General features: G+C 33.8%; 29 protein-coding genes, 1 long non-coding RNA gene and 4 pseudogenes across 39 annotated transcripts in view; 17 read left to right on the forward strand and 17 right to left on the reverse strand.

Moving 5' to 3' along the window:
• Window positions 1-1,654, forward strand: part of LOC145602507 (ABC transporter G family member 5 pseudogene) — a 3,055-nt pseudogene extending 1,401 nt beyond the window's left edge. The window contains exons 1-2 of the transcript XR_014104563.1: window positions 1-621; window positions 1,504-1,654. The exon at window positions 1-621 is cut by the window's left edge and continues 1,401 nt beyond it. The product of XR_014104563.1 is annotated as an ABC transporter G family member 5 pseudogene (transcript). The remainder of the gene's footprint in view (window positions 622-1,503) is intronic.
• Window positions 1,655-5,000: 3,346 nt separating this feature from the next.
• LOC145602321 (pentatricopeptide repeat-containing protein At2g13600-like) lies at window positions 5,001-12,378 on the reverse strand. The gene is made up of 2 exons (XM_081658510.1): window positions 10,832-12,378; window positions 5,001-5,568 (listed from the first exon to the last, which is right to left on the reverse strand). The coding sequence occupies exons 1-2, from the start codon at window positions 12,376-12,378 to the stop codon at window positions 5,007-5,009; spliced, it is 2,109 nt and encodes a 702-aa protein (XP_081514636.1). The 3' UTR covers window positions 5,001-5,006.
• Window positions 12,379-12,840: 462 nt separating this feature from the next.
• LOC145601729 (histone deacetylase 14, chloroplastic-like) lies at window positions 12,841-24,316 on the reverse strand. Its single transcript, XM_081657795.1, has 9 exons — window positions 24,200-24,316; window positions 23,344-23,576; window positions 22,250-22,324; window positions 21,100-21,201; window positions 15,946-16,017; window positions 15,727-15,783; window positions 15,151-15,402; window positions 13,489-13,670; window positions 12,841-13,356 (listed from the first exon to the last, which is right to left on the reverse strand). Exons 1-9 carry the CDS (start codon window positions 24,231-24,233, stop codon window positions 13,056-13,058), a joined length of 1,308 nt encoding a protein of 435 aa, XP_081513921.1. The 5' UTR covers window positions 24,234-24,316; the 3' UTR covers window positions 12,841-13,055.
• An 8,635-nt stretch (window positions 24,317-32,951) lies between these two features.
• Window positions 32,952-34,855, forward strand: LOC145600108 (NAC domain-containing protein 104-like). Its single transcript, XM_081655992.1, has 3 exons — window positions 32,952-33,168; window positions 33,838-34,115; window positions 34,679-34,855. Exons 1-3 carry the CDS (start codon window positions 32,952-32,954, stop codon window positions 34,853-34,855), a joined length of 672 nt encoding a protein of 223 aa, XP_081512118.1.
• A 1,891-nt stretch (window positions 34,856-36,746) lies between these two features.
• LOC145600905 (2-oxoisovalerate dehydrogenase subunit alpha 1, mitochondrial-like) lies at window positions 36,747-39,907 on the forward strand. The gene is made up of 9 exons (XM_081656770.1): window positions 36,747-37,084; window positions 37,815-37,949; window positions 38,039-38,221; window positions 38,324-38,481; window positions 38,599-38,698; window positions 38,824-38,935; window positions 39,020-39,159; window positions 39,244-39,429; window positions 39,591-39,907. The coding sequence occupies exons 1-9, from the start codon at window positions 36,893-36,895 to the stop codon at window positions 39,756-39,758; spliced, it is 1,374 nt and encodes a 457-aa protein (XP_081512896.1). The 5' UTR covers window positions 36,747-36,892; the 3' UTR covers window positions 39,759-39,907.
• A 123-nt stretch (window positions 39,908-40,030) lies between these two features.
• On the reverse strand, window positions 40,031-43,688 carry LOC145600906 (3'(2'),5'-bisphosphate nucleotidase 1-like). Its single transcript, XM_081656771.1, has 8 exons — window positions 43,476-43,688; window positions 42,802-42,877; window positions 41,650-41,723; window positions 41,364-41,569; window positions 40,919-41,120; window positions 40,717-40,815; window positions 40,474-40,627; window positions 40,031-40,353 (listed from the first exon to the last, which is right to left on the reverse strand). Exons 1-8 carry the CDS (start codon window positions 43,650-43,652, stop codon window positions 40,190-40,192), a joined length of 1,152 nt encoding a protein of 383 aa, XP_081512897.1. The 5' UTR covers window positions 43,653-43,688; the 3' UTR covers window positions 40,031-40,189.
• Window positions 43,689-52,156: 8,468 nt separating this feature from the next.
• Window positions 52,157-52,973, forward strand: LOC145600186 (BURP domain-containing protein BNM2A pseudogene; annotated as a pseudogene).
• A 7,104-nt stretch (window positions 52,974-60,077) lies between these two features.
• Window positions 60,078-60,845, forward strand: LOC145602739 (BURP domain-containing protein BNM2A-like). Its single transcript, XM_081658904.1, has one exon. The coding sequence runs from the start codon at window positions 60,078-60,080 to the stop codon at window positions 60,843-60,845; it is 768 nt and encodes a 255-aa protein (XP_081515030.1).
• Window positions 60,846-64,819: 3,974 nt separating this feature from the next.
• Window positions 64,820-65,599, forward strand: LOC145602743 (BURP domain-containing protein BNM2A-like). Its single transcript, XM_081658908.1, has one exon. It carries the CDS (start codon window positions 64,820-64,822, stop codon window positions 65,597-65,599), a length of 780 nt encoding a protein of 259 aa, XP_081515034.1.
• Window positions 65,600-66,410: 811 nt separating this feature from the next.
• Window positions 66,411-67,703, reverse strand: LOC145602744 (pentatricopeptide repeat-containing protein At1g31790-like). Its single transcript, XM_081658910.1, has one exon. It carries the CDS (start codon window positions 67,701-67,703, stop codon window positions 66,411-66,413), a length of 1,293 nt encoding a protein of 430 aa, XP_081515036.1.
• A 1,908-nt stretch (window positions 67,704-69,611) lies between these two features.
• LOC145602749 (BURP domain-containing protein BNM2A pseudogene) lies at window positions 69,612-70,609 on the reverse strand (annotated as a pseudogene).
• A 9,446-nt stretch (window positions 70,610-80,055) lies between these two features.
• On the forward strand, window positions 80,056-83,383 carry LOC145602750 (cation/H(+) antiporter 15 pseudogene; annotated as a pseudogene).
• Window positions 82,881-87,765, reverse strand: LOC145601868 (nuclear intron maturase 4, mitochondrial-like). 3 transcript variants are annotated; one of them, XR_014104459.1, is made up of 3 exons: window positions 87,481-87,765; window positions 84,759-87,180; window positions 82,881-83,397 (listed from the first exon to the last, which is right to left on the reverse strand). XR_014104459.1 is itself a non-coding variant. In XM_081657953.1 (2 exons), the coding sequence occupies exons 1-2, from the start codon at window positions 87,590-87,592 to the stop codon at window positions 84,863-84,865; spliced, it is 2,430 nt and encodes an 809-aa protein (XP_081514079.1). In that variant the 5' UTR covers window positions 87,593-87,765; the 3' UTR covers window positions 83,918-84,862. The 3 variants fall into 3 exon arrangements, 1 of the variants encoding a protein (XP_081514079.1); XR_014104458.1 differs by having other exon boundaries at window positions 82,881-83,434; XM_081657953.1 differs by lacking the exon at window positions 82,881-83,397 and having other exon boundaries at window positions 83,918-87,180.
• Window positions 87,766-88,792: 1,027 nt separating this feature from the next.
• LOC145602475 (uncharacterized) lies at window positions 88,793-101,115 on the forward strand. 4 transcript variants are annotated; one of them, XM_081658666.1, is made up of 14 exons: window positions 88,793-88,931; window positions 89,050-89,177; window positions 89,491-89,631; window positions 90,926-91,056; window positions 92,075-92,293; window positions 93,584-93,759; window positions 95,629-95,729; window positions 97,787-97,933; window positions 99,060-99,115; window positions 99,196-99,253; window positions 100,049-100,169; window positions 100,492-100,602; window positions 100,694-100,785; window positions 100,898-101,114. In XM_081658666.1, exons 1-13 carry the CDS (start codon window positions 88,922-88,924, stop codon window positions 100,759-100,761), a joined length of 1,467 nt encoding a protein of 488 aa, XP_081514792.1. In that variant the 5' UTR covers window positions 88,793-88,921; the 3' UTR covers window positions 100,762-100,785; window positions 100,898-101,114. The 4 variants fall into 4 exon arrangements, with proteins under 4 accessions (XP_081514792.1, XP_081514794.1, XP_081514791.1 ...); XM_081658668.1 differs by having other exon boundaries at window positions 100,690-100,785; window positions 100,898-101,110; XM_081658665.1 differs by having other exon boundaries at window positions 100,694-101,115.
• Window positions 101,116-101,788: 673 nt separating this feature from the next.
• Window positions 101,789-107,435, forward strand: LOC145601445 (ras-related protein RABC1). Its single transcript, XM_081657467.1, has 7 exons — window positions 101,789-101,946; window positions 102,108-102,241; window positions 104,299-104,367; window positions 105,135-105,200; window positions 105,528-105,649; window positions 106,502-106,630; window positions 107,188-107,435. The coding sequence occupies exons 2-7, from the start codon at window positions 102,112-102,114 to the stop codon at window positions 107,293-107,295; spliced, it is 624 nt and encodes a 207-aa protein (XP_081513593.1). The 5' UTR covers window positions 101,789-101,946; window positions 102,108-102,111; the 3' UTR covers window positions 107,296-107,435.
• Window positions 107,436-110,151: 2,716 nt separating this feature from the next.
• LOC145602124 (U-box domain-containing protein 25-like) lies at window positions 110,152-112,154 on the reverse strand. The gene has a single exon (XM_081658286.1). It carries the CDS (start codon window positions 111,653-111,655, stop codon window positions 110,393-110,395), a length of 1,263 nt encoding a protein of 420 aa, XP_081514412.1. The 5' UTR covers window positions 111,656-112,154; the 3' UTR covers window positions 110,152-110,392.
• Window positions 112,155-122,533: 10,379 nt separating this feature from the next.
• Window positions 122,534-123,550, reverse strand: LOC145602752 (uncharacterized). Its single transcript, XM_081658915.1, has one exon. The coding sequence runs from the start codon at window positions 123,548-123,550 to the stop codon at window positions 122,534-122,536; it is 1,017 nt and encodes a 338-aa protein (XP_081515041.1).
• Window positions 123,551-124,324: 774 nt separating this feature from the next.
• On the forward strand, window positions 124,325-125,984 carry LOC145602892 (uncharacterized). Its single transcript, XR_014104639.1, has 2 exons — window positions 124,325-125,192; window positions 125,250-125,984. It is a non-coding gene; the product is annotated as an uncharacterized LOC145602892 (long non-coding RNA).
• A 7,550-nt stretch (window positions 125,985-133,534) lies between these two features.
• On the reverse strand, window positions 133,535-134,518 carry LOC145602753 (uncharacterized). The gene has a single exon (XM_081658916.1). The coding sequence runs from the start codon at window positions 134,516-134,518 to the stop codon at window positions 133,535-133,537; it is 984 nt and encodes a 327-aa protein (XP_081515042.1).
• Window positions 134,519-136,639: 2,121 nt separating this feature from the next.
• Window positions 136,640-141,852, forward strand: LOC145601163 (putative polygalacturonase). Its single transcript, XM_081657114.1, has 5 exons — window positions 136,640-137,272; window positions 139,003-139,123; window positions 139,353-139,527; window positions 139,883-139,953; window positions 140,081-141,852. The coding sequence occupies exons 1-5, from the start codon at window positions 136,817-136,819 to the stop codon at window positions 140,719-140,721; spliced, it is 1,464 nt and encodes a 487-aa protein (XP_081513240.1). The 5' UTR covers window positions 136,640-136,816; the 3' UTR covers window positions 140,722-141,852.
• LOC145601164 (photosystem I reaction center subunit N, chloroplastic-like) lies at window positions 141,626-142,641 on the reverse strand. The gene is made up of 3 exons (XM_081657115.1): window positions 142,286-142,641; window positions 141,985-142,110; window positions 141,626-141,886 (listed from the first exon to the last, which is right to left on the reverse strand). The coding sequence occupies exons 1-3, from the start codon at window positions 142,565-142,567 to the stop codon at window positions 141,797-141,799; spliced, it is 498 nt and encodes a 165-aa protein (XP_081513241.1). The 5' UTR covers window positions 142,568-142,641; the 3' UTR covers window positions 141,626-141,796.
• An 892-nt stretch (window positions 142,642-143,533) lies between these two features.
• Window positions 143,534-146,349, reverse strand: LOC145601167 (putative gamma-secretase subunit PEN-2). Its single transcript, XM_081657117.1, has 2 exons — window positions 146,041-146,349; window positions 143,534-143,898 (listed from the first exon to the last, which is right to left on the reverse strand). Exons 1-2 carry the CDS (start codon window positions 146,321-146,323, stop codon window positions 143,738-143,740), a joined length of 444 nt encoding a protein of 147 aa, XP_081513243.1. The 5' UTR covers window positions 146,324-146,349; the 3' UTR covers window positions 143,534-143,737.
• A 1,076-nt stretch (window positions 146,350-147,425) lies between these two features.
• LOC145601166 (GDP-mannose transporter GONST1-like) lies at window positions 147,426-153,650 on the reverse strand. The gene is made up of 9 exons (XM_081657116.1): window positions 153,164-153,650; window positions 151,244-151,472; window positions 150,950-151,089; window positions 150,737-150,866; window positions 149,985-150,083; window positions 148,811-148,965; window positions 148,474-148,590; window positions 148,021-148,118; window positions 147,426-147,935 (listed from the first exon to the last, which is right to left on the reverse strand). Exons 1-9 carry the CDS (start codon window positions 153,172-153,174, stop codon window positions 147,883-147,885), a joined length of 1,032 nt encoding a protein of 343 aa, XP_081513242.1. The 5' UTR covers window positions 153,175-153,650; the 3' UTR covers window positions 147,426-147,882.
• A 1,569-nt stretch (window positions 153,651-155,219) lies between these two features.
• Window positions 155,220-158,513, forward strand: LOC145602488 (large ribosomal subunit protein uL10c-like). Of its 2 annotated transcripts, none has more exons than XM_081658680.1 (2): window positions 155,220-155,998; window positions 158,137-158,513. In XM_081658680.1, the coding sequence occupies exon 1, from the start codon at window positions 155,282-155,284 to the stop codon at window positions 155,978-155,980; it is 699 nt and encodes a 232-aa protein (XP_081514806.1). In that variant the 5' UTR covers window positions 155,220-155,281; the 3' UTR covers window positions 155,981-155,998; window positions 158,137-158,513. The 2 variants fall into 2 exon arrangements, with proteins under 2 accessions (XP_081514806.1, XP_081514807.1); XM_081658681.1 differs by lacking the exon at window positions 158,137-158,513 and adding an exon at window positions 156,104-156,599.
• A 100-nt stretch (window positions 158,514-158,613) lies between these two features.
• Window positions 158,614-160,988, reverse strand: LOC145602485 (ABC transporter I family member 10-like). 2 transcript variants are annotated; one of them, XM_081658679.1, is made up of 6 exons: window positions 160,831-160,988; window positions 160,504-160,675; window positions 159,918-160,004; window positions 159,190-159,315; window positions 158,974-159,066; window positions 158,614-158,886 (listed from the first exon to the last, which is right to left on the reverse strand). In XM_081658679.1, the coding sequence occupies exons 1-6, from the start codon at window positions 160,902-160,904 to the stop codon at window positions 158,677-158,679; spliced, it is 762 nt and encodes a 253-aa protein (XP_081514805.1). In that variant the 5' UTR covers window positions 160,905-160,988; the 3' UTR covers window positions 158,614-158,676. The 2 variants fall into 2 exon arrangements, with proteins under 2 accessions (XP_081514805.1, XP_081514804.1); XM_081658678.1 differs by having other exon boundaries at window positions 158,974-159,096.
• A 391-nt stretch (window positions 160,989-161,379) lies between these two features.
• Window positions 161,380-163,199, forward strand: LOC145602345 (NAD(P)H-quinone oxidoreductase subunit O, chloroplastic-like). Its single transcript, XM_081658536.1, has 6 exons — window positions 161,380-161,706; window positions 162,037-162,092; window positions 162,188-162,253; window positions 162,355-162,396; window positions 162,897-162,956; window positions 163,030-163,199. The coding sequence occupies exons 1-6, from the start codon at window positions 161,502-161,504 to the stop codon at window positions 163,057-163,059; spliced, it is 459 nt and encodes a 152-aa protein (XP_081514662.1). The 5' UTR covers window positions 161,380-161,501; the 3' UTR covers window positions 163,060-163,199.
• Window positions 163,200-163,435: 236 nt separating this feature from the next.
• Window positions 163,436-166,808, reverse strand: LOC145602344 (uncharacterized). Its single transcript, XM_081658535.1, has 4 exons — window positions 166,475-166,808; window positions 166,283-166,388; window positions 165,627-165,838; window positions 163,436-165,193 (listed from the first exon to the last, which is right to left on the reverse strand). Exons 1-4 carry the CDS (start codon window positions 166,661-166,663, stop codon window positions 163,784-163,786), a joined length of 1,917 nt encoding a protein of 638 aa, XP_081514661.1. The 5' UTR covers window positions 166,664-166,808; the 3' UTR covers window positions 163,436-163,783.
• Window positions 166,809-167,340: 532 nt separating this feature from the next.
• LOC145601443 (small ribosomal subunit protein uS11m-like) lies at window positions 167,341-171,240 on the forward strand. Its single transcript, XM_081657466.1, has 2 exons — window positions 167,341-167,480; window positions 170,454-171,240. Exons 1-2 carry the CDS (start codon window positions 167,408-167,410, stop codon window positions 170,987-170,989), a joined length of 609 nt encoding a protein of 202 aa, XP_081513592.1. The 5' UTR covers window positions 167,341-167,407; the 3' UTR covers window positions 170,990-171,240.
• A 643-nt stretch (window positions 171,241-171,883) lies between these two features.
• LOC145601231 (mitogen-activated protein kinase kinase kinase 3-like) lies at window positions 171,884-180,699 on the reverse strand. Its single transcript, XM_081657201.1, has 11 exons — window positions 179,958-180,699; window positions 178,401-178,700; window positions 175,832-175,919; window positions 175,628-175,690; window positions 175,198-175,358; window positions 175,015-175,090; window positions 174,680-174,739; window positions 174,482-174,589; window positions 174,149-174,385; window positions 172,797-172,888; window positions 171,884-172,658 (listed from the first exon to the last, which is right to left on the reverse strand). The coding sequence occupies exons 1-11, from the start codon at window positions 180,422-180,424 to the stop codon at window positions 172,400-172,402; spliced, it is 1,911 nt and encodes a 636-aa protein (XP_081513327.1). The 5' UTR covers window positions 180,425-180,699; the 3' UTR covers window positions 171,884-172,399.
• A 5,640-nt stretch (window positions 180,700-186,339) lies between these two features.
• Window positions 186,340-203,113, forward strand: LOC145602494 (callose synthase 5-like). Its single transcript, XM_081658689.1, has 39 exons — window positions 186,340-186,568; window positions 186,653-186,763; window positions 188,262-188,390; window positions 188,529-188,621; window positions 188,794-188,885; window positions 188,980-189,106; window positions 189,186-189,323; window positions 189,403-189,479; window positions 189,579-189,657; window positions 189,729-189,854; window positions 189,950-190,064; window positions 190,839-191,173; window positions 192,171-192,223; window positions 192,324-192,384; window positions 192,470-192,551; window positions 192,633-192,682; window positions 192,771-192,857; window positions 193,199-193,321; window positions 193,414-193,505; window positions 193,597-193,684; window positions 193,766-193,926; window positions 194,719-194,842; window positions 194,930-195,024; window positions 195,146-195,245; window positions 195,329-195,480; window positions 195,744-195,853; window positions 195,959-196,084; window positions 196,274-196,342; window positions 197,467-197,656; window positions 197,737-197,851; window positions 197,940-198,059; window positions 198,140-198,255; window positions 198,345-198,428; window positions 198,835-198,947; window positions 199,130-199,359; window positions 200,405-201,202; window positions 201,549-201,599; window positions 201,702-201,887; window positions 202,357-203,113. Exons 3-39 carry the CDS (start codon window positions 188,376-188,378, stop codon window positions 202,585-202,587), a joined length of 5,004 nt encoding a protein of 1,667 aa, XP_081514815.1. The 5' UTR covers window positions 186,340-186,568; window positions 186,653-186,763; window positions 188,262-188,375; the 3' UTR covers window positions 202,588-203,113.
• Window positions 203,114-204,695: 1,582 nt separating this feature from the next.
• LOC145602315 (uncharacterized) lies at window positions 204,696-206,245 on the forward strand. The gene is made up of 2 exons (XM_081658505.1): window positions 204,696-205,160; window positions 205,549-206,245. Exons 1-2 carry the CDS (start codon window positions 204,931-204,933, stop codon window positions 205,688-205,690), a joined length of 372 nt encoding a protein of 123 aa, XP_081514631.1. The 5' UTR covers window positions 204,696-204,930; the 3' UTR covers window positions 205,691-206,245.
• A 14,478-nt stretch (window positions 206,246-220,723) lies between these two features.
• On the forward strand, window positions 220,724-227,841 carry LOC145601747 (phytochrome A-like). The gene is made up of 5 exons (XM_081657816.1): window positions 220,724-221,325; window positions 222,613-224,682; window positions 224,957-225,773; window positions 225,927-226,217; window positions 227,394-227,841. The coding sequence occupies exons 2-5, from the start codon at window positions 222,627-222,629 to the stop codon at window positions 227,602-227,604; spliced, it is 3,375 nt and encodes a 1,124-aa protein (XP_081513942.1). The 5' UTR covers window positions 220,724-221,325; window positions 222,613-222,626; the 3' UTR covers window positions 227,605-227,841.
• A 6,987-nt stretch (window positions 227,842-234,828) lies between these two features.
• Window positions 234,829-239,166, reverse strand: LOC145602084 (protein mak16-like). Its single transcript, XM_081658224.1, has 9 exons — window positions 238,850-239,166; window positions 238,634-238,749; window positions 238,418-238,536; window positions 238,226-238,323; window positions 236,724-236,811; window positions 236,521-236,643; window positions 236,302-236,404; window positions 236,004-236,143; window positions 234,829-235,112 (listed from the first exon to the last, which is right to left on the reverse strand). The coding sequence occupies exons 1-9, from the start codon at window positions 238,909-238,911 to the stop codon at window positions 235,068-235,070; spliced, it is 894 nt and encodes a 297-aa protein (XP_081514350.1). The 5' UTR covers window positions 238,912-239,166; the 3' UTR covers window positions 234,829-235,067.
• Window positions 239,167-240,739: 1,573 nt separating this feature from the next.
• Window positions 240,740-250,131, reverse strand: LOC145601081 (flap endonuclease 1-like). Of its 2 annotated transcripts, none has more exons than XM_081657009.1 (18): window positions 250,019-250,131; window positions 249,800-249,916; window positions 249,618-249,676; window positions 248,951-249,010; window positions 248,719-248,772; window positions 248,587-248,635; window positions 248,403-248,450; window positions 247,679-247,744; window positions 247,544-247,594; window positions 247,241-247,360; window positions 247,079-247,163; window positions 245,922-246,003; window positions 245,239-245,353; window positions 245,035-245,091; window positions 244,879-244,925; window positions 244,737-244,791; window positions 241,138-241,258; window positions 240,740-240,983 (listed from the first exon to the last, which is right to left on the reverse strand). In XM_081657009.1, exons 1-17 carry the CDS (start codon window positions 250,028-250,030, stop codon window positions 241,190-241,192), a joined length of 1,146 nt encoding a protein of 381 aa, XP_081513135.1. In that variant the 5' UTR covers window positions 250,031-250,131; the 3' UTR covers window positions 240,740-240,983; window positions 241,138-241,189. The 2 variants fall into 2 exon arrangements, with proteins under 2 accessions (XP_081513135.1, XP_081513134.1); XM_081657008.1 differs by lacking the exon at window positions 240,740-240,983 and adding an exon at window positions 243,541-243,729 and having other exon boundaries at window positions 241,145-241,258.
• Window positions 250,132-273,723: the final 23,592 nt, after the last annotated feature.

Below are 273,723 nucleotides of genomic sequence, written 5' to 3' on the forward strand. Positions count from 1 at the left end.
GCAGGAGAGAGACATACTAATGAAGGAAACCTCCTCAGGGAGCTATCGAGTCTCTTCTTATGCCATTGCGAATGCCATAGTGTACCTCCCATTTTTGCTCATCCTAGCCATTTTGTTCACAGTTCCAGTGTATTGGTTAGTGGGTCTAAAGCCGGAGTTCATGGCATTCGCACACTTCTTACTGCTCATATGGTTAATCCTCTACACTGCTAATTCAGTTGTGGTGTGTTTCAGTGCACTGGTGCCAAATTTTATAGTTGGAAACTCTTTAATTTCTGGTGTGATGGGATCATTTTTTCTGTTCTCAGGCTACTTTATCTCAAAGAAGCAAATCCCAAAATATTGGATTGGGATGCATTATCTGTCCTTGTTTAAGTACCCTTATGAAGGGTTCCTAATCAATGAATTTTCAGGGTCAACAGAGTGTTTGGAGAGCATGTTTGGGATGTGTGTGATGAGTGGAAAGGATGTCCTAAAGGAGGAAGGCTTAGGTGAGCAGAATAGATGGATGAATGTGTTGATTACGGTGTGCTTCATTTTGCTGTACAGGTTCATATCTTATGTCATTCTCAGATGTAAATGCTCCAAAAGGACTTTCAAGGGTGCCCTTTTTTGAAAATGGTAATCTCTTTACCTTTGTCTTTCACTATACATCAATACAATCAGTCCTTACATTCAGCAAAGCCATAATTGCATAGGGTCTTGATACTTCAATTAATTTTCTTTCAAAGATGTTAACAGAGCAATGATATCAAGAATCCCCCTCCCCCATTTGTAATTTGTAATGTCCTTGTGATTCATTCGAACCCAAAAACAAAAATTTAAATAATCAGGGAGCTAACTTTTCCTTGATAAACATCATTTTCCTACATTTTAGTGATTTATTTTTTGGCATATTATTAGGTGAACTTTTTTTAAAAAAAAGTAGTTAATTATTTGGGAAATTATAAATTGTACTCAGTATGTGTTCGTAAGTGATATAATAAAAATCTAGGGATGAACACAAATGTGGACCATTCTTTCCTCAAATTGTTGCCACATATTTCGGTGCATATGTTCCCTGGTGCACTTAAAGACTAACAACTCTTAGTGATGAAAGCTGATCTTTTTTTTTTTTTTTTTTTTTTTTTTTGGAGAATGATGAAAGCTGATCTAACAACTCTAATTGACAGGTTATGAAAGACTACAAATAGCTATCAGATTGCATACACATTATAATAAGCATTCACAACTTCATGAAGAGAAAAATAAGGGGCTAAATGTTTATTTGAAAGGTATTTTTTTATGATCAAAATAGAAAGAGGGAAATAACAATGCAGTGTCTTTTCTAAAGTATAGATGGAGTACATAACAACAGTTCTTTCCCTTAGAAAATATCTTGCAAACAACAAAACAAACCAGACTGTTTCGATTTGAGCAATAGTTAAGTTTCTGCTATGTCCAAGGCATTACTCTAACCTTTTCTTTTTGCTCCTCTTTCTCTCTGTCTTATGCACCTAATAGGTTTGCTGTATAAGGTGAAACTTTATAAGAAACCAGAGGCCAAAGGAAGGGAAAAATGAGGCTGAGAGAGCCTACAACTCAAGGAGTCGTGGCCCACCGAATCACACAAGTAAACAAATTTACAGCAAAAAAACCGTCGCAGTCTCATGTGAAGACTACTTATAAAGGGAATCAACTTCAATATCACATGGTAACTAATTAACCAATGATGAAGAGGATTTGTTTGGGTTTTGCAAGTGGGTGTTAAAAAAAGAAGCTTAAAGTTCAGTAGTTTGATTCCAGTAGTTTTCTTGGGTGCTAATTTTGTTGCTTATGTTGTTTTGCTCTTACTTTATATTAGAAATTGTGAATTTACAGTGCAAGCTTTCTATTCTGAATCTTTTTCAATGTAGCCAGTTAAGCTACTGGTATCAGGAATCATTTTTACCTGAACTATAATCATACTGTAATAATAAGTATAATGTATCACACTGCTAATTAACTTCTAACATTTTACAAAGTATTTATGTAGTCCCCTAATTTCTGTGTGCTTATCCGGTTCCACATCAGATAGTCCAAGACTCCAAGTTGGCTATTGTACTAGTCAGTATTGAAAGGTACCTAATGACAGAAAAAATAAAAAATAGAAATTTATGTCCTCAAGAAAGGATCACTCTATAGTAAATTAAAATTTTTATAACTGTATCTGCCACAGCAGGAGTTTAGATCTTCCATTAATTTAAGCAATTAAGCATCTGATTCACAAGTACTCGAAAATTTCCACCGGACATCAATCTAACTCCAAAAGCAGCATACTCCCTAGTCCCTCCCCTTTTTCAAACCAACTTATTGCAAACTGTTGATTCTAAGAGAAATGAGAGTGTAAGAAAAAGGTTAATGAATAAGAGAATCGTAAAATGACAGATGGAGTGGGTCAATAACAACAACAAAGCCTTAGTCCCAAAATGATTTGGGGTGGGTCAAAAACAAAAAAAAAAATGAGTATATTGATTCAACTTTTACTAGAAAGCCATTCAATTATCAATGCTTTAAGGCACTCGAGTTCAAATCCTATGATGCACCATTAAACCAGCATGCCAAATCTAGTGATGTTTCGACCTTTTTAAAAAGGAGTAGAGGACCTTATTTAGTACCTTTAATTGTCTTAAATCATGTTAATATGTTCCACAGAAAGACTGAAAACAAAAAAAGGACAGAGTAAAAATGAAGAAATATAGTTTGTGAACCACTTTTGCTACTTGGTTTAGATACACTTCTCTCTTTTCCTCTATTCTTCTTCTTAATCACTAGAAGCACACAATACCTAAATAGAGGTTCACGAGCAAGGAAATGTGTGGCTCATAAGCCATAACTTCATTTTAGTTTTGTCTTCTTTGAAATGTCTTGACAGCTTTGGCACATATTAGAACCATCCCTTGTCCTCATATATTGTTTTTCCTTAAGCAGGTGAAAAATTTAGGGTCCACAAGTTTGGAAGCTCTAAAATGATGTTCAGTGAAAGGTACTAATCTTAATAATTTCATGTATTTCATCTCATAAGGACAAATAATTCTTCATTTCAATTAGAATAGATGAAAACAAAACTGTCCAAATCATAAGTAGTGTTTACTACACTTGCTCATTAAGATTAGTGATAGAATACGACTATTCATAGAAACAATCCAACAATGAGAAAAAACCAATATAATTGTGAGCCTTATATATGCTACACAACAAAGCATTAGTTTCAATTGGATATGGAGTATAACTAGATATACCACTAATAAATCAAGAAACTACAATAAAGAAACCCTTATTCTTATTAGAAGCAACAAAGTTTAACCAGAAGAATCAGCTTACCAGATGATCAAGATACGAAGAAGTAAGAAGCATATTTTGGACAATGAATGAATGATCAAGAAAGGATGCAATGACATGCTCTTAACTTGGATATCATTCTAGAAAAGATAGACATTTACCATGGTTCAGATGATCTCCATTGCTGAAAAATCAACATCCCAAACGAAGATATCTGCAATCAGATAATTCCATGTAATTGAATTGCTTTCTTTTTTGTTCTTCAGTATAAGATCATGGTCATTATCATACGACATCTACAATATTGTCTCTAGCACATTAACTTCACTTCTAAAAAAAATTCATTCTTCAACAGAAACACTTATATTGCATGGAAACACTGTTAGATGAAAATAAACTTAGATAAAGCAGCAGATGCCAAGACTATAAACAATCTACAAGTTTGTACACAAGTCCTGGCAGAAATTTTTTTTAGGTCACTAATCACACCTTTAACTCACTTATATAGGTAATTTAACCTAACATAGCTCATGCATATGTCATATGAACTGTATAGTAAAATTGGATTCTGTACACCACCAATCACCTTATAGCTCATATATAAACAAGTCTAATTGACTAACCAATTCTAATACTCATATTGCCTCTGCAATTTTGAACAAGCAGAACCAATAGCTACCAGATTTTTATTAAAAGTTCAATGTACTATGCATAGATGTTGTGCAACTGGGTGCATAACTTTTGAAATATATATTTTCCTAAGAAAACAGAGCCAGCAGATGGAGGAATTCTGTCCTGATGATATGAAATCTCAAACTCCATTTATAATTTAAGAATTGATATCAAGAAGATGCTGAATTCTCACAGGCAAGCTAAGCCTAGCTCTTGATTTTCTTAAATTTGGTTACAGTGACACTGTAATAGAATAACCTAAGGGGGTATTATGGGTATTTTAGTAATATTAGTTTGCTAGGTTAATAGTCTCATAGTATAAATAGAGAGGGAAGAGTAAGAATAAGGCAAGTTGTTATTGGAGAAAGTAAGTAGTGTAGTAGTAGTGTAGTGAAGTAGCCTTCAAGTAGTAGTAGTGTAGTGAAGTAGCTCTCTTCCATTGTAGCCGTTATCTTCGTATTAATCAGAAAATCCTTCAAGCTTTCCTCTATATTTCTGTTATTATAATTGCAAGTTCATATTCAGATTTCCTAGTCTATAGCAGACACATCTTAACATTAAATTTACCAAATGCAAATGCAGCTCTTTAGGGAACTGGCAGGATGGATACAGACATACAGTAAGTTACCAACCCAAAGATAAATAATTTACACCGTTCTATTCTTATTTTCCAGTTCTCAAGTATCCCAATGAATTTTGCTAAAATCTATAGAGTATTAATAAATCACTGATAGAAAGAGAAAATGCAGGAACCAAAGGGCTAAAATACATCTAATTTCAACCATTTGGTCAGTAGTGCATAGAACAAGGATGTGAAGTAGGCATAGAAGGTTCAACTAACAATAGGAAGAATCATGTAACAGGTCTCCAATACTTGGGATGACAGAGCAATTAGATCATGAAAACGGCAAGCAAATTATCTAAAAATATTACTAGATTATTTAGTTTCCAGCATTAAAATATTTAACCACAAAATACACTATGATTAGAAAAGAAAGCATATCACAAGAGGCTCACCCAAAGCCAGCAACTAGTTATATATCCATTGAATGATATGAAGCAGCTTCATAACTGATTTCTTCCTCATCTATCTCTGATTCAATAGGGTCAGGAACATATCCAGCTAATTTGATTTGTTTGGTTAGATTTTTCAGCACTGAGTAAATCTCTTTATTCTGTGGGTGACTTTTGTCTTTAACCATAAACACATGTACATGGCTTTGTATTTCAATCCAGCTACAACCAGGCTGCTTAACAACTCCCTTCTTTATCATAAGCTTCCGAACACTAGTGACATCCGTCCACCTTCCAAGTTCTGCATACATGTTTGAGAGAAGAACATAAGGACCAGAATTAGTAGGATCGATTCCCAATAGCCTCTCTGCCACGTACTTCCCCATGTCAACATTTCTGTGAACCTTGCAAGCAGAAAGCAGAGAAGCCCATACAACATAATCAGGCTGAATTGGCATAGTCTCAATTAAATCTATTGCTTCATCAAAACAACCAGCTCGACCAAGCAGATCAACCATACATGTGTAATGGTCCTTCCATGGTTCCAAACCATGCGACTTAAACATTGACCGGAAGTAGTGGCTGTTAGAAAATAAGCAAATTAAACGAAAAAATACTCATCTCAATGTTGTGTAGACCAATTGAAAATTGCCGCGTCGTGGTAAACCACTGACCTAAAAGACGATTTCGCGCTACCCCGGTGCAGTAGACATCAAGCGGTCGCCCTCCAGGATAAGCACGGCGCCGGAATTTGTGTGCACTCACAAACCCGACTGGAATTCAGAATACTTGCCCAAAAACCAAAAGAATATTTTTTAAAAAAGAATAAGAGAGTGTTTTATTTTTGTGTGTGTCATCTAGTAGTCAAGGAAGCTTGAATATATGTAAGTATAGAAGAAGGCAACGGCCAACCTTAATAAGTGGAGTATTAAGTGCCATTGACCAACTATTAAAATGAGTAATCAAGGAGGCAACGGCTAGGCAATAAGTAACAACATTAATCAGCAATAATGCCCATTAAATTAGCAATAAGAGGAAGCTAAAATCAAGGGATTCCAATAGCCATTAAATCCCAACAGTCAAAAGAATAAACATCGTAACTTTCTTGGTTTTACTTCAAGAACTTCCAACAATCCCCCACAGGTTCGAAGAAGTGAAAGAAAGAAAGAGAGAAAATTGGTTTTGGGCAAAACAAAACAATTGCATAAGTGTCAATGTCTCGCGACTTGAATTAACACATAGTGGACATCAAGCTATGATCCCTCACCTACCAAGTGACCTTCGTCTTGAACTTAATAGGGAGTTAGGGACCCGTCACTTTGAGCCACACAATTGAACATGTATAATATTCTGAAATTCCGCGAATAAAGGTGACGCATTATACTGGCCATACGTCCAGCCTGGATGCTCATAGGTGCTCTAGAGTATTAGCCCACCCAATACTCATAGGAAGCGGCCACACTTCCACACCTAAGTAGGTGAATCCCATCAAGTGTGAGCTACATCACACCACCAAAAATATGGATATGGGTTCATTAAGAGCCATTTGCTCATCCTCTTTCCATTTGTAGCAAGCACAAATCAAACATCTAGGGATGGACAAAAATAAAATTTTGTGCTTCCGAATTATTTCATAACGTTCCCCTTTGAACTCATAATGAGTAGGAGTTGATTACTTATAATTCATACTTTGGGCTTTTAGTCCCATCCCCTCCGATGTTACCAAAACTAGTTTTGTACAAGGCCTTAAGTTAACGGATCCGTAACATTTCTTTTAGACTTTATGTAGTCTAGTGATATCACCCCATTCGACAAGTCATCTTTGACATCAACCATTATAGGAATGGTTCAATCAAAAGTAACCACGACTTGCAAATCACAAGGAATTCTCCTTCAATGGAACATTTGCAAGCACATGTGCTCATAAGAGCCATATATACCCTTGACCATCTTGCCTCATAATCTGTCAATTCAAAAGCAATAAATTTAGATTATTCCAAAACAAACATAGCAAAACAAGGTTGCTTTGCACAATTTCCAAAACATAACTCCACTACTTAGTGGAGTAGACATAACCGCTTGAGTTTGAACTCATCGTCGAACTCCAAGATTCATGGAAACTTGCATTTGTGCAAACTCTAATCTTGTGTACTTTTCAAGTACCTATGCAACCTCCTCAAAACGATCTAACGATTATTGCTTGAGTTAAGAGTATACTTTCTTAATCTACTTACATAATAAGCAATAACAGACTAAGAATAGTTCCCAAGAAACATAGCAATACTAAATGGACACAATTGCTCCCATATAATCAATAAATTCAAAAAATTATCTGATAGCAATGACTTATCCAAATCAAATGTTTAGCCTTAAAGACTTCCAACGAGAACTCAGTGAATTAGCAACACAATCCATAGAAGAGATATTAAGCATCACAATCCCAGGAAAAAGATTGTAATATTCTACACATAGTTAGACATAATAATCTAACTAATATTCAATGACTTCTTCCACGGAAACAATAATCACTCATAATATTCCATTTATTTAAAGTAGATACTCTAAAGACATAGAGTTACCAAAACAAACTTGTAAGGCAAACACCATCAAAAACCGTCTTTAGCACAATTAATCACTTTCAGGCTTTGCATTAAACAATAGAAAACTCTAACATTAATGTGCATATCTAATCACTGGAAACATAGTGCTAACATACATACAAATATGCTCAAAGACAAATTATCCATATAAAGGATCAATCATGCTCAGGATAAAATTACTCCAAGACTCGCATAAAAAGTCATGAACTAAAATGCAATTACCAAGCAAAAACTGAGCCTAGACTTTGAGTCCAACACTAATTCTTTATTACTTTACACAATCCATAGAAGAGATATTAAGCATCACAATCCCAGGAAAAAGATTGTAATATTCTACACATAGTTAGACATAATAATCTAACTAATATTCAATGACTTCTTCCACGGAAACAATAATCACTCATAATATTCCATTTATTTAAAGTAGATACTCTAAAGACATAGAGTTACCAAAACAAACTTGTAAGGCAAACACCATCAAAAACCGTCTTTAGCACAATTAATCACTTTCAGGCTTTGCATTAAACAATAGAAAACTCTAACAGAAAAATTATCACATAATTTCCCTTCACGAAACTCAATAAGTTTGAGAATTTATAAATTTCACACATGCATGTTAAATCGAGAATAATAAAGTAATGAAATCAATGAGTTATGAATAAAGCTTCTCAATACCAGTATTGCATACCATGGGTTCAATCAATTGACATAGTATATCTCAACTCCTTACTCAACACCATACATAAATCATGCTAAAAAGTAGTACTCGGAGTACATACATGCACCTCAAAAACATGTTAAAAAACATTGCTCAAAGCATCCTACTGAATAACAAGTTAATCCACAAAATGTAGAACCAACCAATTAAAGGTAACTGATTTTATGCAATATAATGTCATGCTCATAAAATATCGACATTATAACTTTTACTTTCTATTAATCATTCAACAAATAATAAATTGACAAATTCAACATTCTTTGTCAACAACCACAAAAGCATATATTTGTTTAGATGATTACTAGGAATTAACCCAAATGATATAATAACATAAGACTTGGTTTAGAATGAACCTCCCTTGAATTAAATCAAGTAACATGTGTGAGACCTCTATGAGATGTCCAACCGTCCTCGTTGTAAATAAGAGCCTCAAGATGTCATCATAACTCACTAATCTGAACAGCTAGTGAGAATCCAACCGGTGAAAAATAAGCCTCATGTGTCCCAAACATACTCCCAAAATTTCAGCTCAAACCGACCAAGGATGACCTTTGATCGGGGGTCATCTTTGGGACTGCTCCTGTAAATCCGCGAATAACGAACAAGCCCTAAAGTCTCAAATATATAGCATATTAAGGCATTAGAGAATATCAACAAAAAAACTCCACAAAACAATGATATTTAGGAAACACTAAATCCCAAACAACTACAATGAAAAAATTAAAAACATTGTACAACTCTTTATTTTAAGGAATAACCAAATAAGATTGCAAACCGTAACAAATACGAGTGCAACCAGTAACATTATAATTTCCATTATTAGTCATTGAAATTAAATTATTAATAGCCATAATCAAGCAAATGAAAAGGAAATCCAAATCCACCAACCATACAAAAAGTAACGTACAACACTAATAAGCCTTAAAGAGGCTAATTAAATGGGTAATTAACTAATTATGGCTTAAATTAGTCTCTCCTTTCGACCGTTACTAACAAGTATGTGTGTTGATGTGTAGAAGGATAATAACCAAATAAAGCTTTAACCAAGCCAATCATATTTTTAAATAAAGTCAAAGACTCAAAGCTATTCTTCTACATAGTATCAAATAACCACCGAAACATGTCAAGAAAATCAATTGATTAAAAATAAAATAAAGAAAAGGCCAAAATTCCATAAACATACATATAAACATGTATTACGGTTGACCCTAAGTCCATAACGTACTAGTTACGTAGTACAAATAAATAAACAAAAGGCCTACGGAGCAACAGTAAATAAAAAATGCATGCAACTCATAGTTAGAAGCAATATACTCTACAAATTTTGGCATTACCCACTAATTAGAGGTCGGAGGAAGATCAACCAATAGAAGTATAGAATAAATACTCTATAAACTCATGACAACTAATAACAAGAAGATGGTTCTTATTTCAATACAATTCATCTCGTCACATACCCAACAAATTAACAAAATATGGTCCAAATAAAACCAAAACCTTATGTAAATTTATATGATGAACCCACTAAATAATTAGTGAGGAAAATTAACTTGATGCATCATATAAACACAAACCCATAGGCAAATAAATCAAAGTTTGTTAAACGCAACCATGTCCACCATATAAAAAGCAAAATCAAATAGAACCAAAATATATGTGCATGTATTACTTCATGTAAAGAAGCCCAGCAATAAATTAAATCAAGGGAAATTCCTACTACTAATAAGAATAGTGGAGAACTAAGTATATACTCCATATTCATTACGAACAATCGAGGATGGCAATTTTTTTTCAAATAATACATACCCCTTCCCACAATATGGGACAACCATCAATCTTATAAAACAACTACCATCAATACCCTCAAATTATTCATCATAAAATTAGTAATATGACCAATAACTACACATACACAACACAAAATAATTCGTATGTATTTAATTTGCAATTTCAACATATACGGAATCAATAAATCGTCTTTTAGATTGTTAGAAAATAAGCAAATTAAACGAAAAAATACTCATCTCAATGTTGTGTAGACCAATTGAAAATTGCCGCGTCGTGGTAAACCACTGACCTAAAAGACGATTTCGCGCTACCCCGGTGCAGTAGACATCAAGCGGTCGCCCTCCAGGATAAGCACGGCGCCGGAATTTGTGTGCACTCACAAACCCGACTGGAATTCAGAATACTTGCCCAAAAACCAAAAGAATATTTTTTAAAAAAGAATAAGAGAGTGTTTTATTTTTGTGTGTGTCATCTAGTAGTCAAGGAAGCTTGAATATATGTAAGTATAGAAGAAGGCAACGGCCAACCTTAATAAGTGGAGTATTAAGTGCCATTGACCAACTATTAAAATGAGTAATCAAGGAGGCAACGGCTAGGCAATAAGTAACAACATTAATCAGCAATAATGCCCATTAAATTAGCAATAAGAGGAAGCTAAAATCAAGGGATTCCAATAGCCATTAAATCCCAACAGTCAAAAGAATAAACATCGTAACTTTCTTGGTTTTACTTCAAGAACTTCCAACAGTGGCGACCCTCTTCCACCAAACCGGCATGACTACAAGCACATAAAACTCCAATCATTGTTATGTGATCAGGTTTCTCACCAGATATTATCATCTTCTTGAACATCTCAAGCGCTTCAATCTCATGTCCATTTTGAGCATAACCTACAATCATTGAATTCCATGAAACATGATCTCTTTCCACCATATACTTGAAAACCAGAAATGCATCTTCAACCGACCCACATTTCATGTACAAGTCTATAAGAGCATTCCCCACAAAGATGTCACACTCTGGTCTAGAACGAAAGCAAAATCCATGTTTCAACAAATGTACATGAGCCTGCATGCCAAGATTCAAATCTGCAAGATTTGCACAAGCATTGAGTAGATTTCCAAAAGTATAATGAGTAGGCAAAACAGACTCCCTCTTCAACAACCGAAACAAGCTCAATGCCTTCTCATTTTCTCCATTTTGTGCATAACCTGCCATAAGTGCATTCCAGGATACTATGTTCTTATCCGTCATATTCATAAACAAAAAGTTGGCGGTCTCCACATTTGCTGCTTTTGCATAACCACTCACCATAGTTGTCTCAGATATCACATTTCTTGATGGCATACTTTGAAAGATGAATCTGGCTTCATTAATTCTACCACATTTTGCATACATATCAACCAATGTATTACTTAAGATTAAATCATTCCTATACTTATCCTTTTTCACAACCAAAGCATGAATTTCCCTACCTTCTCTAACTAACATTAGAGTTGCACAAGCACTAACCACACTGGCCAGTGTAACTTCATCTGGGTCCACCCCATGATTCATCATATTTGCAAACACTTCTACAGCTTCACTCACAGGACCATTTTGTTCATAACATGTAATCAGACTATTCCATGTCACCCGGTTCCTATCAACCATCCCATCAAAAACTTTTCGAGCACATTTCACTTCACCACACTTAGCATACATATCAACAAGAGCAGACCCCATATACACATCCTTCAAAAACGGAGACTTCATCATCAAGGCATGAACTTGAATCCCCATATCCAAATCCACTAACCCAGCACAAGCACTAAGCACACTACCAAATGAGTACTGATTCAGCACAAATCCCTCTCTATGCATCCCCACAAAATACTCGACCGCCTCTTCAAACCGATCATGCTGAGCAAACCCGGAAACCATCGAATTCCATGAGCACTGATCACGCTCAGGGATATCCAAAAACACATCAACAGCTTCATCAAGAAAACCCCACCTCGTTAAAGCACTTAAAACTGAATTATAAGAAAAAATGTTTCTGTGAGGCATTTTATCGAACAGTTTACGTGCACTGTCAACAAACCCACATTTACCATACATATCAACCAGCCTATTCTGAATAAAAATCTCAGATACAAACTGGGATTTAAGAATTCGAGCATGAACACAACGGCCATGGCGCACAGAGTTTGATCGAATGCACCAATCCAATAATTTGGCAAAAGGTGATGAATTTGAGAAAGATAGGGTTTCAAAATCTTGCTTAACAAGCACATTTCTTGCCATCCCATAATTCAAATGTTGAAACAATTTAAATTCAAAGTTGGCTCCTTTTTAATCTTAAGAAGCTGCAATTGTAAGTGAAGCTTTCTGGGTTTGACAATTAGTCCCATGTTCGAGACTTAGCAGCAGCTTCAAAAGGTATTAGGGTAATAAATTGAAATTGAGAATACAATTTGAGTATTTAACCTCAGTGAAAGTTAAGCCTTAGGATGATATAAAAGAAGCTAGAAGCGGATATATTAGATGAAAATAATACATTAATTATGCTGATTAACGTGTGATTTTATCATGTATTCTTTAATTAATATGAAGTACCATTTTACAAAAATGTATTGAATTCTTGTTTTGTAGCCTTATGGGCTAGTATGTGTTGCGTGTGTCGATTAATCTACTAAAGTTTCGATTGGAAAGTCTGAACGAGGATTAATGCCACACCACATTTGGCCAAGTAGCTATGAGGACAACTTTTGGAATAGACATTGCATCCCTTAAATCCTTTATAGGAAGATCGAGAAATTATACATATATACATATGGCATATGTCATACAAGTATATTTTTTCTGTTCATTTGACTTAGGTAAGTACAACTAAGTAACACCATGTACTTTGTAATTTACAAATATACAAAGGCTCTGTTACAATAAGTATTTGCTTAATAACTATTTGATCGTTACCAAGTCTACAAGGAATGTATAGCCTTCACCTTTTGAATGGCTTGTTTGATTCTGGTGGATGGTTCTTCATACAGAAAAGCCGGATTATCAAATTCTGATGCACGGCTAGGCTCACCAAGGAAAGCACGGAATGTGTCTGCTACTGAATAAGAGAGAGATTGGAGATTGTATCCCCCTTCCAAGAAGAACACGCAGCGCCCTCCACATAGTTCTTTGGCTAGTTGTTTTATACTAGCAGAGAGCATGTAGTAAGTTCCTGTTGTGAGCTGAAGACTAGCTAAATGATCCAAGACATGTCCATCGTAACTGCATACAAATCAATAAAATCAGTAGAAGCGAAATTAAGATACACACTACAACAGTCGTGCTTGGCAGAATTAGCACCTATTATTGTTTGACCCTGAATAATAATGCAGTATAGGTGATTAGTCAGCTTACCCAGCAGACACAAGGATTATGTCTGGCTTGAATCTTTGAGCACATGGCACAATTACTTCGTCAAAGACAGTTCTCATAGCGACATCTCCAGATCCTCCTGGCAATGGCAAATTCAATGAAGTTCCTTCCCCTTGGCCACTGCCTACCTCATGAATTTTTCCCGTACCAGGGTAGCTCCCATCCTGTGTTAATAGTTAAAATTTTGAGTAAACATCTATGGAGTATCGGCAGCCATAGCCAGCCAGCCTTATCTAAACATTCAACTGAGAAACCTCAGACATGATTAAATTCAAATACTTCTGTAAGTTCTATTAAGATATTGTCATCATTTAAAATTCTTAACCACGGCTTTATATAACTACGGAATATGAGCATTCCAATCAGTTAAATATGATAGCTTAGAAGCAACACAAAATCAGTTGTCACCCTGCATAACCAGTCTGGTATTTAGTGTCATAGATACAGTGATGATTAAAAGATTAGGGAAAATAAAAGGAAAAGAGAACTGAGGTGGAAATATGATAATATATGGAACAAGCACCATTCGGGAAACAAACCAGCTACTGTACTAAAGACCAATCCTTAAGATGTACGTACATCAAGGAAAACTGCCCAAAAGAACAGTATTACATAAAAGAAACCAACAAGTTACATTTGTGAATCTCAAACCGAAGGTCACATGTACCTTAAATACAGATTTGTGTACTTGGGGATAAAAGAGCCTATAACCAATCAATATACATTTTCTGTCACATATTGGTCTTCATACTTTTTTCCATCACTACATCTTTACACCTTAAAGTGCACAGAGTTACTACTGGATACACATCTGCCCCAGAGAATAAATAAAAGGATATTTTGCCAACAACTACCATTTAAATGACCACTTTTGAGAACAACTACCATTTAAAATTTTCTTTTAAAACCTACCACAAAGTCGCAAAAACTTTGAGTAGCACTACCACATTTTATTTTCCGGCTGAAAAAGCCTAGTTTATAAAATTTCGATCAATTGTGGTATGAAAAACAAGAGATTTCGATAGTAAAACACAATTATAGGTCAAATATCTTTAATTTTGTATTATAGTTTATTTAATTTCTCAACTAAATCATAAAATTAGGGTTTATGGTCAAAAAATTGAATTTAGGGCTTTACGAAATTGGGGGATTTGGGGCAATTGAAGTGTATAATACAATTAAGGGTTAATGTAGTGCAATATAATCATTTAATTTGGGTTTTATGAGGGAAATTTTATAAAATATGCCCAAAAAACGAAGATTCTTGTCGGAAACAACAAATGTGGTAGTGCTACTCAAACTTTTTGTGTTTTTGTGGTAGTTTTTTCAAAAGAAAATTTTAAATGGTAGTTGTTCTCAAAAGTGATCATTTAAATGGTAATTGTTCGCAAAATTTCCTAAATAAAAATGCATACTATATACCAAGTTAATGTTGGTTCACAACTAGCAAACTAGGGTTATTAATCCATTCCGTTTCCCATTATGTATAATAATGGATAAGAAGCACATTAGTTTGCATTAGTTCGTCCACATCAAGCAAGTGTGAAAAGTATACAAGAGAAAAGCTGAAAATAATCAAGAATTCATAATTTTTTTTACTAATAAGGCAAGGCAAAGCAAAGCAAAGCAGGAACAAAGGTTCACCTGATGAGTTGAAAGGAAGTATATATCCGGGTCCTCGTAAAATGCATCATGCGTGCCATTGCCATGGTGAACATCAAAATCAATGATGAAAACACGTTTTAATCCATGAACTCGCTGAGCATAGCGAGCAGCAACAGCAATGTTTCCAAAAACACAAAAGCCCATAGGCCCCGTTGGAACAGCATGGTGACCAGGAGGCCTTATCAAAGCAAATCCAGATGGAGGCTCTGGAGACTTTTTAGATGCAGCCACCTAAAATATCCTGATAATATTCGGTCAGTTAACTATTTTACAGAGTTTCTATTTACTAGCATGGAATGTTGGAAAAAAGACCACAAAAGTATATCAAATTCTCATAGTATGTTGAGTTGTTAGGCATGCCACAAAAAAAAAAAAAAAGTGTTCACATGCTCTTCCTTGGAGTCAAACATATATTTTTGGCCACAGTAAAATAATCTCACTGGGAAGACAGAACAGTTAGTTAAAAGTTGGTGCGTGTGGTCATAATTCTCAGGATTTTTCATAACGCCTCATAGATCCTCCCACACACTAGTAACAAAATGATTGGGATCTCACCACGGCATCAACAACAGCTAGTCCTGCTCCAGCTGCAAGCAATGAGTCCTGAAATGTCTGCAGAACAGTAAAATGTTGTTAGAAAAATTACTGCAGACCAAGGATAAAAAATGCAGCAAAATTACTTAATTTATTGCATAGGAAAATTGTGAACCAAGACAACAGTAAAACACACACACATACAACGGGACAAAAAAGAGATAAGCTCAGTAGTCTTACAGAGGCTGTGGCATATGTTGGTCCAGACCCCTCAATGAAAAGAATGCCTTGTTCTGAAGCCTTTTCCATCACCTACAAAACAAAGTTTATTGAATTAGCATATCAAACTCACCTATATGAGCAATAGAACAAGGTGATATTTACAACAACAACAACAACAACAACAAAAAAAAAAAAAAAAAAAAAAAAGGAAACAGAGGTGATTTTGTAATTGTAAGTGGAACTCAATGGTTAGGCTCGATTAAATCAAGGATTTAACAAATACGGAAGCCATTCCTAGAAACTTTCCCTGCAAAAATATTTTTCACGACTGGTAGTCACTAAACATCAGGCTGCCAGCAGCTTCCATATGAAATTCCTGACATAAGGTGAGGCAGCTAAGTGTTCAGAAATTGTAAGGTAAGTATTAAGAGGATGGCCATCTTCTTTGATATGCGAACACTTGTGAATTGTTATAGATAAAGATGGAAAATTCAAAATGAGGGAGTAGCCAGAAAGGCCTTCTCAGAGAGTTATTCTGACTTGCTAAAACATTTACTCGAGCATACAGAAACATAATTCAACATTGAGTTGCCCACCTTCCCCTATAGAGCTTTATATTGTACCTCTTGTAAAATCTTAGTGAACACTTGACAGTAACACAATAATGGGTCTTCACTTGTGAAAATGTGATAATAACACCCCGTTTTTTTTGGTGGAATCCAAAGACTGGGTATTAATCTACATTTTGACACTTTAATTTTTCCAAAAAATATTTTTTGTGGGCCCCAAAAGGGGAAAATACGGGAAAAAAGGCGGCAATTGGAAAAATATGAAATTTTGCTGAAACAATCCAGAAGATGGGGAAAAGGTTGGGAATAAGAGGGGGATGGGTTTTTAACACTTCTTACATCCCATATTTCCCTTTTTGTGCTTTTTTCGAGGTACGGGATCGGGACGGAGAATATGGTGATTGACCCCAAAACAGGGTGATTGGGGACAATTTGGGTTGTTGGTGATTGTTTACATGAGATAAGATATGATACTTACATTACAAACATGAATAGTTTGTTCAAATACATCAATCAACTCAACATAACGCATCACACATCATATCAATCAACAAACATGTGAATAGTAACAGTGAATAGTCACTATTATCAAATCAACACACATGTAAATAGTAACAATGAGTAGTCACTATTGTCAAATAACACACATGTGAATAGTATTATAGTAACAATAAGTAGTCACTATAGTCACTATTGTCAAATCAACAAACATGTGAATAGTAACAATGAGTAGTCACTATTGTCAAATCAATCATCATATCATACAATGTTTAATTCCATTACTATTGTCAAATCATATCACTATTATGGTTACATCACATCACTATTTTATCCATATTACATAATTTATATAGCATAATTATACATTTATGACATCATTAATGTCAAGTTATGTCATATTAGGACATCACATCGTAAAAATTAATGACATAATATGACATCATTATAATCAAGTCACATCACTCCATATATACTTTCATGACATCATTATAGTTAAGTCAATCACTTCAATATACATATATGACATCATTATAGTAAAGTCACATCATATTATCACACTTATATGACATCACTGTATTTCATGAATTTCAAAATAGAGTCAAAACTCATTCTTGGTACTTTATGGACATCTTTATCGGTGTTTATGATTTCAAACCTCCTTATATGACCCTAGGAGTCATCCAACACATTCAGTTCATTTTTTGAAAAAAATGTCAAAAACTAACCCGAAATCGTGTATTATAGCCTTTAATTTTGGCCAATTTTCCACTTATTTTGACCCGGAAATAAAAATTGTCGAGATGCTTACCATGGACCCTAATACACCCCGGGAGTTTTTTGGGTGGGTGCAACCATCCAATATACCTTTAAACGGTCAATTTACCCATTCGCAACTTGCACCGATTTTGTGAACTCAAGCCTTCCACGGATTTTATGACAACATATAATGGTAATATATGGTTTCAAACGACATTATATGACACTGAGATGTATCCCCTAGGATCTCAACACTTTTCACCACCGGGCCTTGTAACCTCCAAAATTCCTCAAAAAGCATGGATAACAGCCTTCAATTTTGGAATTCTTTTGACCTTTTTTCGCCCGGAAATAAAAATTGTCGAGATGTTTACCATGGTCCCTACTACTCTTAGGGAGCCCATTTGGGTGGATAAAACCATTCAATATGCCTTTAAACAGTCAATTTACCTGATTATAACCTTCACTGATTGTATAAAATCAAGCTACACCACGGACATTTATGATAATATATATTTGTCATATATGGTTCCAAAGGTCATTATATGATCCTGAGCATCTCAAGACTTTCCGATACCGGATTTTGGAACCTCCAAAATTCCTCAAAAATGTGGATAATAGCCTTCAATTTTGACAATTTTTAACTTTTTTAGGCCGAAAATAAAAATTGTCGAGATGATTATCATGAACCACAATACCCTCCGGGAGTCCATTTGGGTGGGTGGAACCATCCAATTTGCCTTTAACCATCCAATTTAACCATTCTCGTACAAGCCTCTTGTGTTGGTTATAAACTTCCACGGGGCCTTTATGCAACATTATAGTCAAGTCACATCACTCCATATATACTTTCATGACATCATTATAATTAAGTCCCATCACTTCAATATACTTATATGATGTCATTATAAATATATGACATTATTATAGTCAAGTCACATCACATTATTACACTTGAATTTCAAAATAGAGTCAAAACTCATTCTTGGTATTTTATGAACATCTTTATTGGAGTCTTATGGTTTTAAACTTCATCCAACACATTTAGTTCATGTTTTGAAAAAATGTCAAAAACTAACCCGAAATCGTGTATTATAGCCTTCAATTTTGGCCAACTTTCCATTTATTTTGACCCGGAAATAAAAATTGTCGAGATGCTTACCATGGACCCTAATACACCCCGGGAATGTATTTGGGTGCGTGCAACCATCCAATATTCCTTTAAACGATCAATTTACCCGTTCGCAACTTGCACCGATTTCGTGAACTCAAGCCTACCATGGATATTTATGACAACATATAATGGTCATATATGGTTTCAAACGGCATTATATGACCATGAGATGTATCCCCTAGGATTTCAACACTTTTCACCACTAGGCCTCGTAACCTCCAAAATTCCTTAAAAAGCGTGGATAATAGCCTTCAATTTTGGAATTTTTTTTATCTTTTTTTGCCCGAAAATAAAAATTGTCAAGATGTTCACCGTGGTCCCTAATACCCTCCAGGAACCCATTTGGATGGATAAAACCATCCAATATGCTTTTAAACAGTCAATTTACCTGATTACAACTTGCACTTATTGTATAAAATCAAGCTACACCACGGACATTTATGACAACATAAATTGGTTATATGTGGTTTTAAACGTCATTATATGACCCCGTGATGTATCCCTAACATCTCAAGGTTTTCCGATACCATATCTCAAACCTCCAAAATTCCTCTAAAAACGTAGATAAAAGCCTTCAATTTTGACAATTTTTGACTTTTTTTGGGCCGGAAATAAAAATCGCCGAGATGATTACCATGGACCCTAAAACCCTCCGGGAGTCCATTAAGGTGGGTGGAACCATCCATTAAGCCTTTAACCATTCTCCTACACGCCTCTTGTGTTGGCTATAAGCTTCCACGGGACCTTTACGCATCATTATAGTCCAGTCAAATCATTCCATATATACTTTCATGACATCATTATAATTAAGTCAATCACTTCAATATACATATATGACATCATTATAAATATATGACATCATTATATTAAAGTCACATCACATTATTACACTTTTATGACATCACTATATTTCATGAATTCCAAAATAGAGTCAAAGCTCATTCTTGGTACTTTATGGACATCTTTATCGGTGTCTTATGGTTAATTTACTCGTTTTGCAAATTGCACCGATTTCGGGAACTCAAGCCTTCCACGGATTTTATGACAATATATAATGGTCACATAAGGTTTCAAACGGCATTATATGACACTGAGATGTATCCACTAGGTTTTCAACACTTTTCACCACCGGGCCTCGTAACCTCCAAAATTCTTCAAAAAGCGTGGATATATTCAATTTTGGAAATTTTTTTGACCTTTGTTTGCCCGGAAATAAAAATTGTCGAGATGTTCACCATGGTCCCTAATACCCTCCGGAAGCCCATTTGGGTGGATAAAACCATCCAATATGCCTTTAAACAGTCAATTTACCCAATTACAACTTGCACCACAGACATTTATGACAACATATATTGGTCATATATGGTTTCAAACGTAATTATATGTCCCCGAGATGTATCCCCTAGCATCTCAAGACTTTGTGATACCGGGTCTCGAAACCTCCAAAATTCCTCAAAAAACGTAGATAATAGCCTTCAATTTCGACAATATTTGACTTTTTTTGGGCCGAAAATAAAAATTGCCGAGATGATTACCATGGACCCTAATACCCTCGGTGGGTGGAACCATCCAATTTAACCATTCTCGTACACGCCTCTTGTGTTGGCTATAAGCTTCCACGGGGCCTTTACGCATCATTATAGTCAAGTAACATCACTCCATATATACTTTCATGACATCATTATAATTAAGTCCCATCACTTCTGCTGACTTATAGTGAACTCATCATTATAGTGAACTCAAGCCTACCATGGATATTTATGACAACATATAATGGTCATATATGGTTCCAAACGCAATTATATGACCCTGAGATGTATCCCCTGGGATCTTAACACTTTCCGCCACCGGGCCCCGTAACTTCCAAAATTCCTCAAAAAGCGTGAATAATAGCCTTCAATTTTGGAATTTTTTGACCTTTTATCACTCGGAAATAAATTTTTCAGAGATTTTTACCATGGTCCCTAATACCCTCCGGGAACAACTTCTTTTTATATGTTGAGGGGGCTTGGGGAAAAACATAAAAGCTATCCAACAGCTTTCTTTTTATATGTTGGGGGGGCTTGTGGCCTGAGGTTCGCCTCAAAAATACGATGCATATGTTACAAACACAATGCAGATAAAGCTTCTAAACTTAAATATACAGAACTGGAAGAGTTAAATTACACTGACCTTCTCAAGACCTAATACATAGGCTCTTTCATGAACACTGCTTATATCTTCCACTGATGCCGGATTAAAATGCTGGAGCTCAATTATTTCTGAGTTGCGATACTGCCATACATAAGTCAAAAGTACCAGTCAGCATAATATGGAGACTTGGGGAGTAACAGTATTCAAAAGATTAACAAGAAATCTAGCATTATTAAGAATTGACATATCTGACTTGTATAGACTTTCCTACTTTCAGCAACTTAGGGATAAATTCATTCACAATTGTTCCATTTCACATATATTCCCCTAAATGCCCCAGCTAGCAATCCTAGGTACTATTCAAGTATTCATAAATCTATAATGTGTCTACAATGTCGGTTATAACGCCCATCATTTAGTTTCAATACATTATCAAACAGCCATATCATTTAGTTTCATTCACAATTGTTCATCTAATATGGAACTTTTAACTAAGACCAAGGAATTAAAAATTGTTATTCCAAGGGGTGTAGTACTATTAACATACACTCTACAAGGCACTCAAAACTAAATAAATAAACACGAATATGTCAGATCCTTCACAATCTTCCTCTGTGAAATCATGTAAAGAACTGAGTAAAGGACAAAACAACTCCATTTTGCCAACACATTCTTCATAAATACAGGAAAAAAAATAAAAATTAAAGGAGATGATAAAAGCAAATATGAGGGATTAACAATCACCATATAACTATGAAGATTGTACCAAGCTACTCTAGTTTCACAATCACCAAATAGCATATACAACCATGTAAATAGAAAAATCTTTTTTCTTATTTTGCTACTTTAGTTTCATATAGGAGCATTGCAAGGAACCTCAAGCCCTCCCCTAAGTCACGCCTTCAAATTTTTAAAGCTAATTTCATAGTCTAAATCCCCCTCATGCAACCAGTTTATCAATATCCCTTTCCTGTGAGCATTCTAATTGCATGTTAGTATGTTACTACACTACTCAAATTCCAATAATTGAGATGCAATTGAATATTCCAAACAAGTAACATAAACTCTGAGAAATCTAATATAGAACCATTGTGGAAAAATAATATGGTGAACAGGCTGTAGTCTTAAGGTTTATGTCATGAATGCACATACTAACATCAAAGAAAAACAAAGGCTTATTAGTAATTACCTTTGAAGTAAGCTCAAACTTTTCAAGAGTATCAACGATTGCGGGAACTCTGAGGTTAGACTCTGGATGTGACTCCTGTTGAGAATTATACCAAAAACCTCAATCGCAGTGCAAGAATATCAACCCAAAAAAATTCAGGATTCAAGATGCAATGTGTGGAGCTTCATTGCATGAACTAATAGGGAACAATATTTGATATGGAAAAGGCAGATAAGTATACTTCCTTCTCTTTTAATAGCAATGTTGGGCATTTCATGCTTGCCAATTCACACATCATTGATATGTTTTTTCTAATGTATAGTCACAAAGATGGTCAAAGGACTGAAGGAGTGTGTATGAATAGCGAAAAAAGTCCCGCGTCAAAATTAAAACAGAGCAGAAGAAGAACAATAGAAGATCTCCTGCAGGAACTTTACTCCAAGGATTCCCTCAAGAACTACAGCTTGATAAGATTCACTTTAGAATTATAGTTTGAAGGGAATGACTTAATAATTACAGTTCTCATCTCATCATATCAGCAATTCAGCACCTATATAAAGACTAGACTTTGCAAGGATGGTGCTAAGAATCAGGATAGATTTCTAAGCCAATGAAGTTTAGGAAAAAAGCTTTAAAAAAATGAATAATTTGATCAGTGTAAACACACTAATTACAAGCTGACCACATTCTCGAAGAGGTGAATTTCCTTTCAATAGCTTTCTCTCAATAGTCATTACAATCAACGTAAATCCCAAAATACGAGCTTTCTCCCAATTTGCTACAACAGCTAACACTTAACTTGCTGCACAATTTTTCCTCTAAAAAACTTCTGACAGAAAATAAAAAAACTTATCTTCTGCATTGCCCTTCGGCCCTTCCTACCCCTGGGCTGTCTTCTACAACAGATGAGGATCACAGGCTGGACAAGTAGATTTAAAAATAGTACTCCTGGGATTTCCTTAAGAACTACAGAAAAACATAATTATAAAACAAAACTGGCAATACAGCTGGTTATGAACAGCAATAGCAGTAAGACGACTGATTACTTTTGTGTTAGCAGGCCTCATCTTAAGGATAGAGTAGCAATAAAATTTTAAATAATAAAATAAAATTACCTGATTATGCCCGGTGGCAGAAGCAACACTGTAAATCACTTTGGCATTAGCTAGTTGTATATCTGAAGAATTAGACGGCTCTTTCTCAGAATTAGTCGAGCAAGAAATGGAGCTTGCCCTCCTTGATTTCAGGTTACTGTGATATGAACGCGTTGCATGACCAATGAAGAGCCTTAACTTGAGTGGTTTCCTCCATGTACACAAAGAATGTTCAAATAAAGGCAGCATATTACCTACAGCATATGTAAACTTCCATCAACAAACAGAAAGCTCCTATCAGGATATCGGCGCAACATTAACTATTAGAATTAGAAGGTAATTAAACCCATTAAACTAATCCCATTTTCCAAGCCTAGGTATAATTGTGTTCAGGCTTTCTGACTTGCTGTAACCCATCAGTTACTGCTTCAAATATGATAAAAACCATCATCACCCTATATTCTACGGCTTACGAGACTCCGACTAATCTAGATTCGAGCCAGGTTAATCCCCAATCAGGATGCAAGTTCTGTCAACAAATGTTAATCACTTAACCCACAACATATGAAATGTGAAACCCAGAAATAAAGAAGTCCAAAACTAATTTCAAGGCGGGAATTTTCTCCCTCGTTATCATTTTCCTACCAAGAAATTCAAAAACAAATATCCAAAACAATCCAATCAACCTAAAACAAAATACACCCAGAAAATTAAAATTCATTTGGACGAATTGCAAACAAACAACATATAATCAAATAGCAAACTCAACACCAAATTTCGATTTTCACAAACTAATTACCATCAACAAAATGAACTTCAGAATTATAAATATTAAGGAAGTTTGCGAAGACGGGAGGAGAAAAGAGAGAGAAAATACCATGCTGAGGAGCCAAGAGTTGCAGAACTCCCATGGGTATTGGAGTATTGGCTAGTGAGTAGCGGCTACGGGAAACGCATATGAACGATAATCCGTTGATAATTCATCTAATTGTACTGCATCCGTCAAATTGCAACTTTAGAATATTTTATTTTATAAATAATATTCAAATTATAACTTATATTTAACGGAGGTAGTACGGAATACTTCGTATTACAGATGTTATTGACCACTATCAAGTCAATAAAGACCAAGAGGGTGTTTGGTTAGGAGTTTTTAGGAGAATGAATTTTCTTTTTTTTTTTTTTTTTTTACCATTTTAAAAATCACTCAGGGATATTTGGTTACGAGCTTTGTGAAAGAACTTTCACATTTATTCATTGTTGCTCATATTTCTTCATGGATCTCTGAATCTTAATTACACTATTATTTTTATAATTGAAAGGTCGGCTAGTGTTTCTCATATTTTCTTATGAAACTCTGATCCTTAATTACACTGTTCTTTTTATAATTGGAATTGAGAGGTTGACTAATATTTGTCTTGTACAATGCATATTTTTTTTTTTAATTAAATACGTTGAATTAAAAGAGACAATAGAAGGAGCTATTGTCAATTATCATAATTTACAACATATGGAGTAAATCGTGAGTTTAAATAGCCTTAAGTCTACTTTCTATTTTAAATGTATTATGAAGTTTCTATATTAAATGTATAATGGAATAATTTTTTCGAAATTTTATAACATTCACGTGTTATACTTATTTGTGGGATTTAAATAGCCTTAAGTATAGTTAAGCCCAAAATTCTTTATAGTTGCCAAAATTTGGGCAGTATCTACAACAAATCTAGGTACATTAATAAATCCACCATTGACTAAAGGCAATTTGACATAATAATTGTTAACATTGTTTTGACAATATCAACTTCTTTTTTTATCTTGACCTTAGTTGCCCTTTTTTTTTTACTAGTGCAGCCAACGCGCGCGTTGCACGCGAAGTGGCTAGCCTTTGTGGCTTAACTTTTTTTGGCTTGTGTTTGAACTTCACATGGAGTTAATTACACATGATTTAACAATGATCAAAAGCTAACAAATAAGTAGAAAATGAACTCGGACATAATGCTTTTAAGAATTTAGCTTTGCTAGCTCCAGTGCTCCACTTGTAGCCTCTTTGTCCACCCTTGATAATGCTCTTGAATCCCTTGTTGCTTTCTTCCCCTTTTCACCATAGTTCGTTAGTTTGGTTTCCTTTCTTCCTAGTACATCTACATCGGCACAATCATAGATCAATTTCGTTAGTCTCAATTCCTTTAAACACAATTATGGGTAAGTTGTTAATTTGGACCTTCAAAAAATAAATAAAAAAATTGCCCACATAAAGCAACAACCTTTCGCTTTTTGGTGACTAATGTTGTCATGTAATCAAACCATAACTCCATTAAATATATTTTAAAAAATTAACCTTTATTATTCAATTCTCCAATTAATTTATGGGTCTTTCAAATTCATCTACTATCTAATGGAGTCACCAAGCTGAGATAGAATTTCTAGGAAGATTGTGAGATAGAACAAGAAAAGGAAAATAACCAAATTCATCAATTTTCTTATTATCATTCACTATTCAACTTTCAGGCAATTAATCTTATTTTCATGTACCCACATTCGATTAACACTCCATATCATAATTTGAAATTAATAGCAAATGGAAACTTGTAGATGATAATCAACTCAATCTTCACATAAAAAAAATATGACCAATTAGAAACTAATCATCAAATAGACAAATAATATGAGCAAAGACAACAAAATTATTGGGTGAAACCATAAATTCAAAGACACTGAAACCTCTATTACAGAGAATGCAAAACGATATGAAGTAATACGAAGTATATACGAAGTACATGTAATTTACAATATATTATTTAATACTACATTCATTTCCATATTAGTATAACAAAAAAGAAGAACAAAATCAAAGGATAACAAAAAACAACAGAATCAAACTAATCAATCTCCGATCCGATAAAATGGGCAAACATCGACTGCGAAAAGGTCATTCCCTGCTCATTTCTTCTTTTTTCTGCTATTTCTTGGATTATTTCTTAGTATTGTCAGCTTTTTTTGGCTCCAATATGTTTTAATTGTTCTTAATTCCCCATTTGATTTTAATTGTTCTTTTGTAATTTTAAAATTGTGGAATTAAGTACTTCAAAGGAGATGGTGAAAAGAGATGGAAAAGAAATAGATAGTAAAATGTTCAAGAGTAATCAATACTTCAAGGAAGGTGAACAGAGAAAAGAGAAAAAAAGCTCAAAACTTATAAATGGTTAAGGAAATGTACGGACAATTTCCCAATGAGAAAGTGTAAGGAAAATTACAAAATTATATATGGGGGTAAGAAGGTAAAATAATTTGAGGGGTATAATGGTCCGTGCACTATTCATAAGAGCAATCTCCTACTTTTTATAAGGTAGGGAAATGTACAAATTAATCTTGTTTGACAGTTGTATATCTTTCGTTGTTTTCAATTGAATATTTGAATATTGGATATGAAAGTGTTATTTGATTCAATACTCAAAAAATAAAGTTGGTAGATAATTTTTCAATCCGTTTCGTTCAAAACACGATTTTTTTATTTTAGCCTAAATGAAAAGGTTTACATGAGCAGCATGCATGTTATCATGCTAGAATTTGGTTGTTATCTCCAAAAGATAACTTTTACCAAAACAATTAAACAAATATTTATACAATAACCATTACTTATTCATGCTAAGTGAATGAGCTAACAACCAACAACCGGCGTGATTATCAAACAAGGTCAAGTCAAATTTAAAACTTTTGAAAACTACATATAAAGAAAAAGAAGGCTTGAAGACTTCTAGTGCCCAAAGATTTTTAAACATTATTGACATAACACTAGTAGTTTGTGGTTTAATTGATTCATAATGAGACTTCCTAATTATATATCTAACATACCTAGAATCTTACAAATTGTATTGAAAAAGTGTCCAGAGTATGCATAGTAAAATGGAATTTTGAAGCCGGGTGTCACGTGCTGACTAATCCCCATAGTTTTGTGCACGTGCGCCCACTAATTTCCTTCCCTAAAGTTTCTAGTCAAGGCTTAATCCCGAGTATTGCTTCTAGCAAATAAGGCAACGAAAGCTTAAGCAAGTGAGAAAGCAATTCGAGTAAGAGCACAAGAGAGTAAGTTAAGTGAACTTTGATTGCTTGGGAATGAGAGTGTTTACAAATGTTTGGATGATGTACAAATGAGGGGGAAGGTCTCTATTTATAGGACTCCCAAGTGCCTAGAGTGTTCTACTCTAGAATATTCTAACATCCTTAAATGGGAGTCCTAGAAGCCTAACTTTCTAGAGTCTTCTATACAATTTCTGGTTACATCTCTTATGTACAATATTGCGGAGTATTCTACAATACTCTAGGACTAAGCTACAAGAATGTACAAGATCATCCTAGAAAGTTCTAGAAGCTTCTGGACGCATTTCGAGACTCCTAGCACATTCTGGAATGTTCCGGACTTCTCCTCGGAAATCTGACTATGCCATTGTCTTCCATGGGTCCAAAAACAGTGAACCCTGAAGTTTGGACTCATTTGGGTTTCATTTGGTCCCCCAAATAACCCAAAATTGACTGTCAATGCGGTGTTCACTACTATTTTAGTACAGGTGCTAAATAAAGCTCTATAGGGGGAAGGTGCGAACTGGCACCAATGGGCATCTCCCTTGGCCCAAGTCGTTACCTACTGCCCATGCGACCGCATTGACGCTACCAAAGGTCTGAGACATGAGTCGTGACAAGGGGCTTATTAAGGAGAGAATTGTTGTTTATATTTACGTGAAATACCATGTTAGCTTATCTATCCTTACTCGCTTGTTCTGAACACTTTGTAACCCTTTGCTTTCTTTGGTCGTGGTAAACGACTTTTCGAATTTGGAGGAGGTATGATTGTAGAAGATTGCTTTCATGATCCCTTTAATGCAAACACTTCAAGTGCAAGACTGTTACACTAAATGTTCTACAATGTTGTGTTCCTCTTCCTCGGAGTCAATGCTAGATTAGTAGTCTCAAAGGGAGGCAAAAGCTTGTGCGTGGGCCGTTAAACATCAAAGTCTCCATGCGGTAACTTTTTTATTGTAGGCTAATGAGTGCCCAAAACTCACGATTTTTTCTACCTCCCTTTCATAATGCACAACGCCTTAATTTTACTTGACATGGTTAAAACATAATTATTTTAAAACGGGTTTACGTGGATTGTAACGAGCCAATTGAAATTATCAACAAAGAAAGTATACTATATATTTATAAATTATTCAATGAGAATAGTATGTGACTGATGATAATTTTGAATATTAGCATAAAAATTACATAATATATGTGACTATCAATCTCGAACAGTGATTTTAGAGGTTCATGATGAGATAGTACACTAGGATATAATCTTACATGAAAGTAAGCTCATCCTTTTCAAGGGGATATGGTGTAGCTCATGATTATTCATCTATCTTTAGTTTCTTTTAGCTTAGTGATTCATGGGAGCTCCATGAGTACAAAAATATTCCTCAATGCACACGTAGAATGGTGGACTATCAATTCACTACTATTTTTGTCTTTTGTAACTTTATTATTTTGCTACTTATATATGACATGTGTAATGTGTTTTTTCCCTTATTTTCTTCCAACTGTCCACATTTTTTTTGGGTGCTAACTTTTAATTTGCTAATTACACTTGGTTATCTTTTCCTTTTTAATGCATTTTAAATAATTAAATAAATATGACAAAAGAGTTGAAAAACAACACTATTTCAGAATAACAACAATATTTGATTATATATTTAGGTCTTTGATGCATAATTTTGAGTTTTTGACCATTAATAAGTTTTGATTAGTAAAAAATGTACTACAAAAATTAATATTTATTTATTTTTTACGTATTTTTTTTGAAAAACAAAAATTAATATTTAGAAAATATTTAAATAAATTTTTTTGAGTAATATTTTCTTAAATTAATAATATCACGCTATATAATGTTTTCCAAGTATCAATAAATAATAGCATGTTTTCTAAGTATATATAATTAAGGGTTAAAATGTTATCGAAGTTTATGAGTTTATTTTGACTACTACCCGTTAATTTAGGACAAGAAATATTTACTATTTTTGACGTTACATGTCGTTAACGTAAGACTCAAATTTTGTTATTTCATACTATTGTAATGAAAAAAGTGCCTAAAAAAGGATGTGGAGTTGGCTTGATGGTAGCACTCCCATCTCGTAACCTCGAGGTTACGGGATCGATCCTTGCCCCCAGCATATGCTGGAATTTCCCCCGCCCCTCGTTGTACCCGCCCTTGTGGCTCATATGAATCAAAAAAAAAAAAAATGCCTAAAACGGAGGAAATCTTGTTTTAAATTTAATTTTTTCAAACGTTTGTTATGATTAACTTGCCTGAAGTAGAAGTGGAAAATTGAGATAGGCTAGTAAAATTTAGTGATAATGCAACTTTACACTTGTTGAGATTAGAAGTCATGAGTTTACAAACAATTCGATCTACCAACTTCAATTTTATCATATGATGTCATGTTTATGTGATCATTTGGCATGGAGAAATTAATAATTTTAACCTTGTACAATTGTTGTTTGGTTACACTTTTCACTAAGAAGATAATGTGAAGTAATTTAGCTAGTTTGGTAAGAAAAGAAATTGGGAAAAGAATAGTTTAATTTGTCACCATGAAATCCCATCAAAATTACTATTCTATCGGATTAGATTAAATTTTGTCGGTAATTAATACGTAAAAAAAAATGTAATATGAGATTAGACTTGATGTACTTCATTTCATTTATGAATCCATTATGCAGACCATTAAAATAAATTGTTAAATCCTTCAAATCAATTTTGTACTCCGTATATATTAGCAATAAAATTGTACTATATATATTAGTCATCTAACCAGGCCTCTACATACAATACAATTATGCGCTATGTTAATCATCTGATCTCCACCCTTGGATCTTCTTTAGCTACGAACAATTCAACTTATAACAAATATGACTTTAATTTGTTTTTCCTTCTAGGATTGAATTGCTTGTCTCGGTGAATATCATCATAAACCAGCTAGCTAGATCAAAGCCTCAAAGTAATACCTTGCTACGACCTTAAAACTTTTTATTGATCTAAAGTTTATTAATCATCTAGCAAGCTAGAATACTAATAATGGTTAACTTTAGTATGAAGGTGGCAGTGGCACAGTAAATTGGATAATGGAAGTTGCTTAATTGTGTTGGCACACTTGTATGAAAGCACACTATTTTGACTTATCCACTTATTCCTTATGTCAAATAGCAAGCCGAAACATCAAAAAGGGTTTTAAAGGTCACTATATCTTCAAACTTAATCCAAAGTGACTCTTGAGCACATAATCTTGTAACTCTAGCAGTTAATTCATAATCCTGATTATCTTGAGTACGTAAATATATGCCTTTAATCATATAGGGCACTAATTAATTACTTTCAAAATAAACAACTTTTGTGATTTTAATTAGGGTTTAGTATTACTACTTTACTATAGTATTATATATGAATCTACATATAGCAAAGTATGTAGGTTTTTTTATTTTATTTTTATTTTTTTATTTTTATTTTTATTTTTTTTGAGTTTTCCCCACCCAGTTCACCGGAGCTTAGCTAGCTCCAACTACATCCGGATCCAACTTGGGTTGCACACCTGGCTTATGGTGGGTGAGTCTCTTAACAAGAGATTTCTGCATTCGGTGAGGCTCGAACTTGAGAACTCCTTTAAGCGACATCATCAAGTTGCTTACCACTTGAGCCAACTGTTGTTAACAATAATATGCTACATGGTCGTATATAGAAGTCGATCTCATTTCAATGTCCACAGAAATGCTAATTCAATACGACAATGACGGCAACAACAACAACAACAAGAATAATAATGTACAAACAATAACATATGGCAATAACAAAGTCTTTGTTCGTTATCCACGTTTATTTCCTTAAAGATGATGATCATAAACTATTAATTGTCAGTACGCCAAGCTTTTAATATCTGAATATCTCCAATTGAACAGTTTGATTGTTGTATATTCTAACTCAAAGAGTACAATAATAATTTATTAAATAAATTTAATTTGCAAATCATTTTCCATTTAATGTTAGGTATAATTTAGTTTAGTTGTGTTTTTTTTTTTTTTTTTTTTTTAATGTAGGTCAAGCAACAAGAATATTATGGAGATGCTAAAAATTTCACTTCTTTTTAGGCTAACGAAAAGGTTTATAAGCCAATAGTGATTCAGATGCCAAGCTTGAATTGCATGGTGTAGAGCTGGGATTGGTACATCTTGTTATCTTTAAGCTAAGGTCAGAATCTGAGTCCCCAATAATTAGAATATACGAGGGGGCTAGCTTATGATATTTCTGTCAGATTCAGATGATAAATAGACCCGTTATCTTTAAGATTCAGATGATAAAAGACCCATTAATTTAATTTAGAAACTTAAACTAACCTGATAAGATTAATTAAACTAGCAAGCTATAAGACTAATGGTGAATTTTTAGTATAGCTTAAGACACCTATATGGCTAATGATATTGATGTTTGGTTAAATATAGATGTTCTTTACTCCCGAGTCCCAACTTAAATACTACCTCCGTCAAATGTTATGTACAACTTTGGAATATTTTATATCTCACAAATAATACCCTAAAGTTGCACATAAACGGAGGTATATATAGTACAACATTTATGCTCAAATAAATATGTTGAATTAATAAGTTTAGACAAAATAAGTTTCAACTTTAGACAAAATAATTAAGTTAAGTCTATATGGAATATTTCAAAATAAGATGAAGAGTCTATAGAGCTTAAATTTCTTAGTTAAGGGATATCATTAAGACAGTTCATTGTTCAAATTTTAATGAACTAATTAGAAAAAGTTAAGGTATATATTGTATTATTATTATTAGAACGACTAAAAATATACAAGTGACCAATATCTTATAATATAATTTTGAATGGGAGCATCACTAGTGGGAGATCATAGGAGTTGATATCTTGTGGTAATACACTGTAACACTGATATATACTCCGTATTGTAAATTTTTGAGCAACAAACAAAATTGATGTAATGAGATTCGATCATAAATTGAAAACTGCAACCTAGCTAGCTGGCTCAAATCCCAATACCATTTATACTTCATGACAAACATATAGGTAGTTGTCTTTCAATTCATACAACTTTCTATCAATCACTCCTTGTATAATTTGGCTTGTACCTCCACAACATCAGCCATGTTTCCAATGTGAATTTTCTTTCAATTTAACTTTCTCACCGAATAGAATATGACCTAAAAAGCATATATAAGAAAGTACCTATTACACCAATTCAATCATCCTTAATTAACTGTCTAGTTATATGTAGAAACATCTCTCTCTTTAAATAAACTTACAATCAATAACATTTGTCCTTTCTTATCTAACCAAAACAAAAAAAAGTCCTAAAATTAAAAGGAAACATCTCCACTTCCATCTAATCTCTTAGCTTCAACCACAATCATCATTTAATTTATATATTATATATTATCCAACTCTTATCTTATATATATGTGTATGTCAAACAACTTAACCTAACCTAATTAAATTATAATCTCCTCTTAGTTAAGATATTATCATACTAAGCTATATTATCAATATGGTTCAAAACATACAAAATATGGTGGAAAATAATGAGAACATGTTAGATATGAAGCAGCTTCCTCCAGGGTTTAGGTTTGATCCTACTGATGAAGAGCTTGTACTTCATTTCTTGTACTCCAAGCTTAAGCTTTCGTCGTCTTCGCATAATTATCCTTCTAACAATTGTAATAATCCTCATCTTATTCCTGAGTTAGAGGATTTCTTTCATCACTATCATCCTTGTCAACTTCATGGTACGTAATTACATACTCCGTATTACTTATCTTTGATTAGTCACTTGTTTATTTTTTATAGGTATTCTAAATTAAGCTGCCCTTTATCTTAGTTTAATTTATCTAAAATGTTCTTCATTACTTCAATAATTTGATCTGAATTTTCTTATAGTATAATTACATGTATCTATTACAAGTATGTATAAGGGTAATTATATGATTGATTGATGCATCTACTCTATAATTTAATTAATGTCATTTCTTTTATTGATTAGTTTACTATGATTTGGTAAAGTTAATTTTTCTTTAGTGGTAAACTTTTTTATTTTAATTTATTAAGAGAGGAACAGTGCCAAAGTTCCAAATATCATCCTTTGCTTTTATTTTTCTTTGTTTAACCTCCTCAATGTGATTTTGATCACATACTTACATAATCTAATAACCAAATTAAATTACTAGTAGTACTACTTGATATTAATTAACCTTAAAATTTTACAATTCACTAATTTAATTATTATAAAAAAATTTATGAGAAGTTTTTTTTTTTTCTTTTTTTCCCCACTAAATAATGATATACTTAAGTAAATACATATGAGTATATATTTTCTAAATTGAACAAAGAAATAAAATGGTTTAAGCCTTATGATTTAGACTTTTTCTAAATTTGCATGTATGTATGATGATATGAAGGTGAGGCATTTGAGAGCTGTGGACAATGGTACTTCTACACCAGAAAGACAGAGCATCGGGTATCCGAAAACGGGTACTGGGAGGAATTAGTGGGTATGGATCAACCCATTTATGCTGGAAATAATTGTAACAAGTTAGTAGGGTTGAAGAAATGGTTGGTGTTCTACGACAAGGGCATGTATGCATCATCAGGAGTCAAAAATGGATGGTTCATGCAAGAATATCATGCATGTAGCAATAATAATAATCTCTCTAAAAAAAGAAAATCAAAACAGCCAGCAGCTGTAAGTACCCTAACATACTATACTAATAGTAGCTAGAGACCAACATTACAATATTTAACAACTACGTGGTATATTCTATGTGACACAGTTAACATGAAATAAACTTTTAAACATGTATACTCTATGTCTGATTCTCCAAAATTCCCGTTCTTTTTAGGTTGGTGAGAAAGTGTATTATTATTGTTTTGTAAATTGCAGATATGGTGCAACCATTATAAGGAAATTAAACATTTTTAGCATGTTGCAATTGATTAACATACCAAGTACATTGATTTCTATATATCATTTGTGGTCGGTGGTGGTTGCATGGTTTATAAAAACCATGTTACATATACTTACATTGTTAAATATTGAATTAATATCGGTCTTATATATTATACAAAGCATAATTAAGCTAGATTGTTTAAGGGGTAGACAGCAATTTGATAATTAAGCATGCATGGAATAAGTAAAATAAATCCAATTTTTTTGGGATTCAATTAATTATATGTTATAATGTTGCCATTAATATTTGATTTAATATCTTGCTATTATTTAATTTTGATTCATTTGCTTAGGATGTGATGAACAAATGGGTTCTATGTCGGGTGCAACAAGTATGGGATGAATCTCAATGGATGAAAACCTTCAATGAAGACAAATATAACAATGAGGTGGAGCTTTCTTCTTCCGACGAAGCTGTGTATTTAGCTATGGAGGAGAATGATCAGGATGAAGTAACTTACCCATACTAAAAAACTATACGAAGTACATAGCACAAAAAAGAAAAAACATAGCAATATAGTTAGGAAAGAAAAAAAAAAGAGACAAAAGTATAAATAATATATCATAAACAGTTTTTTTTTTTTTTTTTTTTTTTTCTTGTAAATATTATTAGCTCAGCAGAAGTTTAATTAGCTATAATGTTGTATTTTGTATGTATTATTTTCATTAATAGAAGTTTCTTGTGCATCGAACCTGAGTCTCTATTCTTCCATATATTGGTTCTTGATTGAACTAATTAATAATATCAAGAATTCAATTACTTATGTACAGGAATTAATGACAACCTAAGATGATGCTTTGAACCATCAAATTTGCTTAGATCTAGACTTTAATTAGTAGAGGAAGAAGTAGTTGGATTAGCTGAAGTGTTAGTTTAAATTGATTTCAGAAAATCAACTATAATTTCATTAATTAAAAGAAGAATGATGTTAAATTTATATGAGCTTCAATTTAAACCAATTTACTACGGAGTAGTTTTATTTTAAGTTGTATGTTTGGGTATCCAAATGGCTCACCACCGTTGGACCTATAGAATATTGAGTAAGCCTATACAAAGGTTCATATTCACTTATAAGAATTGGACCAGTGAAAGAGAAAGAGCTACAACAATACAGACGTAAAAGTGACTCTATCTTGTTTGTCGATTAATAATAATGGCCATCAAATTATAGGCCTATGCATATCCTCCCACCTATTTTATGTGTGTTTAGGAGCCTGCGATGCAGCCTTAATTTTGTACAATCCAACTAATTAAGTCTTCCTCATAATATATTAATTAAATTTGTAGAAGGTATGGTGATTATTGTTTCTACACTATTACGTAAGCCGCAAATTCAAATTTGGTCAATAGAAGATTATTAATTATTAAATACATCATGGATACAAATATACTAAAAGATATCCCGTGTTTGTATGTACATTTATATTCTTATTGTGTCTATAATATCAAAAAATACAAAAGATATATAGCCATATAGGCACCCATGCATCATGTTATAAATGCAGATCTTCAAAATGATACTCTCTTGAATTTCTTTCAAAACAAAATTTTCAATACTATTTCATATATTACAATGTTAAACAGTCTAAATGTCAAATTATTTAATTTATTTATTTATTTTTATCTTGTCATTTTTTATTCTTAAATTAGTATTGAAGATTTTGGTGACTTGTGAATGGATTATGCTAATCGAGCCCTTTGGATTTGATTTTGAAGACGATGATTATTTTTCTTCAAATTGCAAAGATATATTTTATTTTATAGAATATAAAATCGAATATATCATGGACGGAGAAATATAAGTCAAAACAATCTTCACGATATGGTGGTTTGACGTTTGAAAACATTTAATCTTGGTCAACCCATTTAAATTATATACAAATATAATCCAATCTCCATAATTGTGCTCAATTTAATGAATCTTTTTATAAGATCAACCAGATCCAACCCATAATTTTATTAGATTAAATTTATTCATAACAAATAAAACCAAAAAAATAAACGTTTTTATCAAGTTTGATGTGTTCATGTGTACACTCTATATCATACAATTTGAGTGTCAAAAAAAAAAAAAAAAAAAATATCATACAATTTGCGTGTTTTATATTCGGGCTTATCCCAGCCCGAATTTTAAAAATTATACAACCCAACAATTCTTAGAATAAAAGTTTAACTCAAAGCCCGACCTTAACTCAACTCAACCCTAAAAGACCGTTTTAACTCGATCCAATTTACGTGTCCAGTCTTATGTTTCACATCCAAAACCTTAGCCCGAAACATTTAATTTTTTCGACCCGACCCTGATCAACTCTATATATATAGACTGCCAAAGTGGCAAAAGTTAGTTGGTTTAAAAGGATATGAACAAACACGCAAACATAAGTGTCAATCTTTCCTACTCATCATCTCCAAATTGTCTTCATACTACTTAATAATCCTCAATTTTCAAAATTGTCCTCTTTTACAATCTTCTTCCACAAATTTTTTTTCCTTCTAGATATTATCAATGGCATCATCATTAACAAGATCAAGAGCTCTAATTAACAAATTAAGATCAAATTTGGGTTCAATTAGTATGCTTAATTACCCCAACTCATCAAAAACTCATCTTATTAATCCAAATTCTGTTTCTCATCATTTTGAATCTACGATAGCCCAGAAACAAATTAATTTTACTTCAGATGATGATGATGATCAGGTTAGCTCTTTTATTTGCTTTATTTTATGCATGCGTTACTCTGTTTTAAGGTTAAATTGTTGTAACTTTGTAGATTTAATTTTTTAATTATATGGTTGATTATGTGACATAGTATTTTTCTTTATATATACTTTATAATTCAATGAGGGGTATAGATAAAAAAATATAAAATTAATTACCTGTTTTTTGGGGCTTTTGCTAAGAAATAAAAATCAGAACACAGTGATTTTATTTATTTATTATTATTTTTTTCCCCGGTGATCTTCAAGGGTTGGTGTTCTAAAGCTTACTATTATAATGATTTTATGCCGTGTCCCTGTACCCGTGTCTAAATTAGGCCAGAGCGCCACGAGTTTTGAAATTATATGTCCAACACTTGGATATGTACCCATACGGCCATACCCAAGTCCGAGGAACATAGATACGTGACTAAATTAATCTTACACATCGTGGTGGTAAACATAGGTTCCGAATTTTAACCCCCTTAGAAAAACAAAAATCATGTAATGTAATGCTTGATTGTGAAATTGACTAGGCATGAAGGTATTGTCTAAAGCAATGTCTTAAGTAATGCTGCTAATTTATGTTGTGTTTTTGAGTCGTATACTCGTATTTGATCAATTATAACAATAATGAACGCGATTTTTCAAGTAGAACGAACCGTTTTTTTTCATCCTTGAAGTTGATCATTTGAGGAATAGCTCTAACTTGAGTAATTTTATAATGACAGGACTTAGATTTTCCTGGTGGTAAGGTTGGAATCACCTCTCAAATGAGGTTCATCTCGGAAACTAATGGTCGTAGGGTCGAATGCTATAGGGTCCTTGGTGATGATGGCGAGCTTCTGAAAAACCCGCCTATGCAGGTAAGATCGAGTGTTTGAAAACTTGTCGCGGTCTTGGAGTTTGCAGGAAGTTTGATACTCAGTCTTACTGATTAATTTGATTATATCAGGTCGGCGAAGAACTTGCTGTCAAGATGTATGAAAATATGGTTACCTTACAAGTGATGGATACTATATTCTATGAAGCACAAAGGCAGGGAAGAATTTCATTCTATCTCACTACTATGGGAGAAGAAGCCATCAATATCGCCTCAGCAGCTGCTCTCAGTGCAGACGATGTTATATTCCCTCAGGTAGCTAACTGAATAACTGATGATTCTGATAAATTACTCGAGTTCAACGTGTATTAGTTCAAGGAAGTTTAGTCTCAACTTACCTGAATTCATAATTTGCAGTATAGGGAGCCAGGTCTTCTGTTATGGCGAGGTTTTACTCTGCAAGAATTTGCAAATCAATGTTTTGGTAATAAAGCTGATAATGGAAAGGGCAGGCAGATGCCTATACATTATGGTTCAAACAAGCTCAATTACATTACAGTATCCTCAACTGTCGCGTAAGATTTGTAGTTTTTGACAGGCTTTCGTTCTTTCATACTGTCTGATGTACATTAGACTTGATATAAACGTATCTCAGCTTTGCAAATTCCTTCTGTTTTTTGTTTCATCTTCAGTACGCAACTACTCCATGCAGTCGGTGCTGCTTATTCTTTGAAAATGGACAACAAAAATGCATGTACAATTACTTATTTTGGAGATGGTGGCACCAGCACAGTAAGTATACTTACAAGTTTATACTTGCCTCTGCACTTTGCTGGCCTGAAAAAAACTTTTGTTCATCCGTCAATGATTTTGATCTTAAAAGCCTTGACCTTTTGTACTGGCTTAATTCGTTTCAGGGAGATTTCCATGCTGCTTTGAACTTTGCAGCAGTCCTAGAGGCTCCGGTCATATTTTTCTGCCGCAACAATGGTTGGGCAATCAGCACCCCAATTTCTGACCAGCTAAGAGGTGAGTATTGACTATGATACTGCTTTCCACTACTTACATTTCCAGCACCTATATTTTTAATTTTTTTTTTAATACCTTTTACAGGTGACGGAGTGGTTGTCCGAGGGCAGGCTTATGGAATTGAAAGCATCCGAGTTGATGGCAATGATGCTCTTGCTATTTACAATGCAGTGCACGAAGCCCGAAGAATTGCCATCACCGAAAAAAGACCTATCTTGATTGAGGTGAGTAAAGGTTATTGCTGATCTTTGTACTGTGTTTGCCTTTAGGAAAAGTTGAGCTAATAATTAAAAAATCTGTTACTGTAGGCATTAACATATAGAGCAGGGCATCACTCTACTTCAGATGATTCTACAAAGTACCGTCCGCCTGAGGAAATTGAACGGTGGAGAAAAACTCGAGACCCAGTACCTAGATTTAGAAAATGGATTGATGGCAATGGCTGGTGGAATGATCACAGAGATTTAGAGTTGAGAAGCAGTGTCCGAAAACAGGTAATAACTGCTACATTATGAAAGAGTTCCTAGTTATTTTGAAATACTCCGTAACTAAGCTTGTAGATCAGTGCAGTCAAGTTTTAAACTTGTTAATTAAGATTACAAGTTACAAACTTACAACTTCAATACAGCTGTCTGACTGCTGTATTATGTTACAGCTCTTGCAAGCAATTCAAGTTGCAGAGAACCTTGATAAACCACCAGTAGCCGATCTTTTTACTGATGTCTATGATGTTCTCCCACCAAATCTCCAGGAGCAAGAAAGATTGTTAAGGAAGACCATTACAGAACACAGGAAAGATTATCCAACAAATATTCCTGTATAGTTAATTAACTTGATTCTTTAGCACACCAAGATATGTGCTAATAATGTGCAAATGTACATAAAAATTTATCAGGAATAATGGTTATGTATCCAGTGCTTATTTTAGCATAGAGATTAATGTATACCTAAAGCCGACTTAGTTTTTGCTTTTGGTGGCTGTCTGAGTAAGAGCAGAAGAAAAAAAAAAAAAAAAAAACAAAGTGAACTACTTAGCCTAGATCAGTCAGTCAATACATACAGAATTGTGCAAACAAAATAAGTGACCAACATTTTATTAATTTTCATGAATGCTACAGTTTCTCATCTACAATCATCCCCAAAAACTCTAGTACCTTGTTTTATTGTATGTCAAAATGACATTAATCGTGAAGTAAAATTGAAAGGGGCATCAAATTGAAGATAAACACTATTATTACATTAAAGAAAGCAGCACTACAAGGATGCAGCCTTCTCGTCTATGGACTGTTGAATTGCCTTCAGAAGGGATGGCATTAGCTTCTGGTTGGTAGCAATTATGCCTTTGTACAGGTCAAGATACTTCCCTTTCGAAAAATCTAATGGGTTTCCTGCAGCATCTGAAACGATACCTCCAGCTTCTGCAATACCCACCATATCCATACCAAAAAAAAAAAAAAAAAAAAAAAAAAATCAGGAAACATTTGAGGAAAAAAAAAAAAAAAAAAAAAACCAACTAGATGCAAATTATGTCGCTGTACCTGTAACGACGATAGACCCAGCGGCATGGTCCCATATCTTTTCACGATAACCTGCTTTCGGGAAACGCAAATATATAGCCCCATCACCTCTGCTCAAAGCACCATACTTTGCTTGGCTATCAATCCTAACTGGAGGCGCTTTGACACCAAGTTTCTGTAGAAATATTTTTGATGATTAAGTAGCTTTTCCATATGTACAAGAAACTTTTCTAAAGAATGTAAGCAGTGAATACCAAATCTTACTTTTGCTATGGAGCTACTCAGATCAAAGGAGGAATGAGCTGCTTCATATGATTCAAAGAATGACGCCTCTTCAGAATTTTCTATTGGGCTGACATTTACCTGTGATAGTTGAAACCACAGAATATAGAAAAAAAGCATGAGATTCTGTACTGATTTCAGTGGAATAGATGTAAGTACATTTTCAATCAGATTAAGAGCGCACTTTGACTGGGGAAGAACCGTCAAGTGATTCCATATAGGTTCCTTCACCGAGGACAGCTGAGAAAAGACAGCCAGTTTGACCGGCAGAGCTTTGCACACCAAGAGGTGCTGAAGGAAGATTTGGGCAAGCCAAGACCCCAAGGACTACCCTTCCTTGATCTAGCAATGCTAATGCTATTGCATATTGGTCCCCCCTCACAAACCTGGTATAATGCAATCTTAGCTTAGATGTATCAAAATCAGGAAAAACAGAACAAAATAGGCAGTTAAAACTAAGAGATGTATGCATTCATCAGATATGACTTATTTGCAAAATTAATAATTCTTTAAAGGAAAAATCAGGGATCAACCTATCATAGACAGATGAAGTTAGACTTGTTTACTGTATATCAGGAGGATAAAAACTAGACCTTAGTATTCTTCTACTAATTTTCTCAATAACATACCCTTTAGTACCATCTATAGGGTCCAAAACCCAGTGCCGACCTACAGCACCACCTTCAGATCTGCCACTATCGATAGCAGCAAGCACACCATCAGCTGACAAAGGTGAAACACTGTATGTACTCTCACTGGCAATAGTATCATTTACAAGCACTCTGATACGCTCTAAAGTATCTTGTGCACCATCCTCTCTCAGGTCTCCAGAGTCCTGAAATATTCAAAAGTTGTAATGTAAATTCGCCGAAGTAAACAGAGAAGTGTAACCATTAAGGACCACCAACATTTTACCTCCTCCGCCACCAAAGAAAATGGTTCTGCAGAAAGTTCATGTTCAAGAACAAAACTAACAACAGCTTGTGAACCTGGTAAATACACACAAGGAGTACAATATTAGTCATAAATTTGCACCTGTGTAATGAGTCTAGTGAGCCCTAATTTGCTGACAAAAGTCCCATTCATCTTTCTTTTACATGTTGGTCCACTTTGGAGCCATTGCTTGCCATGCAGAGAACAATTAATTGACACAAAGCACTCATTACTAAGACAAACCGCCCAGAATAACCAAATCTACAATACTAACCCAGCCTTAGTGACAGATAAAAATGACTTCAAGCACCATTACAAGGACAGCATTTCAAGTTTGCACAATCCATAGACCCCAGTAAATTCCAGGAAGATTTCCCTCAAGCTATGTTACACGAAGATTTATAAGGAAGAAGGTTGACAGGCTGTGGGAAAAAAATAAAATAAAATAAAATACCTACAGTTTCTAAAGGTATTGTAAGATTTGGTCTGGCTAATAATCTATGGGGGTGTTTGGTATAAACACCGTAAATGGAAAGGATTTAAATAATTAGGGAAAAGTGTAATGATAAACATTACCTTTACTATATGTTTGGTATCCAAATGGAATAGAAACAATTTATGTTGATTGTGATTGAGCAAGGAAACGTATTTTGTTTCCACTAGTTTGTCATGGATAACAAATTGAGGGATTTTGCTACCCTCCAGAAACGGTATTTGTTACTTAATCCTATACCAAACAACTAGAAATAGAAACACTGAATTGAATCTGTTTCCTACATCTAAAATTACTATACCAAACGCCCCCTAAGTGTAATGGTGCTTTTATGAATAAATGAGGTATGGTATCATATTGAGTCAGAGTGAGGGAAGTTTTCACGCAAAAAAGTTACCGCATCTTCCCATCTCAACATTCACTCTGAAAGTGTGCAGCCCTTTGAAAGTGGTACCAAATGCTAATGTAATACGTGCTCGACATTTTTCAACCATATAGGCATATAGCTTATACTAATGGCAAGTATAAATCACAGGCTATAAGAAACCCATTATTGATTAGCGATACCATAAAGCAAAATATGAGCAGATATCGGCATTATCTAAGACATTACATATACATAAAAAGGTTATACTACAAACCATAATCTGCAACTGTTACAGGGCTCTTGTCCAGTTTTGATTGAACATCAGATTGCAACAATGATTTTTGTACTTTCTGCAGATAGTCCCAAAATATAGGAGCATAAGATTCAACAAAAGTTTGATGCCATTGTTACAGAAAGCCAGGTATAACAATAGGAAACATTGTACCCAAAACTGCATATATATCAATAAACCAAGACTGTATAACAAACCAAACTAATCCAATGGTTGATCATACCGGCCGTGCCGCGAACCGTCGAATTTTTATCAATTGACTAGCTAAATATGATCCAGACTACATTTTGCAATCAAATAATAGGGCAAGTATACATTTCCATTGACTTTCATATACACCCATTTTGCAATCAGCCCAGAATTTCATCCAACAATCTAAATCCTTTCACCTTGAAATTCCACTACTTCATACAATTTTCAGTGCACAAAAAACAATTTATGAATATATACAACAAAAATTCCATCTCCATTCAAATTCAATCAAATGAAAAACCCCCAAAATCAATCTCAGGCAAAATTATCACAATAAATATTGTACCCACTAAAATTTACCCCAATCCCATAAAAAATCTGACAGATTCTAATCTGGGTATTCAAATAAATATTGAAATGCATCATTTTGAATCGTATACAGCAATGAAGGAGGAGAAAGAAACCTGGCAAAGTTTGGCAGCAAGACTAGCAGCTTTCTTGGCAGCAACAAGCTCCTTTTGGTAAGACATTGAAGAAAAAGAAGAATTGAGAAGAGAGAAAATAGAAGATTTGGGTTTATGATTGAAAGTACGAATAATGAAGTGGGTTTTAATTCTTAAGCTGCTTAAGCCTATATACATGGTGACTGAGTTGTTCCTTGTTCTTGCCACCTTCTCTAGTCTTTACTTCTCTACCTACTCATTATTTCATTTCTAGATTATCAAATTAATAATTTGTGGGGTATAAAAAAATAATAATAAAATTAAATACTCGGGTGTACAAAAATTATGTTGGATTAATTTTTACATTATTCATATGTCGTGTTTGATGGAAAGCTGGACATATACAGAATACTTTATACTTCGTATCAAATTATATTTATACATAAAACTTAAAACTTATTTAAGATAAATATTTGATCATAATACAAAGGCAAGGCATGGCCAATCGAATGACTAGCCACTTAATACAACAACCAACTATGGTCGTTACTTATTCATTAATTATAATCGAAAGATTTAAAAGACTAAATCACACAAGCTTTAACATCAAAGTAAAGTTACAAGTTCTATAAATACATATATAGATAACATAACGAAAGAACCAAATCAAACATTTCCGCATGAACATTTCAAGAGTAAGTTGTATCATATCATAATTGATTTGATTCATTCGAGTTGAACTCAAATAACTTTGGGATTTCCTTCCATTGCCGGGTTAGGCTTTGGTTCAAAATTTTTTCCAAATGAAGTATACTTTGTTTCTATGGCATCTTTTCCTGCAACAAAAATTACATCTATTAAAAAAAGGTTAATTAGACATTGACTCGAATTGCTTGATAGAAGAGGTATCTTTTGATGCCTTTTTTTTTTTTAACGGAAATTATCTTACCATGCCACCAAAATATTGGGTTGGGCCTTGGTTTGAAATCCTTTGCCAAATAAGTATATTTTGTTTCCATGTCATCTTTTCCTACGATAATTATTACTTATCAACGTTATCTTTTCCCGCAATATAATTACATACCATTCAAAAAAAAAAAAAAAAAAAGTGTGTAATTAGTTAGTTCATTTTACTCATAGCAAATGAAGTATATATTTGTTGTCTAAACTTTTAGCTCTAAAATAGTCTTACCATGCCAATAAAATATTGGGTTGGGCCTTGGTTTGAAATCCTTTGCCAGAAAAGTGCTTTTTGTTTCCATGTCATCTTTTCCTACAATAAAATAAATAAATAAATAAATAAAGTGTGTAATTTGTTAGTTCATTTTACTTATAGCAAATGAAGTATATATTTGTTGTCTCTTCTTTTTGCTCTAAAATAGTCTTACCATGCCAATAAAATATTGGGTTGGGCCTTGGTTTGAAATCCTTTGCCAGAAAAGTGTTTTTTGTTTCTATGTCATCTTTTCCTACAATAAAAAAAATAAATAAATAAATAAAAGTGTGTAATTTGTTAGTTCATTTTATTTATAGCAAATGAAGTACATATTTGTTGCCTCTTCTTTTTGCTCTAAAATAGTCTTACCATGCCAATAAAATATTGGGTTGGGCCTTGGATTGAAATCCTTTGCCAGAAAAGTGTTTTTTGTTTCTATGTCATCTTTTCCTACAATAAAAAATAAATAAATAAATAAAAGTGTGTAATTTGTTAGTTCATTTTATTTATAGCAAATGAAGTATATATTTGTTGCCTCTTATTTTTGCTCTAAAATAGTCTTACCATGCCAATAAAATATTGGGTTGGGCCTTGGTTTGAAATCCTTTGTCAGAAAAGTGTTTTTTTGTTTCTATGTCATCTTTTCTTACAATAAAAAATAAATAAATAAATAAATAAAAGTGTGTAATTTGTTAGTTCATTTTACTTATAGCAAATGAAGTACATATTTGTTGCATCTTCTTTTTGCCCTAAAATAGTCTTACCATGCCAATAAAATATTGGGTTGGGCCTTGGTTTGAAATCCTTTGCCAGAAAAGTGTTTTTTGTTTCTATGTCATCTTTTCCTACAATAAATAAAATAAATAAATAAATAAAAGTGTATAATTTGTTAGTTTATTTTACTTATAGCAAATGAAGTATATATTTGTTGCCTCTTTTTTTTGCTCTAAAATAGTCTTACCATGCCAAAAAAATACTGGGTTGGGCCTTGGTTTGAAATCCTTTGCCAAAAAAGTGTTTTTTGTTTCTATGTCATCTTTTCCTGCATATTAATTACATACCATGCAAAAAAAAAAAAAAAAGGTAATTTGTCAGTTCAAATTACTTGTAGCAAAAAATTTATTTGTTGCCTTAGGCCCCGTTCTCTTCACCTTAATTTTCCTGAACTGAAATTATTTTTGCTAAATCTAAATTATTTTTACGGAACTTAAATTAATTTTACTGAACTTAGATTATTTTTGTTGAACTGAAATTATTTTTATCTTATAATTCTTCTTTAAGAAAACTGAATTTTATTGAACTGAACTTATTTATACTGAATTGAACTTATTTTTACTGAATTGAAATTATTTTTACTTAATATTATTTTTTTAAGGTGAGGAGAACAAGACCTTATTCTTTACTCTAAAATAGTCTTACCATGCCACCCAGATGCCGGATTGGGCCTTGGTTCGAAGTCTTTTGTGAAAGAAGTATATCTTGTTTCGGTGTCTTTTGGAACTGATTTTCCTTCTTCCTTTAAGAAATCGTAGAGATTGTACTTGAGTTGTTCAATGTCTCTCTTTCCCCAATAATCTCCAATACTATCTTTCCGTCCATCAGTTGTTTTGGCTAGCTATAATATACTTAATTAAAGTATTAGTAAGAATTCAATTTAATAATTATTACAATGTCACAAGGCTTAAAAGAAAAGCATAAATTTGCAGTGATGCTTACCATGAATAGTGCAAGAAGAAGAAAACTGAGAAAGAATTTCATTTTTGAATATTCCATGCTTAGATTTCTGTATATGATTTCCAGCTATTAATGTACTTGCTATTTATAGAAAACCTTCAATTACTTAGTAAGAAGATAAGTGATTTGTGTCATTTTGTAGCCAAAAAAAAAAAAAAAAAAAGTATATAATATAATTCATGATTCACGTGAACTAGGTAGGGATCAAGATTTTTGTAACAAATTATGACAAGCTTGCAATCTTACGCCTAATTAAAATACTCCATAATTTGTCTCAAACAACTTCCCCATAATTATAAGTTTATCTCATAACATAGACATATGTTGCATCTACACTTCAAGCCCAAAGGATTTTTATGTGATCGAGTTTAAGATTATGTTGACACCGAAATTTTGTTAACTATTAGGTGTCAGATATATGTAAATAAGGTGATAATATCAAAAAATATAAGATATTTATCGTCAGAATCTCATAGATTATTATCATTTACTTTACGACACTCTATATAAAGAGGGTCGTTTATAGGGTTTAAGGAGGCTCAGATGGAATAAGTCACGAGGACCCCATCTCCTCCCTACTACCAAACATTGTAGGTACATAGTATGGATTAAGTCGACAAGGCCCTGTACCCACAAATTATCAATGAAATCATTGTTCCCGTATATTTTCTTCCTCTTTATTTGTATATTGCAGGTAGTGCTGGGCACGTGCCGTGCCGGGCCTGCCGTGGGCCGTGCCTAGGCGGGCCTGGTACAGTGTCGTGCCGGGCCTGGCACGGCCCACGGTGGAGGCGGGCCGTGCCGTGCCGGGCCTGCCTTCAAGCATCCCTGTCCACGGCACGGCACGGCCCACCGTGCCGGTCGTGCCGTGCCGGGCCGCCCGTCGTGCCGGCCACCGTGCCGGCCCACGGTGGAGGCGGGCCGTGCCGGCCCACGGGCCACGGCTTACCCTTTTTTCTTTTTTTTTTTTAAAAAAAAAAATTAAAAAAAACTTTAAAAAAACTTGAATTTTTTTTATGAAAGAAAAAATTGAATTGAATAATTATACAATTTAATATTTGAATATAATAATTATTAAATTTTTTATGGAGTTAAGTTATATTAAATATTGTTTAAATTATATTAATATTTATTGTTCATTCATAATTTACTATATATCATATTATTCATATAACTATATAAGTATTAGACAAAAATTAAATAACAATATAACATATTCCATAAAATTAAAAGTTGAAAAAATTCATTCATAAAAATTTATTAAGTAAAAGATAATATGAAGTACAAGTGTACAACTAACAATAATTGATGAATAACTTATTTTGTTATTTTATTATACGGCTAATGTTAATAGAGTACATAGCCAACATAGGATATACTAACATTTTCACTAATTAATAGAGTACATAGGAAATACTAGAATTTTCGCTAATTAATATTAATTCTCGAGTTGTTGGTAATCTTCAATCAAGGTCTTCATTATCTTCTTCGTCTTCATCTTCGGCTTCATGTTCACTAGCTAATGCGGAGGAGCTAGTTGAACCAGAACGATCGGAACCATCGATGTTGTCGTTGGCCGTAAAAGTACGATCTTGGATGCGTTCTTGGGCATCCATCCAATCCTTCAAGCAAACACACATTTCTAGTGTTTCGGGCTTCAAACTTGTTCTTCTATCGTCTAGAACCCTTCCCGAAGCACTAAAAGCTCGTTCCGAGGCAACGGAGGAGGCTTGGATGCTGAAAATATCACGTGCCATTGCCGCCAAAATTGGATGCTTTGTGCTTTGGGATTTCCACCAATCTAGGATGTCCATCCCCAACCTCGAATCTTCGTCCAAGCCTTTCATGAAGTCGTAGTTTAAGTACATTTGCAACTCCGAAACATCGCTTTGTGTTCGCCTTGATGATGATCCACTACCTGAAAACTTAGATAACATGTTAGCAGCTTGGGCCGCCAAACTTTTGCCCGTTTTACTTACGCTTTTGGATGTTTGAGAAGGGGCAAAATGAGTGACGGTTCCATATTTAGATTCATAAACTCTATATAACTCAAAAAATTTATCTTTCATATTTAGATTAGCACTAGCTGTCATGGATGTTGCATTATCAAACGTCATGGACATGATTTTGTCCCTAAGACAATATTCATCAAGAGCACTCATAATACAATTAGAAATATTAAAGGCCGTATGGGGGTATTCAAGCAATTTGAAATAAATAATACGTTTTTGCAATAACCATTCACTATCAACCCAATGACAAGTAACACACAAATAATGTAAACCATAACCACCATCCCATGCATCAGAAGTTATAGAAACTCTTGAAGTAAGAGTTTTAAGTTCTTCAATTAATTTCATTTTGTATTCTAAGTAAGTTTTCATGGCAGCTGTTTTAACGGTTTTTCGGGAGATTTTTTTGTGTTGGGGTTGTAGTGCTCGTTTAATGTAATTGTTAAACGGATCACTTTCAGCAAAAAGAAAAGGTTGTTCGGCTTGGACTATCATTCTCCCAAGTTCATCCCTATCTCTCTCATAATTGTAAGTGAAGCCATAAGGATGGAATTGAGAAATTTTTGGTTGAGTTGGGTCAGTACTTGGGGCACCACATTTTTCACTGTGTCGGTTTAGGTGCCCCGTACCGCCTTTGGCTGGAGCCGAATAAATATTACCACAAGTTTTACACTTGGCTTTTTCACCATCTCTACTTAACAAGAAATATTGCCAACATTTACTCTTTCGGTTTTTCAAAAGGGTAATTTCTTCTTCGGTGTACCATTCAATGAATGGGTTATCAGATGGGGGAATAGTATTTTGGACGGATGGGTCACTAGAGCCGGCAGGTTGTGTGTTGCTTGCTTGAGTTGTTTGATAGTTAAATTCAAAAGGCATATCATGTGCGGAGGCATAATAAGGTGGAGATTGGGTGCTTTGCCATGGTTGGAATGTCCCTTGTTGATCTAATCCGGTGGGAAAACCGGTAGAAAACCCGGGGTGGGTGGTGGCCATTGTAGGGATTTGCATAGTAGGGATTTGCATTGTAGGGGGGGGCATAGAAGAGCCTTCCAATGGTCGTTTAGATTTGGCTTTTTTAGAGGAGGATTGGTTCGGGTTTGATGCCATGATTAATTAAGATTATTAACTAATAAATAATAATTAACAACAATATTAACAATTATAACAAATTAACAATTATAAGTTTATAACACTAACAAAGTAACAAATTATAACAATTAACAAGTATAAGTAAGTTTTTTTTCTTAATTATTACTTAATTAGTAAGTTAATAAATTTTCAAAAATAATTATAATAATAGTAGATTATCTAAATCAATGAGATCCCAGGTAGGTTATGGTTAGGATCGACGTTGTCCAGAGCCCAAATCCCGCCTTAGACAGATTTCAACAATCCAAATAACCCACAATTAAAATAGAAATTAGTTTTTATGTAATTAAGTAGTTCCAAGTATACAATAATAATAATAATAATAATAATAATAATAATAATAATAATAATAATAATAATAATAACAACAATAATAATAACAATAACAATAACAAATTAAAATAAAGTTGAGTTAGATCTTACAACGACGCTTCAACGCTTTCCCAAATTTATAATTTCTCGAATTTATAATTTCCCGAAATTATAATTTCCCGAATGTAAATATAACAAAGTATTTTTTTTTTTTTTTGGTAGTAGACTAATAATATTAAAAATGTAAAATTTATAAGAGAATAAGAGATTAAGAAATATTAAGAGATTATAATTTATAAATTATAATATATGAGAATAATGAGATTATGAGAATAAGAGAGTAAGAGAATGAGATGAGAAGTTGAGTTGTGGAAAGAATTGGAAGTTTAGGGTGGTATTTATAGGTGAAAATATAGCCGTTTATAGCCGTTTATGGCCGTTTATGGCCGTTGGAGGGAAAACACAACCAGCCTTATAGCCGTTAGCCCGCGGGCCGTGCCTGCGGGCCGTGCCTGCGGGCCGTGCCTGCGGGCCGTGCCTGCGGGCTATTGGCCGGGCTCGTGCCGTGCCGGGCTGTTTTTTGGTTTTTTTTAACCGCAGCCCGCACGAGGCACGAGGGGCGTGCCATCGTGCCGGGCCGGGCCTGCCGGCGGGCCGTGCCGTGCCGGGCCATCCTCGTGCCGTGCCCGGGCCGCCCGCGTGCTGACCCGGCCCACGCCCAGCTTTAATTGCAGGTTTGAATTTACAAGGTAATCCATACTAATAAATAAAGAGGAAGAAAATATACGGGAACAATGATTTCATTGATAATTTGTGGGTACGGGGCCTTGTCGGCTTAATCCATACTATGTACCTACAATATTTTGTAGTAGGGAAAAGATGGGGTCCTTGTGACTTATTCCATTTGAGCCTCCTTAAACCCTATAAACGACCCTCTTTATATAGAGTGTCGTAGAGTAAATGATATGATAATAATCTATGAGATTCTGATGATAAATATCTTATATTTTTTTGATATTATCACCTTATTTACATATATCTGACACCTAATAGTTAACAAAATTTCGGTGTCAACAGATTAATCTCGAAACTCTATCGATCCATTGGCTTATGGCATGTTCTCTTCAGCTTATTTTCAGTTCAGCTCAGCTCCAATAAGTTCAGTTCAGTTCAGTTTTTATCTTAGTTTCCTTCTCTCATAAAATATTCATTTCAGCTCCAATAAATTTAGTTCAGTTCAGTTTAGTTAAGCTCAATCAGAACAGGCCCTTAGTCTTAGTTTTCAAGTGACGGAATGTGATTCCTAATCATGCAATTGTTTTATAATATGCATATTGCATTGTACTCCTGAAGTCCTAATTCCTAATAATATATACCAATTATAAGAGAGTGCTAAACAATCAAGAAGTATTATTTTAAGCAATCATATACTCCAAATCAAAATAATTTTAATTCAATGTTCTTAGAACATGCTTTTCATGCTAAACAAGTCTTGTTCCTAAACATTGTTCCTAAATTATTCATGACGAATGTTAATCGGCTAATTGGATAATGCCAAGAAATTTAAACCAATGCAATTATCGACCATGGTAGTTGAACCTGCTATATAGATTTTATTTCTCATAATGTAATACTTGTAATGCTTATCTCGATACAGTTTGAGTGTGACATAAGGGCATTATAAATTATAAATAGAGGATAGAAAATTGAAAAAGTCTACACCAAATCAGTTTTAAAAATTTTTCTTTGTTGACACAACTAATTAATTAACTTTTTTTTTTTTTTTTTTTTTTTTAGTAGTGATTGATTGAGCATTGATTGATTTCATGATACAGAGAGTATGTATACGTAGTATATATATAACACTCCTTATCCAAGCTTATGTAGCATAATAGCATTGTTTAGAGCTTGAGTGGTACCAACAAACTTCAAGATGCTTCTCAAATCGAGTTTGGCCCTATATATGTTCCTTCAAATGGCAATGGTAAGCTTTATATGTTACTTTTACGGTATACAGTGTACATAACATTATAGTTGATTTATTTATTTGCATGATCGTATCATATTCAAAAAATATAAACTCTATATAGAGAACGCCGATCAATGTTTTTATGTTCGGTGTTTCTCACATATATATATAACATTATACGTACTTTTTAATTTCAACCAATAATAATAAATAGTTGATCAATGGTGAAATACTCCATATTTGTTTTGATGAATTTCTTCTTATATTAATAATAAGGTCATGATCTGATCTGATGCATGCAGTTGGTGAATGCTAATACGGAGAAGTCCCTTGATCAAGTGATGGAGGACGTCAACCAAATCTTCATACACTACAATAACCTTAATAAGGTTGGATTAAACATCCCAATTTACTTTGGAGGTGCATTTCCTTCTCAAATCCCCCGTTTTCTTCCCAAGGAAAAGGCCGATTTAATGCCTTTCTCATCCCTAGATCTACCCTTTCTTCAACGTGTTTTCGGCTTTGCTCCCGGATCTCCTCAAGCTAGAGCCATGGACGCTACGTTAAAAATGTGTGAAATGAAAACGCACCAAGAAACCAAAAAATGTGTTTCCTCCTTAGAGTCTATGCTTGATTTTGTCCACGAAACATTTAACAGTAATGATAACAGTAATAGTGATGATAAAAACGATCAATCTCTTAAGGTGTTGAGTACTAGTCCTCTCCCAAAATCTACAAAACTTATGCAAAATTATACCATAGTGAAACAACCACAACAAGTACCGAGCCCTAAAATGGTTACATGTCACATGATGACTTATCCATACGCGGTCTTTCATTGTCATTACCCGGAACCTGAGAACCGGGTTTTTGAGGTTTCATTAAGGGGCGACGATGGAATTTTCATGGATGCTATCGTGACTTGTCACATGAACACCTCTACTTTTGACCCTAATCACGTCGCATTTCATATCTTAGGGTTTAAGCCGGGTGATTTTCCGGTTTGTCATTTCCTTCCTTCAAATGATCTAGTTTGGGTACCTGATGTTGAGAATCAAGGGACAATTATAGGATGAATATTTCTACATACTTGACGAATCATTCCTCTGTTTGCAAGGTTTATTTGCTCTTCTAAGTGATTTGTACGTGTAATAAATAAACTTTATGTTGTTTTAATTTTAATTGAATTTTGTGTCCTTTTGTTTGACGAGTACTGATGATGTAAAACTAAAATAAAAATGTACTCCATATCATACTATCATGTGGGACATATATTAAGACTAAGTAGTATTTTAATTGAGTGTTTTTTTTTTTTTTTTTTTTTTTTTTTTTTTTTTTTGACAAAAATTAGCTAAATTATGCCTTTTTTGAGTAAATATAATGCCTTTATTATTTTTTAATTTAATTGATTTTAATATTATACTTATAGTTGGATTTATTTTATGAAGTTAATTAAATACTTGAAACAAATGATAATAAAAAATTAAAAAAAAAAGAAAAAAAAAAAAAAAAGAAATCCATAAGCTGGAAACAACACCGAACATTGCATGACTTAAATAAAAACGTTACATACAACAACTTAGTACTAAACATAGCGGAACTGATGAAGTTCACTCTACAATAGTACATCAAATTTAGATTCTAAACAAACCCCCTTTATTTATTAATAGACACTTACTTAGCTTACTCATAGTCAGATTAGTCTTATGCCACTAGATAAACTATGGGGCTTGATCTAGCTTAGCATGCTACACTACCATAACCCGGTCTAGCTAGTTGAACTCGAACCCGGTCACAATAGATTTGATTGTTGGCCAAACATCCTTAGTAGGGTTAGCCGCCCCATGGTGCCATTGAAGAACATGGTTAATCTTAGGCTCGAAATCTCTAACAAAATATTTGGCTGTGGATACTTCATCATCATGACTAGCCGCACCATGGTGCCATTGTAGAACATGGTTAGGCTTAGGCACAAAGTCTTTCACAAAATATATAGGGGCTACCTCATCATCATCATGACTAGCCGCGCCATGGTGCCATTGTAGAACATGGTTAGGCTTAGGCACAAAGTCTTTAACAAAATACGCGCTTGTTGTTATTGCCCCATTTTCCGATTTAGGGTTAGTATCCAAATATTGCCATTGATTAGGCTTGAACTTAAAGTCTTTGACAATAGAATTAATTTTTTGTACATCATTAGACTTTAAGCCTACTAGGGCTTCAATTGCTTTCTTTCCCCAATACTCGCCGGAGTTTTGGCGTCCCTCGTTCGACTTTATGCCTGAAAGTGTTTCGATTGCTTTCTTTCCCCAGTACTCTCCAACACCGCCGTCGTCGTTACATCCATGAGCTACATTGACAACCTATACGTATAAATATGTAAAACTATAAGACATAATGAGATATATACATACTACGTTTTCCTTTGTTTCATTTTAGTTGTAAATACTTTTCTAATTTGCGTATTTCAAAATAAAAATGAGAGGGAGGGAGTATAATGTAATAATCAAGTCTTTATATACTCCGTACTAAAATAAATATATATATAATTCAATAAACTATTAAATACACAATAATTCAACATGCATTATTATATTGTTCTATTCGAGCAATCATTTTTTTATTGGGTTTTTTTAAACTTTGACCAACTACTAGTGCAATCAATATGATTTTAATTCCTACTTTTTTTAAATAAAACACTAAAAATTTTCATGCATGTCATTTGGTGGAGAATATGAATATATCTATCATCAATAACATTTAGTATTTCATTTTATCAATAAGTAAAAATATTAAAAATTGAATATTAGGAAAGTATACACCAACATGTTTTTTTTTTTAAAGACTTAACTTATAGATGATCAAAATAAATGATAATCGTATTGTTGTAAAAAGGATAATGTTTTATTTAGAAGAATGAGTGAATTGAAGTACTTCATAGTTAACTGCAAGAAGCTAATAATCTTATATACTCATAGTTGAAAGAAAGGTTTTTAAGCCGAATATATTCTCAAATTATATATACGGACTATTTTTTTTTTCCTTTTTTTTATAAACAATATACGGACTATTTCTAAAGAAGAATAACCACACCTAAAGATTAAAAAAATAAAAGGTAAAATTTCACAAATAAAAAAGGTTGTAGTGCTAAAAAGAAGAGGAGATAAATGATTTACCAATAGAAGTGCCAGAAGAAGAGTAGAAGTAATAGATAGCTTCATTTTCGTCAAATGTCTCCAACAATTGTTGTGTATGTTCCCCAGCCAAGCCCCTTGCATAAGAGCTTTATATAGACTAAGTTTTCATCAATTTTAATTTTAAATATTTCAGGTGTTAGAGCTTTCCTTCCGATTTCAGAAATTCTGAAATCAATTTTCATCACCAACTCTTTTGACTCCACCTAACCACCCAATTAAAAAAATTACTCCCTCAAAATAACTGACACGGCCAAACTTTACACACATGTCGATGTATTAGTTTGACTTTATTTATATATACTTAAATATTAATGAAAATAAAAAAAAAAGTTATATTATGAAACTTTATATTAATACATATCTAACAACATATTTACGATAAGATATGTTTTGTTATGTTAGTAAATATTTATAGTCAAAGTTAATACTACGCAGTATATGAATAGTGAAAAAAGTTCAATGTCTTACTTATTCTGGGATGGATGTATTAAAAAGACATATGGCTTATTATCCTATTATGATAAGTTCATAAGTATTTATAGAGCACTTAATTATTTATCTAATACATACGTATTTACTAAAAATTAAATATTCTCTTTGCCACCTAAAAAGTCAATAATATGACTTGCTAAACTAGATTGTGAAACATCTACACAAACACATGAAATTTTGGAACTGAGAAAATATGTATTTTTAAGAGCCAATAATTGATGCAAAGTACTAGTTATTTATTTTAAAATTTTGTATAACCGTTTAGGGTTTGTTCACTTCAGCTTAATTTCAGTTTAGTTCAACTTCTAATTTCCTTCTCTCATAAAATATTCATTTCAGCTTTGTTCAATTCAGTTTAGTTCGGTTCAGCTCTAATCAATTTATTTCAGTTCAGTTCAGCAGTTCAGTAAATATAAACAGGCCGCCCTTCGTACATACATAGTAATATATAGGCAGAGGTCGGATAATTGTTTACACCTTATCGAGTCCTAATTTCTTTAAAATATCCAAGTACTTCACGTGTCTACTCATAAACTAAAATAAATTGTAACTTAAATTTTCGCTCTTAACCTTTTTTTCGTCTTGGATTTATTCATAAATGACATTTGTTTTAGTCACCTTACTTCCACTTAAATCATTAGAATACATTTAGATAAAGTTAATGAGTTCAAAAAAATTTTGATTAGATAAATTCATTGAAATATATAAGTTTTAATAAGCGTTATATATTGAAGTTCATTATACAGCTAAACTTTAGTTTTAATAAGATTATTTAAGTTTTAATAATTATATACTGTTAGAGGACCAAGTCAACCAAAAGGTTAAGCTAGCCCACCCATACCTGGTGCGAATTAATTCCACTTTGAAGGAGGGGTGGATGAGATTCGAATCCGTGACCTTTGTGTCACGTTGGCTCTTGATACCATGTTAGAGACCAACTCAACCAAAAGCTTAAGCTAATGGTTGAGGCCCAGGAATATGTTTTATACTCTATCATATACTATATGGTTAGAGAAGTATAAATTACGTGAGTAAAGTACACCCTAAACTTGGAGAAATTATATATGACCATCAAAGAGAATTGGTAAGAGGAGTTTACAAATCATTTAATTGTTTTATTTCTCAAATAGATGTTCAAAATACTACGTAATATGGGACCAATGAAAAATGTCGAACATCACATGCGTTATTTCTCAATTATATCTCTCTCTTGCATTGCATGGTTTTATTTTTGGATAGAATTCTTTCAAAACTTGTTGGAAACAGACTTATAACAATGCCAAGTGTTAAACCTAATTAAACCAACCAAATTTAAAACCACAAATTGCAATGCATGAATGCTCAAAGACATGCATGCAACATGCAAGACGTACAATTGGTCATTTTTCATCAATTTCCTTAAAATATGTTCCCAAGCCTTTGACAATATCAAGAAAATCAAGACCGTTACTAATTTATCCAAACAATCTTATCTTTTAATCACCAATAGCTATACATGCGCATGCACAATATATAATTAGCCCGTCTTGTGTGTGGCCAGCCACACCGTGTGGCCACTTATAAAAGAACAAAGTAACCCATATAAAACTGATCAAGTGACCCTTGTAATACTAGATGAGTAACCCCTGTAATACTAACTGAGTAATTCTATAGCATTGACAAAGTAACCTCTTATACACTGATTAAGTAATCCCTATTATGCTAACGAAGTAACCCCTGCCACATGGTGTGGCCAGCCACATATAAGACTTTGTCATATATAATAGGCTTATAGTTATGCATAGTATATCTACATGCTGACATGCAAGACGTACAATTGTCATTGCTTATCTGTTTTATTAAATATTTCCTTTCAATACTTTACGTGCTATGTTTCTTTAATTACGTTTGTTAATTCAATCAAATTATCATAACATATAATTACAAATTTTTATAATTACAAATTTTTATATGTGACTGACCACACTGTGTGCCGGGATTACTCGAGTTTACTCAATCAAAAGTTATTCGAGTTACTTAATTAGGGGTTATTTAAGAGGTTCGGTCAGGGGTTACTTAAAGGGTTTGGTCAGGGGTTAATCGAGGGATTACTCAGTCAGGGGTTCCTCGAGGGGTTTGGTCAAGATTGCTTTAATTGAAGGGTTGCTCGATCAGGGGTTACTTGAGGGGTTACTCGGTCAAGATTAACTCGAGTAACCCAACTACACGGTGTGGCCAGACACATAGAAAATTCCCCCATATATATAAGAAAATTTTTGTTAATTAGAGTTTGATATTGCAAAATACTACCCATGGAAACAATGTGTTAATGTGGTGATTATGAGTGACAAAGTGAGTGTATAAAAATAAAGTTTGAATATTATAAGAAAGGGTAAATTGGAAAAGTGTAATTAAATATCATGAAAAAAGAGGGATAATAAGGTAAAGTATTAAATTAGGTTTGTTAAAAATATAATAAAGTAAAAGTGTAAGGAAATACAAAAGATAGTCAAATTCGTAACTAATCAATCAATCAAAGCCTTAATCCCATAAGTGGAGTCGGCTAACATGAATCAAATTTGATTATTCCGTGTAGTTATCGATATAAACAAATACGTAAATTATGTGAATAATAATATAGGTGATGATAATAGCAATGTTACCATAAACAACTTTATCTTTTATACCTACAAGTGAAAATTCCAGCTATAATTATTTCATCTTATTTGTCTCGTTACAACATGTTAATAAAATCTAAAAACAAAAATGGAGTAATAAATGTTGTAGTTTTCATACTTTAAAATTTTATTTCACAATTCTTTCCAAACAAATAAAAAAATAAAAAAATAAAAAAAATCTTCACATGATAGTAAGATCATCTTTGAATTGGATGTATTGGTCATGTATTACTTCCTTTGTCAATTTTGCATGTCTTTTTTTCTTTCAATAACTTGGGATAGCGTTATTTCATTATTTCATTACTCGTTGAAAACAGACTAATTGCAATGCCAAGTGTTAAACAAACTATAAATTTAGCACTATATAACCTGTGATAGGCTAATAGTTATGCATGCATACAGATAAGTACACATGCAATTCATACAATTGTCATTAGTTTTATGGTTTTCATTTTTTAAAATTTTATTCTTTTTTGTTTATTTTTTTTTTAAAAAAAATAGATTAAATTTTTTTTTTTTAAAGCGAACAACATTCCATATAATTTGATATAGACTCTGTAACACAGAAGTCTATAACATATGAGTATATCTTAAATGTTAAAAAAATAAATAAGAAAATTTGAGGGGCCGGATGGTACACATGAAATTGTAGATCAATTCCACTAGCCTTTTATGACCAGGGGAAGAGTTATGTTCAAAATATTACAATGAGATTGGATCAAATCCTAAATTAAATAGTTATAAACAATTAAAAGATTAAAAAACAGACTTACAATTGAAATATATTACTTAATGTGTGAAGAGATTTGGAGTAATACACATATTTATGTACTTCAATATACATACATACATGATACATGTGCAATATATGTGTAATAATAAGTGTATGTAATGTAACATATAAAGGGAGTAAAGGGAGCAAACTTTGTCGTCTAACAATCCTTAATGATTCTCCGCTATTAACCTTAAAACTAGGATGACATTAATATATAAGTTTTGCCATCATCTACCCCTTCTCACTAAATTCTTATCTAACCATCCTTAAATAATAATTCGTTTTGTGTTTCTCACAAGTATATCAATACTAAATATCTAAACCAGATTTGAATTTTGATATATGTGAGAATCCTGATTTGAATTTGTCTTAAACTCCTCATTCATCTTAATACCATCAGATCGGAATGTATTTTAATTAATACACATCCAAGGAACACCTTCTTATTTTGCTAACTTACATAGTATTGATGGGTGGACACACATATATATATACTACATGATTAAAATCTAACTATTTCTCAATCACTCTTACATAATGTATGAGTACATGATAAACTTAAAATAATAATAAAAAAAAAATCAGTGTGATATTATTAATTAACACTTTGATAAGATGATTTATGAATGAACCAAAGAAATTGAAGAGATTAGAGACTAAAGATGTCTTAAAATCCTCTCTTTTTAAATTTACTTACCCCCATATTCTTTTCTTTTTTATACATGTAGAGTAGGCCCCATAATTGATTAAATATTTACTTCTTATCCTCTTATAAATAGCAGCCCAAGTTTTTGACGAATGTACTCAAATCATAAGTAACATCCACAAACATCTCATTCAATCAACCAACAAAATGAAGATGTTTTTGGGTTTCCTAAGTTCCGCCGTACTCTTTTTGGTGGTAATTTCTCTACTCTTAATCTAAATTGTTTATAAAGGATAATTTCTCCTTTTTTTTTTAGGAAAATGTCCATATGTTGAATTTACAACTTAATTTAATGCATATACTGAGTATTTACATACATTTGAAATGTTATTAAATTATTGGATTAGTCACGATGCATATTTTCATAATATCAACTTTTTATAATTTCGTCTCACGCATGCATGCAGGTTGTGAGTGCTAGAGATGTTGATTTCACCAAGAAATCCGAGTTCAAGGAATCCGACTATGTATTCTTCAACTACAATGACCTTAAGGTCGGAGCGAAAATGCCAATTTACTTTGGAGGTGCATTCGACACTGAAATCCCACATTTTCTTCCTAAGGAAAAAGCCGAAATGATCCCTTTCTCATCCCAAAAACTCCCATTCCTTCTTAACTATTTCGGCTTCCAACCCGAATCACCTCAAGCTAAAGCCATGGAGTACAGTCTCAAAAAATGCGAGGGAGAAATCCCCAACGCTAAAGGAGCCAAAAAATGTGTTACCTCCTTAGACTCTATGATCGATTTCGTACGTGAAACCTTCAAAACTAGTACTACCGATAACGGTGGTCAATTATTTGACGATCTTAAGGTGTTGAGTACTAGTCCACTCCCAAAATCGGCCAAAGTATTCCAACCTTACACTATTATTGAACAACCAAAAAGAGTACCAAGCCGTAAAATGACCGCTTGTCACATGCTGACTTATCCTTACGCGGTGTACTATTGCCATAACCCTGACCCTGAAAACCAAGTGTACGAGATTTCTTTGATGGGTGAAGATGGTACTCGTGTTAACGCGATTGCTAGTTGCCACATGAATTCTAACGCATTTGACGCTAATCTATCCGTGTTTCGCATGTTCAACACTCAACCTGGTTCTCCAGTGTGCCATTTCCTTTCCTCTGATGGTCTACTTTGGGTGCCTGCTAACCCGTCCTCCGTCTAATAGCTAGTACCGCTGTTGCGAGTACTAGTACGAGTTGATTAATGAAGCAAGAAAGATGGTACTCCACTCTCATCGGAATAATATGTCGATCTGTTGGTGTTGTTTGTTCTTGTTTTTAACTTTCTAATGTCTTAACTTGGCTATCAAGAGGATTTCCATAAACTAGCTTAGCAAGTATAGCTAGTGTTAAATTGGGTCCTTAATGTATGTTTTTATTATCGATCAACCGTGTACTTAATCATCGATTAATAAAATCTTGTTTTATGTACATACTATTGTGTCTTATATTCTTACACTGGCTTGCTTGCAAATTTAAAGTTACAAGATAAGTGCATAGGTTATGGTTAGTTGTTACAAAAATCAATGCATAAAAGTTATACATTGTAAATGTCCAATTTCCAATCATACACAAACATGGCTTCCATTCTTAAGAAATTGCAATGATAGAGCTACAAATTAAGGTAGGTGAATGATTAGCCTGACAGCAATGACGGAGCCAGGATTTTGAAGACGGAATGTTGACATTATGTCCATGGAGCGTCAAGATTATAAATTACTCCATATAAGTGCATTTATAAAAGAAATAAAAAACATTATTTATCAAAGTTTTTATTGCTGACAAGGTATTGGCCGACATTCCATGAACCTTAATGGCTTCTCTAGATACGATAAATCATATATTGTACCTTCTAATCTCACAACCAAAGCATATAGGAAGCCATACACGATACCGATGAGTGAAATCTGGGCAACAACATGGATTACTATACCGGTCACTAATTATATTGACCGACCATCCGACCATAAAAAAAACACTGCCGGGGTTGTTGAATCTATTCATATTGAATTTCCTCTGTTTACTCTTAGTTGCAACGTTTTACGATTTAAAATTTGCACGACAAAACTTTAATTTTTAAATATCATTAATTCAATTAGCAAATAACTAAAAACTATAAAAAAAAAAAAAAAAAAAATTGCACTATGAAAGCATAAAGTGCAAGATCTCACGTGATTATGTTTTTTCTTAGCTATAAATTATCATTAAAGTCAGTCAAAGTGGAATATGTAAATAATGTAAAAGTCAAAATATCACAAATGAAAAGAAACGAAGTTTAAATAGGTGAATAATGTAGACATACGGTATGTTGAAATCTAGCTAGCTTGCAAGTAAAAACACTATTACTCCCTCCGTTTTTAAATACTTGCTCCATTTCTATTTTTTGCACTATTCATTTGTCCTACTTTGACTAATGTTTGTAATTTATACATAAGAAAAAATATAGTCTTGTGAGTACTTGTTGGAATCATCTCAATGAATAGATTATTAATTTCCGATTGTTAGAATTTATACTTATTAATAATTAAAAATATTAGTGATCAAAGATTAGCATCGACATGCGTGTTCAAGAGAAATGGAGCAAGTATTTAAAAACGGAGGGAGTAATATCTAATAAGTCGTGGCATCAAGCAATAGGCTGGTTTTGAAACATTGTTGGATTAATGGCGATTATTAAAATAATGAAAACAATCTTTAAGACTCGTCAGATTCGTTCGTTGATACAAAGTTTTTTCTCCTAGCAAGTGAAGACTTGCTACATAGTTATATCTTTTTTTACCCATTTTGAATCTTGCACATTTTCAAGCTAAGTAAAAAAAAAAAAAAAAAAAAAAAAAAAAAAGGGAATGTGTTGTTGCATTAAGTTAAAAGATAAAAGAACGGATGAAGTAAAAATATACTTTGTAAATTGTATACCTCCATTTCTATATACTCACAACACTTATCTTTTTCGTCCGTTTAGAATATTTGCAACACTTTTTATTTGCAACCATTATCTTTTTCGTCCGTTTAGAATTGTCTACATGACTACATATATTGTTTCTTCCTCCTAATAAGCCATTCACAAATATTTCATTATTTTATCCCTTTCACTAACCTCACTCACACTTTTTTTTTTATTATTCTCCCACCTATAAACTATTAAAAATACTCTCAGTAAAAGAACATACACTAATACACATAAATTTATTCATTTTCATACATTATCCACAACACCTAAAAAAATTCACCTTCAAACTCAAGTATTGCAAATGTTTAGAAATGGAGGTAGTAGTTACTCATGTCAGGAAAAATTCCCCGGGATATTCATCAATATTGTCACGCGTTACTTCAATCCCCCCAATCTCTTGCAATGCATTTTTTTTCCTTTTTATAGACAAGGATTCTTTCACTACTTGTTGAAAACAGACTAATGAAAATGCCAAGTGTTAATCTAAACCATAAACTAAGAATTATATATCCATCTAGCCTTTTAACAATGGCAAGATGATCCTGGCCCTTGTAGCTATGCATCAATGCATGCACATGCATAAATAGGCTAATAGCTATGCATGCATATATGTAGACATGCAATACCACTACACAATTGTCATTTCTCATCTTATTTTTTGAATACTACGAAGTATTATTCTATTTTTATTTTTTGGAAATTAAGTAGAAACTAATCTTAAACAAGTGTGTCAAATAAAGTGATATGGATTGTATATTTGTATGTGGTTTTAGGGCCTGTTTTTTTACTGAACTGAGCTCGACTGAACTGAATATTTTATTGAGAAAGAAATTAATAATTGAACTAAACTGAAATGAAAATAATCTGAAGAGAACAGACCCTTAATTGTACTTACTAAATTATGAATAATGATGATTAGATTTAACCAATAAGCTATGGACTTAATTTTCGGGTGTATTTCCATCTATTAATATGCAATTGTATAGGGATACCATTAAATATTGCATGATTTAGGGCCTGTTCACATTGACTGAACTCAGCTGAACTGAACTGACTGAACTCAGCTGAGCTGAGCTGAGATGAACTGAACTCAGCTGAACTGAACTGAATTGAACTGAAATGAATATTTTATAAGAGAAGGAAATTAGGAGCTGAACTGAACTGAGCTGAGCTGATCTGATCTGAACTGAACTCAGCTGAGCTGAGCTGAACCTGAGCTAAACTGAACTGAACTCAGCTGAGCTGAGCTGAACTGAACTGAATTTCAACGTAAGAGAACAGACCCTTAGTAATTGAAACCTAGTACAATGCATATTTTCAACTCTTAATATTGTTAATTGTCAAAAAAAAAAAAATTAAAATGTGAAAAATATAAATTAAAATGAATCACACAAGGCCCAAATAATTAAATTTTTCCTTACAGAAAAAATAGGGATAATAGTGTTTAAGAGCATGTAAGGGTATTTAAGAGCACTTTTTTTTACACATTTTTTTTTTTTAAAATTTTTTTTAGTGCTTTATTAATGCAAAGTCAAAGTATTTAAGAGCATGTAAGGGGTAATCTTATAAGGACAATGATTAACCCAAACTTGCTCTACTTTAAAAGGCACCAATTTAGCGAGGTGATAAAACTTTAGTTGGACACACTAATTACACTCAATGCACCAACTTCTTTAGACTACACACCAATTACACTCAACAATACACTAACTGCACTCAAAATTTAGAAGGATCAAATCAAATTAGAGATAAGACTAAATTTATATAGACCAATTAAACCTTATTGCCATACCAACTACAAAGTATACCTTTATTAAGAACATGCACTTGTTAAAAATCTACAAAGTACTACTTGTAATTTTTTTTTACCCAATTGAAGCCAATTCCTATAGTGTAGGCCCCATGCTTGATTAAATTACTAATTCTTATCCGCTTATAAATAGCAACCCAAGTTTTTGACGAATGTACTCCAAACTAAAACTAATATCTACAAACATTTCACCCAATCAATCAACAACTAAGATGAAGATGTTTTTGGGTTTCCTCAGTTCAGCCGTTCTGTTTTTGGTGGTAATTCTCTACTACATACAAATTCTTAATCTTAGTTATATTGTTGAGCAACACATATTATACATATTATAAGGAAATACTATATACTTTAATTAATTACGTACCATATATTAATATATGAATGCATGCATGCAGGTTGTGAGTGCAAGAGATGTTGAGTTCAGCAAGAAGTCTGAGTTCAACGAGGCAGACTATGTGTTCTTCAACTACAACGACCTCAGAGTCGGCGCGAAAATGCCGATTTACTTTGGTGGTGCATTTGATTCTGAAGTCCCAAATTTTTTACCTAAGGAAAAGGCTGATATGATCCCTTTCTCATCCCAAAAACTCCCCTTTCTTCTTAACTATTTCGGTTTCCAACCCGAATCTCCTCAAGCTAAAGCCATGGAATACAGTCTCAAAAAGTGTGAGGGTGAAATCCCTGATGCTCAAGGAGCCAAAAAATGTGTTACCTCTTTGGACTCTATGATCGATTTCGTCCGTGAAACCTTCAAAATTAGTAACACCGGTAATGGTGGTCAATTGTTTGATGATCTTAAGGTATTGAGTACTAGTCCACTCCCAAAATCCGCCAAAGTGTTCCAACCTTACACCATCATTGAACAACCAAAAAGAGTACCTAGTCCTAAAATGACCGCTTGTCACATGCTGACTTATCCTTACGCAGTCTACTACTGCCATAACCCTGACCCTGAAAACCGAGTGTACGAAATCACTTTGATGGGTGAGGATGGTACTCGTGTTAACGCTGTTGCTAGCTGCCACATGAATTCTAAGGCTTTCGACCCTAACCTCATGGTTTTCCGTATGTTTAACACTCAGCCAGGCTCCCCTGTTTGCCACTTCCTTTCTTCTGATGGTCTACTTTGGGTTCCTGCTAACCCATCCTCGCTCTAAGCTAGAACTACTGCTACTTCTACTGCACGTTGATTTATGATGCAAAAAAATTGGTACTCCACTCTCATCGTACTCGGATCCCTTCTTTCGAGTAAGGAAAAGTCGAGTTGTTAGTGTTGTTTGTTCTTGTTTTAACTTTCTAATGCTTTAACTTAGTCATGTAAAGGACTCCCATAAACTAGCAAGTGTAGCTAGTATTAATTGGGTCCTCTAAGCGTCTGTTTTTATCGATCAGATGTGTACTTATTATCGATTAATAAAATAAAATTCGTGTACTACTACTGTGTCTTCCACCTTCAAACTCAGATTAAAAGTCACAAGATATCGAGTTCATAATCAAAGATAAACAAACTGATTTTCATAAACTAGAAAATCAGTGCTACTGATAACATATACAAATAACAGATACCATCTGAAATCTACTCGTTGATACAACTATACAAGCTGTTCAAAACGATATATGTAAAAATTTGTACACGAATTCAGGCAAACAGCATGTAATATAAACACTAAATGATCTGTTGAAACGACGATGTAATTACCTGATTCTAATGCAAAATGACAGATTACCAGTTTCCCATGACAGGGCAATTGATGCAGGAACCCAAACACTGGCTAGCAACTTTCGTAGATAAAATGCTTCTGTAGATAGCTCAGGCCGAACATACAACAAAAGATCGTATCATTCGTTAAATTTAAGTCCTCCGTTAGCAAATGAATATGTTTACAGTAATTCACATAGAATCTGTTCTGTAACCCCGGGTTAATTTGATATTATAGTCCTTACAAAAACTGTTCCTGTTAGTATTCATCATGTTATTTCTAGCTTCAGACTACCACAGGCGAGCCTTACTTCATCCATTACTGATTTCTGTGGTTTCAGACCTGCAGCCTTCATTTCGTACAAGGTCTTTAAGGCGTCAATGTACGATCCATGGTGCATAAAACCAGTAACCATCGCGTTCCAACACGCATTGTTTCGTTTCCTGTGATCCATCCTGTCAAAAACTCTCTTAGCATCATTCAACAATTCACATCTCCCATACATGTCAATGAGAGCACACATCACAAAAACATGACTGTCCAACCCGAGTTTTATAGCATTGGCATGAACTTGCTGTCCAAACAATCCACCATCACCTACTCTTCCACAAGCTTTAAGGACATTAGAGAACGTATACTCGTTCATCCTCACTCCGGCCTCGCCCATCACCCGGAAAAGTCTTATCACCTCTCCAAAACATTGTTCGCGGCCATTGTTAACAATAACACCAGTCCAAAGCACAGTATCGCGATGATCAACAACTCGAATAAGGTCAAAGAAGACATGATTAGCCTCCATTAAACACCCAGATTTTCCATAGAATTCAACCAAAGCAGTGTCAACAACTAATCCTCTATCATAACCCATTTTAAGCATCCACCCATGAACCATCTTCCCCAAATCAACCTCCTTTAAATGCACACAAGCCTTGAGAAAACTAACCAGAACAACCTCCAAACCCGAATCAAACTCCTGATAAACAAACCTTCTATACATCTTCACAAACAACCCTAAAGCTTCTTCAAAAAGATGATTATCAATAAGGGCAGCCATCAAAATACCCAAAGAGATAAAATTTCTGTGCGGCATTTCGTCGAACAGTTGGTGTGCAACATCAAAACAACCACAACTCACAAGCATCAACAAAATTCGATTAAGCAAACACAACCCAGTAGACCCTTTCAAAAACCTAACAATCCCAGCATTTTTCTTCATGTGGGTATAAATTTCTGCTTCAATGGCGTCTCGTTTATGGGTGCATTCAACAACAAGAGAAGCATAAATATCTGGGGTAACAACAACTCCAAGTCCATCCATTAAGCGCAGAACATCTATGATTCTGTTATTTTGATTGCAAATTTGATGATTTTGTTGTTGCGGCGGCGACGGCGGCGGTGAGATGGTGGTGGTTTTATGCAGCGGTTGTCGGAGAAGGGTGGTTTTAAGAGGGAATAAGGGTTTGAGAATTGAAGGGTGGTGTTTTTGTTTTGGGGTTGGTTGAATGAAACGAGTAATTGAAGTTGTAGATGTAATTGGGGAGTTGAGATTAATGAGTTCCATAATTCTCCACCATTTGCGTTTGGGTTCAACCGTTCAAGGGATTGTCATACGAAAATAAGATGTACTCGACTACTCGTACTCTTTATGCTTCGTAAGTGATAAAGAACAATATATCAATTCGAGGATTTGGGTCGGGTTATTTGTTCATGTCACTCACGTGGAACAATGTTTAATAAATCAAATTAAGCTATGTTATCTTCAAGTTAAAAAAAAAAAACCATATGAAAACAAAGGAAGATTTTTTGATGACTATAAAGGAATAGTTAAATTCTCAATGGTACTCTCAAACTTTTTATTTTTCTCAATGATAAACACTAAAATATCAAATTATCATTGGTAATCTATAATTGGTAAATTGAATTCAATGGTAACATTAGTTAAGTATTTTAAGAAAATATTAATCTTGGTTAATGTTTTAAAAGGGAGGGAAAAGAAAAATGTCTAAAATACCCTTCTCTAACAAAACCCACTACCACTTCTTCCCCTCACCACCTCTGATTGACCACCCCAATTACCCTGCTCTCGGCCGGCGCCGGCCGCACCCACCAAGATCCCTTTCCCGGCGCCGGCGCCAAGTTAAACCCCCTCCCCCCTGGTCGCGGCAACCACTAAACCACCCAATCCCCATTAGCCCAGTCAGGCCACCCCCGACTTTTCAACGCCCCCCGTCGTCGGCGCCCAGATTGTTCCTCCTCGGCGCCGGTGCCGTTCTAAACTCCTCTCCCCCTTTCGCAACCTTGCGCGAGTTGAACCGCCCAATCCCTTCCCATAAACCCCTCTCCCTCGGCCACGAAACCCCCTAAAACAATCAACCCACCTTCGAAAAACCCTAGCTGACCCTCCTCCGCCATCGCTAGGGTTCCGGTTGGGGATTTTCGAGGGTTGGGATCATTTTTAAAGGGTTTAGGTTTTCGTGGGGGTAGGGAGGGGCTGGTGGTTCACGGGCGCCTACGCCGAGCAGGGGGTTTTGGGCGTGACCGATCGACATTGGGGGAAAGGGGATTGAGGCTGGGCTTGGGTGGTGGCTGGCGGTTGAGTGGATGTGGTGGTTGGGTGTGGTGGCTGTTGAGGGTTTTTTTTAAAAAAAAAAATTAATTTAATTGTTAAAAAAATAAAGGAAAATATGATTTTCAAGGATATATTAGCCATTTCCCCTATAGTTAACCATGGTTAGGCTTATAATTTTAGATTAATCACATAAATGTCACCATTGAATTAATAACACAAATTGTTGATTACCAAAGATAATTTGATTTTTTGATGTTTACTATTGAGAAAAATAAAAAGCTTAAGAGTACCATTGAGAATTTTCCTAATTTTTAACAGTTAAATTTCATTTACTTACTAACTTTTACATTGGTTACAATTTTCTTATAGCAATTGAATAATCTTCCCTTTATAATGCTTTCCCTTTCCCTTTTCTTTTCTTTTCCACAAATTATATATGTGGTGATAAATTGACAAAACAAAATACAAATGGTGATGAAACCATTTACTATCTTTAATTTATATCCGTTTATAAGTAGAACAATGGTAGATTATGTACTACACTTAATATCTCGTAGCTTTAATTTTGCAAACCAACCAAAGATAAGTAGATAACACCCAATAGTTCCACATAAACAAGCTAAGATTTTATTAATCGATGATTTATTACACGATTGATCGACAATAAAAACATAAACTTAGGACCCAATTAAACACTAGCTACACTTGCTAGTTTATGGAAATCCTCTTGATAGCAAACAAGAGAAAGTTAAGACATTAGAAAGTTAAACAAGAACAAACTACACTAACAGATCGACTTATTATTCCGATGAGAGTGGAGTACCATCTTTCTTGCTTCAATTCATTAATCAACTCGTACTAGTAGTCGCAGCAGCAGCAGCAGCCGTAGCAGTGGTACAATTAGATCGAGGATGGGTTAGCAGGCACCCAAAGTAGACCATCAGAAGAAAGGAAATGGCACACTGGAGACCCGGGTGCAATGTTAAACATACGGAACACGGCGAGATCAGCATCAAAAGCATTAGAATTCATGTGGCAACTAGCAATAGCGTTAACACGAGTACCATCTTCACCCAACAAACTAATCTCGTACACTCGGTTTTCAGGGTCAGGGTTATGGCAATAGTACACCGCGTAAGGATAAGTCAGCATGTGACAAGCGGTCATTTTAGGGCTTGGTACTCTTTTTGGTTGTTCAACAATTGTGTATGGTTGAAATACTTTGGCTGATTTTGGGAGTGGACTAGTACTCAACACCTTAAGGTCATCGAATAACTGATCACCATTACCAATGGAACTAGTTTTAAAGGATTGGCGAACAAAATCGAGCATAGAATCTAAGGAGGTAACACATTTTTTGGCTCCTTGAGCGTGGGGAATTTCAGCCTCACATTTTTTAAGACTGAATTTCATTGCTTTAGCTTGAGGTGATTCGGGTTGGAACCCGAAATAGTTAAGGATAAATGAGAGGTGGTTGGATGAAAAGGGGATCATATCGGCTTTTTCCTTAGGAAGAAAACGTGGGATTTCAGCATCGAATGCACCACCAAAGTAAATCGGCATTTTCGCCCCGACCTTGAGGTCGTTGTAGTTGAAGAATACATAGTCTGATTCCTTGAACTCCGACTTCTTGAGGAAGTCAACTTCTCCGGCATTCACAACCTGCAAGTATGCATAGAACGGAGTTATAAAAGTTGATCGATATTATGAAAATATACACTCTAACTATTTTTAATAACATTTTATATTATACGGAGTAATTAGTAATATATGTTGCACTGTATAGTGCAAAATTAAAGTGAAGTTTACAATATATGTTGTAAAACAATTTTTAAGAGTAGAGAAATTACCACCAAAAACACTACGGCTAAAGTGAGAACACCCAAAAACATCTTCATTTTGTTGGTTGATTGGATGAGATGTTTGTGGATATTAGTTTTGATTTGAGTACATTCGTCAAAACTTGAGTTGCTATTTATAAGCAAATAACAAGTAATTATTTACTCAAGCATGGGACCTACACTATAGGAATTTGAAAATTATATAAGTATGTAGCTGGTACAAGTAATAATAAGAACTTGTTGTCTTCGGCTAGCTATTTGCCTAAATAATTTGTATGTTATAGTTTGATTATTGTATTATTAATTAAGAAAAAGTTGTTTAAAACATGTGGATCATCAAATAGCTTAAATGGACGTATGTAATGGGGTGGTAAGTGAAGTTAATCAAAATAGAAGATTGTAATAAGGGAATACAAAACTAAGCTAGAGTGAGTAAAATTAAAACATAGGATTAGACTATGTTCTATTCAATTTCTTTTGTTCAAAGTCAATCATCTAAAGTTATATGGTCTAAACATATTTTGTTTGAAGCTTTCTTGTATGTGTGTCAAATTATCCAAAAAGAGTCGTTTCAATCATTTGTCTAAACCTATCTCGAATGTAAGATTAATAAACTAATTAATTACTTCGTGTTTAATTTTTTTTTAAATATAAGTCAAATAAGCTGAAGAGAATGGAACTTTAGTCATGTCATATTTGTCAGCCCATCATCGATCAATATAATTAAGCAGAGAAGGTGTTCCTAGGGTTTGTATTAAATTTGCCAGTTACACTTCTTGAAGGTGTTCCTAGGGTTTGTATTAATTTGGCCACTTCAAAAATCATTCATCTTGAAGGAGGCTCCCCAACCAACCGGATTAGTTGACTACCTCTACAAAGGTTCACGTATTGTGAGGTAGATGTCGAAGCCAAGTTTGCTCCCTTATAAGACCAACAACGAACGCTAGCTCTTCGGCCAAGCAAGAAACATATCCTTAGTCCTTGCCTTCTTGCTTTATCTTATGTTTCTTAGATTATGTTGTGTTAATGTTATTAGACATAGTTTTTGTAACTCCCATGATCTTAAAGTAGTAATCAGATTTGGTGGATTTATAGCAAGCCAATATCCAATTAATGAAATTGTTTAACAGTTTATTAGAAAAACTTGAGAAACGAACTATTTAGATCAAATCTTGTAAAATGGGAGAGTTTGTATATACTTCCAAAGCTAAGAAAATAAAATGTTTTAGTTGCAATTGTTCGAAATGCATCAATGTTAGTGTCATCTCCTATCATTGTTATCAAAGTCGCTGTGTGTCCAAATGAAAGTGTGTGAAGCAAAATATACAGAGGATACATTGCATCTTTGAAAAATTAAATTTTTACACACTCATCATATGCATAAACATAATTAGATTATCGTAAAAACTGCCACATTTAGAGTGTGTTCTTTTCACCTTATTAAACCTAAATTTAACTGAACTTATTCAACCTCATTAAACTTATTAAATCTTATTTTAAAAGTTGTACATTAGCATATGTACCAATCAAAGTTATAAATATCTTTGAAACTGAGAGAATAATTATTTTTTTTCCAATAGTTTTTTTTAAAAAAAAATAAAATATGGATATGCAATGCCAATTGCACAAATGCATGTCTACATATATGCATGCATAACTATTGGCCTAATACTTGCATGTGCATGCGTAACTGAAGGCTAGGATTGGGATAAATAATTTTTCAGATAAGTAATGAAAATTGTACTCCTTGCATGTTGCATGTGTTTATGTCATAATATATATATATATATATATATATATATATATATATATATATATATATATATATATATATATATATATATATATATATATATATATATATATATATATATATATATATATATATATATTGTGCTTTAAGTTTAAAGTTGTTTAACACTTGGCAATGCCATTAGTCTGTCTCCAACAAGTTTTGAAAGAATTCTATCCAAAACATAAAAACCACGCAATGCATGAGATAAATAATGGAGGAAAGTAACGCATGACTTACACTCTGCCTTCTCCATCATGTGAAGTTACAATTTCTATGAGATCACGGGTGGTATATACTTTTGGTGGTGAAATTTAACAGCGTTTTATGGATTGTTAAATAAAATAAACAAAAAACACAACTAAATATTTTGTGAAAGACTTTGTGCCTAAGCCTAATCATGTTCTACAATGGCACCATGGCGCGGCTAGTCATGATGATGAGGTAACCACAACAAAATATTTTGTGAAAGACTTTGAGCCTAAGCCTAACCATGTTCTACAATGGCACCATGGAGCCGGCCGGGCGGCTAGTTATGATGATGAGGTAACCACAACCAAATATTTTGTGAGAGACTTTGAGCCTATATAAACCATGTTTTTCAATGGCACCATGGGGCGGCTAATCCTATCAAGGATGTTTATATTTGGCCAACAATCAAATCAATTGTGACAGGGTTTGAGTTCAATTAGCCAAACAAGCTTCTAGTGTGGCATGCTACACCAAACCCCAAAGTTTATTTACTGGCATAATTAGGCTAATATGACTATAAGGCCCTGTTTGATTCACCTTAATTTTGCTGAACTAAAATTATTTTTACTGAACTGGACTTATTTTTACTGAACTCAATTTTATTGAATTGAAATTATTTTTACTGAAATTAAATTATTTTTACTGAACTGAAATTATTTTTATTGATTTTCTATTATAATTCTTCTTTAAGAAAACTGAATTTTACTGAACTAAACTTATTTTTACTGAACTGAAATTATTTTTACTGAAATTATTTTTACTGAACTAAAATTAATTTTACTGAATTGAACTTATTTTTACTGAACTGAAATTATTTGTACTGAACTGAAATTATTTTTACTTAATATTATTTTTTTAAGGTGAAAAGAACAGGACCTAAGTCTACAAGTGTCTATTATCAAATAATTTAAAGAGGGTTTGAGTAGAATCTGTCTGATGTACTATTGTAGAGTGAAGTTTTATCAGTTTTAACATGGCTTCAATGATGCTGATTGTTGTAAGTACCTTATTAAAGGACTTTGTTTACATAACACCACCAGCTACCTTAATTTACAGAGAAGATTTAGTCACCAGATGAAGTATCACTGTTCTTCCAAATAAAACCTAAATTCTCAACCTCTTCTCAATTAAACCCAACATTGTATACAAACACATTGATAGACAAAATAAAAATTCCAAATTAGAAAACCCCATGAAATAGAATGAAATGAAAAAACTTCCTCAAAAATTACATTATAGAACAAACCTAACCTTAATTAAATTAAAGCGCAATGCAACAAATCATTCTAAACATCAAATCAGATCATCTTATTTCAAAATTAACATTTGAAACCAATAAAAGTCCTGCAAAATCTGACCTAACAAAATTATTTAAAAAAGTAATTAAAGTTGTATAACTTTGGTATGAGAGTTGTTTTCATAAAGCCTTTGACAATGCTTAGCTTAATAATGGACTTAAACATGAAAGTTATTTGAAGATTGTTATACTTTATAAGGCCAATAAGATCTGACAAAATATATTGTTTTCACATCGATATTTTACTATGAAAAACTGATCACGATATTTGTCTAGAAGTTGATGATATATTTTACTATGTTGTATCAACTTCTTTTTTTTTTTTTTTTGACGGGATATATCATCAACTTCTTGATTATACTTTAACAACTTAAAGCACTAGAAAATCCTTTAGAGTTTGAAATAAATTAACTCGCTCCAAAGCCATTAATTAGGGTCTGTTCACATTTACTGAACTGAACTGATTGGAGCTGAACTGAACTGAACTGAACTGAGCTGAAATGAATATTTAATGAGAGAGGGAAATTAGGAGCTATCAAAAGAAAATTTGTCTAGAAGGGATATATATGTTCACTTATTTGTCTAGAAGGATCTTATATATTTAAAGTGGTCTAAAAGGATCTTATAAGTTTGTTTTGTTGTTTGAGGGGACCTTAACGTCGAAATCCAACCATTGACTTTTTTTTTCTCCGGTGTTGACCTTGCATGTGACTATCACATGACTTAAAAAAAATGACCCTCCCCCCTTTTTTCCCACGTTTACCCTCCAATTCCTCCTTTTCTCCTCTAACCCCCAGTACACCCATCTGAAACAGTAATTGACACAATTTAGTTGCTATAACAAGTGAAAATGCTATAAATGGAAATTTTTTCCCTAAATATGAAGATTTTTTATTGTAATTGGGGGAAATTTTAAAAGTTTAGACGAACGAAAATAACATAGGGTTAAGGTTAGAGTTTTGACCAGAAAGAATTGCAGGAAAGATTGAGAAGAGAGAGAAGGTAAAAGAGATTGAAGTAATGAATTTTGTGATCGGAATTTTCAGCGTGAAGGAGTACTAATATAGTCGTAGTTGATATGGCGGGGAATGGTTTCGCAGTAAACGCGTGAAATGGAATGGAGGTTTGCAGATTGCAACGATCCTTTTTTTTTAGGGTTCCTTTTTTTTTATTTTTTGGACAAGGAAGATGTTTTTTTTCAAAGGAAAGATGAGAAAAGTGAAGTTTATCATTGGTAAACTTCTTGACAAAAATGTAATATTTTATGGGTGAAATCTCTAACACTGAAAATAGTATAGTGCGCCCCCCGGAATGAACATTAGACATATTTTAAAGAACATGGGCAAAAAAAAGAACATGCTAGTGTTTTAAAAAGAATATACCTGTATTTGACAAAAGAACATGTTTATGTTTGATAAGAACATGACATTATAAAGAACATGTTATTTTTCATGGTTACTGAACGTATTTGAAAAAGAACATTATATTTGACAAAAAAAACATGTTTGTGTTTGACAAAAATATAGGTGACCATTGGGCGGGTCGGGCCAAGGTTAAAAATAAGCTCACTTTTCGGGTCGGGCGGGGTTTTGGGCCCAAATCCGCCCAAAATGGTCCGGTTGTGCGGGCTTTCGGGTCAACTAAAAAAAAATCAACTAAAATACATAAAAACGCATTCCCAAACCCTCCCAAAATTTAAATTTACGGGCCGGGTCCGAGTCGATTTGGGAGGCGAAAAATTCCGCCCAAAATCGGGCCGAGCAAGTCTAACTTTGATTACCTCTAGCCAAGGAACATAAACTATTTACAAAAATAACATGATAATACATTAAGGAACATGTTCTTTTTCCTCCTTACTTGAGTGATTGAATTTTTTTTTTTTTAATGTACATACATTAAAGAACATAGTTCTGATGAATCACATTTATATAGAGTTTATCGGCACATTTATGCTAGTTTTATAATTGCTTTTTGAGTCTTTTGTCTCTTTTTAGGTCGCAATTGCACAAGTTGTACATTTTATGCTCTATTACGCTTTCTTTGTGTTTTCTTAATGTTTCAGGTAGTTTCCATAACTATTTAGACGCTTTCGGAGTGGTTTTGGAAGAGTCGGACAATGAAAGGATGAAAAGTTGATGAATCGAGTCGCTCAATGAAGGATATGTGTTTTTAGAAGCTTAGTATGAGATTAATATGTATGAGGAATGAATATGGAATCCACAAGGGTCGTTATGCACTTTACGGAAATGAATTTGAGTTAGGAACGAAGAAAAACGAAGGTTTGCAAAGTATCAAAACTGACCTTTGTCCACTCTTTTGATCATAACTTGAGTTCTACAAATTGGATTGAAGCGATTCAAAGTGCATTGGAAACTAGACTTGAAGAGCTTTCCAACGATAGGTTGCACGCCCCTACACGCTTCCTAGATCTCGAGTTACAGCCTCTGCAAATCTGCCCTGAGAACCAGCGGACGACCAGCGCCCGAAGCTCGATACGCGCAGCCACGAGCGAGCTTCTGCCTGGCCCGATGGATACCCAGCGGGCGCTGGTTTGGGCGTGGCTGGCAGCTCGTGACGGCCCTCGTTTTCCGACCTTCGCACGCTTCCTTGACTACGACTTGTCGCCTTAGTCGACCAATTATAATATGACTTATGTAGTTTTATCTTATTTTATTTTATTTCTTTAGATTAGTTTTAGGATAATATAAATACTCAAGGGATATTATTTTTCCCTTATGCCATTTACATCTTTTATTATTTTACGTTCTTTTTAGTTTTCTCTCTTGAACCCTAGTTTCTCATGGCATCTCCATGGATTCTTCCATGGATGATTCTTGGGTTTATTATTTTAATTTATTGAGGTATTTTATTTCTATTTTCTTGCTTTTTATTATGTTTTATTCCTTAGATCTAGTTTTATTTATTTATTTCATGCTAGAGTAGTTTATTTGTAGGGTTTGGGAATCCATGTTTATATTATGAATCTTGATTGATATTATTAATATTTTGATTATTGATTTCTCTAATTGATAGTGTTTTATTGTTAATCATGCAACCTGATCAATTGTATGATTAATTCATGTTAATAAGAGTTTGAATCGAAAGATCTTACTTTTAGAGGCTTACCTACAATTAGCAATTCTGATTATGTTAGCGACCGAACTACATATGTTGAATTGAGAGCGTTAAGACCCGACCGTAGGCTTAGCAATTGCTCTAGATAATTGATTTATTGAATTGTTATTGATTTTTGACAGATTTAGAACTATAAACATGGTGAACCATAACCCTAGGTCCCTTTGTTAATTGTTTTATTTCTTTTTTTAATTTAGACTACTTCTCTTTCCCAATTTCGTGACATAGGTTAGTTTCTCCAATTTCTTAGAGGTTAGATTAAATACCATCTCCCGGTGGATTCGTCCCTACTTATCCTACTACATTGTTAGTTGGTTTTATTAGGAATTTATTTTTGACAGATGTACGACAACCTATCAAGTTCAAACTCAAAGAACATTATAATCAAATTTAAGGAACAGCTCGCGTTCTTTATAAATATCTACAATGTTCTTTTTCGCCCATGTTCTTTTAAATATATCTAATGTTCTTTCGGGTGCACCAATCACATATTACGCTTACACCAGTAGCTACTTAACCACTAAAGCCGCTACTGGTGTTTTTGAGATTTAATTTTTTTTAAATAAAAAATTGACAATTTTGCCCCTTGATAAACATATTTTGTTGGGTCATTTTCATTTACTAGCAAGGTCATTGATTATTTATCTAAAAACCCAAAAACTGTATTTATGATTATTTTTTTCCTCTTGTCAATTATTGTCTTCAATTTATAATTTTGTAAAAGGGAAAGAGAATTTTATTAATTGAGGGTTTGGATTTTGAGTTTTGAGGATATATGAAAGTTTTTCTAAGAAGTGGTATTAGCTCAACTTGATTTAATACACTATATTATGTCAAAATAATAAAATAAACAATTACTAAATTTGTTAAATAAAAAGTAGACAGTAAAAAAGTATCATTTATATGTACACAACTGCACACCATATAACTCATTTGTTTTTAAAGAGAATATGGCTCAAATATTCACGCTTTATTGCCTACACTAACTTGTAAAAGATTATTGCCTCAAAAAAAAAAAAAAAAAAAAAAAAAAACTTGTAAAAGATTATAGTTATTGCAATTAATACTCTAATCACCATTCATAATATTTGATTTTTTGAAAATTGTAAAAATTTTAATACAATAAATCCAATTAATACAATAAATCCAACATAAATTTTATGGAATTTGTTCTCATTGGCTGAAAGAGCATCTTTTTTTATATACAGGCCGACTGTCCCATAACTTTACGCTCTTTATGATCCGATAGTCTAATGGTCATCCGATAGTCTAATGGTCTTGTAACTTTTCAATTTTTATGTACATGTATACATGACTATTAATCCTCAAGAGACGGGGTTGTATACCATGCTAGAAGTTATTGTACAAAGTATTTAATAATGTAATCTAGGTGAAAAGGCTTAATATAAATCTAATCTAGATTCTAGTGTTTGAATATGCGAGCACTTGGAACAATCTAATATATATATAAATAAAGTAGGCATTTTTGGAGAGCATTGGGAGCGCCACATAAGAAAAGGTATATCTTCGACCAATTAAAAATTAGATTTCTATTTTATTTTAGAATTAAAAAAATCACTCGCCACCTAAACAAAAGTGACGAATGAAATTTTAAATTTTTGCCACGTAGGTAAAAATAACGAATAGTAATTTATTAGGATTTTAATTATTTAATAACACTAAATTTTATCATTTATATTTGTTACAAAACTAAAAATTATCTTTAGATATTAGGATTTATATTATTTAAAAAACTAAAAATTATATTTTGATATTTAAAAAATATAAATTATCATTTGATGTTAATGGTTTTATGTAAATATCTGATGATATGATATTTTCATACAAAATTTTTAAAACTTATAATGCAAGAAAACAATTAAGATATCACCAAAAAAATATTTATATACAAAATGTATATAAAAATTCGTGCATCGCACGCCACATAAGCAAAAGTAATATTTCGACCAATGAAAAATTAGATTTATATATTAATTTAGAATTTAAATTTTCAGTCGCCATTTAAGAAAAAATTAACAAATGAAATTTGAGAATTGAAAACAAAAAATAGTAATTTAAGATTTAAATAATGAAAAAAAACAAAAATTATCTATTATATTATCTTTTACATTAGAATTTATATTATTTTAACAAATAATTAGAAATTAAAAATATATTTTGATTTAATGATTTTATCTAACTATCCGATGAATGAGATAATATTTATTTCAATTTATAAATTCAAGTTCTATATACGTAAAATTTGAATAAGAATAATTTAAAACTTAACAAAATATTTTATCTTAAATTAATGTTAAAATAATAGAATAGAAATTTTTAAAAACAAAAAAATTAAGAAATTACAAAAAAAAAATATACAAAAATGAAATATTTAAAAACCATGCATCGCACGGGCTTACATCTAGTTTTGTCTAATTGAAGAGAAAAAACAAAACAAAACAAAACAAAATTTTCAATTTCCCTAAAAGATAGGAGAGTCTTCTCAACATTACATGATATCATCTTAATTTCCTTAAAATAGCACATATTCACTATCTAAGCAAAAAAAAATTCTAACCACAAAGATATGCACAAAAATTGAATGGACAACCAGAAGAAGCTAAATTTTACTTGTTTCTCCTAATTTTCTTTCATTCTTCCAACAATCAAAAAAGAAACCAGTTTTTATTGCTATCACCAACAATAAAAATAGAAGCTTTCAAATAAAACTTAGCTAGAATAAAATTCTCCACCTTCATTCTAAAATTCTAGCTCACAAAGAAGAAGGCATTATTGTTGATTTGGTTCGAGGCGTTGGCGACGGTGGTTCGAAGCATGAGGGCACCAATTTAACCACCATAATTGGGTTATAATCAAGGGAGAAAGAAAAGCACAAACAACCTTGTCAAAACATAAAAAGTTTGATATAGAAAAGTGATCATTTTCCAAGAATAAGTACCTATAAAAACAACTACGTTTGCATGTTCTTGCTCCCTTGAAAAATAAAGGTAAACACAAAAAATAAAAATGGCAGAAAGTACAAATGCAACAACTACAAATTCATTGGAGTCTAGCCCCATAGTATGTTATGCACCAACAATGATAACAACAAATGGGGTGTGGCAAGGAGATAATCCCTTAGATTATTCCTTACCACTCTTCATTTTGCAATTAACGATGGTGGTCGTTACTACTCGTGTTCTTGTTTTCATCCTCAAGCCACTTCGCCAATCCCGAGTCATCGCTGAAATCCTTGTAAGTACATTTGCATAACCATTTCATCTCAACAACTCTTGTTGGGGTCCTGTGGGGAGACAAATTATTAGACGGTTTGGAATTATCACAAACCCTGTAGTTTTTTTTTCCATAAAATAACACGATATGGTTGATATATTAACGTATTATTTGATCTATGATGGTCATTTTTGAAATAGAACATCTCTGTTTTATTGATGTATAATAGAACGAGATCAATCAAATACTCAAGCAGAAAAATTATAACATGGAACATGTATTCCTAATTTCAATAGAAATTTGCAATTTTACCTGTATCGCTTGCACTGATCTTCAAATGATGATTGTTAAAAGGATACGTAGTATGCTCTCAATTGAAAATAACCTGCGATTTTTCACCCCTTCACATGTTTCACATAAAACATTAACATTATTTGATGCAACAATAAAAAAAATGTATAGAAAAATTAGTACAATTACACGACTTCAAATTTATGTTTCAACTTTTTTAGCTCTAGTGCATTATGCATAGTGTATGATGGTGTAACAAAAGCATGGTTGGATGTATGCTAACATGTGTTGCTTGCTTATGCTAATTAATCAAATAGGGAGGTGTCATACTTGGACCATCAGTCTTGGGGAGATTTGAACGCTTTGCCAACACCATATTTCCTCTAAGAAGTGTGATGGTGCTAGAAACTATGGCGAACATTGGCCTCTTGTATTTCCTATTTCTGGTTGGGGTTGAGATGGATTTAGCAGTTATCAAACGTACAGGGAGGAAGGCGATCAGCATCGCAATTGGGGGCATGATCTTACCCTTTGTCATTGGATGCACCTTCTCCCTCTTAATGCAACACAAAGATGACGGCACCCACCATGGAACTTTTGTGCTCTTCCTAGGTGTTGCTCTCGCTGTCACTGCCTTCCCTGTGCTAGCTCGAGTTCTTGCCGAGCTCAAGCTCATCAACACAGAGTTAGGGCGGATTGCCATGTCATCAGCACTTGTCAATGACATCTGTGCTTGGGTGCTCTTAGCTTTGGCCATCGCGCTAGCCGAGACCAACTCAACCAGTCTCACTTCGCTCTGGGTGATTCTATCGAGCACTGCCTTTGTGGTCGTGTGCATCTTCTTGGTTAGACCCACCATCATGTGGATGATCCGCCGCACACCTGAGGGTGAGCCGTTCAGTGATTTTTACATATGCCTTATCCTCACAGGGGTTATGATCTCAGGGTTCATCACTGATGCTATAGGAACACATTCTATATTTGGGGCCTTTGTCTTCGGCCTTATCATCCCAAATGGACCTTTGGGAGTAACCCTCATAGAAAAACTCGAAGATTTCGTATCAGGCCTTCTACTTCCTCTGTTTTTCGCAATCAGTGGTCTTAAGACCGACATTGGTCAAGTTGGCGGCCCCAAAGTCTGGGGCAATCTCATGGCTGTCATTGTACTGGCTTGTTCTGGCAAGGTTGCTGGCACTGCTGCTGTCGCCTACTACTACAACATGCCAATTCGTGAAGGAATCACCCTTGGTTTGCTCATGAACACCAAGGGTCTAGTTGAAATGATTGTCCTAAATGTGGGCAAGGACCAAAAGGTCAGAAAGCCATTAGATTCGTATATTTTCTCATTTCATTTCTATATAAATAAAATATGGAGATATCAAACAGCACAGATATGCAGTAAACAGATATAAATGACAATAATAAAAATACTGGTATAATTAACAAAGATAAATATACTTTACCAGTTGATTAGTCATGCACCTCTGAGATTTTAATTATGTTGTCACAGGTATTAGACGATGCATCATTTTCAATCATGGTGATATCAGCATTGATAATGACTGGTGTGATTGCTCCCCTGGTAACCGCAATTTACCGGCCAGCAAGAAGATCTGTGGCATATAAGAGAAGAACCATACAGAAATCAAAACCAGATGCTGAACTGAAAGTATTGACTTGCATCCACACCCCAAGGAATGTCCCGACTATAATAAATCTCCTGGAAGCCAGCAACCCATCAAGAAAATCTCCAATATGTGTCTATGTGCTACATCTAGTAGAATTGACAGGACGAGCATCAGCAATGCTCATAGTCCACAACACCAGAAAGTCAGGTCGGCCTGCTCTCAACAGAACACAAGCTCAGTCAGACCATATCATCAATGCCTTTGAAAATTACGAGCAGCATGCTCAAGCTGGATCAGTCTCGGTCCAGCCCCTGACAGCTATTTCCCCTTATAACTCAATGCATGAAGACATTTGTCACTTAGCACAAGAAAAGCGAGTGGCATTTATCATCATCCCCTTCCATAAGCAACAAACAGTGGATGGGGGTATGGAATCAACAAATCCAGCCTTCCGGAAGATAAATCAGAATCTATTAGCCAATGCCCCTTGCTCAGTTGGAATCCTTGTCGATAGAGGGCTAAGTGGGTCAACCCGTTTGGCTGCAAACCAGGTGTCACACAACATAGCAGTGCTCTTCTTTGGTGGGCCTGATGATAGGGAGGCACTTTCATATGCATTGAGAATGTCGGAACACCCAAGCATCACAGTAACTGTAATGCGGTTCATACCAGGTGACGATGCTTCTAGAACAACACCTGTGGAGCCAAGTCGTGAGCCTGGGGATCCTAGAGTGCTAACTGTGATAACTGATGCTGAACAAGAGAAACAAATGGATGAAGAGTTCATCAACGACTTCAAAACGAAGACCACCAACAGCGACTCAATCACATACATGGAAAGGGTTGTAGATAATGGGGAGGAAACAGTGGCTTCCATAAGAGCAATTGAAAGTGTTCACGATCTTTACATAGTGGGAAGAGGACAAGGCATGATATCACCACTAACAGCAGGTCTAACAGACTGGAGTGAATGTCCTGAGCTTGGAGCAATAGGTGACATGTTGGCATCATCAGATTTTGCAGCAACAAGTTCTGTTCTAGTGGTGCAACAATATGTTGGTTTAGGGCCACAACATGAATCTCCACCAACTCCTGATAGCCCTACTGCTCAAGCTGATCTTGATGAGCAATTAAATGCAGGAGTGCATCAGACGAACCAAAGACAACCACCAGCAAAGGGTCAGAATGCCTTCAATCTCTAAAAATTAGCCGTAACCTAGTGAAACCAAGCAATGCTGAAGCTGCATTATCATCTGATAAGAAGTAATGAGAACAATTTATTGCGGCATTTTCTAGCAGAAATAGGACCCCCTCCCCTACCCCCACCCATATGCGACCTTTATTCTTCTTTTGTTTAAAAGTTAGTTTTCATGATTTCATCTTCTGCTTACACTCCCTCTTTATTCACATCATCTTCGCCAAATACTGACGCGCTAACTACCCCCACACCTATATGGATACACCATTAAATCTATATTCAAGTTGTGTATATAACTAATTGTTACAAGAGCCCACTTGTATAGTCACTAAGTAATCACGTGGGAGGGGGGTTTTGACTTTTGAGTATAATTTTTATATTTATCATATATAGGCCAATGGTTGTTTCATAGTACTTGCATTAAGTACCATATCATCTGAACCTGGCAACCAACCGCGCCCCCCCCCCCCCCCCCCCCGGCAAGATACTTAAAATCTCAGAATATAGATGATGCATTTTCCATCCACAGAAGCCTCACATGATATCCATACATCTGAAGTGACAATAATGCAGATAACAATCTATTTCTGTTTGTTCCAACATCCTCTCCTTCACCAGGGCTTGACTTTACCATTCGTCCAAGTTACTTTTATAAGTGTATCATATATTAAGCAAGAAAGCCATTCTACATTAGACAAATTAATATAGCATGAATGCTGAGGCTGCTGTTTGATTTATGTTTTTTTGAGGTTAACAAATAACAGATCAGTAAGCGGACATGAATTAAAAGCAAATCACAAACTCACTCCAAACAATAGTGATTGAATTGTCACCTCAAAAATATAATGTCACCTCAAATGAGCAATTTCACCCGTGATAAATGACAGGTTGAATTTGTGCCTTATTGTAAATTTGTAGAAACTTGGATAAGCGTGGAATTATTAAATGGAATTCGTTGTACTAATTTTATGTCAGCTTAATATCTTGATATGGCTTCTTTGAATTTCCAATAACGAATATCTCAAAAGCCCATTTACCTACTACCCCGGTTTTCCTGGTCTACTCACTGCAGCAACAGAAACTAAGGAGAGCTCAAAAGGGGGACAACTCATGTGGATACTTTTGCTTTTTAAAGAGAGAGAGAGAGAGAGAGATTTGTAAAAGATTATTGGTCACAAAAAGTGGGATGGGAGATGATAATTCCATGAATGCATATGGGAAGGTTGTATAACATGTACAGATACTACCAAAATTACCCCTTTCCTATAACCCAATACAGTAAATGAAGGACAAAATCTGATCACCTGATGTGCAATAAATATATGATATCACAGAAAATGTGCAATGGAAGTAATTTTGACAAGAATTGAAACACATACCTAGAAAGACATCAAGCTCAAGCATTCCTAAAACCAGACTTCCTTTATATGCTTCTCAATATGGGCTGACTGTTGAAAGAGTAACCATTGTCTACAGAAAAGCCTCATTTCCATGAACCAAATTCAATAGCCTGAAGTGGTATTTCACCTAGATACAGGTCTTTCAGATGCTGCTTACACAACCCAATAGGCCTTTTATTCAAACTGGGGTGAATACAAGTTGAAAATCCCGTATTCCAACCAGGAAATTTCTGCCTTTCCATCACATGGAGAATGTAAACACATAATGCTGCAGCTGAGCAACCCATAACAAAACAGTTACATGGCCTGGACAGGCTCACCATCCTGGCAAGAGACAGTTGGCACAACCCGCTGTAAGAAGTTCCATACATAAATGCCTTATCATGATCAAGAGTACAAGAATTCAATGTATCTTCACATATTCCATACTCTCCGTCCTGGCAAAGCGAGATCCTGCTCAGCTGAGAGTCAAAACTTTTTTCTATCTCAGACTCATGAATTCTATATTTTAGCGCCAGTGTCCGGATGCAAGACTTCCTAACTTGGTCTGAAACGATAATCTTTAACTCACCAAAGTTTTCACACTCACTGTACCATCTCAGCCATCTATGTACAATACCAGTAAACCAATCAATTATTTGGCTGCTATCCTGTAAAATGAGAACACGAACTGCACGCGCATATCCTTCATCATTGATCAGTCCATATCGTAACAAACGTTTCTCAATGACATTGACAGGAGCTATAACCTTTGTGATGGTCTCACATCTAGAAGATAACCCAGAACTTGGCAAAAGGGAAAGAAGAGATTCGGTTTCAGAAGAATTGTATTTTTCAACAAGTCTCTGGAACTCATAAAATGACTCCTGCAGAGATGGTGGAAGTGCAGGTTCAGCAATGCACTTGGACAAGATATATTCTTCACTGGTTGCAGCATTGGTCTTTACATCTTGCATCCAAATCTTTATTAACTGCTTATACCAGTGATCGGTTTCCATGCCCGACTTACGGTAGCAGGATATTTTGCTCAAAAGAGAGTTATTATCAGAAAGGTGCCTTATCTCTGACTCCTTGACCTTTCTCAAACCATGACCCAAACACTTCTTACCTATTCTTACTGTCCCTGCATCCCAAACCTCCTGTTTCTGCAAAGCAAATAATTTCACCTTTTCCTTCAATTTGTGAACTGCTCTTACTGCTGGACTGTCTTTAATGGTTCTAAGAACTAATGCACCGGCAAAACGAACACCTTGCTTGTAGTTACTTGGTACTATCTCCATATTGCTGTTAACATCTAAATGAAGACAGTTCTGGAAGTAATTCTGAACATCAGACTTTAATGAAATTGCAGCCTCTTTGGAGCCAGAAACAGCAAAAAATATTTCATCCATGAGGCGACATGAATAGACTCTAACACCAGAAATTTCAGGACCTTTGGAGTTGTCAGCACTGCATTTAATTTGTCTCCTAAACCAGCTTCTCAACTTTGACTGAGGCTGTTTTTCATCAAGCTCGGAACTGGATTCAAGAGCCTCGTATCTCATTGACATTCTGTGGAACTCATCATCAAAGAGACCAAGATAAATATTCATCAATATAGGGGATAGTGTTCCCTCTTGAGGCAGGCCCTGACCCTTCGGAAAGCCTCCAAATTCTACATTGAGTACCTGAGCAGCAAACATGCTTCTAATCATCTCACATAAAGGGTTATCCTCGACCTTATCCTCTATGGTCGAGATTAGTTTAGCCAGTACGACAGAATCTAACCTCTTGCTTACTAGCACGGTGAACCACCAATCAGGATCAGAGACCTCCTTGCAAATGTACTTAAAAGCTGACAAGTGCCCTCTTCCACTTCGACCACCATGAGAAATCTTTGAGAAATGAGGCTTATAAACAACTTCCAAAACTATTCTTAATGCTTCTTGAACTACCTTCAATTTCAAATTAGGAAGGACAAGGAGTTCTTTTCTACTATTTCCCTTCGTCGAGATAGTAAAAGTATTCGCTTCCACATCAAACCTTTCACTCGAAAGCTCTTCCGCCAAAGACTCAAAACAAATGCCCGAATCCTCAAATGTCGTGACATCAACATTCGAGCTAACTCTAATACAATTGTAAGCATCCAAAAGGGTCTTAGGATCAGCAACAACTTTCATAAAAAGATCATAAAACCTCCCATTCACATATTGCTGCTTCACTCTCTTCTTTACACGCGTTTCGAACAGCCGTTTCAACCTAACTCTACCATTTGTTTGCCTATCAATGTCCTTAACATCATCAGGAGGTGAAGACTCAACAACTACAGAAGCTAAACTCTTTGCTAACCCCAATTTCCCAACATCATTTTTGGCCTCTTGAAGGGTTGATAAATAAGCTTGATTTCTACCCAGATTAATTCCTGACCCAATTAAATACAAATCAACCCAAATACTGCAAATTTCACTAAAATTAAATATACTACTTAATTTGAAACAAGCATTAAAAATCAACAATAATTATAATTCAACAACAATAATCAATCAATCAATCAATCAATCAATCAAAGCCTTAATCCCAAAAGTGGGGTCGGCTAACATGAACCAAATTTGATTATTCCGTGTAGTCATCAACATAAATCTTTCTCCTCCATCCCTTACGATCCAAAACTTCATCCTCACGTAATAATTCAACAACAATAATATGCCTAAAAAATACTTACTTGGAGAAACATGCAATTGACAATTGATTGCAGAAGTTTTTGCTGTAGAAAATTCATGAAATCCAATAAAGAACCCTTTTTTGCTGAAATTTGAGAGCCTCAGGAACCACATCAGTCAACAAAATATTCCCAGAAAAATTACTAAAAAATGAAGGGAAAGAAAAGGAATTTATTGCATTGTAAACGGAGATTTGGAGGGAAATGGTGGTTAATGTGGTGAGGATGGTGGTGAAGTAGGGACTAGGGAGAGATAGAAAGAGAGAGAGGACTCGGGCCTCAGGGAAGTTTGAGAGGTCTAGGGACTACAATGCGGGGGCGCGTATGTGCGAATGTGCGATGCATTGCCCATAGTCCAAGGTGACGAGAATCGATCTTAGGATCACCTAAAACCGGAAGGATAGCTCTAACCACTTGAGCTATCCCTCACTCTCACCTGTATGAATATTAGTAGATACAGTATGTGATCTAAACACGCTTTGTATAATGATTGTGTTGAGAAAGTGATCGTTCATCAGTTTTTAATTAGCACCTTCATGATTAACTTATGCTTTATCCTATTGTATGTTCAAGGTTTGTGAAAGGCTAAACTAAAAAGATGAATTGAAGATTAAATTAGGGTTGTGGTTGTTGTTTTGTCTGGTTAGAATAATTAACTTGTTTGGAATTGAGAATCTGATGTGGTTGTTCTGTTTAGTTAGATAATTAATTGGTTAAAATATTTGACTAACTAATTGTTAAAAATTGTATGGTAAATAGTTGATTTCTTAAAAGTTTAAAGTATGTCAAATGATCAATAAGGATAATGACATACGAAGTATGGAGTATTATATTGTGATAGGGGTTTGGTTTAATTGAGGGTGCAATTGTAAATTTACCTTAAAATACTTGAATAGGCTAATGAAAAGCTTCTTCAAATAGCTTATTGAAAATGAGCTTATTTAAAAGAATATTCTCTTTGAATCAGCTCATCAACAAACACCTAAATCACCAATTAGCTTAATGTACTGGTCATTGGTCAACTAGTTAATATTCGTCAAATAAGCTAATTTTGCTCCTATAAACTCCATATGAACACCTAGAAGTACTCCCTTTGTTTTTATTAAATGCCCCAATTTGACCGACATATTTGTCAATGCATAATTTTGACTAATGTTGATATTTGAAAAATATACATTAAGATGATTCTAAGAATTATCCACATCTCACGTGAATACGTGATTATTAATTTGTGTAAACTTGATCAAAGGGTATATGTGAATAGTTTTAAAATCAAACTAAATTACCTAAATAAAAACGAAGGAAGTACTCGTAACGAATAGTCTGTCCCAAACTCCCAATTTCTTTGCCGCCTTGCCAAATTCTCTCCCCACTGTCTACCTGAGCACCCGACTTTGTCGTTGATAAATCAAACACCGTCGTCAACTTTCCCACTTCGCCGGACATGCCACAAGGTACCTTTAATTTCATCTTCTTCTACAGTTATAATTTTAATGATTAATTCTTTGCAATTTTTCTGCACAATTTGAGAAAAAATTGATTGATTAATGCAATTGTTGAATGAATTTGCAGATTTACCTGGGTTTTATTACGACCCAGATAAAAACAGATACTTCCCAATTAAGGGTCCGATTCCTGGTTCTTCCCGTAAACCTAAATCAGTTACCCCTGATCAAAACTCTGTTTCATTGCCAACCCAGGTCAGTTTTCCTTCTAATTTCTTAAAGGGTTTAATTTTTTTGCATTTTTAAGGGATACCCATTTCTTTGAATCTTGTATTTTGTTGAAAATGAATTGCTTTAGGTTGTCACGATAATGTAAAATCAGTAAATATATTTCCTTGTGACAAAATCATGTGACGATTGGTGTTATATTGTTGCTTACTGATTAATGTTTACTCCGTATTAGTTTAGCTTCTTATATTTAGCCCTTCGGTCTGCGTGCATCAATATTCATTAAATTTGGCAATTGGCATGTTATTTTATTTTTCTGATTTTGTAATATCTATTTTAGGTACCAAGCAAGCTTAAGAAGGATATTAAAATTTCTAAGCTGATTCAATGTAGGGAATTGTATGGTAGTACTGTTGATTTAAGTGATCGAAAGGGTAGCTTTCAAGAAGAATGCAAAAAGAAGCTGGTCTCGAAACCAAAGGTACTTTTTTTAATGTTATTTCTGTGTGCATCAGTTTTCAAAGGGAGGATCCTTGATCTAATGCAAAGCCCTTTTGCAATTTTAGGGTGAGGCTGTGTACATCAGATACTTCTGTGTGACTTAGCCTCGCTATAGATGGGAGCCTCATTAGGGGCATTTGTCTAACTGTAATAGTAATTATAATGACATTGTATACAAAATGTCTCAATTTTGGTACTTGTTCAGTTGTTTGTAAACTACATTGTCCATCTAATCGTGAGCTTGGCATCTAATAGTATTATGATTCCAAATTTCCGGAGCTTATTTTCTGAAACTCTTTTGTCCATGAGAAATTTTTGTTCTTAGAATGTTGAGAACAAGCTTCGAGGAGCATTTTCTTTAGGTGTGAATATACTTGGTTGATGATATTCTTATAGTGAAAAGATACCATAGTAAGAGATTTCCAAAGTGACCATCTGAATGCCTGCCAAAGGGCTAGTCCTTTCTAAAGAGCACTTTGTCTAGTTTGTCCACATATTTTGTGTCCATGTTCGGTATACCAGATATTGTGGCTTGCAAACTGGAGAAGATTGAGTGAATGTACCAGTATATATGCCTTTAAAGAGAATAGAAAGAAATAGTTTAAATTAGCAGTTAGGAAAAAGTCAAGTTTGTACGTATGTTGAGCATGATTGGGGTCATAGAGGATCTGTCAGATAGTAAAATGGGGGATATAGTTGGCAAAGTTGAGATGCTTAAAATGATTCCAAAACCAAGAGGGAGCAAAAATTCCATATTACACTCTTCTCTCAAAACAACTCCTGCATTAGAAAAGCTCTTAATTACGAGGCTCACATCTAAGTCTCTGTAAACATCTCTAGCAGTCAGGTTTCATGGTAAGGGAAAAGTATTTATGTGGTTGTGGCATTTATATCTTTGCACATTGCACAATTAGAATTTGCGTCATAGCCGTCTGGTTGCAGGAGGTTGGATTACAGACTTTACCTTGTTAGAGCTTTTAAGTTCCACTAGAAGTTGCAGAGTTTGAATGATTTAAGAATTTGTCACTCTTATACAGTGACTGTAAGGATTTACACAAGAATATGTCTGTGTTATGTATACTCTAGATATTAGTGTTTTCAGAAAATTACAAACAGGTGTAGAAAAGTCGTTAGTCCCAACCCCAATCATTTTGTCTCTTTCTTCCATGACATTGACCCCAACCCATGTTTGAGTCAATGGGTTCTCCTTGAAACCATCTCCTCATACGTATTATTCTATCTTTTTCTGATAGAAGGATAATTATCCATTACAGGTTTGGAAATATCAGGATGTAGAAAAGGATGCTGACTGTTCGCTGGCCTTAACGCACATTACCGTCGAGACACCTGAGGGCCAATGTGCTGCAGATGCATTAATAACGGGTGGTATGAATGGTTCCTTGAGGTATGTTGGGTCTAATACGTTACCTTCGTATTTACTGGCCCGTTTGGTATCTATGCTAATTTTCAGTTTTTGGTTTTTATAGCTTATTGTAAGCCATATTATATAGCTTGTATAATGAACTTTAGTCATACTTATACTAATCATGTTAGTTTTGAAAAATGATAACGGAAATTTGGAAACTATAGCATTTTTTGTTTCTAGTCTTCATTTTTTTTGTTGAAAACCGAAAACAAAAACATGGAAGCCTGAAAAAGTAATTTCCAGTTTTTTGTTTTTTATTGTCAGTTTTCAATGCAAAATTGCAAACATGATTATTATATGTAAGACTAATTTCGAGTTCATCTTATTATATTGCCTATATCATTTCATATAAACTTTTTGAGAGCATAAACGGATAACTGATAGGTCCTACTACATTTAATGGATTCCATATTTTTGTTCTTGGATTTCAATAGAAACAAAAGATGACAACAAATGAGCCCTACATTGTTCATGCGCTTTTCTATATTGTACAAATCTGGTCACTTAGCTAATACATGCAAATTTAACCTTGTATACTACTTGGTTGGATCTTGAAAGATTCATAATAGACCATAGTTATGCAAGGTTGCAACCTGAACATTCTAAACTAGTAGAAAGGCTCAAATGTCTATTGGTAAGTCTTAAACCGGCTCAATGAAGGAAACACACACGCGCGCGCGCGCGCACACACACACACACACACAGTTTTTACATTATTGCATTTCCCGCGCGCACACACACACACACACACAGTTTTTACATTATTGCATTTCCCAAAATCAATTATTGGAATACCAAAAATGTTGTCTACAGACTACAGTAACCTCTGTATATGCCTTCTCCTTACAAGTTTCTTTGTCTCTTAACAAACTTGTCAATGTTGCTCCTTTTTACGTGTAAATAATCCTTTGTAGATTATTTGAGTTGTCAAGCAGTCTTTGAATCGTTATTTTGATTGCTACTTATGTTTTAACATCTGAAGGCTTTTCTTGTGTAGTCTTTTTGATGTTGGAGATGTTGGGCAGCATGGTCACAAAACTGCTGCAGAGTTTGTGTGGCCTGAACAAGATGACTCTGGTTCATATCAGACACTCAAAGATATTTGGAAATTCAACGGATCCACATTGATTATGCCATCAAGTATATCTTCAATAAGTTTAACCAGAAAAGAATACGATGGGGCAGATAATGATAGTTCAGCTCGGCAACATGCATTGTATCCATTCATGATCGACATACATTACCTATTCTATGTCTTGCACAATTTTGTCAACAAAACTCACCTTTTATATAAATCATATACATAAAATTCTGTAAATTGCGGTCCTTTTTTTTTTTTTTTTTTTAATTTTATTATTATTATTATTATTATTATTATTATTATTATTATTATTATTATTATTATTATTATTATTATTATTATTATTATTATTATTATTATCATCATCATCATCATCATCATCATCATCATCATCATCATTATTATTATTATTATTATGATGTGATGCCACTTTCTGTCTTTCTTTTAGGCAACTTAATATTTATTTTTCATGAATAGCACAATTGTGAATAATCGGTCAATAGCTATTAGTGTTATGCACCCGTACTGTTTACTGAAAAATATTTTATTTGACACCAGGTTGTAGAAAAATTAGAAATTCAAATACTTCCTTTTGGAGGTAAGGAGTGCAGTCATTAGACATTACATTCTCTTAGCTAGGTCAGGGTCTAAGGTTTGGTGCAGAGTGGTGACAGAGACTAAGGTCATATGCCAGATCACGGCTGACTACCTTGAATTGGGGCTTATGTTTCTGCTCCCTAATATCATACTTGGAGGCAGGGGTGACAATGAGGGACTAATCAGAGAATCATTTGCTAGCTTTTGGCATGCACAAACTTTGATTTTAATGAGCTGATTAGTCTAACTTCACTTTAGAACTTAACATGTTGAGCTCAGCAGACTTGAACTTGGATTGGAAAGCTCATAAGCAATTTTAACTTTTTTTTAGTTACAATTTATATGGAACTTAATGAGATATGACTTATGAGTCATTCTATCTAGTATAGATTTCACAAAATGCTTATGAGGATATCATAACAGTAGGAAAAAAAAAAGGAATTTTGTAATATGAATAAGTATTTTGCTGGCTGCAACTTGTTACTTGCATTCATCTTTAGTTCTAGCTTGAGTCTAGTTGTGAGCTGAACCAAGTTGGAATCTTCTGAGCTCGACAAGTTCTAGCTTAGGCTTGAGTTGCTGCTAGTCAAATCAAGCTATGCCAAGCTCTATTGCAGTTTGGGTCAGCTGCTTATTTGCCCTACTTGAAGGTGTGGGAGCTCTGCAACTTTTTCTCTCCTCTCACCCCATGCTTTCTGGATCTATGTGGGAATGTACATGTTGACGATGTTGTCTGAACTGGGGTTCTGGGTTCTGTTGCTGGATTATTGATGCTTTCATGCTTTTGTTGTTGTGTCAATTCCACTTTTCTTTAACATATGATGACAGAATTACAACATTGGGGTCAGAATTATCTGGTGGTGCGCTTTATATTCTAAACCTGGCTGATCCTGTGGATCTGATTTCAAATTTTGCCATCGTTGGGAGATTGCGCAGACATGTTGCACTCAATTGTACTATATGGGGGGCAGAGACCAGTCACACTGGCCATAAAGCTGTTGTTGGTGAGTTCCTGAAATTTCTGAATTCGTGTACTTTTCACATGATTTATTGTTCACCCCTTCTTACATTCTGTAATAGAACCATAGTAAGTTTGTTAATTGGCATTTACTTCTTAAATGAAAAAGAGTGCATTGTGTTTGCCTCAATAGAAATCTGGCAATGTTGCCATGGGTGCCATGTGCTGCACTGCCCTCCCCCCCCCCCCCCCCCCCCTCCTCTCATGGGTGCCCTCTATATCTTTGTTTATGTGCATTCTCTGGACTCTGGTGTCTGGACATCCTGCTTAATCTGTGCTATATATATTTAAGTGCACTTATGTTGCACGTTTGGTATTCTAATCCTATCTTTTCACCCTACTGTATGGTAACCTACTTTTTAAAATCTGGCTGACCCACTTTTTATTGATGTGGAAGTTGTTTGCTGATAGGTTTGTCTAATTAGACTAATCTGCTTTAGCAAGTGGCAATATGTTTTTTTTGATGTAGCATTTGAGGCGATGAGATTATTGCTTTTTATTTGTACTTTGGTAAGATATGTAATAGGGTAACTTGACACTTTTCATTTAAAAAAATAAAATAAATAAATAATAAAAAAAAACAATGGAGTGAGTCTATGATAGTGGCCAAGTGGTGTTTGTTTGTTTTTGGCCTACTTATGTGTTAAGGAATGGCTAGCCTATAGGTAAACGAGACAGAATAGAGGCTATTTGTGACGAGGGTTTCCTAATTTTTTGGCCTACTTAAAGCGCCAAGGAATGGCTAGCCTAAAAGTAAATGAGACAGATCAGAATAAAGGCTATTTGTACGAGGATTTCCTATTGTTTTCGTTTTTTGTTGCATTTTTCTGATAGTGTTTTGGGATTACCCTAGTGAATTCGAATTCATGAGATTCTAGTATTCAATTTGGATTCTTCTACCCTTGATGTGTATTGATCTGGATATCATCTGTTGCACGTTGGATTGTCTGGTGGATTAAAGAACCAAAGGCTTGACTAGTGTCACATATCTCTTTGCACTATAGTGCCTTTTTTATTGTAATTGGTGGGAGACCCTTGTAAACGTTCATGCCTTCAATTTAGTGTTGGAACTTCCCAGGTGTCATCTTTCTTGCTGAATGGGCTCATGGAGATTAAATCAGCTTTGCAGAAAGACTTGTAAGGTAGCTTGGCTATCAGCTGCCTTTTCCATTACTTTTTTCATGTATATTTTGGCCGCTTTACAATATGTAGGGACAGTAGGGTGATACTCTTATTATCAGGATATGATGCAGGAAATCTTCTATCCTTAACTGAAGATAGTTATGGTGTTTGCATGTACATATCTAGATGGGCAAACTGCAATATTGGTGACCAATGAAGTGCATTTAAGTTGATAAATTCAGTGATATTGTCTGGGACTTAAAATGATTTATATTCCCAATGCCATAAAAGTCTTGTATGCCAGACAGCCAGACAATTATAGATGCTGTGACATTTTAGAGACTAGGAATGTGGTAAATTTTCGGAAAGATACACTTCATAAGCTGTGGTTTATACAAGGCCGGGATAAGAGGTTCAGGTAAATTAAGGACTTTAGAGTCTTTACAAGTTTAGTAGTTGAAGCCAATTGATTTAGAAGAAGATATCTGAATTTTACAAGATTAGGATTGAGACTTGCCAAAATTTGATGTTCTGGCTATCTAGGTCCTGGAGGCTATGCAAGATATCATTTAGAAATGCAAATACGTATGCACAGAGCTGACTTCAGATATGAGGCATATGGCTGTCAATCTTACTCTAATCCTGCATGCAAATCATAACAAAACAACAGATGTGCATGGATTTTTCCTTTCTTGAACTTTACATGATAACTCATTCTTCATGGTTTTTGTAGGCACCAGCCTAGGAGCTACATTGGTGGATTTGGAAAGTGGAGTATCATCTACATTATGCCGTAGTAAAAGTGATGTGTTATCAGTGAAATTTATTCAGTCGGTAATTTAATTCTCTTGAAGTTTGGTTTGGTTTTGCAGACTTTAAAGGTGCTATCCCGTGTGTGCTGATTACTTCTTGCATGACTTTTCTTTCCATGATCTGAGGGCATATCTTTTTGCCTCGTCTTTCCCTTTTCTTTTGCTTGGTTTTGTGTATAGTAGATGGCATAAACATTTTGTGGGAAGTGGATGACGTTCTTAAATTGCCTAGAAAGCATGGAATTGATTCATTCAAGATGTAGTGTATTAGAATTTAAATACTATTGTGTCACCAAGCACAATTACATAGATGAATTTCTTTAACAGCAAAATTATATTCTTATCTGCATTATTTGTTTCTTAAGAAGTGGTTGCTAGGCCTGTTCCTTAGTGTGTGGTGTCTCTTAACATATTACCTACAAATTTTTATCTCAATCTCTTATCTCTTTCCTGACTAATAATACACAGTGAGGTCTTTTTTCTTTTGTGTGTGTGTGTGTGTGTGTGTGTGTGTGTGTAAACGATGACTCTCCTGGATTCTGGGTGGAAAATTTGTTGTAGCTCATAGTAGAAGTTTTATTAATTTATGTTGAAATTCTGCCACAACTCCACGAGCGAGCAAGCTCTGAATGTCTACTTCTTTGCCTTAGTCTCATGTTTTGAACATCAGTTTATCTGTTTACGTAATATACAATTTGCATGTTGATGTAGTTATATTAAGGTAGCACTGGATGGCAATAGGGTTGCATAGTTCCATAGCTGATCTTACTGTATAACTGATGGATGCAGTCATGATGCTGATTTAAACCTTGCCATGGATTTTCTATTGTATAAGGAATTTAAACCTTTATATTTCCCTGTGTTAATGTTTGGCATGTACATTAATAAGCCGGCAGGTGCTGAGCAAGGAATGAATCAAGCTTGGGGCAAGCCTGGGTAGATACATGTGTAAGGCACCTCCTTAGAAATTGTACTACTAGACTACTGGCATATACCATGTGGAGCTTTTATACAGAATATTAGAAATAAATGAACCAATTTACCCATTTGATCCATAGCACAACTTTCAAAAATTTTGCTATTTTTCTTTATTTGAGGAGGCTTTCCTGATTTACTTCCTATTCTGCTGACCTGTGATAAGACTGATAACAGAGTGAAAGGTCTGTTTTAACTTTTTATTACTTCAGTTTTTTTTTTTTCAAGATCCAATATATGGCTATCTCTTTGCATATATTTCCAGAAATATCGAAAGTTCACAATTTTCACTTGTTAAGATGATACCTTTTGATGTATGTACTACCTTTGGTTTCAGAATCATCGTATATTTTACTGTTTGCAGACAAATTAAGCCAATAGGGGACTGAGAGAAAGTGTGTTGATGTGGTTAGGGGGTGTAAGAAAAAAGGGGGATAAAGTGTGTGTGTGTGTGTGTGTGTGTGTGTAGATAATGAAAATTTGTTGAGGATTTGGTTGTTGATTCTCCACTTATGCAGCCATTGGTAATTGGGGATTTTAATGATGAGATGTTCGTTTACAGCCAATATGTTGTGGAAAAGATGGCTTAGGATGAGAGAGGTGAAGTTATGGGGGGTTGAGGGGAAACCTGTTTTGGGGTTGGTAAAAGAACACTAGTACATATGTAAAAAATATGACATTATGATAAAAGAAAATGTGGTAAATCGTAAACGATAGCTATTGTTAAAAATTAAGTAACAAATCCACGTTTTTTTTTGTCAAAATGTCATGCTCTTTTATATATGTATGTTTATTCTTTTAGTGCATTCCGAGCATCATGCCTAAATCCTACCTGCTGTGGGCATTTTGTGCAAAATCACTAGCTAAAAACTTGGTGCATTAGTTAGTATTACTGGTTGAGGTATTTCTTAGAATATACTTTGTATATGTTACAACTTATAAGTACTACCTGCTATGAAAAATCCTCAGCTGAAAGTGGAGTTTCTCTCTTTCTGTCTATATCTATCTTTTTGATGTACAGCTATTATGATTTTATGGGACTTAGGCTTTTTAGTTTTTCTGAAGTAAACAAAGTATAACTAGTTTAATGTTTTGATGTCACAGGGGAATGTTGCTCTCTGTGGACTGAGAAAGGGAGCAATAATAACAGTTGACGTTCGGCAACAGCAACGTCATCTTGCTCGTCACAGTTTATTGCACCCTTCTGATAATTCAAATAGACCTGGTCAGAAAAGGGCTAAACCTTTTGTGGTAATTGACTCAGATTAAGAATATGGCCTTACTGTGTTTACTTTTTTTCTTTTTCTTTTTCTTCTCACCTCTATGTCTGGATCTGGCTGTGTTCTGAAAATTGTAGAAAATCTACTTCGAATAAAATATTGTTGAATTCTAAATCCTATAGTTCATGATCTTTTGAGTAGTGAGGCCGCTTTGTGATCTCACTTTACCTCTGCTGTGATTCAAACTGGGATTTCTCCCATCTAGATTTCTGATGTGCTGTTCCATGGCAATGCTTTGGTTTCTTCATCCATAAACTGTAAGCTCTAGCTATAAGGCCTGCTTTAGGCTTCTTTTCATTATATAGAACGCATAATGTTCCTGAATGAATCCTCTGCAGCCCAACTTGCTCAATGCTAGTGATTCAAAATCTAAAATCATGTCAACTATAGAGTTGCAATTAGTCTTCTTGGCAGCAAGCCATATCAACTCTTTGAGGCTTTACTCAGTTGAGGGAGGGACCAGACAGTCTGTTCTAATGTGTTCCCATACAATAGTGAATCTTGTAAAGGTTTACTTTATAGAAAAGCCAATTTTATGTTACTAGCTTAGTCGGACCAAAATTTTCTTCCCTACTTTTTTTATTTCTTATAGTTGTCTTTGACAGTAAAATCTTTCATAGTGCATTTACTACTCGTAATATTTAATGCAGGTCTAACAAATCCGTAGCAGGTCTTTCATATTAGTTAAGGCTCATAATTGAATGAACTGCGACTAGCCAATTACTTTGTGTTTACTTTTCAGTTGGAACCCTACTCCCCCCCCCCCCCCCCCCCTCTCACAAATACACGTATTTTCTTACCAAGCAACTATTATTGCCCTGTTAGTGAAAGGCAGTTGCCACACTACCACCCCCTGATTGCTCAAAAAAGAGCAGAAGTAAGCATTACTGAACCTTGTTTTAGTCAACATGTTTGTATTTGCTTTTACTTTTTTGAAAATAAGCCATTGCAAACTTGAGATGTGAAGGCAAGCTCAACAATTTTAAGGTGCAAAAAACAAAAAAGGACCTTCCATACCCAGCACAAGTAGGCTTGGGCAACATGCATCTAATGTTTAATTATGTGTTAATTGTCTCTACCTTTCTATTTTTGTGCAGCTTAAAGGAAATATACAACCTTCTTCTACAGTATACATGCCTTCGTCAATATCCTGGTTAGTGTTCCTTTCCAGAATAGTTATCGATTATTTAATGTATTTTTTTTCTACTAAACTTTGCCAGGTCAAAATTGTAGTTTGGCGTCACTTCAAATGTATGACCAATACTTCTTGGCAAGCTCAATGGATGGATCGGTCAGTAACTCAATCTTGCATTTCAAGCATGTTTCCTTACATGTCTATCTTGATGAGGTCTAAATCGTATATTTTGGCACTAGTCAGAGGTGCAGTTCTTGCACATTGCACTATGTTTAAGGAGTTGTTTCTTTCTGGTAGCAGCCCTTGTGTAATTCTGGTTGTGTGCTTATCAATTGAAAATCCAGGTCTTACATCTGGAAAGTGGAAACTGATTTTGATAAATGTTTGCCTGGCTTTTTTAAGTGTTTGCATTACCATATGTACAAACAACATGTTAGAAAATTAGTATCCTTTTAACACTAATTTAAAATTTTAGACTATCTTGACACGAACTCTAACTAAGAGGAGGATTACTTCTCACACATGTAAGGAGAATATTCTTCATCGGAAGCTGGATCCCTTGATTTATTGCGTGAATATCAAGCTTTATAATACCTGTGCAAGAAATTATATACATTTGGAGCTTAATATGGAGAAATTTAGGGGGCGTTTGGTTAGAACAATGGAAACGAAGTGGAAAGAAAATAAATAAGAGAGGGGAAAGGAATCATGTAACTATTAACTTTTCATTTATTTGGTTTAACTATAGAAAGTTATCCATATGTGTTTGAGGAGGGTAAGGTATTTGTTATCTTAGGTTTTAGAGTGGTATCAAATGGGTGGAATCCCTTACCCTTAGGTAAAGGTAATTGTTACCAAATCTCTTAACCAAACAAATAACAGTAATGATTTAACCGAATCCGTTTCCAACCTAAACAATACACTAACAAGCGTGCTCTTATTATTCTACAGATATATCTATATGATCATCGCCTGACTAAACGAGGTCCTGTACAATCTTATGAAGGTCACGTGAACTCCCACAGTCATATCAAGCTTGCAACTGATGCAAGTGAGCGGTATCTTATGTCAGGTATGTCTTGTCGCATGGTAATTGTGCTGATCATGATTCATGAATGAATTTTGGACAATTGGAAGTTTGAGATAGTTTCCTAAAACCTATGAAAATTGACCTAAACAACAGTTGGAAGTTTGAGATAGTTTCCTAAAACCTATGAAAATTGACCAAAATAAAAACCATCCTTAGATTATCCAAACCTTCAGGGCTTATAATAATTTAGCCCAATAACCAGATTGATCTCAATCTGTAATTACTCAATTGACATACCTCACTAACTCCTTAGATTTATTTTATCATGTGTTTGATATACTTATTATACATGTACTTTACATAGGAGGTGAGGACTGCAAAGTGCGCATTTGGAATATAAAATCAGGTGAAATGCTGTTTAATGAGAAACTTTCGAGCTGTGTCCCGATGGCTGCATGCTGGCAAGGAAGCGCAGGTAGGTTTTTCTTGGTTGCTTTGTGACGTGCAATGTATGAAACAAAGCTGTTTTCTTTTATTCACTATTTATTTATTTTTTATGAAGGCAGCAATGCGGATGCGTGGCTGGGATCAGCAGAGGGATTGCTTCGTATGCAATTTTGCTTATAATGACTGATCTATTTAGTTCCCCCAGGCCTAGGTGATTTAACTTCTTTTTTTATTATTTTTATTTTTTTTATCCAGTTAGAATGGGCAATCTTGTATTGTTGAGAAACTGATTTACTTGTATTTAACTTAATTTTGATTTTCAGTACCAAATTATACGAAACGAGATCTCCCTTACTGTCTATAAGTGATATTGTATCATTAGGGATGGATGAACAAAACTTCCAATGGTTATACGTACGCAGTTGTTACAGAAATAATACATGGTTCTTTCGACAATTCACTGAGATAACAGTAACAAGTTGAATCTCTTTTCTGATGGATTTCCAAGTATCAAGTGAACTTTTCTCACGTTGGCTATCACTAACCTCAAATACAATTATAATCAATTACAATATAAGTTTAGTTTTATGTACCGATGTAAATAAAGTTCACTAGAGATCCTCAAGTTATTATGAGAATATGAATCAATAAATGTAAGACAATAAACTACTCCTCCGTACTTCATATTACATAACGGATAATTAACCATGTAAAACTGTAAATTATGACCACTAAGCACTAACTTACTAAATATTACTAGCCCACGGCAAAAGTAAGTAATCAAAGCATAACAACTTGAAATCTTGAATCCCCTCTCCCCCTCCCTCCCTCGCGGTCGCAGCAACAATAAGTAATCAAAGCATACAACTCGAATCCCCCCTTCCAGCCCCCTCTCCCCCGCGCTCACAACAAGAGTAAGTAATCAAAGCATAACAACCCGGATCCCCCTCCATCCTCTCCCTCCATCCATCCCCCAACCTAAAAAAAAAAAAATCTATCAGAACAATATCTTATAAACAACTCTAAAATCACTAATGAAATTACACAATTAGAGTATTAAACTCGAAAACCATTTATTAAATCACTATTTTTTTTTCCAAACCATATTAGAACTAGATTTATCGCAAGTTAATCAGTCCAGCTTCGCAAGTCAGACTCTTCGGATCCATAGTTCATTTCTTACACAAGTAACACAACACAAGAAGGAAAAGAAAAGAAAAAGGTGCCAGGTGCCTGAAACTAGCAAAGTCAAAAAGCGGTCATCTTTTATTCTCGGCGGTTCGTCTTTCTTCCGATCTTCACATTCACGCTTTCTCTCTCCTAATTTCTTCTCTTTCATTTTCACATCTCATCCATTTTTACAATTACTCAGGTAATTTAATTATGTTTATCAATTTTATTTTTCTCTCTTTTATCTTTTTTTTTTCTTTCTCCCATTGATTTATTTGTATTTTCTCGTTTTTGTTTCTTTTGCATTGTTAAGTAATTGATTGATTTTTTGAATCTAAATTTCTGCTTGATTATTCTTTGAAGGATTATGGATTCAAATTCCCCAGAATTCGATTATTTGTTTAAGTTATTGATGATTGGTGATTCTGGTGTTGGAAAGAGTAGTCTCTTGTTGAGTTTCACTTCCGATACCTTTGAAGATCTTTCTCCTACAATTGGTACGCATTTTTAATTTTTTTTTTTTTTTTTTCGTGATTACAATCTATCTCCTTTTCTAGGGTTTTAGGATAAAGGGTGCTTTTTTTTATTATTATTTTAAAAAAATTTGATTTTTAGTGTATCTGAATCATGGGTTATGCTTAATTGTGAAGAACTTGGATTAAACTGATTTATTTTTCATATAATTAGTTGTATATCACAGTGGTTTGGAATCAGCTAATTGCAATTACCAGTATCTTTAGCAAGATGATTGATGAGAAGTCATGTTTAGGTGTTTTGTAATGAGAATGTATGTGTAGATGTTGGAAGTTTGAGGAATATAAATAAGGAATAAGGAGAGGAGTGTATATGTAACTAATGTAAGAATATGTTGAGCTTTTGCTTTCGGAATTGGGAAGGATCTAACATATTACGTTCTGTACTACAATGGTGTATCCTGAAAAATGAGGGAAAGAACAATAGGTTAGGAAGTTTTCTGATGTTTTGGTGCAATGGTGCAAAGTGATAATGAAGGAACAGAATTTAGAGGGCATTAGTGGAGAATGTGTGAGTCGAAGGAGTATTTTTTAAGACCCATCTGAGCGGGCAAGTAGTGTCCCTGAATCAATAAACACACATACACAATACTACACAGTGGGCATTAGGATAATAGGGTTCAGGAAGTAGGAGTAAGGTGTGGGTGTACTCCGTGACATGAGATGCAAATGATGTTGAGCTATTGGAGTAACTTGTACCTAATGCATATAAAAAGATGGTTGGGTAAGAAGAAGATAGTATAAGATTAAAGGTTGTGAGAAGAGGAGCCTAGAGAGGAGAGAGTGGGAGGGGGGCAAAGGAAAGAAGAGAGAGTGAGGTAGACTTTTTTTTTGGGGGCGGGGTGGGGGTGGGGGTTGGGGTTGGGGGGATGTGCCTGAATTCTAAAATACGGAAATGAGGATAGAATTCACCCTCGTGTGCATCATTGTGGATAAGTAGGCCACATGTCTCCTGGAATTAACCATGTAATGGTCTCTAATGTTTGGTAATTGGTGGATCTTTCAGCAAATCTCATCTAGCATATGCTTTTACATAGCACTATTCTCACTGTGATGATAGATTGGTAATTAATGTTGAGCTGGAGATTTTGGGGATTTATTTTAGTTTTAATTTAGTTTTCAAATGCTCAGCTTCTCAGTTCAGCTCAAGTATTTATATCAGGTACTTGCCACTCTAGAACTATGGATATTGGACACTGAAATTTGACCACTAAATGAAAAACCTTTGGACTTTTGTACTTCCCCAGCTCTTTTCTTATTTTCCTATTTGCATTTTGCGTGATTTTTCAATGTACAAGTGTACAACTTTGACCACAAATATTTTCTATTATCATAATTGTAAAAGTTTTTAAAGTTGATATTATGAAAATGCATATTTAGACAAATGTATCCATATTTCACATGATTATTTCTTTTCTTTATAATTAAAATATACGGTAATTCGATAAATGTTTTTAAAGTTTGACCAAATGAACAGTACATGGGAAGATAAATATATAACGGAGGGAGCAAAAGTGTGTAAAATAGTAATTTATCCTTGTCCTAACATCTTCAAGTTTAAGAATATCCATTTTAGACTCTTATACCCATACCCAAGGCCGAAGTTCCAAAATTTGACACTTGTATCCTAGTCTGAACAATTGAGCATCATTCTCAAAAGTCTTCAAATTTTTTTTCTAAATTTGTCCTTATTCGTTAGTAGTAGATGTGAATTTCTCTGACACCCATTTTGAACATCATCAAGTTGTGAGGATCATGAAATGACTTATATTTATTGATCTAGAAAGTTCATTTTCTACAGAATCAATGTGAAGTGACTTAGGTATACAATAATGCAACACAATGATTTTTGAATGTTGAATATTAGATAGGTAATTGAAGGGTCTGTGTACAATAAGTAGTGGTTTATGTATCTTTTTTTTTACTTAATTTAATGTGGCTATTTTGGTTTATATGTTAATTACAGCCATCTGTTGTGGTTATATCAACAATATCTTCACTTTTTAATTGATATCATGCAGGTGTTGATTTTAAGGTCAAGTATGTAAACATTGGGGGCAAAAAGCTGAAGCTTGCAATTTGGGATACAGGTAACAGCACCTTGCTATCACTGTTTGCACCTATTCAGTAGTATTCTTGAATAATGTCCTTGCATTAATTTTTGTCTACGATTTTCTGACCCTATTTATACGAACTTTGTAAGTGTTCAAATTGTTTGTTTCACCTGGCCAATTCACTTCAGCTTCTTCTTGTTATAAGATGTTGTGAATTTTTTTTTCGTGGCACAAGTCTTGGAGAATTCGCTCTTGTTATTGGTTATTTTTCACATAGGTTTTGGATATTGAGAAATATTTAAACTTGCATGTGTAGTTTTTCTTGGCCTATTTCATGAATGAGCTCTTGATGCTATGCCCTGTAATATTCAGCCTGCATTGCACAATGAGTCATTGCCTAGTGTCAACAGTACCAAATGCCTTTCAAGTGGCTTTCACCTAAGGCAGGGAAACAGAGAGTGTATATGAGACCAGATTTGTGTATCTTTTCTTTTTTGCACTGCAGTGCAGGCTGTTCATGTTATGTCACTCATTACATCTTTACTAAGTGTTCAAGTTGTAACCCTATTTATCCTAGTAAATTAACATGTAGAAGAGTTTTCCAGTTATCTACTGATGTTATAGTGTTTTTTTTTTTTTGTTAGCTCCGTTTAAAAGATTGTTGGATATATTGAGTCATTTTTATAATTTCATTTTGTGTAATATTTGCTTAAAAATTATTCTGTATGTGATGGACTGCAATTCTGCTGGGGAAATAGGTTTTTAAAGTATATTTTAATGGAGTTCTATTGACTTTCTTGCAGCTGGGCAAGAGAGATTCAGGACATTAACAAGCTCATATTATAGAGGAGCACAAGGAATCATCATGGGTATATATATGTCTTCTTTCTCACTTTGGTCTATTGTTTCTTTATGCAGAGAAGATTATTTTTAAAGATTAAGGAATATTTGTAGATAATGTTGCATGGATTATTGCCATTATCAAACTTTTTTTCTGATTGATCTTGTTGTAAAATGCTAGTTTGTTTTTGATTCATTATATCACTCTCCTTGGGGTTGCTTATACCATGGGAACTAGTGTATAATGGATGGTTATAAATTTCAGTGCAATGTTTCTTTTCTTTGTAAAGACTTGCTTGAGCTCCGTCGTTTGTTTGTGATGTGATCACTCATGTTGCTTCACTTGATTGGAACAGTATACGATGTGACAAGGAGGGACACATTTACTAATCTCCGTGACATATGGGCAAAGGAGATTGATCTTTATTCGACTAACCAAGATTGTATCAAAATGCTTGTTGGAAATAAAGTTGATAAGGTACTTGGTGTCTCTCATTTTGCCTACTGCTTCTTCTTTATGTTCTATTTTCCCTCCTGTCCCTTTGAATTTCCCCAGATCCCAAGATCCCAAGATCCCAACATCTAGTCTAGTAGAAAGAAAATGTGTAAACCTAAATTGTAGAAATGTTATTTAACTTATAATGATTTACTTTGTCACCGAGAGTATGCATCTTTAATATTTTTTGGGAGGCCTTAGTGCTACATAGTTTTTAAATGGGACATTGATTAAATTTTCCTCAACAAAAAGGACTGGGTAAAATATGAAGGTGATTGACTATGTTGTGACAGCTCAAGTCCAGTCTATAGAACTAAATGTTAATGTTGCTTTGACCCAAGTGAGTTGCGTTTTTTTATGTTTCTATTTCTGAGACCTGCTTAACCTTTTGAACCCATCTATTTTGAGAGCAACATTTATTGATGTACGTTTAGTGTAAAGCCAAAAAATTTGAAAGGCACCACAGTTCTTAAAGTAATACATTTGTACTTCGTATTTGTTTCTTTTCCTCCCTTCACCTTGTTTCATTCCCTACTTGTTCTTGTTTCTGTATCTAATGTATGTTGACCTTTTTTTTAACAAACCTTTTAACTGGATGCTTTATTTTCATATTTTGAAAGGAAGTTCTTATTCCATTTGTACCAAAACTAGAACAAAGGTGACTTTTGGACATCAGATAACTGCATAGGTGTAGTAGAAATGAAGAGCTGTCGAACAAGTCTAATTATTCAAGATACTGTACCTTGCTTGTTACTGTGGTGTATGTTGTTGCTAATAGTAAGTCGAGTTGCTATGTATGAATTGAATCACCAACCTTTTATGCCATATTGTTAGGAAAGTGAAAGAGTTGTTACAAAGAAAGAGGGAATCGACTTTGCTAGAGAGTATGGATGCTTATTTATTGAATGCAGCGCAAAAACACGTGTAAATGTGCAGCAATGCTTTGAAGAGCTTGTATTGAAGGTGAGGCTTTCTGGCTGTTTTTTCATTTCATTTTTAGTTTTTGCACTAGGATTTAAGTAATTATATCTGCATCTTCTTTGCTGACAGTTATCATCAACTTATGAGTTCCTGTACTGCATTTATAAACAGTTAGTATAATTTAATCTGTTTGTGTTGCATATTAGTATTTAAATTTAGGTTTATAATACAAAAAAAGGAAGGAGTTTAGGGTTGTCACCCCCCCCCCCTCTCTCTCTCTCTCGTACCGACATATGTTGCTCTTTCTTGTTCCTTGTTGAGCCAAAGATCATGCTTACAGTAAGGTACAAAACGGTGAATCAGCAGATTTTTAGGTTGCATTTGGACATGTACTCGTGTCTGACACAGTGACCCTAGCACCTGAGTCAGTAGCAATAAGAGCTCACTTTAAGTTCTGTTTTTTGTGTCCGTGATAGGTCTGAGCTCTTTATTCTAAACACCCCCCCCCCTCCTCTTTGCTCTTCTTGAAGTGTACAGTACTTTTTTGTTGAATGATGAAAACACAAGACAATGACGAGAATTGTTCTGGTGAAATGCAGGTTTTAGACACACCAAGCCTTTTAGCTGAGGGTTCAGCAGGAGTAAAGAAAAACATCTTCAAGCAAAAACCACCCGAGGCTGATGAATCTGCAAGTGGCTGTTGCTAATTCTGCAGGTTTTCACTGTAGTTCTTTGCCTTTTTCTTCTGGGTGTGGTGGGTGGCTGGGTGTTTCATTGTAAATTTATGCTTCATAAACTGAAATTGGAACTTGTAATGTTGAATTTGTTTTGATCTTGATACGGGTAATACTGACTGGTCATGCCTCGATTTGAAAGTTAGCGCAGATACCAACATGGAGGAATGCAGACATTCGCATGTATTTCCATGCTAGTATCCTTAGCGTCAATTGCATGCTCCACATGCGCCACTTTTTGACATAAAGGAAGCATGCATTACTTGGGCATTGCCCTATAAAAATTACAGCCTAAAGTTCAAAGAAGCTTGTGTAAGCAAAATGCATTCTTTGAACCGAGTCCAGAAACTAAAACATAATAAAACTAAAGTTTGATAACCAACCCAGTTAATACAACAGACTACAAGGACAAAGCAACAGAAATAGCTAAAACTAAGCAGGAAGATCTGGAAGATCAGCAAGATAGGCAGCTTCAGCACTGACTGGGCAAGTGAAGTGATCAACATGGCCTAAACTCATATTCATGGCATATTTTGCCAGATAATGTGCAACACAGTTTAAATCCCTGGGTATAGTACTGAAAATAACAGTCATCTCCCTGTTATTAAGCAATCTTGCAACATCAGTGATAACAGCTGCAAGCTCGTTATGCATTTGATCACCTTCCCTATTCAGCAAAGTTCGGATCTGTTCAGCATCTGATTCCACTTCCAGAAACTGGAGAGGCATGGCTCTTGCATAATTCAGGCCCTCCCTTAAAGCATAGAGCTCTGAACCTAGGGCATTTGGTGCATTGTACTTGCTAGAGTACCCAAAATGCCATTCACCCTTTGAAGTTCTGAAACTCCACATGCGCCACTTACTCTTCATTTTCTGTTTTTTTCCTTGATGGTACAGGTAGTGAGTAGTGACTAGTGATTATATGTAAAATTGTAAGGCAGGTTTGTCAATGCTCATAGCAATGGACATCCACCCCAAACATGTAATTTCCTACATCAATTTTCATCAACCCTTAGTAGTAAAGTTGGAAATTTATGAAGGAGAAGAAATATTTGGGAGTGGATAAGCTTGCAACGAACATTGGCGTTAAGTGTTGTCCTTGAAAAATGTTCAGAATATATCGATTTATTTCTATTGTCTCAAATTATCGTTTATAAACAAAACATTGTATGTTAGTACAACTTTTTGTTAAACTGTAACTCATTACTCGTATGTTTTTATCAACCAAACAACTACTCATCGACAGAAAAAATTAGTAGAAAATCAAGTGGGACTCGCATCATTCGGTGGGACAAAAATTTACTAAAATAGGTATAGAGAGAGGTAATTAATGAGTTGGAACAATAATGAAAAGCTCCATATATAGTAAGATAAGCAATGGGACATAGGTAATTACTTACTGTTTGGTTTGAATAGAGACAGAGACCTGAATTGGGTAGGAACATTTTTTGGTGGATTTGTGGAGCGTGTTGTGGGCCCACTAACAAACTTAATTAAAAATAAAAATAAAAACAAAATCTTGTTCTAAAGGAAATTGTGACGTTGATAGTCAAATTTCATAATTTGTATTGCATGAGTATGGTTGAAAATGAACTACCATTTTCCCCATCTTTTTATTTGCTTTTTTGCACTTTAATTTAGTTAGTACATGACTGCTAGTTGGCCTAACTTGTGTTTAATGTGACTAAATTGGAATTATAATATTTTTGGGATATTTTATTATATGATAGAAAAGTAGGGTGATCAATATAGAATGTAGATATTAGGGTTAAGTGATCTTTTTTTACAACATTTGATGTTTAAGACAATGTATGGCAACTTGGCAAGATTGTTCTTAAAATATTTTCTTAATTGATCGAGTGATTTTTGTGTAGCGAATATGAATTAGTAGTTTATGGTTGTACTTAATTAATTTATATGAGATTTTAAACTTTTTAATCATGGATGCTTTCTCAATTACTTTAAAAAGAGTGGTTTAAATGCACTCAAAGTGATCTTGTAAAACGACTAATTTTTGTGTTATTTTATTTTATTTTGTTAAAAAGTGTTATGTAAAGACAGGGAGAATAAGCGATAGAGATATGTTATAAACTTATAATGTTAGATTCACTTATATAGTTACATTATTAAAATAGAACACGTAATCGCATCTCTAGAAACGAAAATAAAGGGTACCAATATGATTAGACAATAGTTAATGTCTTTTTTAGTGCTTTGATTAGCCAATAGATGGAGAATTGTATATAAGACAGAAGGTCATGAGCACTCTCAAAGTAAAGTTATTTTATTCTTGGCAATGTGCTATCATAATATTGGAATTTAGGAGAAGTGCTAATCCCATTAGTTTGTCACATTTAATTAATATATTCTCAAAATAGCATGTCTTTTTATGAGGAATAGTGAATACTATAGTAACACACTCTAGATATAGCATTTATATGTCAATCTTCATAGTAGCATAGCTTGTGTATCAATTACTTGATAGTGATCGTATTACAAGTAAAAAAAAAATTGGGTTTACTTCCTACATGTAAATTTCACAATTGATTTTTATGGATTTGTCCAACATGAGTTAACAGAATTCATATATTCCTCCGTAAACACATCAAGTCGCCAGAGGAAATCAGTTACTTTCTTTCCTTAAAATTCTAACATTTACTATGCTCCTCAAACAACTTATTGAACCGTCGAAAGATGAATGTTTTTTGTCGTGAACTTAACTCGAGGATGGAGTATGATTAGTGCTTCCATCTTCCTCGTGGTTGTCAAGGATTCTATTCTCATTTAAGAAGCTAAAAAGATTTAAATATATTATATTGGAATCAACAAAAGAACTTGAACAACTTTTTCATATATTTAAATGCTTATATATAATTCAACAAAACTATTTCAACATAATGTTTTTCTATATCAATCTTATTTACTGAAAATTTCAACTTCCAAAATCCATTTTCATTAGGGCCACAAGGATTACAAACTTGCAAAAAAAAAATTTACACTTTCTTCCTTGGCCTTTTCATTCCAAACATAGAACTTTTGGCCCCACATTTATAACATAACATCATCCTAACTACACATGCATTGGGTCCTTAGCCCACATGGATCTTAGCAGCTTTAGCAGCATCCTGGCCCGACTCTTGGCCCGCCCACTACACTGGCTTTGTAGCAACAACAACAATTGTGTCAAAATTCCACCACAAATTGCTTCTTCACTAACTTCCATTGATTCATAGCACAATTTCATTAGACAATTTACTGCACTTTCACTCCCTAAATCATCTCCTGATACTCTAAATACCATCTTAATTAAGGCCTTAATCCCATTATTAAGCACCTCTTTTACCAAAAATGCTTGCTTACCACTTTCTAACTCTAGCACCAATTCTAGTGCTTTTGTTGCCTTTGGTGCTAAGTCCTTGTGATCTTTACCACTTTCGACTTCGAAAATGTATGTGATCAATGTATGAACCACCCCTTCTTTAACCAAATTTTCGCGGTATGGCTCGTGTGATGAGCTTGATACAATGCTTAAGATGGCCTTAATTGATGCCTCGGCGAGCTCGGAGTTTTGTTTATGATCATCTACATAATCAACCATAGTTTTGAGTACTTTTGTGTCATTACCAATCTTGGTTGCTAACTCTTTTGTTGTTAAACTTGATTGAACAAAGATTTTCTCAATAATGTTGCACAATGTTGTCTTGATCATACAACTTCCTTCTTGTAGTAAAACTTTGAAATTTTCAAACTTGGAATCTTCCAAAAGCATATTCAAATCCCCTAAATTACAAGATTGCATCAATTTTATTGCACAAATAAGAGATTTCTCAACCAAACCAACCATTTCTTGGGTAATTTTTGCACCAAAAATCATCCCCAAAATCAATGAGAAAAACCCCATTTGAATTAAACCCCCATTTTTTCTTGGCAAATCTTCTGACAACAATCTAATTTGCTCTAAAACCTGTATTTTCTTCTCCAAACTTGAATCCTGAAATTCAAGAATATGCTTTAATGAAGAAAAAGAGACATTTTTAGAATTACCCACTTTGTAAAAATCATCATAATAATCATCATTAAATTGATGATAATTATGACTACCCTTAAGATGCCATTGTTGAATTAAATGCTTAAGGGTATGATTAGGCACCATTGATAAATCTTGAAGCTTCTGCATTGTAACAGGACATGTAAGATTCCCAGCTGCAAGCCATTTCTCAATTGAAGGCCTGTCATAAGTTTGTCCTGTGCAAAGAGTCACAGGATCATTGAACAGTTCTAGACTAATTGGACATGTGAAGAATTCTGGGATTGACATTCCAATTTCTCTCATCACAAATTAGAAGGGAAAAAAAAAATTGGGATATTTATTAAATTTTGGGAAAAAAATCAGAAAAAAATATGGGGTTGAGTAACTTAGGGCTAATGTATTAGAAATTTAGAATATATGTATGTTTATTTATATAGTAACGCGAAAGCGTTAATATATAAATCGATTCACTGGTGGAAAAAACCTCATTTGTTGCGGCCCTGTGTTCGAGACGGGGTTTAAAAAAAAGGGGTGATAAAGGGGTTGAGAGAGGGGATTTTTATGGGAGACAAAACACATGAGACATGGGAGGGAAATGAGGGAAAGTAAAAATATTAATCAAAGAGAGTTGAAACCGAATACATCAAAATTTTTGAAGGGGTGAAAGGTAGAGAAGAGAGGAGAAGTGGGGGTGTTTTTATTATTGTTATGATAGTGGGATAGTCAGACTATATTGCATAGATTAGGATTATTGAAAAGGTTGGTCCACACTATTTAACATTTCCCTCTATATGTTCTTGCATTCATCACTAAGAGAGGTGGGAAAAATGGACAAAAAAAATTAAGTATAAATTAGTGATAGTGATGGAGGCATAATGACCCCACTTAAAGGGAAAGGGTAATTGATGCTATCTTTGAACTTTGAATCAAACAAACATGTCATTAGTATACACGAGGAATACTTCTTCCGTCTCTAAAATATAGGTTTATTCTGCTTGTTATACTTTAGCAAGTACTGAGTTTGATGAGTAGGTGACTTGTCTTTTAGTGTGTGAGGATGGAAATAACTTAGGCCCCGTTCTTTAGAGCTGCTCTGCTCTGCTTTGCTCTGCTCTGTTAAAATCTGCTCTGCTCTGCCCTGCTCTGCTCTGCTCTGCTTAAAATTAATACTTAATATTGAATTATTATAATAATAATGTATATTTAATAATAATAATAATAATAAATAATTAATACTTAATGATAATAATAATTAATATTTAATAATAATAAATAAATAATATTTAATAATAATAAATAAATAATATTTAATAATAATAATAAATATTTAATAATAATAATATATAATTAATATTTAATAATAATAATATATAAATAATATTTAATAATAATAATAAATATTTAATAATAATAATATATAATTAATATTTAATAATAATAATATATAAATAATATTTAATAATAATAATAATATATAATTAATATTTAATAATAATAATAATATATAATTAATATTTAATAATAATAATAAATAAATAATATTTAATAATAATAATATATAATATTTAATAATAATAATATTATTAAATATTAATATTTAATAATAATAATAATTAATATTTAATAATAATATTAATAATAATATAATTAATATTTAATAATAATAATATTAATAATAACATAATTAATATTTGATAATAATAATATTAATAATAATAATATTAATAATAATATAATTAATATTTAATAATATAAATATTATTAATTATAATTAATATTTAATAATAAAATTTAATGATTATAATAGTAGTAGTAGTAGTAGTAGTAGTAGTAGTAGCAGCAGCAGCAGCAGCAGTAGTAGTAGTAGCAGCAGTAGTAATAATAATAATTGTAGTAATAATAATAATAGTAATAATAATAATAATAATAGTAAAAATAATAATAATAATAATAATAATAATAATAGTAGTAATAATAATAATAATAATAGTAATAATAATAATAATAGTAATAATAATATTAGTAATTATAATAATATTAGTAATAATAATAATATTAATATTAATGAAATCTGCTCTGCTCTGCTCGGCTCTGCTTTGCTCTGCTCTACTCTGATTCAATCTGCTCTGCTCTGCTGAAATCTGCTCTGCTCTGCTCTGCCCAGAAGCTCAAAAGAACAGGGCCTTAGAGTGACATCTTGACTACTGTTTACCAAAATGTAAATGAGGCATTTTAGAAGTACGATTGTTAAAAAAAAGTAAAATTGGACATTTATTTGAGATGATTAAAAGATTAATCTATCAAGGTTATATATAATAAGATTGTTGAATAGCTTTCAGACTTTCATGCGTGACTAGGTTAAGATTCAAGTGACTCCCCCCCGGCCTCATATTAAAAGGGATTTTTGTATACCTTCTCCTTACCTAAAAAAATATTTATGACATCGTAAATTAAAGATCTAGAGAGTAAGAGATGAAAGATAATGTGGAGGGCCAAGAGATGGGAGTGATTAATGGGGGTCATGAAACTCATGAGTGAAGCAATAAAACGGGAAAGCTAACCCACCCAAATTGTGATCCAAATCAACATTGCATAATTTATGGAGCATGAAAGATTGATGGATTTAACAAATAGTACTGTTTGATTAGCATATAGCAACAAAAGAGAGTATAAATTTCCTTGCCTAAATCATTACGATTTACATAATTAATTGCATTATCTAATAAGGACAAACTATATATATCTAGCTCAACTTATAACTACCTATTTTTATTTAAGCTATGAGCAACATAATTAAAGGTACGTATTAGGAAGCTATGCTATACTAATAACATAATAAGGAGTACATATGCTAACATGCATGCATACTTGGAGGAGTTGAATTTTTATTTGGATGCTATATATTGGTAAATTTAATACGAATTAGAAAATAAAATGGAATGTTTTAGTTTTTAGCCCGTTTAATAATACTTTATTAATGTACACTTTTATCTTATTTCTTCTCATTTTAGTGCACTATACATACAACTATACAAGTGCTAAAAACTAACATATTTCTTAATATATTGTTGGAAATTTATTTATTTATTCCTACTTCATTTATATTACTATATGTAGAACTAAAACCCTAATCCTATTAAGATGAAAATGATATTAGGGCAACATGAATATTTTAATTGTTGCATAAAGCATATATAGTACTGTAGTAAAAATAAATTTAAAAAAAACACACACACTCACGCACATTGCACTTTTTTTCTATATAAAATAATATTTACCCACACTTTTCCACATACATCTTTTGAACTTTTCCCTAAAATGGTTAAAAGTTGGGAACTATTTGGGGACAGAAATGAGTGCTAAGGAAAAGAAGTCAAAAAAAAATGGGAACAAATAAAAGAGAAAATGTATTATCAGCAGAAATTTAGCAATGCATTATCTTAGTGCAAACAAATCGCTTCTTTTCCCTTTGGAAAAGTATTGTGTAGAACGGACTCACGTGAGTCCAATCATACAGAAAAAATCCCTTTTAGGTGTGTAAAGAGTCACAAAAGATAACTTGAAAAAATTAAATTATATTTTTTCATCAAACATCACTCCTCATTACAAATTGATTGCCAATTTGACATCCATATCTTAATACATACTCTCATATAGTTTGATCTTCTATGATGTTGCAAACATAATTACTACATTTTTATATGAATCAATACTTAAATGACTTATGCTACCTTTTTTGTGTGGAAAAACAATACATGAACAACTTTGATAGGAGTATTATATTATTTAATTAGCCGTAAACTTTTTCAAAATAGCTGCATACTAATTTAGTGTTTTTTCTTATTGATAAACAGCTAAAAGTATGTACTAAAAAATTGAACTAAACAAATAAAATTGAACTAAGCAATTAAATGTTTAGATAATAGCCTAATGTAACAATTATCCATTTCAAAATAGATATTAATTAATCCAAAAACTTTGTAACTATGTTAAAAAAAAAGTAACAAAACAATAATGTCTCATGTCATTTTTTTGTGTTTGTTTGACGGGCTCACGTCATATTCTTGAATGCATATATGACTAGCATAATTCCAGCTTGCCGGACCACGAATAAAATTGATACGGAATGACGGAAATATTGAACAACCAATTTAATTAGAGAAAAAGAAAGATAGATCTTTTAAGAGTATTATGAACAAAGAGAATACGAGAATAATTCAGTAGACGACAATTAGTTTATTTAGTTAAAAATTAGAGAATATTATATTCCGTTCACATGATATGTCATTTATAACTTTTTTTTAAAATCATATAAGTATATAACATATGTGTATCATCTAAAAATCGTCATTACTGTCTTTTCTTCTACTTATTTCGTTGTTGTGTGTAATGTATTGTTTGACAAAATTTTTAAGAGACTGACTACTCATTTTAAGATTAAAATTGCGAAATTAGTCAAGGTGGATAAGTGAGGGTACAATTTGTAGTTGGAATTGTCCAAGTACACACTAATCGGTAGTTATAAAAAGATTCTGAAATCCATGAAATTAGGGTTAGAAATAGAATAGGTTCTGGGTTTTGGTAAGGTAAGCTTCTAGACCAGTCAAAGATAATCATAAAAGACCATATTCTGTTTCTGGCTAATATATGATACCATTTTATTTGCCCATATTGATAGCTCCGTTTAATTCTCTCATCACATCAATCAAATTGACCACAACTTTGTCTTTATTTTTTGGATTTTTTTTATTTACTAGTATTAATTTATTTTATATTATTTTATTTGTAAATCAAGGACATCATGTCATGCATCAAGGCTAAACATAAGGATGAATGGAGGGGAACTAAAATAAACCTTACACATGCATAGAAATGGGACATATCTATATTGATCTCCACTTAGGCACTTAATGACGAAATTTGAAATATCCTTTAGTGGGGATCAAATACAGGTATTATTCGGCCATGTTCTATTCACCTTATTTTCACTTATTTCAGGAAAAATAAGTTCATATCAGGGTTAATAAATTCAGATGAGATAAGTTCAAGAAAAATCAATTCAGATAAGTTGTGATAAGGGTTAATTAGGGCTACCCAAACTCAATTTATAACTAAAATAAGTTCTTATAAGGGCTAATAAGTTCTAATAAGATCAGATAAGTTCATATAAGTTCAGATAAGTAAAAATCAGATGAATAGAACGCACCCTTAAGCGAGTTCATTTTTTCTAGAGTAGACTGAAGGGATTTTGTTTCAATTCAATGAATTCAATGTAAGCTAAGTGTCTCTGCACCTTTACGTGCCCACATATGTGTTATCTCGATCTACTCTCAATTTTGGTATAATATAATGTTAAATTATAGTGTACAATATTGCTTGTATACGAGTATAAATCTTATATCATGGGCAAAAAGATAATTATACAGTACCTTTCACATTATAATGGACAAATTTTGTACGTAGTAAAATCGAGATATCAAACTTTAGCAAGTATTCTCGTAAAATGACAAAAGACAAATCACATGAAGATGTAGCGATAATTTACTAATAAAGTTGGATAACAACCAATTGGACATACCCACTTTCATAAGAGCTAGTATATATGCATGGGAAGGCATATAAAAACAATAGGAAAGAGAAAAAGAGGAGACTAACAAACATAAAAACAAAAAGAAATGGTCCTAATAAAAGACAGATATTGAAGATGACTAATTTGCCAAAACAAATTGGATTAGCACGTTCAACTTGAAGCTTATATAAACATTGTGGAATTTTGCAATTTTATAAAAATTAGGTCGTGGAAATTTGGAATTGTTAGGTTTTGGTGCCGACTATCACCAATATAATTGAATTACCACTTTATAACCAAAACTTCTTTTGGCTCTAGTGGCATGATAAACATCCTTTGTTCCAAAGACATTGGGATGATCTTAGGTTGTATCGTAACCAAAACTTTAATAATGATATACGGAATACTCCGTACTATATATAAGTTATAATGTTGATAGAATAATATTACTCGTAGTAGATATATTTGGCATGAATATATTAAAATTTGTATTCAAATTAATTACATTTACACCAAATGTAATTTATTAAGAGTTATTAATACGAGTAATTTAAATTAAGGAATTAAAAAAGTGTTTGATGTATTATTTCTTATGTAGATTATTTATTTATTTATTAATTTTTTAAAAAATATATCTTCATAAAAATCAAATTTAAATAATAGTGCTATATTGAGGTGTATATTAAGGCCAATCCAAAATTTTAATTCATTCAGGATCCAATAATTGTAATTTAAGGTTTTTTTACTACAATTGAAATGTTGTGAATTACGACAGATCTATAGAACTCGAAATAATTAACCTAAAACATCCTTATCATTTTTAGAGAATATGATCTCATCAGACATGCTACTATAGGATTATCTTCAATTTTTCAATTAATCATTCTCCACTACATACATCAACAAGCTAAGCCATAGGTAACTATGGTCAAACTTGATGATTTAACATATTTGACAATTACAAAAAAAAAAAAAAAAAAAAAAAAAATTAAGAATAATTTTGCATGATCGATCAATCACTAGCACGTATATGATTATCAATATTGACTAACAATATAAAGGTATAGTTATGCTGTTATACAAGTATGTATACGCTATGTATCAATGTATATGTATGCTTTATGATTTATTGTATGGTTTTTAATAATTCAATATTATTAGTTTGATATGGTCATAATTTTTTTTGGGTACAAATGTGTCATAGTCTTTGGCCCTATTCTCTTCACCTTAAAATAATAATATTAAGTAAAAATAATTTTAATTCAGTAAAATTAAGTTCAGTTCAATAAAAATAATTTCAGTTCAGTAGAATTCAGTTTTCTCAAAGAAGAATTATAATAGAAAACCAGTAAAAAAAAAATAATTTCAATTTAGCAAAAATAATTTCAGTTTAGTAAAATAATTTTAAGTTCAGCAAATATAATTTTGTATCACTAAAAATAATTTCACTTTAACAAAAATAAGGTGAAGAGAACGGGGTCTTTGTTCAATTTCCTTGATGATTTCATCTTAGCTTACATGTTTATTATATTGACAATTGTACAATTATTAATAATTAAATGGCAAACTTTATAACAATAACATTACTCTAAAATTTATATTTCAGTGGTTGGATCTTGGATATACATTGCATTCACTATATATGTAATGCGTTGAATTTTCAACATATATAATTAGTTTTATGTTCTAACAAATTAAATGTTTATGACAAAAATAATTAAAGAGAAATAAATAAGTATAAAAGGTCCACTAAATTATAACTGTACATGCATATTGAACATGCATGGCTATTAAGTAAGGAAGTTGTGGTCAAAGAATTTGAGCTTCTAGTAAGTAGGAAGATAAATTAGGTCATTATAAGTGGATAAGAAGCACACGAAATCTTAAAAACAATAAGATAGACGTCTTACTTTCTTCCATTAAAAAAGAAAGATGAAAGTTGAAACAAACAAAAAGATGTAGTAATTCGTTATCAATATATTCTCAAAGACTAATAAAGACATACACACACAATTGATGGTAGCGGTCGGCCTCTTTTAACCTTTTTTGTATGAATTACAGATTATGTTTTCTTCATCTGATTTTTTGTAAATAAACTATTTTTTATTAATAAAAAGTTGTTATTAAAAATCATTTTTATTGATTAAAAGTAATTACTTCAATACCAATTTAACATCAATTCATGTCAACATGATAATAATAATAATTTAGATCTAATATAGACATATAGTATATGTGAAATTGAAAATGAGTTGTATATATTTTCGATTATTAAGGGAGCAATTTTTATTTACAATGATAAACTCAAATATATCCAATACAATTACCACATGATGACCCAATTGTCAATGTAATTAGGGTTTGAAAATTCTACTTCAAGCTATTTACTAATCCTAGTCTCATACTAATTAAGCAAAAATGTGAACTATAATGCTTTCAAAAAAACAAAATTAAAAAAAATGTGAATTATAATAATTTTCATGCAGCTATTTCATACTATTGATTAGTAGACCTCGTGTAGTCGTGTATGTGTACTTAGCTTATTAGCTAGTCTCACCATGCATCAATCTGTCACAGTAAACCTTTGTTTCAAATACACAATACAAAGTTATGGAAATATATTTGGTTATCAATTTAACAATAGTTTTAAAGATAGATGTCAACTAGATTAGTTAGTTTAATTTAAAATCTTCAAATGTTGTAATCGAAATTCGAAATCTATGAAATGATTCAAACCTCATCTACAATATTATCCTATTTGATTCAGAAAACCACGATTAATATAATTAAGATGATACGGCACTCGGGTTCATTCAAACTAACCTTAACAAAATCCATCATAGCATTCAAAATTATGTAGTCTACTTAAATCATGTAACACGACCACATACAACTGACTTCTAGAAGCCAAATAATTAACTTTTAATTTGGTCCAAAATTCAAATATATGAATCAGATCATCAAAATCAACATCCAACAATAATATGTTAATTTTTGGTCCAAGATTCAACTAATAAGATTTAGAAAAGTTGTCGCATCTGCATATCATTGATTTAACAATTAAATGGCCTACGTACCTAATTAATCTAGTTGGAATATAATTGTCTTCACTGAGTGATCAACCGTGCTTTGTTATTACATTATATGCTTTAATTACTTGATTAGTAGACTAAGTAGAGTATTAAGTATAGAAACCAAAACTTGATTAGTCTAAGTTATCGTTTAATCAAATTGTTCACATGTCATTAACCCGTACTTTAAGGGCATAACAATCACATGGAGAGAGATATCACTCATATCAGATTAGATGATCCAAGAAATAAAAATTAAAGTTAAAATAATGAAGCACTCTTTCATTGATTATAATCTATTTACATTAACTAATTAGTAAATGCTAATGGGAAATATATTTAGTAATGTAGTACTCTATACTACGTAGAAGAATTTATATATACATTATTAAGTTAATCAATAGCATAAGGCAAGTTGATTAGCTAACTTATAACTTAAAGCTCAATTTGAGTTTTAAATGTTCAAGCAATTACTCTTATAAGTTTAAATAATCCACACATCTTATTGCATTTTCAAACAGTGATTTGTATAATTTGAGTGAGCATTTTGTCTTTGTAATACAAAACTTTTTGTATACGAGACCTACCATTAATTGTTCTTAGTCTTACCCTTGTCAAGGAAAAAAAAAATATATTGTTACTACTCCCTCCGTCCCAAAAAGAACGACGCATTTGGCCAAAACTTTGTCCCAAAAAGAATGACCCATTTGCATTAAAACACCCACCAATTTGCTACAATATTTGTGCAAAATTAGCTTCCTCATATAAAAATTTGATTTTCCATGTTATTTTATTACTTTCTCTCTCTATTCTTTTACAAACCCCATGTAAATTTATCTTTCCAATATACTTTTATTTCTTTTTACTTAACTTCCTTAATACCCGCGTAATCAACCCAAATGGGTCGTTCTTTTTGGGACGGAGGGAGTCTTAATTAGTCATATGTCCTTTTAATCATTAAGTCTTTCCGTGCAAAAACCACCATATTTTTAAGAACGAGAACATCCATCTTAAATCCAGTGCTTAACTAAGTTTACTCTTAAGGTACACCTTACACGAACTCCTATCTTTATTTAGGTGTTCGTGTTAAGGTGTACCCGAGTACAAAATCGATTTAAAGCTAAAGTACTTTCAAGTGTGTTGTGGACAGTCTGCACACTTTTATGAGTTTATCTTACCAGGAATGACTGGGATATGAGTTGGAGATCCAGTTGCATTAATCTTTTTGTGGTCTTGTGGACCTCTTATCTCACATAGTCACACACCCACCCACCAAAAAAACAGAAGTTTGTTATTTTTGGGCTCAACTTTGGGCAAGTTTTGAATTGGGTTTTTAGAAAGTTATACAAGAAAGCCCATAATAAAATGCTTGCAAAGGCCCAATCAATGCATATACAGCGATAGCATTATCCATTGGGCCTTGGCCCATCTTCAATATTTCAAGTTTCTGCTTCTACCCAAAGATGAATTATTGCACTAAATAAAATGTTTTTTCATTAGAACTTGTATTTTTATTTTGCAGAAGCGTAATTTTAACGAAAACATTAATCACATAGTACTCGTATATATTTTAGTATTGCTCGTTTCAAAAAAAGAATCCATGAGATTTTTTTTGTGACCGTGGAGACATGATTTTAGGTCAATTATAGTATCATTAATTCATTTTGATGCATCTCTGCTACGTGCAATGTTATTTACAAGTTACAACGATATGACATAAGAATTTGATCATGTAATAAATATGCTCTATTCAATTATTCCTAAATCCCAATCCTACTAGGAAATTCATTTGAGAACGAAATTGCGTAGATAGATAAAAAAAGATCATGTGGGTTTTTCATGCTACATTTACAAATCATGTGACCTAAACCTAATAATGCAATTTTCATGTGGAATTTTATTTTTTTAGGAAAAAATTCATGTGGGTTTTTCATGCTACATTAATTAAACATTTGGTGTGTCTGCTATAATTGCATTGCCATTTCTATTCAATCTTACTCCATATCTTATGTGATCTGATGTCACAAAATTTTGACACAAATAGCTGTTGACAATAAATGGTACATCTAAATAAATTTAGAATGGTCATTTTCATTTTTTTTTTTTTCTAAAATTTTGGGGAAAAAAAAATAGTGAATTATATGTATTACAAAGTTTGATCTCTTCAAAGATTCTTTCTTTAACAAAACATGAAATTGTTAAGCCAAACACTAATCATGCCACTATCTCTACCCAACTCGAAAAATATTATTATATATTGTAGTCTTAATCACTCCAAAGCATGTTCCACATATTCTTGTACTTTATAGTACAAATACTAGCTATGAGTACTAAATTTAAAAAATTAACAAAGAATATGTTTACAAATTCATAGATTTCCAGCAAGAAGTATCCATACAATTACACGAAGAACTTTCCAATGTACTCCAAATTGTAATGGTATTGCTAAACTCAAAATCGATTATATGTTACACGAAAAACTTTCCAATACACTCATGAATTACAATTATTACAGATAAAGGAAAACAAAAACTTACAAGTTTACACATGGTATTCCTCTAATTGTATGTTCTTAGAGTTTAAAGGAATATAATCTCCAAGATAAGCATCAAGATGATCAGCCAAAGAAGATTTATCAATGTTTTCATGGTGGTAAGATTTGCACACAAAGTAAATAACAGTTTGAACAACAAGCCCAAACAAAAATAACAAAGTCAACAACACCAAACACAATATTCCATAACAAATTTTCCCTCCAATTCCAACTGTCCAATCAATCACCTCTGATTTCTCAAACAACATTTCAATCCCAACCAAACAAAATGTGAAGATCAAGAACACTGCTGTTGAAATTCCCATTTTACCCTTGATCAAATTTTTGCTCCTCACCATTGCTTGAATCCCATAAGTGTCTTCTAATACAGAAATAACACTTGCTAATTGCCATATTACACTAATATATGCAAACCCAATAAGGTATATTATCAAGAGTATGGATGATGCTAATGTTCCAAGAGAATCACCGTTTGGAAAAATTATTAAGAACCATATAATAATAGCTATCATCGTAATTATAACCCAAATAAAGTTGTATACGAACATTATGCCAAAATTCCATAAAAAAGTGATGATTAGTCTCTTCCAAACCTTAGGGACCACACTCATGATCTTTTTGTAAGTGATTTCCTTACCTGTATAGATACACGCGATTGTGTAGACAACTGCAGAGGTCGATAGGAGAGAAAATATAAGGAGGAATATTAGGTAAGCAAGTTTGATGAGCCAAAATGTAGTCCATTCAGAGGAGATCATGTTAGAAATCTTGTCATAAGCTGGGGTGCCTTCTGGGATGTAATTTAAGGTGGCCGCGTTGTTAATGATCTTGCCAGATATGAAGGTCGAAAACCCATCATTGGCTAGAGAAATGCAAGAGAGGGGGATAATCAAGGTTAGGGTGAGCTTGGTGAATATTTTGGACCAATTGAAGATGATATTGATTGACTCTTTGCATATGCCAAACAAGCCTAAGAATTGAAGATCTTCTTGCTCATGATCCATTGAGGTATGAATGTTTTTTTGGATAGTTATGGATTTGGGAATGTTTTAGACATTGAAGGAAATAAGGAGGTTTATTGCATTGATATATGGTTCCTTATTTCCAAGTCAATGACCAATTAGGAAGAAATGAGGAAAAAGTCTAGCGTTGACTTTACTTTTTTAGCTTAAGGCATAACTACGCTTACATAGACTTGGCCAAAGGTAGGAAATGTCGTCTAACGTCTAGATCTAGATGTGTATACTCCGTATAATAAACGGTTCAATTATTAATCAATCAATGATAATTGATATATATAGGTGTAAATGTGTAATTAACTAATTATTGATATGGTGTACATCTTTATAAACTACGGAGTAGTATATAATTAAAAATCAACTACTTATGAGTTGTTTGGTACTTACGTTACCTTACATGTATACAAGCTTAATTTCTTACTTTTACAATTACTTCTAAAATTTTATTTCGTATATTTCAATGCTAATTAATATGGTTAAAGTTGTTAAAAATAAGCTAATAGCTAATCTAGAAAAATCTTATAATTTCTAGTTAAAGCTATTTTACAATATTCTAGAATAGGCTTAAGAAAATATCTAGGAAAAATCTAAGAAAAAATCTAGCCTAGAGGGAAGTCCTAGATAATGTTAAGTCACCTAGAAAGGTCTAGAGTAAAGGATTAGTAGTATGTCGGTGGAAAGAACCGATTTACACCTACTATAAATAAGAGTAGGAGTAGCCATGCAATGTAATGTAATTCACTTCATGCAATAATACTCTCATCCTTGCAACCCATCACGTACTACTTCCACTTCTATTTCCAACATTTGGTATCAGAGCCACAATACCCATAGCCTTCCTATAATATCATACACATATTATCCCAAACACAACATAATATATAATGGCCAATAACAATGTGAGTTTTCCCATTCCAACTTTTGGGGGAGAAAGTTATGATTTTTGGAAAATTAAAATGAAGACGATGCTAAGGTCATATGGACTATGGAGCTATGCCGACAAAGGTTATAATGAACCTGAAGATGAAAGCAGCCTAAGTGATGCTCAAAGGAAGAGACTTGAGGAGGAAAGGATGAAGGATGCAAAAGCATTATATCTCATACAAAACGCGGTGAAAGATACCATTTTTCCAAGAATTATGAGGGCTAATACAACAAAGGAGGCATGGGAGATTCTACAACAAGAGTTCCAGGGAGATAGCAAGGTGAGAAGTATCAAACTTCAATCTTTAAGAAGAGATTTTGAAAATTTAAAGATGAAAGATAATGAGTTGGTTAAAGATTATTTTTCAAGAATTATCGAGATTGTTAATCAAATGAAATCATATGGAGAAGAAATTTCGGATGAAAAAATGGTGAAGAAAATTCTAGTATCATTAAATGACAAATTTGATAATATAGTTACAATAATTGAAGAAACAAAAGATTTATCCAACATAACTGTTGAACAACTTATGGGATCTCTGGAGTCCCATGAACAAAGAAAAAAATCGTCAAAGTAATGATGAAGACATGATGGAGACCGCGCTTGCAGCAAAAATTTCTCTTAAACCAGGAGAAATCAAGAAAAATGGGTCCAGGAAGAAGGCCGAGGGTGAAGATGAAGAAGATTCACCAAAATACAAAGGTATGGAGAATAAATTATTTTGTAAAATTTGTAAGAGAACTAACCATGATAGTGCAGATTGCTACTTCAAAGGAAAAGCACAATGTTGGATATGCAAAAAGTTCGGCCATGTTGGAAAGAATTGCAGGTTCAAGAAAGCTGATGTGGAAATTGCCAATTTTGGCAAGGAAGATAATGAAGAAAGCTTGTTTTGAAGAAGAAAATAAGAGGTTGCTAATGACAAGTGCATTAGCAGAAATATTTGGTGACATGAGCACCAAAATTAAAAGGAAAAAATAAAGGAGATATATTCGAAAGGAGAATTTGGGAGATCTCTGGTGACACGAGCATCAGATCAGTTAGAAAGATGGTAACACGAGTACCAAAATTAACAACAAAATTAAGGTTGGTAACATGAGTACCAACACAATGACAAGAAGAAAAGTCAAGATTAGAAGTTGTCGGTGACAACAAGAAGAAACAACATTAGAGGCCGTTGGTGACAAGAGCATCAACAAAACCGAAAGAATATTTTGAGAAGACGACGTACAGTTTAGAGTACAAGATTTTTCAGATTAAGGGGGAGTGTTAAAAATAAGCTAATAGCTAATCTAGAAAAATCTTATAATTTCTAGTTAAAGCTATTTTACAATATTCTAGAATAGGCTTAAGAAAATATCTAGGAAAAATCTAAGAAAAAATCTAGCCTAGAGGGAAGTCCTAGATAATGTTAAGTCACCTAGAAAGGTCTAGAGTAAAGGATTAGTAGTATGTCGGTGGAAAGAACCGATTTACACCTACTATAAATAAGAGTAGGAGTAGCCATGCAATGTAATGTAATTCACTTCATGCAATAATACTCTCATCCTTGCAACCCATCACGTACTACTTCCACTTCTATTTCCAACAAAAGTTGTCTTAAGTGTTTTTCAACCGTAAAACACTCATTCACTCCTCACATGTACTTAAGTCTAGTGTTTGTATAAGCTGAACTAGTTTTTCTTAAAAATTGAGTGGTGTCGTGCCACTTGAGTCTTTTTTCATTCAAGTCGTACCATATTTGGAATGGACGAGTCAAGTCAATACAAGTCGGTTCGTTGTTCTAACCTATTAGCAATTTGGCAATAAACTATCAGAAAATTTTTAATTAGGGCTAATCACATTTGGGTTTGATTTAAATTGGTTTGAGGTACAATTTAGACATTTATTTTTTAATCATATCGATGTTATCAGATCCATATATTTTTCTTTTTACGCAATAATTTATTAGTAAAGACACACTTCCTCTGTTTTTTTTTTATATAGTTGCGACACTTCTCTTTTCACGCTTGTTGATGCATGTTTTAAATCGTTAATATCTTTGATTACCAATATGTAAAAATTATAAATTTTAGATATAAAAATTGTAAAAATCGAGACGAATCTAACAAGAACCCACATGACTATATTTTTGTTTATGTATAAATCGTCAAAACTAGTCAAAGTGAAACACATGAATAGTGTAAAAAACAAACTGATGCAACTATAACAAAACGGAGGAAGTATACACAATGCACACTATGTATCTAATGAACATCAAGCATAATTCTAAAGAACGTGTGTGAAAATCAAACTAAAGAGCATTAAGGGTCTGTTCTCTTACGTTGAAATTCAGTTCAGTTCAGTTCAGTTCAGTTCAGTTCAGTTCAGCTTAATTCAGTTCAGTTCAGTTCATTTCAGCTCCTGATTTCCTTCTCTTATAAAATATTCATTTCATTTCATTTCAGTTCAGTTCAGTTCAGATGAGTTCAGTCAATGAGAACAGGCCCTAACTCTAATAAAAATAACATCATTTTAGCTATAGCTATTAGCTTACTCTAATAAAAATAACATCATCTTAGCTATAGCTCTTAGCTTATATTCATTGGGGTTTATATATGTTCATTAGAATTAGTCATCATGTTCTTTAGTTTTGGACTTAATGTTCAACAAATGTATATTAAGCTTTAAGTACTATGCCTCAACCATCATTTTTACGCCTGTTACGAATTTAATTCGAATTTTTACTTTCATTTTTATGTAACCCTCACTTCAAATTATAAAAATAAAAAATACATTAAAAAAATGGAAATTTTGACAATTACCACCTTCTGTTATGTCCATTTTAGCAATTACCACCTTCTATTTTTTTTTGAAAATTACCACCTTCTATTTTCAAAAATATCAAAAGTTACCACCTTCTTGTCCCCCAACTACCACGTGACGTCATTTTGAGCCCATTCTTTCCCTTACCTCCCTATTTCCCTCACATTTCTCATTCCTATTTGGATTCTCATCTCCCCTTTCACTTTTTTTCCCCCAAACCACCAATAATTATTCGTCAATTTTGATTTGGAGGAGTGAATTGAAGTGTTTTTGATTGTTTGGGGGAAAAGAAGTGAAAGGGGGGATGAGAATCGAGTTAGAAATGAGAAATGTGAAGGAAATAGGGAGAAAAGGGAAAGAATGAGCCCAAAATGACGTCACGTGGTAGTTGAGGGGCAAGAAGGTGGTAACTTTTGATGTTTTTAAAAATAGAAGGTGGTAATTTTCAAAAAAAAAATAGAAGGTGGTAATTGCTAAAATGGACATAACAGAAGGTGGTAATTATCAAATTTTCCAAAAAAAATTAAAATTGAAAATTTACGTACATCCTAAAAGTGAATATACGGCCCTTTCCAAAAATAAATAAATAAAAAGAAAGAAAAAAACAAGAAAAACCTAATAAACGTCTTAGCAACGCCATTAAAAAATAATAAAAATTGACGCGCTGACGCGGCCCCTTTCGCACGGCCTCCTTCCACTGTCGCTTAGCTTTATTCGAGTTTTCTTACTTGTAGAATGGGTTGTCTTTGGAAATAATATCACACACACACTTACCTTATAATATACGAAGTAGCACATGAATAATAGGCTGTTTTCATAAGCAAAAAGGTAATCATTTCCTTAGAGATATAGAGCCCAAAATATCGTTATACCAATATACCATGGAGAGCTTACTTAGTTGTATCCCAGGCCCCGTTTGGTTTAACGCAAAACATTTTTAATAAAAAATAAATTAGTTTTCAAGAAGAAACACAATTTCAAATTAATTTTCATTCCTTTGTTTGGTTGCATACAAGAAAAGTTCAAGAAAAATAAAAAATAGGAGTTGAAATATAAGGATGAATGAGAGGGAAGCGAAAAAGGAGGTAAGGAGGAGAGAAGAAAATGTGGCTTCCTTTGTTTTGGGAAGAAAAATGTTTTCCATCATTAAGGATGTAATTTTTCACCCTTGGAAAAATTGTTTTTCACCTCTTAACAAACCAAACAAAGGAAAATGGGAAGAAAAAAAAAATGAAAAAATCATTTTCCATGAAACCTTTTACATCAAACCAAACATGGCCCTAAAGTCGGACACATTATGATTATTGTAGTGAGGCATAAATACCCGATTATCAAGTAGGAAGATGCAAGATTGAGGGAAAATCGAGATGAGGGTGATTTGAATGAAGATTTTTGGCCATGTCAAGATGAGCTTGATTGATTCCTTGAAGAGTTGAAGATGCCAAAAAAAGCATTGGAACTGAAACACATCTTGCTCTTTGTTCATGTTCATGGCGTTAGTTTGGAGTGTACGTCTTTGGATAGGAGTGGTTGAAATTTTGGGAGAATAAATTATAATTATCATAATATAATGCAATTAATTTAATACAAGTCAACCAAAGACTTTGACTAATCTTTTCGTTTCTTATGTGAAATAAAAAAAAATAAAATAAATAAAAAAGGGAGAGAAATAAGTTTGAATTTTCAATTTAAGAACAAATGATATATTTGATGATAATGATAAAACGCTAATCCAGTAAAACTGCTAATTATTTAAAGAAGATGGACGATGGGAACAGTATGTAAGGAATTTTGGTAAAAAGTATTCGGGGCTGTTCTCTTACGTTGAAATTCAGTTCAGTTTGTTCAGTTCAGCTCCTATTTTTCTTCTCTTATAAAATATTCAGTTCAGTTCAACTGAGTTCAATCCATTTCAGTTCAATTCAGCTGAGTTCAGTCAATGAGAACAAGCCCTTCGTAGTGTAATTATGAAATTTTGATTTCTTTTAACAATTTTCATGGTAAGCACTCTAATATTTATTTTGGAATTAATATGATTATAGTTTATATCTTTTAATATTTTACTTTTAACTCTCTTATCTAACGCGCTTAAAACACTCATTAATTTACAAAAAGATGGAAATATATACTTCATAATATTCATATCAAAAGACTATCGACATTTCAATGAATTCATTGGAATGAAGGCCTAATTTGTGATGGAAATTAAGAGTCATTTATTAAAACAAAGGAGTTGGTCATAGATGACAAACATCAACTATTCAACTTCACTACAACCAATAAGTCCTCCATATGATCCATATTCATATTCATTGTTTTTTTTTTTTTTTTTTTTTTTTTTTTTTTTTTTTTTTTTTTTTTGAGTACTCATATTCAATGTTTTGTGTGATTGGTGTTAGTCTTTTTTTTTTTTGGTAGTACCCAAATTTCTTAGGCTATTTAATTAACGCGGGATGTTCTTATTTGGACAATGATTTCGGGACCAGTAAATATGTGGAACTACTGAATTTACATGAATATATTAAGTATTACTCTTTTCGTTTTCTAATTAACTGTGATACATTTTATTACATCCGTTTTCTATAAATTACTATAACACTTTCTCCGTTGATAAGGACTTGCTTATGGATCCGTTCTCTTTCCCATTAACCCCACTCACTCTACTATAGATAGTTTATACTACATTCAAAGCATTATCAATTAACATATATATATATATATATATACATATGTATATATATTAATGAAATGTTTACCATGGTCCCTAATATCCTCCGGCAGCCCATTTGGGTGGAAAAAACCATCCAATATGTCTTTAACCAGTCAATTTACCCGATTACAACTTGCACTGATTTCATAAAATCAAGCTACACCACGGATATTTATGACAACATATAATGGTCATATATGTTCCAAACGTCATTATATGACCCCAAGATGTACCTCATAGCATCTCAAGACTTTCCGATACCGGGTCCCGAAACCTCCAAAATTTCTCAAAAAACTTAAATAATAGCCTTCAATTTTGACAATTTTTGTCTTTTTTTGGACCAGAAATAAAAAATGTCGAGATGATTACCTTGGACACTAATACCCTCAGAGTCCATTTGGGTGGGTGCAGCCATCCAATATGTCTTTAAACGGTCAATTTACCCATTCGCACATTGCATCGATTTTGTGAACTCAAGTCTACCACGGACATTTATTACAACATGTAATGGTCATATGTGTTCTAAACAGCATTATATGACCATAAGATATATCCCCCAGGATCTCAACACTTTTTGCCACCGGACCTTGTAACCTCCAAAATTTTTCAAAAAGCGTTCAATTTTGGAATTTTTTGACCTTTTTTCGTCCGTAAATAAAAATTGCCGAAACCTTTACCTTGGTCCCTAATACCCTCCGGGAGCCCATTTGGGTGGATAAAACCATCCAATATGCCTTTAACCAGTCAGTTTACCCGATTACGACTTGCATTGATTTCATAAAATCAAGCTACACCACGGACATTTATGACAACATAATGGTCACATATGATATGGTTCCAAACGTCATTGTATGACCCCGAGATGTATCTCCTAGCATCTCAAGACTTTCCGATATCGGGTCCCGAAACCTCCAAAATTTCTCAAAAAACGTGGATAATAGCCTTCAATTTTTACAAATTTTGACTTTTTTTGGGCCGGAAATAAAAATTGTCGATGATTACCTTGGACGCTAATACCCTCTAGGAGTCCATTTGGGTGGGTGAAACCATCCAATATGGCTTTAAACGGTCAATTTACTCATTCACACATTGCACCGATATCGTGAACTCAAGCCTACCACGGAAATTTATGACAACATATAATAGTCATATATGGTTCCAAATGGCATTAAATGACCCTGAGATGTGTCCCCTAGGATCTCAACACTTTTTGTCACCGGGCCCCGTAACCTCCAAAATTCCTCAAAAAACGTGGATAATAATATAGCTTTCAATTTTGGAATTTTTTGACCTTTTTTGGCCCGGAAATAAAAATTGCCGAAACGTTTACCATGGTCCCTAATTCCCTCTGGGAGCCCATTTGGGTGGATAAAACCATTCAATATGCCTTTAACCAGTCAATTTACTCGATTACAACTTGCACTGATTTCATAAAATCAAGCTATACCACGGACATTTATGACAACATATAATGGTCATGTATAGCTCCAAACAACATTATATGACCCTGAGATGTATCCCCTAGGATTTCAACACTTTTTGCCACCAGGCCCCGTAACCTCCAAAATTCCTCAAAAAACGTGGATAATAGTTTTCAATTTTGTAATTTTTTGACCTTTTTTCGCCCGGAAATAATAATTGCCGAAACGTTTACCGTGGTCCCTAATACCCTCCGGAAGCCCATTTGGGTAGATAAAACCATCCAATATGCCTTTAACCAATCAATTTATCCGATTACAACTTGCATTAATTTCATAAAATCAAGCTACACCATGGACATTTATGACAACATATAATGGTCATATATATGGTTCCAAACGTCATTATATGACCCCGAGATGTATCCCTTAGCATGTCAAGACTTTCCGATATCGGGTCTCGAAACCTCCAAAATTTCTCAAAAAACGTGGATAATAGCATTCAAACTTGACAATTTTTGACTTTTTTTTGGGCCGGAATTAAAAATTGCCAATGATTACCTTGGACGCTAATACCCTCTGGGAGTCCATTTGGGTGGGTGCAACCATCCAATATGCCTTTAAACGGTCAATTTACCCATTCGCACATTGCACCGATTTCGTGAACTCAAGCCTACCATGAATATTTATGACAACATATAATGGTCATATATGGTTCCAAACGGCATTATATGACCCTGAGATGTGTCCCCTAGGATCTCAACACTTTTTTACCACCGAGCCCCTTAACATCCAAAATTTCTCAAAAAGCCTGGATAATAGCCTTCAATTTTGGAATTTTTTGACCTTTTTTCGCCCAGAAATAAAAATTGCCGAAACGTTTACCATGGTCTCTAATACCCTCTGGGAACCCATTTGGGTGGATAAAAGTCATAAACTGCTAATCCAGTAAAACTGCTAATTATTTAAAGAAGACGATGTGAACAATATGTAAGAAATTTTGATAAAAAGTACTTGTAGGGTAACTAGGAATTTTGATTTCTTTTAACAACTTCTATGGAAATCACTCTAATATTTATTTGGAATGTATTTTAAAATCAAAGTGTCAATATAATTAATGTTTATATCCTTTTAATACTTTACTTTTAGCTCTCTTATCTGACTCGTCTAAAACACTCATTAATTTACAAAAAGATGGGAAATATAAACTTCTTAACATTCATGTCTAAAGACTATCGACATTTCAATGAATTCATAGGAATGAGGGCCTAATTTGTGATGGAAATTAAGAGTCATTTATTAAAACAATGGAATTGGTCATAGATATATGACAAACATCAGCTATTTAACTTCACTACAACCAAGACCTTCATATGATCCATATTCATATTCATATTTTGTGTGATTGGTGTTAGTCTAAGTTTTTTTTTTGTTTTTTTTGTACCCAAATTTCTTAGGCTAGATGTTCTTATTTGGACAATGATTTAGGGACCAGTACTCCAGTAGAGTATGTGGAACTACTGAATTTACATCAATATATTGAGTATTACTCTTTTCGTTTTCTAATTAATTGTGATACATTTTATTACATGATTACATCCGTTTTCTATAAATTATAACACTTTCTCCATTGATAAGAACTCGCTACTTTTATTATGGCCTGGATTCTTTCTCTTTCCCATTAATTCCAATTACTCTACTATAGATAGTTTATACTACTATCAAAGCATTATCAATTAACATAATTGAAGTTCATGGCATGCACGTTTATTTGTTCATGGCCCAATTCATGGGTGTATTTGTTTAAGAAATTAAAATATGATTTCGGGATGATTAAATTTTGGCCAGTACTTGATCTATATTGTTTTTGTATGTGTACTCTTTTTAAAATAAATTAACAACTTTATTAAGTGCACACTTTTATACAAAATGAATTCAAACACAATGACTTACTCAACTTTTTTTTTTTTCTTCAGAAACACATACATTGATACACATCTTGTACACCATATATAAACCATTTTTTATACTATTATCCAAACACAACCCACACATAAATTATCGATAAGCCCGGCCTTCTTGGCTTCTTGTTATACTCGAAGATCTTTAACTTACACAGCTTCATCCTTCAAAGGCACATATTCTCCAAGGTACTCATCAAGATGTTTAGCCAATGATAATTTGTCAATACTTTCATTGTGATATGATTTGCACACAAAGTAGAAAACTGTTTGGACAACAAGACTATAAAGGGTAATCAAACTCCCTAACAATACTATACTTATATATCCAAAACAAATTCTCTCTATAATTCCAAACCCATAATATTTTTGAACCAATACCACAAATGGCGTTGTAATAAGGTTTAGCACCAAAAGTAAAGCAAATGAAGTTCCCATTTTGCCCTTGATCAATTCTCTACTCTTTTTCAAGGCTTCAAACCAATAATACTTCTCTAATACTGAAACAACATTAGCCAATTGCCATATTATAACCATGAAGAGGAATCCCACCATGGCTAAAATAGCATAGATGAACCCTATTATGCCCATTCCTAATCCCACCTTTCCACCACCCATGTAAAACAACGTGGCGAACACGATTGCTATTATGGAGATCATGAAAATATAGGTAAACATTATGCAAAAAACGCATAGAAAAGTCATCATGAGTCGTTTCCATACCTTTGGAATCACACTCACGACCTTTTTAAAGGTGAAATCCTTGCCTGTGTATATGCAAGCTACTGTGTAGACGACAGCTGAGACGATGAGTAGATTTAAACATATAGACAATATAATATAAACCACATTTATAATCGAATAAATAGCCCATTCAGAAGAGGTCGAGTTGGAAACATTGTTTAAAGACGGAGAACCATCTTGGTTGATCATGGACAAGGTGGAGTCATGAGTGATCTTGTTAAGGAGAAATTTAGAAACTCCATCATAGGCAAAGAAAAGGCAATATTGAGGCAAAATAAAGGCAAGGGTGATTTGGAAGAAGATTTTAGGCCATGACACAATAATTTTGAATGATTTTTTGAAGATGCCAAAAAATCCTAGGGATTGAAAATCCTCTTGAGCAATATCCATGACTTTAATTTGGAATGATTTTGATGAATTGGATGATGAATTTTTGGTTTAAATTCTTAAAAGGCTCTAATTAATTTGTATCATTATATAATGGAGTTGATTGGATACAAATCAAATCATTGACTTAGAAAATTATTATCAAATGATCTACGGAGTAGTTTCCTTAGCTTTGCTTCGATCTCTTTTGTCTAGATTGTAGTGTGAATTGTTTGACCAAATCATTATGAAAAGAAAAGTATACTATGTCTAATTTGTTAATGCGAATGCAAGAAAAATTCTAGTTCAAAAAAAAAAAAAAAAAAAAAAAAACTATGATAATGACTTTTGTTTAATTATGTGAAATTGCTAGCTAGCAGTTTAGACACTTTTTCCTATCTAGATCTAGGTTATTCGACATTTTTTTATTGTATTATTTTGTATCTTCTGATAGGATAAACATTAGACGTTTGGCATTTTGAAGTAAAAATAAATAAATATTGTACTACACAATATACTAAGAGTGTGACAGTGTCATCAAATGCTAGCTTTGTGTTTTGATTTGTAGTAGCTTGATTAAAAAAAACTCCATAAATCAATAATTTTTATATGTACTTTGCATAACTGGTCAAGGAGAAAAATAATTTTTTTTTTTAGGTAAGAAGAGTTGTCCTATCGATGTGAAACATCTCAAAGATAAATCTCGTCTGAGTTAGTGGGATAAAGCTAGACACTTAAATGAAGGTGAAGAAGTAGAACAACAACACTACGCCGACCTTCTACCAGCATAAGATGATCTTTAGCCTTAAGTAACCTTATTAGGACTTAAACAATTAAACCCCAAAACTCAAGGTTGGAACTTGGAAATGTTTTATACTAACCACTAAATAAACACTCGATCGCTACAAATTATACAAAAACTAAACTAGTTAGGGCTAAAAGTGCCAAATGAAAACAACTTGTGCTACATTTTAAATGCTCTTTTCATCTCTATGCACATTTTAAATTGTAAATTTTACTAATTACATGTTAGTAAAATCTGGAGTATAAATTATTGATATTTTAACATGTACTAATGGAGACAAATCAATAGGATCTCATTTGACCGTGTTTTTTTTTCTTATATACAATACTAAAATAAAAAATAAATAGAATAGTATTTTAAATTGTAAATACTAAAAAATGTCTAATTTTCAAATACGAAGAACACTTAGGAGATCGTAGCTTTGATGAAAAGAACTTTATTTGATTCTACTTTATATACTTGATAATTTAGATTTTCGCATGACTTTTTATTAATAAATAAATTTAATTAAAAAAAAAATTAGGATAAGAGGAGATATCATAAATTTGTTGCTCCACGGAGTTTATTGTTCTACGTTTTTGTGGGGATTAGCCTGTGAACAGCCCAACACACAAACACTTCAATAGTTCAATCCAAACTCATGCATGCCAACAGGCCCAACATCGACAATCTTGGCCTATAATTAATTGAAGAAACTTCTCTATGGTGGTCTTGCGCTAATGAATCATCTAATTTGATTTATAAAATTGGATTATGCTTGTAAATCACAAGTACTCCCAAACAATTACAAGTATTATCATTTTTTTAGTAATCCGTAGTCTATACTACGTTAGTTAAGTGTCAATTCAAGTATCCGGGTCGGATTTGGTGAGGTCGGGTTTGGTAAGATCATGTCGGATATATTTTTTAGCTTTAATTATGCTAAATTATTGTGTCCACGTAAATCAAAATCTAAATTGCATATTTTTCGAATTGGATCGAGTGTGATTTTGACACCTCGGTTCTGTTGTTAAGTACTAAAAAGTAATGGACTAAACTCACTAAAGAATTTACTTCGTACAATGAATTTGCAAGTATTCTTTATGCCAATGTTCTTGTTACTAGTAATAAAAGTTTTTTCAAATTGACTAAAAGTAATCCTAAAACTGTTCAATATACATAGTATCATAAACCAGGTGCACACAATGATACAAGAGTTTTGGTTCATACTGAATTGAGTGAGTCCGAGTGAACTAATACAAGTCAAGTCAGATTTACCATGTCGCGAAGTCGGTGCCCCTCGGACCCTCGACTTTGCTCAACCATTCTAATTTTGCACCATTTCATTCACTAGCTAGTAGCTACTGCTTGCTTGAGTGCCTGAGTCCTGCCACCTTTCTTCTTTTTCTCACACTTTATCCCCATGTAATCCGCCAATTTCCCACCTCTCAATTTTCTCTCTCCAAAAACAAAAATCACCCAAATCAAATCCCTAAAATCCCACATTTTTCAACCATATAAAAATCCCCCCATTTCAAATGGAAGATGAAAAACCATTATTGGGTACAATCTTCAATGGCGGAACCATAATTCGTCGACCGACATGGGCGTTTCTTTTGCTATTTTTCACAACTTTTGCCGTTTTTACCCTCCCTTTTACCACTAAAACGTTTTCTTCTCCTCCTTCCTCTTCTTCTTGGCCTCTTCCGGGTCACTCCGAGTCACGGGCTGACCCGGATTCCTGTTCCGGGTTCTTCCGGCCCGACCCGGAGAGGAAGTTTGTGGTGTCAATCACGGAGTTTGGCGGTGTTGGAGATGGTTTGACTTCGAACACCGACGCGTTTCGTAAAGCTATTGGGTATTTGAAACGTTTCGAGAATAAAGGTGGGTCCCAGCTTAATGTTCCTCAAGGAAGATGGGTTACTGGAAGCTTCAATCTTACTAGCAATTTCACGCTTTTTCTTGAAAAGGGTGCTGTTATTTTGGGATCTCAGGCATGTAATCTCCATAATTCAATTATTTTGATTTGATTTGATTTGATTATTTTTTTACTATTTTTCAGTTGGGTTTTTTTTTTTGTAATTGATGTTTTGCATGCTTTAATCTCTCAATTATTTTGTGAGTTTATGATTGAATGCATATTTGATTAGCTTTTCATGAGATTTAATTTGCTTTTTGTTGATAATTATAGTGAAAGTTTATGCTCTAAATTTAATGATTTGTGCATTTGAAGATTTTAACTTTTAAGTATGATATGATTGATGTATGAGAGAGATTATTGAGTTTAATTTTTCTGTTGCATGCTTGGTTAGCTGATCAGATTTGTAGATTGATTTTGTTTGATAAAAAATGTGGATAAATTATTAGTGGTTGGATTTTGAATAGAAAATGTCATTATGGGCTAAATTGATGGTCTGAATTTTTGTCTTTGCCTGTTTAAAAGTACTTCAATTCGAAGGTGATATATGCTACTATTAGTAAGATTAATGATCCTTGATGATGTCGTCTTGATAATTGCTAGTTAAATGATTTATATGATTTGGTCATTCCATTTTTAGTTTTGCAAGTGGAGATGAGCAAGTGTTGTATGATAGTGTAAGCATCATCTAATTGATTATTAGGAACAATGTCGCTTTCATTGCATAAATTTGAGGGTGTTTATGCCTAATTAAGTCATTGTATCTTACTATATCAGTCACCATGAGCGCGGTCCATTTTTAATCTATTGATTAGGATCTCAAGCTGCCTTGTTGTTACTTTGTTTCATTTTTTAGTAGCTTTTTTTTTGGATTTATTTGGTATATTGATTACTCCATGTTTTAGTGCTACCTATTGCTATTAATAAAGAGCATAGCTGTGATTTCATTGAAAAAGTTGAGGGATTCGTGGTTAAACCATATTGTAAAGAGGTGTTGTTTTCATATCCATTCGAAAGTAGGTGATAAATTTACTTTTTTATCTGATAGTTGTATATTGACCTTGTCATTTGCAATAACTTTTTGTTCGGTATAGGTTCAATAATCACATGTTGAAATATTGATAATAGTTTTTTGCTACATATGATTTGGAGCCTTTTCTGTATAATTTGCATTTCCACTTTTATGTGTGTATTTTTCTTCATTAGTTTTTATTGCCACTCATTAGTCATTACTATCTCTCTTGACGGTAATGAATGATAATGGAAATCAGCAATGAAATATTTATATACTAGTATTAAAAGTAGGTTTGCATTATCATTGACATTTTACATGAATGACATGTCATATAATTGAGTACATAATGTATTACTGTTCTAACTTTGTAGCAAGTTAGCCTTGAGTACTTCCACTCTCTTAAAGAGGAATTTAACTTTTAATTTCGATATGTGGCATAGTAATGCTTCAACTTTGGAACTTAAGTTAAAGAAGAAGCCCATATCATCTGGTCTCGCCTCTGTGAAATTTTGATGCTTTTACCCATAAACTTTCTAGGTGGAACAAGTAATTTTCTGCTTAATTTTGTTGTTCCTCTTGTTATTAATTTTTTTGGTAGTTTTTTTAGTCTGAATTATATATTTCTTAAGCAATACTTACAACTTTCCTTATAGTTTTACGTAGTGAATGTTTAAGAGTTGCTATGGAATGCACTGACTTTATAAGTTGTTTTTCGCGATTGAGTTTAGTGTTAAATTACTTAAATATTAAATTAGGTGTTCCTAAATATTAGTTTGCTTTTGTATCAGTAGGATCCAAAGGAGTGGCCGATCATTGAGCCTTTGCCATCATATGGAAGAGGAAGAGAGAGGTTAGGTGCCAGACATATTAGTCTCATCCATGGAAACTCCATCAGCAACGTTGTCATTACAGGTATCAGTGTGTCCCTTGAATATTGTTTTTTATTCCTTAACTCAAACGAACTGGTTAAAATCCACAAGGTTCAGTGACTCACATCAGATTAGCAAGTTACCAAATTAGCATGTTCCAATTTTGAGCTGTACCAGAGTCTGTCTGTTTGCATTGGTTCCTTGCTATAAGCTGTGATATTTTCTAGTGGTATGTTGACATCTCATTGGTCTTTTTACCTTTTTATTTCCAGGACAGAATGGGACAATTGATGGACAAGGAAGAATGTGGTGGGATTTATGGTGGAACAGAACACTGGAGCATACTAGAGGCCATCTTGTAGAGCTTGCTAATTCTCATAATATCCTGATTTACAACCTCACATTTCGAAATTCTCCATTTTGGACCATTCATCCTGTGTACTGCAGGTTTGTACAGCCCTTGCAATTATATTCTATTGCCGGCAGTGATCTTTGAGGAATCATAAAAATAGAGTCAAGAATGTGATAGTGCGATGCTATTGATAAAATCCATATAAAGTTGTTACCCTCTTAGATAATAAGGGCACCAAATTTATAAATCTAAGTCAAATAGTATTATCATGCAAGAGCTCTTCCTACATGCTACATTGCTAAGGATGGGCATCAGCATAAGGGCACCAAATTTATAAATCTAAGTCAAATAATATTATCATGCAAGAGCTTTTCCTACATGCTACATTGCTAAGGATGGGCATCAGCATAGTTTTAGCAAATTCTCAGGGATTTCTTTTTGTTGCTTCAGGAATGTTGTAATCAGGAAGATGACAATATTGGCTCCTCTAAATGCCCCAAATACAGATGGTATAGACCCAGGTACTGTGGCAAATTTCTACCAATTATTTTCTGCCTATTGCCTTTTTTTGGGTTGAACAGAAAAAAGAAAAAAGAAAACAAATATTCTCTGTCCATGATAATTCAAGAATGGCAATTGAAACTGCAGATTCAAGCACAGAAGTATGCATTGAAGACTGTTACATTGAGAGTGGGGATGATCTTGTGGCTGTGAAGAGTGGGTGGGATCAATATGGCATTGCTATGGCACGTCCCAGCTCAAACATAATAGTGAGAAGAATTTCTGGCACAACTCCAACATGCTCAGGTGTTGGAATAGGTAGTGAGATGTCTGGTGGAATATCTAACATAACCATTGTTGATATTCATGTCTGGAATTCGGCGGCTGGGGTCAGGATTAAAACTGATGTTGGGCGAGGAGGATACATAACGAATATCTCAATATCAAACCTAAGATTGGAGAGAGTAAAAGTACCCATTAAGTTCAGTAGGGGTGCTAATGATCATTCTGACGACAAGTGGGACCCTAAGGCCATTCCCAAAGTTGGTAAGGTGTTTATAAGTAATATTGTTAGCTTGAACTCGAAGAGAGCACCTGAAATACTTGGTATGGAGGGTTCACCCTACGAAGGTATATGCATGAGAAACGTAAATATTTCTGGCCTCCCCCCATCAGCTAAATGGCACTGTGAACATGTTTCGGGTTTTGCAAGCGATGTGTTTCCACCTCCATGCCCTCAGTTTCAAGTTGATAGTTCATCATCATCATCATCATGTGGGTTCACATGAATGTTAAACTAGTTCCCAAGTTATCAAGCTTCAATCATCTCCTGCAGTTGATTTCAAAAGGATCATAAGTTCATAATGCTGAGAATTTGAAGACACAACAGGGGCTTGAAGATATTGGCTTGTACAATATCATACCATATCTTGAGGGCTTACAACTTGTGAAGTCTGCCTCAGAAGCAGAAAAAATTATCTTTACTGATGTTGCACCATCAACCAGCACCTTCCAAGCCAAGTGAGCTTTTCTGATTTTAGAAATCTTATTTTTCTTAGGACAGATACAGACTGATGACCTGATTCCAGCCCGGTGCTCGCTTAATTGTATTGTTATTCGTTCAATTCTTTGCACATTTCTAACTTGGGATGACTTTTGAACACTTTTTCATGCCCAGGAGGAATATAAACATCAATACGTGTACATGTTGAGTAGAAATTTTATTATAGCTGAGAATAGGCCATGTTCCTATTGATCTTTATAAAATCTTGTCTAAATATGTCTGGAATTAGTTGATATATTCTGCCGATCCCTTGATGTGTATGCAGTATAAGTGAATTATATTTAATGCGAAGTATAAATTGGTAGCATATTGAGAAATTTAATTATAAACCATTACGTTCACCTGTTGTGCTAGCAGCCAACTCCGATAAAGAAGAGTCAAGCAAGGAGGATGAAGAGGATGGAAGAATGGGAACACCAAATCCCCGTAAATGGGAAGGGTAAACTAGCGAGTGTCGTATACGACTATTTATGGAGTATATGCTTACGGCTTACCCTAGCAGCCTAGCGTGGTTCTGCATTTGGGATGGTTAGTCCCCAATATGATGTATCATGTTGCAGAATTCAAGTTAATTACATTTCGATGAAAATGGTTATCATCTCCACATATGTTGCCTTCAAGACTAGCAATTTTGAAACAAGAAATAGTTACAATTCACAAAAACGCGCAACGGACTAATTTGTTCTAATCAATACTTAACCCCTTGTCTTTTTCGGTTTTACAATAAGTACACGATACATGAGATTGGAACTAGAACGCTCAACAAGATGGGAATATGAATTTGAGGGTTTTTATACATTTCACCACTTCCAGAATACATTAGAACCGCACTTGAATTTGTCCTTGCCTTCACATTCCAACTCTATATCCTCAGAAATGAAGGGTACTTTCTGCAATTAATTATCAGAAAATAGATGTTAGTAGAGTTTAACAAGTTTGAATATTGATTAATTTATTTACCAAATTTTACTATATTTGTATAATAAACCTTTTGCTTGGCAAGATCTTGGCATCCTGTAAAATTCTGTGGGAAATTGCAGGTTCCAAATTGTACTGTGTATGCTCTTGCAAAGTTGGCCCCACTTGTTGCCAACCTCTTCTTGTCATTCAATTCCTGGTAAAACAGTTTAATATCATCTGTGTCAATAAGTGTGATCATCATATATAGTTCTTTCCGGCTTGGGGTGCTGCCCACCTCGGAAAACTTTACCAACTAAACTAGCGGACACTGACTTTTGGCATGGGTGACAAAGAAAAGAGAATATCAAGATAAACAAAAAGGAACTAACCTTGTTAGCTTTGCTCTTCTCAAGGTACTCCTCAATGACTCCAGCATTAGCATTGGAAGAGAAGGAAGTGGCAACAAGGGCAGCAGCCAAGCTGAAAACTGCAGCTCTTCTTCCTTCAATGGCCTTCTCTTCCTTTTGAGCTTGTGCCTTGATCACAGGCAGTTTGTCACAAGATGATGGTGCCACACAACACACCGAAGACGCCTTCGAGCTAAGCTCTAAGCCCCCAGCCCCAGAGATGGCATAGCTGCATGCTAGAACACTAGAGTTCATTGAAGCCATTTTAACAATGTTTTTGTGTGAGCCTTTTTTTTTAGGGTGTGTTTTGGTTATTAGGAGAGAAAGAAAGAAGGTTTATGATTAAGAAGATTTAGGAGTGATGTGGAGGGATGAAGTAATTAAGGGTTTGTGGTGAGAGTGTGGATAAGGTGAGATTGCCTCATTCTCATTGGCAAATTATCTTTGTTGTGGTCATGTATCTTGTTTTTGTGGGGCTCCTTGAGAAATGGATCAAATTATGTGCTTCTTATTCCTCATTTCTGTCTTACTTTGGAAATATGATCATATGTTACGCCACTAAATTGTGGGGGCAATATTCATATTTTGTTGAAATTCATGATTGTACATCTTCCGTTCTCTTTTAATTGCAACATGAAAGGGATGCACAATATTTTACATCTTAGAAAATGAGAATGATAGAAAGAGATTAAAAAAAAAAGGAGAATCATATGATGAGGAGAAAGATAGAGAGAATCATTGTCCACATAAAATAACGTAGCAATTAGTTTACAACTTTCAAGTAAAAAAAATGTTACGATAAAAAAAGATAAAAACAAAAAAAGATATTGAGTATGGAGAATTATATCTGTGGATTAGTTTAAAATGTAATCATGTAATATAACATGGATATTTTGATTTTGTTTTTTTTTTTTTTTTTTTTTTTTTTTTTTTGAAGAAAGGATATTTTGAATCTAGTTTACTTGAATTCCCCCTAATATGAACTTAATGGCCAGTTTATTAACATGTTCTGTTTTTTAGTTATTAAAAGGAACTCATAAAATTTAGAGAAATGAAGTACTCCGCTTAAATATCATATACTAGACTTTTATGTTATACCATCTTCATCATAATGTATTAAGGAAAAAGAAAATTGATGAAAATATGAGGGTTTTGGCCCCTTCTTCTATGCAGGAAAGACACATTCTCAAGATACTTCAATAACTACTAGTAACAACTAACAAGAGGCAATGCAGCTCAACCTTAATGCTATTACAAAATTAGTGATCTTATAACCATGATTAGTATCCATGAAAAAGCACATACAAAGTAAACTCTTGGAGAAGAATACACGATATACACAGGGTTCAACAGAGTGTTAACATCTTTTATAACAAAAAAAGGAGGGCTATCAACATCATCTGCTGTGATAACAGAAGAAATTCCAAGACACATCTACATCCAACCTGTTAAGCCTAATTGATCAGCAACGTTGTACATAACAAGTTTGTTCCAAACTGACCCAAAAAGGCGTTCCCCTCCAATCGAAAATGTTAATGCCCATGAAGACAACAGTACAGTGGCAATTGAGCACCCAATAGCTGATCCGACAATATCTGCAGGAAAGAGGAGCTATTAAATAATGCAGATGAGCCTGGAGAAATAATGCAACATCAATTACTATGGAACAGAGAAGGCTGTATTGAAAGAACAACAGTGAGCTTTGATTCTTATTTTATGGAAAATATACAATTACTCTTCAACGTTAAAAAAAAAGCTCTGTTTCCACAGGAATGTTGTAGGAGCTCGTTCCATGATTTCTAGCAATTGCATAATGAATGGGCATCGAAAGTAATATTAATAACTAACCCTCTTTTCTCATAGGCCATAGGAAGAAAGTTGATGCTTTGAAGCAGGGCAATATAATCCATGCCTAAAGACACTGAATCAGAGAAGTGGCTATTTTAAAGCTCCCCTATCACAATGTCCACTTGGTTTCTTCCTCCAGTTACATCTTGAGGCCTCTGGATATTTTTGTGTATATCCTAAAATCTAACAACTTCTGGGTCCTAGAAGAATAAGCAACATGTTATGCATAAGTCTCTTTAACCTTATGTAGCCTACACAATTAGCAAAACATTTGCTGAATGTGTCCTAAAATCTAATTCTCACAGCAATGTTCGGATAACCATAACTCCAATAGAACAAAGCATGACCATTCAAAGGATGGATGAAGAAAGGAATTTTCCAGAGAAGTGTTATTTAGAATACAGGACAAACATCCAAGAACAATAATCCTCTCCACCTTCTCGGCCTCTCTGTGTTTGGTGTGTGTGTGTGTGCGGAGGGGGGGGGGGGATTTCTTTCTTACAGACTCATCTTTACGAATGCTGCAGCAGCATAAGTAATTAAGTAGATCTTATCTATGATGATCCCATGATCTTAGTATAGGCATGGTCGCATGGCAGCATGGATTAAAATGCATAGGGAGGCCCTCAGGCCCCTACCCCAAGATATACAGAAGTCTACTGTCGAAAGACAACTATTTATTAAATCCCTGTTGCGATACATTGACCCTTGAAGACACCTGCTTAAAATCAAGTCCCTTTTTCATAATTCGTAGAATATATTACGTTCACCACATTTACTCTATGAATTAATCATTATATAACCATTCTTTATCACCAAGACATTGCCAACCATTCAATTGCTCCTTAACAACCATGATATACACTAGGCTCTATCAACATGACATCTATAGATTGCTCAATCCATAAAAAAGAACACCAAAGAATACATGCCAGAAGTGACAGATAAAGCTACTTATCGGCTAGGTTAATTTCGAAATTAACATCGCTATATATTATAACTTACCGATGAACTAACAGGCTCAAGCATAATGACTGAGAAGAATCCAACTAACAGCCTGATCATCATTGATTTTATTATGACAGATTGGACCAAGGACTTGTTGTCTCAACTCTCACCTTCCCACAGCAACAATGAGTTCTCATATTCCTCGAAAATTATCTTACAGATTTGTGTGGATCCTTTCAAATCAATAACCCAAACAATTAAAGCGCTCAGCTATACTCAGATTTTCAGTTGCAACCTAAATTGGCTAGCCCTTAAAAGTTACATTGATGATAGCAATGAGATATTTTCATGCCCTAAAACTAGGAAAAGCAAAGGATAGCTCAGATATGATCACATAACCAGCCGCAGGATCACAAAAAATAGCTTTCACCATATTGGCCCTAATAACAAATCACTGGTTCGAAGTTTCCTCAGACTAACATCAAATGTGAAAATAACATCCATATTAAAATATGAATATTTAGGGCATTTTTCTTCACAAAGCTGAACTAAACCCAATTCATAAAACCATTCAAATTAAAATGGGTATACTTAATTCTCAGTTACAATGACTAATTCAAGCTACCATTTATGAACATGGAGCTAGGAGAAGAAGGGTAAAGAGGACATTGCACTACAGAAAACTGAAATCATAAGCAAACCCATTTCATGTAATCTTTGAAACTAAAATGGGTTACTAATATTCTCAATCACAAATGCAACAATTCACTAAACAAAGCTGAAATCAAACACAAACCCAGTTCATTAAATCATCAAATTCAAAATGGGTATCAAAATTTATCGATCAAAATTGACATAATTCATCAAACTAAACACACCCAATTCATAAAATTCAAGAAAAACTTCACAAAATTAAGAAGAGGGAAAGAGGGAATGCATACATCGTCGAATAGAAGGGAAGGAGTGAGAATGACGAAGAACAGGCCAAAAGTAGAAGCAATTGACAGCCCAAAGCCAAGGAAGAAGCAAAAATCCAAACTTGTAAAAGCGACGAGCGTATACAATCGATTCTTCCTCAGAAAGTCCAATTGGACCGTCGATCGTCGGCCAACGAGGTCTCCTAATTGCAGTTGAATTGGCTGAGATGTTGGGATTTTGGAGAGGAAGAAGAGTTGATTCCCCTGAGACTGATGATGATGAACCCCCTTCCCCTGATCTCTCCATTTTTCTTTTTTTGCCCAACTCCAGTGTCTCCAAAATATACTGCTTATTGAATTTATATATACGACTCTTTAGTTTTATTTTTATTTATAAGGGCCTGTTCACATTTACTTAATTTCAGTTCAGTTCAGTTTCAATCAGTTCAGTTCAGTTCAGCTCTTAATTTCCCTCTCACATAAAATATTCATTTCAGCTCAAATCAGTTCAGTTCAGTTCAGTTCAGTTCAGTTCAGTTCCAATCAGTTCAATTCAGTTCAGTTCAGTAAATATGAACAGGCCCTAAGTAAGGAGAAGGTCTCTTATTGAATCGAAAAGTTTTACAAATGAATTCGGAATAAATCGGTGAGCAATGCTTGTTAGGAGTAAAGAGGAATGCACCCAGTATAGTGCTCCGGTTGTACTAATACAATTATTCAGGAAGGATAGGCATATAGCCCGTATAGGTTCATATCTAATCAAAATGTGATGTATTGGATTAAAAGAGCATTGTCACCTTGAATTATAGCGGAATTATTTCAATGTAAAATATTGTAATATTACCTTTTTATAACTTTAATTCATAGTAAAACAAAGATAATGATTGTCAAAGGCGTTTATTAGAGATCGCTTCTAGACAAATGAGAGAATTTCATAGTACGAAAAAAAGTAAGAGAAAGTGGGTGAAAATGTGTAATGGAATATAGTAGGAGGTTCGTCAAAATAAAATAGACCGAAAGTGAGTTAAACTTTGTTGCTTTCAAACATCCAAAACGAAAAATGAATTAAATCTTCATGATTAAGGGATGCTTGACTTTTTATTATAAGCTATAAATAATTGAGTGAATGATGTCTGCATAAAATATCTATAATACTCATATACCCTTAAACATTTAAATAAACAAGGGTCGCGATAAGGATGATTGACTATTTGACTTTTTCCCCCCTAAATCTAATATTGTCATTGAGAAAAAAGGGAAGTGCTTTATGTTCTTAACACTTGCATTTACACAAGCACAAGTATGAAGAAAGGAGTAAAAAAAATTACAAGTGTAAAAGAAAGATAGTAATAAAAAATAAGAAAAAAGGAATTTAGATATTGAAAGCAAATTGTGAGAAGAGGTTTTCAAACTAAGAACATATAAACTTTGCATTTCATTTTATATAGTTCAGCTTGTGATTACATTCAAATAGGTCTTCGACCCTTAATATTTTGTTTACAAATTTCCTTTGTGCCAAAAATACCAAAGGATTAATTGGAACAAGAATCAGAAAGGGATAACTTGTAGGTACTTTGCTAAAGATGCAAAAGCTCAATGCAAGGCACAAATGCCTTTGATCTACTATACTGGTACTGAAAGAGCATTGCATCCCAGCTATCAACGAAGCAACCATTTTTCTTCATATGGAAACTTGGTTGTCCTGTACAAATGAACATGCTCCATTTTCGTGTTTTTCCTCTCTTAAAGACTGCTCAACTCATTGTGCAAGATACAAGAACCAATCCAATCAACAAAGCAGGAATTTGTGAACTTGAAACTTTCCACCATTAGGCACACAAGTGAATGGGGTTCCAACTATCCAGACTAAGATTTTTCCTTTAGCTTAGCTCGAGCAAAAAACACCCCAGCTATAAGACCTACATATCGAGAAGGCAGAAAGAACTCGTCAACAAGTTAGAAAAACATAATTGCTACATCGTTTTCTAAGGGGAGTCTCCTTACCAAATAGAATACTAGTAGAATTCTGCAAGCTGGTAGGAACATGGAACAAAACTATTCCAGCAACCGAGAGAGGAATTTTATTGAGGGAACCAACAAGACTGTAAATTGCAGCAACATCAACCATTAAGCAAAAACCATTAAAATCATTTAGCCTATATTTTATTCTCATGCCGATTCCAAGAAAAGCTTCAGAATACTATATTGATTGTGAAGCACAAGGTTTCATGAAAAAACATAACAAAACGATCATAAGAAAACTATCATGTATGTTGCCAAAAAAAAAAAAAAAAAAAAAAAAAAACTTGTTCTAAACGAATCCATTTATTACTTACAGTTGCACCATCGATTCCACCTCTAAGCAACATTGACTTATCCTAGTATACGACTATACGAGTACAGTTAAAAGTTTACTAGATTGGTCTCCAATGAGAAAATAAGAAGAATGCAGCCTACCTGTATGTTGTAGCCCCTGTTTGATGAAGAAACCACATAGAAGTGAAGCTGATAGCCAGACCTAGAAATCCACTTAGTGTCATGACCAACCAAAAACTTGGCAGCTTCAGAAGCGGGCTGTCAGTAACATCCAAAGAAGAGTTAGAACCCCAGCAAAACAGTGCCCCTTCTACAGGAACTCTTGCGAAATGGTAAGTTACAGATGATTATACACGAATTAATTGAGAAGCTATACAGAGAGTATATGCCAAAACAGATCCAGATTTAATTTGAAGGGAGGAAAAAAAAACTGACAAAATCAACAGCATATACATTGTATAGGCAATAGATAACTCACGTTTCATATAAATAGTCCACCTCCTTGAATATGAAAATAAGCAGGACACCCAAAGGGATTGAGAGAGTGTTATTTAACAAAACCATTGTAAACTCATTCAAATTTCCTGATCGAGTGACTTGCTTTGCAGTGTCCATGACTCGCCGTAATGTCAACTGTAACAAAGCACAAATGAATGCTTGATTGATACTCAAATTTTGACAAAAGCATTGAGCATAACACCCAAAATATGCAGGGCAAAGTAGAAGCATTTATGAGGTGCAGTGACCAGCATTATTCACTGTGTTTCAGCTACAAATGATGTACAAGACATACATATAACGAGATAATATATACTAAGAGGAACAATATTTGGAGTCATTTCAAAAACTAACAACTACTTTATATTTGTTCTAGGGCAATCTTGACTCTTGACATGAACTGTGTCACCGTGTGTAGAACTATGAGAACACACAATTTGTCACTTTGTTGACTTCCCTTCAACAACTTTGGTAGTTGAAAAGATGTCATCAATGATAGAGCACGAGTTCTCAATCATGGCCCAAATTTTGACAAAAATATCGGCATAACTCCCAACAGATGGAGTAAAAAAAAAAAGAGCTTTATTGAGTAGCAACAACCAGGATTATTCACTAGACTGCAACTACAAAAGCGATGGCACAAGATGAACAATAGCCTAGCGGCACAGGTGAAGTCAATTCTAGAGCTTACAACCAATTGTCCCTTGACAGTCTTGACATGAGGAATGTGTGTGCAAAATGTGGGTCAAATCAAAAGAAAATCATTTCATGCTTTCAAAATTACGGACCATTTTGTCTGGAGAGTAGCAGAATTCTCAAGGTTTATGCTTATAGTTCTTGATTACAACCTTTTAAAAAGTTGTGCATTGATTTATGCAAAAAGCATCAGGACTATAGAAAAAATAATTTTCTCTCACCATAAGCATCTACCTTGTAATTTGCTACTAAGACTGCTGAAAAGAAGGTGGTTATAAGAAGCTGTAACATTGAAAACAAGCAACACATTTTTTACTATAAGGATAAGATGTAATAGATGAACCAAACAAAAATTGGAAAAGAAGATGATTTCTAGGGAAAGAACAATACATTAATTGTATATGTACAATGAAATGCCCCACAAGCAAATTGTGAAATAGCAATGATATTGAACTCACAGAATATGAAGCAGTAAGAAAACAGTTGATAAATTGCCATGTATAACCAACAGCGTTGAAGGTTAAATCAGTGATTCCTCCACAAATGGCTGAGATAATCTGCAGAAAGACAAACGCTTAATCTCCAAAAGCATAGCACACATTAAAATCTAAAGTGTACAAGATGACTAAAATTACAAGATATCAATATGGAGTATAAAGTAATGTTAATCAACCCAAAATCCATTTGTAAAAGATAATTAGTTGAGCAATATGTTACCCAGACACATCCAAACACCTAGCACACTTCGAACACAAACAGAGGGAAATCCATGGTCTCTGCCTCTCAGGACAAGAAAGGTATCCCTATTCTCTGTAAGGGTAACGTGTATAGAGTTTATTAATCCTCATCACACTTGAGTTTCTCAATTGCTGATTTATCCAACTTGACCACAATCATGCACCATGGCAAACACTAATAAACCAGAGAAGATAAGAGTAGGCAGAGAGAATTGAAACTACAAGTTCCAAATTAGAGCTTTACAATAACACTATATGATTCATATAAATCTCAAAACTTTTAGATGATGTATCTGGAGCTAATTTGGCTAAATAATAAACCAAATAAGTTTGGAACTTGATTAAACACATAACAAAGTTAGGGATCTCAGCAGAAAGGAGTGATAGTTTGCCGAAAAAAGTCAAAAATAATGATTGAATTTCAAAATGTACAGAAACATAGAAGCTGAACAAATTTTCAGAATGAGATATACCATCAAAAATAAAGCAGCCCAGACTCTATTATCATGATGTTTCTGGAAGAGATACATCTCACCAACTGCAGTCATTACATTGGTGACATTCTTGAGGACTGTAACCATCGCAACATTTATGTATCTCAAGCTGCATAAGACAGTTTTCAACTTGAAGATGGGGAAATGCACTGTATTCTGTCACTGACTAGAGAAAGTTGCTTTTTTACTCACCTGAACATGCTTGTAATGAGCATCCCAACAAAGATAATGTTCACAGGTATCCAGACCTTAATTAGCTTCCATGTTAGCGGCTCTGTAGTTACAACACCCAAAATGGACAATGTAGACACGATAAGTACAGAAACAAAATTCTGCAATGAAAACAAAAAAAACCCATAAGCTTTTGCAGAGAAATATGCAAAGTCACTGCTTTGAACCTACTATAAATTCACAAATGAAATCTCCCAAGCTTATAAAGATGGCTAGTTAACGAACTAATAGGAGCACAAAAATAAATAAATTTACCTGGTACAACATTAAAGATATACCGGCATCGAAGTCATAGCTGGACAAGACAAGTTTATTAATGAGTATCATGCTGCAGGACGAAATGCAGTAAGCTGCCCCAGACAGTAAGGCCTGGTTAGGTATCTTAACCGATCTGCTAGTCCGCAAAGCTTTATCTTTTTCTCTTCCCAAGATACCATTTTCCACATCATTTTCATTGTCAGAAGGCCTTGTAGATAAAAATGGCCTGGCATAAGAATAAACACAGAATTAACAGTTTAGTTCAGAGATACTTCAGGCATAAAGCTAAAAGAGATTGGAGATGTCTTCACTGAAATTCATTAAAAACTACTAAAACTCTTGGAATCCTATGTAGAACTGTATATGATGAGGAATATCAGATAAGATAGATGAACAAAAACAAAAACAAAAACAAAAACAAAAAAAAAAAAAAAAAAAAAAAAAAAAAAAAAAAAGAAAAGAAAAGAATAAAGGGAGTGTAGAAAAATGATCACTGTAGACAGAAACATTTTAATGCAGGTTCCTGCTTAGTTGATAAGAGAAAAACTTGTTTTCTCAAAATTCAAGATTCATAGAATATTCATGACACATGCAATTTATCAAGAATAACAATATGTCCACAGATGGCAAAATAGGCTAAGGACCGTAAGGTCATGTATTTCAAACCCTTCTCTCCCTTTAACCTCACTCCAAGATAAAGGCCGACACTGGCAATAGAATGAAGAAGGTATGCTTCTGTGGTGACTACTAGCTCGGCCCATATTTCTAGGTTTGAAAATGATTTTTCGACAGGACCAAAGAGCGGTTCAACAGTTTCATAACCGAGGGCGACAACGAGATCATCTAGAGTTTGGGTTGACTCAGTTCTGGCATCTGAATTACAGAAGTTTATACCAAAATTTTCTGCCCAAATCTCCCAGTGAATATTCTCTTTTGTGATTGACAGCCCTTTGGGCAATTGGGCACTTCTGATTCTAATTAAAAAAAATGATGACAAGTAAAACCATCATCATAGCTATCCAGCCTGGTAATAGTAACAGAATCTTTTGGTTTCTATAAATAAATTGCACTTAAGAGTATGAGTTCCTGTAACCAGGGCCCAGGGGAACGAAGCTAACAAGGCTGCTTGCAATGTTGCAAAGAAGAAAATTGTAAACAAAGATCATCCAAACAATGCAAACAGGATTAATCAAGTCAAAGCCATAAACCCTGATGCAAAAGAGCTGGAGAATCAATACTCATGATTTATCTTTGCAGTGTTATTGAATCCAGATATCTGGAAACACAAAGAATTTGGTTTATCAAGCCAGATAAGGGTTTCATTCTTGGCAGAAAAAATCAAGGACTTGCTAAACTGCTAAATCGATTATCAACCAACCAAATTTAAACCTTCACCAACAAAACATCATAAATTGAAAGAAAGTCTCAAAAGGGTACCTTATCTTTTTCCACCCCCCCCCCCCCACTCTCCGGCCCTCCGCGGAAGGCTTAATCTTTCGCCCCTTTGTGATGAGGTCGGACGAAAGGGCCAATCAAAGTATCAAACCATTAATCATTACCTAAAACACTATTTTCATAACCAATCAACAAAAACGGCCATTTCTATATGCAACTTCAAGTAACTCAAGCAGTTAATCACAAGATATCATAATCCATTGTTACAAAGCCAAATACAACAGTACAAATGTGACAAAAACCTACCCAATAAAGCAATTAATAAATACGGAGTAATTAAAATAAAAATTCTCAATAACTACCCTTCAATCATACAATTGCATCAATTAAAAACCTTCCTACAATTAATCAAAACCTAGAAAGGAAATGAAGGACAGTTTACAAATTGAATTACAGAAACAAACACAATTATAATCAATATTTTCCAAAAAAAACTGAACAAAATAAGGAAAGAAATATTACCCAGAACCCATTTGGGCCAAAAAAGCTCAAAGCTGCTTATATAGAAGGAAAATCCAACATGCCCACAACAGTCTGAATCTTGCAAATGAAAACCCAGAATTATAACAGCTAAAAAAATCAGTACATTTGCAAATTTCCACTGAAAAACACTATTTCTAAGGAATTAACAACAAATCCTTCAAAACTAGGCTAGATTTGAGATAAACTTAAAGACCCCAGGCTACAATTTGTGGCATAAAGATTGAATTTTGAGTTGGGTATTCTTTATCAGTTAGAAGGTTTGAACATAAGAAGAAGAAGAAAGTGATGGGAAGAAAGAAGATGTATTTAAAATTGGAATTTGGTTGTCAAGTGTTTGATAATTTTATGCGGGGAAAAGGTCCAATGATGGGTTGGTCAATAAGCATTTGTTGGCATTGAATTTGAATAATAATATGAAAATAATTAAAATTTGCTTGGGACATGAAAAGAGTCCAAAAGAGTGTGATTTGTGATTGCTCCTAACCACTTTTGCATGTTGAAGTTTGCCTAGATTTAGGCCTTGCTCAAATATCTCCTTCCATGAAAAAAAGTTCTTGGCATTTTGATTTCCCCTAATTAGTAATCACATTATATTATATTAAGGAATTGTTTAACACAAGTAGCAATTAATACCACTAGTGTAATAGTTTGTAGTCAATGCAAATTAATTCAATTAGGTAGTCCATAATTTGAATCGTTTCTTATTACTCATTTAATGATTCAACCATATTTACTTATTGTTATGTTGTATTTTCGATCTTAAATCGATGTTTAATGCCACGTTGATGTTATGTTGTTTAAAAATTCTAAAAAGATGAAGTGGTAAAAAAAAAACTTTAAGTAGTTGAGCTGTAAGATGAGATGCGATGTACAATGATTGAATTATATATATACGAAGTATATTTTACATGTACTTATTACCAAATTACATGTGTAGATTATTTATACACTCCATAGTAATTTTCTGATGATTAATTTTGAAATAAAATTCGTATATGGTTGTGGCTATGGCTAGTAACTTGTTAAAGGATGATCATGTTTTAAAGGGACCAAAACACTAATGCAAAATGATGATTCCATTATACTACTGTAGACCAAATTGTAATCCATCAAACCTACGGGTTACCAAAGCTAAACTTTGACTAATTAAAATACTTGAGTAGCCTCCAACAAAAATTTTATAACTCGACCTGGTTGCACGGGAAGAATTACGAAATTGGGTACACACTAGACTAGTATATGATACGCTAATAAAACAAAAAAAAAAAAAAAAAAATACTACCATGGTATATGATACGCTAATAAAAAAATAAATAAAAAAATAAAAAACATACTACCATGATTATTAGATATGGGTATGATTAACTTTCTTATTTAAATAAGATGAAGAAATAAGTAAATATATATATATATATATATATATATATATATATATATATATATATATATATATATATATATATATATATATATATATATATGATACTCACAAGGATCACGTGCCCGATACAGGTACCATACTACCTTGATAAATTGAAATACTCATGCTTCCTAGTTTCCATCATGATTTCCACTTACATTTATATCCCGTGTATTAGCACAGGTACATTCTAGTTTTGCTGAAACATAAATGTTTCACAAAATTACGTTCACAAAACAGATTTCTCATTAACAATTTTACGACTCCACTACCCAAATCAGTTCATTCTCCTAAATCCCTTTTATAATTTTTTTTTTTTGAGGAAAAATCCCTTTTATAATTAACATACTCTCGTTGACAAATATCTAGTGATTGTCACTATTCAAATCAAAACTTAAAATCGACTTATCAAATATTAACAAATATTATTGTTATTATTGTACTTTTACATACAAAGACCTAATTTACCCAAAAAAAAAAATCCATTTTTGGCAATAAAAATTCATTCTAGTTAATTGTCATGTCAATTTAGTGATTTTTTCTAATCAAAAATTCATTTTTTTTTTCTTATACAGTACAAAAATTGATCTAGAACTAATTTCTCTATTTTTTTTCAATTAGCAATCATAGAGCACTGAGAACAGAGGACCCCTCTCTGTTTCTCTCTCTACAACAAGATGCGACTGCAACTTTCTCTCTCCACCATTGGAGCCACCATCTCAACCACCACTACCCAACTCACCCACCAAACCTTAACCCATTTCAACCACAACCAACTCCGTCACTTCGCAAAGTGGGTCCCATACAAACCCCTCCCAAAACCCAAACTCCACCAAAAACTCCGAGCAATCAAAACCCTAAAAACCCACCTCCAAGATTCCTACTTTGTCTCCCCTTTCCCTTGTCATGGCTTCTCTGCCAATAAATTCAAACCCCTTAAAACCCCTCTTTCTTCTGACCCTTCTGCTGCTAAGCTTGTTTTTGTCAAGAATTCTCTTGTTTCCAAGGCTTTTTCTGGCACCCAATTTGAGGCTTTAGGGGGTTGTATGAAGGGGATGAATTCCCTGCTCTTTGTTAAGAAGGAAGATGCTGTTGGTCCTGTTTTAGGGGGTGTGAAATCTGCTGTTAAAGAAGGGAAGATGGAGTTCAATGATTTTCCTGGGGCTGTTGTTGGTGGTCAGCTTTATGGGCATTTGGATTTGGAGGTTTTTCAGAGTACCCCTTCTAGGATGGAGGCTAATGGGATGGTTCTCGGGTCGCTTTTCGGACCGTCTTCGACTTTGATGGCGGTGTTGGAAGGGTTTTGTGCTGAGGATTCCGGTAATGTGGATGCTGCTGAGGCTAAGGATGTGAGTGAGAGCCCTGCTGCTCAATGATGTAGTGAGTCAATTGAGGTATAATTTCTTGTTTTAGTGATCTTTTTGTTATAATTTAGTGTTTTTTGATAACATTTGAGATTAGTGATGAACATAGAGTTGATATTATGGCAATGTTGATAGGGATCAAGACAAAAGGGAAGTATTGATTGATGAGTATTGAACAATGTTGCTGGTTATATGGACAAATCACCATTTTGGGGGGTTTTGCTTTATTGTAGAAGGGAGATAGTGATTGATTGTAATACTATCTGAATGTAGAAAGGGTGCAAGTACTGTCAAATGAATGCAAAGTGCTAAGCTTTTGGCTTTAGTCGTTGTTACTAATCTTTGTATCTATGGGAATGTTTCTGCCAGAACCTATATCTTTGGTTATTTGCCCCACTACTTTGGAGTTGATTGATGATCAAAGGATGAGATCAGCATGTAACTTGCAACTCTTAGTAGCTAGTAATTAAGGATCGGAATTTGGTTTTGTATTGTCTGTAGTAAAAAAGTTGGATCAAACAATGAACATCATATAAGCAGATTCCGTCCTGGCAGTCCTGCATTGTGGTGTTGACTCTCCATTGCCTAGCAACTTGAATTTAATTTGCTCAGCCTGAGTTATAGCTTTTGACTTTGAGTTCTGTCTAAACTTCCTCTAATTTGTACTTGTGTAAGATGCCTCACCTTTTGGATTGACAGGTAATGTCATGTGTGCCACTATCTGTTGCCTAATTTTGGGATCAACTTTTCTAATTTTGGGTGTTTGTCTCATGAAGTCCTGTCCTAATGGCAATTATGTTTCTTAATATTATGATTGGATGATTATTCTATAAGTTTAAACCTCTCTAAGATATAATTACTAGTTGAAGTTGCTACTCTTGATTAATTTGTTGGAAATCTTGGAATGCCAAGAACTTGAAGTGCCTCATAGCTCAGTTATGTCTCCTTGAATTTTCTCTCTTAGACACTAGCACATCCTTTCTCTCTTTGACAATAGCACATCCTTTCTGTTGTGCTTTCAGTTGTGCACTGATGTAACCGAGTACTTCTATTTCAGCAATCAATTTCGGAGCTCCTTAAGTAAACAGCTTTTATTTTATGGAATTTTATAGCTTGATCTTGATTCTTCAATATGTTTGTAGTCCATCTGACAGTAATAAATAGTTTGAGAAAAAACTGCCTCATTTAGTATAGCCCAATCTGGTTACATAGTGCATCAGGCTTTTTTTTTTTTTTTTTTTTTTTTTGGTGAAGTAAGACATCAGGAAGATGTCTAGTGCCTTAATCAACACTTAGTAGCTGTAGGAGCAAACTACATTGCTTGAGCTAGACTTCACTGGATTGTGAATTTGTGAGCAAGCTCAATGTGACAATGACTCTTCTATTTGCTGCATAAGGTCTGGATTTGTTCTGAGATTGCTGGTGCACCTAATTCTTTGAGAATTTCCTTCTTCGTATGATCTTATTGGTCAATTTTGATGGCTGTTTGTTTGTTCCAACTTGTATAATTCAATTTAGTTAGCAATGCAACTAATCTAACGAATACCCAATTGTTTTGACTGGGAAGCTTTATTAGATAAAAGCATAAAAGTGTGGGTTAGAATCAATCAATTAATGGTGCAATATTGTAACGTCTTACTTTTTTGCTTCTCAGTTGTACTCAAGATCCATTGCCTTCAACAGAGATCCTTCAATTCAATTTGTGCCCTTATGTTTTGTTTTCTATGTTTGTGCCAGACCATCTGAATTCACCAATAACAATAATTAGTATTGACATGCATGATTCCCGGAGAAGTTTCGTAGCTGTTAGTTTTAACCGTTGATTTAAATTTGTATGTTGTGCTACATCATGCCAATTTTGGGTTTAATCTTCATCACAATTTCGTTGTGTGTGTGTGTGTGTGTGTGTGTGTGTGTGTTTACATGGAGTTTGTTTGTTTTTACATGGAGTTTAAACTGTTTTGATAGGCTTCACCTTTTTCTTTTGTAATTCGCTTAGAATTTTAGACGCAACTGAATAACTTATTGTCAGCCATGTACTTGTGGGGTAATGTACATATATGTATATATGTTTGCTTTCTTGCATATATATATATATATGAAAAAGGTTTATGGCACCATGTACTCTTGCATTATTTATGATTTTGGAGAATTCTGTGCATGATCAGGTGGTGAAGAAAAGCTTTGGTGAGGACCAAGGAGGGTCTACACTCAGCGGCACTGCAAACCAGTGATCCCAACTACTGGATAGACAGCCTGTCCAAGAAAAGCAGCTGAAGTTTTGTATATTTTTAGGTTATGATCATTCTTTTCCGATAAATGAGGGGTTGATTTAAGATTAGTTGCCTCAACTATGGAGTTTTTTGTACTACGTAACTTTTTATCTCAAAATTAATAAATTATACCAGACGAATAGATGGCAATTCTGGCCTCTCTTACATTGTATTGCAGTTTTCAGGGTTCACATATTTTGGTTTCACCCTATTTTGTGTGGGCGTGTGTTGCTTAACCGATCTTTGTCAGGAATGAAAGTTTTAGTTTGGGACATTACTTGTTAATACGAAAAATCATCTTTTTGTTCTCAAAAGAATATGTGCAATACATTTGTTAAAACCAGCAGCAAAACACAGTAGATATTAGGCACGTAGAAACGGACAACACTACTGCAAGTCTACAACGCAATCAATCTAAAATGTACAGAGTACCAATCAGGAATTTATTTGATTAATGTACAAGGCTTGCTGTCTATTAATAAAATCCAAGATTGAAGAAGGATCACCATCCATCACCACTCTCCCATCTTCCATGTATACTGCACCATCTGCATATTCAAGTTCTTCCAAACGATGGGTTACCCACAATGCCGTTACTTCGCCAGAGCTTGTCAGGGAATTCTTCACTGCTTTTACAACTCCAATCTGTCATTGAGAAAGCATCATTGTCAAGTACATGACCAAATTTTGTTTTCTTCAATGCAGAAAGATCAATCACTTGAAGTATAATACCTGATCACTTTCATCCAGAAATGTAGTCAGCTCGTCCAACAACAGTACTTTGCATGCTTCAGCTAATGCTCCTGCGATTGCAACCCTCTGTTTCTGTCCACCACTAAGAGTTTGAACTGGCCTCTAGCAAACAATAAAAAATTATACTTGTATTAAGCATCAACCATGAAGTCAAGGCATATGCTTTGACATAACATTATTGTATTAGAGACCTACTTGCGAATATTCAGACATGCCCACAGCATCCAAAGCTTTCGCAACTCTTGATTTAACTTCTTCGTAGGTCAAGACAAATTTACCAAGACCAAATGCAACATCAGCTTCCACAGTAGGCATCACTACCTGTCAAAGATGACTTTACCATTACACAAGATAAACAAGTACACATATTGCTCAAGCTGGCAAGAAAATTGATCTACTGGATTCACCTTTCATTTTCTGGTTTGATTATAACCCAAGCAGTTAATTTACATTTTTATGTCATCAAATGCTCAAGATTCAGAAAAAAAGTGTGCATCACATTCCATATATTCTTGTGAGCCCACAACATATGAGAAGAATATCAATACATCAACTCCTTTCTCCCATGCATAACATTCTCCAAGACGCCATTTTTATCTTCTTTACCATATACTTTGTATAAAATATCAGTGATCTGAGTTTTTTACCACCAAAATATCAATCTGTCAAGTCACTTTTTAGTCCAAATTCTAGTACTGTATACCATATTCAGATGTATAGACACCAGACATTGGTACTTTCCTAGTAACATGGCTAAGATTTTTCACATTATTAAGAGTAGCACACTGAAGCACTCAACTTTATATGGTCACTTTGATACAGAGCAAACTCACAAAAAAACAAGATTATTGACAAATGCAGCAACAAAATCAAACCCGAATATGATTACATTTTTCAAATCAATGCAGCTTGTCACAACTGACCTGATGATCTGGGTTCTGAAAGACAAAGCTTTTTGGCTTCTTAACATAAACACTCCCATCAGTTGTTTTCAAGAGGCCAGCCAATATCTGCACCAATATAACCAATCAAAACCACATACTCTTAGGCTTAACCCAATGTTCAACACCAACATGAATCACATTACCCTATTGCCTACTATATCGCCTTTCACGGGCAACTCAGGTCATTTGTACACAACCTTACCCCGTCCCCTACAACAACACATAGGTCATAGCTACTTCCAATCGACTTGCTGAACCTCGTCTTTGCAACAAAAATTATGAACCTATAATAACCTTAAACAATAAGCTAGAAACCCAATATCAACATTACCCCAATACACTAATGAAGAGCTGTTAGGGCTCCCTACTATAGTCAGATATACGCAACCTTATCCCTACTACAGTTCGATAAAATAGGCTACTTCCATCTGTCCTTAATCCAATAATTCCATACCATATACATCATAAATGAACCCAGAAAATCATAAACAACAAACCCAGAAAACCTGGTACATTTCAGAGATTCCAAAGAACAAACAAACAGCAATAAAGATTGATAATTAACCTTCAGAAGGGTAGATTTGCCACACCCATTAGGTCCAAGAAGCATCCATAATTGGCCAGAAGGTATCTGAATTGAGCAATTCTTAAGGATTGGCAAGGTCCCACCTTGCTTGGTTTTAATGGAGAAATTCAAGTTTTGGCCCCATATAGCATACTGATCAGCACTTACGTTTCTGTAATAAAGAGAATGTAAAACAAACAGCCCAAAACAAATTAGAAACAGTAGTTTCAAACAGAAAACAAAGGGAACATTCTCTTAGTGAGTGCACACAAAGTGTTCGATGAAATGCCTGAATGAAAGAGAAGATTATTAGGAAGAGAGATGAACCTAGAGATAGATGCTGTACACTTGAGAGGAGGAAGGACAGGTGCTGGGGTGCGCAGGAGAATGGGCAAATTCATTTGAGGATGGTTGCTTTTACCAACCTCAGTTGAAGGAACTCTATTTTATATGAAAATTTGTTGAATAAATGTGATCTTGATTATATTAACTCCCTCCGTTTCGTAATAATCGCAAGAGTTTAACTTTTACACTAATTATATATTTATATGTTTACGTCAAATATTATTTACCAGTATACAAAAAATATATGTTGCCGTGTAAAATTTTTTTAGATTAGTTTGTGTATTTATGGTCAAAGTTGTGCATTGACATGTATGTCAATTAAAGTGTTGCAATTATCATATAACTGCGGGAGTATTCCATAATATATGTGACTTTTTTTTTTAAGTAATTGTTAATACTAGTACTAACTTTGGACTAAATGACTTAATGCACAACAAACAACTTGCCATCTAACAGAAAGAGCCAAATCAACTAGTAGTATTTCTCTTAGAAATGTGGCCCTTACCTTAGGAGATTTAAGATAGAACTTAGAAGAAAGCCTCACATTATTTCTTCAAAAATTGCAATATCATTTACATTTCTTATCTGAAATGTACAAGAACAACCAAAAAGAGTGGCCTTTTTAGCCTACAAACTCTGTTCCTCTTTCACTCATGGCTTTCTCAACAACTCTCTCAAACCCCCAAGCTTTCACTTGCTTCTCTTCTTTCCCTAAGACCACAAGAAGTATCCCTTTTCGACGTCGACTATGTGTTAGAGCTGAAGCTGATGGTGGACAGAAGCTCACAGAGACCAAAACTAAAGAAAGCTCTAATGATCAGCCTCCTCCTAAAAGGCCCCAAAAGCCTGTATATTCAAGTGAGTGTTTCTTATATCTTTCATTTTTGTTGACATGAAAATCAATTCTTTCTTTCTTTCTTCAGTTTGCTATGTAAAGCTACGGGTGCTACTCGAGCAAGCCACTCACTAGAGAGTTTGAAATATTTTAGCTCGCGAGTTGGCTCATCTCATTAGATTATAGGCCATGATTAAGTTGTTAGCCTAGTAAGGGGATTTATAGAATAATATGTTGTATTTGTGTACAAGTTTATAAGCAAATTTATATTATGTTTGACAATCATCAATGTAGTGATTAATTCGTATAGAATTTGGCTGATTGACTTGGTTTCGTATGATTGGTTTGGGCAGTGAAGAAAGGTCAGATTGTAAGAGTGGACAAGGAGAAGTACCTTAATAGTATCAATGTGAGCATCTTTCTCTCCTAAGAAATTAGAATTTCAACAGAAAATTGTGTGTATAATCTGTATATCTAACATGTTCGAGCTCTACGAATGATCAGTATCTATCAGTTGGACATCCACCATACTATAAAGGGCTGGACTACATTTATGAAGACCGTGGAGAGGTATAACTATACCATAGAACTATAGCTTTATACCAGGAAAGTATGAAGCTTGTAATGCAGAAAAAAAATATGTACTCATGAGTCTAAACTTTGTAATGCAGGTCCTGGATATACGCATTTTTGAGACAGGAGAGTATGCACTTGTAAGTAACCAATTCTGAAGCGTGTTAATACTGCATATTGCATATAACAAGATTATTTGGCCCTGTTCTTTCAGAATTTTTTAACTATAATGAATTGATGATATGAAATAAACTGATTTTTGCATATAAGGACTGACTTCTGTTGATTACAAAACGGATCAAAGCTTCACTGAGAGTTTTTGTCATGTGCAATGGCAGAATTTTACAGATCATAAGTGATGCAGATCAAAGCTTCATTGATTCATTGGAGATCTTGTCATGAATGACAAATTTTACTGATCAAAAGTGTGTGTTTATTAAAAATGATGCTTACTGCTAACAACTAATCTTAGTAAGTTGAAGCGAGCAAGGCTTTTTCTTCGCATAGAATAGCAAGATTATAAGTCCAGCTATAATAAGGATCATAAGCAGATTTATTTTAGGTGCAATATTTATTCTCATTTCACCAGCTGATCCAATAGTAGATGACTAAAAAATCTCGAATTTTGCTGAATTTGCAGGTTTCCTGGGTTGGAGTTCCAACATCACCAGCTTGGCTTCCAACAGATATGCTTATTAAGGTATTACAGAGTATACAAACAAATTCTACATGTTTCTGTGTTTCAACTTCTGACAGATTACATTTGTTTGCAGTCTGATAAACTCAACTATGAAAGGATGTGATTCAGATGCTCAAGAACTATCATACCAGTCACTTTTAAGGCACAATTTTCGTTTACCAATCAATGTAGGTTAAGGCTATGAGATTCTGGTCTGCATACTGTAAGAGTGTATTCTATTAGTCTTTACCCGCTTTGTGCTCATTCTCGTGAAGTTGGTGCTTGAAGCAGTTGCAGAACAAGCAATTAGTTTCATGACACAGAAAGTGACGACTCTCATTTGATCAATATATAAAAAATAATTACAACATCCCGTACATAATGAATTTCAGAAATAAGACAATTGCTCTCTGTAACTTCCTAGTCTCATAAAAATTTGAATAATTTTGTACAAAACGCCTATTTACCAATGTATTTGAGATGACTCTTTTTAAATATGGACCCTACTGGACAAGAACTCTTACAAATCAACTCACTCCGATTTGCACATGGAGCCCTCAAGAATGGGGAGGATGGATAAAGGAAATCCCCACCCCATGAACCCGTCTTAGTGGCAGGGTTCAAACTTATGACTTCAACTCCCAATGTAGGGATCCAATGATTCCAATCATCCAATCACTAGACCAAGCAACCTTGGTGAGATGACACATTAACATGTAAGCAGTACCCTGCACCTTTTCTGAATTGGTCATCCCTTTCTGTTCTTTGCAAATCCATCAAGTACTTGAAGAGAAGCATAGCAGTGATAAAGTCATAATGAAGCAAAAATCCTCCATTGTGATGGAATATTAGCTAATCTCGACTTGTCTTTTGGGACGTTTGCAAGAGTTCATAAGCTCAACCAAAGAAGGAAGAGGTTGAGGCACTGGTACATTCATAGACCTATAAAGCTTCCGGAAATTGTCACTGTACCCTGTTGATGATCGAACATAAGAATATGAAGCAGATTTACAAAGTTTTGCATCCCTTCTATTCATATCAGATTTAGTATCAGGATCTACCACTTCTCTGTTGTTCTCATCAGGCTTCTTAACTGTATTTTCCTTGTCATCTGTATATAGTAAATTATGTTCCACCTCTTCGTAGTTACTATTTTCTACACAGGCAGCATCTACCACCTCTATAGTGTTCTCATTAGGCTTCTCAACTATATTCTTCTTGACATCAGAACATTTCTCCTTATCATCAGAATGTAGATTATGTTCCACTTGTTCATGTTTGCTACCATATACTGCACTAGTAGTGATACTTCTGGGGAGCTTTTCATGGTCGAATAAGGAGCAGTCAGGGACATTTTTGACAAGAAGAGGGGATGAGAGTGAACTCTCACATTCACTATCTGAAACGGGGGTTTGCTTCCTCTCTTCTACAGACGTAGTTTTCATTTCTTCAGCCAAGATGCAAGAATGATAACCAAGTCTTGCTCGTCCAAATAAGGTTATTGGAGGCTTCTTATTAGGAGGAGGCAAATTTAAGAGAGATTCCTGGCTATTTAATGCCTGTGACAATTGCAGCTCAAGTTCTTCAGAAGCTGCATTAGTTTTCACCACAGTAGAAGAAGATCCACTACTTTCTACCAACACATCTGACACCTTCAGGGAAGCTTCCATGTTCATGCCTAGAACCTTCCAAAAACGATCATCAGAAGCTCGAGAGCCAAAGCAGTGCTTTTTAACATACTCCAGCTCCAAAGCTCGACACTCAGGAGTTGTCGAAACTACATTTTTAGGAGAAAGAAGTTCCAAAGCCCACTCCAATTCTTGTCTGGAGGAATGCATAGAGTAGCAAATATGCCAGACACCAAACTGATCCTTCACTGGAAGGTTTGATCTTTCTACAATTTTCCTTTCTGTAACTGTAAGTTCGGTTTCTTCCATTGCATACCATTGTGCTGAAGGTCGTATTATGAGAGGGTCGGGCTGCATATGTTCACGGGCCTCTAATATTTTCTTTTTTGCCTTCTCGTACAGTTTTGGAAAACCTTCAAACAAATGGAAACGAGAAGTAGGATCCACAGAAAGGATTTGTGGAGCAATAAGTTCCAAAGCTTGGTAAAAGTCTGGGTGCTTGGCTTTATCAACATATATCTTGGACCCAAACGTTTGAACAACTCGATCAAGTACCTCTTCTTGGCCAAGAACATTACAGGTGAGGTATACTGTTGGGACATCAGGATGTTTCCATATACAATTGATAACCTATTTCATTACATTAATGCAAACAGGTTAGAAATAAAACCCAAGTATATATCAACATCCAGGGCTAATATGCCAATGCATAAACAACTAAGGGGAAAGATGACATACGAATATATGAGAATGGGCGTTTAATGCACACTGGTTAAAAACACAAAACAGATAAAAGGAAAATCCCTCTGAGATGGACAGATATTCATTTTGAAACAAACACTTCTTGGACCAGAGGAGTTCAGTTAATCAATGAAGATAGTAATCCAACAAGATCCAGTGGCAACTATATCGTCTACATGCATCACAAGTTCACAACCTATGAAATTGTTTTAATTTAAGCTTGCAAACACTTAAACTTATACAGAACACTGACAATTATAGACTCAACAAAAAGAAAAAAGAAAAAAACAATAAAAAGATCCAAGTCAGTCTGCAGATTTACCTGCTGAAGGGCAGATTGCCTGCTTGGGATGTTCATAAGACTTTTGCCAAATGTACAGTCAAGGAAAACAAAATCAAGCTGACAACTGTGTTTCTTCCCTTTTCCGGCAATATACTTCTCTGGCAAGTTCTGCAGACAATCAGGAGTGAGTCTGCAGTCACCAGTATGAAGAATGTTGCCAAAATTGCCTTCAAATAAAAACATCACAGCCCCTGAATTTCAAAAGTTCACATCAGATATAGTCTCTCAAATAAGCTTCCCAAGCTGTAACCAGATAGCATAAACATATCAATTATCAAACTATAGTGAGAAGATGAAATTCATCAATCTTTATAGCTCAAACCTGTTATTGCAATTCTAATAGAAGAATGTTCCAACAAGTCAACAACTCCTCTTTTTAAGAGTGTTAATCATGATCCACTAATCGGTTAACCCAATTTATAGACATATAAAGCAAGAAATTGTGTTACTAATCAATCATTTGAATCAACAAAAACCTAATAAATTATTCAAAACAAGCTCAATTTCGCCTTACTACAACCAAAAAAGTGTACAACACATTGAATACACAATATGAACTACTCAAATCAATTTGGAAGATCAACAAAAACCCAACAAAATTCAAATTAAAAAAAATATATGATAAAATCAAATACCAGGGCAGTGATTAGCATCAAAAGCAGTAACAGTGAAAGACCCATCTATGTCATCAACAATTAGGGATTGTCCCACCTCAATTTCCACAAACAACGATTCATCTACCTGCAAAAAAGAAATCAAAAAATAAAAATCATACTATAACAACCAACTTAAAAATTACAACAAAAAATTGAAAAGGGGAGAAAAACCTGAGGATAGTAGCAAAGAATTAGGGATTTAGTGAGACGAGTAGAGTAAATTGGGGAAGAAGAATGAGAGGTAATTCCAGAACAATGATCTTTATGAGCATGAGTGAGAAAATGGTGGCGTTTAAATTTGGAAGAAGGGGTCCATGTATCTACTGAAAATGGTAAACCTCTTGGCATTTCGATTGGCATCTTGTAATTTGATTAATTTACTTTCTGGGTATTTGATTTTGTGAATGGGATGAAAAGGGGTTTTGAAATTGAAGGTGAAAGAAACCCTAGAAATGGCGGAAATTGGGGGAAAGAGAGAAAGAGGCTGGCTTTGAAAGGAACACAGATGAATGGGAGGGAAATTTTCAAAGGTGGTGAAATTTGACAATTGTGGCGGTTAAATATTTGCTTCATTATATATTCCAGAAATTTTCAGATAAAAGAAGATCAAATTAGAATTGCCTCATTTTTATTTCTTTTTTACGATTTTTTATACTTGGAGATAAATCAAGTAATCAACAATAAATAAATAACCAAATTTGTTAATTGTGAATTAAGCACCTAAGCAATATATCCAATTTCAAGTGCTATTAATCTAACAGCTTAAGCTCGACGCGAATTAACTCCACTTTGAAGAAGGGGTGGATGAGATTCGAATTCGTAACCTCTATGTCACGTTGGCTTTGATACCATCATCTTAACCAAAAGTTTAAACGGATGGTTGAGGCTTGGAATATGTTTTAGACTCTAACTAACCAAGTCGGAAAGGCGTCGTTTACATTGTTACACATAAAATGACGCCTCTACCCCTTTAACAAAAAAATGGAATTGACCAACATACCCCTTGATTCACCAAAGTTGTATCTTGTATCTTGTATCTTCTCCCTTCCCAAACCTAAAACCCAAATTGTGAAAAATAGGTTCATCATCTGAGTCACAGCAATAATGGCGGCGAAGCACAAGCCTATTGCCGGAGCTATTTTCCGAGCACTTTCTGCTCAAAAATCTTCACTTTCAGGTTTTTCAACTTTTAACCTTTTCACTCTTTATTTCTCGTTGTTTGGAATTTATCATTCTCATTATGAATCCTTAGAATTATATGATTTTAACAAGATGGAATTGCAAATGGATCTTCATTTCCTGGGTAAACTTACATGGGGTTATTAGTTGCTATGACTAATTGGGGATTTTTTGGTGTGTTTTTCTTGATTTTAGTATTTTCTGCGGAACAAGCTTTCTGGGTTTGATTGGATTTTCATATATGAAGCTCAATCATATATTATATTTTGGTGGGTTTTTCTTGATTTTAGTATTTTCTGCGGAACAAGCTTTCTGGGTTTGATTGGATTTTCATATATGAAGCTCAATCATATACTCATTTCTATCAATCTTTGATCAATATTAATTGCAATAAGAGTGAGTTCGTATGTTTGTTGGTTCTATTAAGGTTTAGCTATGAGGTTATGCTTTTGCCCATCATTACTGTCGGGATTAGCAAAAGTTGGAATTTTTATTTGGGCAGTGAATTTTCGAGCTAGGTTTATAGGATCCCCTTAGTTAGGAATCAAGAGGCAATTAAATTCCTCATAGGCTACCTGTCTTTGGTGATAAGACTTTGAGATTGTGGATTTTTGAGGGGATTCCCATATTGCAATTTGGTGATTTTACAAGCGTTTAATGATGGGTTTCGAAGATATAGCTAAGGAGATTGTGGAATTTTGAAGGGCTAGCCTGTTCTATATGGTTGCTTTTGCAAGCTTGTAATGATGGCTGTCGAAGATATAGCTAGGGAGATTGTGAGATTGCGAATAGCTACTCATGTTTCATTTAAGAGATTTACAAGATTGTAATGGTAGCTTTTGAAGATATTGGGGAGGTTTTTGATCTGCTTGCATGGCTATTAAGTCTTTGTAGTGGGAGAATTCATGGTTTAGAATTACTTTGAGTCGTAATTCCACGCGGTATAAATAGATAAACTTGTCTTCCTTGCATTGTTTCGGTGTCACATTGTTAATCCTGTCAGGTTTATCCTTCAATGACGTACAGTGTGGATTGTGCATCTTTTCTACTTGAGTTCATGATTAGAGAATTTCTGATCCTTATTATTTGAAATCTCAATCAACCTGTTTATGATTTCTTCTTCATCTACTGATTCTAAGGGGCCATATCAATCTCAATTCTTAAGGTAGGATTTCTTAGTTCGGTGGAATATGATGAATGAGTAGCTTGGGTATGTATAGAACTATAACGAATATCTAATTTGTAGCTTATTGTAAATTGACTGAATGAAGATCTAAATTAGAGCACCTAAAACCTATATCATTCCAAATTAAACAAAGTTTTGGATTTCAGTGACTTGATGAAGCCTATTCTTGAAACTAGGAACGCAGCATGACCATGGATTAGTTATAAGTTATAACTCCCTCCATCCCTGAATATAAGTCTCATTTGCTCAATGCACACGGTATTTAGGAGAGTGAATAAAAAAAAGAAGATAGTGGGGTTTGCTAATTGTAGGTGAATAATAATAGTGTAGTGAATAAAAAAGTAGGATAGTTGGTTTGGTTGATTAACGATGGAGATAGTGCTGAAATGGAACTTTATATATGGGCAAGGTTTGGTAGTGAATGGAACTGTTATCTAGGGATGGAGGGAGTTTATCTTATACGAGAAAACAGGGTATTAGCTGATCAATGGCAGTGTCATAGATGCCAAAAAGATTTAATGCAAATTTTACACTCAGAGCAAAGCAAAAGGCTTGTGGGATCATCTGATTGACATTAGAGAACAAGACTTAATACTACATTCATAGTTATAAGATTTATAACCCTTTCAATTTTATGTCATCTGCATATCCAAATCTCTGATCCATTAACTGGTGACTAGATTTGCATAGAAACATTTTTTATCTGAATAACCTTTCAACTTTTGATTGGTTAGCCTGAAGATATGAGATGGGCATATTAAACCAAATCTGCCTCATCCTGAGCTGGTTGTGTAGCTGAACATTGGCAGGATTCTTTTTTGCTTTGCTTGTCTTTCTAAATTTTTAGCTCAATTCAGGTTGAATGTTAATCTTGAGCTTTGCACGGATGTCTATTAAAGAGCTTGGGTTTGACTAGACCCTATTTTTTGAAAAGATATTCCCCTGGTTGAAGGACTTTTGTTGAAAGTCATTGTTAGGAATATACCCTGTTATTAGTTTCAAAGTGTGAGTATAGATGAATACTTAAAGATAAGTTTGTCGTGAGGAGCTTTTTACTCGCAAGATTGCATTAGTGCTAGGCTTACACAATATGTGGGACTCGAGTCACTAATTATAGCAGAGTTGCTATAATTGATAAGCTGCCCTCAAATGTTATATTTGTTGCTAGTTTACTAGAATGCTGAAAGTTACATGCCAATCACATTAGAGTAATAGTCATTTTAAATTGGGTGTGGAGAATGTTCTGGAAGAAGTTTGAATTGTAAAGAGGGTAAGACTGTAAGAGACATTGAGGAGATGCGTAAGAGCCCAAGGATAGATAATTCTGACTCAGAAACCTCCCTGGGAATAAATCTGATGAATTTTTTAACCTACGAGTCAATGAGCCTACTCTCCCTTGACCCTTTTGTTTGTATGTGTGGCAACCCCATTGCATTTAAAGAAGCTGGAATAGACCATATTCCTGGTTCACTGAAGCTTGGTTTACTTCTTAGTGTCATATGTTTTGGTTCATTTGTTTATGGTTGAGCTTCAATCTTTCTATAATTTCCTTCTCTTATTCAAAGAAATCCCCACTCATTGAACGCAACATGCATATGACCTTGAGTGAATTTCGGTGCATATCTTGGCATTTTTTCTCAGGCATTGGTGGTAATTTGTATTGGGTTGTGCATGAATTTTTGTGCTGTACATGGTGTTCCTTCCAAATATCTGAATATAAAATTTATGACATTTAACTATTCCTCTCTCTTATGGCAAAACATAATCTAAACTTACTTCTACTAGACTCTATAAGTAGCTGGAAAAGCAGTCTAGTGGGAGCAACGATACATACAACTGCCACCAAAGAAGCTGGGAATTTTGGTTCGAGTAACATGAACTTTGTCAAGGATGTAGAGGAAGATAAAGATAGGAGGAATCCAACACAACGCCAGGACAATGCTGCCGAAAAGTTGGATATTGTACACATTAAGTTGATCAAGAACAATACTTTTGTCTCCATAACCGACTCCAAGGGGAACAAAAAGGTAGGAGCATCTTCAGGATGCCTGGAAGAAATGAAAGGTGGTCCGAAGCTGTCCCGATATGCTGCGGAAGCAACAGCAGAACATGTGGGAAGACTTGCAAGAAATCTTGGCTTGAAATCAGTTGTCATGAGAGTCAATGGGTTCACTCACTTCAAGAAGAAGAAGCAAGCAATTCTTAGCTGGAGGGAAGGCTACACCTTTGGTAAAGGAGATCAGACTCCTATTGCATATATTGAAGATACCACTCGGCGTCCACACAATGGATGCCGACTTCCAAAGAAACGTCGTGTCTAAGCGGTTTTGGGGTGGATCTTCTATGACTAATGAGAAAAATGAAACACATTTTGGATCATTTAGGCATTTTATTTGTATTTTATTGATGTTTAAAGCTCTTAAATTGGAGTCCATCTTGTTTAGTTAGATTCCAATGTTGAAAGTTCTTTTAGACTTTTAGTCATAAGCCTAATGCACATACTCTTGTGTATTTTTTTAACTCTTTCATAGCAAAATGTTGTGCAACAAGAAATTTTATTGTTGTCATACAAGATAGGCATAATTGCTAGCATTGATTTGAACTATATCCCAATTACACATTGTCAAATTATGTTAAATTCGCACATTGATATAAAATGGTTTCTAAAAATATTTGTGAAACAAATCTAATCACTAAAGATCTACTTTATTTACATTACTCGGAATTTAACCAAAAATTTTGGCAAAAAGTTACATTATAAAAAAATAGTTTGGAAACCAATAAACAGCTTACTACAATAATAATATTTAATACGTATTAAATCCATGGTAGAGAGTGGAGAAGAAAAACAAACGAAGGTAGGGGAGGGATGGGATGAGATAAAATGGAGGAGAAAGTTTTGCTTAGTAGTTGAAGCAATTAAAATCAAGTTGCCCAATCAAATTCAAGTTAATCTTTTTTTATTATATAAAAAACATCATTGTCAAAAAAACCATAAATTAATGACGTCAGCTTTAAAATAGACAAGAAATATTTTATTACTGAGTATAAAGTTGTCACATGGGAAATGAAAGATTTAATAATACTCGTAGAACTAAGTTATTATTGTCAAATTTCTGTCAATAAGTGTGTTTAGTAACAAAATTATTGTCAACGAGTCTAATTTTGCACACAAGATATCATAATTAGTATAACTTTTTTCTTTTAAAAAAAAAAAAAAAAGATTACATAGAATGAGATAACAAGAAATTATTAAATTTAATGACCACTAAACATTCTATACTTGTCACAGCCATAAATCCCTCCCATCCAAACTATCGAATGGTGATTCCTTACTTAAGCCGTTGTCCTAGTTTTGGCTTTCTCAACTAGTAAAATAAAAACATCTTTTGCAGAGAGCACAATTTCTATATACAGCACTGAAGAAATTTACAGCATGATGAAAATCCCGCCTGTCCGGGCTCAATGTAATGCATGGTCCAGCAGCTGTAGATTACGCTGTTATTTTCGCTGCTTTAAGTCATCAAACAGGATCTCGTTGCCCAACTTTACAAGTTAATAACAAAATGTTTGCGCTAGTCTTCAACTTTCAACGCTGACTCGGTGAGGTAACTTGGTGAAGAAAATGCAGCAAACTTCAGTGACTCTTTTGTGAGCAACTCCATCATATATGTACATACAACATGGGTGAATTTTTTGGAGGAAAATTATATACTCTTTGGCCTTGATAATCAAATAAGACGCATATTAGGGGACCCACCACGTGTTTGGGTCTTAAACAATGTACTCTCGATCCATGGATCAAGTGTATAGCCTGCACGTCTTGTTGGAGATACTGAGTGGTCGTTTAAATTGTAGCTGCTTTGCCCAGGCCAAGCATAAGATGGGTGAGGTGGTGAAAGTAAACAACTCTTGGAGGCAGGCGCCAGTCTATGTAAAGGACTTGATGAGGGTGAAACAGGCAGCGATGTGATTGATCTTGGATTATCCCTAGAACCAAGATTGTCAAGGAATTAAAAAGGAACAAACAGGTTAAGAACTAAAATTTCTCAACAAAAAAAACAAAGGTTAAATTCTATAAAATTTCTTCCCCGTCCTCAAATCAGTTGCGAAGGCAAAGAGCTTTACCTGGCCTCCCAAATCATCAGCCCTGGTTTTCGTATATTATCGGGGTCATAGGAACTAATACTCTTTCTGCGCGGGTGTATTTCCAAGGGTTGCTGCATACAGTTCAAAACATAGCCCATGAGTTACTTGCTCAAACAACATAGAAACAAAAATCACGTCTCTTTTGTACAACCTATACAATGTGTTACAACTAAACCCAAAATCGCTTTGAGTGAATCAAACAAAAAGGCAAATAAAATTAGGTAGCCTAACGGCCATTCCTTACAAGTAACCAAAATTAGAAGAGGTTCAAGGAGATCTCAGTGTTTTCGATTTAAAGGGTAATCAAATAATTTTTATGCACCTGAATGGAAGTTAACATTTTCTGAGGGTAATCCCACTACATAAAGCACCAATATAGATTGTTTAACAAATCACCATAATTTCAAAACTATCCTACTCCTATAATTTTCAGCCCGCTGCGCTTCATGAATGTATAAGATACCTCCAAAACTTTCACAAGTAGAATAAAACAAAATAGTAAGTCCATGCTCAAGCAACTAATCCATAATATGATAGAAACAGATAAATGCTCCGACAAGAATTCTTCCACTAAGGTCAACCATTTTCTTTCCTGGGAGGCAATAGTAACCACATGTCTCCTAGATAGCACAGTAAATCCTAAAGGCATCATTATAAAGAGAACAAACCATACAAAATCATGCAATATTGCAATTAAGTTGTTTTATCATAGATAAGTTGTTATAATTTATAATAAGGAGGTTATATTTGAGTTACGCTTCTTATGAATATGTAGACCACTAAAGAAGGTTATATTAGAATCGAGCTAGGTCATAGACAGTTAACTTTGTCATTAATGAAATGTACATTCATCCTGTGAGTAAAAAGGAAACAATCCCATTTTTTACCAACCCATAAACAAGGCAATATTAACCCATACAATGACTTCCAAATCCTGTCATAATAAACAAGTTCTCAGCTTAACAAACCTTAATTGCCACTAATATCACTTCTTACTTCATAGTTCATATCATTTCATATTTTCAACTCGATATCTAAAGCAGGTAAAAAATATTTTCTTTGCGATACGGAGACCATCATTTATAAGTTAATTAGCTGCATGCCTGCATATAAGCAAAAATAAAGGAGATATAGGAACTTCAGATTTCTATGTAATTTCTATGTATTAACTATCCCTTTCCCGAATCACTGAAAAGTTAAGCTTCCTGGGCTAGCCAAACAATATGACTACTTAAAAGATTACTTCAATCTCATAGCACCACTCTCTACACATAAGTGATTAATAAAGAGAGTAAACACTGAAAGAGAGACAAAAATCAAGGATATCTTACTGGCTTGCGCCTTCCATCAAATGAGAATGTTGTTGCTTCATTTGGTGCATTAAAATTGAGGCTCGTCCCAACAGATTGTTCTCTAACAAAAGGATGATCTAGCAAACTTGAAGCTAGGGGGCGATCAGCTGGATCACGTTTAAGGCAAAGATGCAAGAAATTTTTAGCTTCACTAGATAGGAAATCAGGAATTTCTGGTATATCTTTGCTGTTTCCAATCTTGAATATTGCTGCTACCTGCAAAGCCAACATAATAAAAGATTTGGCTTCTGCATATATCCCAACTTTGATTATGACGGGGAAGATTCTCAATTAATAGATATATTTCCATACCCCTTCATACTGGCTCCAAGGTGGCTTTGCCATAGCCATTTCAAGAATTGTACATCCCAAACTCCAAATATCAACAGCAAGGTTATACCCACTCTTATTCATCACTACCTGTGAGTACATAAGAAAATAAGTAGCGATATATATATATGTCAACTACCAGCTATCAAGAATATTCAGAGAGAGAGAGAGAGAGAGCACCTCAGGGGCCATCCAGTAAGGACTGCCTTTAAAAGAAAGCACTGAATTACAGGAAGTTATCTGCATTAGACAATTTAACAGATAGTGAGAAGTAGATAAGCTAAAACACAAGAAACTTACAGGCACGAGAAAGAAAACATTATAGAAAGGAAAATTCTAGATGTGTTTAGGATATTTGAGAATCATAAGATATTCCTAACGTATTTGTTGTAATTATTTACTTTGCTTGCCACTAAGATTAAGGAGAAGATTAGAAACTAATATTGTTATTAGTACCAAATCAAGTATAATGCCAGTGCTCACATTCGTTAGAAGCATTAAAGGATAACACTTACATGTTTTGCCATGCCAAAATCTGCAAGTTTGATTTCGCCAGTAGGATCAACCAATATGTTTGCCCCTTTGATATCCCTATTAGTCATTTAAAAAATATTTTTAATTATTTTTTATGATTAAAATAATTAATTATTTATAACATATATATTTCCAAAAAAAAGGAATTTCACAAATATGAGTACCTATGCACTGTGGTTCTACTATGCAAGTAAGCAAGCCCAGAGAGAATTTGTCTGGTATAGTTCTGAATAACAGGTTCCTTGAAGGGGCCGTACTCTTGAAGTAATTTATGAATAGATCCACCAGAGACGTATTCCAAATAAACTGATAGTGTGTCTCCAGCCTGGAAAGACCACCAAAATTAGAGTTGGCTGCTGCTGACTATAAACTAAATATGTCTTACAATTCTGTAAAGATTATGAAATTCTCAGAATCTCAGTTTTTCACTGTTGTGCACACCACCAAAACACAAGGAAGTAGCTCTTAGACATGAAGATGGGTAGACTATCAAAATTAATACAAAAAATGAAAAAGAAAGAAGAAGAAAATAATGATACATTAACAACAATCAGAAGATGTTAACCATGTAAAGCAACATAAATTGGGACATACCAGATCACTTCCATAGTATCTAACAATGTTTGGATGTGACAACTGGCTGAGCAAATCAATTTCCTGTGTAAACAGAAGAAAAGATAAGCCAACACTTGCCTTGTATCAGATTCTCAAGTTCATAAGCAAAGTAGACAAAAAATAATAACAATAGAAGAGTGAAGGCTATGAGTGTTAGCTGGAGGAGAGATTATCAAAGAAGACCTGCTTAAGCTGCTTCAGCGATTCTTTTGAGTTCTGATCGTCTGAAACAATTCTCACTTCCTTTATTGCACACATGTGTCCACCCTCACTGCCAAGGTTCGGCAAGGTTTATAATCAGAGGAAAAAAAATGATAAGAGGCCAAAGCAAACTAGTCAGCTAATACGCAATCAAGAAAGATTCAAAAGGTCAGCACTACATGGGCATCAATGATTTACCAATAAACATATCAAATTAGAAACAAAACCACAAAAAAACCTTAACTAAGAGCAAAAACATGAAAAAATCGTGACTACAAAATATGACAATCAAGCCAATGCTCACTACTCACAAAAGGGTGGCAGTGTGGAGGAAAGTCCAAAGGTACTCTTGCCACTTAAACCACCCCTATGTCCTAAAGTGCATCGCCTGATTATAAATTTTTGATGATATTCATCATAGGGAAGAGAGCTTGGTGCATTGATCCATGGTAAAACTTTCAAAAGAGCACTTTGAGTAGAAGAAGAATTTCCACAAGGAAAGTTGGAAGCATAACAATCATTCTTATAGAAAATGGATATTGCCTTTGAGATGACGCATAAGGATGCTTCAGAGACATCTTAAATCTGGTGCACAATCTTGGTCTAATAGCAGAATGTCAAATAAAATAAACCTTGAAAATCCAATGTTTGTTTCTATTTTCTAAGCAAGAGCCAATGAAAGCAAATACAACAAACCACTCCAAAAAAATTCATCACAACTCACGCCAGCCCTATAGAGAGAGGTTACACCAAACGAGACTGTGATAGGAAGATATCAAGATATAAGATAACAGTTGCAATGGAAAACAGCAGCTAAAACCAATTGGACTTCAGATATCATAAAGCAGCAACTACTACTCCCTCCGTCCCCAAAAGTTCGACCCTTTTGGCCTAATTTTAGTCCCAAAATGATCGACCCATTTGCATTAAAGTAACCACCAATTTGAATCAATATTTGTGCATAATTAGCTTCCCCATATAAAATTTTGTTTTTCCATGTACTTTATTACTTTCTCTCCCTACTTTTTTTTACAAACCCCATGTAAATTTATCTTTCCAATATACTTTTACTTATTTTTATTTTTCTTAACACCCGCGAAATCAGTCCAAAAGGGTCATTCTTTCGGGAACGGAGGGAGTAATCTATACCATTGTTGTATCCTTCTCAGAAAATAAATCAAATATAGTTATGTCATTTTTTGAATTATTAAGTTTTTGCTGGATAAGAGTAAATGAAAGAAGATATGACAAAATCCCAAAAAAATAAAATTACCATATCTCACTAGTGAGGTTACACCAATCGGGAAAATGACAGGAAGACATAGGATTACAGAGGCAAACTGGCAATGGGAAATAACAGCAGTAACCACTAGGATTTCAAATATCATAAAACAACAACTAGTATTCTGAGTCAGTAAATAGATCAAGAACGGTAACTTTAAAAATTTCAAAAATCCAATCATTAATTTAGTATATGCAACATTATGCGGGTGCAAAGAATTAGGGCAAACAAGCTTCATTTAGAATTAGAACAGCATGTGATTCAACATCAGTTAACCAAACTCATGTTGTCGACCTACACCTTATGTTATTGTGAAAATTTAAATTAGCCTCTTTTAAATAGGAAAATGTGTGATTACATAAATAACAAGAAGACCACAGAATCTTTGACAGCATGGTGGAGTGATACAAGATGGTACAAACTACAAAGGCCTTGTCAAGCTTTATTCCAACAATTTTTCACAGTTTCCAGCTGATGGGTTTGTCAGCATGTACAATTGGATCAACTCCCATCTTCCCAATATCCTCGAGGCTACAAAATAGCACAACAGCTATGCTTTCTCTTGTCTACCTGACTGAGTCATCTGGAAGCTTCTCACTACAATAGACTATTGTTACCAAAGTCCTTCAAAATGACCAGGGGTCTTCTGTAATAGATCCTTTATCAGAACTAATCAACCACTTTTTTGTAGTTCAACTGTTACACTAAACATTGCATGATGAAGAAAAAGGGTAGTAATTGCACACCACCCCCACCACACCCCCCCCCCCCCCCCACCACCCCAATAAAGGAAACGAATTTCTGACAGAAAAGGGGAGAGATTTGCAGGTGAGTGATCCACTTCAAACAACACTAACCTAGGAAGGTGATGAGCTGCTGAGCTGTCATTCCTGGTTACCCAGTTATACTGACTCCATGTTAATAACATAGAAGAGCTACTAAAAACGGCTAGGTCCTTCGCTACTCAGAACAAACAACCTGATCGGAGAATGACATGCATCACAGCTTACATAAAAAGTTGGAAAAAAGAAAACACCAAATTTCAATCATCTAATCAGTAACTTACAGCATAACTCCAAGCAAAACCTCAATAGACTGGATATAAAAAGAAAAAACTTGCCAAAAATGAGAGAACGATAAAAAATAAATTGCTTGATCTAGTTTATACATTGCAATCCTCCTACCATATCCTCCAATAAAATTAATTCAAATTGATGTATATGAAATTTAGTCCAAAATAGTCTTTGCATATGAATGATTTGTATTTACCTGTTAAATCCAAGGTAAACATGCCCGAAGGTTCCCCTCCCAAGAAGCTTTCCTTTCTTCCACTTTGATAGAGAATTATATGTGCCTTGACTGCTTTCTGTAAATAAACCAGCTCTTCCATTGGGCAAGGAAGATGGACTAGTAGGAGAGCTAGGCGGCAAGGGCAAGGGATGGCCTCGACTCCCTTCTTCTTGTCTTCCTGTAGGAGATTCTGATTTCACACTGGCCAGCCGCGGATGAATAGGTGATGTAGCAGCAGTAGCTCCTCTTGAAGCAGGACCAGGACTCTTTGCCCTTCCACTGGTTTATACAACATTGTATTACATTGTTAAAAGCCGAAAAGCGTTCTAGCATTGTGATCCAATAACTAAATTACTAACGGTTGTAATAAATGTGTAATTGGGAGTGAATTTGCAAGGAAAATCCTATCCAACTGTCTAAAGCTAGTTCAATCCATTACAACCAGAGGAGTTGTATTGGATGGTAATGGAAAATAATGAATAAACACACAAGTTTAGGGATGGAATTGAATTGCTATCAACATTAGGATTACACTTTCCTTGCAAAATTACACTTAAATTCACTAATATTACCACCATTTATTATCACCTGCCAAGCAGGCCATTAAGGCACGAAATAATATAACCTATGAAAGTAATGAAACATAATTAAACACTTAAACCATCTCAAATATGGAATAATAGCTAACTGTGCAAGAAATTCCAGAAGAAAGTAGCTAAAACCATAAAACAGAAACACAAATTTGCCAGCAACCATTTTAAATATAGAACTAGTTGGTGTTTTGGTGGGAGACAAGGGGGGAGGGGCATATTTCAATTCAGCCCATCGGATGGATTGTTGCCTCGAATACATTCTCACGACCATCATTAACGGAGCGAACCACTAACAGGAAGCATTTTGGCTTCAGATTGGCGACTAAATTATAAATTCTGTCTACAAAAGCAGGTGCTAAATTGCCTCAATCTAACACTCCATACCTTGCCACATGTAAGAAATGATACTAGAATTACTAAAAATTAAAAAAGTCATTGTTATCCTTTAAACTGAATTATAATTAAGTTTCTATATAATGAAAAAAACAATTTCCCTTCTTTCATATCTCCACCAATTACAGCAAACCTAATTAAGTGATTAAGTCTCTCACTCCTCTAAAAGCATGACCTAAAAAGTGAGAAAGGTTACAAAAAAAGATAGCTCACACACCTCAAGGATCACACTCACAAAATTAATAAACCACAAGTAATAAACAAATAAAAGTACAAACTTTACCCTTAAATCTCGATCAAATTACCAATCCTCAACATTCTCACAGATCAACAACCACAACAAAGCCTTAATCCCAAAACGATTTGGGGTCAGCTAAAATGAATCGTCATACATTCAAAACCATCCCCAAAAAGTGGAGTAGCAGGAGAAACCAGTTAAGAAAGTAAACAAAGTAGAGTGCAGAATTCACACAGATCAAACAACAACAAAATTTAAGAACCCTAAAAAAAATTACATCAAAAATTAAAGGGGGTTTTCCTTTTTACAAACCTGAAACCATCAAGAAGAATTGGATGATCATCAGAATTAGATTCAGAAGAACTAACACTCGAAATCGAGGCGGAACCCGAAACTAATAACCCAACACCACCATGACTACCATGATCAACAGCAACAACCCCAGAATTTGTAGGCCTAGGAAGAGGATGACCCACAACTTTTCTCTCACAATCTGAATCAAACCCAGAAATCCCAGATGAAGCAGCACCATTTCCAGAACTCCCAAACTCTCTGCTATTATTTCCCCTTAAATTAGGGGACAAAATCCCTCTACCAAACTCTTCTACACTTCTGGGTGACCTCTTATTCTTGCTATTACCATTAGAATTGGAATTGGAATTAGAATTATCAGAATTATTTGGGGATTTTTTGGAATTAAGCTCAAAAAACAAGGTATTGCTATTGTTTTGATGAGTTTCTTTGCTCTTGTTAGACTTTCTACCCCACCAAGCAGGCATCTTAATACCCAGAAAGATGAGAGAGAAAAAAGAGTGTTTAATTTGTTTGTATAAATTAAGAAGCAAAAGAAAAGGGGGATTAATTAATTTATGAGAGTTTAGAGTGGATATTATGGAAGATAGAAAAAGAAAAGAAAAAACTGGGGATTGGGGGAAAGTTGGGAGGTGGGTGATAGGCGTGGATTATATGTGTGAAGAGAAGAGAAGGGGGAAGGAAAGAGAGGAAAGGAGACAAAGAAAGAGAGAAGAGAAAAACAAGAGAAAAAGGAAGGAAATGAGGAGAGAGAAAAAGAGTGGGGTGGTTGTATCATCTTTGTATTTTATGTACTCATCATCGTCCTCGTCAATCATCATCCATCATCATGCAATTTGTACATTGCAACTCTTTTTTTTTGCTTCAGCAGCCTTTTTTAACCCCCATCGGCTCCCTCTCAAAAAAAAAAAAAAAAAAAAAAACTATCGGCCATCGCCATTGTCGGAGGTAATAATTAATTTGCGCGGATGAGGTTGTATTTGGTTGATTCATTTCAAGAGGTGATAATTGATCGCCATTGTTGATTTATTACTAAAGGTGGTAATTAATTCGCTCGGATGAGGTTGTATTTGACTGATTTATTACTAGAGGTGATAATTGATTCACTCATATGGGGTTGTGTTTGGCTGATGAGTCGTTCGGTTTGATTTTGAGGTTATTGCTTGATGCAGGTGGTAATTGAGTAATTTAAATTTATGGACGTGGGTTGTGTTTGGCTGATTAGTCGCTCAATTTGATTTAATTTTGAGATGGGTCTAGGAATCTAGGTGGTGGGTTGTATCTAAAGCTCTTGTAAATAACTTGTTATCACAAAATAATGAGATTGTAGTATCTTCTAAATGTCATTGTTATTGTCTGTCATTATCCAGCACGTAGTCGAAATTATAATTTTTTGTTTTTATATTATAACAGTACGTCTTTACCTTTTAGTAACCAAACCGTTGTCATAGTAATTAATTTGTTTTTCATTAAAGGGTTTTACTCCATGGAAGTATCTGAAATGTTCACTGTTGCAATGTACCTATAGCTTATTATGCTTTTTATTGAGGGAAAAGTTATATTAGTTGCTTTCATATACATTAAAAGTTGGTTAAATCGGTTAAAGTTGTGTTAGTTTTATAAGTGACACGTTGCTAATTGTTTTTGGAATGACAATTGCAATTTGGAATTATATTGGCTTATCTAGTTGATTATATATCTGAGGAATTGTATGTGTAGCCATTTATTGAGTAAGATTTCATGAAATCTTATCTTTATTCTTTTTATATTATGAGTACGTTATTAATTTGTTTCATAGTATCTAATTGATGTAAGTGAAATTTATTATAAGGAGTGTAGCACTGAACGCTAGCACGTGCACTCAACTCGATAGTAAAATTTCACGATGATAAAAATGTGTTTAAGTGTTTGCATTTTCATGAGTCATGTGCCATTTATAAGTTTGAAGTGATTTTTCTATTTGGAATGAAGACAAATTTACTATTTTTGAATGTTTCAAAACTAAAGTTGATGTATTTCTTACACACAAAAATAGATTATGATGGAATTTCCAAACATGTTTCCAACCACTAAAATGAATAGAAGGTGAATTAAAAGAGAGGAAATAGTATTTAGCCCAAATACAACCATATGATGACAAAGAGAGACCACTCACAAGATGGCTAGCTACGGGACGACAAATTGTGGTCTGGTTGGATAGAACACACACACCAACTATTTTAACCAATACAAGCAAATATATATGTGTGGGAGTTAGAACCAGATAAGACTAATGACAGTTGAGCCCTACTAGTCGATCCTATACATTTAGAGGTAAGAACCTTGCCAAGTGAGCCAATATTTGAGTCAAATTTAATTACATTTTTAAATGCTATGATATTACTACATTAATTAATTTGCACATATATTGATTTATAATTTATCTTTGATGCACAATATATATTATTTGGGAAAGAAAACAATATTAGATAACGAAGTTTCTTACAAAAAGTGTAGGATAGGTAGTTCTATATTGATTTTTATTTTTTAACAAAAAATAAAATGCATAAAATTCAATTATATATTAAGATTTCGGAGGGATCGATGTGTGGAAAATTAAAGTTGTAAAAACACACACAAAAAAAAAAAAGTAAAATTATCATACAAAAATCTTTATTAATATCGTTTCCATTCTCACTGATTGTAATTTGTAAGTGATGTATGGATAATAATTGTATATAAATTTCCTATTTTAGGGTGGATTAAGTTGGGAAAATTTGTATATAGTAAATTACTTTAATGGCACATATGGTGGATTCGCTTCACCTTGTCTAATTAACTTGATCTTATTGGATAGGATTGAATATTATTAGACCTCATTGTTAGAGGCCGAATAAATTTAAACGCATAAAATTATTGGTATGTATATGAATTATTGAACCTAAAAGTCATTAATTTAAGAAGAAGAGAACACATTCTAGCGTATATTGAGAGATGAGGATTTGAAAGCCTTTTATCACTTCTACACCCAATAATTTAATTTGGGAAGAAAAGACTTTAGAACACTTGGTGCCAAATCAAACATCCGACAATTAAAATCACAACTTTGATAATTTATGTATCAATTTGTTAATTCATGACATTGTATTATCTTTTTCAATTCCTTAAACATTATTCTTTGTAATAAATATTGAACCTTGTAACTGTGAAATAGGGTAAAAGATTTAATGCACAACATTCAATAACGCTTTCAATTCTTTCACACTTCATACTCTTTGACTTTCCACGCAATATGTATGACTCACATCCACATGAAAAATACAAGAGTCATACTCTATACAATTTTATTGCAAATAGAAGGCAAATGTGTTGTAGCAACACAACAAAACAAAATACTCTATACTATCTTAATTCTAAACAATCTAAATCAAACTCAAGCTAACGCGAGTTAGTTAGCTAGTTTAAATATTGAGAAAAGGTATAACATATACTCAATACCTTAAATTAAAGCTCGTCTAATTCGATACGGATAAGACCTCTTTACATAGAAAATATTTGAAAGACAAGGTCCGGTTGTACATAGAAAATCGCTCGAGTATTTTGATTGGAGAGAGAAGGTGAGAGACTAGAAAAACAAAGGAGCAGAAATAAGCGGGATTTCACAATTAGTTCTTCCACACACAATTATCAAGACAACTAACAGAAAATAAATACCCTCATCCTTTTTCACTATTTCTTACAAATCTAATTTCCCACCATTCTCTCTCATTCTTCTCTCTATAATAATCCGGAATTTGTGTCAATCCACCTCTTTTACACCATTTTCTCTCTCTTCTTCCTCTCTCAAATTCTCCAAAAACTCCATTTCTCTCTCTGTTTCCTCTCTCTGTTTCGGCAACTTCATGATTTTCATCTATTTTCATGGCGGACGATTCCTGATTTCAGAGATTACGTTGTGTTGATAGCTCGTATTCAGTGAGTTTTCTACCTTCAATTTGAATTTAGAATCATTTTGCTGCGAATTCTTGAAATTCTGGAATCTTAATTTTGTTTTTAATTTTTCGCTTTTTTTTAAGCTGCATTTTCTATCGCGTTATTCGAATTTTCCATTTGTGGATTATGAAATGATTTTGCATTTATATCTTTCGATTTTCTCAAAATTAGGTTAAGAATTGAACGGATTATTACCGAAAATAGAAGACGTATGATTATCTGATTTAATTCGTTGTTTTTTCCAGCGAATTCTTGAATTTTAGGTAAATTCTGATAAATTGTCTCAATTATGGCGAATAATTTCCAGCGAATAATTATGCCTTTTGGTTTGTTGTAATTTTAATTTGATATCAGAAATTTTTTGGTGAATTCTGATTTATACTGTTTTAATGATGTTGAAGATTGAATACCAGAAACAGAGGTGTATGTAACAGAGAGAAAACAGGAGAATAAGAAGAAGCTAGAAGAGAAATAATGGCGGCACCGCAAGACTCTGGACCGCAGGGTCTGTCGAGGAGGCCGTCGAGAAACACAGCGATAACGAATTTTTCGACGGAGGTTTTCGATCATGAAGTCGTTCCGTCTTCTCTCGTTTCGATTGTTCCGATTCTTCGTGTCGCCAGCGAAATCGAGCCGGAACGGCCTCGCATTGCCTATCTCTGTATGGATACATAATCCACCTTTTCCATTCTAGTTTGATTTTGTAATTATGTTTTGATTTTCTTTCTAGTTCTAGATATTAAGTGTAAACATACTAAATGTGCGTGAAATGTTTGATTATGGGGAAAATTAGGTCGGTTCTATGCATTTGAGAAAGCACATAGGTTGGATCCAAGCTCTACTGGGCGTGGTGTAAGGCAGTTTAAGACTGGTCTCTTGCACCGTCTTGAGCGGGTAAGATAAATTCTCTCTTTCTTCCCCGTTTTTTTTTGGCGCGCACTTTTCTGTATTTTTTGAATTTAACGTAAATGATGATGAAGGGGCAGTACGGGGAGAGTCAATTTTTAAGTGTGGGGCCGTGGGGGTAGGCTAAAAAAATTAAATTGTTTTAAAAGGTTATAAAGTAAATTATGTAGCTAAAATTTTGTATTGTATTCTAATTCACTGTTATCAGTTATTGGTATGGTTTATGGCTAGATTCAAAGGATGTAGAAAATGGCTTGTAAACCTTTTTTTTTAGTTTTGTACTCGGACATAATATATATAATTGGTATGGTTTAAGACTTTAAGTCTAAAGTCATAAATCATGACGTTAAACAATGTGTAAAATTTGTATCATATTTTAAATCAGGACGTAATACATAAATTTTTATTTTAAAAATAAAATTTCCATCATTAACTAGTTTTTTTTGACACACTCATCATTAACTGGATATTAAATTATTAATACACATTCCCTCAAAAAAGTACTATATTTGTATTACTTTGTATATGTAGTTATGTACTATAACCAAGTTATTGTTTGATTTTTTTTTTATTTTTTGAAAGACAGTCGTTTTATGAAATTAACATAATATACTAATAATTAATATTAATGATAGTAATGTTTTGTTCTCCTTAATAATATTAATAAGGTAATATATTAAAATTATTTAAGTTTAGCAAAAATAATGTAGTTTAATAAAATTAATAATGATTAGCAAAAATAAATTAAATTTCTGTTTTTTTTTAAATTAAAAAAGGTTAAATTTAGGTTGAACTAAATTAACCTAAGAAATTATTCCTTGAAAAAAATATTTGTAAATATATACTGTAGTGAATAAAATTTAGCCTAAGTATGAGCTTTATAAAAGTAATTTTGTTCCTCTTCTGTTCATTAGTCATTGCATCATTCACTTGACTTACACATATAAAAGCCTAAATTTGTTACTAAGTCAATATTAACTGAATATACTAATGTAATGGCTTTAAAAATAGGGATTTTGCTTACTAGTTTGAAGGCAGTGTAGAATTCTTGTAATTAAAGTTTAAAAATACCAACACATGATGACATCAACTATTTTTTTCCAGTGGGTGGATAATGAAAAATTATGATAGAGTGCTCTTTGAATTCCATGACTATCGACTTCTCATACTAGCTTGGGGGCCGTTCTACCAATCTAATCCTATTTGATTATTTAAAGAGTTTTAATTGAGCAGATATAATCTAACGCGCTTTAGATTTAGAAATTTCCTCACGTTTGGTGGGGACTGGGGAGGGCAATCCAAGAAATTTATGTACAAGAACAAGTAAAAAGAAAAAAAAAAACATAGAGAGTAAAGTTGCCCTCTTTCATATACATGTCAGAAACTCGAATTAGCAATGTTAATGCCCCCTTTCATTCCTTCAATGGAGTTTTCTGCTTCCCTCTTCCTTCATGAGTATCCTGGGTGTTTAGGAAAGTGACATCTCCGATTCTTCTGATTAATTCTCCAATCAGGAAAATCATGCAAGTCTTCCCCGTCGTGTCAAAAAGACCGATGCCCGCGAAATTGAGAGTTATTACCAGCAATACTACTCCCAGTATATTCGAGCTCTTGACCAAGGGGAGCAGGCAGATAGAGCTCAGCTTGGAAAGGCTTACCAAACTGCTGGAGTCCTTTTTGAAGTTCTCTGCGCCGTCACCAAAACTGAGAAAGGCGAAGAAGTTGCTCCTGAGGTTAATTTCTTGAACTTTTTTGTTTTGCTCACTTTCTATTTGGTGAATTGCCACTAAATGCAATGTGTTTTGTGGTGTCTTTAGATTATTGCAGCCGCGAGAGATGTTGAAGAGAATCAAAACAAATACTCCCCCTATAATATACTTCCGCTGGATGCTGCTGGGGCATCGCAGTCCATCATTCAGCTTGAAGAGGTACATAATTGTCAATTACTATAATGCTCCATTTTTCATTTACAGATTTAGAGATTCCATGTTGTTACTTAGACAATCACCATTCACCAATGTTGTAAATTCACTTTGTGACATTCACCCTGAAATTTAAGGAGCCCTTTGAGACCAAAGGATAAGAGCTGATTGTTAGAATTGGAGGACTATCTTCAATGGGCCACAATTTGTTTTACATACAATTATATTGACAGATGACAACTAATTACCATATTTTAATTTCGTGGGGGGTGGGGTTGGGGTTGGGGTTGGAGTTGGAGTTGGGTGGAGTTTGCTGTCCCTTGAGTGGAGAAGTATGTAAGCTTTATCATGTTCTGATGTTCATCACTATACGGAGTGTAATTGAATACAAAGATCCTAGAAATTTATGTGAACTAATGAGAGAATTTTACAGGAATATATTCTCTCAAATCACAAAGTTTAAATGAGTATTTATAGGTTGTTATTCAACCTATCAAAGAGTGAACTTCAGGTTTAAGAAGATGTAACTACTTTGTAGTTTGTATTCTCAACTCAGCCCCTTTTATCATTATATCATCCAGTTGTGATGATGGTTGTTGCGGCTGCCTATTAAGATTTGTTTATGGTTTTGAAGTATATGATCGTATATCTCACCTTTGGATTTATATACAAGTAGCAAGAGGGTGCAAGGTAAAAGCAGTAAAACACAACTGATTAGAGATTTTGCTCCTGCTTTGCAAATAAGTTACAGATCATGCATTACTTTTGGGGGATAAATATCTGTAAAGCATCTTCTAAGTTTTATACCTATTTTTACGAGCCATCCACTACATAAAGATATGTTTGCTGAGATGTGTTTTCTACCGTCGTTTCTATATTTAGAGATGATAATGTCCTGTAGGAGTATACTTCATTTCTGGCATGTAGGTGTACACTGCATGAATAACATGTCCAATTGTTAATGGATCAATTACTTTCTTCCATGTCATGATAAAGCTCAAACAAATGAGTAAATGGTACTTTGTACATATTAAGCTACCTGTTTTAGTAGACTGTTAATGCAATACCTAGCAGATAATCTTCTTTAAAATCAAAATATAGCTTCGTTTTCGACAGTTTCCAGATTATGATATGCATGATCAAACCATCCACCTCACACCCCCACCCTCTCCAAATATGAACAGAGAATTATGGATTCAAGGAAATGAATGCAATGCAGTATCTCTGGACAGCTTGTTTTTACCATTTTCTTGTATTTTCGCGAGGGGTTCCACCATTTTCTAGTATATTTTCTTTATCATCCAGTTTGTTCCAGACCATGAAAATGTTCTATCATTTCTCTATACACGCTCATCTTGATTAGTCAATGGAAGATTGGAAGCATAAGTTGAATTTTATATCTCACAATCTAATTTCCCACTGTTATATAAATACAAACCAGGCAGTCAGTTACTCTTTTGGGAGTTCAATCTGATGTTTGATCCTATTGCTCTCCCTTTACTAGGTTAAGGCTGCCATCTCTGCATTGTGGAACATTCGTGGCTTAACTTGGCCACCTGCAAGTGAGCAGCACCGGCAGAGAACCAATGATTTGGATCTTTTTGATTGGCTGAAGGCTATGTTTGGATTTCAGGTACATTGTCTTATTGTGTACATTGGGTGTTTCTTCTCCCATCATCTTTTTCTTTAACAGTGATGAATAAGTTGTGAACTTGGAAATGTAACACAGTGACAAAGTGATTCTGGAAATTGGTCTTTTTGTTTTGTGCAGAAAGACAATGTTCGAAATCAGCGAGAGAATTTGATAATACTACTAGCAAATGTTCATATAAGACTAAATCCAAAGCCCGAGCCTATGAACAAGGTTGGAATCTTATTTAGTTATTTGTCCTTCTATTTTTCATTATCTTTTTCATCTTGCTTTTTTTGCCTGCATTGTTGATGCTATTGCTGTATGGTTGCACCATAATGTATTGAATGTAATATCTTCAGTGTAACTCACATTACAGTACTTTGCGATTTTACTGTTTTTGTAGCTTGATGATCGAGCTGTGGATGCTGTGATGAACAAGCTCTTCAAAAACTACAAAACATGGTGCAAATTTATGGGTCGAAAGTACAGTTTAAGGTTGGCATTTGAATTCCCCTACTATGTGCTTTCTGTTATGTGCTCCTAGCCGTGAAAATAGCTGATTCTTTTAGTTTATATTCTGTAACTATAGGCTTCCTCAAGGTCCACATGAAGTTCAGCAGAGGAAAATTCTTTATATGGGCTTATATCTTCTTATATGGGGTGAAGCAGCAAATGTGCGCTTCATGCCAGAATGCCTATGCTATATTTTTCATAATGTAAGGACTGTTTCCCATCAATTTTCACCATCTTATGAATAATGAATGTAGAAGTAGATTAACAAGTGATGATGTTCAGATGGCTTATGAACTCCATGGATTGCTGGCTGGAAATGTCAGCATTGTGACGGGAGAGAACATAAAGCCCTCTTATGGTGGGGATGATGAGTCGTTCCTTCGGAAAGTTATTACACCCCTGTATCGTGTAATTGAAAAAGTAATTATCTTCTTTATGTACAATCATTCACCTGCTGTTACTTTGTTTCTGTATTCAAGTGTTTGTGATGCTATCCCAGGAAGCCCAGAAGAGCAAAAATGGGAAGGCACCTTACTCTGCTTGGTGCAACTATGATGACTTGAACGAGTATTTCTGGTCAGTAACATAATTCAGCTCAATCATGGTTAGCAAATATTTCTGACCATTCTTAATGCTCACATTTTTTTACATGAATTTTTCATCTCTATAATCCAGGTCATCAGATTGTTTCTCATTAGGTTGGCCAATGCGTGATGATGGAGAATTTTTTAAATCAACTCGTGAAACTGTAAAGGTAACCTGTAAAGACACTAATACATTGACTCATGATCAAAGCTGACCTGCTTCACATGTCTGATGCTTCAGGGTAGAAAGGTCTTCCAGGACAGCTCTAAGGGCACAGGAAAATCAAATTTCATAGAAACTAGAACATTCTGGCATATTTTTCGAAGTTTTGATCGCTTGTGGACATTCTATATACTGGCTCTACAGGTACTTCTATGAAATAAAGTTGGTCATCTACAAAATTTTTGTACAATGCTTCTAAACTTAGAGTTAGTAAGTAATAGATTTAAAAACTGATGCAGGCAATGGTGATCATCGCTTGGAGTGAAGCCCCACTATTATCTATTTTTAAGAAAGACGTCTTATATCCTGTTTCAAGTATTTTTATCACTGCAGCTTTTCTTCGCTTGCTTCAGAGTATGTTTCTCTCAGATGGACTAAACATATATTGCATATTTTCATAGGATTTCAACAATTTATATATGTAATATGTAGAGTGTTCAAGGATATGGTTGATAATTGAGAATAGTAATGTAGACCCCCTGGAATAATTATTTTTTCCTTTCATTATAAAGTCTCTTCTGTCAATTAGTATATAGATATTCTGAAATAATGGTTAATATAGATATTTCTTAAACGTATCTTCACATCTGGGAGGTTTTTTTGCATATGTGGTGTGGTGTATCAAAATACAAAGTCAAAAATATAATTAAAATTAGTAGTTTCTACAATTTTCCCTAATTTTGCTGTTCTGCACATTTCTGTATTAAAATGGCTCTCTATTTTGAAATGCGTGAAAATAGCTTGCTGGATTGAAGCATATTAAACAAATCTAAAAAGTGTATTATTTATTACAATTAATAGCTTGAAGAAAACATTCCCTCTCCCTATTTCTTGAAGATAACCCTTAATCTGTCCAATGTTCAATATCCTACATCAAATTTTTCCAAGTATAATTATGTGGATTGAAAATTTAGGGTTCTTGAGGTTTCATTATTCATGATGAACAAGATTATCTTTGAATTCAGTTGATCTAATTTAGCCATCTGGCCCAATGCTACAGAAATCATATCTCACCCGGTTTTCTTAATTTTTTTTTATTTAATTTATAGTTCTGAAATTTTTTGCACCATAATTACTGTATAAGAAAAAATGTTTCTTTTGATCTGGTTCCCCTGCCCTTTGTTCTAGGTGTTCTGGATATTATTATCAACCTCCCCATGAAGCGTAGGTGGATGTTCATGGATGTGACAAGAAGTGTCTTGAAGATAATTGTTAGTCTTGCATGGGCTGTAGCCCTTTCCCTCTTTTATGTTCATTCCTTCAATGTGGCATCACAGCAAATTCGAGATGTTCTGTCATTTCTAGGGCAACTGAAGGGTGTTCCTGCTCTGTATATCATGGCGGTGGTACTTTATTGTCTACCAAACATACTGTCTGCAGCACTCTTCCTTTTCCCAATGCTTCGACGTTTTATTGAAAACTCTGATTGGCTTATCGTAAGGTTCCTGATGTGGTGGTCACAGGTATTATATTGCTTTGCCTCATAAAAATGCTAGAACTTTTTATTTGGCGGGAAATGTTAAGCCCAGTACAATTGATAACTCTTTGAAGTAAGCCGCACCGAAGCGCGCCCAAGGCGTGCCTAGGCGCAGCAGGACCTTCATCGCCTTATTGCGCCTTGAGCCTTTTTATTCATTGGGCTGTTTTACTGAGGTTTCCCTTGTTTGTTGTAAGCTCACTTTTGTGAAGGAGTGGAGAGTAATTTAGGTCCATCTGGGTGATACCCTATGTCTCTTCTGATTGCTGTCAGGGCATGAACATACAAAATAGATGCTTTGCAGTCTTGCTTAAATAATGTGTTGTGGGTGTGTTAGATTGGGTGCGTTTGCACTTCAATGTGCAAGTAGTTATTTTTCTTTCCAGAAAAGATACACACCTTTATGAACTCTAATTGGCAATCATTATTCCTTATGTAACCTCCTGTGTACTAGGAGATAACGAATTTTAGCCTTATCCTTAGACAGCTAGCCTTTTTACTGTTCTGATACTTGTGTTTTCATATAAATCTTCAGACACAAGTGTCTGCTACTTACAAGAGGTAGATGTGCTAATTTTAAGTCGTTTTCTGATCTGTGCATGATTCACGATGTGAACATATCTAATTTGTTGATCTGTCATATAGTATGTCTTCTTATGTGATTCTAGACTTGAGCATATCAACATTCTAGTCCAATATTAATGCTAATAGTAGGTGTTACTTTCTCTTGGACTTTCGATCACATATCTTTACCTTAAACAGGGGATAACTATACAAAAAGGAAAGATTAAGTCATCACTTGTCAGCAACCTGAATGTATAATTTGTCGCTTATGTTTTTTCCATATATACCATGGCATTGGATTGAATTGCACGTTCTGCTTTTCTGTCATGCCCACCCCACCCCCCCCCCCCCCCCCCCCCCAAGGTGCTTGAAGAAACTGTGGTCATGTTGATCTTTTTTTTTTGGGGTCATTTTTGCAGCCTAGGATTTATGTAGGCAGAGGAATGCATGAAAGCCAATTTTCTCTCATAAAGTAAGTGTGAGATAAATAACTCTCTTTGAGCTCCAATATTTCTTAAATTATTATTTATTTATTATTTCTTGCTGTACAATTAAAATAAATTTTGCGACAGGTATACTATATTTTGGCTACTACTTCTGGCTACAAAGATTGCATTCAGCTATTTCATCATGGTAGGCTTTTGTTTTGTGATGCATCTTCTTCTAAGTTGGAGGGAATGGATTTCCCACTCCACTTATTATTGAATCTTTTCTGCAGATAAGACCCTTGGTGAAGCCAACCAAAGACATAATGGACATCAATAAAGTTGATTTTCAGTGGCATGAATTTTTTCCCCATGGTATCCAATGCATCATTTTTGTGTATTTTTTTGGGAATGCACTTTTGTGATCATATGCTGATGCTTTTCTTATTTATACAGCTAAACACAATTATGGTGCAGTTGCCTCACTTTGGGCACCAGTTATCATGGTGTGTACTTAGCACTTGGCCCCTTACTAGAAATCTTTTAATTTTGATATTATTTTGCTGATTTCTTATCCATTCTCTAAACATTCAGGTTTATTTCATGGATACTCAAATTTGGTACTCTATATATACCACAGTTTATGGTGGTTTCATAGGAGCATTTGACCGTCTAGGAGAGGTAATATTTGTGATCAACATGGACATCACCTTTTTCTTTTTTTTGTTTTAAGAGGGGGTGGGGTGGGGAAGGGGTGGGTTATTGTCTAATTATCTGCGACAGATTTTTCTTCATAGGTACCTTGTGACTGTTCCCTATTCATTACCCCTCTTTGTTCTTAATTAAATTATCTGAAGAATAAACCTTGAATTTTTAATATATTTGATGCCCTCCCTTTCTTGAAACATCCAAATCCATGTAGATACCTTGATATTTGATAGCTAATTTATCTAGAATAAGTTATACTGATTTTTGCACAAGTTCTTTTCCATTTAGAAATGCCATTGTTATTGTTCCAACAGATAAGGACTCTTGGCATGCTGAGGACAAGATTTCAAGCACTGCCTGGTGCTTTCAATCACTGTCTGGTGCCTTCAGAAAAGTCACGCAAACGAGGCTTTACCTTATCAAAGCGGTTTGCTGAGGTTGCTGTCATTTTCTATGTTTAACCTTTCAAATATTGTTTTGGATCAAGCTCAATGACCTTCGTAACATTTTGTTTCTTCTATTCCTAAAGGCTAATGCAAGCAAGAGAAGTGAAGCAGCTAGGTTTGCGCAGCTCTGGAACGAAATTATGTGTTCTTTCCGTGAAGAGGACCTTATTAATGACAGGAAAGGCTCCTGATCCTTTACTCATTTATTATATCCTCATCAGTCATCACTATGATTGACATGTTACTGAATTAGACATACCATTGTTCAGGGAGATGGATCTGCTGCTCGTGCCTTATTCTTCAGATCCTAGTTTGAAAATAATTCAGTGGCCACCTTTTTTGCTTGCAAGCAAGGTAAGTGTTGCTTGGAATATCAAATATTCTCTGTAAAAACTGAAATCTATTTTGACACTGATTAATTTTCTTGTTTTGCAGATCCCCATAGCATTGGATACGGCTATTCAGTTTCGACCGAAGGACTCTGACCTTTGGAAGCGAATATCTGCTGATGAATACATGAAATGTGCCGTAATTGAATGCTATGAATCCTTTAAGCAAGTTTTGAACATTCTGGTTGCTGGAGAAACCGAGAAAAAGTAAATGCTGTATACATTATGTTGTCTTGTTATTTTTTGTAAATTCCAAAGCCAGACTATTCATTAATTTTTCTATCTAGCTTCTGTTATCTCAATCTAACGCTCCACTTGGCCATTTAGGGAAGTCCCACATCAAATTTCTTGTTCCCTAAAATGGGAAAAGAAATCCCACTTTCATGTGTGGAGTTGGGCACTTGGGCCACAATTCTCTTCCATTTCCATCACATCAATTCCTACACTCCTTTCTCTCCCTATGCTCTTCTTATTTCTTTTGTTTTTTTTATTTTTTTATTTTTTATATTTTTTAGTTTTTTAATATTCTCATCTAACTTGTTAACGTGCATCCTTACTAGTTTTCTTGAGATGTTTGCCAAAGCCTGAGTGGAGCATTCGATTGGGACTGAAGGAGTACAATGTATTAGATTACTTTGGAATGGAGAGTATATTAGAATCAATATTGCCAACAATCTTTCCTATACTCTTACTGCTGCTTCATGTTGACCAAAAGTTGATATCATCAATCATTTTTCCGTTTGCTCATTTGTCTTTTCTGTTCATCTAGCTTCTCTCTCTCTCTCTCGAAATGTCAACTTGAGGACTTTGTTCTTCGTTTTAGATTTCAGTTTCACTGTTTTATTTTTAACTAAATTATTTTGCAGCTGTTAGTTCTTTTGCTATAACATGGATCTGATATAATGGCATCCTTACTAATGTGGTTTTCAAAGAAACAACCTAGAGTGTCATTGTGGAATGTGCATACAGTATATGCTTAACAAAAGATCTGTTTGACAGGATGATTTCTGTCATTATAAGAGAAGTTGAGACAAACATGTCGAGGGGTACACTTCTTACAAATTTCAGAATGAGTGCTTTACCCACCCTCTGCAAGAAATTTGTCGAACTTGTGGGATATCTGGTTAGTAAATAGATATTTTGTTATTGGGCATACTTATAAAATTCCATCAGATTTTTTCTAGTGAAGCTCATTATGTTCTATTTCAAGAGAGATGGAGACTCTTCCAAACGGGACAGTGTGGTATTGCTACTGCTTGACATGCTAGAAGTTGTTACACGTGACATGATGGTGAATGAAATTCGGTAGTATATCTGTTTTATGTCTCCATGTATTTTATTTTAAATCATATTTTTCTTTTGTCTGGATCACCAGATCAAGTTAACTTCTTGCCTTATAATTAATCAAGCATCATGGTGCTTTCAGTGAGTTAGCCGAACTTGGGAATAGTAGTGGCAAGGATGGAAATCGTCTTTTTGAAAATGTAGTATTTCCACCTAAAATTACACCACAGTGGGAAGAACAGGTATGAAAAGATGCTTTTAAATGCGTCAAACATAAATTTTCAACAAAATCATAAGACATCTCTGTTGATATTTCTGTTTCTAGATACGACGCCTGTATCTACTTTTGACAGTGAAGGAGTCTGCCACTGATGTGCCAACAAACCTTGAAGCACGAAGAAGGATTGCATTTTTCACAAACTCACTGTTCATGGATATGCCGCGAGCTCCTAAAGTTAGGAAGATGCTTTCATTTAGGTATGCCTTTTATTTTATATAAAATTTATGAATAACATTAAAGGTCTTGGGATAAAATCATACCTTGAGATACTCATTAACTTAGAGGATTGCTTTATCTAAGCTCAATCAGATACTGTTTCGCAAGTTAGTTGGGCTGGTTTCATACTATCCACTAAAGAATCCAAATTTTTGGTAGAGAAATGATTAACATCTGTTAACCGTGAAGTGATGCATTCTCAATTGACCGCTTATTGCTGTTTTCCTCCCCTTGAAACTTGCAGTGTCCTTACTCCTTACTACAGTGAGGAGACAGTATACTCTAGAAATGACCTTGAAATGGAGAATGAAGATGGTATATCTGTTATATACTACTTGCAGAAGATATTTCCAGGTTTTGATACTACCAAATGTTAATAAAAGCTTATATATAGATTACTTCTCTACTTGTGGCAGTTGACCAAGGTATCTGATTTTGCAATTATACCTTTTTATTTAGATGAATGGAACAATTTTATGGAGAGAATTAATTGCAAGAAAGAGGCTGAGGTTTGGGAAAATGAGGAGAACATTTTACACCTTCGCTATTGGGTTTCATTGAGAGGACAGACTCTCTGCAGAACAGGTATAATGTGGTACTAGTCTGTACTAATTTTTTTTCATATAAATATACAGATATTTTTTCTTCTGACTTTGAATATCTTCACGCTCTCTCTCTCTCTATCTCTCTTTATAAATGTATATTATATATGTATGTGTGTGTGTTTGTATATGTATAATATGTACCTGCTGTAATAATATCTGTTGTATGCAGTTCGAGGGATGATGTACTATCGAAGGGCATTAAAACTTCAGGCTTTTCTCGACATGGCTGATGAAGAGGGTGAGATACTTTTAATTTTTCTATTGCTAGTATTTTAGTCGTGAGAGCATGCTGTTTTTGGTAGTAATAACAGCTGAATATATCAGAATTAGGATCTTTCTCTACAAAAGTAAAATTTAAATGATGTAATACTCCGTACCATTTTATTTTTTTAATGGCCTTGAACATCAAAGATAATAACTGGGAAATTGATAGACGAGATTTCTAATGAAGGTCTACATATTTTTTCAGAGTCCGTCACCTTTGAACCTCTTTCAATGTTCCCTGTAATTCGTGATTTTCTAAATGAAAGTCAACTTAAGATATTGACAAAATTCTGCCTTAATTCACTAAACCATTTATTGTTTGATATTCTCAATGAAATTTATGGACAAGAAAGTAATATCCAGAAATCACGACGTTAAACAAGGTTTCAATGGATTTTCTTTAAGTTTTTGGTGTATTATTATATAATAATTTATTATGGAGCACAAAATCTTGTTTATACTTTGGGGCATTCAACTTGCATTTCGTGAGAAAGACTTAATGAGCCACCGTGTATTCCTGGAGGCTGGTTGTTTTCTCTCAGTTCGATATAGCTAAGACTTTGAGCTAGTAGTCTCATTTCGTTTGATCTTAGATTTCTTTCTTGTACTCAAAATCTTCAAACGTGTTGATGGGTTTGTCTGATGTTTTCTCAGAACTCCATTGTCAAAGGAAGAGAGATTGGGGGGTGGGGAGGAGGGAAAGAGGGGAATTTTGAAGGTTAGTTGCCTGTCTTAGTGTGTTAGCTACTGTTTATTTCATGTATTGAGAAACAGCATTCCAAACACCACGATTCCTACTTTTCCTAGACATATAGGCTATCTTTCCAATATGTTGCTAAAGACTTATCTTTTATTAGAGAGCAGGTGATTCTAGAAAACTAAAGTTCAGGATAAAGGTAATTCATGAGGTTTGGTGTAGATTGTAACACACCTTTTATGATTCTAAATACACATGTCATGCATTGGAGAACAAATAATTTTTCTCTCTTTATTTTTTGGAGACTTGACCTGATTTTTTATTTTTTTATTTTTCAATTCCAGTTTGCTAATTAATAAATCAGCTATCTTTATGATTTAGCCTTTGGTTTTAATGGACAGAGATCTTGGAAGGCTATAAGGCCGTTACAGTTCCAATGGAGGAGGAGAAGAGGAGTCAGAGATCCCTTTATGCCCAATTAGAAGCTCTTGCAGATATGAAATTTACATATGTCGCTACGTGCCAGAATTACGGTAATCAGAAGCGGAGTGGAGATCGTCGTGCAACAGACATTTTAAATTTGATGGCCAAGTAAGTTCAAATTCAAAGATTCGATCTTAATTTTGTATGTGTAGTGTAAGCTCAGTGTAATGTGTTGTGTCACTCTACAGTCATCCATCCCTGCGTGTAGCATATGTGGATGAAGTTGAAGAAAGAGAAGGTGGTCAAAAATCACAAAAAGTTTATTACTCCGTACTGGTCAAAGCTGTTGACAATCTTGACCAGGTATACCCCTTTTTTGAAGATCAGTATCTTGAGTTCTAAGGGTATTTGGTACCTGGTCTATGGACACTGATTGAAATTTTTTTTACAGGAAATATACCGGATAAAGTTGCCTGGCCCAGCAAAGATAGGGGAAGGGAAGCCTGAAAACCAAAACCATGCTATAGTTTTCACTAGAGGAGAAGCCCTTCAGGCCATAGATATGAACCAGGCAAGCTCTAATTTATTTTTGTTTCATGTTTTGAATGAAAAAAATGGATAAATAAATAAATGCAATCTTTCTAATTATAGGATAATTACTTGGAAGAAGCTCTGAAAATGCGTAACCTTCTAGAAGAATTTAATGAAGATCATGGAGTGCGTCCACCTACAATTCTAGGTGTTCGTGAGCATATCTTCACTGGAAGGTAAGAGAGTAATCCTGGCAACCAAAAGTTGTTGCACTGCAATCATTCTTTGACATTTTGACAGAGGTGTCATATTTGCTTCCTTGCAGTGTATCATCCTTGGCATGGTTTATGTCAAATCAGGAGACGAGCTTTGTTACCATTGGACAAAGAATTCTTGCAAGACCATTGAAGTATGCATCTCTGTCCCAGGACATAAGAATAATTAGGATTTATCTTATGAAATGAATAAGGAATTACAGGAGAAACACAATATAATAAAGTGCCTGTGTGTTTGATCTTCATGATGTTAGTGTACAAATTCAAATAAACAATTATATGAAGTCTGAACCTATCATGTTACACCTGTTATCATACAGAAATAGTGATAAGAGTATGAAATTCTTTTCCATTGTAATGAAGTCAGAGTCAATTTCCTACTTGACACGTTTAAGCTCTATGCCAAAAAAAGACTTTTTTACTCTAAGAATCTTTTTTTTATTTTTTTTTATTTTTTTATTTTTTTAATACTTGTACCACTCTTTCTTTCCTTAACATTTTTTCTTACACCAATTACTCCAACTTCCTTGATATTTCCAGGGTTCGCTTTCACTATGGCCACCCAGATGTCTTTGATAGGATCTTCCACATTACCCGAGGTGGAATAAGCAAAGCTTCTCGTGGAATCAATTTAAGTGAGGACATCTTTGCTGGTAAGGTCTTTTGCTCTTCCCACTTTCTTTTGCTTTCTACCTCGTCTTTGTAATCTTGTTTGCTTTTGTTCTAAAAATCATGTGTTTTGTGTGTTCCTTTCTCAAGGTAGTTGTCAAATCTATAAGCAACCTTTTCTAATTTGATTCAACACCTTTTGGCTCATATGCATCTCATCATGTAGGATTTAACTCAACATTAAGGCGTGGAAATGTTACTCATCATGAGTATATTCAAGTAGGCAAGGGACGTGATGTTGGTCTCAACCAAATCTCACTTTTTGAAGCAAAAGTAGCCTGTGGTAATGGGGAGCAAACACTCAGTCGGGATGTGTATCGATTAGGCCATCGTTTCGACTTCTTCCGCATGCTTTCGTGCTATTTCACAACAGTTGGATTCTATGTTAGTTCCATGGTAAGCACTTATTCATAGAAGCTGAGCTACTGGAATACTGGCTAACATTTTTTTGGTTGTTTGATCAACTATTGTATTATGATATAAAATCTCAACCAACCGTTGATCACATGTATATGGAGAGCATGCAGAAAATTATTGAAATGTCACTTGATTCTCATAAAGACAAAATTTAAGCTGCCACATTGGGCAAAAAAAGAAACATAAAAAACTTTAGAGCAGTACTGAGTAATTTTAACTGCAAATATCTTATACCAGTAAATCAATCATGTGAAATATGCCAATATCGGTATTTTTGATTTTGTAAACCTCAAGAAATGTTGATTTGTATGCCTATCTAACTGAAATAAGCTGATCCTATGTAATTTGTTTCATCTAGAAACAGTAATCAGTGATTTTTGTAGCAAAAGAATTGTTTGGCTAATGTGTTTTCTTTTTTTTTGGGAAAAGGTAGGGGGGGGGGGTGCTCAAACTATAATCTAATGATTAGAATAGAAGAAAATCAAAAAGGTTGAAATTCATTAATTTACTACTACATGTTTGAGAATAGTGATCACGTCAAGTTACAGTACCGTTCCCATTTTCTTTTTGTCATGATTCACTGTAAGAGCTGATGATAGTTGTCTGTTTCTGGCCCTTGATGTGATGTTTGTAATTTAACCTATAATTCCTCATTCTTTTGCAGCAAAGGTGTAATTTTCTTGGGTTTCCCCCTTCCCCCTAATACGCTGGGTGTTACTGTAGTTTTTTAGCGAGAATGAACTGCTGTTGTATTTCTTTGGATGAGAGAATATGTTGGGAAGGGAGAGGTGAGGAAGAATGAGGGATATGTGCTTTTTTATTTGGATTTGGAATTAGGAAAGGGAAGGAAAGGATTTGGAGGGCTTCATCTTCCTTCCCTTTTTAATCGACCAAATTCTTCCATGACTGGAAAGATTTGGAAGGGCAGAATTACACTTTTTCCCTCCCCTCCTTTCCTCTTTCCCTCCATTTACATATTATGAATGTTGCTAATATTTATTAATCCATGTTTGTGGATATGCAGTTGGTTGTCCTTACAGCGTATGCTTATCTATATGGAAGACTTTATCTATCTTTGAGTGGTTTGGAGCAGTCCATTATTAAGTTTGCTAGGGCCAAGGGAGAAAATGCCTTGAAGGCAGCCATGGCTTCGGAGTCTGTGGTCCAACTGGGACTTCTAATGGCTTTGCCCATGATCATGGAGATTGGACTGGAGAGAGGATTTAGAACTGCGTTGGGTGAGATGATCATTATGCAGTTGCAGCTAGCGGCAGTTTTCTTCACATTCTCCCTTGGGACAAAAGTTCACTATTATGGGCGTACCATCTTGCACGGCGGAGCCAAGTACAGAGCCACAGGACGTGGATTTGTTGTCCGTCATGAGAGATTTGCTGAAAATTATCGCATGTATTCAAGAAGCCATTTCACAAAAGGGCTAGAGCTTATGATATTGCTCATAGCATATCATTTATACGGATCTGCGGTATCTGGTTCCACAGCCTTTATTCTGGTGACTGGGTCCATGTGGTTTTTGGTTATATCTTGGTTGTTTGCTCCCTTTATTTTCAACCCATCAGGATTTGAGTGGCAGAAGATTGTGGATGACTGGGATGACTGGACGAAATGGATAAGTAGCCATGGTGGTATTGGTGTACCGGCAAACAAAAGTTGGGAGTCATGGTGGGCTGAAGAGCAGGAGCACTTGCTATCTACAGGATTTACAGGACGTTTCTGGGAGATTGTTCTTTCTCTCCGGTTCTTTTTGTATCAGTACGGAGTAGTGTATCATTTACATGTAGCCAATGAAGACACAAGCATCATGGTGAGTCTGAGATATCTATTGTGGTTCAAGCTTTCCTTTCCCAAACACTGACCTCTGCTTTCATTGTGTTGTGATAAGCAATATTTGATTAGTACCTTTCAACCCCCCTCCTCCCCTTTTTAAAAATATTGTTTGAAACTTTTCATTAATTAGGCTTTTTAATGTTGTGGGATTTTGAGTAACTGTGCATACTGCTCTTAAATCAAGTTAGACTCTGCCAAGGTATAGCATGTTTGGAAAATTGTGAGAGATGTTTGAATGACAAAAACTCAGGAAGTGCACTTCCTGGTAAGTAACTCGTTTTCCCAGCAAGTTTTTAATATGACTCTCTTTTTGTTTATTTTAGGTTTATGGCCTGTCTTGGCTTGTCATTGTTGCTGTGGTTATTATTCTAAAGGTAAGTAACTTTATAATCTGAATGCTGATGCCTATATTTGTTATGAAAGTGTACATATGAAATACTTAATACGTAGTACTTATCTATGTGTTGTGACTGCAGATTGTATCCATGGGTAAAAAGAAGTTCAGTGCAGATTACCAGCTGATGTTCAGATTACTGAAACTTTTCCTTTTCATTGGCTTTATAGTCGCTCTGGTTGTCTTCTTTTTATTCTTAAATCTGACAGTTGGAGACATATTTGTTAGCTTGCTGGCCTTCATGCCCACTGGATGGGCTCTTTTATCAGTAAGATCTTTTTCTCTACTTTCTATTAATCTGCCATTCATTTCTTTCTTTCTTTTTTATGCATCTAAATCCGGAAGTATATCCTTACTGGAAAGGTTGTTCTAGTCATTCGTAGCTTTACTGTTCACCTGATCTTACATTACACCTTAGCATCATATGCAATACTTTCAACCAAAAAAAAAAAAGAAAAAAAAAAAAAATCCTTCTCCAAGTGATCCTTGTTTTAAACTCTTATTGTTGTAACAATCAAAGTCATCAATCACATTATGATATCTGAAATATGATTTTGCAATTAAGTCCAGCTTTTGAACTTCCCCTGTTACCGTTGGGCATACTTTTCACATTGTTTTGTAATGTGTTTGTCAGTTTGTCCTTTTATGTTTCATTCTCGTACAGAGTATCAGTTTATCCTGTTACTGGTGACAATACTGATTACTGGTATTAAAAACTACCTAATCTGTATGAACAGATAGCAATAGCATGTAGGCCGGTGGTGAAAGCCATGGGAATGTGGAGTTCAGTTATAGCATTGGCGAGAGGCTATGAGTACATCATGGGGATTCTAATTTTCACCCCCGTAGCAATGTTAGCTTGGTTCCCGTTCATCTCTGAGTTCCAGACCAGGTTACTGTTCAACCAAGCTTTCAGTCGAGGACTGCAAATTCAACGTATTTTGGCTGGTGGGAAGAAGCAGAAGTAAATTCTCATTTACTCATGTGTGAAGCAGTATTCTGTTCTTGTAAATGACAGAGGGGTTCTTCCAGCAGAAAGTGAATTTCTGACTTTGATCATGTTTTTGAAATATATTGCTCACTGGGGATGCCAATGTTATGTGCACTTCACAATGTACTTGTCGGTGTCTAGATCTCGGCCAGAGGCTCCACATTCGGATAGTCTCCAGCCGGAATTACTTTTTTCCCAAAAGCTTGCTTAATGAGCTTATTACCATCTTCAATGTGTTATGGATTTTGTCCATCATACATGTAATATGCTCTTTTCTTTTTGCCCCTGTATATATGAGATTGAATTTAGATTAAGAGTTCATTATACTTTTAGCCTTTCCCTTGTCGGGGAAAGACAATGCACAGGTAAACAGATTGTAGCAGGCTTCATAATCGTCGCAGATTGTACTGTATAACTGATGTCAAAACATGTAAAGGTAGTGTATTTTTTTTAATTAGAATAATTGATTCTTTGTGAAGTAATATGCAAGGGTTCAAGCAGTATCTCATATGCCATTCTCTGTCTCATTCTGTGGGAATTGTTGGGTTGAAATTTCTCTGCTTATTCCTCCATTTTGTTTCTTCTCTAAAGTTCTAAATAGTACAATGATCCTTTTATCAATTTTTATTGTATGACTAAGATTGACAACAGCTTGTTCTTTCTTCTTCTTTTTATTAATTTATTTATTAATTTATATATTTATTATAATGTAATAATAATATTTATAATGATAATGAAAGTGTGGTCTTATAAAATTTACAAAATATATAATTACAACCTGCATCATGATTGCTAGGTGATCTGTTTTGAATTTAAAATTAAGATAAATGTATAATTGTTAGTTTTCTTAGAAAAAAACAAATATACGAGCCTAGGTGGCTAACATTAGAATCATGGTAGTCATATTTCCTACCCTAAAAAAGTATCGAGGCTTGTTGTTAGTAGTTGCGGATTTGAGTTGTGGTTGAGTTTTGCGCCCAGATTGGTTGGAGCAATAATCTTAACAACCAAACAAATGTCAAAGAATGTTGGGATATTCTTAAACTTTTATGCTAAAATGCTAAATCAATTGATTTCATCCCATCCATGTCGACATATTTTGCCATTATCTTTTTCTCAAGTGTGAAAGCCGTGAAACAATGAATTGATAAATATTTATTATTATATATTGACTTGTTACACTATTTAATTTTTAATTAATATTTAGATTCGAGATATATGTTGAGATATATGAGCTGAATTCTTATTAAAGTTGTTCCCGTCGAAAAATACTTTAATACTCTTCATACTTTTTTGCAATAGAAATACAAAATATGTAACATATCAAAGGTGATATTCATATGATATGAATTATTCAAAATTTTATAGTCGCTTCAGTTAACATCTATATGCACGCGATGTGTGCTTTAAGAATGTAAAGTAATACCCACCGATCATTTTATACTCCATACTACAAGATAAAATAATAATAATAATAATAATAATAATAATAATAATAGTATAAACCATAAGAATTGACACATTTAACTTTTTTCAGTTTTTATAAAGCTTTTTTTGCCCATATATATTTTATAACATGTTAAAAACAAATTTATCATAAAATATGTCATTCAATAAATATTGATGCAAAATAAAGTTTCATAATATACATACTCCATACTATATTGACATGTATATAAAATTTAATTATGTCTATTAGTTTGGTATAGAAAGAGTTTTTTTTTTTTTTTTTTTTTTTTTTGGACACAGATCATCTATACTAGGTATTAATCTTGCCCAATCAAATAAGTAAAAATTTGGCATTATAAAATCAAATGATTCGCAAACATAAAATCTTGCACCATCTCGTCAAAAAAAAAAAAAAATAAATAAAATCTTGCACCACAAAAAAGATTAAAAAAAATTAAATAATAAAGAATGACGTGTGGGAGAGAGAAAAAGCAACTGTCAGTCTGGCAACCGATGACGAGTTACGAACGAAAAAACGGTCCTACATTCCACCACTCCTCCTATACCATACATTCATTCATTTTTGACCTTTTTCTCCCAATTTTTTTTTTTTTTTTTTTTTTCTCAATTCTATAATCTCCTCCTAATTCTAATCATCATACTTTCTTCCTGTTAGTTTTCCTCACTTTTCTCAAACTCTCACTTCACCCCAACATAAATTCAAATTCTCTATCCTCAACCTTTTGAAATTTTATCCCAATTTCCCCTGTTTAATCCTCATTAAATACCCATAATTTAAATCCCATGTTTAATTTACAACAATTGCTCCCAAATTTGTGAAAAAAATCCTGTCTTTTTTGGTGGGTTATTCATGTCTCGGAGATTTGAGGCAGCAAATGCTGATGAAATTAATGAAGAAGACGACAATGGTGAAGACAGTACTAATAGGAGAGAGAAAGAGATTGTTATTAATGATAATAATAATAAGCAAAAGAGAAAGAAGAGGTTGAAATTTGGTGGGTGCGGTTGCAAAAGTGCAAAGAAGGTTGTCCTTTCTCCTTTCAACAAAGTTGATAAATTATACAAGAAATTAAATGAAAGGTCCTCTTCTGCTTCTAATAATAATTTTAGTTCCAATTATTCTTGCTGTTTATGTATGTCAAACCCTCAAAATATGGACATAGATTTTGAAGGAATTGATCCAAATGACTCTAATGTTAGTTATGATTATTTAAAGTCTTTGATTGAGAATAATGATTTTTATTCTAAAGAGTGCAATACCCATATTCTATGATTTATTGATAGATTGGTTGGTTAGTTATACATCATCATATTGAATGAGGTTATTGTGTTGAGGCTCAATTGTCAATGATTGGTGATTGATTAGGTTAATTCTTGGTGTAAATTAGAAAGTGGTTTGATTGTATCAAGGCGCCGAGGTATGATTATACCCTTTTGATGGTTGATTGATTGGTTAATTCATGTTCAGGATGATACAGAAATGGGTTTTTGTGTTGAGGCTTGATGAAGATGTGCATGGCATTAGTATGATATGGCCTAATATGCTAGAGTATTGGTTTGTTTGGTTAGACCGTTCCGATTGCCTGAGTGAAAGGAAGACCATAATCTAGGATGTTTTTTGTATGGATGGAGAAAGTTGGGCTGTGGTTACTGTGGAAAGGACTCATCATCTCTTGGGGTGTTGTTAGGTCCTATGTTTCTTGTTTAAGAGTGGTTTCAATTGCCCCTTTGATCGACGGTTTCTGCATATCTTTAGAGGTCATTATATATTGGATGCACAAGGAGTCTTAAATTTTTTGGATGTACATCATTTTTGGAGCTATGGGGACCTTTTAGGTCCAGGAGAGTAGTGCAATGTGCTCTCATTCCTCAAATGGGGTTTGTGAGTTGGTTGATATTTATCGATTATTTGATATTTTTAGTTTAGAATTTCTATTTTTTACTGCTATACTGTATGCTTATTCTCTGCATACCCAATGTCAAATGTAAATTCAAATTTGTAAATGAAAGAAATTTGTTTTTTATATCCTGGGTTTGTTACCTATTGCTTTCTCTGCATAAATGCACTCTGTAAGTGGTGAATATATTCTTATCTGATCAGCTGATAAGTATTCTAGTTACATACTGTGGTGATAATATATGAGGAAATTGTTTTGTTATCTTTACTCCAGCCATTGATTATTGCCAACTTGGTATATATGGTCTGATTCTATAGTTGTGAGGATCTGGATTGGCATCATTGAATGATATTATTTGAAGATTGATTGCTGTGCTCGTGCTCTATGTTATCTTGAGAGATCAAGCAGAGTCACACATACAGATGTTAACCTTAGATGGTGCGGTTGTTGCCATCTTCAGTTTTGGTTTTACTTTATGCCTTCTGATAAAGTTGATGGCTGACTCTTTTGTTAAGTGGAAGCTCTTAGTTATTAGTTTACTTTTGCTTCTGCAGTGGGCTTCTTAGATGAGCCAGAATTACTCTTCACCCTTAGAAACTTGAAGAATTAAAGAATATGTCGCTGTCATTGCGTCTCACTTTAATATGTAGTAGGACCGTTTATTTCCATCCTCCTATTTTTCATGAATTGAGCTCTTGATACCTTGTTGATACATTTATGAAGTTGGTTGGCACGGTGTATGCTTGCCTTTTTGTGAACAATCATGTTAGTTGTTTTGAACCCCATTTAAACCATAATCTCTTTGTTTTTATGGTGCCACAATCTCTTTGTTTTTATGGTGCTGCTTTTTTTGTCCCTGATACTATGCCAAAGGAAGAGTGGAAAACTAAGTGAGATTATTTCTCAGCTATAGTCCTCTATCCTCAGTGTTCTTCACTCTTATGCACCAAAAAGGTTCAGTATCCGTCTATGGAAGAAGGCTTTCAAAATCCTGTCTGAACTCTGAAGTCATGTGTCCTTCTCTCTGGACTGTTCACCTGTCCATAAGAGGACCGAACCGGATTGGAAGTAGCAACAGATTACATCACCTGAACAGTGTTCTGTTTATCTGAGATCAATCACATCTTTTCATCTGATTTACTTTTTCTGTTAGCCTCAGACTGCCAGAGCGTGTGTTCTATGTTTTTGTGGCATGCAGTGGTCACATCTTTTCATCTGATAAACTTTTGCTGTTAGCCTCAGACTGCCAGTGTGTGTTCTATGTTTTGGTAGCATGTAGTGGCCCTTTGACTAGCTTCAACTCCATAGCAATAATCTTATATCCTTCTATGTGCAATTTGCATTCGATAGAATCAGGCAATCAGCAATCCTTGTGCTGTTGAAACACTGCTGGGAGTTTGAAACTCCTTGGTAGTTTGCATTGCTTCTGTTGCTTGTGTTAATTGCTGTGGCAAGTGGTACTAACTTTGCTCGTGAATTTCGTCTATGCATTCGCGAGAATATTGAACATGTACTCTCATTGGAGCTTCAACCCTGACGCAATGTTCCTGCAAGTGACTTTAAGCAGAGTCATGGTAGTTGGTACAAGAATCTAAGTATATGCCTATTTCATCCAACTCACTGACTTACTGTCTTGAGTTAAAAGGTTTGCTGTGTCATTTTTGCCCTTGTTTTGCTGAATTTCTTATCATATTAGCTCTCTCATTGTATTCACTTGCCTTTTCCTTCTTACTGTCTTACTACTTTTGGCATCATAGTTTTCTAGAAATGCCATTCTGTTCATGACGCACGCTCTAAGATTTTTTTTATATGGATAACATGATCTAACTACTTTTATAAAAGTTTGTCATATCCTTGATTATAGAAGTTCAAACAAAGTGACAACTAATTCTGAATTACGTGTAAAAGTTTTAGCTTTGAAGTTATGCTGCTGTATTAAGCATGTCCAAATTTCTGCACTGAAAGCTTCCTTCCATCGTTTTTCCTAACGCATTTGTCACATCTATTTGGAACTCCTAAAGAATTTGGGAGAAGTGGACATCAAATTAATATTATGGGTATGACAGTAGATTACATACACTCTCACTCAATTGACTAAAGTTGGCTTTTCTTTCAAAGGAGTCAGCTTGTTGAGTTTGCAATTCTCAGGAGTTGGGAATTAGTGCTGCTGATGCAAAACCTTCTGGAACACTTTTTCTAGGCTGATGGAAGTTGTCTATACAATTGAATGGAAACTTCTTTCTTAGACAAATGAATGGAAATTTCTAAGTAGATGGATGACACCAAACTTAAATTGAAAATTAACATGTTGGAAGTTCATTTTAGATAATATTTGGGTGGGATACATAAATTTAAGTAACAGGAAAAATGTGATGTGTCAATAGGAGGAGGCTGATGGAGGATAAAGTTAACGCTACTATTTTATAATGCACCAAAACTTAAATTACGAAATTTGGTTATTTGTCTAAGTTTGTGTGGTTTAATATACTTGCGATTTAATGTTATTGATTCAGAGGTGTTATTTAAAGATTGTTGTTTGAAACATTGTCTTTACATCTGAATTGCCTAAGAGGTCGCCCCAATATCTCATCATGATAAACAAATTTTATTTCTCAGGTTAATTTGTAAATTTACAGGCAAAACTGCTACTTCAAATAGCGGTTTATGGGTAAAACCGCTACTTAACTCTTCAAATACTACATATTATAGCGGTTTTACATATAAATAGTAAAAAAATACGCATTTATTTACGATTTTGCCAAAAACAATGAGAATTCTCTTTTGGGCTTGAAGGTGGCCCAAATTCTCCTTTTTTATTGGGTTGCTCGTGCGCCAATATCATATTCTCTGAAAATTGGTGACTGAAATATCTTGATTTTGACTAATTATTATAATGTCACCATTTTCTTCCTTTCCATTTCAAGTAATTTCATATGAGATGGGTGAGTCACGACAATTTGGGCCAAGACAAGAAAATGACCTTGCTTACCTAACTTGGGTCTCTAGAGTGTGAAACGTGATGAATTGGTAAGCGGCCTTTGTAATGAATGAACTAAAATTTTGACTCACATAAAATTTTGGTAGTACTTGTATAAGTCCAGATATGTCAAATTGTCAATAAAGTCCAACTTGCCATAGTATAAACTGAATGTCTAAGGACTTGAGAATCTTGGAGAACATCTTTAAGGCGGGGTTAAAAATGCTATCGATGATACTGACTCTGTAAAACATTTTAAATTGGAATTTAATTTATTGTTATAGAGAAACACAATTTTCATAGAAAGACAAAACATTACTAAATCAACAGTTTGATGAGATAATTGAAGATAAAACAAGTAGGATTTAAAAAACATCACAAAAATCAACTATTTAACCATTGATCCACCTTTTTTTCTCCCTTTGTATATAATAGTGAAATACCAAATTTTAGGGCCCTTTTTTCAAAGGGTCATGTGCGGTTATTCATCCGGCTCATGTTTAAAACCACCCATATAACGTAGTAGGAGGTTCACAGAGGTTTATTTCTTACTTGTTCAATCCATGAATTCTTTCCACAATTTTCTAAAATGCTACATCAATTTCTCTAGAGTAGTTCTAACCAATTTTTGTAACAAAAGAATCCAAAAAGAACACAAGATAGGGACTACTCATGCATACAAGTAATTTAACTTGTTAGAGGGGGGGGGGGGGAATTGAGAGAAGCAACATTACTCCACATTAGATAATTGGGTCCCACACAAGTAGGATTCGATGAGAATAAAGGGTTTGACATTAATGGAGTACTAGGTTAAGTCCCGTGCCATGCACGGTAATTTTTAATACTTATCATTAGTTTAAGACTGCTATATAATTATAAAAAAATTATACCTAATTGCAAAATAGGATGAAAGTTCTGTAATTACAAAAAAAAATAAAAAATAAAAAATAAAAAAAAATAAAAAAAATAAAAAATTTATCACCCTAAAGAAAACAGAGAGAATAATGTATGCACGACTAATAAAAATAACTATGAATTACATTATAAAGTTATAGATAGAAAACTATTATTGCATATATATTTTTTTTTTTGAAGACACTATTGTTGCATATATAATTAGGATATACTTATCAAATAGGAAGTGAATTATTATTGTGTCGTTTGTATTAAAAACTTCTCTAAGAAGCTTTGGCCAAAAAAATAAAAAAATAAAAAAAAAAACTTTTGGAGGGAAAATTTTTAACCAGGAAATGACATGTGTCCTTCCTGGTTTCGCCTTTAGTATAAAGTTATAAATAGATAGTATAACAAATTAGAACTTAAGAAAAATGGTTGAAAATGGAAAGTGAGAAACGCTTAAAAAAACAGAGATAGCACATTCCGGGCACTATTTATGGCTCCCAAAGCCCTTAGAGAACCCTTGGAAGTACTTCGATGCGTAATCTTGCGTGGATTAAAAAAATGATATACGGAAGCCAATGAAGGCTATATACACGAAATCGAAGGAATTTAGAAGGTCTCGTGACCCGGTGTCGGAATTTCATGGAACAATATGGTATGCATCCTAGGGTCATATAATATTGTTTCGACCCATATATGACCATTATTCAGCTACGTACAGGCCCCGTGAAAGCCTATAGCCAATACAAGAGGTGTGTACGAAAACGGGAAAATTGACCGTTTTCAGGCAAATTGGATGGTTTCACCCACCCAAATAGACTCCCGGAGGGTATTAGAGAGCATGGTAAACATCTGAGCAATTTTTATTTCAATGCGAAAAAAGGTCAAAAAATTCCAAAATTTAAAGGCTATCACGCTTTTTGAGCAATTGTTTAGGTCACGGGGTCCAGTGGCGAAAAGTGTTGAGATCCTAGGGGATACATCTTAGGGTCATATAATGTTGTTTGGAACCATACATGACCATTATACGTTATCATAAATATCCGTGGTAGGCTTAAGTTCACGAAATCGGTGCAAGTTGAAAACGGGTAAATTGACCGTTTTATGGCGATTTGGATGGTTTCACCCACCCAATGACCCAAATAGACTCCCGGAGGATATTAGAAACCATGGTAAACATCTGGGCAATTTTTATTTCCGGGCGAAAAAAGGTAAAAACCTTCCAAAATTAAAGGCTATTATCCATGTTTTTTGAGAAATTTTTGAGATTACGGGGCCCGGTGGCGAAAAATGTTGAGACTCTAGGGGATACTCCTCTGGGTCATATAATGACGTTTGAAACCACATATGACCATTATATGTTGTCATAACTGTACGTGGTAGGCCTGAGTTCACGAAATCGGTGCTAGTTGAAAACAGGTAAATTGACCGTTTTAAGGCAAATTGGATGGTTTCACCCACCCAAATAGACTCCCAGAGGATATTAGAGACCATGATAAACATCTGGGCAATTTTTATTTCCAAGCGAAAAAAAAGTCAAAAAATTCCAAAATTGAAGCATATTATCCATGCTTTTTGAGAAATTTTTGAGGTTACGGGGCACGGTGGCGAAAAATGTTGAGACTCTAGGCCTCTAGGGGATACATTTCTGGGTAATATAATGACATTTGAAACCATATATGACCATTATATGTTGTCATCACTGTGCGTGGTAGGCTTTAGTTCACGAAATCGGTGCAAGTTGAAAACGGGTAAATTGACCGTTTTAAGGCAAATTAGATGGTTTCACCCACCCAAATAGACTCCAGGAGGGTATTAGAGACCATGGTAAGCATCTGGGAAATTTTTATTTCCGGTCGAAAAAAGGTTAAAAAATTCCAAAATTTGGAGGCTATTATCCACGCTTTTTGAGCAATTTTTTTAGGTTACGAGGCCCAGTGGCGAAAAGTGTTGAGACCCTAGGGGATACATCTCTGGGTCATATAATGACGTTTGGAACCATGTATGACCATTTTACGTTGTCATAAATGTCTGTGGTAGGCCTGAGCTCACGAAATCGGTGCAAGTTGAAAACGGGTAAATTGACCGTTTTAAGGCAAATTGGATAATTTCATCCACCCAAATAGACTCCCAGAGGGTATTAGAGACCATGGTAAACATCTAGGCAATTTTTATTTCCTGGCGAAAAAAGATCAAAAAATTCCAAAATTTGAAGGCTATTACCCACGCTTTTTGAGCAATTTTTTAGGTCACGGGGTCCGGTGGTGAAAAGTGTTGAGATTCTAGGGGATACATCTCTGGGTCATATAATGACGTTTGAAACCATATATGATCATAATATTTTGTCATAACTGTCCGTGGTAGGCTTAAGTTCACGAAATCGGTGCAAGTTGAAAATGGGTAAATTGACCGTTTTAAAGCAAATCGGATGGTTACAGCCACCTAAATAGACTCTCGTAGGGTATTAGAGACCATGCTAAACATCTGGGCAATTTTTAATTCTGGGCGAAAGAAGGTAAAAAAATTCCAACATTTGAATGCTATTATCCACGCTTTTGAGCAATTTTTTAGGTTACGGGGCCCGGTGGCGAAAAATGTTGAGACTCTATGGGATACATCTCTGGGTCATATAATGACGTTTAAACCATATATGACCATTATATGTTTTCATAACTGTCCGTGGTAGGCTTGAGTTCAAGAAATCGGTGCAAGTTAAAAACGGGTAAATTGACTGTTTTAAGGAAAATTGGATTGTTTCACCCACCCAATAGACTCCTGAAGAGTATTAGGGATCATGGTAAATATCTGGGTAATTTTTATTTCCGGGCATAAAAAAACAAAAAATTCCAAAATTGAAGGCTATTATCCACGCTTTTTAAGAAATTTTTTAGGTTACGAGGCCCGGTGGCGAAAAGTGTTGAGACCCTAGGGAATACATCTTAGGGTCATATAATGCCGTTTGCAACCATATATGACCATTATACGTTGTCATAAATGTCCGTGGTAGGCTTGAGTTCAGGAAATCGGTGCAAGTTGAAAACGGGTAAAATGTTTAAGGCAAATTGGATGGTTTCAATCACCCAAATAGACTCCTGGAGGGTTTTAGAGACCACGGTAAATATCTGGACAATTTTTATTTCCGGGCAAAAAAAGGTCAAAAAGTTCCAAAATTGAATGCAATTATCAACGCTTTTTGAGAAATTTTTGAGGTTACGGGACCTTATGGCGATAAATGTTGAAGATCTAGGGGATACATCTCTGGGTCATATAATGACGTTTGGAACCATATATACATGACCATTATATTTTGTCATAACTGTCTGTGGTAGGCTTGAGTTCATCGGTGCAAGTTGAAAATGGGTAAATTGACCGTTTTAAAGCAAATTAGATGGTTTCACCCACCCAAATAGACTCCCAGAGGGTATTAGAGACCAAGGTAAACATCTGGGCAATTTTTATTTTCGGGAAAAAAGGTCAGAAAATTCCAAAGTTGAATGCTATTATCCACGCTTTTAGAGAATTTTTTGAGGTTACGGGGCCTGGTGGCGAAAAATGTTGAGACTCTAGGGGATACATCTCAGGGTCATATAATGACTTTTGGAACCATACATGGCCATTATATGTTGTCATAACTATCCAAGGTAGGCTTGAGTTCATCGGTACAAGTTGAAAACGGGTAAATTGACCGTTTTAAGGCAAATTGGATGGTTTTACACACCCAAATAGACTCCCGGAGGGTATTAGGAACCATGGTAAACATCTGGGCAATTTTTATTTTCGGGTGAAAAGAGATCAAAAAATTCAAAAAGGCTATTATCCACGCTTTTTGAGCAATTTTTTAGGTTACGGGGCCCAGTGGCAAAAAGTGTTGAGACCCTAGGAGATACATCTTAGGGTCATATAATGTCGCTTGGAATCATTTATGACCATTATATGTGTCATAAACGTCCGTGGTAGGCTAGAGTTCACGAAATTGGTGCAAGTTTAAAGCAGGTAAATTGACCGATTTAAGGCAAATTGGATGGTTTCACCCACCCAAATAGACTCCCGGGGGGTATTAGAGACCATGGTAAACATCTGGGTAATTTTTATTTCGGGGCGAAAAAAGGTCAAAAAATTCCAAAATTTGAAGGCTCACGCTTTTTGAGCAATTTTTTAGGTTACGGGGCTCGGTGGCGAAAAATGTTGAGACTCTAGAGGATAAATCTCTTGATCATATAATGACGTTTGAAACCATGTATGACCATTATATGTTGTCATAACTGTCCGTGGTAGGCTTGAGTTCACGAAATCGGTGCAAGTTGAAAACGGGTAAATTGACCGTTTTAAGGCAAATTAGATGGTTTCACCCTCCCAAATATACTCCTGGAGGGTATTAGAGACCATGGTAAGCATCTGGGAGATTTTTTTATTTCCGGGCGAAAAAAGATTAAAAAATTCCTAAATTTGAAGGCTTTATCCACGCTTTTTGAGCAATTTTTTCAGGTTATGGGGCCCGGTGGCGAAAAGTGTTGAGAACCTAGGGGATACATCTCTGGGTCATATAATGACGTTTGGAACCATATATGACCATTTTACGTTGTCTTAAATATCCGTGGTAGGCTTGAGTTCACGAAATCGATGCAAGTTGAAAACGGGTAAATTGACCGTTTTAAGGCAAATTAGATGATTTCACCCACCCAAATAGACTCCCGGAGTATATTAGAGACCATGGTAAGCATCTGGGCAATTTTTATTTCCTAGCGAAAAAAGGTCAAAAAATTCCAAAATTTGAAGGCTATTATCCACGCTTTTTGAGCAATTTTTTAGGTCACGGGGTCCGGTGGCGAAAAGTGTTGAGACCCTAGGGGATACATCTCTGGGTCATATAATGACGTTTGAAACCATATATGACCATTATATGTTGTCATATCTGTCCGTGGTAGGCTTGAGTTCACGAAATTGGTGCAAGTTGAAAATGGGTAAATTGACCGTTTTAAGGCAAATCGGATGGTTTCATACATCCTAATAGACTCCCGGAGGGTAATAGAGACCATGCTAAACATCTGGGCAATTTTTATTTCTAGGCGAAAAAAGGTCAAAAAAATTCCAACATTTGAATGATATTATCTACGCTTTTTGAGCAATTTTTTAGGTTACGGGGCTTGGTGACGAAAAATGTTGAGACTCTAGGGGATACATCTTTGGGTCATATAATGACGTGTGAAAGCATATATGACAATTATATGTTGTCATAACTGTCCGTGGTAGGCTTGAGTTCACGAAATTGGTACAAGTTGAAAACGGGTAAATTGACCGTTTTAAGGCAAATTAGATGGTTTCACCCACCGAAATAGACTTTCTAAGGGTATTAAAGACCATGGTAAACATCTGGAAAATTTTTATTTCCGAGCGAAAAAAGGTTAAAAATTTCCAAAATTGTAGGCTATTTTATCCATGCTTTTTGAGAAATTTTTGAGGTTACGGGGCTCGGTGGCGAAAATTGTTGAGACACTAGGGGATACATCTCTGGGTCATATAATGATGTTTGAAACCAAACATGACCATTATATGTTGTCATAACAGTCCGTGGTAGGCTTGAGTTCACTAAATCGGTGTAAGTTGCGGAAGGGTAAATTGACTGTTTAAAGGCATATTGGATGGTTGCACCCACCTATATTGACTCCCAGAGTGTATTAGGGTCCTTGGTAAGCATCTCGACAATTTGTATTTCCGTGTCAAAATATGTGGAAAATTGTCCAAAATTGAAGGCTAATACACTATTTCGGATCAATTTTTGACATTTTTTCGTAAAATGAACTGAATGTGTTGGATGACTTCTGGGGTCATATAAGGAGGTTTGAAACCATAAGACACCGATAAAGATGTCAATAAAGTACCAAGAATGAGTTTTGACTCTATTTTAAAATTCATGAAATATAGTAATGTCATATAAGTGTAATAATGTAATGTGATGTGACTTGACTATAATGATGTCATATATTTATAATGATGTCATATAAGTATATTGAAGTGATGTCATATAAGCACAACAAATATAGCTAAATGTATGTTAAATTCAAAAAAAAATAAAAAAGTTATAGCTAAATGTATGTTGTGATACATAATGAAGGCTCAAATTGTCAAACATGACCCGACCTAAAAGGATAGAATAATACAAACTTTTGGATTTGGATTATCATTCTATGTTTCAAATTTTCACAGAATACAAATTGGAAATGTTGATTGGCAAGAAGCCAAGAAGATATTATTTATTGTAAATTATTGACTAATCTCTAAAAAGTACTCCAACTATTAGTAAAAGTAAAATATTTGGAAGAGGGAAACATTATTCAAAAAATATCATCAAGAATAATAGTAAATCTGTAAATAACAATAGTAATAATAATAATAGGTAGTATTAATAATTAAATAGTCATTCCACAGTTTTAGCCTTAATTAATTTATTTGATTTGTCACTAATTAAAGTGACTTTAAGCAAAGGGTCATGACTCATGAGTATATTATTGCTAGAAGTCTAGAACTAATAGCAGTTAAAAGTTTGAACGTGAATTGCGTGATATTGCTGTGTAGCACAGTTCTTGATTAACTTTTAGGAAAAATTTCCAGGTATTAGGGGGCATATAAACGGTATAGGTCTAGATTTGTCGTCAAATAAATTCAACATGTCAAGGTGTCCATTTTACAATCGAATGTAGATGTAAATTATATCTTCCTACGTAGTCACTTTTTTACCTTACATCCAGATGTAGGATGAAAATTGTTCGTGCGAACTTGTTAACAATATGCCAACACCCCCCTTAATTGTTGTAATCTTGTTAAAGTTTGTTTTATATAGGGTATTTAACCACTAATTATATATGCATAGGATACTTCTTTGGAGAAATAATGAGAGGTAACCCCATTGAATAGAAGCCTATTTTCAAAAAAGGTATAGATGATTTATTTAATAGCCTCATGATTATTACTTTATTATGTATGATTGTATGGAGCATTAAGAGTGATGATTGTACCGAATTAGAAAGATAGAAATCTTGTCAAATATGTTTGATATTCAATACTTCCTCCGTTTTCTTTTACTTGCAACACAGCCTTGTGGCACGTGTTTTGAGGTCGGGTTTATGTAATGTAAACAGATAAATTTTTCATTATAATTTTTACATATGCTACTTAACCCTATTATAATTTTTGTGTAAAGATTATATTGATAAAATAGCTCGTTTACCCTTACTAATCATCTCCTTAAACTGCGTGCTTAAAAGGTGTGTTGCAAGTAAAAGAAAACGGAGGAAGTATTATAAGTACTGTACTAGATAAGATTAGTGACTAGCAACTTTTTTTTTTTTTTTTTTTTTTTTTTTTGACAAACAATCAAAATATATTTGATTGTTAGTAATCTAACGAAAAAATGCAGCTACAATATTTAGTCAATACGAGTAGCTAATTTTGATAGTTGATTTAATTGTACATTTGTATATACTAGGGTATCCTAGGCGCGCGATGCGCGCGGAGGGGCTAGCTCTTGCGGAGAAGTTGTATTGACGTGTATTTACACCTTTGGTTAGGGTGGTAGACCTAGTAATTTTAATACTGACTATTTGATTTATGTGCATATGTGGTGAATTTGTAAAATTATAAGAAAGCCACCAAAATCTTTTAAGACAATTATTTTTTAAATCCTCAAAAGTTTGATAGTGTTATATCAAAATTATTATTATTATATAATATTTGATTGTTTTCCATCCCTTCATATTTTAAGTGGCCATTGTTAGTTTAGAACTCTTAATTGTTGTGCATGTTTCAATAGTACTTAGTATAATATTTCTATTGTGTTTTTCTTCAAATGAATTTTTTTGTGAGCTTTGGTCATGTGGAGTAATAATATGTAAACAAGTTCTTTAATGTTCTACGACGACCATCTAATATCTATATCAATACTAAAGCAATAGCCAATTAGTTATATTTTTCATCTTAAATTATCTTCATAATTAATACCATTTTTTTCTACCACCGATTTCCCTTGATTTTAGGATATTTAGTTCTTTATACCTCTTGATAACATACGCCTGCTCAAATATCACCAAACTATTTAATATATGAATCCCATTCAAATTCTATGATGGATGTTGTTTATATGTAGACTTAAAAAGCTAATAAACCACATAGTGAGGGATGACTCAAGTGGTTAGAGCTCCCCTCCCGGTCCAAGAGATCTTTGGATCGATTCTCATCATTCGCCCTTGTGGCTCTCTAAACACCAAAACAAAGCTAATAAACCTTAACAATAGTTGCAATTAAAAAACGACAAGATTTTTTTTTTTTTTTTTTTTTTTTTTTTTTTTTGGGGGGGGGGGGATGATAAGTTAGTAGGATTTTATTCCAAATCAAAGTTCGCAAGAGTCAAGAGATTTTGCGGAAATAAGAAGAGCAACTATGAAAAAGTAAAAATAAACAGTCACTTGGTAATAAACCGTTTCATTGTACATACAAATTTTTTCTTTTTAAATAATAATAATAATATCATATAAGTGTAAAGCATTAGAATTTTTTTATTTTAAAAAAAATCATTACAAATTATTTGTTAACAAAAACAAAATTAATTGATGATATGTTTAATGATAAAAAAAACATTAAATATATTAATGATAGTCAACATATTAATGAGGGTATTTGATGCATGATATATACAATGATACTTTGATATTCGAGTTAGGGTCTATTCTCTTACGTTGAAATTCAGTTCAGTGCAGTTCAGTTCAGTTCAGTTCAGCTCCTAATTTCCTTCTCTTATAAAATATTCATTTCAGTTCTGTTTAGTTCAGTTCAGCTGAGTTTAGTTCAGGCGTTCAGCTGAGTTCAGTCAATGAGAACATGCCCTTAATGTATAAAGGCAATTTAAAAAAATTGATGACAAGTAGACCATCAAGAGATGTGCTCCCAAGTCCTAACCATTTACGAAGTATGATTTATCTTTATTTGAATTATATTCCCCCTCTTCTATGCATCTCATTTTCACTTTTATTCATTTTACTTCTTCACTAACATTATTAAATCATGATGTTATCTTTATAAGTCTCACGTAAAGCATCCCCTGATTCTCCTCAAGTACTCAATGATCGATCTTTCGTTTAAGTAATTGTTTAGAAACTTCAGTCTCATTATCAACTTTTATTTTCTAAACCAATGTACACGTACCTGTTTTATATCGGAATAAATTTTATTTCCGATCTAATAGGTCCTGTTCTTTTGAGCTGCTATGCTCGATTCTGCTCTGCTAGACTGCTATGCTGAAATCTGCTCACCTTTGCTCTGATGACTCAGGGCCTGTTCTGATTGATTGGACTAAACTGAGCTGAACTGAACTGAACCGAACTAAACTAAACTGAACAGAATATATTATGAGAGAAGGACATTAAGAACTGAACTGAACTGAACTTATTGGAGTTGAACTGAACTGAACTAAATAAGCTGAGAAGAACATACTCTCAATCTGTTTTATTGACATTTCCTATGTTAAAATTTGTTTTGTGCTGCTGTGCTTTGCTTTGCTTGCCCACCAGCTCAAAAGAACAGGGTTGTATAGTTGGCAAGATGGCAGCCCATATAACAAGAAACCTTAGAAAGAAGGAACTAACCCCAATAACCAAAGAAGTATATCTTCTGCCACAACTAAATTAAAGGGTCGCTCGTCAGATGAGGAAGCTCGTGGGCTGGTGGCTCGTGGGAGTAAGGGGAGTATGGGTTCATTCACTTGATTGGGTGGGTCAGTCGACACAGCCAGTGAATCAAGGGATGTGCACGTGATTTAGGCATGGGGGGCTTATTTCTTGCTTAGTTTGCGTCGCATTATTTATCGTTTTGTTCCACCTCTTCTATTCTATCTTTCCATTTTTAGCCCATGTTCATCACCCCATTATTCGTCATTCCCCTAATCCCTTCATTTCGATCTGTTTGTCGTCATTATACGCTTTCGGAATACCTTTTATGTATACGTTAAAAGAGAAAGATCTTACCAAATCGAGTTGTTTCACAAATATAATTCAATTAATTTAACTTTACAGATCACATCAGATTTTTAAAGTGTGAAGAAATAGACAAGGTTATATAATATAAAAATTTGATGCGGTTATTAGTCAATAGGTATGAGAAATTTGAAAGAATCATCATTGTACTAAGATTTACTTATCTAATTCTCTTGCAAATTTTAATTAAGTGTTGTAGATGATCTATATTAGTTAAGTATGATAAAAATTTCTATTCTAAGTATTACAAATTATCTATATATTATTTTCATTGCACTTACCTACATCGACATCCTTAAAGAAAATAGATAAAGTTTTATACGTATAGTTTAGTATTCATATACTTATATCTGTATTTTTTCTTTTCTTCTTTTCTTTACAAGTTCATTAGACAATCCATTATCGACTACTAAATTTAACTCGACTTACCCAATAACCAGATCTAATTAATAACAACCTTAACATAATACATTTCATATTACTTCTTATATCTATCATACCTTTAACATTTATAAGATACGCACTAACCAAGAGAGCTAAGGATCTGTTCTGATTTATTGAACTGAATTGAACTGAACTGAACTGAATTGTTTATGAGAGAAGGAAATTAAGAGGTGAAATGAATTGAATTGAATTAAATTAAACTGAACTGAACAGACCTGAACTGAACTGAACTTAAGTTGAAGAAAGCAGACCCTAGGTATTGTTTGGTTCATTACTTATTAAAAGAAGATATACTCGAAGATCGATTTTATAATACAATTGGATTTCCTAGACAAGAAGTGACCCCACAATAGTTGCCACTAGTAAGGATAGAAGAAGCCCATTCTAGACATTATCCGTACATAAATTACTCAAGTTAGTAATGCTACCCCATGTTACAAGTTTTTTTTTTACAATTATTTGATGCTGCGCCCACTTCTTCAAATCTCAATACCAGAATAACATCATTTTCTTCTTCTCCCCATAAATTTTATACTACTAGTAGTATTAACTTATACTATAATCTCAGTGACGCATACCCAAATTAATTTGTACACTTACACTCCCAACAATGACGAATCAAAACTCTTTTACATGTTCTGTCTTGGTTGGTGTTACTCTCTGATCATCTGATTGCCTTTTTTTTTTTTTCTGAAAAATCTGCTCTTTTATCCAAAGATTTAGACCCCAAATTTTGTATTTTTTTGAGAAAATTTTGGAGGGTGGTTCCTTTTTTTCTTGGAATTTGAGTAAAGTTTTGGGGAATTGTTGTTGGAAACTTTGAATTTATCATCTGGGTCAAGTGGGTTGAGTTGGGTTTCTGGATTCTAGTTGAATTTAAGCTGAAAATTTGTCCATTTTTATTATAAGGTGGTTTTTGCTTGTTGGGTATTTTGCACTTTGCAGCTTCACTTCAGATTTTCTAGCTGGGGTTTCTTCAGTTTGAAGCTTTGTTTCTCTGAAAGGTTAGATTTTGATCCTTTCTGCTGAAGTTTTATATCTTCTGTTTCTGCATATTTTGCTAGGTAGCTTAATTTTTGATTAATATTATATGGTCCAATACATGAATTACTCCTCCCTCTGTCCAAAATTAATTAGCACGCTGATAGTGTAATTTGAACTAGTAATGTGACAACTCATGCCGGACTTAGTTGAGGTAGTAGACTAGTAGTGGTACTAGTTTATAGAATTTGGAAAACTTTGGAATATGTATGATTAAGTTGTGATTATCACTCTGAATCTTCTTAGAAGGGTAAGTACTAAGACTAATTTCTTTTTAATACCATGTACTTTATTATGTTTAAGGTGTTATGGGTTGTATCTAAATGTATGTTTTTTTTCCACAAAAAAAAAAAAAAAAAAAAAAGGTATGTTTTTCAGTAATTTGTTATGGGGACTTTTGCACTTGGCACATTCTGTTTTAACTGAATTATTCTACAATTAGTACTCATTGAAGTAGTTGTGTCTCAAGAATTGGGCAAAGTATTCAGCTGTTTTGGGTGATTGCCACCACCCCTTTTGCTCCTTTCTAAAAATGGTTTTTTTGGGCTATATTTGAATAGATGCTACCAAGTTCAAATCAGAATTAAAAATTTTTTAGAAAGTTGAAATTGGAGAATATTTTCGTTTGAAAATTAATATAGCTGAATTAAACTAAATAAACTGAAGCTGAACGTTTAGGATGAAGTTGATGGAAATCAGGATAACTGTGGACCTGTGGTCTGCAAAATTTATAACTGTGTTATGCAGAATTAAGTCCAGATTTATAACTGTGGTATGCAGAATTAAGTCCAGATTATAACTGTGGTATGCAAAATTATAACTGTGGTATGCAAAAATAAAGTCCCAAAGTATCTAGGATTATCAGCATGATATGCTTACAGATTTACAGTTATATTTGAACAAAATCTAGTAATATATCACTAGGAGTTTTAGACTGATGTTCCTGACTTCTTCCATGATAAACAAACTGTATGTCTGTATATGCTAAATTGATTTTAGTTCCTGCTAGAGGATAAGAGCTTGATCACAAATAACCTTCGTCACTGCCTGAATTTCTTAATATGGCTTTATCCTTTTGTAGCTAGTTGAGATAATATTTAAAGTACGGAGTATATTTTTTTGATTATTTCTTCATCTGTTTTTGATGTTTTTTTTGCATTATATCTTCCATCTTTCTTGATTTGCATTTTATCTTGGATCCTTTTGGTTTGATATATAACTTATAACAGTTTTTTTCTTCTTATTATTAGATTTTCGCCAAATAATGTCTTCCCCAGCACCAAATCAGGGTTCCAGCAGCAATGCAGGCCAATCAAAACATGGTGCTAGGATTATTGCTCAGACTATTGTTGATGCAAAGCTTCATGCAGATTTTGAGGATTCAAGTAGTGATTTTGACTACACCAGCTCAGTTCGAGCTACAAGCTCTAGTGGAGGAAACCCACCACCAAAGTCTAATAAGGCCACCTCAACTTATCTTCTTCAGATACAGAAAGGAAATCTGATTCAGCCTTTCGGATGCTTGCTTGCCCTCGACGAGAAGACTTTTAGAGTGATTGCCTTTAGTGAAAATGCCCCTGATATGCTAACTATGGTTAGTCATGCTGTCCCAAGTGTAGGTGAAAATCCAGTAATTGGGATTGGAACCGATATAAGGACTATATTCACTGCTCCAAGTGCTTCTGCACTCCAGAAGGCCTTAGGATTTGCTGATGTTTCTCTTCTAAATCCTATCTTAGTTCATTGCAAGACTTCTGGAAAGCCTTTCTATGCAATCATCCATAGGGTGACTGGCTGCTTAGTCATTGACTTTGAACCAGTGAAGCCGTATGAAGTCCCAATGACAGCTGCTGGTGCTTTACAATCTTACAAGCTTGCAGCCAAAGCAATTACTCGTTTGCAATCTTTGTCAAGTGGAAATTTAAATAAACTTGTCGATACCATGGTTCAAGAAGTGTTTGAATTAACAGGATATGACAGGGTGATGGCATACAAATTTCACGAGGATGATCACGGGGAGGTTATATCTGAGGTTACAAAGCCTGACCTTGAGCCATATCTAGGCTTGCATTATCCGGCAACTGATATTCCACAAGCTGCGCGGTTCTTGTTCATGAAGAATAAGGTCCGTCTGATATGTGATTGCCGTGCAAAATTTGTGCAGGTGGTGCAGGATGGGAAGCTTCCTTTTGATCTGACTCTATGTGGTTCAACTCTTAGGGCCCCACATGGTTGTCATGCTCAATACATGGAGAATATGAACTCTATTGGATCGTTGGTTATGGCTGTTGTTGTTAATGATGAGGATGATGACAACAATAGCTCTGCTCCCCAGCCCCAGAAGAGGAAAAGACTATGGGGTTTAGTTGTATGTCATCATACTTCTCCAAGATTTGTCCCTTTTCCTTTGCGCTATGCATGTGAGTTTCTAGCTCAAGTCTTTGCCATCCATGTAAATAAAGAATTAGAGTTGGAGAACCAGTTCCTGGAGAAGAAAATCCTCCGTACTCAAACTCTCCTCTGTGATATGCTGATGAGGGATGTTCCTTTAGGTATAGTGACACAAAGTCCAAATATAATGGACCTTATTAAATGTGATGGAGCTGTCCTTCTGTACAACAATAAGATATGGAAACTTGGAGCCACACCAACAGACTACCAAATAAGAGATATAGCTACGTGGCTGTCCCTTGATCATAAGGATTCCACAGGGTTGAGCACAGATAGCTTGTATGATGCTGGGTATCCAGGAGCACTTTCTCTTGCTGATACTGTTTGTGGGATGGCTGCTGTGCGAATAACTTTGAAAGACATGCTCTTTTGGTTCCGCTCCCACACTGCTGCAGAGATTAAATGGGGTGGTGCCAAACATCACCCAGGTGAGAAGGATGATGGAGCAAAGATGCACCCGAGATCATCATTTAAGGCATTCCTGGAGGTTGTGAAGAATAGGAGTGTGCCTTGGAAGGATTATGAGATGGATGCAATACACTCGTTGCAGCTTATTTTGAGAAATGCTTTCAAGGATAGGGAAGCGTCTGACTTGAATACGTCTGTCATTCATTCCAAAATAAATGATCTCAGGATTGATGGTGTCCGAGAGCTTGAAGCAGTGACTGGTGAGATGGTCCGCTTGATTGAAACAGCTACTGTCCCCATTTTTGCTGTTGATGCTGATGGACTTGTCAATGGTTGGAACACTAAAATTTCCGAGCTGACTGGTCTCTCGGTTGCAGAAGCTGTTGGGAAACATATTGGAGCACTTGTTGAAGACTCTTCAATTGATATAGTCAGAAATGTGTTGCAATTAGCTCTCCAGGGTATGTCATCCTACTTTTATCAATTGAATTTTATTTAAGATTTATTTGGTATCTAATTTCATCTGTCATGGCAAAAGAGTATCAGCGCTAGCAAGCTTTTTTGAAGTTGATTATCCAACATTCTATATAGTATTTGAAGTCTTAAAAATGAAAACTGGAACTGAAATAACATGTACTTGATTTGCTATTAACTGTATCTTATGATTGGACTTCCTGTGTGCATCTAATATGTATTAGACTCATTTAAAGTATTGATTTTTTTAACTTTCATCAGGAAAAGAGGAGAAAAATGTTCAATTTGAGATCAGAAGACATCAGACAATAGTAGACTCTGGCTCCATCAGTTTAGTTGTAAATGCTTGTGCAAGCAAAGATGTGAATGGACATGTTATCGGGGTGTGCTTCATTGCTCAAGATATAACTGGTCAGAAAACAGTAATGGACAAGTTCACACGAATTGAAGGTGATTACAAAGCAATAGTACAGAATCCAAATCCCTTGATTCCTCCAATATTTGGAACAGATGAATTTGGGTGGTGTTCAGAATGGAATCCTGCAATGTCAAAGTTAACTGGGTATAAACGTGAGGAGGTTATTGACAAGATGTTACTTGGAGAAGTTTTTGGAACTCAAAAGTCATGTTGCCGTCTTAAAAATCAGGAGGCATTTGTAAACCTCGGTGTTGTACTCAATGGTGCTATGAGTGGCCGAGATACAGAAAAAGTCCCTATTGGGTTTTTCACGCGTAGTGGGAAATATATAGAATGCCTGCTTTGTGTGAACCCTAAGTTGGACAGTGAAGGTTCAATCACTGGCGTGTTTTGCTTCTTGCAGCTTGCTAGTCAGGACTTGCAACATGCACTCCACATACAACGATTAGCTGAGCAAGCGGCTTTAAAGAGGCTAAAAGCATTATCTTACATGAAAAGACAGATAAGAAATCCTTTGTCTGGAATTATGTTCTCAAGGAAGTTGCTTGAGGGTACTGAGTTGGGAGATGAGCAAAGGCTGCTATTGCATACAAGTGCCCAATGCCAACGCCAGCTTAACAAGATCCTTGAAGATTCAGACTTAGATAGCATCATTGATGGGTATGTATATTTAACTTCTGATCATGTATCTCTTATTTCTTTGCTTTCAATCTGATAGAAAATTGAAGCATGATTCTTAAGATTAAGCCTTTGAAATAAAGTCTATTAAGTTTATTTATGTTCAAGTAAAATATCAATGTTCTATTGTGATAGTTACCTTGAACTGGAGATGTTGGAGTTCTCTATGCAAGATGTACTGGTTGCCTCAATAAGTCAGGTGATGACAAAGAGCAACGAAAAGGGAATTCAAATAGAGAACGAGTCTGCAGAAGATTACATGAGGGAGACCTTGTATGGGGATAGCTTAAGGCTCCAGCAAGTCCTGGCAGATTTCCTGTTAATTTCAGTGAATTTTACACCTACTGGAGGTCACATTGGAATTACAGTTCGCTTGACAAAGGATAAGCTAGGAGAATCTGTTCAGCTCGCTAATTTGGAATTCAGGTAATGCATCACCCAAAACTTTAAATACATTATACATAAATACATAATTCCAGGTTTTATGGAGTTTTTGTAGTTCTGTTATTGTCTGGGAAAATAGTTGATTAATAAATAACACCTTTTCTTAAACTTACAAAAAAGCCATATAGAATTTGTGCATCACTCAACCCTCTTTGGAAATTGCTTTATCTTTTTTTCTAATCTTGACTAGTTAAGGGCGAGTTGCATACAAGTATACAACTTGACCATTTCAAAACCTGCATTTCAGTTGGAGTTAGAGCTAATCAAATCCCTGGCTCGATTTTTGCTGAGTTTGCAAAGTTTAGGCCTAGGCAATGTGCCATGCTGAAATGGGGGGTTTTTTTTTTCCGTGGCTTGGCCAACGAAAGATTAAAGGAAATCTAGATTCAGCCAACAAAAGCTTTTAAACTGAGGTGAAAAGTAAAGAAAAAAGAAAGCAAATATCAAAGTAAAGTAGGAGCTTTATCTTTGTCAGAAAAGCGAGATATTGTTGTTTGCTGTCATGATTTTTGTGATATATGATGCAAAACCTTTTGAAAATTCTCTCTTAGGAAATTGACTTGTAATCAGATTGAACAAGATATGTACTTATCTTCATGAGAATACTAAAACAGTCTACATCTTATCTGCAACGAGTGATGGACCAGGAATCAAAACACTGATAGGGCTGACATTGAAACACACAAATAACACTCAAACTGAAAGGGATTAAACTCTGATATGCTAGACAGTGAAGTACGCCAATAACACACAATTTAAAAGTGATAAGTAATACCGGGTGACATAATCTCCGAACCTTTATTTCTTGCAAATATAATGATATCACTTAATTTCCCATAATCATGAGCATGTTATCTTTGTGGGTATAATTTTGACTCGTGTTTCTGCCTTAAAATTCTTTCTGTATCGATATATGCTGTTTAGAATTGCCAGACTGCTCCAGCCTTGATTTGGGCAGGCCGGGTTTTCCAGCACAAGTGGTCAGGCATATTTTGCAGTACAGCCCATCCTAGACCTGATTTTGCTAGGTTGGGCAGGAATTTTAACTGAATCCCGACCCATGATCAGCTCTATACTGCACAATCTAGTTATCATGTTCTAATTCTTTCTGTGATGATTTAAATCTTAGTCTGACGAAAATCACCTGTTTTGATTCAGAATATTACATACAGGAGGAGGTATATCAGAAGAATTGCTAAGCCAAATGTTCGAGAGCAACGGAGATGCAACAGAAGAGGGTATTAGTCTGCAAATAAGCAGGAAGTTAGTGAAGCTAATGAACGGAGATATCCAGTATCTGAGAGCTGCTGGATCCTCGACTTTCATCATCTCTGTTGAACTTGCTGTAGCTGACAAACCAAGGAATTGATTTCTAAAGTTTAAATTTGAGGATTTCCTGTTTACCTAACCAGTCAAATGGAAGATGATCGTAAACGAAAAAACAAGAAAAAAATACAAAAATTTACAAGTTTTGGGTAGGCAAAAAGATCACTTTCCCTGAGATATAGTTCTCTTTTAACAATTTTCATCTCTGTTTTTTCTTTAGAGCCAGTCTTCTTTAACTTTGTACATATTCAATAAAAACAATATCGAGTTTCTTTGGTTATTTTGATTTGTTGTACGTTTCTTTTCTCCATATATATAACATGTACCAATATAATTTCGGAGATCTTTTTGTCAAGAAGACTTCCTCATTGAACAATAGATTAAGGTTCAGTTTCATTGGCACTAAACGTGTAAAAAAATATTGAATTATTGTGTACTTATAGCATCGCGCTCTAATCCATAATAAAAGTTATTTTTAGGAAGGAATTTATGTGTAATATTATGAAGCAATCTACCATTTTAACTAAAGTTTACTATTCAACATTGACATTGTCGTTGAAATAAACATGAAATTAAAACAAAGCTCCAAGAGAAATTAACGCACAAACAAAGTGTATGACTTGACCTTATACATGTACACAACATTAGGTTGGGAAGTTCAAACCCCGCACAAACAAAGTGTATGACTTGACCTTATACATGTACACAACATTAGGTTGGGAAGTTCAAACCCCGCTAGAGTTCACTTTGAGAGTTCCTTCCCTTTCACTCTCAATGTGTAGTCTATTTTATTGAAACAATTCCATTAGTTATAATACCTTGAATATTAATTCTTCCTACATTTTCCATTGAATGGCCATCTCGGATCCAAGGCACCACAAGTATACCCAGTAGTAGGGCACCATGTGCACCTTGCATCTGGTGGATATCGAATCCACTTGCAAGCAGACTCGGATTATTTGATATTAACATTTTTTTTTTTTGCAAGAAACTACCTAATGTTTTTTTTTTTTTTAAAAAAGAAACTACCCAATGATTCTTTTTTTTTTTTTTTTTAAGAAACTACCTATTAAAAGGGTAAATATTGGCCCTTCCTCACGTGACTTTTAATTAAGCTTTTCCCTCTCTTTTCCCCCCTAATTTTCCCTCCACTCACCCTTATAACCCCTAATCCCTAATTATCCTCTCATTAGATATTAAACCGCGCAGTATTATATAATATTGAACAATAAGTTATTAATGATGGAAAACTAATTTTTGTAAATACTTCATCTCATGGCAAAATTCCAAGTTCCACTTATGTACGATCCATTTCCAACCCCTGCAATTTAGTTTCTTTTATTTGTCAAAAAATAATGTAACACTCTAACTCTAACTCTCCAAGAGAAATTTTTTTAATATGATATTGCTCTATCATTTAATAGGAATTACTCTATTAGTGTTACAGGAGTTACTTTGTTAGTGTTATAAGGGTTACTCTGTTTTTATACAAGCAGCAGTCACACAAAAATCGCGCTGATCAAGTGTTTTTTTTTTTTTTTTTTTTTTTAACACCAAAATATTCATTTAAAGTCAAATTGGCGAAACTGCAAAAAAAAAACCATGAATTGATATATTGCATATATGCAAAAAGTAATTAATAAAATATCATGCAAGCTAGGCATAGGACATACAGGCCACCGATAATATTTTCTGTGAAAGAGCTAGCCATATGACGTGCATTCGCGTGCTGGGGAATCTCTAGTTATGGATATAATTAGTGAAACATATTTATTTTTGAAAGACCGGTAAAAAGCAACAAATTATAATAAGTTGGAGGCGATATATATGAGATATTGATAGATTTAGTTCAATGTATATATATTTTTAGAATGAGAATTTTCCAAAAGTTTTCAATTAATGAAATTAAAAGATGTTTAATGGTTGCATTTCATTTAAGTATGAGAACTGAATTGAAGTGTTACAACTATCGAAAACATAACTAGTATGAAAAGAAGTACGTTTTATTAATTTCTCCAACACCATATAACAACGTTCAACATGGATTGTACTGAAAAAAACAACATAGTTCATTCGTTGCATCAATCACAAAAGTTGAAGAAATGGAAACACTCAAGCAACATAGTAGAGGTACATTTTACTTTGTACAACTACTTGAACATAGGTCGACTATGGTAGTCACACTACAAAGTAGTGATAGTCGTGAGAGAATGAAGTAAGTTCATATACCAGTAACAAACGGATTTGGTACACACATGAAAGTCACCGGAGTGATCGGAACACAGTGATATGGGTCACAACATGGGCCGATGTATGGAGTGCAAGCTCTCCACACATCATGGCAAGTAAGAGGATGATTAATTTCATCAACAAAATCTTTGAGTAAGATGGTTGAGACGGGGTTAGGGTTAGGGATTTCGCGGACACCTAAGATAGGCTGAGGTTTGGTTACAACCATCAAAATGGCTACTAACACTATTAAGCTAACTGCATTCTTCATCTTTTTAATTTGTTTGAATGTTTTGATGATATGATTAAGGAAGAAGAGAAGGATGGTTTTATAGACGTAGTAGAGTAAGTATCATACGAAGCCTAGTAAGGTTTGCTTTTTTTAAAATAATATAACAATGTAGGTGTCGTGACTAGGGATGACAGTGGATCTGGAGTTCGTAACCCCTAAATTAATTGAGAAAGGGAATACACAGAAAACATCATATAATTAATCTACTACTGATCTTAAATTAAATCAAATTGCATGGAATTATGTATTAATTTAACAAATTTTGCTCTTTCAGGTGGTCCAAAAGGCAGTTCCATCGGGCCCCATAACACAACTTGATTCTTCTTTACAATTTTATTTGGGCAGACGTATAGTGTTTAATTATTGAGATGTTGAGTTTCATATTGTATATTATTATGGGGGTAAGAGTTATTAAACTTCTTAATTACTTGTGGTATGCAGTTATTAATATGCACATGCATTATAATTTCCTTATTTCGACGGACGCAGATTGTTTTGTTCCATATAGATTATATCTAGATATTTAACTGCCGTTTTTCCTATCTTATAAAAAGTACAGGATTACTAGTATTATGAATAGTGTGATGTCATTTATCTATACTCTTTAAAATGTACTCCCTCCGTCTCCGAAAGAACGACTTATTTGGGTTGATTACACGGCTATTAAGAAAGTTAAATATAAAGAAGTTAAAGTATATTGGAAAGATAAATTTACATGGGCTTTTAAAAAAATAGAGAGAGAAAATAATAAAATTACATGGAAAATCAAATTTTTATATGGGAAAGCTAATTTTACACAAATATTGTTGCAAATTGGTGGGTGTTATAATGCAAATGGGTAATTCTTTTTGGGACTAATATTAGGCCAAATGATCCTTCTTTCAGGGACAGAGGGGGTATATATATATATATATATACCCTCATTAATATGTACAAGTTTTTTTAATAAATTGTGTGTGGACAGTTATACCATCTAAAATATCTATATACTCATTTGCCCTCATTAATGATAATTACCTTGTTTTCCCTATCCCATCCCATACCTTATAAAAGTAGGAGGTTGCGCTTATAAATAGTGCACGGACCTATATGCCCTTCAAAATATTTGTTTACTTTCTAACCACTTATGTAATTTCTTACATTTATGTCCTTTTCACGTGTACAGATGTAATGAGTGTTGAAATTTCACTCTTCTTACATTTATGCACTTTTATATAATTTATTTATATCATAGGTAAATATATAAGGTAAATTTAAAGTTCACCTCTCATGATCAAAATTAATAAGATGACTCCATTAAATAGATGAATTTGAAAGATCTTTCTACTCAATTAATTTATTTAAATGGAAAATGAAATAATAAAATTTAAAATGTATAATATTAAATGGGGTTGTGGTCTAATTGCATGACAACTTTATCAACTAAACAAGGGTTTAGGGTGGGTTTAGGGTTTTAGGGTTTGGGGTTTATTTATCTATAAAGCTATGAAAATTTATTATTTGAAATAATGACAGGTGTCATTTAATTTTCGTCATTTATATTAGTTTATTGATTAATACCTTCGCACAAAGGAATATAACTAAGCAAGTAAAGGAACACAAATGTTGAAGGAGATACAAGAGAAGTTAAGATCAACATTTCAGCAAACAACATAGCCAACCTATCATGTTATTATTTTAACGAAAATGATTAATCCAGTCAATAAGGGAAAATGAGTTACTACTTATCAATGAGTTTATGGCCTAATGGCTATATATTGGAATGAGTACGTTAGGGTTCAAATTTCTCCACAGGCTCCACCCCTTATCAAGGTGGGATCATTTAGCAATAAGTATGGAAAATTGGAACAAAACACCAAATTACTATTACAACATAGTTTACAAGTACATGACAGATTGACAGCACATATAGCGTACACGTAATAAAACTAAACTAGTACCAAACTAAGCTTGATCTAATAGTAAGGTTGGGGTGCAATCCTCACCAGAAGCACTTTGAGCCGAGGTATGACATACCTTTCCCCACACTCTCAAAGTGTTGTTTATTTTATTGAGGTTGATAAAGAGAAAAACAAAAGCAAGAAAGCAAACACACTAGATACAATTATAGAAGACAGTCATGTACAACATCATAAGTTGTACTCGTACAGTCTTACTGTCGTCGTGATTGTTAAACACATTTTCCGTTGAGTGGCCAAGTGCTGTCGCAACTGTATCCGGGGCAACACTGATCCAAAGCACCACAAGTATCACCAGCACTCGGGCACCACTCGCACCTTGCAGCTCCTTGCCACATGTAAATCTTACACCGGTTTCCAGGGCAACACCCGTTCATATCATTTATGCATGAATAGCCACTTCCAATGCAACTCAGAGTCCCCTCTGCCTGTGCAGCGGCTTCTGAGAGAAATGCTTCAGCCATTATGTTTGATATAAGAAGCTGCTGCTGCTGCCCGGGAATTTGATCGCCAAATTCACGGGCAGTCGCAACGCTGCAGCTCATCATGACAGCAACAGTAGTAAACACTAGGATAACCTCAACATATTTCATTTTTGATTAACAAGGTTTTTAGTTTGTATATTATTATTGTTATTATTGCTGAATGATGATGAGAGAAAAGCTTGGGTGAGTCCTCCTATTTATAATACTACAATAACTTGACCTTTAATTAAATTACATGCAACGTAACATGCATAACCCTTAAACTAATTTTTTTTTTTTTTTTTTTTTTTGAGGGGGGTGGGGGGGGGGGGGGGGGGGGGGGTGGGGACCCTTAAACTAATTAATCAAATACAGTACATTATTAAGATTTGATTAAGATCAGGGTATCAAGGTGGAACTTATTTATTATTAGGATCTCCAACTAACTCTGACAGACTGTTTATTTAGTTTTAAATTACTCCGTGGAGTAGATATTAAATAAGCTATTACGGAGTATGTGTATTATATCCAAACTCTTATCTTCCAATGTTCCCTCCGTCCCTTGATACAATGTCTCTTTCGTTTTATTATGTGAGGAACAAATGCTCATAAGAGGAATTGTATTTAGGGCCGGAAGGAGTATTATTTAATGATGGAAAACTAGTTTTGTAAATATCTCCCGACAAAATTCCAAGTTCCAATGTACTATTCATTTCCACCCCCTCAATTAAGTTTCATTAACTTTGCTATGTTCATGACTTATTTAAGTTGATATTAACTTCTTTCAAAAAAAAAAAGTTGATATTAACTTATTTCAGGCCAGATCAAATGTTATACTCCCTTCGTCCCTAAAACTTCGACTATTTTGGGTTGATTTCGCGGTTATTAAGAAACTTTAATATAAAGAAATAAAAACATATTGGAAAGATAAATTTATATGGGTTTGTAAAAAAGTAGAAAGATATAATATTTAAAATACATGAAAAAAAACAAAATTTTATATGGAAAAATTAATCTTGCACAAATATCGTTATAAATTGGTGGGTATTTTAATGCAAATGAGTCGATCAACTAGTTTTGGGGACGGAGGGAGTGGGATCTCCAACTCAATCTGACAAGACTACTTATTTAGTTTATTATTAATTATTATATCCAAACTCTTATCTTCGAATATTATTTAACGATGGAAAACTAATTTGTAAATCTCCCCGGAAAATTCCAAGTTCCAAAGTACAATTCAATTAAGTTTCATTAACTTCGCTATGTTCATATCTTATTTAAGTTAATAACATAATATCAACTTATTTCGGACCAATTCAGACCAGATGTATGTTTTTTTTTTTATTATTTCCATTCATTTATTGTTGAATTTCAGATCATGAGAAAAAGCTCGAGTAAGTAAAGACGGGATTGGGGCAATTTAGGCCTTGTCTTATGTCGAGTTCATGTATCTTGGGGTTGGATTAGTCCAAACCGCGGCATAGTCATTTAAATACGTGTCGTGTCACAAGTTATGATCAAATGAACCAAAACTCACGTGTCCATTCTGCCTAATAATAAGACGCGCACTGACAAGCATGAAACTCCTAATAGTTCAACTTGACTACCATGAAGAACTCGCGTGAATTCTTTAGTCTTCATATCTTACTTGAATCTCCAACCCTCAGACAAACTACAATATAATACGGAATTTAATATAACATTAATTCAAAGACATGAACTGCGTGACACCTTCCGACGAAGACATATAGCCATTTCTGAATCTGCCTTCCCCTTAGATAGGTTAGTGTTGGTCTTGGGAGGAGTATAATCCATTACTACTACTATAAATTTTCTATATTTTAGAAATTTAGTCTAATAAATGAATAGTGTAAATAACGTTCTTTTCTGCCCCTTTGAGCATACTTTAAAACTTACTCACTCCGATACACTTAGAATCTTTGATCCATGTTCAAGAAAGATAGTCCTTTAACGGGCTTATTAGGTCTAATGGAAAAGACTCGATCATATAAGCAGTGTTTGTTCTGAATGTACACCAGAGTCGACTTAAAGCTGGTGGTGAATGGATTCCATACCCGTTTCCTTGTTTTAAAGAGCCAAGCATGCAGAAACTCAACCAATCCTTTGTGAATATGCGTTCTGAAATTTTGAAAGTCAAATGAGCGTAAATTTTGCCAAACATCAAAGGAAAATTAAAAATTATTACTATACGAAAAAAACAATACTAGTAGAAAATACTAAGGATCAAAAATTATGAAATATTGATTAATATGGATGAGAAGAAGATTATACGATGTACTTGATCAGGTAACTCAGAGAGTGAGGTCGATCAGGTAACTCAGAGAGTGAGGTTTGGTTCCCGTACAAGATTTAAATGGTAAAAAACTCGAGCATTTGCCACCATTGCACAAAACTGAATAAATCCATAATAACTATCACAATTGCCTACAACAGTTTCACCTCTCATTTGTAAGTGATAAGTCTTTTGTCACATAACCTAAACTAGTTTAGCAAAATTGAACATCTCTCTCAATGAGTTGCAGTCTGTCTTTCTACATAGCTCTCAGTGAGTTGCGGTCTGTCTTTCTCCAGCACCTTCATGTTCAACCTGCAGAAAAGGAAAACAAACATGGATTCAATGTAAAATCAGCATATGTGAGAATGACAGGTCTTAGGTGTGTATTGAAACAACTGAGCGCACAACGGGCTTTTACTGGAATGCCATGATTCTACACCAAAACACCAAACTATGGGAAACAAAATAACAGTGAACAGTCTCAACACAAATGTTTTTGAGTTGGTCGAAAGAGAGAGTTGGTTGAAGGTTCCAAACAGTGACACCAGCAACAGGGACACAGCTTATGATGGGAATTATTGAGATCTCATACACCATGGTAATCAGCAACACAACGTAATAACTTTGAAAGAAAAAATTACAATCCCAAGTTCTTTCATAAATATCTAATGCCCTAAGTTTCATAGAAGATAATAAAAAAAATAAAAAATAAATTAAAAAAAAATAAAAAAAAAAACACAAGGAAACTGGAGAAAAGAGAGCTGCATTCAAATATTCAATCCACTTCATATCATTAAGGGTGGAGAATTTGAAGAAATAGGAGAGGATACAGTGAAATGATGCCATAGCATTTCATTGTAATCCAACACAAAACTAGCTTCTTTTTTGTTGCTCCTAATTTCCTCCCAGCAGAGTGCATAGATAAGATGCAGAATTTTTCAAATGTATAATTTTAACTATGGTAGAATGGTAGATACAGAGCATATACAGAAAAAAGATTAGTTTACACCGATTAGAAAATATCATTTAACCACAAGAAGGATGAATGCGAGTTCTGCAAGAGCTAAGCGTATACGTAGTGGTTCACAATGCACACTATGAAACCAAATAATCAAATGACTGTCTTGTCAATATAAATAGGGCAATAATCATATCTACTAGTATACTCATCCAAAAGAACCATACAAAAGTTGCAATATATACCTCAACAAGAACCCTTGCTTTCTTCTTTGACTTGGAAACAGGCTCGTCCCTGTCCATCTTCTTCGTAGAGTATTTGGATTCTTTTCGGCTCCTCTTTTTATCAGAAACATGTGAATCTTCATCATCTCCATCCACATCATCTGTTACAAAAATAACAATAATTAAAAAAAATATATATATAAAAAAAAAATAAAAAAAAACAACAACAAATTATAGAAATTACCAACAGAATCATGATCAGAATTCAAAATAAAGCCAACATGCACTGAAAAAATTAAAAGGGGCTGGGAAAGGCTACCTTCGCCATCATCACTAAGAGGTTCATTCATTGCAAGACCAAAATCCTCCATATCATCTTCCTCTTCAAGATCTTCAAAGCCTTCTACATACTCTACCTCATTCTGATTGATCCAAAGATTAACATAAAGTCATTTAGCAATAAAATTGGACGAAAAGCACCTTAATCTTCTGATAATCAATATTTTCTTAATCCTGTAAACAGCAATTTAAAACATACCTCTTCGTCTTCAAGCTCCTCTTCAGGGGGTGCGAGAACTTTTTTCCATATTTTTTCATCAACGTTGCTTATGTCATCATAGACACCTCTGTTAAGGCGTTCAAGCAATTCCTCCTCAATTTTCTGCAACAAACACCATTTAATATAAATAACTTTGAAGACCATTACAACAAAACCCTTCTGCAGCAACAACACATTGTTACCTTCTCAATTGCTGCTGCTATCTCAGCCTTTTCCAATCTTCTGGCATCCCTCTTCATCTCCTTCCTAGGAGTTGTCATAATCTTTTCCCTGTAACACATAAAAACTCAAGTATTTACTACTGACCAAAGAACACTGCAAGAATCCCAACCCCCCACCTCCCCAACACACACACACAAAGGGAGAAGATAAGCAGTTAAAAAAAACGAGTAATAAAACAAACCCAAAACATATGCCCAATAAGAAAGGCTGCACAACTTTTCTATTTCCTACCTCTGATATAGCATGCAAAGTACATAACAAAGTACGAGATACAGAGAGGGCTTGATGCTTGGATTACATTGCCAGGCATCTATGGCAATGGATAAAGAACTTAAAGAGTAGTGATACATGTACATACATTCTACAAACATAGAATGTGTGGGAAAATAAATCTATCGAATATTTGTACAAGATAAAAACAGCATCACGCATGAAGAAAAGAAAAGACAGCCAAAAAAAAAAAAAGTACAATCATACAACAAATTCAGTCCTGTTAGAGCTCTATCTTTTTTTAATATGGAATTTTATTAGCTTAGAGGAACAACTGAAAAAGGCCATAACTTAATATGAATTCCATACTTTAAAAAATCACAAAACTAATCTGTACAACTTAAATCATTCCACCATTAAATTACCAGCATTCATTTTTACTTATATCATCCCTCTACAAACTACTACATTATTTACATCTAAAAACTCTTGAAAAAATCTCACTGAGGTCCATGTAGCATGATTTTCACTGCCTTTATGGTTATTATAAAGTTACCGAGATAGGTTAAGTCAGTATAATTACAAGAGCCATGTTAATTTGCTGGTCCTAGTCAACAAAATAATGGCAACAGAACATAACTCAGAGTCAGAACAACCCCAAGCCCAAAACAAATTAATAAAGCACAACATTTGATCTTGTCTGCTGGCTATTTTAAAGAACAATTGCTCTTGATAAAGAATCAAAGACAACCAAATCAAGTCACACAATATGACATCAGAAAGGTCATAAGTAACTTGAACGAAACATGAACAAATGAGAAAGCAGAATCTTGTGACTATAAAACGCAGAAGTTGCCAGAACTGGGGTAACAACTTCATGACTACATATGAAACCAGACCTTACAGCCAACGAGACCACAAGTATCATTAGTACAAATGTATAACAGTAACACCGGAAAACAACCAAATCACTACCCTTGCATAGGAAACACCCAAATTAAAGAGAGAACCGCCATATAACTGTGAACCTACACCCTAACAGTTCGAAAATGAGTCTTAAGTATACACATCAACAGCATCATTACCACAATGCTTCTTAAGAAAACTCTCACACATATATCTTCAGCAATCATTACCATTACCCCAATGCCTCTATATAGAGGCTCTCTCCCACGAAAGAGGCCTCTACAGCTCCACAGTAAATGCAACATAAGGAAAAACTTTGAGCTTATCAAATTAGAAAAAAGGGCACCTTGTTTTTATAGCAAGCCTCCTCATCCGTATGCGCATTTGATGCATCTTGGTCAATCTCTGCTTCACCTTATGCACGAGGTACTTCGGCCAATACATCTATAAACATCACTCAAAAATCAACGATACATACCAAGCAAATTGCGTTCAATCAATAATTCAAACTACTGATTATAAAACAGATATTGAGTACCATATGCTTATCAATAATCTCGAACGCCTTATCATAATTTAATGGCAACTTAATCCTTTGCCACAACTTGTTAGGCATATGAGCTCTCTCTATAGTTTTCATGTACAGATAAAGTATCCCTGCATTTCCAAACCATAGCATATAAATTCATTCACATAAAAATCAACCCACCAAAAAAATACAAAATAAAATCACAGGAATTAATAATAAAGCTACCTGTCTCTTTATCTTCTCGGATTGTAGCATATCGACTATTAGCAAGAGGGCAAGAGCTCCGATTACAAATACCAGTCGCATTATACGGATTTCGGCAAAATAAACCCGTTTCAATTCTAATCCATCAACAACACGCAATAATTAATAAATTAATCAAACCAATACCCAGAAAATGAAGAAAAAATTAGGGTAAAATTTGAAAATTAGGGTTCATACTTGGACATAAAACTGCAGTGATTATGACGAATAACTTGCCAAATGACCTCATCGTGCTGCATCTTCGATCAAATGCTTGTTTAAACAAGTGATAATTTACTGAAAAAGAGGGAAAATTGCAACTTTTGAAATTGAAGGAAGAAAAATTAGGGTTTAAGGTTTTGAAACACAGGTAATATATCAGAAAAAAGAGGAAAAGTTTAGTTTTGTCACACCCAAAAATATTGAAGTTTTACAGAAATTAGGTATACTGTAATGGTGGATTTGTGACGGCAAATTTTGTGAGTGTGAGGTGAGTTGGTCCGGCGAGTTGGCCAAAACAGAGGAGTGTTGTGCAATTCCAGGGTTTTGTATTACTGCCCAATAAACCTTAGAAATCAAGTGAAACGACATCGTTTTGTGTTTTGTATTTAAAAAAATATAAAATAAAAATTTATGTTCTAAGTTTGTCGGATTAATTATTGATGTAAGAATAATACGGAGTACTCCGTATCAAAAAATTAATATTTGTACTTGAATTCAGCAGAGGATCCAGGAATTTGCTCTTATGGGTTCGGAATTTCCAAACACATACAATGAAATCAGATATCATAGTTCCATATTAAGTTTGCAATTGATCATTCGAGTGTGTACAATACATGTCAATTACAAAGATAAAAATACAAGTTAAGTCAAATTACAATTGAACTCGAACTCTTTTACATAATATTATGAGAGGAAAAAAAATTGTTAGATGATAATCGATGAGATTATGAGATAAAGATCAAGAGAGTAAAGATGGCGATGGGGCTATTGGGCCATGTCAAGCCATGCCTTATGTCAAGGTCATGTGTCTAGGGGTTGAATAAGTTTAGCGCACGGCATGGCCTTAGTCACGTTGCAATTTTCTAGCCAAGCAAACCAAACCTCAAGTGTCCATTATACCACGCCTCTTCATAAAATATGCATTGTCAATGTGTAATTCTAAACGTTGCAATTATAATTATAAAACTGAGCATAAAATCGATTATTGATCAAGCTTACGATCTAGGCATGACAGTGGAGCTCGGCTATCACGAGGAACTCACGAAAATTCTTTAATCTTTATCTTATTAAAATGATAAAATCTCCAACTCACTTTGAATAACTAATTACATAGAATATTATAGATGATGCTTCTAAATTAAATGACATGCATTGATGCATGGATAGACGTAACACCTTCCGACGAAGGCATATAGCCATTTCTGAACCTAGCTCCCGCTTGGATAGGTGAGAGTCGGCCTTGAAGGAATTCTTCATAACTAGGAGTACAATGTATTTTCTGTATTTTAGAAATTAAGCCTATTAATTGAATACTCTAGTAATAACGTTCTTCTCTGCCCCTTTCAAGCATATCTTAAAATTTCCTCCCTCCATTCACGTAGATCTGGAGCCGTCGATCTCAGCCCTAGAAAGGCAGTCCTCTGATTGACTAACAGGATTATTAGGTCTAATGGGATAGAGTTGATCATCCTTTCTTTCATATACTTGTATTAGTTTTGGAGTCAAGCCGGTAAAGGAATGACTTATCATAGGTCGATCTGGGCATCTGGCTGGGGTTAAGGTGCAAAGAAAAAGGAATATGGTAGGTATAGTATAAGGTATAAAGGGAAGGTTATTCCATGTCTACACTATTTTGGTAGCTAATGTAACAGGTTTAGTCTGCACCTTTGATTTTAAAGATGTAATCTCGACCCTTCACTTGTCTGACATTTTTTATGCAGCACCAATGCCCTCGAGGATTGATAAGAGAGAATCCCCTACAAATATGGAGCATATAGTCTTTATCATGTCTGGCTTGCAACTTTGCAAGGAAAATGGTTAAATGGCAATTGCCAATCTGGGAGCATTCAGTCCAATTCACCAAGATAAAATACCAACATGACATTAACAGCTAATTCATTCCGTCCAGTAGATCTAGATGAAGTTCCAACATAAATTCAATTGCTAATACAAGCTTACATGAACATGAAGCAGCACCTAACTCAACAGCAGATACAAGAAGGAAAGATACTGCATACTTTTGCCAACTATCCATTTACATTTGCAGATGATCCTTCTGAGTCCTAAATTAACCGGGGAGAAATGTGGCCTCAAATGGAATACAACCTGCCTGCAAAAGACAATGACATGCATATAGCAAATCAAACAATGACAACAGTATCCTAATATCGAACATGTGGTGTTTGATTTTTCTCATTGATCTGTTCTGAAACTAGAATTCTAAAATACTCTGTAAATAAATGTATCGGAAAATTTCTACTTACATTAAAGACAGTCTTGGTATTATAGCAATTTGAATCCATGCAGAAAAAAAATCTATTTCTTCTTACCACCAGCCTTCTGCTTTTTGTTTGATGTATTCTTTGAGGTATTATCCACCGTTTCCTGTATAAAAACACAATCATCCAAGCAATATTACACCTAAATTACCCAGGGATTAAATTGTCAGCTTAAGGTTTTCTCATGTATAATTAAAATGTGTTTCAATGTGCCTATGACATAGCCACAGGAACATTTCATCTAGCAATGACAGAGGACAGCATCAGTCACCCAGAAAGGTTATGCCGAAGAAAATAGGAAAATAATAAGTTATAGCATTATTTATTCTGAGACTAGCTTTACTCACAGCCAATGTGCAAACAGACGACATGATACCAAAAACCATAAACAGCTCTAATTTGCCACAAAAAAAAAAAAACAAAAAAAAAAAACAGAGGTTTTCAACTTTAAGAATAACTGAATAAGTTGTTGCACTCAAACAAAGTCCAAACAGGTGATTAACCAGCAGTGTGAAACACACACACACACACACACAAATAGACATAATTAGATGGTTTTACAAGCTCAAGCACATCAAACTAGATCCATTGTTGACAATATGTTGAGGGCATAAGAGATAACACCTTCTAAGAACACTGCAAAAAAAAAAATATTCATTATCTTAAAGCCCACCTGCCTTTTACTTAGGACAATAACATGAGGGGGAAGGAATATGGTCTTAACAAGGAAAAGTTTTCAAAAGAATAACGAGAAAGGATCAGAGATAGATACCACTTCAACATATCTCCCTAACCCCAAATTAGAAAACCTCAGAGTTACAAACTCCCTTCCCAATTGTTTTTAAGTTATTATACTTCGAAACTACTAACTTACTAAGCCTAACATCAGTGGTTTCTGAAGTGTTCGAAATAGCCTTTCTTCCATGCAAAGAACTCCATCCATGGATTTGACAGCAAAGCTATAGCCATAATCGGAATCATGATCACCAGATTTGCCAAAATCAAGCTCCAGTTACCACATACAACGAATCATGACCCACAATATTACAAACTACAAGGGACCATCTCAATAGTACAACATAATGAATCTCAAGTCCTGCTACAGTCTGCATTTTCTACCACTACTAACCCCTCATTACCAAGTCCTTAACTATAGTCTGCATTTTCTAGCACTAATGATCCCCCAATCACAGAAAATCAAGTCCTCAACCATAGTGCATTCTACTAATGCCATAATGGCCTCCGGCACAGAACATAACTTACCACTAGTTCATATCCAGTGTTTAGTGCGCTAATATTGCATGTGATGCCTTAAAATTCTACAAAACTGATGCAGAATGCAGGAATCCCTGAAAATTTATCACAATGTTTAAATAAATTCTATCCGTACAGTAAAAGCTGGCTCCCCTCAGACTTCTCAATACTTATCTAAAAACAAGAAATCAGGAATTCAATCTCATCTTACAATTAAAACCCAACAGAGTAACGCCAAGCATGTCACTCCGGAAATATAATAGTAATAATTCCACATAAACAGTTCTCAATTTGATCAGACCAATCAGATTATCACATACCAGTTCCTAGGAGTTGTAGCACCATTCCATCTCTTAGAAAGCCAAATCTCTAACTTGAGCAGTTGAGCAACATGCTCCATTCTCCGTACCAGAAGCATTTAAATACTTAAAAAACGTTTGTGTCCAGGAGAAGCAGTAGACCTCTAAATAGGATAAATAGTAAACACAATGACTACAAATCCACAATCCAATCTCCATATGCATCCATCCCAGAACTAGGAACACAAAAAACATTTAGTGTTCAAGCTGTAGTATAAGCCTATGTTAGTATCAAGAGCAACTAAAGGACTGACAGAGACAACCTCATGTACAAACATTGGCATGTTTAATATAAGTCACTACACTTGACAAGTCTATGTAAATTGTTGCTCAGAACATGGTTTACCTCTTACCCCAGACAGAAAATAGGTTGCCTCATAATCCAATCAGAAGATATATAACCAGCTTTACTCATATGAATTGGGTAGTAGGATCTCTCACATATTTTTACCCCATAACTAATACCCAAAGCAGCACAACCTTAGAAACGAACTGCCAACTATTTGGCCCCATATTGGTTAGCATATTACCTTCTTACTAAACTTGATAAAAAAAAAAAAAAAAAAAAAAAAAAAAAAAAAAAAAAAAAACAAGATGAGAATCTTGGTGCTACTTTGGAATATTAAGGAACAACTGATGGCTATTCATACATTCAAATTTTGTGCTCTTATTGTTCTCTTATAAACAATGTATAAGTCCTGTATACTCATTGCAGTTAAGGTTTTTTCAAGATCTGAAATTAGAAGAATAAGCAGTGTTTGTTCTGACTGTTCACCAGGGGAGTCAGCTTTCACGCGCCAAAGGAAGGAACTGGAATTGACGGTGCTAAATGCTTGGAGCCAAAAACTACAGACCGCAGGCTTAAGGCAGCATGTTTTTCAGTCTGATAATGACTGAAAGCTGGTGATGAATGGATTCTAGACCTGTTTCCTTGTTTGAAAGAGCCAAGCATGCATTTGGTTCCCTGCCAGCCACCATACAACATTTTAATTCCTGCTTACATAGACATTTAACGGATGATAGTTGAAGCCTTGAAGGTTTTAGTCCTTTTTTTTTTCTTGCCATTGATTCACCTTGTCGTTTTTATATTACTACCTTAAATGTTTGTCAGATGATAAAAGGATAAAAAATAAATAAATAAATAAATAAAATAAAATAAAATAAAATAAGATGTTATCCCTATTGAAATACAATTTCAGACATTAAAAAAATAAAAATAAAAATAAAAAATCAAATTGGTACTCCCCCTCTCCCAATACCAAAATGCCCATTGGGTGAGGACACTGAGGAGTGAGGATCAACTAAATTTAATAATTGCACTCTCCTATTACTAATTTATCTTGATCTCTCCACCTTAATTTCATCTCAATTGACAAACAATATACAGCCCCCAGTACGTTATTTTGCTATTCAACTATACTCGACAAAGTCCCACCACCATTCTCCTTCCTAAATATATGTAAATGTAAGAAAAGGCAATTTTATATTGGGATAAAGGGAGTAATAGTTATATAGCTTTAATTTTTATAAGAAGCACGCAGACACCAACAAAGAAACAGTCATTGTATGCAAGCTCTTCCATCCCCAAGCCTACTAAAATCCAATAATCTACTAGGGGCAAGCAAAGAGATATACAAGATCCCATTTCACTATTTCAGCATGATTGAAGTACAAAGATTTCTTTTGTTTTACTGAAGCTGGAAGCACAGTTATAAATGTTCGCCAATAGATTTGCAGTCAAACTAAATATATTACTTTCATTAAAATCGAAAAGGATTACTAACTTTTGAAGAGAGAAGTGTAAAGTAACACAAACCAAGCAATATCAGACAGTAGTACGATGCAAGTACACAAAAAACTAGCTAGTGTAAATCTACCTGATACCTTAATGGTTGGATGGAAGGCATACACATGAATTTTCTATAGTTATGCTTAAATCTTATATGTAATTCATAACTAACGCAGACATACCTTCCTTTTGATGGGAACAGAATTAGACACAGTTGGCTTAAAGAAAGCCTCCAGCCTGCAAGCAAATAAAATGGCAATGTAAACCAGTAAAGAAACAAGAAACCAAAGCAAGGATTTTACAAACTTTTTAGTAATTACTTACCGTCCCTGTGATGACTTGCTCTTAGCTGCCTTAATTTTTTCAATTGCCTAAAAAAGATGAGATTATTATGAAAAATCTTATACTATTTACTTTGGAATGGATCACAATTGCATGCTTAACCAAATAAATAGAAACACTCCTGGAGACAAAGATTACCTTTGTTACTCTATCAATATTAAAGCCATTCTCCTTCACTAAAAAGTTCACCAAACCCTAAAAAGAAAAGGACAACAATATAGAGAAACTTCTTACTTAAAGAAAGTAAAACTTTTAAAAAAATATATATATATTATAAAATCATAAAATAAATATTCTTTTTTTAAAAAAAAAATAAATAAATAAAAAAAAAAAAAAATCAACCTCTTCATCAGGAGAGCTCCACTTAAGCTCAGGTTCCTCGTTTCCAGGATGCACTAAAGGCTCTTTAAATAACCTTCTGGCCTCCTGATACGGCCAATCTTCAGGTATTTGGTACCTGCATAAAAATACCAAAATTTAGCATTGAGTATTACCAGAACAGATTATGAAAATAAAAACAGAGACAACCACGTTTAACAATACATTAATTACAAATGACATATGATAATGCAATCCTATCTGCAGACACCTACCAGGCAAAGTACTCTACATAAAGGATTTCAGTGTAATAGAGAAAACCACATTAACCATATTCCAGCATATATAGCATCTGGAAGTAACAAGAATCCATAAAATCAAGAATGAGAAATTATAAGCTTCATTAAATGCAGTTACATTGTGATGTCTCCATGGAATTCCTATTACTTAAAAGGTTGCGCATCAGTAATCAGCAAAATAGAAGTAAGCAAGATAAGGACATAAACACTATACTTTCACCAGCAGGACCATAATATCAGGACTATCTAACTGAATAAATTATTAAATCAAGGATCAACACAACCATAAGGCTAGAGAGCTTGTAATAACGACAAACCAATTAAAACAAAAAACATCCATTAAATAATTTAACTAGAAATAATAATGAATGAGATTTTGGAAGTTCAAGGCACAGGATTCAAATGTACCTCTCTTTATTTATGTTTTCTAGTATATTCTCAATAGATCCATGTTGACGAATGAGCTTCAATGCAGTCATTCCACCAATACCTGCAAGTTAGATCTCAATTACTACTACAAAACGAGAAATGCTTCTAGGAAAGATGCATTCTTTACCAAAAAAAAAGAAGATAAAAATCAAAATTGCCATATTAAATTGTGCTCATATATCCCCCCCCCCCCCGGATTTCAAAATTAGCTCAATTATCCGCGAAAGTCCCGTTCTTTTTTCTCGAACGAGACTGCACATGAATACGGTCTGCTCGGGGTTCTTTTGAAGCAAAGAACACGGCTCTCAAAGCAATATGCAAGACATTACATTCCCTTTAATAGCTAGTTTTTCCTATAAAGGAAATTAATAGTGGCCCTGATTTGGAAGACTCTCCAATTAAATCACCCATTCATGGAGGAAAGGGGATAGAGGAGCCTACTTCTTCCACCCCTCTTCCAAGCAAATACTCCACAATGGCAATAGGTTCAACTAAAATAACACCACAAAAACAAACACAAACCCACCATACTAAAGAGCTGGTTCGGTTAAAGAAAGCCTCTTAAAATACAAAACTAGTGGTAGCACGTTTCGTGAAACTCATCATTATCCAAACATGACACTCAGGCATTAGTGCTTTACTGAGTCTCCAAACCTGGGGCATACCACTAGCACTGAATTTCTCCAAGATTACTGCCCACCACTTCAGGACATTACCTTCCCAAAAGACAAAGGGAAACTATCTGTGTATTTGTGTCTTTTGAAGATATTTGTAAGAAAAATATGCAAGAAAACTCACCACCATCAATAGCTAACTAAGCTCCCACATCAGGAAAATCTATAAGAATAATAGATTCTAGAATACTCCAAGTTTCCAAGATAAAAAAGCTTATCCAACTCATAGTTCAAAAGATTGTTCCTAAATGAAACATTACAATATAGAAGTCCCACTTCCCAGTGAAACCAAGAAGAGATGGATGCATGGTATAGCACATTTTCGTTTTATTAAGGTGTCAATTTGATAACCTTTTGGTTAAACAATCCTTAATACAGTCAAACATTTTATTCTGCATTATCATACAGCAAGACAATTTTCACCATAATAAAATAAATGAGTTCAAAAGTGTCTCTTATTACCTTTAATACTCTCACAGTAGTCACATCCAGAAAGAATGCACAAATCAATGAATTGATCCATTGTAAGATTAAGCTCCTCCAAGACCTGAATCAGAGCTGCTGTAAATAGAGCACTCAATCTATAAACTTAAAATAAACCCCAACAGTTACATGATCTCCCACCTTTGCTGTTTCAAATTCCATGACTGGAATTTTCTTTGAGCTTGGATCCATCAAATGACGAAGGAATTTAGGAGCTCCAAAGGTTAAAGAATCCATATCTTCAGAAGCCACAGCATAAACCTAGAAAGGCAAAATAAATAAAGCATTGTCCATGAGATTATGCTAATTAAAAATTTAAAACCAACAGCACTGAATATACGATAAGCTATAATAACATGGTAAATATGATGCTTCTCTTTATTCAAATACAATCATTTAGGGGAAGAAGGGAAGATCATATTAAAATATGGAAGTATTGCATACTTTTCCAGATATGCAAAGCGCGGCACACTGTGCCTCTGCTTCAGAAGGAGCCTGCAAAACCAGAAAAGAAACCTTGCTTACATAAGAATGGAGAAAGTATGACACAATAAGCAATATAAAGGCTAAGAGAACCACCTCAACCACAGGTACTCCCATTAATCCTAGTAATTTTTTGCAGTCATCATTGTGTTGTTTCGTCACCTGCAACAATGAAGAGGCAGACCTATTAAAGGTACAACAGAAAGAGGAGACTTATACATCATGGCAGGTTGTTATTGCTAGAACAATTAAATAAGATAATCCTTGTAGATATGCCTTCCATAATTACCTAGAGTCTAGAAATCAATAATGAATCCTTTCTAATGGGAAAGGTTTATATCTAAACTTCTAAGTAATTGCCTTATATATAGATATTAGCTACATAAATTAAGAAATCTTCTTCGTAGTTCATACAGGTGATCTTTTGACTAATGACATGGATTTAAACTTTAAAGATAAAGTCATTATCTTTTGAGTGGTTCTGATCGTTTGCAGACAATGAATGATCTTACCGCTGTGAAGGAAACAAAAACAAAAACAGCTACAAAGTGAAAAAGTTTGATAAACTATTTGCATTTCTGTCTACGTATTTTCAAGCAGTAATGAAACATCTTAATACAATGCAACGTAAATACTAGTCCCCAGTTCCCCAAACCCCCTACTGAACCACATAAGAAACAACGGCAAGATCCAAAGACTTGTGATTTATTAATAACAACCTTCTACAAATATACCAACAAGTAATAAATTGGATCCCTTCTACCAAAAGTTTACATGCAGCTTCCACTAACAGCACTTTTAAACAGAGAAAGAGACGCACCTTTACAGTCCGTTTACTGAACTTCTCAATACTATCTTTATCACCTTTCTGCATCAATCATTTCAGCAGCTTTATGGTTAAAGAAGAAATGTAGAAGCCAAGAAGGAAAAATAGAGGCAATTTGCAGCACATTTAGATGTCGAAAGATTTTTATTTGACGAAGTTATAATTTGCATTAATATACCTCAATGGCCTCTGTCAAATCCTCAGTGGCATCAGCTCGTTTGGCATAACTATCATGCAGAGTTCAATGGATTTGAATCAATATATCACTGTGTTGAAATCTGATCAAATAGCAAATAAAGAGCACCCATACCGTTTAGCAAGTTCTTGTTTCTTCAAATCAGGTGGTGGTCCATCAAAGACGTAACTGGAGAGAAAAAATTCACTCGAATCAAATAAGAGAAACATGATCATTAAGAATTAAAGCCATTTGTCACATAGCAACATTGTCTTCATAGCACATTTTCAGTCTATGATTTACTGTTACATGATACTGAATTTTTTGCTCAAAAATATCCGAAACGAGCACAAATGTGAGAGCTTACACAGGCTTAATCCCAGCTTCAAGAAGCCTTATAGTCCGTGAAAACATCCCCTGCAAGTGACTGGGGGCAGAATCATTGAAAGCACAAGTTACTTAAAATAGAAAAATCAACACTGAACAAAAAAAAATTACAGAAAATATAAAATCCCAATACATTACTACTTCATAAATCATTAAGTGGACCAATGATTTGAATCAGCTATCGATTTTCAACATAGTTGGAAGAACCACTAGACGGAAACATTTTGAGCTGCAATTTCTAATGGACAACATCAAATAACACATTAAACTAGTCCACTTTTGTTCCGGAGTAGTAGAATGGAAGCAACAATTTGATCTATCCAAGGGAGGTTTGTTTTAGGCTGAATATATTCGACCTTACCAAGTTAACTTTGAGTGTATCATGTCAAGTAGTGGCATAATTAATACAATCATCTACAAGTACAAACTAAGGTCTATAAAATGAACATCTACTTATTGCCATTACTTCATCACCTTAAAAATCATTAATCGCGATGTTTACTAGCATACACCAACTTTTTTGCCTCCGTCCACTCCCATACCCACATCATCCATACAAGCGCCAAATAAATACTCATTATATATTGATAATAATTATAAAATTTAAAAAAAAAAAAAGGGTCATTATTGAAGTAAGAGTGTAATACCTAGTAACTTCACCTGCCTCATTTGTAAGCATTTCAGTTCCAGTTCTCCCGACCACAATCTACAACAATTAACAACACAATTTGTTAATTTTTTACAAAATTTTTAAAATCAATAAAATCCCAAAAAAAAATATGGGAATTGAATTTAAAATTAAATTAGGAAAAAAAAAAAAGGAACAAACAAGGAATTGATAGATGCTCATGCTAGCATCAATGGCGATTTTCCGATTAAAATAGCTCTCAAATTTCTGCTCTTTCATGCATTTGGGTGCATTATCCGCCAGCAACTTCGTTAAACCCTAATTTAAAATTTTAATTTGTCACCAAAAAAAAAACAACCAAAATTAGAAATTTAGGGTTCAAAATTAGGGAAAATTATGAGAACAAGATCAAATTCAAACCTTAATTCCCATTTGAAACAAACAAAATCTGTAATTGCTGAAATTTGCTTCTTCTTCGTCGTACTTCACACTCTCCTGTTCTCTCTCCTCTTTTTATTGCGCGACTCAACTATACTCCGTATTTTTTTTCCCGCCTTAGTTTTGCGTACTATTGGGCTTCTATTTCGGGCTTGGGCCTGATAAAGCCCAATTATTCTCTCAATTGGGCCGAGTTTACTACTTGACTATTGGGCCAATTTGAGAAAAAATGACGGTCCAGACTATGTCTATTTTTTTGTTGTTTAGAGAGCTACAAGGGCGACTGGGCGAGGGTGAAAATCGATCGTAGGATTTCCTGAAACCGGGAGGCAAGCTATAACCACCTGAGCTATCCCTCACTTCAGTCTATGGTCTATGAGTAGTGCTTGGCTCAATGATCAATCACCACATGAGAGTAGGTAATTGTAATTACAGTTGTTTATTCTCCAAAAATACCTTGTATAATTGATATGAAGCAAAGGGAGTATTATTTTGATGTCATTGCACTTGTAAATTGTTTATAATCGTGAATGTCGGTACAATTAGTAGCACCGACATTCACTATTGGTAGTGATTGTAAGATTGATGAACAAATATGGTAGGGCGGGTGAGATATTTAGCAAATTAAAAGCTTGTCTATGAAGGTACAATTCATTAATAAATGCTTGGTCGTTTGTTCTTAAATCAATCTCCTGCTACAAAGAATGATATTCATAATTCGGTTTATCGAAGTGACAATTGACTAGATATGTCTATGCATACGACTGTGCTTATATAACACATACAAGTACGTACTTAGATTGATATCGACATTAATACATGTTCATTACTTTGAGAAGCGCCCAAGATACTAGGAGCAATCATTGGCCGGAGACTCCGAATCACCCTCTTTCACATCCTAACTAGTTTTCACTATTCTATACAAAGTACTACATCCTAACTAGTTTTCACTATTCTATACAAAGTACTACGTACTTTGCCTTAAATATGAATATATAGAGTTGTATCACGATATTTATCAATACATACAGTATTAAATAGAGTTTCAAGGTTCAAATATTGATCCATCCTTTACATCTAAGATAGATTTGCCACTTACGTGACTACGTGAGTTACGTTCATTCCCAAGCCTAATTCTAAGTCCAGGGTTAAGGTAAATGAACATATATATAACACCTCGCTTATTAAGGATGGAACAAGGTTGACACGATACATACAAGTTATTTTACATAAGGAAGGAGCATAGCACTTACCTAAAGTGAGGGGCCAAAGACTTAGGAATCATTGCATGCTTGTGACATTCCACCTTTAATTAAAAGGGTTGAGGACTTGAGGCTTTAAGTGTTTGGCCTCAACATATACTTTCTTTTCTTTTAAGAAAACAATAATCACTCTTAATTTAAACAATAGGTTTCTATTTTTCCATAGGAAAAACTTTAAGTAATTTCGAGTTTTCTTGTAAAAAATGTCTAATACTATTTTTTTTTTTTTCAATTTTTACATAGTACCCTATATTATACTTCAATTCATAGAACGAACATTATAACTTAATTAAACCATTTCATGTACTTCATAATATATTGTCACTCTCAAAGAGAAAAAGTCTTATCTAAAAAACATTGAAAGCAAAGGATTATCAGATCATGCTATATATGGTTCATTCAATTTAGTAATCTTTTTTTTTATGACTTATAACTAATACTGAGTCACGGATAAAAGAAAACGTGAGAACTTAATTATATTCCAAACTAGGTTAGTCCTCGTGCCATGCACGGAAATTTTTAATAACTAACTTTAAATTAACATTGTATAAGTAAATTTACATATGTGAATATTATGATGGATTATAAAATAGCCTATTTGTCAAGCAGATCTTTTAAAATATGCATTTGATTGTGGAAGGATACATGCATACATCAAATATTTTTATTTATGAATATAAGAAATTTGTTTTATATTTAAGTTTATAATTGGCAATAAATATTAGGACGGATCAAATCTTTTTATTTATGTATTTGTTTTTTAAATAGATTTTTTTAAAAACAAAAAAAATATAATCGACACATCAGGAAATGACACGTGTTATTGCTGGTGTGTCTTTTAGTATATAGTATTGATGATTGATACTTATACAGTTTTTCCGTATATGCAACTATTGTACATTAAAACAACGGGTCCATGTCCAACAAATGGGACAGGAGGATTGTAGCATATAGTACGTACTTAACTCAAAACACATGCATTATATAAATACACCACCTTCTAGTTAGGTTTGGTAGGTACACAAACCCTTAATTTAAGAACCTTATCACTAACTTATTGATACACTTCGCTGTAAAGTTACCCACTTTTTTTGCATCTTCACATATATTTTCTCCATATAACCAAACATCATTATAACTTCTTTCATTCTCAACCCATTTTTCATTTCATTTTATTAGCCAAACCCCCAAAAAAATTAGAGAAAATTAAACAAAATTATTATGTCTAATAATAGAAGATTAGGGTGGATAATCGCCGTTCCATGTACAAGTAAAAAAGCCCTAAGAACAGATTCTCAAAAGGGTATTGGAGAAATTCTCAACACTAAATTATCAACAATTGTTGAAGAGCCAGAAAATTTTTATGAAGGTATTAATCATAATCATGCAAATGGTTCAAGGAATATTAACGCGAAGATTAACAACAATATTAGTAACATGAAGTTATGGTTTAAGGAGAAGAAAGGTAAAGATCTCGTTCGTTCGACAAAGTTGTTTAAGAGAAGTAAACTTCAGCTTGTTTCTCGTAATTTTTGTGTTAAGGGTTCTTACATTAATTTTCTTGCTGGTTTTGTTGCTAAAGGTAGCTTAACTGGACTTCCTCGTTATTAGTTAATTAGTGTTTAATTATATGCTATGTTGATAATGTAAATGACGTAAATTTGATTTCTTTTATTTTAATTAGTTAGCTAGTTAAGTTTAATTATGTTGTAATTCTGCAGTAAGTGGTATGTATTCATAATAATGAGTACAATTTAACTATGGAATCTATGCATCCTTAGTTTTTTCCCTTACTAAACAAGTAAACGTTAATTAATCTTTGTTTATGTGATTGTGTATTTTTTTTTAATTTTATTTACTACTCCCTCCGTCCCCAAATGATAGTCCTTTATGGCCTATTTTTAGTCCCAAATTGATAGTCCCATTTGCTTTTTTTCAAGTACAATTAATATCAATTTTTTATCAAAATTTCCTCCAACTACAACAATATTTGTGCAAATTTAACTTTTCCATGTAAATTTTGTTTTTCAATGTACTTTTATTACTTTCTCTCTCTACTTTTTTACATACCCAATGTAAATTTATCTTTTCAATGTAATTTTACTACTTTTATTTAAGTTTCTTAATTCCCGTGATTTTTGCCCATAAGGGACTATCATTTGGGGACGGAGGGAGTAGTATTTTTTCTTTTTTTTATTTATCAGCTTGTATGTACTATAAGTATGTAAGATCTGACTTACAAAAAATAATAAAAATAAAAAATTACATATTTCCACACAATACATTTCTAGTTTTCTACTATTGTCTTGGCTACATTTTCTCTATAAACCCAAGCAAAAAGAAATAATAAGATATAAATTACGGTGATTAATAAATTCAAATTATCTCATCAAAAAAAAAAAAAAAATCAAATTAACTATAAGCCGGCAATTTTCTTTGAGATTATGGAATAATGAGGCTACTTAGAAAATTATGATCAACTAAATTAAAAAGAAACATTCATAAATACTTTGCAAGCTGGTGTCAATAAGTTCAATGTAATTAAATTTAATCTAATGCAATAATTCTTTTGCATAAAGTGTCTTTTCTGTGTCTCCTCGCTAATAAATTAATTATTTCAACTTATAAAAATAACTAATTTAATAGTGATAGGTCACCAATAAAGCTTATTGTCATGTTTTGGTAGCCTTGTATTTCATGTAAGTTTTCTGTCTTAAATCAAAGTTTTTTTTTTTTTTTTTTTTTTGAATGGAAAATCAAAGTATTATATATGAGGAGATATAAAAAAAAAAAGATCAATGATTTTTTTTGAATTGAAGATGATTAGCACCATTACAGCGTCCACATATCTCAGTAATTAACTAGTATGTTCTATAAATCGGCTATATCATTTGAAGACAACTCAATCAAGTAAATATTTATGATACCCATAAATAATGCATTGTATCAACTATCAATTACGATTTGAAAAGTGAGAGTGAGGAATTGCTCAAGTGTTTAGCGCTTTTTTTTTGTTTCAGAAAGTCCTGGGATCGATTTCCACCCCAGCTCTTGTGGCTCTCTAAGCACCAAAAAAAAAAAAAAAAAACAAACAAATTATGATCCGAATAGTCTAGCATATATTTGTTTATGATTTTAAATATTCAAATTCGAATGAGCAATAACTTTAAAAGTGCTTTATACGGAAAATTATAATAAAATCAAAACAAACTACTTTTAACTAGCTTTGTATGATTGTATGCTTCAATTATTCTTAACAGGAATCATTAAAGTTTTGTAAGGTGGGGTTAGTTTAATTTCATGGAAGCCGGTTTTTAATCTACAATCAACCATTTATCGTGATTTCAAAAGTGCACGCTTTTTCCTTTAATTTTACACATTTTTTAGTTAGTCTTTAATCATGTCAATAATTTCGCAGGAATCATAAAATAATAATCCCTAATTAACTAAGCACTAGCTTTTTTAAACCTTTTGGTTATTTTCTTGTATTTGGTGAAGGTGGTTTTTTTTCCCCTCACAATTTATAGTGCTTGTTGATGGATGAAACAATTTTGGTAGAAGTTAAGTTCGATCTAGTGGTTGACACATTAAGGATGAAGATCTATTACCGTTCTAGCTTTTCCCGTTCCTAAAAGTCCTAAAATCCTAAAAGGCCAGGCCAAGCATAGTCATTAATTCAAATTGAGTTTACTTATGTGTATTCTTACTAGCTAGCCAAAATAAATAATACTTTATACTTCTTCGGATATAAATAATACTATCTAGGGATATTTTAGTCTATATTCCAAATGAAAGTTTAGAATATTGAATATGGATTGGACTATGTATTTTGAGTTAATAATACTGAAACTCCCATTATTGATTGAAGTTGAAAGAGTATTTTGGTTGAATCAAAGTTTTGCTAACCTAGAGATTACAAAAGAATGGAGAGTTAGTTTGTTCAGTTTAATTTGTTTCGCAATTTTCTTCTGCTTATCTCTTGTCTTGGGAGTTGGGACTGTTGTCTAGCTAGCTGGTCCCTTACATGAACTTTCATCTATATCACTTAACATTATCACTTATTTAGTTATTCCTTTATATTTAGTTTGGACTGCTCGGAGTGTCTTTTATTTACCTAATTTTTACTTATATAAGCTCAACTAAAGTCATCTAATTGTTATATCTTATTTTAACGGCAGATTGAACATGAATAACCTTTAGTAGCCTTTAACTGAACTTATTTATCATGAACCTATCTAAAAAAATTTTAAGTTGAAAGCTCCACACTTTGATTTTTTTTTTTTTTAATGGTAAGAGACCCTGACCGAACCTCAACCCTCACGGCTTTTTTGGTCCATATTTGCGAGTCAGACACTTTAAGAGTGAGGGGGGAAGGGTAAGAAATCCCCACCCTCAAAGTGCCTCTAGTGGGATTGAACCCCCAATCTCATGATTGGAAGGTGCAATTTTTCCCACTAGACCAAGCTAATTAGCTTGGTTCCACACTTTGAACTTATTTACAGGTATTTTGGCTATATTTTGCACACTCTCCGCCAACGAAGTAAACAGTTGGTTGAAGAATTTTAAACAATTTCTTTTTTTTTCTTTTTTTTTTTTTGAAGAGTAAGTTCGGTTGTGCCAAACCATGCATTACAGTCTTACAGACAATGATACAAACCTATTTCAAACAGAAATTATCTTTTTTTGAATGGATTCCATACGTAATTATGTAGTTACTTATTCGTATTTATTTATTCGTTTTACTTAATAACCAAATTCAAGCCCTTCCATCTATTCATATGTCATATGTGTTAAATTAATAACCATATTTATTTGGTGTAAATAATGAGAAACTCATTATGTGTATTCAAGGTCGCAAATTCAAGCCCTTCCATTTACATATACTTGAGAGTAGAGGAGTCTCTTTAAATGTGATGAATTGATCCTATCAAGTTACAAATAAATTTAAGTTAAATGCTGGATTTGAAGTGTATAAAGCAGGTGGTAAAATAACAATATATTTTTCTCAAAATGAGAAGAAAAATAAAGTGATGCTCAGTAAGAATTTCACGAAACAATCCGAAATAAAAAAATAGTACTACGTATCTAAGAATTAAGATAAGGAAAAAGAACCCTACTAAACCAATACATTAACATAACATACCAAAAACATCACAATTTGCATAACGTGTCCAATGCATATACATAATATAAATATTCTTAGTTTGGGCCCTAAACATTTTGGATAGCCTTATATTAAAGTCGGTCTATATTTTGTTCATAAACTTGTACATAAGTCCAAATTAACTTAGCTCATTATGTCATATCCTTGATAACAAAGAAGGAGACTTAATTTTAATTTTATCCTTTCTTAGCGTCATGGGCCCAATTGCGGGTCCACACGTTCGGACATTCTGGCCCATTTAATAGACCAGGCCATCACAATTAGGGCCTAGGGCTTTTCTTTTTGTTTCTGTCTCAATTTTGTTATTTTTCCCCAATCCAAATATATGTGAAGTTGTAAACGCCAAGGGATGCACCAAGGGCGGAGATAAAATTGATCTCCGGCGATTCGTCTTGTGTGCTGCTGGCCACTCCATTTAGCTAATTGTGAAAGAACAAAATAATTCCTATAACACTGATTCAGTAACCCCTGTAATACTAATCGTGTAACCTTTTAACATTGATCGGGTGACCCCTTATAACACTGACAAAATAACCCCTATAACACTAACGAAATAACCCCCATGATAGCCGAAGCTGGCCACGCGGAATGACCAACCACATATAAGAATTTGTGTACTTCTAGAGTCTAAAATTATGTTATTCTCATCAACTTTTTTATTAACAAGTTGTAGCTAAAATAATGCTAATTGAACCAAACGTAATAAGTTTAGCAATTAAGTTGAGTTGATTGCAATAGAAACCAAGTTAAGTAAAAGTTAAGCAAACGTCAAATTCTTTTTTGATGCTAAAAATAAATTCCTTGTTAAACATGTATAGTTTGGCAAGTGCTATGCAAAACAATTACATAAAATTAGCAATTTGTGCAACTGTGCACTCCTTTGACAACAACCTAACTCTATAGATACTTGATGTTTGACTATATAATTAATTGTGTGTTTTTTTCATTACTATCTTCATGAACTACTCTATAGTTAATTCATTTCACATGTTTTTTTTATTTTTTTTTATATTTTATTTATTTATTTTTTAATAAAAAAATTCTTAAAAAAGAACATTAGATTAGATTAAATATGTTTACATTCCATTGAAAACTTTCACAACATCCCCCCCCCCCCCCCCCCACCCACCCTTTTATGGTGACGAATTCACTTATATTTCTGCAGCATGTATGTACGTTTTACGTGCATATCATATTATCATGCACATACAACAAATTTCTTCAAATTTTTTTTAAAATTTTTTTTTTCAATAGTTATGCACAAACAATATCAAGAATCTTACATAATACAGATTACATATCTGAGACATCGATCATTTAGAAATCCTAATTCATAATACAGCTGAATTCTCATATGTACACAAAAAAAATGTATATCGAACATAGTTTCGCTCACTGATCGATCAATCATGATTAATAGATTAGTTATTATTAACAGACAAGTCCTTGAAAATCCAAGTTGGAACGACACAAGTTGGAGAACGTTCAAGCCATGGTCATAAACTAGTATTATCAAGGTCAATGATTAAGTAGACATAATTAGATAAATTGCTAGTTTACTACTAATATAGAACATTATATATATAGCAATAATTTGACATTAATACAATTGCATTTCACTAACCCATTTTTACATTTCAGAATTAAGAAAATAATAATTAACTTCTTTGTTTTCCTAACCCCAAAAACAATTTTCAAATAATAATAAAAAAAAAATGTATAAATTCCTCTCTTTTTTTTTTTTTTCTTTTTTTTTTTTTTTTTTTTTTTGAGTTTTCTCATTTTCCCTACATTGCAAGGAATAAACCATAAAGATGGTATAAAAAAAAAACCTTTCACAAGATTGATATCTTTGCAAATTAGATATATCTCGTGCATTATCAAGGGGACATACAGTCTAGTCGTATTCTATCATCAACAAGAGAGACGAAGAGCAGGAATTCCCCAAGTAGTAGCAAAAATTAAGCTACTACCATCCAATTCAATCAATCTCTTTACAACTTCACTATAAATCTTAGCAATCTTTCTAGGAAAAACAACCCAACAAGAAAACCTTTTCCAATTAATTTTTCTACACCTTGAAATCTTAACACCCTTGATAAACTTTCCATTCATTTTCTTCACCCAAAAACTTCTCCTCCTTGGTGATACTATTGCCCTATTCATGGGAGCAATAAGCTTCTCTTTATCATCATAATCATGGTCTCTTAGTAGCTTCTCGTATCGACGTCGTGCTCTTAGATCTTGAAGCTTCATTTGCTTAATCATCATATGAACTTGAAGATGATAATGGTGAGGAAATGAGAGGAAAAAAGAGTTATTAATAATTTATTTTAGTAGAGATGAGAATATGTAATAATGTATGATTAGGATTTTGTTGGGTTCATATATATATAAGGAAATACTACTATAAGGTGACAAAATGGTTCTCAGAAAAGGAGCTGGTTATGCAGTTATAAGAATAATAATTTATATACTATGAATTTAATAAAATTATGAATATGAAATTTTTGAGAATTTTAGATTTATAGATACAGTGCATTTTTAATAACTGATCTGATGATGCTAGAGTTGTTGATTTTAGATAATTTTTTTAGACCATACAATTTGCATGAGGACAAAAAAATAAGCATAAATTATTTTTTGAAATCCTAGAAAAGTGGAAAATATTGGTAGTTTTCTAGTTATATATACTGTTATATAACACAACAAGAAAATATTTTTGGTTGCTTGTTTTTATTCATAACTTCCCTTTCTATCCTACTCATAATATTCCGATTGTTTAATAAGGTCCTTGTTTATTTGAGTAATAGGTTAAATCTTACCAAGAATTTAAAGAATTTATTTTAATTACTTGCTTATATATGTTGATGTTGTTGTTATATCCAATAATGTCAAAAAAATTAAATATAATCTTGAAGACCTAATTTTATTCTTCAACTTTATAATTTAAACATTTTTGAGTGGGGTTTTTTAAACATTCCTTTCTAGTAATCTGAAAGATTATAAATGATTAGATTAATTACAATTATGAAGATATAATATCCATCAATTTTGAAAGATAGAACAAGTTTTTGTATTTGTTAGTTTTTAATGGTGTGTTTTTTAAGTTTTACTTAGGTTTGGATAGCGCGGAAATAAAAAAAAAAAAAAAAAAAAAGAAGTCATTTGATCATATTCCGTTGAGAATTTATTGAATACACTTGATCATATCAAACATTACTATAAAGTCATTTGTATATATAATACTACGACCCTCATTGTTCTTTGTTCTTCCTATTTAAATTCTTTTGTGAGGGAAAAAAAAGAGAGAGAGAGAGAGAAATTAAAACAAAGTGAACGGTTAGATCAGATGAGTAGCTCCTATACACTTGAAAGAATAATATTATAACCCTAAGTCCAAATATATGAAACAAATCTATTTCATACCCTAATTAATGAGCAATAATGCACCATGACTAGATCAAGATACACTTTATAACAATCGATCACCTTTTTAGGTATGAGTAATGAAACTAATTATGAGTTTAAGATCCATTTTACTTTAGATAACCTAGATATATTTTATTCAAACATACAAAGGTGACATAAGTGACTATATAGCGCATTTACAACATTTAAGATACTTCGATCTGTAATATTACTCAATACCGTACTAGGCTATATATATGTTCGTAGATCGTTAACTATGTAGGAATTTTCACAATATTGTACACAACACGTCAGATATATACTTAATTTGATCTGTAATCTTATCCATATGTTTATTGTTATGTATGTTTTTCTTTCACGTATAAGATAAACGACGATGTTGTATGCAATCACAAATTCACAATACATATAATAGATTCATCAAATGAGACAAAAGGTAAGCTTGCATAAGATTCTTTCTTAGGTAACACATGGCCTTAGTCCTGTAATGTTGTAACTTGAGTATTACAAAGGGCAGACATTAGAGTAAGAATGTACGATATATAAGCATGGGAGAGGCCATGTATGTATAGTATGCTGTGTTGCTTGCCACACCACAGGTTGATTTATGTAATGGCATACTAGTGCTAGCCATGTGTTGTGGAGTCTCTCGATCTCTAATTATTCTTTTAATTATTATAATTTTTTTATTTAATTTTTAAAGAAATTATTCTTTTATTATTATTTTGCCTAGTTGTAAATTTATATATATGGGAATGATTTTATTAGAAAGAAAGAGAATAATATTTGGTGGCATGTGCAATCATTGATCTTGTAAAATCATTGTGTGTATTTATGTATCTTCTAGTGAGGTTGAGATTTTTGTCTTTTTGTTTTATATTAATGTAGCAAATAAACTTATGAGCTAGCTAGGATTGCTAGTTAGTTAGCTAGCTTCTTCTTCTAATAATTAGAAGATGAGTGTATGTTGTATAAATGTATAGTATATTGTTTGATTAGGCTTTCTAAGGTCTAGCAATGATTGGCAAATCGTTTTAGCATATTTGATAAATAAGGTTGTGATGAACTAGGTGTTTGCCAAATTATCGACTAACATATAGTTAATCATATAGAGATTCTATGTTAAAAATAAAAAATAAAAAAATTACCGCTTTAATAAATTTCAAATCTATTTATTAAGAAATCTTCTTGTTGCTTAGTTATATATAATGTTTATACACAAAGTATAGAACATATATATGAAATCTTCTTGTTGCTTAATTATATATAATGTTTATACACAAAGTATAGAACATATATATGTAATCTAATTACAAATTCTATTTATTTTTACAAAATGATTTGAATATAAGTTTTTATACGTAGTATATAGAAGTTCGTTGATTTAAAAGTAGTAATTAAATCATTAATGATCATGTTCTACATTGTTAGAATGAGTGTAAAAATTTGTTTAGTGGGTAGGTAAAGCATCTAGCTTTAGGGAGCGTGTCGAATCGTTGAAATGTCGCTGTTTGACATATTAATTTCTTTTTATGTTATATGTATATAAACATCAGATCGGCGTCAACTTAAATTGCATTATCAGAAAATGGTCACTTGTCATCTAATTACACTTTAAATCAAAAAGTTTTAATTTTGTTACTAATATTACAATACCTCAAAAATCAAAATACAAAATTAAGCATATGGACTAGCTAGCTAGATATATATTTAAAAAAAAAATCTTCTCCACAAAAGTTAATTTTCTAACAAATTAAAAAAAAAAAAAAAAAAAAAAGAAAGAAAAAAAAATATATGTATATTCACAAAAGTTAATTCCATCATTTGGTCAATTCCATGAATCAAGTAGTCTACTTTGTCTATTTAGATCAAGCCACATTAACTTGATTCCCTAATGAGTAAAATTAATTAAGTAATGATAATAAAAAGGGAGATCCATCTTGCATATCCAATGAACTAGACGAAGCAAGATATTAATTAGTACGCCGCAATAGAAACTAAATTAAATGCATCTAAGTCATCATTCATCATTAAGGACAAACTCAAAAGATAAAAAAGTTACAATAATATATTAAGAATTACAAAAATAATAATGTTAGAAAATGGATGCATATGAATATCAAGTACTCGTATCAATTAGAATCGATTTTAGAGTGCTACATTTTTGGACTGTATCTAGAAACATAGCCGAAAGAATTTAAAACTGTCATTCTAATATATATGCGGCCATAATATACCTAATCAGCTACTCTACAAGTCTATATGACTCTACGAGTTTATCCTATTATGTAGTGATGTTGTAGCCCTTGTAGGCATTATTATTTATACTTTTATATGAAGTTGGGAATTTAGGGCTAGCAATCCTAGCATTGTTTTAGGTAGTTAAGTGTATGAAGATGTGAACATGCCTCCCATTCTTGCATTTAAAGTGCAGTCTAAATCCATGTTTAACAGTTTATTTGATGATTAAATGAGCAATAACCATCGTTTAATTTAGAGTCCGATCCATCATATTATCTAGACTATGAGAAATCATTTTATATTGTTTGGTTTATAAAGGGATAGAAATCAATTTTTCCAAAGATGGAAAATAGTTCTCCCAATAATAGAAAATATTGTCCTTCTAAAAGAAATGTATGCCACATTTTCCTCCCTTCTCCTTACATCCCTTACTTCTCCTCTCATATGTCTCATCCATCTATCTTCTCCCTTCCGCTCTTATTTTTCTCATCCTATATATATTTTGTAAGGAAACAAACAAAGAAAAGCTATTTTTACTATTGTGTTTTCCCTTGAAAATTATTTTCCGTAGAGAATCATTTTCCCCAAATCTTGTTTTTCATTAAAACAAACAGAGCCTTTGTCATCAAAATAAGTAAAAATATTTTGGGTGCATTATCCACCAGGAGTATATATATAGAGATTAGAGAGTGTTATAAATGACAAGTAATATCAAGTGTCAATAACCAACACGTATCAATTAAAAAATTGGACGGAGAAAGTACAACAAAATAGTGAGTAGGATCTCTCCTTCAAGGAAAAAATAGTGCGGGCCTCAAGTGGACTGCAATGAATGGGCTTTAAGATTTGGGCTTAAAACCGGATTTATTAAATTTGGGCCGAACGAGAATAACTTACGTATTGCGTGTGCTAAGTACGAGCAAAGTTTTAACCAGGAGATAATGATCTTGTGTCAGTGTGTCACCAAACTTATTCAGTACTATGTAGAAACAATTCCCTATAATAATGATAATAATAATAATAAAACTTATATAGAAAAAGTATACGGATATCGGCAATAATTTGTATCCTCCCGTCCCAGCCTCCCAGGTTAGCGGGCTAGACACTTTAAAAGTGAGGGGGAAGGGTCACGGAATCCCCATCCCCAAAGTACCTATAGTGGGGTTTAATCCCATAATCTCATGATTGTGAGATGTAAACTTTACCACTAGACCAAACTATGTTTGATTTGTATTGTCCATATATGTCACCCAAAATTTTAAGTATTTCTCACCAAATATCTGAAAATTAGCTATGAATGACTATATAATATAGGTAGGAGGCACAAATAATGCGCATGCAATTAGGTAAGTTTAACTTACAAGTACCCTTGATTCCGTGAACCCTTGTACTTTCATGACTTCAGAATTTTCAGTGCAAGAATAAAAGGAGGAAATCCGTGATCTAAATTAATGAACATGAATACATGACTTTCAATTAAGTCAAGAGTACGTTATAAATTTTGATGCTTGGTAGGTCAAGAATTTTGACCTTATTGTGCCAATTCTTCATTATTATTGTAGGCTTAAATACTTGATCGAGCAGCCATATAATATAATGACTCTAATGAGGGATTAAATACATATATTTGGGATATCATATGTTATTCTTTTATGTAACTTGTACCAGGTAACTAATCACGTTGACGATTGGTGGATTGGAGACATATATTAAACAGTAATTTGCAATATTTAATATTATCACTCATGTGAGGTTGTAATTCGACAACTCAATTATTACCTTCAGTTGGCTTTTTAGCCGAGGAGAATATATCAAGCACTTTTTTTATATCTGATGGGTTACATGATTTTATATTTTGTAAATCAAGTTAATTAGGTCATGTTCTTTGGAGCCGAATTGAGCTTATTGAAGTGAAGTAGATAAATTGAAGTGAAGTAGAAAAATCAGCTAATATCAGGGCTGTCTCCGACAATTTGGTGGCCCTATTCTAACTTTTAAAATTGGGCCCTTCAATTTTGGAGGACTATTTTAAAAGGTTAAAAATATTATTAATATAAAATGGCTTTTTTTTCGAGTACGGTACTACAAATTATTATAGAGCTTAAATATTCATAGTAATAAGTTTAAAAGCAATTCAATAAAACAACAAACAAAAACTTTTTATTTAAAAAGTGTCATCCTTTTAATATTTTTTGAAGCAAATCCACAAATATATCTTCATAATCAAAGATGAATTTTTAGGTTTTAGTTTGAAAACGATGGTCTTTTACGAGGAAGAAGGTAAATTTGTAAGGTTATAATTTTTATTTTTTTAAATTATGGGACCCTGATTTTGGGGGGGGCCTGTTACGTGTGTGAGAAAAAACATGTCTAAAGACGGCCCTGGCTAATAGAAACTGCTAAATTGAACTAAACTATACTACATTGAAGTAGAAAAATGAAGTAAGTTGAGTCAAATTGAATTGGACAAAAAATGAGTTAAAAAAAATTAGGGTCATAGTGGACAAATTTTCTTACTCCGTATTACCTGGGAATGTACACGAAGTAAAATGCAACTAGATTTCAAGTAACGTAAGCTCTAACTTAAGGTGACAATATTTGATCAAGAAAGTAATGATTTATTGATTTCAAATGATTTTTAAGATGCAGTATGAAAAGGTTAGCACATGTAATTTTTTGATTTTCCAAAAATTTAGCTAATCACCAAAATTCTGGATTCCACTCATTTAGCATAAAGGCCAACCCAATATAGCCAGAAGCCCAATCCAACTTTGCATTTCAACTCAAAGGTCTAATTGTTAGGAAAATTGACCTTATTCAGACGACCAGACCTTTATCAATACGGTATTTTTGGTTTAGTATCTGCGAACCAAACACATCAAGGTAAAGAGAAGATCAGAAGAGTAAGAGATCCTCACCTTTAACAACCGCATTTGAAAGATTTACAAAGTAAATCTCTAACCAACTACATCAAGTCTTACATGGTGCCTCTGCCTAGCCTATAATCGACTTGAAGTCAATACTACAACTAACATCAAATAATGTGATGTAGGCAGGATCACAACTCACAACAATAAAAACCACAAACTATTTTTTACACGTCAAACAGCCCGGTAAACAGCAAGATACTCTAACCTTAGCAAATCATCTTTGAGCTTAAAAAAAGGACATTGAAATTGAAGATTTGGCGCAAATTCAAAGTTTTACACCCTCCAAAACAGCTAAGCCAATAATACGTGTAATATTTCAAAGCTTAAAAAATTACAAAAGTTAAAGGAAGTCGTAGTAAAAGTATGACTCACGGTTCCCTGTATGACTTTTTCTACTTTACTTACCCACCACTACTAATCAAATTTTCTCATCTTACTTTAACAAATTTAGCTACATTAATTTTTGTAATTTAATTTAATTAACGGTTTAAGTATCTTGGATTAGAGGAATAATTATAAAATTTTTTTATGAGTCTTTTGAGACTTATGAATCTGAAACCACCAATACAAGTTATACAACATCATACTAGAAACTAGTTGTACTCATTTATTTTTGTATCCCTAGGTCAACAATTATTACAAACTTTGCTTATATGAGTCTCTATAAATACGGAAAAGTCACATTGCACTCCATAATCAATTATTCATGAATTTATTTTCAAATACTCTGAATTTCTTTCGCTGCTTTTTACTTGTAAGGGTCTGTTCTCATTGACTGAACTCAGCTGAACTGAACTGAATATTTTATAAGAGAAGGAAATTAGGAGCTGAACTGAACTGAACTGAATTGAGCTAAACTGAACTGAACTGAACTGAACTGAATTTCAACGTAAGAGAACAGGCCCTAAATCAAATCAGATCGCATTAAACTATTAAAAAATTAAATTGAACTCAAAATACAAAGATCGAATTTTTATTTGGGTTTGTATTCGAATTGGTTAGTTGAGCCAAAACCAAAGTGAATCACAAAGTATGAGTATAACGAAAACAAAGAAAACTCTTGTAAAATACTCTGTTTTAAAATAAAAGGAGAAAAAGGAATAAAGAGGTTACAACTTAACAATTAAGCTACAAGTACTGTACTAATTTTTTTTTGAGAAAACTGTTTGTAAGCCTACAACTGCGTTGACCAATAGTAGTCATGATTCTAATACATTTATTGAGTTAATTAAAGAGATATAATAGCATATAATTAATCCCAAACTCTATAGGATCATAATTTCCTTAACTTTTTTTTTTTTTTTTTTTTTTTTTTTTTTGACAACAACTTTAATTAAGTTCAAGTGCATAAATCAAAGGACCATATTAACTATAAAATTCATACCAAGGGAGGGACTAACAAGTACGGAGTATTAACATACCTAACTACTTAACTAGTACTCCTTGATTAAGAAAGAAAACAACATAATTTAGGAAAAAAATATAAATAATCTAACAAAATGCCTTGATTATACTACGTATTACTCTAACTTACATAAATCTGGTTTCTTACATAATTACATAAAGAACTTGTTTAAAGAGGAATATACTCTTTTTCGTTCCAGCTTTTTGAGCTTGAACTTTGAATGCTTTTGTTTATGGTGTTTAGAGAGCCACAAGGGCGAGTGATTAGAATCGATCTCAAAATTACCTAGAAGGGAAGCTTTAACCACTTGAGCTATTTCTTATGCTCTCGAACTTTAAATGTTAGTTTTCCTCCCAATATTATGTTACAAACAAATTTTACTACTCCGTACAAGGGGAAAATAATTGTCAAATTATCATATATAGAGGTAATAAAGCATTTTTACAAAGAAACCAAAAAAAAAAGGAACAAAAAATAGTACTAAAACTATTATTTAAATCTAGCAAACATAATTTGTTCCTACAATTAATAAAATTCCCTCCCCCAACTACAAACATATACTTAAAAAAAAAAAAAAAAAAAGGTCAGTCCAAATAATAATATTTCTACCAGAAACAAGGAGGAAGACTAACATTAGATCTATGAAAAAGCTCATACTTAAAATTCTTACAAAATTTACTATTTTTATCATGAGTATTATTATTGTAGTAATAATACTGATTAAGGAGCTTAAACAACCTTCTTCTTTTATTATAAAGAGCAAACCTAAGACCAGACCAAACCACCTTAGGAAGTCTCCGAACCGACTTAGCGCGAACCCAAACAAGTCTTTTAACCCGAACCAATGATCTCTTGAGCCTTTCACCCAAACTTTGCTTCCTACTAAATTGGTAGCTTCTAAGGAAGAGTTGCCTTTTTTCTAAGTAGTTGGTTTGGAGTTCACCATTGGTTTGGTACCAGGATCCGGATTCGGTTTGGAATATTGGAGCTAATTGGGTCATTGTTTTTTCTACCATGAAAATATGAGAAAACAAATAAAAATGGAGGTTTAATTTTTAGGAGAAGAAGAAGTTATGAAGAAGAGGAACAACATGGATTATTGGTGGGAGGAATGGAGAGTAATAGAGTATATATTTATTATGGGGATGTGTGTCTTTTTATATGGGATAGTTGAGGAGTTAATATAAAGAAGATTTTTATTTATTTATTTATTTTTTAATATATTATTTTGACTTATTTTTTTTGTAGAAATAAAATCTTGGAAGATTTTTTTATTAATATTTTATATAGTTTTTTTTTTTTTTTTTTTTGGGTGAATTTTTCATGAGAGTTAGTAAAATTGAAATATTACATGATTAAATGATCAGTATTCATTTCTATAAATAAAAATGATTTCTCGTGAATATTCCATTCATTACGGGTACTCTGTAAAAATAGTTTATAGCAGTATTCTGTAAAATAAAAGAAACAAAATATGTAAATCATTTTGAAATAAACTAAAAGGAAATTAGGAAATATATCATGAGTCGCGAGGCTATATAATATATCTTCATATATTACGAGATTATTTATTATTGTTGTTATTTATTTATTTACAAGTATTTATTCATCTTAGAGGGGAGGTGGGGTTACTTGGAAGAGAATACAAAGAGGGGTTGGGAATCGGAGAGGATTTAGGGGGTTTTAAAGACTATTTAATGGAGTTTGGAAGTGTTTTTTTTTATCAAACTTTTAATGTGGTAAGGGATGGTTGATGGTACACATGGGTAGCTAGGAGAAAATAAAGCCAAAAATTGACTTCTTTATCAATACGTTTTCCTACTTTTCTTTCATTTTTAGTTTAGAGGGGTCTTATTGCTAATTTAGGTTGTAGCCACCTTTATCATGACTAACATACTCAAAGTTGTATTTCTTGATATATAAGTTAAAGAGTTTTGTCAAATCATTTAGCTAATTTTGGTTATAAGTCACATAGTATGGATAATGATGCATAAAAATTAGAATTGATGTACGGCGTATCAATTAAGTGTAAATAGATCAATTTTACACGGTGCGAATGAATCACTGCTATTATATGTATGGGACTCTCTTAGTATATGTGTATATAAAATTTTTACAAATTACATTTTTAAAGTAAAACAAAACCTCAATTTTTGGACAATCTCCAGCTCGATCGGTTAAACAATCATCTAAACCAATATGGAATTTTTCCAAATAGTATTGTAAGTGACTTAAATTGATCGATAAATTTATTGTACTCTCTACCCAAATTAAAAAGTTGGTGAAAACGAATTTCCACTTGCAACCATTTTCTTTATGGCTTTAATTACATATAACATGATTTGAGATGGAGATCTCATCTTTTCAAATAGTTTTATCTTGAGAATCTATACTAAATTTATGTTTTTTTTTTTTTTGGTTGGAAATGTGGTGTGTGATAAGTTACAAGCAAATGCCATATTTTCTACGTTAATTAGAACGACCATAGTACGTGGGGCAAATGGAATTCACGTGCCTTACGTTGATTAGTTACAATTCTTTTCGCTTTCAACCTAAATGCACAGTAAATGTCTTTTGTTGTACATAGTAACTATAATGTGACCTTCTATTTAAAGGTATCAAAGCCCCACCCAATCTGAAACCGATTTAAAAAACATTTGTTTTGATTTCGACTCGTAATTAAATTATCATAACACAAGTTTAAAATCAAATCCAGCCCGATCTGACCTTACTGAACTCAACCCGAATTAAAAGTATGTTACATTTACATACTTTTATGCAACAAAAATTCAACTTTTTTGATGATAATAAAAGGCTTTTGATACAAGAATTAGCATCGAAAAGCATGCGATACAACTTGTTTTCCTAATAGAAGAGAAGTACAAACTCCAAAAAAAAACCGAAAAAATGTAGATACGTTCAGAATACAATTGGCATGTATAAACTTCATCATGTCAAATTAATTCGGTTTATTTAGGGTAATTAAATTGACGATTGAGTAGCACTCAAGTTCTATAGGAAATAAAAGCTCCTTGTTTTAGTCAAAGAGGTTACTTGCATTGTGTGTACAATCAACCCATGCATAGTTTTGTATCATACAAATTTACAAAGAGATGTAAGAAAGAAGATGCATCTTTAAGCAAAATCTAGAACAACTAATAGTTGACTCAAATCATTAATGTTTTTATTTGACTTAAAATTGAAGTAGAGTTAAAACTAAATTAAAAGATCAGTTTAAACTCAGCTCGAATGTAAATTTACCTTATATGACTGGAAAATTAAAGCAATTAACATTATTCCGTGTAATGTACTTTTCATAATATGGATTCATATTCATTGGTTCAATCACACGGTCCATATATGCTACTCAATTGACAAATGAGCCTAATACAACCACCTATACCGTACCATCACATAACAAACAGTACTATTCACAAATCAAATAAATCATACAATCCAAACGACTCATTAACCACATCATCTTAGCCATGTACAATATTTATGTCGCGTAAACTACTACCACACTGGTTTTGATAAAATTTTACGGAGTACTTTGTATTATAGAAGATTTAATATGAAGACAATAAAAGAAATTTCAATATGTAGACAATATGAAGTTACAAGAGGTGTAGCTTCGCCACGCTTAGCCCTACCGTAGTTCCCCTTTCTCTTTTTTGTTTTGTACTAGTTGTCTGCCTTCGTTTATGTTCTTTCTTTTTCTTTGGATGTATTTTCTCATTTGAATCATAAAAATAAATAAATAAATTCCGAGTAAATAAAATAAATTGGATTAGCTTCTTTTTTTTTTTTCTTTTTTTTTTTTCACAACAGATGAAAAAGGAGGCTAGTTCCCAATAAACTCGAGATTACAAGTTAAACAAGAAGAGAGTTTAGCTGCTAAGTACAGTTTTGTGGCGGGCTGGCGGCTGCCAAGGCTTGGTAATGAAATCCACGAATTAATAATATTTTTGTGACCTGGATTTTATACGGAAAATAAAGTATAATACACTGCTTACTGCCCATAATTTGGCATGTAAGTTTTACTAAAATATAAGTTGAGCAGATCAAATGAGAACAAAGTAAGTGATGTAAATGTCTGCTACCTAGCTTCTTATAATTATTGATGCCTTATCTTATTCCCAAATTATTTTAAAACTATATATTGCATCAACAAATAAATTATTGGCCAAGAAATGTTATTGGTACAAATATTTATCTTGTATTCATAAAACAACAAAAATTGATGTGTTATTTACTCATAAATTGTATCTAAACTATATTGTCAACTCGATTATAATATCCAGTGTATTTTTAATTAACTCAATTTAAAATCTTGTTTTGTTCACCTGATTATTAATTTATTTATGTAAGTGTTGCAAATTGTTACAATGTAATACATACAATATCTTCTTGATTTTATGTAGCTAGCATCAATTATTATCTCTGCCTTAGCTTTTTTATCTACTCATTCCTCCTAATTAATGACTTCAAAACGAGAAACATATATATACTACCTCTATTAACTTTTAATTGTAACTTTATGGTATTATTTGTGAGATATAAAATATTCTAAAGTTGCAACTAAAAGTTAACGGAGGTAGTAGTAATTTAACATTCAAACTCATTAATTTTAAGTAATCTTTAGCACTTTTTCTGAAGTTACCAAAAGATGTGAACGTCTGATGGCTCTAAAAATTGAGAGGATAAGCATTTCTTACCTACTCAGTTAGGTTCCTACAGTCAACTCTCATTTTCTAATTATAATCTCCTTTAATTTGTACAACTAATATAAAGTTGATGCATGTGAAATGGAACTAACCAACCATATCATATATCCACACCTTTTATTTACTGTCTAGGACTAAGATAGCTATTTTTAATATGGCTGTCACTTTTAAATTACGTTAGATTTTCGGAAAATATTAACTACTCGTAGCATGTTTTGTTTAAAAATATATAAAAAAATTAGCATATAGAAAAATTAGAATCTTCATTCAATAATATAACAAGTCACTTTAAACTTTAAAGTCTAGTAATCGTTGCTTGATTCGTTGTTTTTTAAAATGTTATGAAGTAAATGATTCATACTCCGTATAAGTTTAAGTAGAACATATATCACGAACAGATTAACAAGATTAAGTTAAACTAGATATGTGAGTTAGTATACGTAATGCATGGCACTTAAAAGTCGGACGAGCAAGAGAAAGTAAAAGGAGAGACATAGGTAACCTTATCTAGGAAATAGAATATGTACTAAGCAACTCAATTGCGTGAACGAAAAATAAACTCATGTAACTATCTTGTGCATTACGTGATAAAATCAAAAAAGGGCCTTTCTTGAGATATCTTTCTTTAATTTAAAGTTGTTATGTAAGTTTCCAACCAAACTAATTATTCAAAATACATGCAATAAGGTCATATATTTATCATAAAAAAAAGCTAAAAAATTCATCATCAATCTATGATAAAGGCTTTTGATGTATTATTGGTAGGAAAATTAAAGTCATACATGCATGCATAGAAAGGTTGAGAAGATAAGAGACGCAAAAATCTTTTGATTTTGGGATGATAAACATGAGTTAAAGTTACTTCAATATGAAAGGAAATTATTTAAGTATATGCTTAATTAAACCATCTTAATTAATAATGATATGAAAGTCAAAATAGATATGTTTTTGACTTCTTTTGCTTTTAATAGAAGTGTGAGTTGTCTATCGAACGTACATAAACACTTGTTAAACTTGCTTTTAATGAAGTATGAGTTGTCTAATGAACGTACATTAACACTCATCAAACTTCAAGTCGTATTTAAGTTTATATACAGAATCTAACTTGACGTAACAACTAACAGGTACTTATGAACGTTTGCTAAATGATAAGGATTTAATCTTTTGTAACTTATTTCAATACACAAATTCTTATATGCCGCCATGAGGAGTACTTCGTCAATGTTATGTGGACTTGGTCAGTTTTATAGGATCGATTCACTTCATCATAATTATAGGGGTTACTCGATCAGTGTCATGGAGGTTACTTTTGTTCTTTTACAAACAGTCACATCATGCATGTGGCCAGCCGCACACAAGACGCACTACTCATATAATTTTAAGAAAGTTGATACTATGTAACCTTTTAAAAAAATCCTAGCTTTTCTAATAAACAAAATTAATTTTAGATAAATGAGGTAAAATGGGAGAAAGTTCATGAAATTTGGTCAATGTTTTCAATTGACTTGGAATATACGGTAGGCACATCTAATCATCTAAATATGTTTTGACGGGAATGTATTTAAGAAGGACTTCAGGTATGGTTTATTCAACGAGAAATAGAAAGCAATAAACGTGTGATGAAATTGAGGAATAAAAGATAAAAAAATATCAAGTAGTAAAATAAATTAAGTAATGACGATACTAGATAATAATAAAAATGTGCTCCAAATGTTTAATGTCTATGTTTGGTACATCGTTTTTATTATTTTCTCATCGAACATATTCTGCCAAATAGAGTTAGATTGAGTTATATATAGCTCATTGTGTATGAATGTCATTTGTATGACTATATAACGACCTTTTTGGATCCATCTACGTACTCGTTTCGTTGAAATAATTGTACTTCCTTGTTTTGAATAGACTTGGTCTTTTCTTAACGATCGATTATGGTCAAACTAAGCAAAACCGATAAATTAGCATAGTTCTTATAAGATTTTAATTATATTGAAAAGAATGACTATAAGAATTCAAAAAGGCTATTCCAACAACGCAAATTCTTGTGTGGATTGTGTGACGGGAATCATTTCATCCATGTGTATGATTATACAAAAATACAATTAAAGTTATTTTGTACAAAAAATATGTAAAATGTTACTTATAAATTTTCTAGTAATCTATGAAAAGTTAAATAGTACAAAGATAATATTCAAGAAACTAAGAAATAAAGATAAAAAGTTTTATCAGGCCGTCGAACAAAGGATAAAGAATCAACCCCTTAATTTCGAGATCTCCTTGAAAAGCTTGATGAGCATCAAAGCATAAGAGATTTTCATTTATTTTTTTTTTGTTGGTGCAAATAAGAGATTTAGATGGCTGTAAATCTGTAATGACATTCCTTTCGAACTAATCTAGTAAGACCGACATGCTAACATCAACCAACTAGTAATGCTTTAATGGCCATCTAAGACAAGTCATGTAGCCCCTCAATTCTTCAAATATGCAACAAAAATGACCCACATTTGTCAATACGACAGTAACATCTAC

This window comes from Chenopodium album, chromosome 21 (genome assembly GCF_948465745.1).
Source record: "Chenopodium album chromosome 21, dcCheAlbu1.1, whole genome shotgun sequence".
NCBI lineage: Eukaryota > Viridiplantae > Streptophyta > Magnoliopsida > Caryophyllales > Amaranthaceae > Chenopodium > Chenopodium album.

Bases quoted from the DNA above. Each gene is read 5' to 3' on its own strand.
- LOC145602321 (XM_081658510.1), bottom strand. From the start codon at position 12,378: ATGGCAAGAAATGTGCTTGTTAAGCAAGATTTTGAAACCCTATCTTTC. The intron at 5,569-10,831 runs GTTCTTGAAGTA...ATTTTCTAACAG, and splicing joins GAGGGTCGCCACTGTTGGAA to CCACTACTTCCGGTCAATGT.
- LOC145601729 (XM_081657795.1), bottom strand. From the start codon at position 24,233: ATGGGAGTTCTGCAACTCTTGGCTCCTCAGCATG. The intron at 23,577-24,199 runs GTATTTTCTCTC...CATATGCTGTAG, and splicing joins ACTCTTGGCTCCTCAGCATG to GTAATATGCTGCCTTTATTT. The intron at 15,403-15,726 runs GTGAGATCCCAA...AGGATATTTTAG, and splicing joins TAGCTGTTGTTGATGCCGTG to GTGGCTGCATCTAAAAAGTC.
- LOC145600108 (XM_081655992.1), top strand. From the start codon at position 32,952: ATGGTGGAAAATAATGAGAACATGTTAGATATGAAGCAGCTTCCTCCA. The intron at 33,169-33,837 runs GTACGTAATTAC...GATGATATGAAG, and splicing joins TCATCCTTGTCAACTTCATG to GTGAGGCATTTGAGAGCTGT. The intron at 34,116-34,678 runs GCAGCTGTAAGT...TCATTTGCTTAG, and splicing joins AAAGAAAATCAAAACAGCCA to GATGTGATGAACAAATGGGT.
- LOC145600905 (XM_081656770.1), top strand. From the start codon at position 36,893: ATGGCATCATCATTAACAAGATCAAGAGCTCTAATTAACAAATTAAGA. The intron at 37,085-37,814 runs GTTAGCTCTTTT...TTATAATGACAG, and splicing joins CAGATGATGATGATGATCAG to GACTTAGATTTTCCTGGTGG. The intron at 38,936-39,019 runs GTGAGTATTGAC...TACCTTTTACAG, and splicing joins AATTTCTGACCAGCTAAGAG to GTGACGGAGTGGTTGTCCGA.
- LOC145600906 (XM_081656771.1), bottom strand. From the start codon at position 43,652: ATGTATATAGGCTTAAGCAGCTTAAGAATTAAAACCCACTTCATTATT. The intron at 42,878-43,475 runs GTTTCTTTCTCC...GACTATCTGCAG, and splicing joins TTGCTGCCAAACTTTGCCAG to AAAGTACAAAAATCATTGTT. The intron at 40,816-40,918 runs GTGCGCTCTTAA...CAACTATCACAG, and splicing joins ACGGTTCTTCCCCAGTCAAA to GTAAATGTCAGCCCAATAGA.
- LOC145602739 (XM_081658904.1), top strand. From the start codon at position 60,078: ATGCAGGTTGTGAGTGCTAGAGATGTTGATTTCACCAAGAAATCCGAG.
- LOC145602743 (XM_081658908.1), top strand. From the start codon at position 64,820: ATGAATGCATGCATGCAGGTTGTGAGTGCAAGAGATGTTGAGTTCAGC.
- LOC145602744 (XM_081658910.1), bottom strand. From the start codon at position 67,703: ATGGAACTCATTAATCTCAACTCCCCAATTACATCTACAACTTCAATT.
- LOC145601868 (XM_081657953.1), bottom strand. From the start codon at position 87,592: ATGTGGTTCCTGAGGCTCTCAAATTTCAGCAAAAAAGGGTTCTTTATT. The intron at 87,181-87,480 runs GTAAGTATTTTT...TAATTGGGTCAG, and splicing joins TCAATTGCATGTTTCTCCAA to GAATTAATCTGGGTAGAAAT.
- LOC145602475 (XM_081658665.1), top strand. The intron at 89,178-89,490 runs GTCAGTTTTCCT...TATCTATTTTAG, and splicing joins CTGTTTCATTGCCAACCCAG to GTACCAAGCAAGCTTAAGAA. The intron at 91,057-92,074 runs GTATGTTGGGTC...TTTCTTGTGTAG, and splicing joins GGTATGAATGGTTCCTTGAG to TCTTTTTGATGTTGGAGATG.
- LOC145601445 (XM_081657467.1), top strand. From the start codon at position 102,112: ATGGATTCAAATTCCCCAGAATTCGATTATTTGTTTAAGTTATTGATG. The intron at 105,650-106,501 runs GTACTTGGTGTC...CCATATTGTTAG, and splicing joins TTGGAAATAAAGTTGATAAG to GAAAGTGAAAGAGTTGTTAC. The intron at 106,631-107,187 runs GTGAGGCTTTCT...GGTGAAATGCAG, and splicing joins TTGAAGAGCTTGTATTGAAG to GTTTTAGACACACCAAGCCT.
- LOC145602124 (XM_081658286.1), bottom strand. From the start codon at position 111,655: ATGAGAGAAATTGGAATGTCAATCCCAGAATTCTTCACATGTCCAATT.
- LOC145602752 (XM_081658915.1), bottom strand. From the start codon at position 123,550: ATGGATCATGAGCAAGAAGATCTTCAATTCTTAGGCTTGTTTGGCATA.
- LOC145602753 (XM_081658916.1), bottom strand. From the start codon at position 134,518: ATGGATATTGCTCAAGAGGATTTTCAATCCCTAGGATTTTTTGGCATC.
- LOC145601163 (XM_081657114.1), top strand. From the start codon at position 136,817: ATGGAAGATGAAAAACCATTATTGGGTACAATCTTCAATGGCGGAACC. The intron at 139,528-139,882 runs GTTTGTACAGCC...TTGTTGCTTCAG, and splicing joins ATTCATCCTGTGTACTGCAG to GAATGTTGTAATCAGGAAGA. The intron at 139,954-140,080 runs GTACTGTGGCAA...TTGAAACTGCAG, and splicing joins TACAGATGGTATAGACCCAG to ATTCAAGCACAGAAGTATGC.
- LOC145601164 (XM_081657115.1), bottom strand. From the start codon at position 142,567: ATGGCTTCAATGAACTCTAGTGTTCTAGCATGCAGCTATGCCATCTCT. The intron at 142,111-142,285 runs GTTAGTTCCTTT...CTGTTTTACCAG, and splicing joins AGAAGAGCAAAGCTAACAAG to GAATTGAATGACAAGAAGAG. The intron at 141,887-141,984 runs GTTTATTATACA...AATTAATTGCAG, and splicing joins AAGATCTTGCCAAGCAAAAG to AAAGTACCCTTCATTTCTGA.
- LOC145601167 (XM_081657117.1), bottom strand. From the start codon at position 146,323: ATGGAGAGATCAGGGGAAGGGGGTTCATCATCATCAGTCTCAGGGGAA. The intron at 143,899-146,040 runs GTATGCATTCCC...TCTTTCCTGCAG, and splicing joins CTTCCCTTCTATTCGACGAT to ATATTGTCGGATCAGCTATT.
- LOC145601166 (XM_081657116.1), bottom strand. The intron at 150,084-150,736 runs GTATATCTCATT...GTCTTTCTGCAG, and splicing joins GGGCTGCTTTATTTTTGATG to ATTATCTCAGCCATTTGTGG. The intron at 147,936-148,020 runs GTAAGGAGACTC...CTCGATATGTAG, and splicing joins TTCTACTAGTATTCTATTTG to GTCTTATAGCTGGGGTGTTT.
- LOC145602488 (XM_081658680.1), top strand. From the start codon at position 155,282: ATGCGACTGCAACTTTCTCTCTCCACCATTGGAGCCACCATCTCAACC.
- LOC145602485 (XM_081658678.1), bottom strand. From the start codon at position 160,904: ATGAATTTGCCCATTCTCCTGCGCACCCCAGCACCTGTCCTTCCTCCT. The intron at 160,676-160,830 runs GTTCATCTCTCT...TCTTTATTACAG, and splicing joins TGTACAGCATCTATCTCTAG to AAACGTAAGTGCTGATCAGT. The intron at 160,005-160,503 runs GTTAATTATCAA...ATATTGGTGCAG, and splicing joins GCAAATCTACCCTTCTGAAG to ATATTGGCTGGCCTCTTGAA.
- LOC145602345 (XM_081658536.1), top strand. From the start codon at position 161,502: ATGGCTTTCTCAACAACTCTCTCAAACCCCCAAGCTTTCACTTGCTTC. The intron at 162,093-162,187 runs GTGAGCATCTTT...ACGAATGATCAG, and splicing joins AGTACCTTAATAGTATCAAT to TATCTATCAGTTGGACATCC. The intron at 162,397-162,896 runs GTAAGTAACCAA...CTGAATTTGCAG, and splicing joins AGACAGGAGAGTATGCACTT to GTTTCCTGGGTTGGAGTTCC.
- LOC145602344 (XM_081658535.1), bottom strand. From the start codon at position 166,663: ATGCCAATCGAAATGCCAAGAGGTTTACCATTTTCAGTAGATACATGG. The intron at 165,839-166,282 runs GTATTTGATTTT...TTTGAAATTCAG, and splicing joins TGATGCTAATCACTGCCCTG to GGGCTGTGATGTTTTTATTT. The intron at 165,194-165,626 runs GTAAATCTGCAG...GTAATGAAATAG, and splicing joins GGCAATCTGCCCTTCAGCAG to GTTATCAATTGTATATGGAA.
- LOC145601443 (XM_081657466.1), top strand. From the start codon at position 167,408: ATGGCGGCGAAGCACAAGCCTATTGCCGGAGCTATTTTCCGAGCACTT. The intron at 167,481-170,453 runs GTTTTTCAACTT...TACTTCTACTAG, and splicing joins TCAAAAATCTTCACTTTCAG to ACTCTATAAGTAGCTGGAAA.
- LOC145601231 (XM_081657201.1), bottom strand. From the start codon at position 180,424: ATGCCTGCTTGGTGGGGTAGAAAGTCTAACAAGAGCAAAGAAACTCAT. The intron at 175,691-175,831 runs GTCTTCTTTGAT...CTGTTTACACAG, and splicing joins CGCTGAAGCAGCTTAAGCAG to GAAATTGATTTGCTCAGCCA. The intron at 175,091-175,197 runs GTACTCATATTT...AATGACTAATAG, and splicing joins AGTAGAACCACAGTGCATAG to GGATATCAAAGGGGCAAACA.
- LOC145602494 (XM_081658689.1), top strand. The intron at 190,065-190,838 runs GTATGTTTCTCT...CCTTTGTTCTAG, and splicing joins TTTTCTTCGCTTGCTTCAGA to GTGTTCTGGATATTATTATC. The intron at 194,843-194,929 runs GTTAGTAAATAG...TTCTATTTCAAG, and splicing joins TCGAACTTGTGGGATATCTG to AGAGATGGAGACTCTTCCAA.
- LOC145602315 (XM_081658505.1), top strand. From the start codon at position 204,931: ATGTCTCGGAGATTTGAGGCAGCAAATGCTGATGAAATTAATGAAGAA. The intron at 205,161-205,548 runs GTCCTCTTCTGC...ATTCATGTTCAG, and splicing joins TACAAGAAATTAAATGAAAG to GATGATACAGAAATGGGTTT.
- LOC145601747 (XM_081657816.1), top strand. From the start codon at position 222,627: ATGTCTTCCCCAGCACCAAATCAGGGTTCCAGCAGCAATGCAGGCCAA. The intron at 224,683-224,956 runs GTATGTCATCCT...AACTTTCATCAG, and splicing joins GTTGCAATTAGCTCTCCAGG to GAAAAGAGGAGAAAAATGTT. The intron at 225,774-225,926 runs GTATGTATATTT...CTATTGTGATAG, and splicing joins TTAGATAGCATCATTGATGG to TTACCTTGAACTGGAGATGT.
- LOC145602084 (XM_081658224.1), bottom strand. From the start codon at position 238,911: ATGCAGCACGATGAGGTCATTTGGCAAGTTATTCGTCATAATCACTGC. The intron at 238,750-238,849 runs GTATGAACCCTA...TTGATGGATTAG, and splicing joins CACTGCAGTTTTATGTCCAA to AATTGAAACGGGTTTATTTT. The intron at 236,644-236,723 runs GTAACAATGTGT...TGTTTGTTGCAG, and splicing joins TAGCAGCAGCAATTGAGAAG to AAAATTGAGGAGGAATTGCT.
- LOC145601081 (XM_081657008.1), bottom strand. The intron at 249,677-249,799 runs GTTTGTTCCTTT...TAATTGTTGTAG, and splicing joins TGAGCATCTATCAATTCCTT to ATTGTGGTCGGGAGAACTGG. The intron at 245,354-245,921 runs GTACATTTGAAT...ATTTTTATGCAG, and splicing joins GAAAACATAAATAAAGAGAG to GTACCAAATACCTGAAGATT.